At 36.0% G+C, this 288,358-nt stretch overlaps 4 protein-coding genes and 1 long non-coding RNA gene across 7 annotated transcripts; 3 read left to right on the forward strand and 2 right to left on the reverse strand.

The window, feature by feature from the left end:
- Window positions 1-12,716: 12,716 nt before the first annotated feature.
- Window positions 12,717-155,430, forward strand: LOC131078821 (protein NUCLEOLAR COMPLEX ASSOCIATED 4). 3 transcript variants are annotated; one of them, XM_058016600.2, is made up of 15 exons: window positions 12,717-13,242; window positions 24,407-24,499; window positions 24,827-24,900; window positions 41,854-41,915; window positions 42,212-42,260; window positions 61,616-61,722; window positions 78,944-79,035; window positions 82,293-82,394; window positions 86,803-86,861; window positions 87,026-87,200; window positions 102,657-102,830; window positions 127,100-127,247; window positions 147,939-147,996; window positions 148,117-148,222; window positions 154,769-155,430. In XM_058016600.2, the coding sequence occupies exons 1-15, from the start codon at window positions 12,874-12,876 to the stop codon at window positions 154,919-154,921; spliced, it is 1,821 nt and encodes a 606-aa protein (XP_057872583.2). In that variant the 5' UTR covers window positions 12,717-12,873; the 3' UTR covers window positions 154,922-155,430. The 3 variants fall into 3 exon arrangements, with proteins under 3 accessions (XP_057872583.2, XP_057872584.2, XP_057872585.2); XM_058016601.2 differs by having other exon boundaries at window positions 127,103-127,247; XM_058016602.2 differs by lacking the exon at window positions 82,293-82,394.
- Window positions 84,383-86,378, forward strand: LOC131078822 (uncharacterized). Its single transcript, XR_009113844.2, has 3 exons — window positions 84,383-85,083; window positions 85,170-85,578; window positions 85,694-86,378. It is a non-coding gene; the product is annotated as an uncharacterized LOC131078822 (long non-coding RNA).
- A 36,043-nt stretch (window positions 155,431-191,473) lies between the features above and the next one.
- LOC131078823 (myosin-8-like) lies at window positions 191,474-222,931 on the forward strand. The gene is made up of 6 exons (XM_059216026.1): window positions 191,474-191,624; window positions 192,513-192,662; window positions 192,784-192,898; window positions 193,032-193,079; window positions 193,205-193,321; window positions 222,632-222,931. The coding sequence occupies exons 2-6, from the start codon at window positions 192,544-192,546 to the stop codon at window positions 222,683-222,685; spliced, it is 453 nt and encodes a 150-aa protein (XP_059072009.1). The 5' UTR covers window positions 191,474-191,624; window positions 192,513-192,543; the 3' UTR covers window positions 222,686-222,931.
- On the reverse strand, window positions 221,299-222,560 carry LOC131078824 (uncharacterized). Its single transcript, XM_058016608.2, has 2 exons — window positions 222,235-222,560; window positions 221,299-221,577 (listed from the first exon to the last, which is right to left on the reverse strand). Exons 1-2 carry the CDS (start codon window positions 222,548-222,550, stop codon window positions 221,561-221,563), a joined length of 333 nt encoding a protein of 110 aa, XP_057872591.2. The 5' UTR covers window positions 222,551-222,560; the 3' UTR covers window positions 221,299-221,560.
- A 9,754-nt stretch (window positions 222,932-232,685) lies between the features above and the next one.
- LOC131078888 (uncharacterized) lies at window positions 232,686-234,037 on the reverse strand. Its single transcript, XM_058016714.2, has 2 exons — window positions 233,722-234,037; window positions 232,686-232,965 (listed from the first exon to the last, which is right to left on the reverse strand). Exons 1-2 carry the CDS (start codon window positions 233,996-233,998, stop codon window positions 232,949-232,951), a joined length of 294 nt encoding a protein of 97 aa, XP_057872697.2. The 5' UTR covers window positions 233,999-234,037; the 3' UTR covers window positions 232,686-232,948.
- Between the last annotated feature and the right edge of the window lie 54,321 nt (window positions 234,038-288,358).

Below are 288,358 nucleotides of genomic sequence, written 5' to 3' on the forward strand. Positions count from 1 at the left end.
TGAATCAATTTATTCGATCTAAAATAGGAAATAAAAAAAAAGTGAAATATGGTGAGGCCAGGGGAAAACATTTATTGACAGGCAAAAAAGATAAAAAAAAAACAAGTATCATATAGTGGCGAGTACTTGTCATTATAGTATTGTAATGCAAGTATTTGATAGATGAATTGACATGATATAGCGTTTTATTGATTAGCTAGTGATAGTTTGAGATCAATGATATTGTAGTTGTTCAAAGTTCAAAAATGATATTGAAATGCTCATTGTACCCATCTTTTTAATTAAAATTAAAATTATAACCCCAATTACATTATAAACACAACCATGACCTTAATATTAACTAGCTTACCCTAATAATAGTATATTAGAAATAATTATTAATTATCAATAATTATGTATTGTATTTTTATAATTATAAATTTTATATAAAGTCAAAGGGTTTTTGTTATATAAAGATGAAATTAAATAGTTTTTAATGTATAAGGAATTATCTTGTTGGATGTGAGTCGTGACCTCAAGAGATGAAGTGGTTGAACTCCATAATTCTTCTTACATATTACCATACCTATATTTAAAAATCATTTAAATAGCTTGTTACAAGGATGTTAGATATTTTACTCTTGTAAGAATTAATTAATAAGTAAATGATGTGAAATTATTCACAATATCAAACTTACTTATACATCATTTATGATATTATAGATTTCTAAATAATACTTCTATTAATTCTACTATTGCAAGAATTAAATAAAGAATGTATTGCCATTATCAAAATCACACTTTTATTACTTCCCTTATAAGCTGCAAGTGTGTTATTGATGTTTTGAAAGATAATTATTACTTTCATATTTAATTAGTTTATTGTTCACGTTACCTATTTTTCGCTTCTAGCTGAAAAATAGGTTAAGCTGTGCTTGTTTTTACAAAATGGAAACAAAGTACATATTACTTCAGCTATATTGCATTCCAACTACACCAAGGAAGAATGAACTAAAGATTACATTTCAATACTTCTAGTTCGTAACAGAAAAAAGAGAGAGACATCTCATTTAGAAAAGGAAGTATTTTTATTGATATTCAAGCATGCGTCCCACACAAAGAGTCGTGAGACTAGCTACATGCATCAGGTGCAAGAAGGAAATACACAGGCATGTATACATGAGTGCAAAATAAAAGAGAGCATGTTGAGAGTGGAACCAGTCATTGCCTGAATGACTGGTACGGTTGGAAGTAGCCTTGATGTTGCATTTGTCTTGCTGCTTCGTTCTTGTCTGCATCTGCCCTCCTTCTAGTATCTGCAAAAGAGTTAAATATACAATGAGTTAGAACATTTTGTTCTAAGCAATGGCTGATAACATTCCTAACATGTATACTAACTCATGCATGTATATATAGCCCCTACATGGATCAGGTGCATATAGTCAGCATCACGGAAGATCTTAGAATAGGCAAATATCAAATCAGAAGAAATCAAATGCATCTTATTTCTAACTTGTTTGCTTCATGTGTAGGAACAAGAAAAGATAGCTTGCTGGTCGTAATCTTCACAAATGAGTGGGGGTAAATGAGGCTCCCACAAGGGTTGAACCCAACTCATATGAAAGCAACAACAATGTCTCATACAATCAAGTTATATCAGAAACTGATGACAGATGAAGAGCAACAAATACAAGTATGCAATCGCACGATCAACCGATAAGCATAATGATAGCCTTCCTCACTGAAAAGATGTATGCACAGATGTATTTATGCTAAAGTAATCTCCATATATATAGTAAATGAGTAGGTTGCTATTATTTTCAAAGCAAAGGTAGCAACAGTAATCATGTATGAAGAGTGAGGTTCAACACAAGCCTTACAATGAAGATGTAGTCACAATAACATGTATAATGCAGTCATAGGTGCAGTTTTGAAGCATTAAGGTGGCATCTTCATTCAAAGGTGTGTTGGGACTTTCCAATCACACTCAAATCTCAGTGTAGTCAAGATTGCAATAAGGCAAACCCCAGCCTATGCCATTATAAGATTATCACAGTTATGACAAGGTTACAGAGCAATCATAGGAGTCCCACGACAAATCAGATTCAAAGCAGTTAACAAAAAGAACAACTTTAATGGATAGAGCAATAAAACAACTGTAAAATTAAGTTGCAACAACTTTCAACACGAAAAATACAGTCACACAGTAGTGATGAAGTCGTAATGATCTACCAAACATCAACAAGAGAATGTTGTTACTTACTGCTGCACACAACAGAGCATGTCCATAAGAGATGCAAGGGTTAAAAGAGTTGTCCATAAAGACCTTAATGCAACATTCAATATTTCAAACTCAAAGGACAGTAATGGTAATGTGCAGTCCAAATAGTTTTCAATGCAAAACAATCAAGGACATTTTCAAAGTCGCAAACTACCATTTGCACCATATACACAAAAAAATTGATGTATCTGTCAAGCATTATCAGGTTAAGGCATAATCAGAGGCTCTTTTGACATCAAACATTCGTTGTTTTTATGAAGATTATTTGTCAAATGACAAATTTTTGGGCATAATGGACGATTGTTTTGCTAAAAAGAAGATCTAAATCATTGCTATCAAAGGCTCATTTAGAGGTTCTGCAATGGAAACATGACATATGGTTAATAGCCATAAACCCTTCTTAAAGAAAACAGTGAACATGTTATAGCACTTCAAGGATATCAAACAAGTAGCATGTAGAGTGCAGTCCTGAAGCAATAAGGAGGCATCTGAGAGTAACATATGATTATATACTCTGATATAAAGGTGAAATATACATCTATATAAATAGGAGAAGCATTTAGATAAACCACATGAGGGATATAACAGTCATGTAAGCTTAAGGTCATTGCAGGGACCATTCATGTTTAGTGGAGAATAGGGTAATGACAAGTATACACAAAGCAAGAAGAGAATGATACAACTGTAAAATCTTGATAAGAAGGAACTGAGTTATAACAGTTTCGTCTTTTGAAAGTGGAGAGGTTTGGCAACAATAGGAGCAATATCCTTAATTTCAAGGCAATATCCACCAAAGGGGGCATCTTTATAAACATGTTTGACAGTGGATGTCAAAGAAATCAACAGCTACATCTATGTGAGACAGTGAGCAATGAATAATGAAGGTGCACAATGTCAGCCATAAAGGCGATAAGGGTGATCTTACATGCTCTTATTTATCGAAAATCTCCAGAGAACATCAAAATATTAGACACAACGATAAGAAAGCTACAGGATATCAATGCATAGATCTAGATGATGAGGATATCACGAAACTCTTAAAAGGAGAATACTAAAGCAATGTTACGGTAAAATCATAGTCGCCATCATGGATTTCAAATAGAAAGTATGCACAACAAGTTGATTTCAAGTTAATAATGTGAAATTATGCCTAAAGTGCAGAGCCGTAATGGCTTCTTCAACTGAGGAAAGAGCAAAGCAAGGAGAGAAAAACCTGTGGTGGCAAATAGTGGCAGTCTTATGTCAAATAATGCCTTCCATAAAACCCTCGAGCCAGAGAAGACCCTTGGTGGCGTCCAACAACAAGAGAACCCAGTAAAATCACGCCCAATTTTCACTAATGGTGAAAGGATCTGCAGAAAATACCCCCTTCATCCTTCCAAAGCCACACCCAACACACAACAACGGAACCCAAATTTCCTCTAGTTGGTGCTCATACAAACCCTTAGGAATGTGAAGTGCAACATGGCGGCCAGGGAAGAATCACTCCCAGCTCAAAGGAGACCAGAAAATTGACCATGGTGGCAAAAATGGAGGCTCAAAATCGACAAAGCTACGGATTATTGCCTATAGGAAACCCTTGGCGACACCTTCCAGCGATGATGAAAATGGACAATGCAAAATGAGGAAGAAATGATACATTTTAGGGTTATTCATACCCCATATCATATTCATCGATGACTTAGGCAAATTTTTTTTTTGCCTTTCATTTTCATTCTTTTCTTCTCCATCTTTTTCCCGTGATTGCCTAAGGGGGGGTCGTTGTTATGAGAGGCTTTTTTTTCCTTGTAATCTTTATTAAGCGAGTTAATAATATCACTTAATAGTTTTCATTAAATATTAGTATTTATCAAGTGACATTATTAACTCACTTAATAAATATTATTTATTAATGAAAACTTTTGAACCTAGGTTATTTAAATAAAATAAAATATACATCAATTAAAAAAGAATTTTTTTAAAAAAATTATCATTTTAATAAAATAATTTGTTTTATTTCATCTTTATATTTTAAGGGCAAAAATAATATAAATGAAATAATAAAATATTTTGTTTAAGTGATGTAAGTCACTTTATTAAATTGTTTTATCACTATTTACATTTATTACAATTTTTGCCTTTAAATATAAACATGAAATAAAACAAATATTTAATTGAATAATAAATTTTAAAAATTACTTTATGAGATGTATATTTTATTTTTATTTGTTAAAGGTCGAAGAGATTTTTTTTGCATTAATGAAGGCTTGCAGGCCCGACAGATGATATTTTGGGGCCATTTATGGTGCTTTTAAGAGCTTTTATGGTTGCAACATGGGTTGGCTTGACTTTTGGCCTAGGTTTTCCCCTTTCAGACTTGTTTCAGGCCTTTCAAAAGTGGGTTTTTTGGTTCTGCTCACCCAAGAGGAGGTGGATTATTTTATTCATTACTTGCTTTTTGGAAAGCATATATACTGGAGGACTTCATTTTTCAGGGGTTCTTACCTTTTGCTTCTGGCAGACTGTAATTTTCTGAGTTCTCTCTGCAGAAAGGAAGGAGTTTGTAACTCATCTTCAGAGAGCTTGACAACATTGTAACACCTTTTGGACAGTAATACAGTATTTTGCCTCCTCAAATTTCCTTGTTTTTGTGTGCTTAGTGTTAATGTAGTTTCAAGTGATGTCTTTTATCCTTATGATTGTGTTGTTGTTAGCACCTTTAGGCAGGAGTTTTTCTAATTTTTTGCAGGTCATAGGTTGTGCCAGTTGTAAGAGTAACCTCAATTTGTGAGAAAACATCTTTTCTCTTACTGAGATTATTATTTTTACAGCCTTCTTATGAACTGTTGATGCAGAGGTTATGAATTTTTTGAGTTGTGCAAAGTTTCATTTATTACTAGTTATTTTGTGTGTTAATTAGTTTGTCTAGTTTTTCAGGTATTCTTTTTGGTGTATCACCTTAGGGTTAGATTTTAGTTTCATATGTCCTCCTCCTCACTCTTTCCTGAGAAAAATCATTAGGTTTAGGTGAATGCCAATTAGAAAGAACCAACTTGCTCTAGAGGTCCACTTCAGTTTTAAGTTACCCGCAACCTTGAAGTGTTCCCATGTTTCAATAGGCAGTTGAAGTTCACTGCTTTAGCAAGGGTGCATGCTTCATTGATAAGAGTTTTTGGCATGCTCGGTGGGACTGAGAGTGTATTTTTTAGTCTTTATCATAAGTTTTATGTTGTTGTTCTGGTGTGTGCAGCAGTAATTTTTAGTCTTTTAGAGGCATCTTTACAACATACCTAGCGACTTTGAGCTCTGGTTTAGTAAAAGCAATATTTTTTGCGTATGAGAAGAATACAAATCAGAAGTAGTTCCTCAGCCTTTGAATATTTGCAGTTATCCCCACCAAGGAGAAGAGGGATAGTAGTTGAGAAACACAGGGAAAATCGTGTTTATTCCAGGAGAGCCAAGTCTACTCCCCCTATTGTTGGGACTTATACTGTGTTACCTAGAATCCCAGTAATCATGATTCCAGCAGGCATAAATCAGCCATTCATGGCGTTTAACCAAGGCAACCCACTTAATTTAACTCAACATGATCCAATTCTTGTTGCTGCTTTGAAGAGTTTGCCATACTTTAATGGTGAAGATTAGACTACTCCAGCGGAGCATATAAAAGATGTAGCAAATCTATTTGTCGTCCACCATGTGATAGAGGAAAATGTGACAATCATACTGTTAGCAGCTTCATTCAAAGGGAAGCCTTTGCAGTGGTTCAGAAGCCTAGCAGTTAACTCCATTGACACTTGGGATCATTTGTGGGAAGAGTTGTGCAAGTTCTTTGAGGACAAATATCAGACCATTTGTTGCTAATGGATCAATTGTCTACAATAAAGAGAGCTCCCCATGAGGTCATGTCAAATTTCAACCACCGTTTTTAGAAGACTTGGGATAGAATCCCACAAACGGTAAGACCTACTGTTGACCACGCTTTCTTGTATTATTTAAGAGCTTTGAATAGTGATATCTCAGTGATGGTGCAATCGATGGGAGGCACTTCTTTACCCCAGGCCTATGCTATAGCTATTAGAGCTGAGAACAACCTTATACAGGTTGGTAAAATTGCCCCAAGACCTGCTCTACCAAATTTTCCTACTATTCAGCCACCGATAGCAATGCAAATACCTCCTTTAGCTATTATCCTAGCTGTACCAGCATTACCAACACCAAGTTCTCAGTTTGTTAGACAAGAGAACAAATTTCTAGCATAGTCTAATGGTTTACAAGAAATTACTGATGTAGACATTTGGCAGCGAGATTGTGAATCTGAAAAGGTAGCAAAACCAAAATTATAGGCCAAATACAACCCCTTATCAGGCCCCTTTCCAGCCAAACAGGCCTCAATACTAGCAAAATCCTCAAGGACAAAGACCATTCATGAATCAAAGGCCATTCCAACCTTATAATCCAAATGTTGTGAGTACCTCGAAAGAGTCAGTTCCTACACAAAACAATTTGTTGCATGAACCTGAATGGTGTTTTCCATGCAATCTACCTCACGACTAGGCCACCTGTTCTAATGGTCTTATCAACCAAGCTCTTATGGTACAAAGTGCATCCGCTGTTCAACAAAATTTAGTGGATGATACAACAGAACAAAATACATCCCCACACTTGGATATGCAAGGAGAAGTGTCCCTTCTTAACTTTCAGAGGGAAGAATTTTGTGGAATGAATAACCCACAAGCACCAAATCAATTACATAATGTTGTTGCGACGTACACGAGGTCAAAAAGGAGAGTTGTAGATGATGGACAACAAGCAGATAGTGATGTTTCTCAACAGAAGCACATTCCAAACGCCCACCAAAGGGCTACTAGCTCATCTAACGGACAAAAGATCCCATTTTTAGTAGCAAATCAATCTGCTGAAAGTATAGAACAACTAAAAGATTCAGCGCAGCCGGCGCATGTAAAAGAAAAAGGTGTTGTTGTTCAAAAAATTTTGAGCAAGGTAAGTGCGACTGCCTTTGATATCATTGATCATATGAAAAAGGATAACGTTACCTTGTCCATGTGGGATTCATTGGCTATCCCTGGTCAAAAGAGTCTCCTACAATCAGCCTTGTCAGATGTCAGTTTGGCACATGAGCCCACCAATGAACAATCTAGAGTGATGCTTACCAATGTTTCAGAAACATGTATTGAACAACCAGGAAAAGAAGTCAAGCCACCTCCTTTTTATGTTTCTCTAATCAGTGGTAAGCACCTCTTCCACAATCGCATGATAGACTCAGGAGCTAGTAGCTCCGTAATGCCCTAACAAATAACTAACAAGCTAGGAGTGAAATATAAACCTCTTGAATAGGGAGTAGTCCAGTTAGATGGTACTGTTGTTGAAACAGTCAGTGTCATAAAAATGAGTTTGACATTACATGCATGCCCAGGTTTTGCCATTCCACAAGAGGTTTATGTCATTGACTTACCTCCCTACTTTGCTATATGTCTGTCACGGGATTTCACTGCTAAGATCGGTGGGTATTTATCTTCAGATTGGTCCCACATGTTTTTCAGGACCACGTATGGCACTAAGGTCACTATTAAGTCAGAGGCTATAGCAAATGACCACATAGAACCTTATGTACCCCCTACCATAAATGCTAATTTGTCTATTCTTGACAAAGAGGAGTGTCCTATGACGAAAGAATTGGATACACAGGTTGATGGTATTCCTGACATGATATTGGACGAGTGGGTAGTTGAAAATAATCAAGATTTAGTAAACAAACAACTGTAGGAGCTTGGTTTTGGTGTTTACTTGATGCACAAATTTGATACCTTGCTTTCCAACTTGGTGAAAGTTGAGGTCCAACAATCAGATCAGCTTGATAATGAAGTTTGGAGGTTATTTTTTGATGGTTATAGGAGTTCAAATGGTTCAGGAGGAGGTTGCATGCTTATATCTCCTCAAGGGGAAAAATATTATTCTTCTTTCAGGTTTTCATTCAGCTGTACTAACAATACAACAGAGTATGAATCGCTGGTTCATGGCCTATTATGGGCAAGGAAGAAGGAAATCAGATACCTCCAAGTGTTTGGAGATAGTGAACTCATACCCTAACCCTAACCCTAACCCTAAACATAACCATGATGTAAACCCTAACTATAATCCTAAACCTAACCCTACCCATTATGTAAACCCCAAAGAAAATCCCAACCCTAACCCTAACCATGATGTAAACCCTGACCCTGATAACAATCCTAACCATATCCCTAAACCATAAGCCTAACCATAATCAAAACCTTAACCCTAACCTCAACCATGACATAAACCATAATCCTAACCATAACCTTAAACCCTAACCCTAATCATACTCCCAACCCTTACCTCAACCCTAACTTAACCATAACCCTAAACCCTAAACCTAACAACGATCCTTATTTCTCACCTTAAAACCTAACCCTAACGATAAAACTTAAGCCTCATATTTAATTTAGAATTAGGATTATGATTATAATGGCTACATTACTCACTCTCGAGATGTAAACTCTAATGCTAATTAAACCCTATCCCTAAACTTGACCTTAACCCTAATTGAAACTAATCCTTATCCAACCCTAACCTTAATCTACCCTCAACCTTGATCCTAATTAAACCCTTACCATAACCAAACCTTTATTGTAATTGAACCTTAGTTCTAATTAACTACAACCTTTACTTGAAACCCTAAACCTAACTCTAAATTAACCATAACCCTAAAGCCTAACCCTACACCCTAACACTAACTCTAAGCATGATGCAAACCTAACCCTAACCATATTGTTAACAATAACCATAAACCCTAATGCTAACCCTAACCATATGTGTTAAATATAACAAATATAACCTCTCAAATTTGAGAAATAGTATGTACAATAATTAAATTTAAAATTAATAAATTGATTAATAATTACTTATTTTTAAATTGAAAAATATAACCACCAAATTGAAGCACAACCCTAAACCTAACCCTCAATTAAACTAACCCTAACCCTAACCCTAACCCTAACACTAACCATAGCCCTAACCCTAAATCTAACCCTAAACATAATTCTAACCATAACCCGAAACCTAATCATGATATAATCCCTAATCCTAGCCATAACTTTAAACCCTAAGCCTAACCATAATCCTAACCCTAACCCCAAATAAGATGTAAATTTTAACCTCAACCATAACCATATCATATAAATCCTAACCCTAATCATAACCCTAACCTCATCCCTAAACTTCAACCATAACGCTAGCCCTAAGATTTAACCCTAACCTAATCTTATCCATAAACCCCAATCATAATTCTAACCTTGAGCTTTAACCTTAATCCTAACCCTATGCCTAACCATGGTGTAAACCCTAACCCTAACCACAATATAAACCATAGCCTTAAACCATTAGCCTACTAACCATAATCCTAACCCTAATTTTAACCCCAACCATGATATAAACTACAACCATAACCATAGTCCTAACCATAACCCTAAAGCCTAACCTTAATCATAATCCTAACCCTAACCCTACCAATAATCCTTAGTCCTAACCCTAAAACCTAAACCATAACCCTACATCTAACTCCAAATTTAAACCTTAAGTAATATGATATAAACCTAACCTTAATCATATCCCTAACCATAACCATACAGTATGTGTGTTGGTTTAGGCCTTAAATTTTCCCTCACCCACTTTCTCAAATTTTCTTACCACATAGGAAAAGAATACACTTACATACAATTATATATTATGCATTACAACCCTAATCCAAACCATTGCGTAAACCCTTACCCTAACCATAATCATAACCCTAATCCTAACCCTAAATCATAACCTTGACACTAACCATAATCCTAACTCTAACCCTAACCATATTCATGATGTAAATACTAACCCTGATCCTTAACCTAAACCTAACTATGATGTAAACCCTAACCCTAAAACCTAAACCATAATTCTAACCCTAGCCCTAACTCTACCCCTAAACCAAATTCTATCCCTAATTGTAATACTAACCCTAATCCTAACCTAAATCCTAACCCTTATCATAAAACTAACTCTAGCTATAATTCAAAGCATAACCATAACCCTATCTTTATCTTTAACCATGGCCCTAACCCTAACCAAAATTATATCTCTAACCCTAACTTTGACTCTACCCCTAAATTAAATTATATATCTAACTACAACACTAACCATAAACCCTAACCTTAACCTTGAATCTATCTCCAAGCCAAAACCTATCCCTAATCCAAACCCTAAACTTAAGTCTAACCCTATCCATTAACCTAAACTTAACTATGATATAAACCCTAACCATAATCCTAAACCATAAATCTAACCGTAATCCTAAAGTCTAACCCTAACCTAACCCTACCCCAATAGCTAACCCTAATCTTAACACCATCTCTAACTATTATATACCCTTAACCATAATCATAATTGTAATCTTAACCCTACCCCAAAACCTAAACCTAACTCTAGCATTGTCTTTAACTATGATACACCCTTAACCGTAACCAAAATCCTAAACCTAACCCTAACCCCAAACATGTGTAAACCATAACCCTAACCATAATCCTAACTATAACTCTAAACCCTAACTCTAATCCTAACCATAGCCCCAAACCCTAACACTAACAATAATCCTTACGCCTAATAAAAAACCTATCCCTATCGTTAACTCTAAACCCTAACCATGATCCTAATCCTAATCCTAAACTCTAACCCTAACCTTTATATTAAGCCCTAACCTTAACCATAATCCTAACCCCAATGTTATTGATGATGTAAATTCTAACCCAAACCATTACCCTAAACTTAAAACCAACCCTAACTATGATGTTGACCTTGACCCTAAACCTTAACCCTAACCCTAACCCTAACCCTAACCCTAACCCTATCTGCAATCCATAATCCTAACTATGACCCTAGCCCTAAACCTAATCGTAATCCTAACCCTAACCCTCACCACCACCATGATATAAACCATAACCCTAAACCCTAACCCAATATCCTAATAATAACCCTAATCTAACGTTAACCTAACCCTAACCCTCACCTCAACCATGACATAAATCATAACCATAATAGTAGTCCTTACTATAACCCTAGAAACCCTAACGTTATAACAATAATCCCTAGCCCTAAACTTAAAACCTAACCCTAACCATAACCCCAACCCTTATCATGAGGTAAATCTAACCCTAACCATGATGTAAATACTAACTCTAACTCAAGCCTTAACTTTGACCATGATGTAACTCCTAACGCTAACCCTAGACCTAAACCTAAACATTATGTAAGTCCTAACCATGATACTAATCCTAACTATAAACCTTGTCCCAAACCATAACCCTTATACTAACCATGATTCAAGCCCTAACCCTAACCCTCGAAATTAGTCCTAACCCTAAAACCTAAAGATAACCCTACATCTAATTCAATTCAAGAAAAATATACTATATAATTATATATTGCATTTATTTTATGTTTTCTATGTCACGACGCACGACTGCTACTAGCATATATACCTTAAATTTTAATTTAATCTATATAAAATATGTCGAGAGATATCCTTCTCAAGGTGCCTATTTTTAATACCCTAAAGTCAAATAAGCGCCGAGAGAAGGATATCTCTCGGCGTATTTTATATAGATTAAATTAAAATTTAAGGTATATATGCTAGTTATTTTTTATTTTAAAAGTTGAGAATGAAAAGCTATTATTTTGATGCCATATTATTAACATTACAATATAATAACAACATAATATAATATTTTGATTAGTATTTTTAATTCAAAGTTACAATTTTTAACGTTATAAAAAAAAATGTATTTTTGAAATATGATTAATTAAATTGAAATAAAATAATATTTTATTAAAAAATTTGTATGTAAACTTTAATGAACAAAAAAATAAATGATTTTGTAGTTTATTTTTAATATGTAACTGATTGAAAATATAGTTTTTAACAATGAATTAATAAAAACAACTAAATTTTTTAACAATGAGTTAATAAAAACAACTAAAAATAAAAATAATAGGGGAAAGGACCCAGTAGTCGTGCACCCTAACTTCACGCTTCTCAAAATCCTACATGAAAATTTCGAATCACTCCGATTTTTTTACAGCAGCTTACTTGGCAAGTCCCAGGCTTATAACTAAGGTTTCAGGGCCACATCATCAAATATGATGCCACATCAGCATGCTTTTTGCCAAGGTGTCCAAAACAGCCCCCCAAAAAAGTGAGACCAATAGGCGTGCAAAAGAGACCCCAATAGTTGTGCAGCCGATGTGGCATCACCTGATTGGTTACTTTTTACAATATTAGTACATTTCTTAACAACTATTGGTACATTTCCTAACAACTGTTGGTACATTTCCTAACAAAAATTGATATTTTTTGTTTCAAACAATAGGTTTTATTTGTTCAATTTTTGGAACAAAATTCTATCAACAACCCTCACAACAATTGGAACATGCTCAACTACTGGATCCTTTCCCCTAATTAGCTTCCATGAATCACATTCTAAAACCCCTAAAACGCAACGTATATATACTTTGGGGTTTAAGAGGAGAAACCAGCCGCAGATTGTCTGTCTGAAACCTCAAAGATGGAGCGAACAAAGAAATTAGGACACGAGCTTCTCACATCCAGAGCGCATGTAAACAATGCCCCTATTCTTATTTGCCTGCTTTCCTCGTGCATTGGAAACGCAGCAATTTCTGATCAGGGTTTAGAAGCCCTGATTACTCTTCAGGCCTTCTTTCTACCATTGCTGAGAACTGAACTCGCGGCCTCTGCTGTGAAGGAAGCCTCAGAGAGGCTGAAGAAAAAACGGAAGAGAAGTCAAGAAGGAAAAACAGATGATGGAGAAAAGGCCGAAGATATATACAGGAAGTGGCTATGGAGTAAATATAGGGAGCTTTTGCGGCTTCTCAGAAAAATTGTGGCTTCTTCAGTACCAAATCCCACTTTACGGGTTATTTATCTTATTCTTAAGTTTAAAACAAACGTAGAATCTTTTTTTTCGGTTTTGTGAATTTCTCATTTCCGAGCCTTCTCTTAGTTGCTGTTTTCGAGAGGAAAATTTACATTGAATTTTTTTTCATCAGTTGGAATAAAGGTAATATTCCGATTAATTTACAAAAGAAGTAATAAACCCAAGCTCATAGTAATAGTTGGCAGAATTAAACATAAATATGAAATTGAGCGAGAAATTGCAGTTTAATTTTTTATTATGTTATTCAGATATAAATAGAATACTGAACTTATTTACTGCAGTGGCTGCTAATTTATTTCTAAATTTGTAGCAATGGATTTCTTAATGAAATGCCCTTGAAACTCGCCAAATCTGCCTGATATCTGCCCTTAGAATATCATGACCTGCTTCTAGTTGAAAGGATATTTTAATTTAAACCGAATTTAATCAAATTTTCACAATGGCGATCTCCGCGTGAAATCAGTTTAAGGAATGTTGGATCTTGGTCCTCCAATTCCATAGCTAGAAGGGTTCTGTCCTTAGGTTAATTGAACCAAAAATCCATGCTCCATAGGGAGTAGAAATCAAATATTGAAATGTCTTCTCAATGATACCTCCTCCTTGCTTGGTCTCTCTTAAATAGAATGTTTTCTTCAAGAATTTTAACTCTTTTAGAACCTTAGATGCCTCTTGATTGATAAACTTCAATTATAATTTATAATATTATTTAATACTTGCTGAAATTGCATTTTCTCCTTGTATTGAGGTCCTGCTAGGTATAAGTGCTTCGTTATTCTCAAGCTCTTGTAGAATAATGCAAATGTAGTTATATAATTATATTAGACGGGGGATTATTTATAGATATATAGAGAGCCTATGCTTGTCAAGTGACATATCTTAATGTAATCCATGTAAGCCAATCAGATGAGGCAGAGTTGACATTTATTTAGAAGAAGCCACCGACATAACAGAAATGAAGATGTATCTGTGGTTTGTAAAGAGCCAGGGCATTCTAAGATGAAGTTGATTGTTAACGCATGGGGACTTCTGGTCTGACAGAAGCAGCCTATTTATCCTTATCCATTAAATGTTCAACACAAACGCTATATAAACAACTTTTAAATAAACTTAAGATGCTTGAATGCAAGGTGAGATTCCATGAGAAGGTTGAGAAGATGGTTTTAAATAGTGTATTATTTGTTTACTAAGACAACACAACAGCATGTTGAATGGATTTTGGAACTCTATTTTATTAGCATAGTGCATGGACTTTGCACCTCCTCATCTGCTCTGGTTACTTTAGTCTCCTAATTTTGTTGTCAAATGAAAACAATATATTTGCAGTGAAATTTATCACAAAGCTGGTCAATTCTATTAGATTTAAGTTGGTCAATTCTATTAGATTTAAAATTGTTCCAAACTCCACCACATTAGAACTCAAGTAGCTGCCCAATCGAGCATTCATCAAAGCCCAATTCAAGCGGTTGTAGCAAATCAAACAAATGCTCCAACAGCTTGGCGTCCCGCAAATGCATCTCCTCTTATGACATTTACAAATTATCACGATATGCCCAAGAATCCAATGAATTTTTGCTCCGAGTTTTAGGTCAATGATGTGAATCAAATAGCAAATGAGCATATCAAGGTTTTTGAGGATACTCTTCAAAATAGGAACATCGAGTTTGAAGATGTTGCTTGTTGGGTATTCCTATATTCTTTGGGAGAAGAAGCATTTTACTAGTATGTCAATCTGCTGGTTGATTCAATCCGCAATTGGCAAGAGATGAAGGATGCTTTCTTGGCAAAATTTAGTTTGCCAATCAGCTCAGCTGAATTGTACAAACATTTTGTTGAGATGAAAAGACAAGAGCATGAATCAATCAGCGCCTTCAACAATAGGTTTCACGAGGCTTATACAAGATTGCGTGGTCCAATTCCATATAACTTGAATGCCAATGTAACACCACTAGTTTATTATGCAGCTTTGGATAGTCTTAGATCCATGTTCGTAAGGAGAGCTAACCCAGTCCCAAATGATCTAAAAACGGCTTACGTGGAAGCAATCAAGGTCAATGTTGATTTGGGATTGGACCACTCAACCACTTGGGATATGTTGCCACGCCAAATGAAATTCAAGGAATCAATCATGCATTGGCACATCATACTCCATTTTTATGAATCCAGTTCCAAATCCTGCAAATGAACTAGTACTTCATCCAGGAGTTCCTCTTTCCCAAGCACCACCATCACAACCAGTGTACCTTCAAAATACAACATCATCTACAAGGACTCAAGAGGAGAAAGATGGGATTAATAAATTGATTGAACAAGTGAGAAGATTGTCTACCAAATTTACGCACATGAGGATTCAAAACAATTAGTTGCAAAGTATGCAAAGGAACTATCAAGGACATCAAAATAATTATCAAGGATATCAAGGAAATAATCAAGGGAACAATTAGGGATCCAAGGAGACAACCAAGGATTTCGAGGAAATAATCAAGGATTCCAAAGGCAATGCAGGACATGGAATATTGCACCCAATAATGGAAATGTGCTATCACCTTTGGACAATCCACCAAATTCCGAGAACCGACTGTTAAAATTAGAACCAGAAAGATTAAAACTCAAAAATCTGAAACACAAGAACAAGAAGCACAATAATTTATCCTGGGAAAACCCTCCACCTGAGGGAGAAAAACCCAGCCACACCAAAATTAAACTTTATTGAAAAGCACAACTCTCAATGCAATGCTTCCGAAGCTTGAATCAAGCAAGATTGTGAATACATAACAATCAATGGTAGAAGCTGATTATAATTCTGAAAACTGATAGCTTCTGAAAAACATTCAGAGCAGCTGAAGGAAGTTCAGAGACAAAAGTGATCCACCAAAGTGATCATACGCACATATCTTAAACTATATTCTCACTAGAAATCTTCGCACACTCAGAACACACATTGCTACAATATGGCTATCAGTCTTTCTTTCATACGGAAGAAAGCTTATATAAAATATATCTTCTCTAAACTTCACACGAGCACCCACTTTACTAAAAGAACCACCCGAATAGAAGAAGCACCATATGATATATCTCCTGACGGAAGGAGGAAAGTCGCTTACAAAAGAACTATTGGCAGTTACATTTCTTGCCAATTCATTCACGGATGACAACCAAGCCACAAGGGCGATAGAAAACTGATCCTTCCAACGGATGAAATGCGAAGGGGAAATAAAATGAATTTCCAGCTAGCAAGCAAGTCGGTGACGGAAACCAAGGAATCTGATACATACTCTCGAGTCGACAAAAGTCAGAAAGTCGTTGCCATTACCAGAAAGAATGCGAAGCGAATAGAGACGATGTCAGCAAGCATACACACGCAATAAGAGCAGTGACAGATAATATACAAAATCGAAACACTTCTAGCTTCCTCAAAACGAATATAGAGCACGAAATAGATGAACACAAGATAGCTGAGAAGAACAGCAAGAAGATCTCAGGTGAATGATAACTCCTGCGGCTACAACATTAACACTCCCTCTTAGCAAAGGAGATATCATTTACAGACTTTCAAGTCATGGAGTCTCTCAACATGACAAACACAATGACTATATCCATTGTGTAAATAGCAAATTTTAATCACGGATTCTCTCAATGTAATAGCATCATGGATTCTCTCAACATGATGCTCACCATGGCTACTCCCATGAGTGAAATAAACTCAAGCTCTCATCATGGAGTCACTCAACGTGATTTTGTCATGGAGTCTCTCAACATGAAATCCACTATGGCTACTCCCATATGTGGAAAGAGCATCAAGGGCTTTCACCTCAAATTTCTCCGTCACAGAGAAAACTGTATTACAAGGGCTTTCACCTCAAATTTCTCCATCACAGAGAAAAATGCATTACAACATGAAATGAGAATCACTGAAGCTGAGACTCTCTCTTAGCAAGAGCATCATTCTCCACAATACCAAGCTTATCTCGAAAATAAGGAAACTTCACTCTAGGAAGTGGCTTGGTGAGAATGTCTATTGTCTGCTCATCTGTGCAAATGTACTTGAGCTCAACTACTTTCCTTTGAACCATAACTCTTAAATAATGAAACTTGATCTCCACATGTTTGGATCTATCATGAAAATCTGGATTAACTGAAAGCTTTACACGACTTTGGTTGTCACAAAAAAATACAATTGGTTCCAAAGGCTGCCCAAATAGTTCTGCAAGAAGCTTTCAAAGCCACACTGCTTCACGTGTTGCTACACACGCTGCAACATATTCAGCTTTTGCTGTACTTTGGGTCACACATGATTGCTTCTTGCTGCACTAGGATATCATAGTTGAACCTAATTTGAAACAATAACCGGAAGTGCTCTTCCTGTCAGGCACACACCCTGCTCAATTTAAATCAGAAAAACCTTGCACCACCCACATATCTCAATATATGCTTCGCTGCAACAAGATGAATCTGTCTAGGCTCACACATGAACTGTCTAAGAGTGTTAACAACATAACATATATCAGGCCTTGTATTGACTAAATACATCGAAGATCCAATTAATTGCCTATACATAGTGGGATCAACTAAATCTGAACTGCTGCAACCTCATGTAACTTTTTCAGATTTGGTTCCATAGGAGTTAACATAGACTTGCAATCTAACATACCAAATCTTTTCAAAATGTCAATGACATATTTCCCTTGATTCAATATGATTTCATTTGATCTTTGCCACACTTCTAAGCCAAGAAAATAATGCATAAAACCGAGATCTTTCATCTCGAATTCAAAGCTAACTCTTTCTTACATCTAGCAATGAGATCATCCTCTCCAATAAGAAATAAATCATCAACATAAAGAACTAAAACTAAGGCTTTATCATAAGTTACCTTGAAGTAGATATTTGGATCTGCATCATTTTTGAGAAAACCCAAGCTTAGCAAATAATGATCAATTCTTTCATACCATGCACGCGGAGCTTGCTTAAGGCCATACAAGGCCTTTTTCAATCTGCATATATGTGTTTCTTTCTCATGAATCACAAAACCATCTGGTTGCTCAATAAAAACTTCTTCTTCAATCACACCATTCAAGAATGCTGTCTTTACATCCATCTGATGTAATTTCCACCCTTCAACAACTGCAATAGCAATGATAGTTCTGATTGAAGTGTACCAAGCTACAGGAGCAAAGGTCTCCTCATAGTCTATACCTTCCTTTTGAGAAAAACCTCTAGCTATGAATTTAGCTTTATATTTTTCAACACTCCCATCAGCTGCATGTTTAATTTTGAACAACCATTTAGAAGAAACAACAGATTTACCTTGAGGTCTAGGAACAATATCCCAAAAGTCATTCTTGATGATGGATTGACATTCTTCCAACATTGCATCTCTCCATACTTGCTGTTTTGAAGCCACTTCAAAGCTTGAAGACTCAAATTCAATAATATGACTCATTAAAGCAACATATCCTGCAAATTTATGAGGTCTCTTACTTTCTCTGAAAGTACCACGAGGGGCTGAATACTTTTCAGCCTCTTGCATAGTATGCCTGGCTTACAAAGGTCTCTTCTTGTCACATAAAACATTACTTGGTTCAACATAGGTATCTATAGGATCAACAGGATCAATAGGATCTTCTAATTCAGGAGTCTCCCTCTGAATCTTAGAAGGGGAATCAGGGGCAGCAGTATCCATATCTTGAGAAATCTCATGATCTTCTCTATCAATCTCCATAGAAGTCTCTTTAGTTCTTTTGCAAGCTACATCTTTTTCAAATGAAACATCTCTGCTGATTTCAATCTGCTTTTGACCCGGAATGTAGACTCTGTAAGCTTTAGAAGATTCACTGTAACCAACAAAAATTCCCTTCTTACCTGAAGGTTCTAACTTAGACCTTTTATCCTTAGGTACATGAATGTAAACTGAACACCCAAAAATTCTGAGATGACTAACTTCTGGTTTAATACCTGAGTATGCTCCCTCAGGAGTCATATTGTGTAGAATTTGATGTGGACTACGATTCTTAACATAAGCAGCTGTCCTGTAAGCTTCTGCCCAAAGAAATCTTTGAAGGCCTTGATCATGAATCATGGCTTTCGCTGCCTCAACAATAGACCTGTTCTTTCTTTCAGCAATTCGATTTTGTTGAGGATTATAAGGGACACAAAACTCCCTCTTAATCCCAGCTTCAATATAAATTTTTTGAAACAAATCAGAAGTATATTCACCCCCATTGTCAGATCTTAAAACTTTGATCCTTTTATCAGACAAATTCTCTACTTGAGCTTTGAACTCTTTAAATCTAGACAACACTTCATCAGATTCTTTAGATTTCAGAAAGTAAATCCATGTTTTACGAGAGAAGTCATCATTGAAAGTAACATAGTACCAAAAACCACTTAAAGAAGCAACAGACATAGGACCACACAAGTTAGAATGAATCAGCTCTAGAATTTCTTTTGCTCTACTTTCACTAGAGTGAAAATGACTTTTAATGTTTTTACCTAGAGCACATCCTTTGCAAACACCATCATGATCTTTATTAAGCTTAGGAAGACCGATGACCATCTTCTCTCCATAGAGGAGAGAATTCTGAAATTTAGATGAGCAAATCTTTTATGCCACAACTCACTAGAAGACATAGAATCATGTGCTAAGGCTTGAATAGGGTGAGCTGAAAGTCTATATAGGCTCTCATGACGAACACCAATTTCACGAGCTAACTTGATGCTAGTATTCTTCTTCCATGCAAGAACTTTGCCTTCAGCAAATGCAACTTGATATCCTTTATCTTCCAATGCTGAGATAGAAATCAGATTTGATATCCTTTATCTTCCAACGCTGAGATAGAAATCAGATTTCTCTTGATTCCAGGAACAAATAGCACATCACTCAGATGAAGAGGAATTCCTGAATCTAAATGAAAGGAAGTGGTTCCAGCTCCTTTCACAGAATAACAAGCATCATCACCAATGATAACATGCAAATGAGAATCCTTTTCTATCAGATTAGAGAGATGCTCACGATATCTTGTAATATGACGTGAAGCTCCACTGTCAATAAGCCAAGTATTACTATTAGGGGGAACATTACTCGAAAGAGCATAAATAAATAAGAAACTCTCTGAATTTCCACTTGATTCTCTATGAGGAGAAGCATTTTCAACATTTGTGGCAGCAGCTTGATGCTTGGGTCTCGAAGGACATTCTCTAGCAAAGTGACCAAACTTGTCACATTTGAAACATTGAACCCTAGAGAGATCCTTTCTCTTCTTAGATTCAGGAGCTGAATCAGAATTCCTATCTCTGTTCCTCTTGAAGGTTCCTTTCCTTCCTTTTCTTTTAGAAGTATGGGCAGCAAGAACATGATCTTCTTCATGGTGAGATTTTCGCCCAATTCCTCTTGCCTCCAATCTACATTCCTCTTGAATGCAATCAGCTCTCAATTGATCAAACTTGGGTAGTTGATTTCTTCCAATAATACCTTGAATGAAAGATTCCCAAGAGTGAGGAAGGCCATTCATGGCCAGCATAGCCAGGTCTTTATCCTCAATAGAATCTCCACTAGCATTGAGCTCATCCTTCAATTTTGTAATCTTCATGAAGAAAGAAACAACAGATTCACCTCTAGCCATTTTAATATGAAGGAGTTGACGTCTCAAGGCTAGAGCTCTACTAGTGCCGTTAAATTCATATAAGCTTTGGAGGCACTCGAACATCTCTTTGGCTGAACCCAACTTGGATATAACAGGTACTAGGTGATCTTTAATAGAATCAATAAGTATCTTTCTTGCCATGAAATTATTCTTTCTCCGTTGTGCTTTCTCAGAATCATTAGAAGGTTCATCTACAACAAACTTCACGTAGTTGAGAAGATCATTCTCTTCAGGCACAATAAGGACTCTGAATTTCTATGAGGTATAATTAGCTGCACCATCCAACCTGTCTTCAACTTTGAGTCCATTCACCATTGAGAAAAATTGAAATAAACAAGCTAAGCTAAAGCAAGGAATATTTCAAAGTAAAGCAATCTGGTTCTGGATCTTTTCTTTAGACCCGCTCTGATACCATGTCAAAATTAGAACCAGAAAGATTAAAACTTAGAAATCTGAAACAAAAGAACAAGAAGCACAATAATTTATCCTCGGAAAACCCTCCACCCAAGGGAGAAAAACCCAGCCACACCAAAATTAAACTTTATTGAAAAGTACAACTCTCAATACAATGCTTCTGAAGCTTGAATCAAGCAAGATTGTTAACACATAACAATCAATGGTAGAAGCTGATAATAATTCTGAAAACTGATAGCTTCTGAAAAACATTCAGAGTAGTTGAAGGAAGTTCAGAGACAAATGATCCACCATAGTGATCATACGTACATATCTTAAACTATATTCTCACTAGAAGTCTTCGCACACTCAGAACACACACTGCTACAATACGGCTATTAGTCTTTCTTTCATACGGAAGAAAGCATATATAAAATATATCTTCTCTAAACTTCACGCGAGCACCCACATTACTGAAAGAACCACCCGAATAGAAGAAGCACCACATGATATATCTCTTGACGGAAGAAGGAAAGTCGTGCACAAAAGAATTATCGGCAGTTACATTTCATGCCAATTCATACATGGATGACAACCAAGCCACAAGGGCGATAGAAAACTGATCCTTCCAACGGATGAAATGCGAAGGGGAAATCAAATGAATTTCCAGCTAGCAAGCAAGTCGGTGACGGAAACCAAGGAATCCGATACATACTTCCATGCCGACAAAAGTCAGAAAGTCCTTGCCATTACCGGAAAGAATGTGGAGAGAATAGAGATGATGTCAGCAAGCATACACATGCAATAAGAGCTGTGACAGATAATATACAAAATCGAAACACTTCCAGCTTCCTCAAAACGAATATAGAGCACGAAATAGATGAACATAAGATAGCTGAGAAGAACATCAAGAAGATCTCAGGTGAATGATAACTCCTGCGGCTACAACATCAACCTCAACTAGCAGAAAAGGTGTTCCTAGCTGATGTAGCTTTATCATGTTGGTGTAGGTTGTGCAATACGAATCAAGATTCTGAACTACAATGCCCCAAATTTAAGATCGCTGCTGATATTTTCAAAAAGGAGATGCATAGTGTAGAAGTGCAAGAAAATCCTACTGTAACAGGGTATGAAATGGTTACTACAGTGAGATATGATCAGGCTTTGATTCTTGAGGATTTCAAGTTCCCCCCAGAATTTGACAATGGTACGATGCAAGAACAAATGGTTGATTTCCACTAGCATCAACAAATGGTTTAGTGGAGCTGCTAGGCTTCCATTTTCCACTTGTATCCGCAAGTGGACTAATTGAAGATCTAAATTATAGTTTTCCTTCGCTTAACAATAGCGTCCTAGTAGAAGGAACAAGAGAAGTTCAAGCATTCCAGCAGTCGGCTGGGAATTCGGGACCCAAAGTTAATCAAAAGCACTATTGATCTCAGGAACCTTTGACCACGTCAAATCCTCCAAATAATTTCTTTACTCCACCGAATCTGTATGCAAGCAACACTCCGAGTTATCCAAAGGATTCACTAGAGTGTGGGCAGAAGGCTTCTCCTCCTAAGGATGAATTGAAAAGGTTGAGCCTATATCCTAAGCTGGTGGATGCTATTACTTGAGTTGTTCCACCTCATCAACACTGAGTTATGCCTTATCCCAGAGTTCTATTGTTCTCTTCTCCTTTACTTAAGGCTTGGGACTTACATTCATGATTCTCCCGAATGAGTAGGCCACCTTAATTGGGCAATGCCTAGTCAAATGCTCACATTCATTTTAGATTTTGCATGGAAAGTGTTTGAAGACACAAGGCTAGATAAAAATTGCTTGTAGCATCCAAATATTATACATAAACAATACTTGCTTGAGTAACAGCATAAAAATATATTGTGATGTGGATATCTTTATGAATATAGTTTGTAGATATCTTCTTAAAATGGTCAACTTTTTTTTTTGGGAGCTACCATTTCCTTTAGCACATTTGTTGAAAATTTGCTTCAACATTAATGCTTTGTATTATCCTTTTTGAGATTTATCTTTTTTTGAATTTTTTGAGTAACCAAACTCATGGTTCATTACATGTAAGCCCATGAAGCATAGTCATCCTTAAAACATGCTACCATTTCCTTTCGCACATTTGTTGAAAATTTGCTTTAACGTTAATGCTCTTTATTATCCTTTTTGAGTTTTATCTTTTGCAATTTTTTGAGTAACCAAACTCCTGGTTCATTACACGTAAGTCCATGAAGGACAATCATCCTTGAAACATGATCCTAGTTTTCCTAATTCATAATAAATAAGAGAGGCTAAAAAAACCTTGGTGACGAAGAAAGGTGTCAGTAAAACCTTAAATACAAGCATGATTGTTGGTGTAGGAGCCATCTTACCAGCAGTTGAAATACTAAGAGCCAGACAAGAAGCACAATTTTTGCGTCAGGATTCAGTGATTTCTTGAAAGTATTGAAACATGATTGTTTGCAACATCAAGTAGTTCAATTCTAATGGAGCAGTTTCCTACATAATTTAGATTAGAACAGCTTCATTCCTATAATTTTGTGGCAATGGATGGACTTCATATGTCTGAGGCTCTTTTTGCTTATAGTTTCAAAATTGTCTATAATTGTTTATCTCTATATATTTGATAATACTGATTCTTGTTTCTGAGTGTCATTCTTTGAAATTGAGTTGTTTGGAGCTGGAGAGAATTAAACTTGCATCACTTTTGGGACGTTAACAACTCAAGTTCCTGCCTTAAGTGACCAGAGTTGATTGTTGACATGTTGAATTAAGTGGATTCTCTAGATTATATATTTGAATAATTCATATCTTATTCTACATTTTCTTTTTGTGGTCCCAAGATAAGATCTTCTTAATAATGTGACTGCATAGGGTAGGTTTATTGAACTCTTATGTTTCTTTAATTGTATCCATGTTAATACCTAGAATAACTACTGTGAAACAGGTTCTTGTAGTAGGTGTTCGGTCTAGAAAAGAAAGATTCATTTATTTTATTCTATTTTACCTTTTTTGAATTCATGATCAATTTGGCCACATTTGTCATTGTTTAAGGCTTAAGATTGTAAAGACCCTGAATTTTTTTCCTCTATTTTTAGGTTGCTGCAATGGATGCTCTTATGGAATTTGCCCGACAGCAGAAACAAGGTAGATTCCAGACGAGGATTTACTTGAGGTTAATTTCTTCTTTGGTAAGTATATTTGACTTCTAGGATTTCTCTGAGGTTCATAGAATTGGCATAAATTCTTATCTATTTAAGCAAAAAAATATAATCAAATTGTATGTCAAAATGGCTATATTACAATAGTTTCAGTGATTTTAGGTGGGATAAATGGTTCATTTTTTTAGGACTTGAATTTGTGGCTTATTCTTATTATATCTTAATGTATCAATAATTTGCATTATTTACCTTCCAATCTCAATGGATTTAAAGACTCATATAAGCAAACTGCATGATTTGTTCAAATATACTTAGTTTAAATCTTTGGTTTGTTTTCTTATATCCCATTTCTTACAGGTGCATTCAAAAGCTTTTGATGATGTGATTCTAACCATACTTCTGCCAAAGTATTTCAAATACAAAGATATTTGGTAAGATTGTGATTGTGATATGACTAATGTTTGCTACCGAATTCTTGGTTTTTGATTTCAGCATGCATGAGTAAACTTAAATTAATGACCTAGTATTAGGTTTTCAGTTGGATAAATGTACTTCACTAATTTGATTTTGTTTAGGCCAGGCAATTAATTTTGATTGCATGACAGATATGTAATGTCAAATTCTGTCTTTTATATGTGAACCATGAATTCTATACCTGAAGCAAGAGGTCTAATATCAACCTGTATAGACATAGCAGTTGAATAGAAGCTACTGTCTTATTAGTTCTCAGGTCCTTTATGCAGTCTTGAATCTTTGTAGTATATTCTGGAGTAATCTCCACATAGAGTTTATCAGAAAACATTTTGAATCTCATACTTGACTCATCATCAGGGTAACGAAGCTTTAACTTGGGAAGGGACAGGGAAGATTTTCTTTCGTAAATCTGCCATGTATTTACTAAGCAAATGTTTGATTTTTATCAATGTAAGTGTCAATTATCTTTTATTATCAAAGGCTAACACGTAACCATTTGTACTATAGATCTTTATGATTGATAAATAAGAGTCCTTTTTCCCTTTATACCCATCAATTTGTGTAAGTAATTTTCCTGAACGTAACAGTTCTAGTTGACACTAGGAAAGTTTGGTGGATTCATTACTTTATTGGTTAGTTGATTTCTGGATTTCATAATAACCCAGTGCTGCAAGGAAAATTTCTTCATGTTAACATCAATGAAATGAATCTCTATGATATACTGTCTCTCCTCAGGTCTTTAAATAGAGACCAGGCTTGAAGCTGTATAATTCTTAGTGAGAGGTTGCTGCTGAATATAAACCTTACCATTGGCTACATAACACTTATAATAGCAATGAACCGAACTGTGGTTAAATATTTTAAACTGAGAATATGCTCATGTTCAGAAAGGATCATATGTATTTGGGCTTAACTTCAATTTTCAAAATTGTCCACTACTTCATCTCAACTGCCCTGGCAGATAAAGCAATGTAAAAATGTTTGGATTATACCAAGATTCAAAATTAGGAGAGAAAAGTGAGCAGACACACCAGGGATTCCTGGGTGCAACCACTGCTTTTTTGGGGTCATGTGCATCTTTGTTACCAGTAGGTTCATCCTAGTGATTTTAAGGACACACATCAAATGAGGGAGTCTTCTTGCCACAACATTTGGATGGATAAAACCAATGAAACCAGGAGATGCATCTCTGACCGTCTCTGAGATGCCTCTCTGGTACTGGAGACGCCTCTCTGGTACTGGTACTGTTTCTGGAAACTCGAGGGCTCGCGTGAGACCGGTGGCTGAAGTTTCCTGATGTCTCTGGCATCTCCACTTAAAAAACCTGACGTCTCCCTGACGTCTCCCAGTGTCTCCTGTGTGAAGTCTGCTTCAGTCAGCTAAAAAAGCTATTCAAAATGCCCTAAAACGGTATTTCATGCTGCAAGGAAATTATTCACGAACCACAGAAGCCCGTTCTCAGCCATAGATGCTGGCAGTATAGAAAGGAGATGCCATTCACAACCAGATCGAGCCTGGTATTTGCCATCCAGATGTGTGTCAAACAAAAAATATTCCAATTTTGTTTTTGATTTCAATTTTTTTTTAAATATCTTTCAGTTCCAACTGCATTTGTAGACATGTATGCAAAATGTGCAAGCATTCACAAGGCATGTGAACTGTTAGCAATCAAAAATCAGAAAGTGAAACCAAAATGTGATTTGTTAGCAATCAAAAATCAGAAAGTGAAACCAAAATGTGATTTGTTAGCAATCAAAAATCAGAAACCAGATTTCACTGTTTTAAGTTTTTAACCAGATGTCTCAAAATTACTAGTAGCAATCATGGTATTCAATGAGACCACATTTTTTTGAGGCATCTGGTTAAAGTTTAACCAGATGCCTCAAAAAAATGCGGTCTCATCGAATGCCTTGATTGCTATATTTTTCAACAAATTCATTTTGATAGTTTTGCAAACTGCAAAGTTTTAAACTGAGAGTCTGAGACAGTTCATTTGCATTGTGCCTTGTCAAACTGAAAGTCTGAATTAGTTCAGGTGCCTTGTTTATGGTTTCACATTTTGCAAATTTGCATGCATGTCTGCCAGGGCAGTTGCAACTAAATCTAGCAAATTTCCTCTATCCTTTTTGCGAATTTGCGTACATGATACATGTCTACCTGGGCAGGGACATTTGATTTTTTCCCTGGCTTAGAGTTAGACTGCAAAAATTTCATATGATAATCATAAAAATGAAAAGGCTGAGCCTGAAACTGTGGTTTTGATTTGTCAAATTGTTCTGATATTTTTTATTTTTTCGTTTAGAATGTTAGGTGGGGGAAAACAAGCCTTGTACCCATTGTGGAAGTATTGTGATCATGTTTCGAGGCAAAAAGGGACAGGTGGAACAGCCACAATCAAGTGTAAGCTTTGTCCAATGCAATGGCAAGGGTACTTACATGAGGGTGAGGGTTCATTTCTTTCACATACCTGGAAAAGCTGTTGAACCTTGTGCAAATGAGCTAGAACGTCATGATGTTATGAGGGATCAAGAAAGGGCTGATGGGAAAGTACATAATATGAGCTCTTCTCATGCTTCAATGACAAGGACAATTGCTGCAACTCATAATCAAAATACAAAGATAGAGGCAGATGCATCTTCTAGAGATGTAGCAGCACAATATTCTTACAGGATACCACAGGTTGGCAACTCAAACCCCATTGAAAGACTTTTTGATGTTACAAAAATAAAATAATATAATATTATAAATAAATTGTAATAAATTTAAAATATTAATAATTAAAAATTCTAATTTAAATTTGTTAAAATTTATATAGTAATAATTAAAATTTAAATTAAATATTTTAAAATATTAATTTTTAGCTTATTAAATGTTAATATTGAAAAATAAAAATATTAAAATAGTAAAACAATAAAATAAAATAATATTAAATTTAAATATATCAAGTATTAAATTTTTGAATAAAAGTTTAATACATAAATAAAAGAATAAATATTTATAAACATCTATTATTAAAAATGAAGTTGATAGTTCTGGCTTGGGTTTGGGTTTGAGGGTTCGGTTTGCAGGTTTGGGCAAAATTTTTTCGGGGGTTGGGTTTGTCTATATAAAAACATATAAAAATCAGAAATAAATACATATTTGCAGCAGTAATTATGTTCAAAATACACCACCATATTTATAGTCAAATAACATAGCAAAAGAACCACTATATTAATAGTTAAATATTAGTCAAATTCGAATGTCATGATAAATGTTAAACTTTAAAGTTAAAAAATAATAATGTTGTTAACAATCAGCCGTCATTGATCATTGATCAAATATCGCATGGGTCATAAAAAATATCATCATCATTATCCATATTATATGACTATCTTCTTGTATGTCATTTGACTTGGGTTTACTTGACAAGACAATCATTTGTGATTATGAGCTCTATGCACGAGCTCTATGCACTGTAGTCTCAATATACTATGAATGACATTTCATATATAACAACTTGATGACTATCATATCCATTTTTCTTCTTAGAACGCTATGATACATAGGATACTCTTTATAGAACACTACGATCTCTCTTTTGATACCACTATCATTTGAAGTTTACTATCACTCTGATGATGGCTTATCTGTACACTGTCTTTGTTTGGTGCTGTTCGCAAGGTCTTTACGCATGTTAAGACTGCTTCTTTTTGAATTTATAGGACCTTGAAGTGTGTCAAGTATTTGGATACGGCTTAAGTTATTCTTAAAGTAATGAATTGGCCCTAATATTTTAACATGGTTCTAACCCTTTCTCACTATTATCTACAAATCACTGCCCCTACACACTTGATAGAGTGCTGAAGGCAGTCATTTGATACTCTTGTAGACACAATCCATTGTCCTTAATAATAATAAACATGATTCATGCATAGTTATTAATTTGATCACATTAGAGATTGAGAATTGAATATGCAAGGGTTTATGATTTATATTAGACCTTCCAATTTGTTTCTAGCATATCAACCTATTGATTATATTTTGATGCCATGTTTTTGACAATATTTTTACCATTGCTGTAGATGGATACCATAAAATAGAAAGTAAAAAGATAAATTAAAAAACATTCAAATTCGCTGGCTTGACACATCGGGAGGTGAAATTCGGCTCAGTTTTGCTTGGGTTCATCCAGGCAGAACCCACAGGCTGTGGGTAGGGCCCTAGCTGAACCCACATAGGACCAGACCAGGAAGAACCAGGCTAGGACCCGGGAGGTGCAGGGGAAGGACCCGGTAACCTAGATTACAAGTTTAAAATGCATAAGCTATTAATGGCATCGTGTAATTGTTAAATGGTGGCATTGTTGTTTTAGCCACTATTGAATCCAAAAATTGCTACTCCACTCCCTGGAATGGAATCTCATTCACAAGCATAGGGTTCAGGTCATGCAAGTGAAGAAGGTCAACTCCACAAGAGTGGGCTATCTCTCTTACACTTTTGAGCTCAGATTAGAATTAGGAGGGTATTCCTAGAGGTATACTTAAATAAGTATTGAATCAGACAAAATGGACACCAAAAAATAACAACCACCAAACCAACTTGTACTTTTGACCCCAAATATTGTCACTAGATCAAGGATATTGGTTGCAATATCTTTTATGTAGCTGATTTGATTGTGCAAGAATGACCCACATGAATTAAGTTTATTGAAGGCTCACTTAAGAATGATTCCTTTGTTATATTGATAGTCATGGATGCACAGGACTAATGGTTCTTCCTCTTAACTAGTACTTAATAATGGGATTTTTTTTGAGGATGCAAGATTGATGAACTGGGTATAGGATTGATGCCTATCCAATTGGGCAATAGAGTTACAGCTCACTAACAAGAATATAGACTTAGTAACAAGAATCAATGAGCTGATTATTTTATTTACACCGATTGTAAAATTTATTGTAGAGCATACTTGGTTATCCAAAACATAACTGCACCTATCCATATATAAAGTGATAAATACTATTACAAGGCTTGCAATGTTCTTAGAATGTTGTTATATTCATCTAACCCAACATTACATTCGTGCTAGCAAATCTTAAAAAGGAGGATCTTAGCTGTGATTCAGATCCTCTTGAGATATACCTAATGGCATGGGGACACTTAGCTACACAAATCGCTTGCATTACTAATCTTCTTTGATTTCATAGGTCTATACCCCACCAAGCAAACTAGATTGACGTTTCTCCTTACCCTGCACCACACTGGTAACCTTCAAACATTTGGATACCACACAAAAGGAATGACCACAATGATTAAAAACCCTCTTTTAATAGAAGCATAACGAAATCTTATTGTAACCTTGTAGCAACCTAAAACTGAAGACCCAGATGCATTTCTGCCCAAAATGGACACCTTAAATATGAGACAATTGATGAATTCGATGTTGGTAGCTAGGAGAATTAAAAGCATGTCATTCTACTTTGTGACATGTGTGTGAAAACAAATAACAACTTTATTTGGCCTTGGCCTCATTCCCGCATCATCCTTTGTTTTCTCTTCGTCGCCTTTTTTGAGAGCTCACGAACCACTTCAACATTTTGGCAAGTTTGCGAACTAGTGAACTTGTTGATACTTGAACCATCCCCTTCTCTCTTTCCTTCTTTCTTCTCTTGTTTTGATACTTTCCAGTTTTGGCAAAATGAAGAATTCACAAACTTGTGTTTCATTTTCGGGAAGTTCGTGAATTTGCGAACTTAGTGAAAATAAGAGTCACACTTTTGCAAAGTTGGCCAACAAATGAACTTCGTGGCCATAAGTCCTACTTTTTGTTGCACTTTCATGGGGTTCACGAACTTGTGAACTTTACGACATCACAAACTAGTGAACTTTGACTTGCACCTTGGTTGGGTTTTGGGAGGTTTGTGAACTTGCAAACTTCTTGACATTTTTAACTTGGATGCAAAAGAAAACTTATATAGTTTTGCAATGTGATAGTTTTGGTGAGTAGTCTAAAAGCATAGAGATATCTTAACATATAGTCCCATTTAAGATCTTTTCGATTTGTTATAATTTGTTTCTTTCTTTCTTTCCCGTAGGCTATCCTTGGCTATCCTTTCCCTTGTGGGCGTTAAAATTCGTTTCTTTCTTTCTTTCTAATTGTTAGTGAAAAAGAGCAAGGGAAATTAGATAAATGGGACTCAAGTAACAAATGACACTGTAAATCTGAGTCCCAAAAGCCACCAAGGTTCAAACCTTGGTTTGGGGATCATGATCGTGGGCGTTGTACCCTCATTGATCTATTGTGCTTGCTAGTTTGAACCTTCATGTTGAAGCTGTTGGAATTCATGCTGGTGACTTTGTGCTCCAAGTCCAAACCCTTGTTGGGTTAGTGAGCTTGTGAGCTTTGTGCCCTTGCTAGGCTATTGAGATCTTGATTTTTGACTATTTGCATTAATGCAGTGCAATCATGTTAGGTATGAGGTCCCCCATTTGTGGACTCACCTGGTTGGAGATAGGCTAAAAATTCTCTTAATACTAATCAAAACAAAAAAAAGAAAGAAATCTAAAAAAATGCATATATAAGATTTTATATCAAAGTTGCACGGACATGAATACGGATACGGCCATTTTTTAAGACCCCCAATATGGGTATGGCTGGATACGTCATTCATAAAAAACACATACACATATTTAACACAATTTTCAAAGTTATTCGAGGAGATTTTCATTACTTCAAAAGCAATATAGACACATAATTGCTACATAAATAATGATAAGTTGATTTAACATTTAACATTTTACAATATGCAAAAATAATAGAGTTGCATTGGAAGATAACCCAAAAAATGGGTCACTGAAATAGAAAAACATTCATTTGTCTTTCTCATTTGGTGTAGGTTTTGTTAATACCAATTTAAAAAAAATAAAAATGCATGAATGAAGTTTATTAAAATTAAATTTAGGAAGATTTACATGAAATTAAAAAAAAAATCAAATCACATAGTATCTAGTATGGTTGGAAATCAAGGTTTTTTGGGCATGCATGGGTACAATATTCAATGTTTATCCAGGCTGTATTGAATACGTATTTGTTTTGGAAACGGGAACGGATACGGAGATACGCGTGCCCAGGGAGGGACAAAGGAGTTTCCGGCTACTCTGTTTTATATAAAAGATGAAAGATACCTCAATGAAAAAGAATCAATAAAAGAAACTTAAGAACATAAAATCCGTGTCCTTGAAATAGTTGCCAATAGGAGTTGCACAAGTTTGCAGAAGCTGATTGGTGGCAGTTGTGTAAAACAAGACCTTAGTTTCAGACTCTGAGATGTTGATGTCTGGTGGCCAGTGGCAGAAGAAATGCGTTGGTTGCTCATGAAAGTTTGAAGAAATGTGTCACTGTTGTGCCTTATATCATATGGCTTGACCTTGATAGAACCAACACCTCTTTTGGAATCTGTGCCACTTCTCATTGATTTACTTTGTAAAATTATAGACTTATAATGACAGCTACAAATTACTTAATCTATAATAGCTTTTGTAGCATAACCTTGACGTCAACTAACATTAACTATACCTTCTGCCCAATGCACTTATTGTATACCTTCAATGGGTAGCTTTTAGAGATTTAAGAATAATAATTAAATATGCCCAAAATTATCACTTTAAAGCTCTTATATGCCCTTCTGCAAGAAAGTGAAAATAAAATTGTTTTAAAGAAAACTAATCTAAAACGCATAAATAAAAGACAAAGAAGCAAAGATAGGTTCATATCCATCAGCCTTAAATAGCCACTGGGGATGATGATAGTTGTCAAATGTGGCTGTTGTTGAAAAATAAAAATATGTGATTGTGAAGCAATTTGAAACAATTCATGACTGTATTATGATGAAACCTTTGGAACCTTTGAAATATGGAAGACCTTTTGGAGCCTTTGAAATATGGAAGACCTTTTGGAGCCTTTGAAAATGATCAAAATCCCGTGATCATGAAACTGGCAAGTACCTTACTAATACCAATTTGATGACTTGAAACTGGGACCTTGACCATGATGAATCCATTGATGATGATCAACCCTGCTTTGCATCTCTACACCTTGCTTGAGTGTTTTGATTGAACTTTAGATTTGATGACATGCCCATCCTTTTGAATTTGAAACCCTTTTCCAATAACATTGTGAAGACCATGATGAGTAGAACAGTTAGGTGGCTGCATATGTTTTCCTTGAACATATAGATGTTTTAAAGACAACCTCTGCTTCACCGTATGTACTTGTGCTATGGTTTTGATGAGGCATGCATCATAATTTTTTTTTATCACTCGAGTATCTGTGACTGTAAATAATCATTTCTATTACAATTGGTGGCCAGAAATCTTTGGCTACAACAGATCCAGATGCTGAAGACGATACTTGACCACTGCTATACCTTGTAATGTCCCCTTTGGGATCACCTTGTACTTTGCCCTAAATTCACAAATTCAGAATGAAACAAGGGCAAAACATAGTTAGAGATTAGCCTGTTGTTATATATATATATATATATATATATGAAGCTTAACTATAACGAGGGTTGTGTTGGGAGACATGATGAGGTGCCCCAAGTATCCTTTACCCTAGGTCTAACAGAAGGACCTTATCCTCCGTGGCCTCATGTGGTCCTTAGCTGATGGTCCTCAACCACCATCATGAGGTGGTGTACTGTTGTGACGTTTTCACACATCGCCCCATTTAAATGGGGACCCCCTCTTTTCGCTTTTGTTTTGCCTGTTCTTCTCTCTGTTTTTAGGGTTTTGAGTGAGTGAGTGAGTTGTTTGGGCTAAGGCTAAACCTTAGGGGTTTCTTTTAGATATTTTTCAAGTTGAGTCCAGTCAAATTTTAAAAGTTATTAAGCATCCTCCCGAGGATTGAGATTGACTCAATAAGATGAGTCTGTCAGGAAGTCAGATATGTCTCAGGTTAGGTCTAGTTCGGGAATTTTTTGGGGTAAAATTCAAATTTTGTCTAAGTGTTAGCATTTTGAAGATGAAATTGTATATTCTTGGTTAGGTAAATTTTGATCAAATTTCGGAGGCAAGATGATGCCTGAAACACAAAAAAGTGCTCCCGTCCCTCACTGAAGGACCATGCCACTTTTTCAAGATAATTGATTCCTAGCCTTGAAGATGACCTAACTCTGCCTTGTGAAGTGATTGGGGACCTAAATTTTGAATATTTTAGCTAGAAAGGACAAAGGTGCTCCCGTCCCTCTCCAAGGGACCAAAGCACAAATGTTATTTTATGCATATCTGTCACTAACTTTTCTATTTTGTTTTGTGCAGGGTCTTCCGGAATGATAATTGGACATGACTTGATACTTTTGAAGATCTTGAAGGCACAAAAATGGTGAATTTTGAAGGTTGAAGGAAAAAGTGCTCCTGTCCCTCACCAAGGGACCAAGGTAAAGTGCTCTCGTCCCTCACTGAAGGACCAAGGCGAAAGGACTTATTTGAGCCATTCCTGGCCTTATTTGGTCAAATTGAAACATCAAAGGCATAGTGAAGGACGAAATGAACATGATAGAACATCCAGACTTGATTGAAAACAATAAAATAATGAAGTTTTTGCCTAGAAGGTAAAAAGTGCTCCCGTCCCTCACTGAAGGACCAGAGCACTTTTCTTTATATGTGCAATTTTAGACCTTTATTGGACATTAACTTCTATTCATAGCATGAAGTAAGATGAAATCTTCCCCAGCAAAGAAATTTCGAGGTGAAAAGTGAGACAATTTGGCTTAGAACGCAAAAAGTGCTCCCGTCCCTCACTGAAGGACCGTGCCACTTTTTTCAAATTTGCACTATCTTTGCAAGGTTAAGGCGATTTTATGATTTGAAGAGGTTAAGGGAGGCATGTTTTGTCCATTGAATATAATTTAAGCAGTCTACAAAGGAGAAAATCAACCCAAATGACAAAAAGTGCTCCTGTCCCTCACTGAAGGACCGTGCCACTTTTTCAAGTTTCTCTTCATTGTTCGATATTTTATAATAAAACTTGACTTGGATGGGAAAGACGAGTGATGTTTTATGCCTTGGACGTGATTGAAGGTTTAAAAAGACAAAGAAATACACCAAGATATGAAAAAGTGCTCCCGTCCCTCACCAAGGGACCAAGACAAAGTGCTCCTGTCCCTCACTGAAGGACCATCCCACTTTTCTAAAAATACAAATTTCTTGCAAAGGCAAGGCAAGTTGCGTGATTGAAATGAATGAGAGAAGGCAAGATTCATCCATTGAAGATAATTTCGAAGGCTAGCAAAGGACAGATAAGCTTGTAATTGCAAAAGTGCTCCCGTCCCTCACTGAAAGACCATGCCACTTAATATGTTATCTTCCCTTTCTCACCAATTTTGGACAAATTGAGACCAAGGCACAAGTTTGAAAAAGTGTTTAAAATGCCTTGAAGTTGAATTGAGATGCGAGAGTTGCAAATTTTGACGACAACTGGCAAAAGTGCTCCCGTCCCTCACTGAAGGACCGTGCCACTTTTTCCAAATATGACCATTTACCTTGCATTTTGAAAGGATATTTTTATTACCAAGGCTCAAGATGGTGTGAAATGTGATATTCTACGCCTTGAGGGTAAATTGAAGATTAATATGATCAAGAATTCATGCAATGGACTCAAAAGTGCTCCCGTCCCTCACTGAAGGACCGTCCCACTTTTTTTGAAAACAACAAATTTCCTCCGAGATTATGCTAAGGCAACATTGTATGAGATGGGAAGAATCTTCTAAAGCATGGTGAACAAAGATTTGACTCCAAACAATTGAGAATCCTAGCCTAAAAATGAAAAAGTGCTCCCGTCCCTCTCCAAGGGACCAGAGCGCTTAACATGTGCATTCTTTATTTTTGCCATATCCCAACGTTAATATCCTCCAAATCGCATTAGATGCCAAATTGCCAACTTCGAAATATTTGAAAAAATTAAATTAAATTGGCATTTAATAAATTGAATTTAGGCCTTAAAAAATCGAACTTTTATTGTGAAGGCATTTAAAATTAATTTTTGTGAAATTAAAATTAAATGTGGAGCGCACAAGGCATTATTTTGCCTTTATTTGACAAGTCGGCCTACTCCTTTTGAGTTTTTATTTATTATTTCACCTTTTATTTGCTAGGTCGGCCTCATGGGTAAGTGGAAGGTGAGCACTCTATATATTGGAAGGTGTTTTTTCACAATTTAAATCATTCAATCATCCTTTCAAGTGCGAAATTGGAGAGCAATTTGAGGAGCGAAATCCAGAGGAGTGGAGCAAATTTCTACTAAATGTGGAGAAGCTAGTAGAGGGCGAAATTCATCTTGAAAGCTATCGGAGAGGAGAATTTCTTGCTAGATTGGAGGATAAATTCCAGATGTTTTGAAGGTATTTGAAGGCGAATTTCCAGATTTTTGAAGAGGTAGGTGGAGTTCTTTTCCAAGCTAAAGGAGGTGCATTTTATCCAAGGGAGAGCTTTGATCTACACTTTGCCTAGCAAAATTCATCTATTTTTACATCATTTCTTAGAGTTAATTCTCAAGAGGAGGTATGGCAAAATCATCTTGACACCCTTATTCAAGGTTTGATTTTTTTTAGACATTTTTTAGAAAAGTCTAAGTATTGCATGGTTAATTAGGAAATGATAACTCAAGATTTATCATGAAGTTTCCTAATTAAAATCTTGAATCTTCCTTTTAAAGTTTAATTTTTAGATTTCAAGATATATTACTAATTTTGAAATGTTGTGTAGGTATCGAGATGGCGACTCCAAAGCCCGGAGGATCTACAAGTCGGCAGGTTCTCATCAAGGACGATCAAGCAAGGACAAGGACGACCTTCTTCGATCCAGCCTAGCATCGACAAGGGCGACCTCTTCCAATCCAGCATTCCAAGGCGAGGTACATCAATCTGCACCTCAAGGACACAAGAAGTCAGAGCAAGGGTTCGTTGAAGAAGCAGATAGTTCCAGATGAATTAATTAAAGCTAGCTTCTCAACAACATCAAGTTGAATATCTACCAAGCTACACGTGTCAAACGAGGTGGCATCCTAGTCATCACTCCTGCAGTAGGATTGGTCCACCTCAGCATGTCCAGATTCAATGTACCTAACTCATAGAAGGTAGCACAAACTTCGATGTACCTACCCCGGCTATCCATTGGTGGAATTTTCCAGAGAGGACATGTGTTCAAGCAATACAATTATTTCATTGGTCGAGCATTAAATGTTATGTAATGGTTGTAACAAACCCTAATTAGGGTTTTCATTATTGAATCTTGGCCATTGATCTCAAATTGATCTTAGCCATCGAATTGTATTGTGGGCACTATATAAGCCCTGGCATTTCATTTGTAAAGATATATAGTTGGAAGCAGTTAATAGAAGATAGATAGAGAGTAGTTAGAAGGTGATTAGCTAGTTGATAGAATAGCAATTAGAGTAGAGTAGAGAGAGAAGGCAAAGATTGTTGCCAAGATGTTGTTGTAAAAGACTTGTAACTTCATTGAAGAAATGGTGAAATTTATGGGTCGATTCGACAATTTGCATGGTCTTTATACTTCTCATATTTGATTTCATGTTATTAGATGAGTGGAAGAAATGTGCTTGATTGATGGTGGAATTCGTACATCCATACTACTAGCAGTTTGTTGATTGCAGACTTGCCTTGCGTAATCAACTAGAATCGTTCAGCTTAAGCCTAACTTCAATTATCGCTTCTTCATTGATATGCATCAACCTGATGGTGTCTATGCCTGCAGTGATGATTTGAACATCATAAAGCTTTCCTTCGAAGATCGCACTAACCTTGTGGAGATGGTCCTGGGATGTCAAAACAAGACTTAGTTAGAATTCCATCAAAGATCATTCATTGCTCTTACATTCTTAGTGTTAGGATTAGATCCTTTCCTTGCCCTCATCTTTTTTCCTTTTTTCAAGTCAAAGCTAGTAAAATCCTGTGTTCCAGCAATATTCAAAGCAGATCAGACGTTCAATCATCAAATGTAAGGCCCCTTGATGAAACAGCATTCACAACGACCACTGGTGCTTATCCACACGCAGAGACCTTACATCGAAGAACCTTGGAGTCATCCTGATTGATCCTTTTTCGCGACATCTTCAGCAATCAGAGGCTTTATTCAAGAGAGGATAAGGTACCCTTGGGTATTTTATTCTGTGTTTGATAGTGTACAAAATACACGTCAACATGTACCTAGTGTGGGCTTTACGTTTTTCCCTTCCATCATGTCAATCTCTCACCTCTTATATATATGTATAATCCCCTGAGCTAATCCTCACAATAGCTCAGTATTATAATTAGGAAACTAGAAAGTGTGTAGATGTGACAGGTAATGTGATAGTTGATCTGTCTCCCGAGATGATTTGGATGACATTCCCGAGATGATTTGGATGACATTTGGGATCCCGGAAAGCGATGAGGTTCATCAAACTATAGAAGAAGAGGCAGCCTCTATATTCCATAAGAATGCTTCTAATTACAAACGTCACATAACATGCATCATAAGTGGGTCAAGGTTCCTAGTCCATTTTGTAACTATCTGTAATCATTCTCTTAAATGTGTTATGGATTTTTCATGAAAATTGAATGATATTCATGATGCCACAAGGCAATTAAGTCACTTAGACACTCATGCACAAGCAGTAGACAATGCAAATTGGCGACATAAGTCCGTAACCCAACTGATCTACTATGATGATTTGAACAACTTTTATATTCATTAATCTCTACTTCCTCTCCTCTCAAAATCACATGAAAATATTTTGACTTATTACCTCTTCCAACAAGTGTGTGTATATATATATGAAGCTCAACCATAACGAGGGTTGTGTTGGGAGACATGATGAGGTGCCCCAAGTATCCTTTACCCTAGGTCTAACAGCAAGACCTTATCCTCTGTGGCCTCATGTGGTCCTTAACTGATGGTCCTCAACCATCATCATGAGGTGGTGTACCTAGTGTGGGCTTTACGTTGTTCCCTTCCATCATGTCAACCTCTCAACTCTTATGATTGATTCAGTTCAACAATTGATCAATGTGGAGATAGTAGGGGAGCTGTAATAGGGTGCCTTGACCTTCAATCCTAGGCCCAAAGTCAGGACCTTATCCTCCTTGGCCTCACGTGGTCCTTAACTGATGGTCCTTAACCATCATCATGAGGTGGCCTTGTGGTCCTTAACCATCTTTGCAAGGCACCATACCTAGTGAGGAGTCTTTCACCGTTCCCCCTCCTTGCACTTCCTCTACTTCCCCAATAGTATTGATTATTGTAGGTATATTATGTTATCAAGTGTATAGATTTAATTATATATTCATTCTCAATCAACATTTTAAGCATATAGGTATATTAATAAATGAATTCTGTGTAGAGTCAGATATAAACATATATGCATTTGCACTTGTATGAATAATCTATCTTTGCCTTCATACCACAATGGTATAGTTGCTATTGCACAATCATGAACATCATATTACTAAACATTAATTATTGGTTAGCAGCAGTGAATAATATTTATTATGCCAAGTATAGGGAAACTCATACCAAACCCCTAGTATGATCGAACTGTTTGTGCATTCAGTTTATTATCCGTCTGATCCCTTCCGCTTTGTCTTCTTTTGATGATTGGTGGTGATTGCTTGGTTAGTTGGGCTGATCCTTTATATCTTCCGTTGGTTGCTGGAGAGTCACAACCCTTTCCTGTGGGTGTAATGATTTGCAAGGAGGCGCCCCTTTATGCTGTCCGTGCCCGCTCATAACTAATCCTTTTGAGATGCCTCGTTTAAACTCCCTTGAACCATTTCTATTAATTATGTTTTGTTATGTTTAGATAGGATCGCTGCCATAAAGGAAGTGTGGGTGATATATATAGTAGCAAGCATTGATTATTATGCATAATGATATACAGTTTGCTGTTGATATGTGGGCATAGTGCCATGGTTTGCGATAAAAGGAAATTGTGAATTCTCACTACCGTGAGACAATTTCCTATCTGATCTTGCTAACTTGGGTCGGGGCCATGACATAGTTGAAGTTGATCAATGAACTACCTTTATATAGGTATTAGGATCTTGTTTCTTGCATGGTTTAGACTTGTTTCCTTTTGTTTTAAAGTAATGGCACAAATCACTTTGGCTTTTCTACCTTATGACTAGTCCTGGGTATTGTTTGGGAGTGGTTTAGGCAAGAGAAAATGTGCTGGAGGACAATGAGCATGGCAACACCAGAGAAAAAATGTGCATAGAGGAGTTTAAAGGTGGTTGACCCATTATGAATGCGTGCCTTTCATTATGAATTATTTTATTCTTGTTTTGGTGCAGAAATTTTGACTGTTATAACCTTCTTTTTACCTGAACTTGGGAGTGGTTGAGCCACTGAACATATGCGTCAATTTTATGTCCTTTATTTTTTTGGCAGAGATCACTTAAGTTATTGCCATTTTAGCTGTCTTACGGCAGAATAGTTCTGCCACCCTTTAACAACTAAGGAAAACTTTTATCTTTCCCTTGCCACTTCATGCATTAAAAACACTTTGGTGGAGACTACTTAACCTTATGCCATTTTCCATGTTGCTTGTGTGGAAGTTTAAGGTGGCAAAGCTACTTAGTGCGCTTTGGATCATACTGTTATGCTCTTTATGTTAGGTGTGCTTCAGTAAAGAGCTAGCTAAGTTTAATGAATGATAGGTGGCTGAGTTTTTAGTTGGCTTTGCCCATACAAAAGTGCACTTCACTCACGGCTTCACTTACGTGAAACTTTCAGATTCATCCCTTTGTGCAGCTCAATTAAGTCCTAGCCATTCCTATGTATCTAGGTCTGATTTGTGAGTCCCTTTCAGCTGGGTGGAGATCGTTTAAGTTTAGGTGGATAAATTTGTAGTTTGTGCCAATGAAAGTTCATCTAGCCTTAGCTGTTGAAGAAATTATGACATTTTTGCTTAGTGCTGCCTAAATTTTCTGCCCCGTCTTCTTAGTTCTGGGTGCTGATTTTTGATGTATTTGTGATAACTTTTGACCCCCAAAATGTGTGTCACTTGTCTTATGACCCCCTTTGTTTGTCCTTCGCTGAGTGGAGGAACAAGGTGGTAATGCCACTCAAAAAGTGGGCTTGTATCTGACTTCCCATCTCCTTTGAATGGTGATGAAAATGGAGCAGTGGCTGCTGAGCTATTCTTTCTTTCTTAAAGTGTATCACCATTTAGTCTTCATCAGGCTCTCAAGAATCATCTAATGCTGCAGAAGTTGTTAGTTTGAAAGACTAGGACAGGACTAATTATTACACGCTGACTGGGAAACTTCAACAATTTGAGGATCATTGACAATAAACCTGACATTAAGGGACCCAACGTTGGGCAATCTAAAGCTTAAACAGCAGACTTTCCATTGTGAAAATCTGATCATGGTGTGCTCCTATCTTTTACAATTGTATCAAATACTCATTGCAAAATCTTTGACTCTGTGTTATTGAGCCCCACTTTATAACAATCATATTGTTGTCCCTTTCCATTAATTTTCTTCCTTTCTATGATTGACAAATGTAAAGTGAAGCTTAATTCGCTCATCAGCATGTAATGTATATCAACAAATATATGATGGTCATATTCTAGTGTTTCAAATACCTATTTTTAGCTTTAATGAATCTCAAAGATTAACTTTTGTGAGCCAAAATTTGTTATTTTTTTTCGTGATTATGGATCACCTTGCTTCAATAGAAGGAAGTCTTTTTTCTTACATTTTCTATATTAGTTTTAATTTTACTTGCCAGCTTTGCAAATTCTATAGGTTCTGGATAGCTTTGCTCGTATAGAATTCATGGTCTGGTAAAAAGTGGAAGATAAGTGATTAGAAGTATCAGCAATGTTATATGTGGTTTATTACAATATATCTTGGTGTTTTCTTGTGCAGCTATGTCTCATATTCTGGTTTGGCAGAGCTTGTAAGCAGTTCCATTAGTCGAAAGTATGAAGGTATATTGAGTCTAAGTATTCTTTCCTATCTAAATATCTAGTATGTACATTCTTCGAAACAGACATTCTATTTGATTAACGTAAATGATTGAGGGACAAATTTACTTGTTTTTATTGTGGTCTATCTTTGTCATGATCTTCTGTGGCTTGTCGTTTCCAAGGAATTTTCTGTATCTTTGCAAAGTTGCTAAAATACTCTGTACATTATTAAAGTTTTGAGTAGATTATGCTTTCATTACATCGTTGGCATACAATAATATTCTGAACAAGTTTTCTTTATTTTTCCTGCCAAGTAGATGAGGATATATCGGCTGACAATGAGGAGATACATATTTCAAAGAGCAGGTAAACCTATTTTGATCTCTGGACAAGTCATGGTTCTTGTCATCAAACATCGTGCTGGATGCACTTTATTATGTATGATGCATGATTTCAAAGCAGCCTAATGCTTGGAAATATTTATGGTTGGTGCCTATTAATATTAAGCAGGCAATGTAAATGCTACCTATACTTGAGCTTCTGTGATTTTAGCATTGACTATATAGAGCTTTGGGTGTGAAAACACGAGTACATTCCCTCATAACATAAATTAACATTATCTCATCAGAGATTTTAAAGAATACAGAATTTGTGCACATAATGATAAATTGTTGTCAAACTTTGGGTACTGTTTGCAGGTAAAATAAATGTTTCATGTACACCTTTTGAATGTATCCGGATGTGTCTGTATCTCCGGAGTTGGTATTCAATAAGAGCTTAGGAGGAGGACATTGGGATATGGTGTAAGCCCAAGCTTTCATCACGTGATTATTAAGTTAATAAATTAGGCACATGTTTAGTAAAGAAGGCATTTATGATAGTGTGTAATATTTAGACCTTGTTTAGTTTTAAAATTGTGATTTGTGTTGTTGTTCTTATGTACATATGTTTCACCCAATGCCATACCAATCCTTTACTTGAGATGACTCTATTGTATGTGTTTTTTTTTGTATGACATGAGGTTTCCTTCCTATTTGGAAGTCATATCATATGCGGGCACCTTTTGTATTTCTTAGCTGTTACATAAAAGCCGTCTTTTCCTCTTTTTTGGGGCCTTCACCATTTGATCATAAAGTGAAATACAGTATTTGTTTCCAAACAACAAAGAAAGAAAACGGATAAACCCACACTTATCTGTGTTGGAAATCAGGTTTAGATAAAATCAGAGTCGTAGCACAAAAAACATGGGACTGAGCTGGAATGAAAAATATTTAATAATTAGGATTGGTACAATGATTGATAGATCAATTAAGGATTCTATTGGTTTTAATGTCTCATTAGATCAAATGAACTAACCATGTCAATGCTTTGTGGTGTTTAACGATTTCATCACATCAAGTTACTTTTGAGTTTCAAGGATTTATAATCAATGTAACATCTCAATTTCAAATTGGATCTTGCTTCATGGAAACAACATATTAAAGCTTTGTGGTCTTTGGGGCAAATGTAGGGTTTTATAAAGTGAAAACCATGTGTTAGGCATGTTTAGCCCTAGTTCTTCCTAGGTAGTGGTATTTTTTATTTCTCAATCTAAATATGCTACGATTTTTCACGACAAGTTCAAAATAATAGATTGCAAAATCTCATGTACACTTATCAAGAAAGGGCTAAAGCTTTAGTCAAAATAGACTCAAAAGTAATGAGTCAGAATTCAACCAACTAGTGGGCAGCCTTATTTATCTTACAAACACTAGACTTGATTTGAGCTATGTTGTGAGATACATTTCTTGTTTCATGACTGCACCAAAGCTAGAACATTGGGTTGCAGTGAAGTGGGTGTTGAGATATGTGAAAGGAACACTTGATTTTGGCATTTTGTACAATAGAAGCAAACATCCTAGGCTGGTTGGGCTCACAAATTCAAATTGGGTAGTTTGAATCGATGACAGAAATCCACTTTTGGATATGTTTTTAGTCTTGGCATGGCTGTAGTCACATGTGTAAATGATGTTCAATTCTCAATTCAATATGCAAGATATATTCTAGTTATAATTTTCTTGATCTATGTATTGTCTATTTATATGATAAATCTGATTATCTTCTTTTGTATGGCAGGTGAGAGGAGCATTTATTGATTTCTATATCCTTGTTCTCATATGCCATATGATATATATATATATATGAGAGGGGAGGATCAAGCAGTGCCTTGACCGGTCATGTCTTATGGACATGACCGATCAAGACACTACTTGATTGCACCCTTTGGTATATAATATCAACCGGTGTTAAACATATTTGTCAGCCCGATATTAATCGGTGATCACATAACACATAACATATTTGCTAACCCGATATTAATCGGTGATCACATAACATATGACATATTTGCCAACCCGATATTAATCGGGACTTATGTAACATATTAACATGTTTAACCGATATGCCAATTGGTATTAATGATGGCGTTTGGTATAGCAAAGTAACCGAAGTGAATCGGTGTCTATGTTAACTGACACCGATCACTTAACTAATGGTTATATTCATTAATCATTGATCGGTGTATTACTATGTCACCCGATAGTTATATAATAATCACTTGTTGAGAACAAATCTGATATAGATCGGAATAGATGATTAATTAGATAACTATCGTTGATTACCAATATGCCATGGTTATCGATGAGGAATAATCATCAAATAGAATAGCTTGAAGTTTTTCTTAATGGTTTAATCGATAGCATAAATGATTGAATGAGAGACTTCATTTATCTCTCATTCAATCATTTATCTTAACGAAGCTATCATGCATTAACAACATGGACAAGTAAGAGGTAGTAGGGAATAGCTCTTTCCTTGACATAATTAGAATATTGGTGAACAATCAAAGCAGCATGTGAGGTAGTATGTTTTTAAGGATGCTTTTAGACATGCAGATGTCTCTACTCTCTAGCAGGGCTTCACCTTTGTTTTGTGAAAATCAAGGGGTGCTAAAGCTTGCCAAGAATCCAGTCTTCCACGAGCATACCAAGCCTGTGGAGCTTGATTGTCATTTCATCTAGCAACCTATAGAAGATGGATTGGTGATGTTGCAATATTGTCCAATCGAGGATCAAATTGTAGACATTCTTTCTAAGTCCTTGAGTCCTAACAAATTTGTAAAATTTTGGGATAAACTTGGTGTAGTTAGTAGACTAACCACTAAGGGTGGGTATTAAAGTAATATTGTAATATTTAGTTTATAATAGTCAATTAAGTCATTGGGATAGACTTTAGGAATATTCTTTATTCTTTCAGTTAAGTTATTTTCCTTTGCTTTCTTATTTGTTGACCTTATTATTTGTGGATGTTTTTTTTGTAACTCTTATTAAAGGAGACTTCCACTTTTTTGGTAATATCAAATATTTTTGAAATCATTTTGTGTCTTGTATTTTTTGTAATAGATCTAGTAGCATTAATAAATGCTGTGTATTGTGATGTGAGTGGCAAAACATTAAATATCATTAAATTTGCCATGTAAATTCACCTTATTTTTTTGTACTCAGTTATTCATGTCTTCAAAAGTACAATGACTCGTTCCCTCATTATATAGTTCTTTGAAAAGAGATAAGTTTTCTTGTAAACTAAAACTTCCCCTTGAAAAATAATGCTTATCTTTTATTACTAACAAAAATGTAACCTTTATTTTATATACCATAACATGATAGGGGTGGTAATTGAAATTTGAACCTTCTTTCTGACTTTGAAAAGCACCATTAGGGTAATGTCCTCTCCCATTGATCCACTTCAGCATTTACATTTATGAGTTTGAGGAGTTTTTTTGGCAACATATTGACATTGATGATGCTTGTCTTTTATACGAGGTGGTTATAGCCATAGTAAATTTTCATTGGTGATTTTCTTCACTCAACTTCAAGCTTGCTTTATACCTAGAACATTTCTTATAAATGATGGGTGGTATCATTTGTCATCCTCATTGTTTGCCCTTGGTTAATTGAGGGTACGTTCTCATTAGCTATGGGTTGAAGAAGTAAACATCATAATTCCAACCAAGATTGGATTTATTGTCTTTGCCCCCTCGAGGAGATAGAGATTGAGGAACACTTCATTTTAGATGCCTGACCCTTGATCTTCAAGAGGTTGTCACCCTTTGGCATATATCTTTGCAAGGAGTCCCTACAAACCTAGGAGTCCCTATTTTGCTCACTTCTTTCGTTTAGCTTGTTGGCACTCGAACTTGTAAACTTCCCAATGGTGACAATCTTAGGGCAAAAGACCTTTAAATTATGACTAGGTATGGACAATGGTGGACCAATTTTATAAGGTGGGTAATGCCTTCTTCAAGTTTAGGCTCTGCTAGACCAAGGGTGGTATTCTTTGAGGTGCAGTATTAAAGATAAGCTATAGAGAGTGAAATAAACCATACCCATTGCATGTAGCACTCCTATCAGTCTATCGCTGAGTGTTTATATGATGGTTTGATAATAAAAGTGTTTTGGTGTCATGCCCCTTACTGATAACACTACCTGGGCATTAGCAACAGCCATAAATATCAGCCAAACCTGGGCATTAGCAACTAAGACCAACTAATATTAGAAATAGAAATATTAATAATAATGGTTATTGGAAGAGGGCCGACTAAGCCCATAAAAATAAATAATTATTGGCGGATTATTCTTAGAGGCCGACCCAGCTAAGAAGAAAAAATGAATGTCAGCAGTGGCCGACTAGGCTTAAGGGATTAAGCAACATTCAAATGATAATTTCTTTAAGGGCGATTGAGTATTGTTGAAAGACATCTGCTTTCAAGAACAGGAGACCCTTGGCAAGAGTCATATCCCAATGTGTCCCTTAACGGATATAACAGGAGAGTTTCCCATTGTAGAAAGGGTGCGGAACAAGAAAAAATAAGTATTCGATCTACAAAGAAGCAATTCTGATCTGAACTCAGTAAGCAATTAAAATAGAACTGATTTACTATTAATAACCAGTATCAAGCAAGTTAATCAAATCAGAACATATTCTGCTATAAGCAACCTGCAGTCTAATACAGCTGTTAACCTTTTGTAATCTCCCAATTTTGAAAGTCACATTATTTAAATCCTCAAAATAAAATAATTCAAAAGAGAAGAATTAAGTTAATTATTTATAATTAAATGTAATATAAATAATTAATTAAGTGACTTAACTAATAATTATAATCGTGTGAACTGAAATCAATAATATTTATAGTGCCTTTGGAGATTAATGAGCATATGATTGGATTTTTATAATTTTTTATTGGTTTCTCAAATTCATTTTTTGGGATTGGAGTCTGGGAACACCGATTTTGACAGTGCAAGATCTGTCCTAATTGGTCTGGGAAGAATCACACAGATTCTTCAGATGGGCTTATATCAGAGTGTGGAATTCAGTGAACAGTTTTTGCAGGGAATAAAGGCTATGCTTTCCCATTACAGTGGGTCTCTTTGAAGCCAGTTTGGGAAATTAATATAAGGGCATTTTATTTTTTTTGGCTGATTGGGATTTTACTTCCTCATGTAATCACTTTACCATGACATTTCTCTTTGTTCATGCGACAGTTTCAAGGTGATTGAATTCGTACCATATTGTCTAAGACTCTAAAAGGAAACCATGGTGAATGTATTTGATTTATTACCTCATTTCAATGCTTCCTATTTATTATGCTTTTTAATTGATATCGAGCTATGTATGCTTTTATATTGAACTTGACGGGAAGTTGAATATTTGAAACTATTAGCCACGTACGGGTTCGAGTTGGTGATACGAAGTTCGAACAATGGTTGAAGGTGATTCTCACAAGGTTGCTTTTGGAATGGGCTTTTCATTCCTCGAGTGGACATCTTGGATTTTGTGAGACTTGGATCAAGCATTTGGTACTCATTCATGCCGCCTTCATTGATTTTGGGTCGATTGCTCTTCATATGCTGGCTGCAGAGATAAAGAAGACAGGAATGTGGGCATTTCCTGGATATTTGCGTGATGCCTAAGAAGACTCTTGAATAGTCATTGATTAATTAAAATTTAAGACTGAAGACAATGTAGAGGCCAGTTTGTGCGCACGGGTTTTGGGTAGGATGCGGGGGAATCTTGTTAAGGTATGAACCAAACTTGCTTGAAAGCATCTGTGGTTGAAGCGGATATTTTCTCATATCTATCACTCAAATATATGGAATGAATTTTAATTAAGCACAATCAAAGATTTGTATTATTTTCTTCCATGACAGTTTGCAAATATTACTATGGCAAAGATTAATGTAAAGAATGGGCAAATACTTCTGGGCAATATATATAGTGCAAATTAAGTGGAATCTGTATGTGCTTAAGTCAGTGGGGAAATATATTGGGTGTGACTGAATAAGACAAAGGTGTTTTCCTTACCGCATGGAAGTTCCGACACATTTCTATGAACATTTCCTTCAGGGGCTTGTATTGGTGCAGTTTAATGCTGAAGATTATTCAGAGAAAACTAGGAGGATACAATCCTAAGGTGCACAGTGTTTTCTTTGTATTCTTAATACAGAAGATAACCTGATTAGAATATTTTGAGTTTCTTGCTGGTCAATTATATAATTTCTCTATTCTATCTGCTATTGGATTCCTTGCAAATATTTGTCAAGTTGTTTGGAGAAACTATTGCCAAGATTTTGGGTTGGGTGAAATCAGTAATCTTCAGATTGTTCATTGAGGGCTATTTTGTGTTGGAATGTTGTGTTTCTTTATATCTATGAATTCTGAGTTTTTAAGAACATTAAATAAACATCTCAAGCAATGAATTTAGATGGTATAAGCACATTCTAGTTTACATTTGAAACATTTGGCAAAATATCTAAAAGTAAACTTGAGGGAAGAAGTGAAATAATCAGATTCAGCCAGAGTTATTACACTTATAAAGACACGTCTTTATGAAGAAGGGCAACCATTGCAAAGGATGTGAACCTACACCTTTCTTGAAGGCTAGAATTATCATTAGGAATAAGAAAATCAAGGAGGATAAAAGCAAATCAGTAATTGAGAAAAGGGATCTGCATTTCAGAGTACAACCATATTTGGATCTAGTAAATATTGTGGTATGCATGAGAATATGTTTGATATGTATGCTTAATGTATGCATTATGATAATATATTCTACTCTCTCATACATAATTAGATTTCCTAATTTATTCATTAAACTTCTGCAAGCAATCATGTGGAGGTGAGGAAGGGAATGCAAGGAGGGAGAACTGATATGATGAAAGGCATGTTAGGATGAGAAAGCTCAAATTATCACAATGGTAGGGAAAAGGGGGGTTGTTGTAAAGACATTTTTGGGATGAAAGAGTTTGAAATCTTGAAATGGTATGGAAATGGGGGGTTGGAGGGAAGGCATGTTGGGATGCTAGGATGGGAAAGTCCGAAATCTCAAAATGGTATGGAAAAACAATTTTTAGAGTAAAGGTAGTATGGTATCAAAATCAAAGAAGATAACAATATAGAAGATTGCTTAACTAAGGACAAAGCTCAAGACATGAGGAAGACTTCATAGTGATGATGAACACAATGAATTCCAGAATATGAAGTCGGGAGCTACACCAAGGAAATCAAGGATTTTCAAGACAAAGAGTTCCAAAATTAAAGATGAGGACTAGCTCAAGACATGAAGGAGACTTAACAATAATGGCGAACAAACAAAGGAAAGACAAGTTTAAGACACGACAAGGATGAGAAAATCAAAGTCAAGGATAGTGAACACAAGGAAGATTCCAAAACATGAAGATGTGAAAGTGAAATGTAATCAAGGAAAGTGGATAGTTTTAGAAGAGTTAATCAAAGTTAGAAACTTGATCAAAGATGATGCAATTTGGGAATATGAACCATCACAATCAATCAAAAGGTTTGATAATGTTGAGTATCAAGAGATATTGCTCCAAATGAAAGGACTTCTTTGTGATGAAGGATAAACTTTACAAATAAGCTTGTCGATTAGTCATCCAACTAATCAAGTTATTCCAGGACAATATGTCTAGGTTCATCGAACTTGACTCATTAACAACTATACATGTAGAAGCCACTAAATTCAATGTAACAACTATTTTCTCATTGATCCTTTTCCTCAAAGGACATACATTGAAGACATGTAATTTTTCCATTGGAGGACATTAAATGTAAGGAGGTGGTTGTTGTAACTACCCCAGTTAGGGTTTGCTTTGAATTATCTTGGCTGTTGGTTTTAAATCAATCGTGGCCCTTTATTTGTAATCAAGACCTCTATATAAGGCTTTGCCTCCTCATTTGTAAAGGAGAATAATAGTTGATAGACTATGAGCTAGCAATAGAAGTAGCAATAGGAGGAGACTAGGGATTGTTGCCAAGACTATGAAGTAATAAACACATGATTTTCATTGAAGATATGGTGGATCTTTATGTGTTGTTTCAATATTTTGCATGGTTTCTACTTCTCAAATTTTAGTTAAGTTAATTGATTTTGATGGAGAAATGTGAAAAAGTTTGATGGAATTCCGGTTCATACCATTTGTAGTTTGTTGATTGCAAATTGCAGTGTATGGTTAGTCTAAACCTAATTTAGCACTAGTTCGATTGTGAATGTTCATTTGGATTGCGTCATTATTGGGTATTTGGATGAGTGTTTACAATATGAAAATCCTTTGTTACCTTTGGAGATTGTGTTAGTTTTGTGTAGTTGTTTCCTCATGGCGAAGCAAGGCTTGATTTGTGGAATCCATCTATCTAAGCACTATTCTTTATCATCATTGCCCTTAGATTTAGATTAGATTTCTTTAATCCTTCATCTTTTTGTATTTTATTTGAAGTTCAAATTAGTTTAGTATTCCAATTCCCACAAAACGTAAGTCCCTTTGTGATAACAACAAATTTCATCAATCACTAAGTCTATCCAACTAAAGTTGCATTGTTCGCAATATAAACCTTGGGGTTACCTTATTTGATCACAAAGTTTAGTATTTGAGGTTTCCTTGTTCTAGACAGGATAGAATACTTGGTAATTTGTTTTTTGTTCAAGGTGTCATAAAAAACACATCAACAAAAGGTAACCGTTATCACAAAAGCTCGCACCCTTGCTGAGCTATCAACTCAACAACCTTGTGAAACATGGAAACAACCCCGAAGTGTGGGACCTTGCGCAAGGGGTTGAGTCTTTGGAGAAGGCCGATCTTTCTCAATCTAGGTGCAGGTGTTGAACCAACTCAACACTTCAATTCTAACTCCTAGGCCTATACTAACAAATTGCAGAGGTAAGGGAAGAGAGAATTGCTTAAAATAAAAGGAGGTGATGCACCAAGAAGAGATTGTTCCTCTCCCTACCCGAAATGACACAGAATCAACTGAAAAACGCAGGAGATGCACAAACTTCAGTTGTATGAGTGACCCCAATGCATTTATGGAGGTTAGAATTCGTTGAATGCCAAGAGGGGAGAAGGTTTCCCACAAGTCACACTTAGAAATAAGTTAACACAACATAAATGAGAGAAGAGCCACAAAACGTACACCTATGATGAAGGTAAGAAAACATACACAGCATACATAAGTTGAAAGAAGGCAAGAATGGTGATTTCAATTAATTACAAGTCCAATGGCCAACTTATAGTTGCAAAATACAGAATAATACAAGAGAAGTGAGAGAGCATAGAATAGCTCAAGCCAACAGGGAGAGAACCCTTTACAATGAGGCTTAACAACCTTTACATAGAAAAATGGTTACAAGAGTGATCATGATCCCTGTATGTCAGTCTGGGAGTGTAGGAAAGTGCATGCACTTAACTTCTGTACATGCAAGCAACCTAGCCATACCCACAAAAGGCAACCCTGAGAAGGGTGGATTGACTGACCTTCCAAAGTCAAAGTATGCAGACATGACATAAGTCACTACAACAAGCATGGCCCCTTACCTCTCTTTGATGGAAATCCTGCTAAAAACATTAAATGCACCCTTGTGGCTCCACAAAAGAAGGTGCACAAGGCACAAAAGTCGTCATTGAGTGTTGATCATGCCATCCGAAAGTGTTGCAAGCCAGAAGGAGTTTGGAAAACTTCAGGGACTTGGGTCACCGAAGTTGGGGAAACTTCAGAGACTTGGGTCATCGAAGTTGGGAAGACTTGGGAACCTGGGAACCTCGGGGTTCAGGAGTTGAGGAAGAGAAGACTTAGGAACTTCAGAGACCTAGGAACCTTGAGGTTTCGGAGTTCCGGGGTTGACGAAGAGAAGACTTAGGAACTTCGGTGACCTGGGTCACCGAAGTTGGGGAAACTTCGGGGACCTGGGTCATCGAAGTTTGGGGAAACTTCGGAGACCTGGGTCATCGAAGTTGGGAAGACTTGGGAAACTGGGGGCTCCGGCAAGACAACACTTCATACTTAATGATTCCATTGTTTTCTCCTTGATCAGCTGAGGCAGCGGTGGTCCATAGAACATATCTCTGACTGGTTCTCACTGATGGACCAAGGGTGTCATAAAATGATAACATTTTTGGCGACCTCTGTGGAATGCTTGCCTGCTAAGCATATAGATCAGTAGCCTGTGTAATCCATTGGGCGCAGAGTCACAACTACAAGAAAAAAGAAAACTCTCTCCTCTGTAACCTACAAAGGGTCAAGATCAACCATTCTGAAGGGGAACAACCTGTGCTCGTGCACTTCTTAGAAAACAAGAAACCTAACTAATATTTATATTGTTACAATAAGAGGCAACTGATGCTTTTTCCTCTGTCAAAGAGGAACGTTTTGAAGGAGCTGATCCCCCTCATACCATTGTTACATTCACCATCTAGCTGCAATGGTTGAAATCTCTTGTATGCATGGATTAGATCACACATACTACTCATGTGGTGAAAGAACACTTCACCTTTTACCTTGACACCATAGGGAAGCCATAGAAAATAGCCAACTGAGACATCCGGGGATGCATGAAGCATACACATAGTAGCAAGGGGGGAGTTTTTTAGGAGTCGGCTAGCATCAAAAGAACTACTCCTTGCAAAAGAGAAGGCATCTCTTTTATACAAGGGGGCATCATTTTTTCCACAATAGTCAACCTCCTCTTGGCGTGAGTTGAAACCAAAAGAAAAGGCCTCAAACTCACATGGTGATGAAAAGTATACCATATCTTTGTTTTGGCCAGCACAAGGGGGCTCTTCAAACACATCAAATTGGAAACTTTGAAGCTCTGGTATACTATCAAGTTGAGCAACCAAAAGATTGTTGGCATGACCAACATGTTGTTGCTCAATGTCATCAAACTTGGCATGTTGGTCCCAAGTGAAACATTCAAGCTCAGGCACATCATCCCTAATGCCAAAAGAAACATCCTCACCTTGAATGAAGACCTCATATTCAACATCATCTCTCTCAGGGACAGGGGAGAACCAACATACATCATAATCACATGTGTTGATATCCAACTCATCAGCACAAATCTCAGGTTTATGAGACACCTCAAAAGAACTAAAATCTTTAGATTGTCTCTTTGTTTTTGTTTCCTCCTCCTGGCAACATAATGCAACAACCTTAGGTTCATGGCATGATCCATCCGCCATGCAATTTGTAGTAAAAACATTACCCCTTGTGCCCTCCTCAAGACTAGCATGTTGCTCCAGAGCTACCACTGGGGGAGGTGTAGACATCTCCTCATGATCAATAAAGAAAGGAAGATTGTCAAATGAGAGGACAATGTCCTCCTCTTTACCTTCACACTCCTCATGTTCAATGACCTGCTGCTGCAACTGATTGTTCTCAATATCCTCTTGCAGCATTGCCGATTCCTCTTCCTTTAGAGCATATGAAGACTCCCCAATGGCTGATTGAACCCCTTCGTCATGATGAGGATGGGAACCATCCGTCCTCCATACAACAGGTCCGCCCCTAAAAAGGGAGATAGCATCAGGAAAGGGCCTAGGTGGTGGAGAAGGCTCTTGTATAACAACAATTGGAGCTCCCTTGAAACCTGGAACTTTAAAACTAGGGGGGGAAGTTGAAGGCTTGGGAGGTCTCCCCTGCCCGAAGCTTGGGATTTCAAACTTAGGAACCCTAGGGGCAGAAACCTCCTCCTGTATAAGCCGCATCTCTATGGCTGCTAGTTGCTCAATTTCTTTCTTCCTAGCAGAGGCAAGCTGTCTTGTAAGGAACTCCTTATGTTGTCTTTGTGCTCCCATCTGTTGTTGCTGAAGCTGAGCCTGATAAGCAAGCTGATCCTGCTGTAAATCCCACTTCTGTTGTCTCTTCAACTCCTCCAGCTGCTTGGTGAAAACAAGCAACACACTTTTGATTTCTGCAATCTGCCTTTTTTCGTCATCTTGGGGCTGGTTGGGCTGCCAAGATGGTTGAGCAGGGGTGGGTGGGTGGCAAGCATTAGGAAAGGACCCACCTGCTGCTGAAGTGAAGTTGTTTGGGCTGAAACTAGGAGCAGTCCTAGTTCGGTCTTGTTGGTAAGGAGGGGATAAATGGTTGGCATTCTCATAGAATGGGGGTGAATAGAAGTTACACCCATGATATGAGCTCATTTTAAAGCATTTGAAAGAGATGGAGCTTGTTTAACAAAATGCCTAAAAGAGCAGACGGACCCTCTCAACCAAAGACTGATAACATACCACAAATCCACCAAATGATTGCAGAGTCGTCAGGTACTTGAAAGATGTTGCTTCCAAAGGCTTGATGAACTAAAGAACACACCGAATCTTCAGTTGGCTCGACTTTAGGACTGCATGACCGATAGATATCCTCTTAGAGTCGCCAGGTGTATGAAATGTGGGCGTGAAATCAACAACAAATCTGGGAACTTCGGAGGTCCGGAGTTGCAGAGTTGATGACTTAGGAACTTCGGAGTTGCGGAACTTCGAAACCTCGGGGTTTCGGAGTTTCGGGGTTAGGAGGACTTAGGAACTTCGGAACCTGTGGGTTCCGGGGTAGCAACAGGTCATGAACCAAAGACTGGACCTGTGAGCAGAGTCGCCAAGTGCTTGAAAGCTGACTGGACGGGGCCATGCTTGTTGTAGTGACTTATGTCATGTCTGCATACTCTGACTTTGGAAGGTCAGTCAATCCACCCTTCTCAGGGTTGCCTTTTGTGGGTATGTCTAGGTTGCTTGCATGTACAAAAGTCAAGTGCATGCACTTCCCTGCACTCCCAGATTGACATATAGGGGTCATGATCACTCTTGTAACCATTTTTCTATATAAAGGTTGTTAAGCCTCATTGTAAAAGGTTCTCTCCATGTTGGCTTGAGCTATTCTATGCTCTCTCACTTCTCTTGTATTATTCTATATTTTGCAACTATAAGTTGGCCATTGGCCTTGTAATTAATTGAAATCACCATTCTTGCCTTCTTTCAACTTATGTATGTTGTGAATGTTTTCTTACCTTCATCATAGGTGTATGTTTTGTGGCTCTTCTCTCATTTATGCTTGAAAAATTAACCAATAGATAGTGACGGTAGGTACATCGAACTTTGTGCCCATGTGTGGTAGTTATCTCCTTCGATGGATGAGGCGGGTGCATTGAATCTGGATGCCTTATCTTAGAATGTTGTGATTGGATAAACGATGACTAGGCACCACCTCAGCTTGTTTGATCTTTGTAACTCATCACAAAAGTTGTTGTTGTAAATTAATGAGGCATATCTCTTGATACTCAACATGTCCAAGCTCCTGATGTGATGATGACTTTGCTCATGTCGATCTTCTAACTTTGATTGACTCTTCTGAAACTATCTCTTATCTTGGTCACTTCTGTCTTGGAGCTTTCATTTGGCAATATTGGCAATGATTCTTGGATTCCCGAAGGAAATTCATGATTGTGAAAATTTTCTTCCCTTTAGTGCTCGAGCTTCATCATGTGGTGGAAACGCTTCATTCCAAGCCTAGGGTTTTATTGTTCTCTCCTTGATGTCGATGATCTCTACTCTTACCTCGAACCTTACTTTGGGTCTTCTCTCATCTACAAAACAAACAAAACAGTGTCAAACATACATGAAAATGAACGGAAATCCATCAATCCTCTTTCACAACTCCCACAATTCAAACCCTTGCTACCCTAGAAATGAAATTTCAGGCCTGGAAACATGATTTCAAAGAGGCTTTTATGACTGAAAATACTCTGAAACGTTAACCTGTAGCTGTATCAAGACAAGATTAAAGAGCAATCATTTCAAGCCTGCAAATGAATATTTATCTCACTGGTAGTTGCAGATCTGCCTTTAATTTGGCAAAATTATCCTTATTTTCCTTGAATTAATAATGGTCTACTGTTCTGATCTGTGAATTCGCTGAACCCTTGTTCGTCTTGTTTGATCAAATTGTTGTACTTACTAGTAAGCTGGCTATCTTGGAGGAAAATTTGTTGAATCCAATGCTGATGAAAATCGCTATGACTTGAAGAAGTCACCTAATAAAGATCAGTGCTTTGCGTGTTGATGCTAATAATGAATTCGCCTTGTCTTTATCAAAATTGCTGTACTCTATTAGTCTAAATCGGTGCCTCTGCTGATGGAAATTGCTGTATGCAAATGATGAAGTCACTTTGTGTTTTGATCAAATGAAATGATCAAAATGATCTCTATATAGGTGCTCAAAGTGGAGGTGTGTCCTTTCATCTTCTTAGGCTGACTTGAAAAAATTATTAATGCCTTGGAGATTTAAACTCAAACGCCACCTTCACTTTAAGTGGGCTTCTTCTTTGAGATTGACGCCAAAGCTTCCCCTATCTCTGCCGTGGATCCACATGGGCAAAATAAATGATTAAGGTAGATCGGGGTTCTTAGATGGCAAAGGAAGTCAGACTAAGCTAGGTGGGAGATTGGCAAGGGCAAAGGAAATAGGTCCTAGGCAGTGATAGCAAAGGAAGTTCGGGGATTCTAGACCCCAAAGGAAATAAGTCAAAAGTAGTTCGTGGATTTACATAGGCAAAGGAAATGAATCACTGATTGGTGGAGGATATTAGGGGTCAAAGGAAATGAGTCAAAGACAGTTCGGGCTTCTAGCTGGGCAAAGGAAATAACACCTAGGCAGACCGGGCATTTAGCCGGGCAAAGAAAATGTTCCAAAGACAGATTTTGATAGGCCAAAGGAAATGCCATCCCTCAGTTCGTGCTTTTTGGTGGTCAAAAGAAATGGTGAGGTGGATGTTTTAAAAATGCCTTAAAACTTTTATTTCCATCTTAGAGTTCGTGGGGCCTAGCATGTGATGCAACAGTGGAAGGCAGTTAAAGATAATGAGCTGGAAGGAATGAAGTGAAGAGGAAGAGGGTATATGGTGAGGAAGAAGTGAGTGGTAAGGAAGGCGGTAAGATGAGGTGTTGGGGGAAAGGGTAGGATAAATGAGGTGATAGGTAGGGAGTCATAAGGGGTAAAGGAAGTGGGTTAGGATATGCTGGGAAGAGGGAGGTATAAGGGATGATGCCACGGTTTAGGGGGGTGGTGAAGGGTGAAGGTAGGAAGGTAGGTGTATGAAAAGGGTAGGAAGGTAGGAAGGGAATGGTAGTGGATGGATATGCTAAGGGAAGTAGAGGGGTAAGGGGTGTGAGAGGAAGGGTAGATGATGAAAGAAGATGGAGGGATAAGGGATGTAGGAAGGTAGGGAGGTAGGGGGAGTGGAAGGAGATGGAAGGTAAGGGAGATGGAAGTGGTAGTAGGGGTGAAGGTAAAGGAGATGATGAATGGTAGGAAATGATAGCAAGGGGGTAAAGGGTGTGAGGGTGAATGGAAAGAGGTGAAATGAAGGGAGATTGAAGGTAGGGTAGTAAATGAAAGGAAGGATGGGGAGATGGAAGTTACAAAGGTGTAGGTTTAGGTGAAGTAGAAGTAGAAGGGTAGAAGGGTAAGTGATAAAGGAAGATAGAGGATGAGGAGGTAGGTGATGAAGGAGATGGGAGTGAAATGTGAAAGGAAATGATAGGAAGGGAAGATGGACGGAGGAATAGAAAGATGGATAAGTGAGGGGAAATGGAAATGAAAGGTGAGATGGAGGATAGGAGAGTGTGGTGAAGGCATAGAGGAGTGGAAAGAAAGAAGTGGAAGGTAGAAAAGATGGAGGGGCTGTGGGATGAAGGAGTGACATGGAAAGTTGGAAGGAAATGGAAATAAGGGGAGATGGAAGGGAAGCGATTGGGCTTGGGCACCCACTGGCGGTGCTGGGAGAGGCAGGTCTGAGGCTTAGGAGGGATAAGGGAGTGCTGTCAATGCCTTGGTTGGGCAAGGGAAGTTTTCACGCCTTAGCCAAATTTAGCATTTCATCCCATTAAAGCAAGCGAAGAATGTGAATCATTCATTTCAAAAGCCTTGAAAACTGATTGATCTCACTTAATCTAGAGAGAGACTTGACTTGATTAGCTCTTGACCAAATACACTTCTTCAAAGTGAAAGGCTAATAGCAAAAGAAACAACAGCTAACCTAGACAGCAGCAAAAAAGTGGGGGATCCCATTTGCAATGGGGCGATGTGTGAAAATGCCACAACAGATGAAAAATTCATTGTTAACATCATCATAGAGTCCATAGAGATGGTGGGTGCTCAAAATTTTGTTCAAGTCATAATAGATCACACTAAAAATTATAGGCTCGTAGGTTTATCGGTGCAGGCAAGATATGGACACATTTTTTTGGATATCATGTGCTGTCCACTCACTTAATTTGGTGATGCAAAAGATTAGCATGCAAATTGGGTGAATCAAAGACATCTACACTAAGGCTTAAAAGATTTAGATGTTTATGACAAATCATTATATGCCACGAGCCATTTTTAGGTCCTTAAATTTGGAGTTGGAAGTATATGAAATTTTAAGATTTACTTTTCTGATTTTCTCCAAGTTTGCTAAATTTTTTTCATTATATCATCTATTTAGTAATTTTTTAATTTTTATTTACACCATATTATGCTGTTAAGAGTTACTTCACATCACACACAATCATCTTGAGATGACTTGTGAAGGTGTGAGATGCATTGAGTGCCATGCTAATTAGCAACTGATTATAGGTAGTGACTTAAGATTATTGTGCATAATCTAGATTTCTAAGCCAGAATTGCTAACAAATATAATGAATAGATAATTAGTTAATTCATAGGTTTTTTAATTTACCGATTTAATTGTAAAACCTGGTAGTTTGTATAATTGCAGGTCTGCTTGTCAATTGCCTGGAAACTCTTTAAATGTGTTAAGGGTTGGAGATTTTTAGACTGGATATTTTGAGTTTAGTTTAATTTTTTTTTTCTTGTTTTCTTACCAAAATTTACATACTAAGTTTGAATACTTGAATCAAAAGGTTGCAAACATGTTGTTATATTGAAAATCTTTGTATCCTATTTTCTGAGAGGAAAGACTTGTGCGCATTTGCAGTAGTTTGGAAGACTTGGAATTATTGCTGGATGTGCTATACTATGGGCTCTGCCTTTTGAAGTTTGCACTATGCAACATAGAGGTCGCATCTAGTCACCTGTAGATTGGTTGATGTGTGTATGTTAGATTCGACAATTTGAACAGACAAAATTATTCTCAGCCTCCATTTTCCCCTCCCTTATTCCTCTTTTGTGATTTTTTGTGTGAATGTTAGATGTATTTTGTTTTAATTGATTTAAGTAGAGTTAGCTTGGTAATCAGGTTTTTAGCAAACATTGTAATTCCACACTTTCTATTGAGTGCTACGATCTTGATTATATTGTTACTTGGAGGCTTTGTAAGGATAGTCATTTCATGAAACCAAACTGATTAGTAACCTACTACATTTTTCCTTTCAAGCGAGTAAGCCACTATTTCTCATTTTTGATGTGCTATTTGACCCAGCAAAAGGCCCAAAAGCAATGGCCATGCATGATGATTGCTGGGCTGGTGTCAATTATCTTTAGAGTTTCATTGAGCCTATCATGCATATCATCTTGTTTCCAGATATGGATCAACCGTGTTTGGGCAACATATATGATGTCATGGACTCTATGATAGAAAAAATAAAGGTTATAAAAATAGCTAAGGAGAATTACCCCACGAAATGTTTTTTAGAAGGGCACAAGGCTGCAATCACTAGATTATTTCCAGACCTACAATTAGAGGACATTGTTGTGGTTGAGCTTGGCTGTTTTACAACTTAAATTAATCATAGTCTTTCTGCCATTTGAGACAAGTACAAGGCTGCAATCACTAGTTTGTTTGTAGACCTAGATTTTAGGACATTATTGTGGCTGGATTTGGCAGTTTACAACTTAAAGAAATCAGTCTTTGTGCCATTTGAGACAAGTGCAAGCAAGATCCTCACATATGGTGGTACGTGCATGGGCAAAACATTCTTCAGCTATAACCTCTTGCAATCAAAGTTCTAACACAGATATGCATTTTTAGTTAGAAAACATCTTTCTTACTTTTCTTTGGCAGCTATATATAGTATTTTAAGTTTATAATTGCAAGTGTTGTTTTGACTTTGTTTCCATATCAATAGGTATTGAGTTCCTTAGGCGAGCGAAACTGGAGTACATATTTCTTTTTCATCTTAGTTAAACAGCACTGTCTGGTTATAAAAAAGACAAAGGAGTTGGTCAATGTGCATTCTGACTTGTGCCTCTTTTCACATAGGCAAGTTGAGTACAAGGAGGGGCAATGAGGAAATGGGATGTAGCCCCTGAGTGTGCCAACTTGAATTCTTTTATTGCATAGCTTGCTACAGTTTGTTTAGAGGATGAGGAGGTTCCTACATAGGACACAAGTAGTGGGAGTGGTGCTGCAGCTGTTTGTGGTAAACGACTTAAGTGATGACATTGTTGTTTGATGAAGAGCAATATGATGATTATTAACTTTAATTTTGAATTGATATGACGATTGAGATTGAATCATCAATTATCTTTATCACTATCAGCTGTGTTTATTTCCGTATGTCTTTTCTCAAATTATGATTATTTTGCAATGTTTTGCATGGCTGAACCAGCCTCACCAATTAAAACAGTAATCTAATGCTAAAAAGTAAACTTTTGGATCACCAAAGCCAGAATGTGTAGGTTGGTGTTCCTTTACCTAGACACCTTTCCTCCCATTAGGACCACAAGGCTATTGATTTGGGCTGCCAACCAAGTAGTTTTTGAATAGACTGCCTTTATCTCATTAGGGATTAGGTTTATTAATTTGGATTGCCAATCAGCTGGTCCTTTTGACTAGACAAGTGTCCTCCTATTAGGACATAGACTTACTAATTTTAGCTACCCACCAACCGCTCTGCTTGACTTAGTTTGGTCATATATATTAATGTAATTTCTTTTTTACTTTTTGAACAATATGCAACTTGCAAAAACATAAATAGGAGCTTCTGTATGAAGGAATGCACTATGATTGCTAATTCTACTTTCTGTTGTGTCCTTAGATATCACACGTAATAACTATTGTGTCTGGCATTTTTCTTTCCTTGTTAAGGTGGCTATTTACTATTACATGGGAATAGAATTCCATAGTTTGGCATGATCATGTGGGGTTAAAGTTCTGGTGTTCTTTATCTTGTGGATATACTGAATGGTATCGTCTTTATCTTACAATTTTCTTTTCCACACCTTAAGATTAAACTGAACGTTAAAAGAAGCAGGAAACATTCTTTCAGTTCTGTTTTAGCAAACAACCATTTCTCTTTAAAGATTTTCTTTTAAATACTCTTTCTTCTCTTACTTCATGAACAGTTTCTTTATTATGAAATCGGAAATCTTTTAAGTGACCATTCATTCGTATTCTGCAGTTCTCCCATGGTCATACAGAATGTGTATAAATTCTTGTCATGTATTCCTCCTCCATCTGAAGACGATATTGAAGAATCAGAGGAAGAGATGTGGAGTAGTGTTAATGGTTGGTGCTCTTTTCTTTGGTTCTGTATTTTGATCGCTAAGATTCATTTCTTACTTAACTATATTTCTTTTTCAATTTTAGGCAGTGATACCTAGAATCTTCTTTTTTTCTTTATTTATTTTTGATCAGTGAAAGCATGCAGGAACCATATATTAGTTAAATTTGATACTTCATTATGAAAATCTGCTAATGCATATTTTAAATTTATGGATTGATTTGTTATTTAAATTGGTTGAGTTGATATTTGACGAGATGTGGAGCAGTTGTAATGGTTAGTAGTGAACTATCAAGAGTTTTGAAAAAATCGATCTACCTACCTATAATTCTTGCCCACCACTAGAATTACCGGGGGTTCTTTTTCAACTTTTAGCATGATACTTGAATTCTTTATTTTTCTTTGAATTATTTATGATCAGTTAAAATGGAAACTTTATTATGAAAAGCTGCTAAAGCATATGTACATTGCCTAATTGATTTGTTATTGAAATTGCTTGAGTTGATTTTTATATGTCTAAGCTGAGGATCAAGGCTTGTGTATTATCCGTAAACAGCCAACTTGTGGCTGATTTAGTGAGTGGTTTGAATTGTTATTGTTTAGAGTTAACAGAAAACTAAACAAGAATGACTGGATGTGATGCCAGAAAGTGGTATACTTTCCACAGCTTCCAGTAATGTGGAGAAATGCAAGCCTTACTAAATAAGGAAAAACTAATATCTGTTTATTCAAATTTGTTTAGATATTAGGAAAAACTAATGAATACTGCGTGCTTCTGTCTTTATGTTTTCTTATTGTCATGTTTTTTTTGCCTAGACTCTAGAATCTGTATTAATACTCTAGTAGGATTGAAAAATGGTTTCACAAGATTTGAAACAGACATGATAACAAAATCGAAAGAACCATTCTTAGTTTTTCTAAAGTCATCTGGTTTGAAACATTCTCTCACTAGGTTTGAAATGGGAATGATGACAAACCAAAAGCATTGTACTTATTTTTATCAAAAGCATCTGATTAATCTAACTTCTTAGAGATGTAACAACATAAGCAAGAGTTTGATACCAATTCATTGGCTTTATTAGTGTTAGATTTGTTAGTGTGGGCTTTATGGATGGCATTCAATAGGTTATCAGTTCTTAAAAAGTTCTCTCTGGACGAAATTGAGTCCTATCTCAAGTTGAATTTAAACAGTGCTTTGTATATAGCCCAATTATACCATTATTAAACTCAATAGTTATAATCTTTGTTTGTCACTGATTTGAATAGTTGCAGATTTAACATAATGTCTGTGCCTATTCCCCCCTAGAGTTTCTATATTGAAAACAAATTAAATAAATAATGCTGATTTGTGATTAGGAGTTATTGCATTATTTGAGAACAGCTATGAATATTCCAGCTATCAGAACAGTTGTGCTATTGTCTAGCTGTTTAATTAATAGTAGAGCAGTTGTTGAGTTAACAGTTCGGTTTGCTTTAGTGAAGTAAATGAGGTTAATGAACAACTGTGTTGAATAGTCAGTTGAATTAAGTTAGTTTTAGTTGTTGATAGCAAGCATGATATTTTGACAAGGAAATTATAAATTATAACTAATAGCAGTTAGCACTGAGTTCTTGAATTAGTTAAGTCAGTAAATCGGTTCTTAGTCATGCCACATTTCACTATCTAGTATAGTCTATCTGAGGTTTGTTTGAGTAATTATGCACTTCACAAATTAATAATTTCAAGAATAGGAGCCAAGAGAATGGCTATAAATGTGATTTCATTTCCAAAAGCAACAAAATTGAATTGAAGAAAACTATTGAGTTTAGCAGACCTGTACGTGCATGAATTTCAGGTTAAGCAATTAATATCGTATATTGTTTTTCATGTTTGATGTTGTAGTGTGTATGGTTTTCTTGACATTTACTAATTAGTTGCTTAGGGGGTTGCCTAAACCAACAAGTGGTATCAGAGCGAAGGTTTGACAGTTTTTGTAGATTTTTTGTGTTGGCAGCATTTCTATTAGATGGTATACTTTTAGTCATAGCAGAAGCCATTCACAACATGGCTATGAACAATGGTGGCAATGAGTAGGGTTACATGCTCTTACATGATGAGAAGGACCAGTTGAAGAACAACAAACAGAGGGAATCAAAGGCACTTTTTCTGGTTTAGCCAGCTTTGCATGATTAAATTTTCCCAAGGATTCTTGCTGCAACAAAGTCAAAGAAAGCTTGGGATATCTGTCTGAAGGCTTATCAAGGTATAAACAAGCTTAAAGTGGTGAAGCTACGCTTGTTAAGGAGAGGGCTTGAAACATTGATGATGAAAGATACGGCTAACTCCAAGGTTCCTTCGTGCAATGGACATTACTCAGTTGGCCGATGTGATATACTGGTAATCCAAGGGGCCTTACGTACTTTCAAAGAAGATTAGACAATTTTGCAACTCCAAGGAATTGACTCACGATTGATTTATCTTTGAATGGCTCCTTTTTTATAGGATTTTTTGATTTAAAATGTGCAGAAAGTAAATGAGAAGGGTTTAGAAAGCTAAGCTAACTTAATCTAAAACTAAGAACTAGGAGACAATGATTGCTCAAGAAAGACCAAACCACGCTTCTCTTCGCCAACACAATACAACTACACGAAGGCAGTGCGATCTTCAGAGGTTGTGCATTAATTTTTCATATCGTCAATGAAAGCCATCAATTTGAACAACATTCACCCAATGATTGAAGTTAAGTGTCCACGCAGAAAAAGCTTAGACTAACCTTGCATAGTTGATAACAATTGTGCATTAATTTTTCATATCGTCAATGAAAGCCATCAATTTGAACAACATTCACCCAATGATTGAAGTTAAGTGTCCACGCAGAAAAAGCTTAGACTAACCTTGCATAGTTGATAACAATCAGTTACCAACCAAAGGTATGAGCGAGGGTCTACACTATGAACAATTGCTTCAAATCCCGTTCCTCTAAAAACTTTTAAAGCAAATCTAATCTAAGTGAAGAGAGTGAGACCATGCAAGTTATAAAACAACACAAGAATTCACCAACAAATCGAACAATGTATTAAGTTATCTGCTTCAAAACTTATAGCAACAATCTCGAAATCAATCTCTCCTCCTTACAAATGAGGGGGGTCACCCCTTTATATAGGCTTCATGCAAACCCTAATTAGGGTTTGCCTAAAAAATATTCCCCACACATGATGCAACAAGGTGGGAATCATCAATTAATATCCATGAAACCCATATATAATTAATTCAAATATGCCTAAAATGGCACCCATTTGTGCATTAAATGCACTACTTACATCAAGTTCGCTCGACATACAATGAATATTCCTCGTGTAAAAATGTTCATGCAGACATAAATGCCCATCATTCTCCCATGCAACATCAACATGCTTAAGGAATCTGTCATAGAATCATAAATATGGCGGCTGCATGCAAAAGATGCTCCATAAAATCAACATGTGTTGACTGGGCCGCTGCTTAACCAAAATATTCCAACAATAAATGCACCACCACTACTCAGTCAAAAGATTCTTGTCCAAGAAAGGACTATCGTTGTCGTGCTCATTAATGGCATATGTGATGAATTTGGAGATGACAACCTCCAATTCCCCGACGACGTCACTTGGCGTACTTTCAATCCTGTACTCCATCAAAGTGATTTCCTCCTCGCTCTTGGAGAAAAAGTTCTCCCATTCCACCATCATTTCCGGCATCCTCTTCATTGTGCTGGAGAATGAAGAAACATTCTCAAAATGTTCCTTGGAAAATGACCCTACAAAGAAGAATTCATGTAGCCGAGTCCTCAGGAAATTCAACATCACTCCACCTTCATTCAGTTTTCTTGCGAACAATGCCTCAATCACACTAATAATTTCTTCTTGCACCCTTCTAATTGAGCCTTTCAGAGTTAAAGACTCCATACTGAATCGTTCAAAGATATCTTTCCAGAGCAAGCGACACAGAACCATCGTGGAAAATCATAAATCTCATTCTCCTGAATCACTTTCCCATCAATTAGCGCTTGCTTTGGAACTTTCATTAGGGCTTTGAGTCGCGGAATGGTCAGGTCCTGGTAAATGTGAACATCATCCCATAGACCATCTGCCACTTCAAGTCTGTTCAAAAGGGCAACGAATTTGGAGTGAAAACAAGCCAAGTCTTCAATGAATTTTCTAGGTGTAGCAAAGACGTCTTCCACCCATTCTCTAAGGGCCTGAGCTATTTTCCTAATTGTTTCAACTTCATGAACGACCTCTTGAGGAAGAGAGGTAGGAGGAATAAATGAAGAATCGACTTCCCTGAGAGGATGTTTAAAACTTTTAACATACTCACACAAGGCCTTGTTTTCACTTTTCAGCCTTTTACATTTTTCCTTCATTTTCTGCATCTTCTCTTTCATTGCCAAAGAAGACCCTTCAAAATCTTCCACAACTTGCGTCCTGGAAGCACGCCCTAAATCAATTTCCCTGATCACATAATCACTTGGCACAATTGCATTCCTATCTTTGTCTGCCATGGGCTCAGCTAAATGTAGAATTCTGGATCCGAACTCATCTTTCGTGATTCTAGAAAACTTTTGGGCAATTTTCCTCTCTGCTGGCTGATCCATTCTTTTCAGAAGTTACTCCAATTCCTGTGCTGGATCAATTTCCTTCTCTGGTTCCTTCCTCAACCTATCCCTCAACCAATCCGGAGCAGTTGCCGATTGATCCTGAATCTCCATATGTGCGTGCTCCTGTGATGTTTCCTCCATTTCTCCAAGGATTGTTTCTATGAAACTATCTTGGCGGGATTCTTCTTGATGGGGAGGAAGTTCTTGTCTCTGATCTCCTGGCTGATTGGGCCTATGTGAAGTGCTGGCACTGAGAACATCCTGTGCTGGAGCATTGTTAGGAGGGTTGCCTCGAGGTGGACTTACGGGATTTTCCTATGTAAACATTTCTACCTCTTGCACACTTGAAGAGCTGGCTAGTGATCGAGTCTCTTCCACTCTTGCCTTCTTTTGCGGTGGTTCCTCCTACTGGACTTCCTGCGGTTATTTTTGGCTGAGTTTTTTTTTTCTTATCGTTCTTGGCCTTTTTGGAGCACTCTTTCCTTTACTAAGCTCAACTTCTTTCTGTCGAACTTCTCCTTTCTCTGCCTGAGCTTGTGAAGATCCTTCAGTGGTCTCACTATGGGAATCTAGACTTCCCATCAACTGGTAGCTTAGGGGGACAATCCCTTCTTTCAACCTCCTGAGATACCGAGCAACCCAATGTTTGGTGAATTTCAGTATGGGTTTGGCCAAAATGTCCAGATCATCAATTTTGGGCTTTGACTAATCTGGAAGCTGAATGAGTCTCTTCCACTCTTGCCTTCTTTTGCGGTGGTTCCTCCTACTGGACTTCCTGCGGTTATTTTTGGCTGAGTTTTTTTTTTCTTATCGTTCTTGGCCTTTTTGGAGCACTCTTTCCTTTACTAAGCTCAACTTCTTTCTGTCGAACTTCTCCTTTCTCTGCCTGAGCTTGTGAAGATCCTTCAGTGGTCTCACTATGGGAATCTAGACTTCCCATCAACTGGTAGCTTAGGGGGACAATCCCTTCTTTCAACCTCCTGAGATACCGATCAACCCAATGTTTGGTGAATTTCAGTATGGGTTTGGCCAAAATGTCCAGATCATCAATTTTGGGCTTTGACTAATCTGGAAGCTGAATGGGTTGATCTTTCACCTTTTCGAATTTTGGTCGCACCAAGTCCGAATCATCTTTGACTTGATCCGGCACTTGCATTATCTCACCTACCCTAATTGTGTTAAGGGGTAGCTTGGAAAACATTTTCTTCCTAACCTCAAGGTCATCCTTGGCACCTGCCTAGTAATCTTCTAGGTGAAACTTATACACAAATTTCAATCCAACAACCTTCCTTATCTTACGATATGGATCGTAATGAGATCTGGAGTTGTAAAATGCCAAGCGGTAGAGTGCCAATTCCTCTGTGCTTTCTCAGCTGCTACCAGGTTCGGGCACACTTCTACATAATCATCGAGAACAACTAGGAATCTGATAGACAACTTTCTTTTCTTTTTCTGAATTTGGTCATAGGCCGTCAATTGCCTCATAAGCTCCAGCAACACCAGTTTATCGGATGGATACCTCGGTAATTTATATGGTTGGTACATGAATCCCTGCGTCCTGATATAAGTGAACTTTGGAAACTGCAGGAATGTAGCCCCAATTTTTTGTACCAAAGCCCTGGCTTCAGGCGACACTCTCTTGTGAAGTTCGTTCTGCATAAATCTAGCCAGGTACATGGTAAAAGTGTCATTTACCAGTTTGAAAGAATTAGTGTTGTAGAGGTGCAGCTGAGGATAACATTCATGGACTTTCAGTTGTGTTGGATCGCAGCCCAGGACTCCTTTTCCCGGCAAACCATCGAAGCCACCCATCCTTGCAAGTGAATAAATCACGTAGGAACTCGTATAGAAGGATGGGGTCTTCTTCTCCTTCAAATCTTTCAGCTGTTCGTGCACATAATGGCTGATTAACCGAGCCCAGTCCACTATGTCATTGGCATTCATGACTTTGCCAATGTAGAAACATCCATGATTCAAAATTTATGGCATGTGGACACCCCATTATCCTGCTTAAGATCATTATCAAATCCACATACTCTTGCTTGAATTCGAAAATGGTGAGCGTCTTAGGCATTTTGGAGATGTGAGACTTAGGCTTTTGCAACCAACTCTTGTCAATGATCTCTGCACATCTGTTAGGACCTGCATCGTATACTGCCTTAGCTCCATTCATAGTCTTGTAGGTCATGGAATGATGTGAAGGAACTCCAAAGGTTTCACCAATAGCCTTTGGAGTCAAGTTGGTCAATAGCTTGCCATTCGCTGCTAAAATAGCTCTCCTCTCTGGATTGTAGTGCTTTGCATATTCCAAGATCAGCTTCAAACATTGAATAGACGGAGGAAAACCTATTGTCGCAACAATTCCGCTTTTGACAATCTTGGCAATGGTAGGTGATGGATTATGCCCTGCTGTCCCAAACATCTTGATTCGGAAGGCGGCCATGTTGAATGTTCCTAAATTTATATCACTGATCTCCTTCCATTTGGACACCATCTTGGATTTCGTAAGGAATCCTATCATTTCTGCTTTTATATGTGCTTGCCTGGTGATGGTTGCTGCCTTGCTTGATTCGGCCATTTCTGGAATAAATTAGCACTTTCTTGCGAACAAAGCCTCTTGAAAAGAATGTTAATTCTCTAAGTTTGACTTCCTGTACTTTCTTTCCAGCTTTTCTTTCTCCAAATTCACACGTGAAGAATGAATTGTACTTGTGCGTTTATATAGAATTCCTCCAACATGTTGCTAAGTTGGCAAAGGTCAATTTGGGCAGTTGTTTTAATGTTGCGTCATAGTTTCCTTTCCAACATGCCATGCAAACGGGCTCCACCATCATAGTTGAGTTCCAAAATGGAATTTTCCTTTAATGCCTTGAGTTGTGCGTTGTGATTTGGAATATTCTCTTGCCAATCGCCAACCTTCCATTTTTTGAATTTTGGAGGGATTTTGGAAGATTCACTCGAGATTCACCTTATCCATCCACTTGGCGGGAAAAACCCTAGGAGAGAGAAAACTTCAGGATAGAGAATCTTTGACTTGGGAAGGATTTTCTTGAATGCTTTTTAACTTTCCTTGCTTTGGAGGAGATTTTCAATAATTTTCTAGCATCTCCTACTTTTTAGTAACTTTCCAAAAATAGAGTTCCAGGGCTCAAGAGAGAGAATTCTCTCACGAAAATCCAAACTTGCAAAAAAATTGAAATTCTGATGAGATTTTGTGTCTAAAATTGGATTTTAAAATTTTTTCCCCGAGGGGAATTTTTGTTTTTTCTATTCTTCCTTGACCCTCGAATTTCCTTGCCTTTGGAAAATTTCTTCATTTTTGACTTGGGCATGTAATTTATTTGGTAAAGGAATTTCATCATTTTTGAATTTTCCATGCCTTAACCATTATGGCGCTTTCTCTTTGTCTTGGGTGCCATTTCACCTTTGCTAGGGAATTCTTCACTTTTTTCAACTTTCCATGACCACCTTGTTTTGGCACCCATGCACAAACTTGGGCGTCATTTTCATCTGGAGGAGGACTTTAGCAATTTTGGAGTTTTCCAGAGCAACCTAGTTTTGGCGCCCTTGACCTTCCTTGGGCGCCAATTTGACTTGGTGGAGGATTTTTGTGATTTCAATATTTTCCATGACCCCTCATGTCTGGTGCTAGACTTCTTCCTTGGGCTCCAATTTCACTTTGTCAAGGAATTCATCATCTTTCACAATTTCCACGCCTTGACCACTTTGGCGTCCTCTTGACCACTTGGGCACTGTTTTGATATTGAGGAAGAATTTTGTGAAATTAAGATCTTCCATGAGACCTCCTATTTGGCACCCTCCTTGACTAGGGTGCTGATTTGCTGGAGTCAAGGAATTTGGAACTTTTGAAAATTTCCAAGACTACCTCATTTTGGCGCCCAACTTTGTTCATGGGCACTGTTTTGCCTTAGTGGAGGAAATTTGGAATTTTGGAGTTTTCCATGACCACTTCAATTTAGCTCCCTGGCCTGGACTTGGGCGCCATTTCACCTAGGTGGTGGAATTTCGACATTTTCAACTTTTCCTTGGCATGCTTGATTTGGCGCCCCACCTGGGATATGGGCGCCAAAATCACTTCAGGAAGGATTTTGCCTTGTGTTCACTTTTCCAAACTTAGCCAATTTGAATGTTTCCAGATTTAGGATGTCATTTCAGGAATATAGCTAGATTTTCTAGACAGATTATTTTCAAGTATTCCACTTCTGGAAGGTGAGCCCACACTCAAGCCATTTTTTGATCCACAACTTGCTTTTCCCATTCTCTGGATTTAGAAATGATCATGAACATCTGGTCTTTAGTGCCTGCTTGCGAAGAACTTGCCACAAATAACCTTTCCAAAAATGGAAAGTACTTCAAAATGTCAAAGTTAGGGCAAAACAGGATACATGGAGACTTACTAAAAATAGAAACTTACTGAAAATAGTAAGTTTGATTTTTGGCAAAACGAAGACATTTTGGGAGGCACCGAGATCCCTAAAAAATAGGAACTTTCTAAAACATAGAAAGTTGCTCAGAATTCGCTCAAATTTCATTGGGAAGCTCCTCAAAGGGTCTTGATTCCATTGCAACGTTCAATTTTTGAAAGCCCTAAAAGGAAAACCTGAAAATCTAGGACCGAAGGAAAAACCCTAAAATGGACAAAACGAGCCCTAGACTTGGCCAAAATTGCTCAAACGAAAAGCAAACTTGATCAAACTAACCCTTAAACATTTGCAAACTTAGAGGATTGAAGAGATTGCCGCCAAAATACCCAAAAACCAAAACCAAAAGACAGAGAGGGCGTGAAAAGTAGGGGGTCCCCGTTTGGAATGGGGTGATGAGTGATTAGGTCACAACAGTACTAAGTAGTCTTTAAACAAAATTTGACCTAGCACTTGTAGCAATAGAAGAATTTAAAGACTTTAACTATATCTGTAGTTAGAACTGTAGAGAAACGAAAATCGCTTGGAATCGCCCAAACTCGGCGAGTCCAAGTCACCCCACACAAGTTTAGCAAACTCGGACTTGGACTCGGCCGAGTCCAGGGGGCAAACTCGCCCAACTTGCCAACTCGGCGATTTTGCCTCAAAATCGCCCGAACTCGCGAGTCTTGTTGTGCAAACTCGGTTGGCGATGGTAACGAAAAAAGGCATTCAAAAAACACATTTTAAAAATTTTTTTAAAGTTTTTTTTTTGCTTTATTGCCCATTGATTGGGTCAACCAGGTAGATATAGAGGTTGAAGCTGTAGCCATGGCAGAGGAGGAGCAGAGAGCACGAGCAAAGACATGAAAGCCAAAGGCAGATAGTGACACAGATATTCCTGATGTTGGTGAGGTTGGTACGGTGTCATGGGGAGAGGCTATGGCTGCCGAATCATCCAGGACCTACCTTAGATGCCTTCGTAGGGGGCTGGGGCCGGGGGATGTAGACTCCTCTGAGCCATAGGCTTGTAGTTGTATTTACCTTTGGTATTTGTATGGAACATTTGATGATGATCATATGATGACATGGATTTTTTATTCCATGAGTTTTGTAATATTGTATACATTTGACAGTATTTATATCTATGTTTGTTATTTCCTTTAGCTGCAATTTGCGTTTATGCTTATGTGATTGATGTATACTTGTGTATACAATCAAATGAGCCGAGTTTGATGATGTTATTGTGTCTTTAAGGTGTATTTAATAAAGGGTGCATGAAACAAGTTTTAAATCTTTAAAAATCTCTAAATTTCTTGAGTTTTTCACTTTGCAGAGTCTAGCCAAGTCTGACTCTGAGTCCCAAGTCCGAGTCCGAGTCGGCCTTGCCGAGTCCAAGCCGAGTCCAAATCCCATTTCTTTGAGTTAGATTGAGCAACTATATTTTCATCCATTTTTTGTGTTTGTCTTGGGGCACAAGGGCATATGCAGCACAGCCAAATGCTTTGGATGACTACAACTAGGGTTCCTACCACTTATGCTTGATTTGGGGTGCTATCCTTTACACTTTTTGTTGTACATCTGTATAACAATTATACAGCACAAAATAGTGCAACATCCTAAAAGTAATTCGGAAGAAACTTTGCTTTCAACATATCATGAACCATCTACACGTGCTCTGTTTTTATTTCAGGCGCAGAATTTTGTTGAGGTGTGTAGCTGATTGTAATCTCCCTCCTTGCTCCACTTGTTTAAGATTGGAGAAATTCATGACATGTAAATCCCCCCTCTCAGTGTTTAACACTTTCAACGCGCTTTCCTTTTTAGCATAATAGTTGAATTGCTTGAAGAAAAATGGCATCAGATTTTTATTTTCAGTAGATAGACCCATGCTATCCTATTGAAATTGTCTATTAAAGTTAGAAAATACTGATTTTCACCAGAAGATATTTGTAAGGGACTGTAGATATCTGCATGGAACTGCAAATATCTGCATGCAATAACTTCAACTGCTCTCTTGCTCTCCAACTTCTTCCTGCTTTGAAAACTTCTGCATGTTGCTTGCCATGGATACATTCCTCATGAGTTTCATCTTTGTTTTGAATGAACGGCACCCATTAGCCATTTGTTTCTTGTGTAACAACTTCAGTCCATGAAATTGCAGATGACCATACTTTAAATGCCAAATTGATGAAGTATCCTTGATTTAACACATGTGGAAAACCACTAACGAGTTTCAAATGAAACATGTGGCTTTTAGTCACATACATGGTTCCTATAAAATCATTGTTGCTATTCTAGTATTCTTATCAGAGGTTATACATTTATTTTTATCGAAACCACTTAATAAAATTTTTTCTTTTCTGAAAACTGCCTAGCATTTAAAGGAAAATGAATTAAGCCAAAAACATATAACACGTCATGGAACAGCTTGACTTCACCTATATTAGTTCTAACAGAATTGTAGCTCTGCATTCTGCTTGGAATTTTTAATTTTTTCTTTTTTAAAAAGAACATCATCATATTAGATAGAAATCAAAGTTTACATATTCAACTATGACTGGCCCAAAAGCTGTTAGTTCAAGCTGGGCAATATAGAGAAAGGGATACATATTATAATTTATTGGGACAAATCAGAGACTAGAATTTTGAAGCTTGGTTTATCATCACTGAAGGAACTACTTGGTTAGCACAAGTAAGGTTGGAGTTGTTAAGTTGTCAACAGCCCAATTGGTTAGCACATCCACTACTTTATTGCTTTTTTTGGGAAAATGGCTGAATTGAACCTCCTGGAACTTGTCATGCAAGATTGAATCTTCTCCAATTCTCTTGCTATTCACCAATGTTTTGCTATGGAATTCCGTAGGATCAAATAACAAGCTAATGATTACCTTTGAATCTGATTCAATTTGGAGTTTTACCACCCAATTTTGAAAGCCTCTTGCATCTCTTTGTAAAGAGCTTTGATCTCCACTAATTATTGGTTATATGTCCCAATTTTTCAGCAGAGGAGGCTATAGATTTATTTGAATATCTACCAATGCCTTATACTAGCCTGCATCTCTTTGTAAAGAGCTTTGATCATCCGCGTTCAACTTACCACAGCCAAAGGGAGCAGCTGTCCAAGGTCTGGTGACTCTAGTCAACTAATTTTTCTTTTTAGGTTTAAAGGCATGCATTGTGGAAGTCCTGGGTTGCAAACGGAGCTGTTTACATAAATGCTCCAATTCTGGTGTGAGAATTTGAGGTAAACAAATTTTATGCTTGATAGACTTAGTTACATTCATATTGATCTTCTCCCAAACTTAACTGATATCCCTGCTATACTGCTGGAAAATTCTGCTACTCTCACTTTCCAAATATCCAAGAGCATAAGAGTGATGTCAGACTACATTGCTGGGAGGAGGTTCTGACCCATAGGCAGATGGCTTTGCCATGCTCTATTCAGTTGTTTATACTTGGATTTCTCTGTTGTCTCCAAACTTTACACTGTATTCCACTGATCCATCAAACTATGAAAAGCATCTTTTGATTTTCTGTCATGAGGTTACTGCAGCTACTATCTAAATCCATGTATCTTCCAAGAAATCTTGTGCAACATCAGATGTATAAAACATTCCTTTTTGTTGATCACTTTGTTCCATGAAATTTGCTCTTTGCTTATCAGTTATTTAAATCAAATTTCTTTATTCTTTATTCAGCTTCATAATAACTGTACCTCTTACACAACAACATTCATTTTGCTTTGGAATGCTTGCTCAATCTATTCTTCTGCTGGTCTATTCAATGTTTTCTCATGGGTATTAAGTTCTTAAGAGGGTCAAATTTTAAGTCCTTCATAAAATGTCTTTGGTTCAATTCTGTTTCATAATAAAGTGACGAAGTCCATGAGGTATAAAGTTAAGTTAGCGTCAATGGACTAACTTGAGGGGAGAATACAATGGACTAACTTGAGGGGAGAATAGCCTTAGCGAGTGCTAGCTTGAGTAAGATTGGTGGAGAATGAATACTTGAAAGTTAGAAGTGTGTATTTGTGGGCTATAGTGAAGCAATGAAAGGCTACAAGCTTAATAATTCTGTGAATGAGACATTGGTGGTGAGTGGCAATGTTGTTTTTGATGAAGAGGGAGTTTGGTATGAAAGTGGACAGCAAGAAAAATCAACCAGTAGTAGTAGAGTTTGAATTTTCTGAAGAAGATAATTCTCGCCCCACTGGTCGTAGAAGTTGTTCTGTTTTTGGTGCTGGCCCAATCCTGCTGAAGCAATCTCCATCCAGTTCAAGTTCAGCTGCAGAATCAATTCCAAGTTCACTGACCAAGAATATTGAACCAGATTTGTCATCATTTTATTAGAGATTTAGTTGCTAATGTTGACATTGAGTTGAGGTTTTACTACAGCAGCAATCAAACGGTAGACATTTTCATTAAGCCATAAGATAAAGAAAATATTCAGAGATTAAGAGGATTGATGGGAGTTTCCGTAACGAGCATCAAGGGGGAGAATGAAAACAGAAATTAAATAAATAATGTTCATTTGTGATTATGCTTTTTTTTTCAATAGTTGTTGACAGCTGTTAAAATTCAAACTTTCAAAACAGTGATATTATTATCCAGCCATTGAGTTAATAGTTAAGCAGTTGTTGAGTTAGGTGTTTGATTTGTTTTAGTCAACTAAATGAGGTGTATAAACCACAGATCAAAAACTCATGGAGCAGTTGCCACGTTTTTTTTTGCAGCTGAGCAATTGAGCGATTTACTTGCCTATCAAAGTTTTTCACAAGTTTTGGCAAGTTTTGACAAAGAGTCCTGATTTTTTTTGCCAAGTTAATTATTTAAAGTTTTTTGACTTTGCCAAGCTGTGTGATTTTTTTGCTGAGCCTGAGTTTTCAAACTATGGTACAAACAACTGTGTTGATAAATCAGCTGATGAGTCAGTTAGTTTAATATGTTCTTAAATTGACACCATGCATTATACTTTTGAAATAAAAGTGGAACTAATAGTAGTCAGCACTTAGATATCAACTTAGTCAAGTCAGTATAACTTGTTCTTAGTAATGCCACATTTTGCTGTCTAGTATAGAACATCTTGAGATTGGTTGGAGTATTTCTGCACTTCACAAATTGATAGTTTCAAGACTAAGATTCAACAAAATGGCTAAATGCAATTTCATTTTTGGAACAACATATCAGAATTGAAGAAAATTATTGAACTCTGCAGAGCTGTATGTGCACAATTTTAGGTTCAGCAATTTATTTCTATGTTATTTTTCATGTTTAATGCTGTAGTGTGCATGTCTTTTGTACATCACTAATTTATTTTAGCTAACTAAGGGGTTCCCCAAATCAACACATATAATGTGAATTACATGAAGAAATGAGAATTGATATAGACATAAATAGAAACACAAATTCTACACACAAAAGAGTAAATAGTACAAGATTTGCTTAATGAAATCCATTGTATGGAAACTCCAGCAAATGGGGCTTTGTCTTCAACTCACATTCATCTAGAAATACAAGGTTACAAGTTCACAAGGCTACGACATAGTACATACAGCTGAAAACATATCTCCTTTGTCTTGCGTTTGGGTATCCCTATTCTCTGATGTTTTCTCTTCTAATATGCCAATGATTTTTGCAATTCTACATCTTCTTTCAACTCTTCTCTCAGACTCTCTTTCAACTAAAGCCAACTGACATCCTGGCAACAAAAAGTTCAAAATCAGTAACCAACGGAATAGACACCATACCAATTACTATATCTTCCAGTCTGGTTGAATGGTCTTCATAAATTATCTTATTTGGGGTGGGCTGTTGTTAGTGCTTTGTTCATAGTTTCGTTCATGGCTGAACTCATTTCCTTATGTCTGCTCTAAGGATGTGTTCAGTCATGAACAAAGCTTTCATACATTCGTTGGGATGAGTTTGATCATGAGAAGAAGCATTGCATTCATCTGAATGATTTAATCTGAAGTTTACTTGGAACCTTAGTAAGCGCAGCCATACAAGAATGATATAAATGGGGGCTCATGCACATACAAAAAATGTTTTAAATCTGCAAATATGAAAGATGTGAAAACATCACATTCAAATGTATTGAGCAATAATAGATGAACATATAGAGGGGTGATATAAATGAAAAATTGAGTAGCTTCCCACACAAGATGCTTGCGAAGCAAGATTGACTAGATACAAAGAATCTAACTAAAGTCTTCGAGCATGATGCATTTATCTGAGGTTCTTCACAGCATGATGGCACACCATTTATAATATTAGATTTAACACATTACAGACCATATGAGCTTATAAAATGTCTTATGTACATAGATATCTTTAAATATTCGATTCAGGTTTGGAAACATGCTATCACACATGAGAAGCTTCTCCCCTAAAGTTAGAGGATCAATTTGAAGCTCTCTCTCTCTTGAATATTTTTCTTTGGCCTTTTTTTGTGTTTGAGAGATGATAATTTTGTACCTGCTAGAATGAATAGAAAATTTGAGAATGGTATTTGTTATTGAACTACTAAAGCCATTGATTGTATTTTGCTGAAGAATCTTGATTTTGTCACATGGGTACAAATAGGGCTCCTGCTCAATCAGAATATTTCGAGTGTCCTCAACATATGACTACACATGAATAAGCAATAGATAAGTTTCAAGCCTAAATATCTCTTTAAATAATTCATCGTGAGATGAAAAATGCAAGTTCTTGTGGCTTGATAGATACTTCCGACACATACATATTCCTTTCTTTTATGTGCAGCCTTGCCCAATACAATTAGTTTTTCCTCATCATCATGAAGATCCCCATCCCATGCGACTTTTGGTGGTTCTTGATATGTGTGTGGATCTTTGTTCACTGTTACTTGTGGTTTCGTCTCATCACCACAGGTACCTTCATTCAATGCAACCATTGATGTTTTATCAGTAAAGTATAGAGATTAAGAGGCTTGAGATGAATCCATCTATATTTTTTCAAAAGTTTTCATCATTTCTTTTTTAAGCTCTCTTTTGAGCTTTGTAAGGGCTTCCAGTACTTCCTTCCTTGACGGATACCAAGGATGGCACCTAATTCTGCACATGTTAGAGACCTGCTCTGTTTATGCTAAATTAGGTTCTCTGAAAACAATCATCAATTTGCAAGCTTAATTGATTCATATAAAAAACAAAAAACAACTCTGTTGAGTGCTAGAAGTGCAATTGCTTTTTGTGGGAAACAGGGTGCCAAAAATTGCATTGTTTTCCATTTGTTTCCATAACAGAAACTCACAGTTGCTATATCCTTGATATTGCATTAAATATATGAGTAATGGCTTATTAGAATTGGCTTTGAGTCTATCATCTAGTAAATTAATTTTTTATTTCAATTTAACACCCCAGGTGAAAATTATGCCCTTTGCAATATAAATTATTTTTTTCTGTCTATAGTTCTGAAACCAGCTGTAATACCACCCTAATATAGCTGCAACTTTTGCATGCAAAATTACATAAGAACAAGATAAATGGGGGTACACAGACACACACAGTCACACCACACACACACACACACACACACACATACCCAGAAAGTGAATCGCACATGTGAATCTAGAAGATTGAGGAAATCCTTATCCTGAACATTTGAAAATGCTACATGCTATATAGAACAGATACATATTGAGGCCACATAAGTATCTACAAAAGAGCAATGATTAGATGCAATAAACCTAACAATCCATGTCTTAATACTTCATTAATCATAGGTAGTGAGGACACAGCTTAAATGATAAGATGAAGAAATATAACATAGTGCTAATAATATGTTGTGCACACGTGCTTGATAAAATTCAAAATGACCCCGTCTCCTAGTCTTACTATTATAAAACAAATATTTGAATTGCTTAACCAGGCCTTCCTACTTCTTGAAAGATAGTTTTGATAGCTTACCACATGTCTAGTACTTTTGTACAATTTATTCTGTAGTCTGGATTACTTGAAAAACAATTAAAATTATGCTGAGGGTTTTTTTAATTTCTTAATGTCTTTTACAATGGCTATAGAACACAAATGAAGAGAATTACATTACAACATGATCCAATGTGGATCAGATAGGCATGTCACGGCTTCCTGTTTTTTAAAGATATATTTAGTTCTTTGAAATTTTAAATGTTTTTCTTACTTATGATTATATTTTTTCTTTCTATAATAGGTTTGTTAAGTGACAAAGATAACTTTGGGGGCTTTGGAAAGCAGAAGACACAACAAACAAACACAGACCAAACACAGAATGCTTCTAAGAAAGTGAGTGCTTATACCTGATAGTATGGTTGTATACAGTTCTTTTGCAATCTTTTATCTTTTCAAGATCTGTAGGATAGAACTTTCAGTCATCTTCCTATTTTCAATTTTTTTCATTTCCTGTACAAGAACCTTCTAGTATAATTTTTTGTTGAAATTTCAACAATTATTTACTTTCAACCATTTATCAGTACCACACCAAATGATAAAATTTCAGTGCAGGAATTAGTATTCATTATTAATAATTGGAAATTCACCAAAACCTGAGCGACACCCAACTCACTTATTCTTTAGCCATTGGAGCCAACAGGTTGAAAATATGCAACACTAAACACGCTTAGAATGAATAACAGCAATCAGCTTTGTCTACGAAGAGCACGTGGCTGCCTGTTATTCAAAATCTGCCATATCCATGACTGTATGGCCCATGGGAGCAACCAATTTTTTCAGATTTCAATGTCCAACAGGCAACCAAGGTCATTAAACTCTAATTCATCCTCAAATAGTAGTATATCAGTCCACAAAAAGCAGTGACCATGGAAAGAAATATCATGCCCAGCATGTGTGCAATGGTACGGCCAGGTAAGGGTGTATGACCTGCCTAGAAATTTGTTTCAAGCCCATAAAAACCATGTATTAAATCAGTTACCAAAATGATGTACATCCAACTAGGCTATCGACTGGAAGCATCACTATGTGGCCCAGCAAGCATATCTTAAAACACCATAGAAAATGAAACAAAATCTTTGCACATTTACCAAGAAACAAACCCCAGAGACCTGCAAACAGAAGACCTTGAAAATCTTCATTTTTTTGAAACCCCAAACTACAAAAGCTGTGAAAACAAAGGTGATTCTTGTGTGAAATCACTCCAACCAGCTAGTGACCATCTCTTAGATCCAAAACTAGTGATTTGATGAGGGTTTTCGTCCTTGATAAATCCTTGGAAGAACTCTGCATTCGATTTGATAGCATTCTGTAATGTATACTCTTCTGCATAAAACCAAATGAGAGCCCAAGGTCTCCTGTTATAGAGTGGGAGGGAAAAAGAACAATTTTAAATTCAAAATAATTCATTTTCCTCAAATGGCTTTTTTGACAATTTTAAATTAACTTGAGGGACATAATGTTACTTTATAAAAATATACTACTAAAGTAAATAATATAACATTAACATTAGAACTTCTAGTGCAAATTTTTAAATATTCCTTACTAAATTGTAGAAATTACCACCAAGGCACCGGAAACCAAAACTGATCATGCCATGTAGTGACTGAAACTGAGGGATGATGTTGGATGCTAAATCAAGAAGTGCAGAGAGCAGCCCAAAAGGGCAAAAACATTTCAGAAAGTGTTGCTGGAATCTTGGATGCTAACTGAGCTCAAAATTACCATGGGATGCCAATAAAACCCCAAAACTGAGCTCTCCAAGAACATTGGACTTCCCTTAACAGCACTGAAATAGCCTACAAGAACTTAGGAATAGGCTAACGGCCTCACTTACTAACTAGGTCCAAGAAGGGAACATTACAATTAGTCAAGGGTCCAATCTCTTCAATCTCATCCTTCAAAATCAGAAATTGGATGTTTGCATCCTTCCTCCTCCTTGAACAACCAATAGATCTTAAGAAAATAAGAGCCAAGTGAACATGTGACAATGACATTAATGAGTGGTTGATGTCTAATATTAATCCACCTGTCCATGATAATAGAGCAACTAACCTTCATCCAGACTTGTCTCGTCTCCTCCATCACTATGCTCACCTTGGAATACTCTTTGTCAAGGAGAGAGGTGTGTAGCTTATGTTTTGGATAGGGGGTAAATGATGAACTAACAATGCATCTTTGAAAATTTGTGTTAAGCATGAAGAATGTGCCATATGAAATGGTATGGCATTGTTTTAGATAAAGTTGGCAAAAGCAAACTCGGCCACTTCTCGTGATAACATATTAAACATGCTTGCAACACTAATGTCTCTTTTCTTTCCTCGTTGACACTCAACATATATAGTTTGGGTAGGCAATGCCACACCAGTCTGCTTAGATTCTATTGGCATTCCTTTATTTCTTGTATCACCCTGGTTATGCCCAAATGATTAGAGGAAACCTTTGTCTAGCTGCTTCTGAGTCCTTTTGCACAAATGACACAACCATACTCTACTCCTTTTTTCTTTTCTTTGTCTATGGTGGTTAAATTGTAAATGAAGTTTTTTGGGATTAAATGGGTCCTTTGCATTAGTTTTCAAGAGCTTAGAAGGACATCCATATGGGTTATTTGAACTAATTGTTCTTGCAACAAACTCACTCCTAGAACCTCAAAGATTATTTCTACTATCATGAACTCTTCGTTGAGTTTGAATTTCTTCACCCTCACTGCTGCTCATTGTTTTTCTTTTTTCAGTCGAAAATGCAATTGGCAGCTGCAAGGGCAAATTTAAAAAAACAAACAAACAAAGAAAACCTTCTTCAAGTGTCTGAAACTTGACAAAAACAATAAAAAGAATACAAAAGAATACATTAACATGAACGATAGATAGTGAACTTACCTCAAAGGATGTAAATTGGTGCTCCCTTGCCCTCTTATCATTGTTGTTCACTTCTTACATTTCTTGCCTTACAAATGTGCTCTTTCTTTCGTTTCCTCCTCACAATTTGTGAAATGGAAAAAATGAGTTCCTTTCTTTGATTTTAGATGTTGTTGTCTATATTTAGGTTTAGGTATGTCTAAAGGGATGTGAGTCCTTGGGAGACCCCATATCCCTTTATTTTTAATTAGTTTTGTGTATTTTATAAAAAACTGAACACTTTTGAGTGCTGGGTCATAGAGGATAGCTAGCAATCCTTGGGATATCCAGATGCCTTTGGGGACTGCTAGCTGTCCCCTGTTAGCTTTTCAAAGCCACCAAAATGTTTCCTGAAATTCTGAAAATTTTGGGATGGGGCTGGAAATTTCCTATGCCTCTGTGTGTCCCTGAAATGTCGCCTATAGGGGATGGGTTCATTAGCTTGGGGCTCTTGTAATTACAACTCTTTTTTTTTTCCTAATTTGAAGTCAACATCAAAGAAATGTAATCATCAATGCATTGACAGTGTGCATTGAATCGTTTAATATAAGGAACATGTTCACGTAGGAATGAATAACCATTTCTGAAAAAGTGATTCATGTTTGCTGAAGTGCCTTATATGAATTTTAGTTCCCGCTTACTTGCTTTGTTTTCATTTCTGATTCATTTTCTTAATCATGTGGGTATGATGAACAGGCATCTTCTAGTAGAATATCTGCCAAAAGAATGAGGTCAAAAATGAGTAAAGCATGGATGTCATTTCTTAAGCTTCCACTCCCTGTGGAGGTGTACAAGAAGGTAATGACGTGGTGATGTTTATTAATTTTGAATGATCACAGGTAACTTTGTGCATTTGAAAGTGACCGTGAAATATGCTCAAGAAATGTGGGGCTAGCCCAAAATCTCAATTTGAACATTATTTTAATGTATTGTTTCTTTTTAACCCATAATAACTGGGTGAATATTAATGGAGGCCCTCTTAATATGTACCTATTTATGAGTTGTAGTATGTAACCCATTTATGAGTTTTAAGCTTACTCTTCACACTTGCATCCCTGGTTTCATTAATATTGGGAAACTTAAAAATCTCAATACTCCAAAGGATGGCCTTTACCAATTTATTTTGTTGTGATAAAAGTCACGTCATCTACTTCTGTGCTTGTTGTTTGGTTAGAGAGGAGAAACGAATGGTTGCAGAAAGAAGCAATGTTGTACTAAGAATTGGAAGAGTGTAGTCGAAAACTTCTGAGATGCCATAGTAGAAAGTGGGGATGCCTAAATCAGGAAATGATTGAAACATGGTGAATGCCTTGAGTGTTATTAATGATAAATTTAATACCTATTTCCATTTCAATTCACATATTATATCACAGAATTAATAAAGGAAAGACATTTCAATCATGTTGCAGATGACCTTACAGAAAGTTTGATGAACCTTGATGCCAGCATCAAACCTGTAACATGCAACACTTGGATTTCTATGTTGATGATCCCTAAGCAGGGTGGATATTCCGTTCCTTGCTTTATCAACATAAAGATAAAGGGCTCCAATCATTGGACTTATGCACTTAGTGTTTTAGAAGTGACGTGCATATGACAGTGTCAACATGGGGTTTTCTTGAACAAAACATCATTAGATGATTAGTAGTAAAAGAGAGTAAACATGGCATGACATGACTCAGCAGTTGACTTGGAGAAACCCAGTTCAGGTGAAAAATAAAGAAGAGTGTGATGAAATCTTCTGAAGTCACTAACATTGACATCTGACAGCTGGAATTGATATCCTAACACCTAAACCAGCAAAATCTTCCACTCTCAGACCTATCAACTGCTCTAACATTCATACATAACTCCCCTTCGACAAATTCCAAAGGGATTGTTATGGCTTGTTCTTCAGTTACAAGAGAATGACAAATAAGTTTTGATGTACCCAAAGCTCTGGAGTTTGAAAGAAATGCCAACTCTTTGTTCATGATGCTTCTTGCGCTTATCTAGTTGTATGCAACCAAACATGTATCTTGTGGGATGTTTGATATTGACAAATTTGATTCTTGTTGATCCTGTCAGTTTTGGTAACTTTTTAAGCTGTTTGGAACCCCTCTGGGTGTTTGGATCACCTTGATGGCTCCCCTTCAATTGGTATTCATCTAAGCATAGATGAAAAACTCTGCGTGCCACAAGAAAACTCGCAAGTAATTGCGAGCCCTAATGGTGCGCGAGTCACTCGCTGCTAAACTTGGCAATGAGTTTTCATACCCACTGCAATTTTTGGGCGTCAAAATCACTAAAACTTGCCAAAAATCGTCTGAAAACTTGGTGCGAAACACGAAAAAATGACTCAAGTCCGAAAAGGCGTAAACACCTAAATATTTCGGCATTTCATTTCATTGTGCGACTGTAACAACAGGAACAAAAAAAAAAGACACGATTTTTGCACGCGCGACGTGACTAGGGTTTGATGTGAATCGATTTGCAGCAAAAAAAATGCATGAATTTCAGCTTTCAGGTTTCCAGTCGAACAGTTCTAAGTTTTTTAATTTTTTTTCCTTAACAAATATATTGGATAGAATCATAGAAGGATTTGTTTAAATTTTTAATATCGATTTCTTCCTTATGATGTAATATATTTAATATCGATTTCTTCTTTATTACTGTATATGAGGTAATGAGGTCACCTTAATATGTTACCTCATTACCTCATATACAATAATATATTTATACACAGTAAGATTATTGTATTATAGTCATATGGACTAAGTGGTCTTCACATTGACTATGGCAGGTAAGGGGTTCAAGTCCTCAAGTCGTTATGAGATGAGTGGGCCGTTATTGTAGGATGAGATCCAAAACACTCACGCATTAGTGGAAGAGCAAAGGAGCATTTGGGAAAATAATGGCTGCACCATTCTTTTTGATGGATGGACAGATGGTAGGAATAGGACACTCATCAATTCTCTAGTTGCTTCAGGGGGACAGTTAGTATTTTTAAAATCAATTGATGCCTCAAATGGATGAGGTGGTGATGGATGTGGGAGTGCAGAATGTCATCTAGTTTGTGACTGATAATGCAGCTGCATATTTGGCAGACGACAAACTTCTAATGGCTAGGCATTCGACATTATTTTGGAGCCCTTGTGCTGCCCATTGTCTTGACTTGCTCCTTGAGGACATAGGGAAACTAAGCTGGGTGAAGAAAGTGGTTGAAGATGGAAGGAATATCACCAAATACATCTACAATCACACATGGGTCTTGAATCTTATGAGAGAGCACACTGATGGTAAGGATCTTGTGCAATCGGGTGTCGCATGCTTTGCTACCAATTTCCTCACCTTGCAGAGCATACTAATTGCATTGCCCAACTTGAAGCAGTTGTTTGTGAGTGAAAGAAGGTTGGGGAGTCCTTATGCTACGAAGCCTGAAGTAGAGAAGGTTGTGGTTGCCATTTTTTATTCTAATTTTGCTAAGATGGTGGAGAAGATCATCAATGTAAGTTTTGAAACTTTAATTGATGATTTATTATTTAATTTTCTAATATTACAATCTGCTGATTTTGTTAAATTTTTTACATCTAGGTGTCGGAGCCGTTGGTGAGGGTGCTATGAATGGTGGATGGGGATCATAACTCCATGGGATATCTATATGAGGCCATGGATAAGGCCAAAGAGGCGACTCAACACTTGTATGGGTCAAACAAGACCAAGTATGAACCCATATGGCACATAATTGATCGAAGGTGGAACCATCAACTCCATCAACATATTCATGCTGCTGCCTACTACTTGAATCCCAATATTTTCTACTCCTTGAGTATCAGAGAAGATGCAAAGGTTAAAGTTGGCCTCAACACATGCATTCGGAGATAGGTTGATGATAAGAACCTTCGAGACTTCATACTTGATGATTTGCAGAGCTATAAGAAGGCCACAGGGCCATTGTTTTCTTCACTTGATTGCAAACGTAGGAGAGACACCCTCCGACCAGGTAAAAAAAACATATGTTTAATTTTATTTTACTATTTATTTCTCTCTTTAAGATTATTAAAATCTTTGCAAGTTATAAATGACATTTTTTATCCTTGCATATTTGTGGTGGGAAGAATATGGTGCCACAATGCCTAATCTTCAAAAGCTTGCCATCCGCATATTATCGCAGCCTTGTAGTGCTTCTGGTTGTGAGCGCAACTGGAGTGTTTTTGAGGCCATCCACTCAAAAAAGCGCAATAGGTGGACTCAACAACACTTGAATGATCTTGTCTATGTGCAGTACAACCTTCGATTGCATGAGAAGAAGGTGCAAGGGCAAGATTCACGTGAAGCACTTGACTTGGATGACATTGATCTATATTCAACATAATGGGTTGCTGCTCCTGATGATGTTGATAATGATTTGGATCCATTCTTTACTGATGAGCAGCTAAGTGAGTTGGAGAGGGCAGGAGAGGAATGGGATGTGGAAGTGGCAGCACGTGAGGAGGAGTGTGAGGTTGATCATGCAACAAAGTCACCTATTGAAGATGTTGCCACTACTTCAGCACCACCCCCCCAGCGGCAACAATCTGTTTTGAGCTTTAGTCGTAGGCACAATTTATGATTTCTCATTTTCATTGACACCAAAGCTTGAACTTGATATGTAATCAAAATTTCAAAGGTTGTAGTTGTTTTGTGGTCTATGACACTATGTCACTATGATACATTGATAAAAAAAAATTGGGCTTGATGAGTCATGGCCGAGTCCAAGTTTTTAAACTATGATTTATACAATTTCTGCTTAATAAGATAATTGTCCCCACAACTTTTTGCTGTCACCTTTGTGGTAGATCTTCTCCACTGAAATATCTCATGTAATATTAATATGTGAGTAACATTAGTTTTGATTTGGAAGAATGTTAGAAAACTTAGAATGCCTTGCACGTTATAATCCTATGATTGTAAAATTTGACTTGGTTCCATATCCTTGTATGTAAATTACCAACCTTGCATTATTTATACAAACTATGCTTAGTAGGATAACATAACTGGTCCCCTAAAATTTTGGCCTGTCACTTGTATAGTAGCTCTTATCCGTTGGACATCATACATTTTATGAATATGTGAACGGAAGCTTTATTTGGATTTAAAAGAATGTTAGAAAACTTATAATGCTTTTGATTTTTTAACTTATCATATACACTTAAAAAAAACTTATTGTCATGTTAAATGTTTGCAGGTTTTGGCTAACTTGCATAAAACTGTGGTTCCATACTTGTCAAATCCAATCCTGCTGAGGTAAAAGATTTTTAATGCGCATATTAGTGCTTTTAGAAAGCATGCTGTTCCTTATATTAAATGGTTGATAAGTGATTATTGTGTCTCAAATTGTCGTGGTTTCATGAATTCATTTATAGAGAGCTTTAATCATTTCTAACAGTTTTTTTTAATAACATTTGCAGTGACTTTCTTACACGGTCATATGATATTGGGGGCATAACCAGTGTGATGGCACTAAATAGTCTTTTCATACTGATTACACAGCATGGCTTAGAGTATCCCGATTTTTACAACAAGCTTTATGCACTCTTAGAACCATCAATATTTATGGCAAAATATCGATCCCATTTTTTTGAGGTAATGTTTGTTTGCTAAGTTGCAATTTTACTTTCATCTATGTGATGATTGGTCCAATGCAAAGTTGCATAAATCCCAAATACTTTGCCTCACCTTATATCATCTTTGGGTTGGATCTACCTGATAATATGTAAGAATCCTTTTCAAGCATATGATTTGCTTTATATTTAATTGTCTTAGTTAATTAAACACTTTGAAAAATGGAAGTGATTGTCAAGTTATATGTTTTTTTGTAAGTTAGTTAACAAAGATGATATTTCACTTCTTTGGGGTTTGGATAATAGTAGATAATGTTCTTCTCTCTTGATTCACAGTTCAAGATATTGTGTTTTATTCTTCCCAAATGTTTGAATATGTTTTAAAGTGATTCCATAAATTCAGATAAGCTGTCAGGAGATGCATTACAGATCTGTGATTACTGCTTACGATTGAGACAATATGACCAAAAGGTAAAACATTCTATAATCAGCAATATTGGTATTAGAATTAACATAAAGATAACATTCGATAAACCAATAGTAGCAAAAATCTTTTGGGGAAATAAATAGAAAACAAAAAAGATTAATCTTTAAAAAAAAATAAGGGTTAAATAGGGAAAAATTTAGATTTTCAAAAATCGTAAACAAATGCAAATAAAAAGGAGAAAAACCTGATGTTTTTTAAAATTTAAAGGCATTTTAATAGCATAGATATATAGAGAGCAAATAAAATTGAGAGTGCCAATTTTTTGACAACCAACAATGGTTTAAACTTTAAGCTCTTAATTATGAAAGATTAGTATCTAATCCAAATTGAAGCCAACAATAATAGATTTTTTTTCATTTTGAGTTCTAACAAAAACTGAGAGTCAAAGCGGATGCTGCATCCTCCTCCTATGTATATACATTGATTGAATGTTCGAAAATGCAGGGCTTATGCGACATTTTAGTATCATAAGTGTGTTCTAATATCTCTATATTGTCTGCTTTTTTTTTTCTGGCTAAATCTATTATTGTTTTAGCGAGGTTCTCCCCATCTCTAATGTATATGATTAATGCATTGTTTGAAAACTTGGACTCAGACTTGCCTTGGCAACCCAAAATCTTGACTTAGATTCGAAACTTGCCATGGACTTGGCAAAAAACTTGGCAAAAGAAAACTCACAGTTAAAAATAAAAAATGAATGCATTTAGAGAACATAAAAGTCTAATTTGAATATCAATTTGTCATAATTCAAAAATTACACGTCATATGATCATCAAAACTCTCAAAATTTTAAATTTTCAGTTGCTATCTTTCTTATGTTCAGGTGCCGGAAGAGTTCAAGCCTAAGACTTGGGAGTCTTGGAGTAGGACTCAACTAGACTCAGCTTGGGAGTCTGGTCGACTCAGCTTGGCCTAATCAAATTTGTCAAGAACTCAACAAGGATTCAAACTATGGGTTAATGTATAACAAAAATTGAACACAAACTGATTACCAAGATATTTGATATTAAACAATGTAGGAAAAGCATTCTTAAATAAGTATACAAATGCTTTATCCAAAGAGGATAAGAGCGACAAATAAGAGGATAAGATTCTCAATTAGTAAAGCCAAACAAATAAAGAATATTCCTAAAGTCTAACCTAAAAGCTATATGATCATTATAAATAAAACATTACTTTAATACCCTGCCTTAATGGTCAATCTACTAACTACACCAAACTTATCCCCAAATTTTACAAATTTATTAAGACTCAAAGACTTGGAAGGAATGTATGCAATTTGATCCTTGGAAGGACAATACTGCAACATAAATGACCCATCTTCTACGAGTTGTCAAATGCAATTACTATAAAGTTCCACATTTTTGGTATGCTCGTGGAAGACTAGATTCTTGGCAAGTTTTTGTGCACCTTGATTGTCATAGAACAAGAGTTAAGGCTTTGCTTAAGGCATCTTCATGTTTGAAAGCACTCTTCTAAGCCATACTACCATGCTACTTTGATTGCTCCTCGATATTTTGCTCTTGTTTAGGATAGAGCTATTGCTTGCTGTTTCTTGCTACTCCATGTGATTGGACTTGCGCCAATTAGAAAACTGAGATAATACAGAAGGAAAGGTACATAACAAAATTGCTGAAGAAATTGGTGCAATATTATTGATTAAATAATACTTATTTATACAATAGTGAAGGCAAACAACTTCCCTACAAATCTGCTAAATAGACTGACAACTAATTGCTGAATGATGACAGCTAGCTGGAGAAAAGAGGACAACAAAATGAAAGTGTTTGAAATCAAATTGAATAGCTCAGCTATTATACACTCTAGGTTTATTGATCAGTTGGAGCATTATATTCCAACACCCCCTTAATGCTACAAGTTACCATAGTTCAAAAACTTGTGGACTCGCCACAGACTCGTGAGTCTAGTGGCGCCACGAGTCGACTCGCAAGGCGAGTCCTGGCGAGTCTTTCGCTTGGACTTGCGAGTCTTTTGACTAGATTTGTGCAACCCAGAAAACAGGTCAAAAATTATCTAAATCTTTTTTTTTCAAGCCAGTCTCATTCTCTTCATCAGAATATATTCGCGAGTCTTTTTCCTTTCTTATACTTTAAGTTATATTTCATGTATATATTGGTAGGATGTTTGAGAGTGGTTTTAGATCTCTAGGAATTATAATGCAAATTCTAGGTTTTAGAAGATCTTTTAAATTTTCAGACAGTCAAATTTCAGTAATCAGTAGGCTCCTATTAGCATTCTCTTGCTCTCTTTATCTCACTCACTTTATCTGCCCTGAATTTTAGACCTATCTATCTCCCTATCACTCTTCTTCTATCCCCTCTCTCTACCACTCTCTATCTCAGTCTCTCCTCTCTCCCCTAAAATCTAGATCTATCATTATATGTAATTTTGTAAACATTTATAAACTTATGCTGCTATTATACATTTTAAAGTTTGAAACTATGAGTATGAATGATGAAATTTCAAATATTGAGTGTTTGGAGATCATATGACATGTGTAATGTTTCAATTATGGCTCTTATATTCTCTAAATGCTCTAATTTCTTTATGTTTTTTTGTAAAACTGCGGTTTTTTTTTTGCCGAGTCTTTCACGAGTCCGAGTCCAATTTTTTGGTTTGCCGAGTCTTTCACGAGTTTGAGTTTTAAAACTTTGGCTACAACATCAAACTAACAACATGAAACAAAACAATACATTATATAGAAGCCACTCTTTAAAAATAGTTCATAGACCAGTAAGACTTCTTCAAGTTGCTCCCAACTGTTGGTATAGTCATGCAGCTATCATCAAAGTTCCCAACACCTTTGGACACCATTTGCACATGAAGTGTCTCATCACCCTCGTAAGGGCATGATGCTAAACTTCTAGATTTTCTGGATCTCCCTTGAACTATTGGACACCAATCCTCACATGTATGTTTCATAACCTCAATGAGGTATAGTTTCTCTGATCCTGTAGCACCTCAGACTGTTGAGCATCCATCTAGCATCTATCATATCTATTCCTATCTTCAAAGGATTGTCCTCTTCAAAACGGTATAAGTTCTTCATCTTCAATGATGTCATTATCACTGACAACATTTGGTGGTTCCCCAACAATAGCTATATTTGCGGATTCTCTAACTTTACCTTTGAGAAGGTCATTTGCACAAATTTTACAATTAACTGTAGTATGACCTAATTTCTTGCAGTAGTAATATTCAATCTCATTCTTACCTGACATTATCTTTCCCTTTTCTTTGAGTATAATGCAAGTTCAAGCTAAGTGTCTTCTCCGGGATCTCAAATTGTTTATATGATTAGCCATAGTAATATTATCAGACATCTTGAATCTAAATAATTGCAGCTTTAAAGAGAATTTTGCATTTGTTGCTTTTGCTGCAAACAACTTATTTAATTCATCCCAGATTTCTTTAGAGGATTTTTCTAGATCAACATGATGTAATTCTGAATCTGATAGAGCAAGACCATAATGGCTTGGCTTTCTTCTCTACTTCCCAATCAATTTTCTTTTAGCATTTGCAGGTACTACTTCAGTGCCACTAACTATACCCCATAAACTTTTGTTCATCAATTGCATTTTTTCACCTTCTATGTGTGAAAATTATGACCATTGTATTTTTCTAGAGGTACATCCATTTCCAAATACTTCTATGATGAAAGACAACAAAATACCTTTAAATGTTGCACAGCAGATTTACACCCTCACACACTGGTAGCAACTTCTTCTCATTATTTGTCTTTTGTTTGAACCCTTTTAGCTGCTCAAACTCTGACAGCTCCTCTTTCATATTATGGGCAGACTGAATCCCCGAACTTCAACGAAATCTCTTGGCTGAGCACAACCTCTTCCTAGGAGCAGAAGTGAGAACTACAGGGATTGTATGGCAGATAAGTTGTTATTTGAACTATTCATATGAACTCCTAAAAAAATTGCCATTACAAATATAGAGAAAAACAAAATCAAACAGCACTTTCTCTGATACCAAATTAGAAAACAGAGATAATACAGGAGGAAAGATATAGAACAAAATTCTATAAGAACTAGGTGCAATATTATTGATTAAATAATGCTTATTTATTTAACAGTGAAGCCAAACAGCTTCCCTACAAATCTGCTAAATAATCTAACAACTAACTGCTGAATAATGACAGCTAACTGGAGAAAAGAGGACAACAAACTGAAGGTGTTTGAAATCAAATTGAATACCTCAACTGTTATACACTCTAGTTTTATTGATCAGTTGGAGCATTATATTCCAACAGTGCCAAGGTTGAAAACATAACTAAGCTTTGTACTTGTCAAGAGTACCATCTTTCTTGTACTAAACCAATGGGTTTTTTCGATGGTGGAAGATCGAAGAGATCCCAAATCTTAATTTTTAATAAGACTTTCATGTTTGGTGGCCATGGCCTTTTCCGTTTAGGTTTTCCTTTTGCCTCAAACACTTGTGACTTATAAACTCCCTAATTATTAGCCATTAGAGAAAAAGTTGATTGTGACTTGCTTGCTCTTTCCTCTTGATGATCTACTCTTTACCATTTCATTGTCTCGAACATCTCCAATGGTGCTTTCTCACCACTTTGGTCTCTTCTTAGGAGCGTCTCCATCCAAATCATTGTTGTTAACATGACTTGGGCTACATGGTCCTATGTTATTTGGATGTTGATCTAGGTTATCATCATAAGTTCTAGTAAGTTCTAGTGCTATTACTTTCTTAGGAGAATCATGCTCAGAATCTTCCCCCTTCAGGTGGAGCTAGCTAAAGTTGGACGCCTAAATCCTTAGCCATAATAGGTTGTTCTTCAGTAATCTTGATCTTTGAAAAAGGTTGGGAAGGCTCAACTTCTTCATTAATCACATCTCCATTGAAAGTCAAGTGATCAATGCCAACATCAATCATCTTGTATACCTTATGATTTTCATTGTACCTTGTAAGAATTAATTTCTTATTCTTGGGAGCTGACTCGGATCTTTTTTGTATCTAGAATCCCAAGTATATGCAATAAAACCAAAGACCTTAAGATTGCTAACTTCAAGTTTCCTCCCAGATTATGCTTTCTTTGGGGTCTTTTGCTCAACCACCTATGTTATAGATTTTTTTAGTAAATAAATTGCAGTTCTCCATCATACAATGGGTCATTTCCATGATGTATGGTTTTGCCTCGTAACCACTCAATTCACCCATGAAGTGTAGGGTGTTGTATATTGTTGTTTTATGACATGTTAAGTACAAATGTTAGTGAATTCTTTGGAATAGAATTGGCTTCCATTGTTAGATCAGAGTGATCATGTCACATCCAAACCCTTTTCGTACTAATGATTCAAACTTTTGAAATTCGTTAAGCACATCTGATTTTAATTTTAGAAAATACACCCACATTTTCCTACTAAAATCATCTACAAACAAATCAGAATAATTGGCACCAATGACTGATGTTGTGTTCATTGGTTTGTTTGAACAAGCTATAGGATTCTCTGGCTCTCCAAGCTTGTACATTCTCAAATGGAGTTGTGTGTTACTTCCCTACTTGGCAAGCTCCACAAACACCTTCTATTTGCTATTGGATGTCAGGTAATCTATTTATTGAATTCTCTCGAGCCAATTGAGACATATAGGATAAGTTAAGGTGCCCATATTGTTGATACCAAAGCATATTGATATTAGATGCATTCTTGGCTACCAATGCACACTCTTTGACCGCCTATTATCAACTAGTTCATACAATCGATGATCTTCGATATAAACTACAACAGTCTCTTTGGTCTCCTTGTCACCTATGTAGCATTTATGTTTCCTAAAAATGATATTTAGATTGGGACAATGAAACATAATTTGACTCACATATAGTAAATTAAGCTCCATTCTCGATCCATAATACAAATTGAGAAAAAGTAAAATTTTCGCTTTGGAGGATATTTGCACATTACCTCTATCAACAATTGTGTGCTATTCACCACCACCAAAGATACTAAATCAAAGCAAGTTGTGTGTTCCATGAGCCAATTTTTTCAGTGGGAGAAAAGATGTAATGCTTTTGAATCTACATACCATGCAAATGATGAGACTGATTTGCTAATCGTTTGGCCACAAATACATATAAGGCTAATTTTTTCTCCTTAGAATGCTTTGCAACATGATTCTTTTGGAGAGGCCCTCTTTGGTTGTATTTTTGTTTAGCTAACCTCTTTTTATAGTGCTTCTTCATATGACCCATCTTGCCACAATAATATCATGTTATTATTTTTGGATATTTTAAAATATCCTCATTATTACCTTGTCCTTTATTCTATGACCATTTGCCTTTGCTCTTTATCTTTGGTTGCAAATGTCTATTCAACACTTTGTGTTTCATTGCTTCTACCAAATTGTTTTTTCCATCTGTCTTGTGTTGGACATATGTTGTCATTGATGTCAAAGGAGTGGTCACTGATGGAGTTTGTTGGACATATGTTATCAGTTGAGTTTCAGACATGCTGCTTACTTTTGCAACATCCGGAATGTTGGAGATATTATATTATTGTCTTGTCATGTTAGAGCATTTCGAGTTGCGGAAGTACTATGCATTGATATGATTGTAGAACCAGTTGGGATGTGGCTATATTATCATGGTGCATCTATTCATGCTGATGGAAGTGTTTCGGAAGTTTGATCCAGAGTGATTAGGTAGTTATCTAGACAGTGAGCTTGGTCTATTGTGATCCACATTTCTTCATGCTTAGGGGTTATGTCCCACGGTTTGAAAGTAGAGTATGTCTACACATGTTTTATCAATACCCAAATTTTTTTCGAAGTTGTGGTGCAATGGAACATAATGTTTGTTTTGCCAGTTTGGCTACTATTTGGTTGGCCACAAAGATGAAAAAATCTTAATTGGAAATAAATCTTTTGGCCGAAATTTTTTAAAAAATCGGGAAAGGGCAAAAAATATGGGAAAAAATCGGCAATAAATCAGCAAAATTATCGAACATTTGAAAATATATAATTTTTAAAAATATTCTAAAAAAACACACATACACTAAATTTATAGAACACAATAACATATTACAGGTTTCCATCATATATAAATCATAGTTTGAGTCAAATACATACCATATAGTAATATACCAAAAAATAAGTTCAAGTTCTAAATACGTTTGAGTCAAATACATATTGTAGAGTCTAGACCAGAAAACAAATACAATTTCTGAAGTTTGAATACATATTAAGTTTAAGCTTTCATATCAATGAAAAATAGGAATCATAGATTGTGTCTACAACTAAAGCTCAAAAAACTCTGTTGCCGTTGAGTGGGTGCTGAAGTAGGTGGTGTTGCAGTTGCTGCTGCTGCTGAAATATCCTCAACAGGTGAGGAATCTGCCTCGTCTGGATCAGCAAACTCATCTCCTACGTCCTCACGTCCTGCCACTTTTGCCGCCCATTCAGCTGCCTCCCTCTCCATCTCAGCTAAGTGATCGTCAGTGAAAAATGGATCCACATCAACATCACTAGTAGCACCATTAGGTTCAACAATCCAATCCATTGTATATGGATCGATCTCATCTATGTCAAGTGCATCATATGAATTGTTTCCTTGTACCCTCTTTTTATGCAATCGAAGGATGTACCGCACATATACAAGGTCATTCAAGCGCTTTAGAGTCAACCTATTGTGCTTTTTGTGTGAATGGCCTCAAAGACACTCCAATTGCGCTCACAACAAGAAGCACTACAAGGCTGAGATAATGTGGACTGCAAGCCTTTGAAGATTAGGCATTGTGGCACCATAATCTTCCCACCACAGATTTGCAAGGATACAAATTGGCATTTATAACTTGGTAAAGATTGTTATAAACTTAAAAATTGAAATAAATGGTAAAATAAATTTAAGAACACTTTTTTTTTTACTTGGCAGCAGGGTGTCTCTCTTACGAATACAAATAGGTGAAGAAAACAATGGCCCATCTTCCTTCTTGTATCTCTGCAACTTATCAGCAATGAGGTCTTGAATATTTTCCTTAGCAACCAACCTCTGAATACATGTGTCGAGGCCAATTTGAACCTCTGCATCTATTTTGAAAGTACGAGAGAAAAAGAACTTGGGGTTCAAATAGTAGGCAGCAACATGGATATGTTGGTGGAGTTGTCGGTTCCACCTTCGATGAATTATGCGTCATATGGGTTCATATTTGGTCCTGTCTGACCCATACAAGTGTTGGATTGCCTCTTTGGTCTTATTCATGGCCTCATATAGATACCTTATGGGGTTTTTATCCCCATCCACCATCCCTAGAACCCTCACCAACGGTGTTGACAACTAGACATGAAAAATTTAACAAAAATCAGCAAAGTGTAATATTAGAAAATTAAAAAATAAATCATCAATTGAAGTTTGAAGTTCGAACACTTACATTGATGATCTCCTCCATGAGTTTGGCAAATCTATCATAAAAAATGGCCTTCACGACCTTGTCTGCTTCAAGCTTCCTACAATAAGGGCTCTACAACCATCTTTCACAGACAAACATCCTCTTCAGGTTGGGCAATGCATGTAATATGCTTTGTAAGTTGAGAAAATTAGTGGCGAAATGTGTGACTCCTAAACGCACAAGATCCTTACCATCAGTGTGTTGTCTCATAACTCCAAGACCCCTGTGTGGTTGTAGATGTACTTTGTGATTTCCTTTCCATCTTCAACCACATTTTTCACCCAACTAAGTTTCTCTATGTCCTCAAGGAGCAAATCAAGGCAATGAGCAGCACAAGGGCTCCAAAATAATGTTGGATGCCTAGCCTGTAGAAGTTTACTGACTGCCACATATGAAGCTGGATTATCGGTCACAACCTGAACAACATTTTGCACTCCTACTTTGGTCACCACCTCATCCAACATGTTGCACAAGGTTTCTGCATTCTTCACTTCATTTGAGGCATCAATTGATTTTAAATTTACCACCTGTCCCCCTGAAGCAACTAGAAAGTTGACGAGCGTCCTATTCCTCCTATCCGTCCACCCATTAGATAAAGTGGTGCAGCCATTCCTTTCCCAAATCCTCCTTTGTTGTTCCACTAGCTGATGTGTGCTTTGGACCTTATTCTGCAATAATGGCCCACTCAACTCATAACGACTTGGGGTCTTGAACCCCTTACCTAACATGGTCAATCCATTGACCAATTGCTCCCAATATGAACTATCAACAATACTAAAAGGAATATTGTGGTAATGCCAAAATCTAGCCAATGCCACCTTTGTCTGCTGATGCACTTCCTTATTCCATGAAGTACCTAACAATCCAGGTTGAGCACCAGGAGTGTTACGAGGAATGAAAAAACTAGATATATTGCTGCCCACCCCAATATGTTGTGACCCTATAGAACTGATATCTCTCATTGGGGCTGCCATTGCCTCTGGTGTCCTCTTTTTTCTGCCTTCTTTTGCTCAAATTCTGAAAGCCTTGCTTTTGCTTCCCTCTGAACCTCTTCAGGACAATTGTCACATATCGTAATATTCTGTCCGGTGATTTGTGCAAGGTGATATTTGAGTCGGTGTATGCCACCGGTCATAGTTTTCGTGCAATGGCTACAAATAACCTCTCCTACCACTGCACCTGGTGTGCAATGTTTCCACAAAGGATCCCTCTTTCTACCACCACTTCTACTTGCAGAAGCCACTGTTTTTTATAAAAATTCGAAAAAAACTTAGCAAAGCTGCAAAAGAGACCAAACATAGATCAATATAAAATTATAAATAAATCTATGTATTTAGTCTACAATCAGAAATATAAATTATTAAATAGTAATACTGTCACAAATCTGCAATCAGAATCTTATTGCAAATTTGTGATAGTATTATCATTAATCAGAAATATAGCCAAAATATCATATAAATTATTTCTATAATTAATCTCATAGAAAATAATAAATACTGTCCCAGACAATATAAATACTGTCACATAAAATATAAAATTTATATTTTCTGTGACAGTATTTATATTGTCTGGGACAGTATTTTGAAATTTCCTCAAAAATTAATTTAGAGTTTTAGTCTATACAATCAGAAATATAAATTATTAAATAGTAATACTGTCACAAATCTGCAATCAGAATCTTATTGCAAATTTGTGATAGTATTATCATTAATCAGAAATATAGCCAAAATATCATATAAATTATTTCTATAATTAATCTCATAGAAAATAATAAATACTGTCCCAGACAATATAAATACTGTCACATAAAATATAAAATTTATATTTTCTGTGACAGTATTTATATTGTCTGGGACAGTATTTTGAAATTTCCTCAAAAATTAATTTAGAGTTTTAGTCTATACTATATTATTTAGAATCAGAATATTAGAATTAATTAATATGCAAATAGCTATACTGGTATCAGAAGATTAATTAATTTTAGACCAAACTGGTATCATTAATCTGAAATGCAAATAGTTATACTATAACTATATATAATCTCGAATATACTATATAGTTATAGTTTATAATATATATAGTTTATATAGGGTATCATTAATATGGAATGTAATATATAGTTATAGTTTATACGATTAATTTTTTTTTTAAAATGCAGATGTGAAACGGATTTATACTTTATTCCACAAAATGTAAAACTGGTTTTTTAGAATGCAGAAAATATTAATAAACCTGCGAATCTACCTCTGCAACCCGTCAGCTGTCTCCCTCCTGTTGGCCGTTACATCTCCTCAGTTGCGCTGCGCGTTAAAAAAAAAGAACTTTTTGCCCACAAAAATAAACTTTTAGGTTTTGCAAAAATCATAATGTTTTATGCACTTTTTAAAACGCGATTTTTTCCAGTTTTGTGCCCAATTTAATCGCGAATTTTTCTGGAAAAGTCTGGCGATTTAAAAAAAAAATCGGTTGCAATTTTAACAGCGATTAAATCGCCTAGGGTTTTGACTCGGGAAAAATTGCGATTTTGGCGATTTTTTCATCTTTGGTTGGCCGACTTAGTTCATGTTCTGGAGTGATGTGGCAGCAGTTTGATGCATGTGTTGCTGAAGATTAAGGCTAGATGCCCTTTTGGACTAGATAGACATGCATTAGGATTTGCAAGACGCGTTCCTTTGTGTGGAACCGTTTATGAGATTTTTTGGGCCAAACCTATTAAATGTTTGATGTGGCTTACTAGTAGAGGAGTTGTAGTGTGTGTGTCTGCTGGTGATTGTGCGTGGACAACCTTTGGGACCAGTTTAATCTACCTTGTGAAGCATGTGGCGTGTTCCTTTATTTTGTGCAACGTGTGGGCTAATTGGACTTGGGCTATTCCACATTTGGTGAAGAAGGTTTTGTGTGGCCAACCTGAAAATGGTTAATTATGTATTGGGCTGACTTCTGATTGTAATTGTAACACATATATATATATATATATATAGGTGTTAGATTCATTTCTATATGTATTTCTGAGGTTACAAGTTCATATCATGCAAATTTGAGAATGATGCTGAGTGTAGTCTTGATTTATGTGTAATGTCCCCTTTTTGTAAATGCCCTAGTTTTTGCCCTAGAATCACAAATTCCATTCAAATACGAGATGTAAGATGGTTAGAGGTGTAACTTTACCAATTAGATCTTGATTGAGACTCCTCAATTATGTTAGATTTAAGATCAATCTTTCCTCCTAGGGTTAGGAACATTATCTTAATCATCATTGTAGTTTACATAATGTGCATGTGGGATTCCCTTAACGCTTTTTCCAACATTCCGTCCACACTATGAAGCACCTGGGAGATCATGCAAGGTGCATTGAGCCTATCCATCAAGCCTAGGAGCTCGTTAATGGTGCCTGTTATCCGGCCTTCCAGCCCCACTTGGTGTTACTACTACGTGAATGGACCTTTTTGCTACTTGCCCTTCTCATATGTCCTTCCTTCCCTCCATAGTGGGATGGTGGATTGGTTATAAGCTTAAAATAATCTTCATCATCCTTAATTATGGAGACATTTCTACTTTATTAATTATACATTAGAAGGAATAGAATATCTGCATACATTCCTACTTCCTATCAAATGACAGTCCAATAACAAATTAGCCAAATTATATTGCCATGCATTCTACTTCATACCACAATATCTGATAAATATTTAACTGCTGTATATATATATATATATATATATATATTCTGAGGATATGAAAGAAGTAATCAGCAAACATCAAGTGAATAGCATCGAAGAGAAGGATAAGCATTTGATCTAATAAGAATTGCAGACTCAGAATATATATGTGACAGCAGTTACATATTTATCAGTTTTTCTATAGCGAATGGAAGGAGATGGAAATGGATATATGTTATTATAGTTAAAGTACCTACTTTGTTAACTTGAGCAAATAAACTGTAGTTTGGTTACTTTATTCACCTTATGATTTCATTTGGGGTCAACGCTCTCTTGTCTGTATTTATTTGTGGGTTTTAATTTTTATTCGTCATTACTATTAAGGTACCTAGGGTTTTTACTTGTTTTTGTGGGTTCTGTAATCTTTTTATTGACCAAAGGGCTTTCCAAATATATATATTTTTGCATTTTCTCTACCCATAGCATTGTCAGTTTTTTGTTCATGCTTTGCAGATGCCAATTTCTCAACCCTACCATGCTCAAAATCTGCATGTTGTTCTTTTATTCTGGTTTGCAGTGATCTTGTTTCTTCAATATAAGGAATTCGAAAAGAATAAGGGATTAAATATAATAATAAGATACTAAATCTTGACACTAGCAAAGAGGGATACAAATTATTTTTGCAGGTACAATACAGTTTTCAAACAAAAAATTATTTTAGAAAAAGAAAGAAAAGGTTTGTTGCTGGAAATGGATCAGATAGCTGAAAGCATCTTTCTTTATGGTGAAATACTCCAGAGTCCATTCCCGCAGACTTATTGCTGATTGAAAAGAAGTAAAAAGCAACAAAAAATAGTGATGAATCATAAAATGTTAGTAGACTTGATTTTTCCTTTGAATAAATTGTAGTTTTTGAAAAACATCGTAATCAATGTGTTTTTACCCCCCTTTTTCTATCAAATCGCTGTTAAAATGTGTTTAAATCATACATAATTTGACTTTGACCAACTTTCCCATTTTTTTAGAATCTTATCGATTGATGTATGTCTTGATGTATTGCTTGTGATGCATTATAGCATCACTATCTTCATGTTGGTTGGGTTGTGTATTGTCCCCACTTTGAAATATAATTTAATAATAAATAATAATAATAAAATTAAGATACACAAAAATACAAATAAAAATTAATGTAAAATATAAATGAATATAATTAAATTTTGATTAAAGTTAATGAATAGTCAAAAGGCATGGAATGATAAGTTGTGACCCCCCCAATTATGAGGTATAAAAGGGAGAAGAGAACTCATTTGAAGGGGGGATAGTTTGAAAATCAGAATTGCAGATCTGATTTAAATAAGAAGTGCAGATCTGATTATGAAAGGTCGTGTCCCTTTCATAGGGCAGAAGTAATGAAGAGTTGCACTCTTTCAAAGGGTGTATCTCTTGCCAAAGGGCATACATGATGAAGAGGTGTGACCTCTCCCTCACATTGAGAGATATAAAGGGAACGAATCAAAAGCATCTAGTGATATCACCATCGATCAGATCAGATCAGAACTGTTATTAAGTTACAAGCAGTAACATCCTTGCTCTTGGTGGTATGCATGGGGATGTGCTTAATATGTATGCTTAATATATGAAGCCTGATAATGTTCTTATGCAGAATTTAATAGTAATATTAATATGGACTGCAATATGTATGATAGTCATACTTAATTTCATACATATACATAATACATGAGAAGTTGTTTCCAAAGAGGGGCAATCTAAATCCAATCAATAGGATGATTCCCAAGACAGGGTAAGGATCAGCGTCCCGTAAACTTTGAGGGCATGGTCCCAAGATATGGTAAGGGCTTGGATCCATAAACTTTGAGGGAGCCTATTGTATTTTGGTCTCTAAGCGCTTTGGTAACATTGATATCATAGACATCCTCTTCTTCCTTAGAACTGAAGTAGTAACATAGGTTGACACTTGCATTTAAGAAATATGGATGATAAAATTAATTATCTATTATTGTAGATGAACAATTTACTTATTAATAATTTGGCAGCTAGTTTTTGACCCTTATTTTCCAGATCTAGTTTTTTCAATGCCCTTCAAGTTAATAGAAATGTCGAGTTCAAAAGTGGATGTTGATACTTTTTTAAATATCTAAAAAGAAAAATGGAGGGACAAAGCAAGTTTCGAGATTATAACGATTTTAAAAGAATCCAAGCCATGTCCCACATGATCAACCTGTAATGTCCCCTACTAGATTTAGGCCTGTTTTAACCATAATTAATCTATTTCAATATACTTATGACTTAAACTAAATTGATTAGGAGACAAATCTATCTTAACATGAATCAAATCTGTGATATTCCATAGTTCAATTGAATCGCCAATGGAGTTTGGGGCATGAAGAGAATTTTTTATTTTTTTATAAAATTTGGCTTCCTGTAGAAATTAAATTTGGTTTTATTGTAAAGAAAATTGAAGCTAACAAGTAGAATCAGGTTACTATGCTTCTTCACTCACTTTGTGATATGTCACAATGCTAGATAAATGGATATATCTGAATTTTGTAATAGGCTTTCTGAATTAATCTGCGATAATGGTAATTAAAAACATTAATCATATGTTAATTCAGGAAACTTATTACAAAAGAAATGCTGTACAGATTTTTGGTTCATCTTCAGAGATATTGCTCTTTTTCAAATGATTTCTCATATTCAATAAAATTTGTGCTTGGCTTCAATTCAGCAGGTGTTGTTTACTTGTAAAAGTTTTAAATATTTTTAATTTGTATGACTTGATTAGTTGTTTGGCTTCAATTCAGCAGGTGTTGTTTACTCGTAAAAGATTTAAATATTTTTAATTTGTATGACCTGATAAGTTGCTTGGCTTGACATATTCACAGCTTTTGGATAGATGTTTAAAATCACCACTTCTACCAGCATATTTAGCCGCAGCATTTGCAAAGAAGCTGAGTAGATTAGCGCTTTACACACCTCCATCAGGTTCACTTCTTGTGATTGCATTGATTCATAATCTTCTTCGAAGGCATCCTTCAATTAATTGTTTGGTGCATTGGGTATGTTCTCTAATAACTTTATTATAAGTTTTCTATGTTAGTGCCGTTGTGTTTCTGAGATGAGAATAATATTAAAATTCTGTTGTTGTCTGTAGACACTAAAGAAATACAATTTTATTTTTGACTTGATTGAGTAGACAATGGTGATTCTATTGTAAGTAGAATAACACAGTCAACCAGGGGGACTGTTACAAAATATTTGGTCAATGTTTCATTGTTTTAATTATTTTCCTCTAGTGCAAAGAATAGTGGATCTTACAAAAGTAAGGCAGTCTTAATATTATGCAGTTTGACAGGAGCAGAGATCAAGTTTTTGTGGGAAATTGAAAAATGTTCTCTCTGATTAGTCATAGAAATTAGAATTAATGGGTTTCATAAAACAAGTTAGGTTTTGTTAGGTGAAGTTATTGCTGTTTGAAGATTGAATTGTTCACACTACATCAATGCATGTGGGGTTTCTGGATCAGTTTGTGTAAGAAAATTAGAATCCAACATTTTGCTTTTTAGTTTTTACTGCTGGACCAATTATCAGTTTTGATTATGCTGTGGCTGATGCTAAGGAGGAAACATGTTGCCATTTGTATACGGATATATAGTGCCACATACAATTCTCATTTAGGCTTAAGTAAATTAAAATTTCATGTCATCATCTAGAATGTGATTAATGTCATCTTGGTGATAGGGAAACTTTAATATACTTTATTTGTTATGCTCATAGGTTGACTTTTTTTCTCAATTTGAGTAGAGTTCATGTATTTTGAAAGGAATCACTCTTTTCAAGACTTCAAGAATGTAGTTTTGGTTGCAAATCGCATAATTAATGACCTTGCCCAGTACTATTGTGCAAGAAATCTAGAGTGAATTGTATGGATAGCTATGTAGCCAATGACACATTAGAGGGCAGGAGGCCTTGATGATGCTCTTGGGTGAGATCCTGTGCTAGCTCGTTCAATCCATTCAGTATCCAAGTTGGCCTCCTCCATGATGTCAAAATCATTAGGCTCAAGCAAATTATCATCATCATCAACAACAATCCACCTAGACTTTGGATCAGTCTTGTTGAGGTTAATTGGCTTTTCCTGAATAGTTCCTGATTTTGCCCATTTAGAAATTAGTCTTTGCCTTAGAAGTGAAAAATCAATGAATACAATTTCAATTGACTACAAGTAAATTAAAATTCTTACCTTGAGCTTTCCTTAGTTTCAAGCAGAGGTTGTGGTGAACAGACACCAAGTCATTCATCCATTGCTGTGTTTGGAGTTTGCGTTTCTTGGAATGTATGTTTTCAAAAACACTCCAATTACGCTCACAAGTAGATGAGCTGCATGGTTGGGTCAAAATGCGTATTGCCATCCATCTAAGTTTTTTGCATTCATGACCACAAAAATCCTACCATTGAGCTGAAAAACACATTATATGGATACGATAGTGTAAGAATATCTTATAATCTTAACAAATTTAACGACCATGTTGACAAAATAAAGAGTGTCAAAAGTTTATAGAGTCTACTTGGTTGGAAGGTCTTTATGCCTTCCAGGGCACCCTTAGAAGAGAGAAAACCCCTTGCCTGCTTGTACATTTGCAACTTTGACATAGCTTCATTAAATTGATCCTGACATGGAAACATTTTGTCCATGCACTTGAAGAAGCCTTGTGAAATCTCAACATCAATATCTTTGTAATGTCCCTACTTTGAAATATAATTTAATAATAATAACAATAATAATAATAAAATTAAAATACAAAAGAATAAAAATAAATAAATAAAATTAAAATATAAAAGAATATAATTAAATATAATTAATTAAATTTAATTAAGTTAATGAATGGTCAAAAGACATGGAAGGAAAAGTTGTGACTCCCTCAACAATGAGATATAAAAGGGAGAAGAGAACCTCATTTGAGAGAGGGATAACTTGAAAATCAGAATTGCAAATCTGATTTAAATAAGAAGTGCAGATCTGATTATGAAAGGTTGTGTCCCTTTCAAAAGGCAAAAATAATGAAGAGTTGCACTCTTTCAAAGGGTGCTAATGGTGAAAGGGTGTGTCTCTTGCCAAAGGGCATACATGATGAAGAGGTGTGACCTCTCCCTCACATTGAGAGACATAAAGGAGAGGAATTAAAAGGATCCAGTGAGATCACTAGAGAGATAGAAAGGAAAGAAATCAAAAGGATCCAGTGAGATCACCATCGATTAGACCAGATCAAATCAGATTAGAACTGTTATTAAGTTACAGGCAATAACATCCTTGCTCTTGGTGGTATGCATGAGGATGTGCTTAATACATGATGCTTGATAACGTTCTTATTTAGAATTTAATAGTAATATTAATATAGAGTGCAATATGTATGACAATCATACTTAATTTTATATATATTCATAATACATGAGAAGTTAGTATACTTATAGTCTAAATCATGTTATTACTATTAGTATTTAAGAAGATGGGGATGAGATGTTTTAAAGAGGGGCTTTCTAAATCCAAGCAATAGGTTAAGTCCCAAGATAGGGTGGGGATTAGCGACCCATAAGCCTGGAGGGTATAGACCCAAGATAGGTAAGGGCTTGGATCTGTAAACTTTGAGGGAACCTATTGTATTTGGTCTCTAAGCGCTTTGGTAACATACATAGACCCTTCTCCCTTAAAACTGAAGTAGTAGCAGGGTTTGATATCTATATCAAGAACTATGAATAATGAAATTAATCATCTAATGAGGAAAATAAATAAGCACTTGTTAAGGACTAATAAACTGAAGAATATCAATGACTGGCTTCATGATTAGTCTCTCAATCAATTTTAGTATATTGAAATAGATTAACTATGTTAATCAGGTAGGGGACATTACAATCTCTGAATGGAGTCTTGTAGAACAACGATGGATTGAGAGAGTATCCTACAACATGGAGAGGAAAATGTATCTATTCATCACATCTCCCATTAATTATGTCCCACAAAGACATATACACACCCTTGTTATTTTCCATCCTACTCATCACCTCCTCAACCCTATCCATGGCCTCATACAAATATCCCATGGGAGATTTTCCTTCATCCACTAGTCTCCAAGACTTTAACTAGAGGCTTTGGGAATTCTACAATTTGTTCAACTGCATCCCAAAAACTGGCAGAACACATGTACTTTGCCACTTCTATGCCATCTGTTTGATTTGTGAAGCCATAATCCATCACTCGCTTGAAACAAATATTTCTCCGAAATTCATTTTTTGTTGTCATAGAGTCTATGCCACTCTTGGTCGAGCGAGCTCCTTGGCCCCTATGAAAGAGCACATTATAGACAAAATCCTTGTGCGATTATAGATAAATTTGGTAACCTTGCAAGCCTTCCACAATACCTCCTTAACCCACTCATTTTTTTCAATGTCCTCAAGGGTTAGATGAAGGCAATGTACTACACATGGGATAAAAAACATTGAGGGGTATATGTCTGTTTGGAGTCTCCTAGCAGAAACACAAGTATCAACATTGTCTGCGATAAATTGAACCACATTTTGTGGCCCTACATCGATGACTACCAAATCATACATCTCGAACAATGCAGTTGTAGAGTTGATTATATTTGATGCATCCACATATTTCAAAAACATAGTGCCAATATCACAAGACACAAGGAAGTTAATGAGGGTTCGGTTCCTTCTATCTATCCATCGCTTTGACATAATGGTACAACCACTTGTAGCTCACTCTAATGGATGCTCTTTAACAACATCTTGAACATCCTATATTGCTTCTTTGAGCATACCAATCCTCAATGTCTTGTAATATGGGGCTTGAAACCCAAGGCTTGCAACTGCAATAACACCCACCATACCTTCTCAATATTGAGATTTGGTAGCATGGAATGGGAAGCTAGAGGAGTACCAAAATTTGTAATTGCCTTCTTTGCTTGTTCATGGAAATTATTTTTCCATCTTGTACTCTAAAAAGTCGTGTGGGCTTCAGATGTAGTACAAGGTTGGAAAAAATCATTAATGTTTCCTCCTCCTGTGTTTTGTCTACGTGTGTAGAAGGAGGTATTGACCCAGATTTCATGAAACCCCCTTGTTCACCATCCTCCTCACCCAAATGATTCCTCCTAACATATGCAGAACTAGAACCTATTTCAAGCCCAATTCTCGCCTTTTTGGCCTTACTCTTAGCAATCCCATCAAGAGTTTGTTTTGCTTGATACTTGATATCTTTAGGGCACTTTGGGCAAATTGGTTTAGCGTTATTTCTTTGTTCTTTTGTCAAATGCCATTTGAAACGATAAATTACACCAGTGATATCATTTAGACACCAATTGCATTAAAAAACATTAATTAAATTAAAAAATATTCAAATTTTTAATTAATATCAATAAAGTAGTTAATATTTTTTATACAAAAGTTTTCTTAAAAAAAATTAATTTTTAATCAAAAGAAAAGGTTTATTTTTCATGAAATTTTGTGAAAGATAATAATAAAAAAAATTAAAAAAATAAAAAAATATATAATTTTTTAATGAATATTAATAAAATCGTTTATATTTTTCATACATAGGCTTTATTAAGAAAACCAATTTTTAATCAAAAGAAATTTGATAAACATAAATTTTTGTTTCATAAAATTTTGGAAATGAAAAAAGACTAATGGCAAATATCATAAATACCTATTTCTGTAGATGTGAAAAACCTCTTTTGGTTGTTTGGCAATTTCTAATTGTTCATGTTGTCAAATCTTTGAACCAACTTTCTATTCTCTGGCAATGGCATGCGACCTAGCTTTCTAATGTCTGGCAATGGCACACAATCTAGCTTTCTGTTCTCCGGCAATGGCGCACGACCCAACTTTGTGGCAATCTCTCATCATTCACATTGACAAATTTTTGCCTTCGAAACCCTTCTTGCTCCTCCACATTGTTGTTGATGACCAGAAGGTGTCAACGATGCATTTAAATTTTTTTTGCGTTTAACAGGTTTTTGGTGTTTTTGCGGGCTATTTTTCTGTGCACATATTTAATTGGTGATTAATCGCTCAATTTTTATCTGATTTCTTTCATGATTATACACAATAAAAATCATTGAAAATGTTGACCGATTTTAACATGATTTTTAGGGAAAAATCAGCAGTGCTGGTGTTTAATGATTAATCTCGACTAATCTCTATTTTTCGCAGAGTTTTGCTTCTTTGGTCCATGCAACCTTAAGCACCCTTACTGCCATGGAATATAGAAGTAAAATCTGAATAATTTAGACCAAGTTTAGAGAGAATGACTAAGGATCAACAAAATGTTTTCTTTCTCAGTTCCACATTGCCTTGATTGTAATATAAAGGATTTAAACTTAGTGAAGAAGTCCTCAATAGTGTCAAAGCTGCTAGGGCTGAAACTGATGAGCTCATTCTTCAATTGATCCCCCCTCATGGTATCCTGTTATTAAAAAAACTAGCCAATGTAGTCCAAATCAGATTTGGTGAATCCAATGACTCAATATGGAAGAATAGGTCAGACTATACAGATAAGCACAAAAAGCCACATGTTATATCACATCTGGTGTTCCACTTAGTTTTCTTTGCATGTAGAGGAGGCTCTACTTTTATAGCCATAGTAATTATGAACAGTCCTTTTTTCTTTTAACATGATTAGCATTTTAGATTTTCATTGAAAGAAATTATATAGAGTAAGACGAGGAATTGACAATTGATCCACAGTGTTGAAAGAAAGTGTAAGGGTGTAGAAAAAGAAGATCTCACAATTGTAACCCCGGTTACTGATTGGTGCATTGACCCTTCAACAATTACAAAGTTTGCCATTGATGCATTTTATGCACCTCATGTTGGTTGTACCATTCCTTGTTGGAAGTTTTGTGGGCAAAATTTTCAAGTTTGGTTTTAATATGCTGTTTGGGAATGCCATTATTGTTTACATTTGCAGGCGTACAACTGTTTTTAGTGCAGATTTAAGTTGTTGGAGGTTGTATTCTGACCCTATTGCTAGCCATACTTGCTAGCTTGGCATAGGAATTTCCAAGTCGAGTCACTGCCCTTCTTATGGGTTGCAGGTGCCTAAATCCTTTGAGGGTAGTTGCACTTGTTTTGAGTTGTACTTTGATGTTGGACATTTATTTAAATTTACTTTATGTTATTTAATGTATACTGAGAGGATGTTTGAGATGGCTTTCAGATCTTTAAACTAATCGAATTTCAGTGATAAGCAGTTTTCAGTGTGCTTTCAATGTGTGTTCAGTTTGCTATGATATCATTTAGAGTGAGGTTGATGAAGTTTGAAGTGATATTCAATCCTATTGCTTGTTGTTCAGAATTGTAGTAGCTTATTTCCAGTGCATTTCATATTTGTACGAGCAACCATATTCATCATCATTAAGGTATATTGTTTTCGTTTAAAGCTGCTTGGTTTATTCATGATTTAGGGTAAAGTTTGAAAATTGGGCTTGGACTTGGACTCAGCTTGGCAGCCCAAAATTTTGACTCAGATTTGGGACTTGGCACAGACTCGGCAAAAAATTCAGCATGTACTTGGCCAAAATAAACCTCATAATTACACAAAAAAGAATCAATGCATTTAGAGAACATACAAGTCTAATTTGACTATTAATTTTTCATAATATAAACATTACACCTCTCATATGACCCGCAAACTCTGAAAATTTGAAATTTCAGTCGCTATGTCTGTTAAGTTCATGTGTTAGAGGAGTCGAGGTGCAGAACTCGAGAGTCTGAGCCGATGATTCAGGAGTTTTGGAGCAGGACTTGGCCGAGTACTTGGGCAGACTCAGCTCAAGAGTCCTAGTCAACTTGCCTAGGCTGCTCTGAAGACTCACGAGTTGGGCGAGTCTTGCCTAGTACTTGCTAAGTCCTCAAACCTTGATTTAAGGTATCGTTGGGGGTGTTTCAGCAGTTTAGTTTTATATCAGAACTTGTTATAAGTAGCCATCCTCCTATTATTGTGATTATGATGCATTTGTTCTAACTTGTACATGCTTCAGATAGTCATATCGCTAAATGCTCTCTCTTCCATTCATTTACATTGTAACACTGGATGGTAGTACCAGTAGTGAAATTATTTGGGTTTATTGCTGATATTTACCCGGCTAAATAAGTGGTTTGTTGTAATTGCCCACCACTAGATAAGTGAAGGAGTTTGCTTTTCATTTTAGTTTGTACAAGTTTTCCCAATGCAAGTGGATGCGCCCAAAATTGTTATTTACTTTCAATTTAAATAAGCTTTCCCACTAAAAAGTGAATGTGCCCCTAAGCTTTCCCATGAAAGTGGAAGTGCCATTGTATTTCATGTTGAATAAGTGGAAGTTTAACATTTTGTATTGCATATGCATCCATCTAAATAAGTGGTTTGGCCAGCTTGCCACCTGATGCTTTCCTTCCAACAATTTATTTCTATTTAGTTGCTTTTTGGAACATCGTATGCTCCACCTTTCCCTTCTTGGGATTTGGGTAATTAGAAAGTTGAAAGGAAGTTGCTATACACTTCATTTCAGCTGAAAGCTAATGTATTTTAAAAATAAAATAAAAATAATAATGGTTTTTACACACTAATGAGAAGCTAATGAGTTTTTCATAGTCTAGGAAGACAATCTAATGCTTGACTGGTCATATTGGTTTACCATGTGAAGCACTTCATATAAATAGAGCTATACATTTATTTCTCAATTTGGTCTGTATTGTGCTTCATATTTGTTTAGTCCTTAATGTAAGGTTGGTGAACGAACAGATAACACAGTGTTTTCCACACGTACCAAATACTCATGTAACAAAACAGTAAATAATAATGATACCAGTTAGACCAAAAGAGTTATATCTTTATTGAAGTGTTCAGAATGTCCATACATAATCTCCCCTGCCGAGGTTCCATCTAAACAATATATAGACCCGACAGTTGGCCAAGTTGTCAACCATCACCAACTCCCAACTACCCGACGAGAACCTCTCGACGACGCAATATAACCATAAACACAATTATAACTATTTTTCTTCCTAACATAAGCTATTTACCCCTAACATTAGCCCCCCCCCCAAAAAAAAACGTAGTCGTCTTCCAGACGACTAAGACAATAAGAGCTGAAATATAAAACATAAACTAGGACCAAGAAGAGGGAGGAGGCGTCCCTGTAGTGGCCGGAGAAGAAGGTTGCTGTCCGGTGTGAAGTCTTAAGTTCTTTTCTGCCAGCAACTGTCGTTCCCGTGCCTTCTTTACCATGTGGGCAGCTTCCAACAGTTTCTTATCTTTTTGTTCCGTCTGCGAGGTATCGTATTGGCACCTCCAACCCTTGCCTCATCTTTCCCCGCTAGTACCGTACAGGCACCTGGCGTACCAGTTCATGTTGGTACCGTACCTGTTCCTGCTGGCATAGTACCAATTCGTGCTAGTACCGTACCAATACTTGTTCCTGCTTGTATCGTACCAGCACCTGTTGGTACCATACCAGCACATACTGGTACCATACCAGTTCATACTACTACCGTACCAATACCTAATGGAATTGTACCAGTACATGTTGACACTGTACCTGTACATGTTGGTACCGGCACCTACTAGAACCGTACCAGTACTTGCTGATTTTGTACCAGTACCTGCTGGTATAGTACCAATGTCTGTCGTAAGGAACTTGAGTCTGCCATACCAATTCCCTGCTCCATCGTTATGTCTTTTCTTGGTACGGCCTCTCCTGCCATTGTTTGGTCTATCGTATTGGTAACCTCCGTGGCTTCTGTTGCAAGTACAACCAAGCTGATCTGTGGTAATGATATCCGCCGCTGTGCTAGTGGTTCCCCTTCGTTGATTTTTCGGAACAGTACCCCTACAGGTCGTACGTCTCCCACGAGGCTGGCCATTGGAAGTGCTTCCTGCAGTACCAAGTGTGCTGAATATTAAAATTTTAGAGGTGTGAACTTTACCCTTGTACTCTTCCATTGTTCCTCTGTGAGGTCATCCCTGCATGCCAAATCCATCAGCCATTTCATTTTTTCCTTGGTGAGCTTCTTGGTTGGTTTCGTTGTAGATGCCCCCTTCTCCGGTATGCCAAATACCCTCCCTAAGTCCTCTGGTTTGAATGAAGCTCGTACCGTGCATCCTTGGAACTGAATAATGGAAGCCCTTTCCTGCGGGTTGTATCCAGATACCATAGTCCGCAACACTGGCTCAAAATCCTTGATGTTAAATGTGGGCATCTGGATGGCATGGTCCACCTGAGCTTTTCTGAGGGAATCCTTTATCACATGGTCGGGGGAAGTTTCCTCCCACTAGGTACAACATTCACTGCCAGTCACACTCTCAAAGGCTACATTGTCCGCCGTGATCCCCTCTGGATCCTTCTGCACTTTTGGCTTGATTTTGGCCTTGTTGCTGCTGGCTGGATCTGTAGTTGTCATGGTTGCGCTGCAACTGTTTTGTCCTGTTTTCTTGTCTTTCTCCCGTCATTGGCCATTATTATAACGGTCTGCCAGTGTGACTCGCCAATTGGCACAGACCATTATACTAGTTGCTGCCTCTCCACTGTACGGATTGGTCCGTACACTTCCTTCTCCTCACCGTACAACCTCTTCAACTTTTGCAAACTCTGCAAATAACTCTGTATGGATGGCACAAATTTTTCAACAAATGGTTTCAATTTTTATGTGTCTGTTCCTTGCGTGTATGAACTTGCCTGTGTCGGCCTCCGCATGGTACCGTACGGTCTTCTTCTTCCCGTCCGTACATTCTTCTCCTCTGCGTCGACAGTCGTACGCTGCTGTACAGACTTCTCAACTCGCCATACGGTCTGCAATGTACCCCGTACGAACTACTCTGTTCTGATTGTCGTACGTTGTGCTGTAAATTTCATACGTTGTACGGATTGGTTCGCTGTGATCGGCACAAACCGTACGGATTAGGTGTGATCGCCGTACATCATACGGTGCATTGTTCTGTTGTCGTTGTACATTGTACGAGATGTTTCGTTGTACCTTGCTCGCCTTGACTTCTGCTATGTTCGTACGCACAATCCGTACACCATACGAATTCGATGCTTGGTCTTCAGGTGCCTCTGTTCGGGCAATCCGTACTCCATACGGATCAACCATTGGTTCCTTCCACGCCTCCCCATGCTCGTTCGTACGTTCAGTCCGTACGTTGTATGAATTTAATCTCTCCTTTGTGCCTGGCCATGCAAATCCTTGTCTTCTTCTTCTCGATTTCGTCCTGTTGCCAAGTCTGCTTCGATTTCTTCTCTTCAATTTACTAAGGTGCCCCATTAATTTCCTCTTTGCAGTAGGTTTATCTCGTTCAAACCGGTGTGCTGGTGTGACATCCACCCGTGCCATCCCTTCTTGCTACCTACCGTACTCTAGGGGAAATGACTACTCTTCCGTACCGCCGCTTGATTCCCCAATCTTGCATATTTGCAGCATGTGGCACTCCGGGTGGAAGACCTCGTAGTCCTCCATCTGCCAATGGAAGAGTCCGGCCAATGAACTAGTTCCATCTTCAGAGCATCCGTCCAATTCCAACACTCCTTCCTCGTTGGGTTCCTTCCCTCCTCTGTCTCCTTTGGAACCCCACTCCCATCTATTTGAATCCTCCGAGTCGGAGTCGGATGACGTGAGCTCTTCACTGACGGACTGATTCCTTAGGTCGATTACATATTTATGACCGTCACTCTCAATTGAGAGTGTATTCTTCTTCCAGTTATGATTGTCTCTAGCCATGATCAGCCATCCCCTTCCCAGGAGGGTGTCGTATGCTTTTCTTTCCAGTGGGATGACTACGAAGTCCAGAAGGAATCGTTGTGTCCCGATCACTACCTTTTGTGCCATGAGAGTACCGAGAGGTTTGATACCGTGTTGGTTTGCACCGACGAGATGGAATGTTAGTGGCTAGAGAGCAGGCTTGCCAAGGCTTCTCCACGTTTCCTCCGGTAGTACGTTGACTCCGGACCCGCCATCCACAATGGTGTTTGTGAGCTTTTGTCCCATTATGTCCATCTCCACCACGACAGGTTTTCGTCCAATGCTTACCGTGATCAGTATAAGGTTCATGGCGTCCGTACCAGGTTCCTTCACTGGAGCCGTACTATGTGGTTCTGTGATCGTCCGGTGTTCTTGGCCGACGGTGGTGTCACCGACTGCATTCGTCAAGGCCATCCTCAACTGTGGCATGGTCTGTAGAAGGTCGGATACCTGTTCGGGTATTGTGGTTTGTAACATCTGCTTAATGATAGTTTTCTCTGGTCCTGACCAGAGTGGTGCACTGGCAGCCGAGTGTGAGGCCCTCTGCTCTTCTGCCATCGCCCGCTCGATATCTGCCCTGGCGTCCTGGAGTCTTTCCTTCTCCGTGCGAGGGTCAGGATACATCGCTTTTTCGTTTTTCAATCTTGTGATTGCCAATACACCTTCCCTCAATCCTTCCACCTCCAACATATTCACCCTTTTTTGCCTCGGATAGTCTATGCCCTCGTGATTCCCTGGACCGCACCATTTGCACATCAAACTTCCTGCGTCACCCCCGTTTTGACATTCTTGCACAAAGTGACCCCATTCGTTGCACTTTCTGCATTGAATCATGGGTCGTCCCTTCGTGTCATATTGAATTCTACTCCTTGGCGTGTTATTATTGGACCTGTTGTTACCCCGCCGATTGTTTCTGTACCCTCTAGGAGAGGCATTAGAGTTTGCTGCCGGCTTCGGAGGTGTCGCTGGCGGTGTGACTTGGTCGGGTTGGGCGTAGACCATTTGTGTGCTCCGTGTTTTCAAGTTGTACGAGCATTCCTAATGGAATGTCCCATTACTTGGCAGATGTCATAGAAGACCTTGCGGGGACAACTCCCCTTAGTGTGTCCTTCTGTCTTGCAGTCGGTGCACCATAGCTCCTTTCCTTCCCTACCACCTTCTTTGTCAGCCTTTAGTTCTTTCATCATCCTCATCATATCCCTTCAGAGTGCTTGCACGGTTTTGGACTCCCCATCACTGTCTTCATCCGTACGATCACCATCGCTCACCCGACGCTTCCCTCGGGATGTCTTATTTTCGCTTTCAATATCCATGGCATGGTTGTATGCTTCATCGTACGAGGGCGGGGGGACCGCCTTCATCTTCCGTATGAGGGATGGTACCAATCCTTCAACAAACCATCTCTTCTTGAGGCCATCAGTCGATTGGTTCTCCATTTTGTTGAGCAGTTCCCTTAGCCTTCTACTATATGCCCGCATGCTTTCTCCTTTTCCTTGCTTGGTATTGTAAATCTCCGCCACAATTTCATTGTCGTCCCGTAGGAGTTTGAACTCCTCTTTGAAAGCCTTCTTTAGACTGTTCCAGGACGTTTTATACTGGGAATCCAGGTCCGTATACCAGTGAATAGCTATTCCTCACAGAGTGGCTGGAAATGCCTTCAACCAATAATCCTGGTCGTCTTGGCCATTTGCCTCCCAAATGGTCAGGCATGTCTTACAATGCTGTACGGGGTCCTCCGACCCGTCGCCCATGAATTTTGGAAGCTTTTGTTTCTCCAGGGTGTGTGCCATTGTTCTTGCCTGGAGGGTTTTATGTAGTGCTTGGAAGTGACTATATGCCGGAAAGGTATTATGTGTCCGGGAGGTACTGTACGCTCTTGGTTTGGTTGGGCCCCTATCTGCAGGACTTTGGTCACCCTCGCTCCTATAGTCCCTCCTTCCCGGGGTATCTGGATCCGACCCTCCTATTTTGATGCCCTCTGACAAGGACAAATTCCTGATGCCAGATAATGTTGCTTCAAAAATAGTGGCGATCTCTTCGTGCAGGTCTTGTACCGCCTCCTCTCCTTGTTCAGAATATTTTGATGGGCTGCTTTGCGACTCGGCTTCGGAGTCCTCTTCACTTGACGTCGAGTGTGGGGCTTGGTCGGCAAGATCTTCCTCCGCTATGTCTGGAAGTGGCAGGTTCTTGGTGATCTCGACCAACTCCTTCCATGTACATGGCCTTTGTCTCTCCCGACTATGACTCCGACTTCTGCTGCGTTTCTCCGGGCTCTTTGAGTCAACAACCTCCCTTAGCTGTCGTCTCCGGTCGACCTGTTCTTTTATGCAGAGAGATCTCCGTACAGTTCCCTCGTCTACTCCTTCGGTGGTAGTGGTACGTTTGTCCTTGTTTGGCCGTAGGGGCATCAAGTACCAGAGGTACAACGTCGACTAGCCTCCCTCTCCTCTTCCTCCCTACGGCTCCGCTCCTCGTACCTTCAGAGCACTTGCTGCCGATGGAGTTCTCGTGCAGTTTCCTCCCTTCGGTCTTGAAGTGCAATCAGATTTTTGGCAAGTAAGCTTGGAATACTTCTGAGTAGGTCAAAGACGGGAGTGCTGACGATGAGTTCACCACGTACCGTGCCTTCCGAGAGGACTCTCTCTCGAGCCTCTCTCTGCACTTATTGCGTGACCGACATGTCCCACAACTCTACCAAGTCCGTCGTCATCTGATCCTCTCATGCCTCTTCCGTGGTACTCTCTTCGTGCGTGTCGCTATCCACGACAATTAATTGCTGGTCGAATGGTCGGCCCATTAATTCCCGCCACCTGCCGCCATAGTTATCTCCAGGTTCGTTCAGGCAACGGTGCCAAAATGTTTAGTCCTTAATATAAGGTTGGTGAACGAACAGATAACACAGTGTTTTCCACACGTACCAAATACTCATTTACCAAAACAGTCATACATCACAGCATAAATAATAATGATACCAGTTAGACCAAAAGAGTTATATCTTTATTGAACTGTCCAGAATGTCCATACATAATCTCCCTTGCCGAGGTTCTATCCAAACAATATATAGACCCGACGGTTGGCCAAGTTGCCAACCATCACCAACTCCCAACTACCCGACGGGAACCTCTCGGTGACGCAACATAACCATAAACACAACATAAACACAATTATAACTATTATTGTTACTAACATAAGCTATTTACCCCTAACAATATTCATTTATGCAAGTATTAGTCTTATTGGATAAAGGAGCAGACATTTGTGTCATTGCCTAGATAAGTTTGGTCAATTCATAAAGAGCTAATGATGGTGAATATCTCGTGACAACTACACTAGGGACCAACTACATTAATGCCCTAAGATTCAAATGTTGGGAGGAGAACACAATGTGTTTAGGATCAAGATACGAGATGATGAGATTGGTGAAACAAAGGAAACAAAGAAGTCTATATGAGAATATTTCATTGGTATAATTAGATTGGAATTGAAGCAAATTTTGGAGCCAACATGTGTGTAGGAGTCAACACGAGAATATGCAATTGACTATGAATGTTCAAGGGTGTACAAAAGAAGAGTGGGTCAGGGTTGCCAGGGAACTCCCTTTTCTCAAAGAAGGGTGTGTTGGTCCTGTTGATCAAGTTTGGTTGGAGGAAAGAACTGAATCTCTAAGGCACCTCCTTTAGATGACAAAATATTAATGTTGAAACGGAGTTCAAGGACTTATTCCTGGCAAACAAAAGTAGTAGGCATACAAGAGCAATCTTCATGGCATTGAAGAATTGCTCATTGAAGAGGAAACCAATTCTAAGACATTTGGAGAAACCCTTGCAACATGAAGAGAACTTTAATGTGGTATTGGTTGTGTCCTAATTATTGTGGTTTCTAGACGGGTTGAGGGTCTGGATGTTTTTGGAAGTGGTCAAGAAGCAAAGGAGTATATAGAGTAGAATTTTTGCAGGGTAAGGCTTCAGATGTTATAATTAAATCAAGGAATGATTGACCTTGCAACAAGTTTGAATGTTGAGACGTAGAAGTTGCCAAAGTTCAATAGCAATGGTTTTGGAGACCTTGTAGAACATGTATTACAATATAGATTGCAATTGGGCAGACACATTAGATATATGTCTTGAGATATTTTGCAACCACAATATAAGGAGTGGCAATATATTGGTATGCGAATTTTCTTGATACTTAGAAAGAAATGTGAGAGATTAATGAAGGCATTTAAACAAGACTTCAAACTATTGAGGAATGATTATGAGATTGTCATTGAATTCTATAATACTCAAAGTGTAATCATAACTATGCATGAACCTATAATAGGAGGTTGAAGGAATTATTGAGCATATTGGAGAAGGAATCAACAGTGGGCTAAAAAAGTGATGGTTCATTGAAGTATTGATACCTTGATTGGAAAAGAAGATGAAAATAGTACTTCCATCATCATATGACAATGTGTACAATTGGACCATTAACATAGAGAGTAAAAACAAGACATCCTCCTATTTGAGGAAAGGTGAAGATGATTTTGATTCAAACGATAATTAATTGCGATTCGTATAGGTCCATTATAGAGACATTATGAAAATGATGAAGAGTTGGACATGGAAGAAGGGAAAATACTTTGGTGTTTTAATTGTAAAATGAGTTAGATCAAAACTAATTGTCCCAAGTGATGTTTAGTGAAATTTGTGAAGTTTTGGGCCATTGAATTAAGGATTGGCCATACAATCTAGAAAATTAGAGTGCCCAAATACTATTTACTCAAGCGGAGACATCAACATCCAAATTTGCCTACTAGCGCATCATTTGGAGGATTACTAGAGCCAAAGAGACAATAGGCACTAGAATGTAGGTGGAGATAGAAGATGAATAGTGTATGATGGCCAAGACCGATCAATCATATAGTGTTGGAAGTGCAACATGTGGGCAATTTCATGAGAGATTGTCCTAAAAATCAAGGCACTCCTTGGATTTATTTGCCAATGGTGCAGACTTGACATGAGATGGAGATGGTAATTGTCCAAAGCAAGCCGACATCAATATGATTTGTATTGTGGATGAGGATGAAGTAATTGCAATAACTCATCTTGATCAAGAAAAACAAACCACTTGGATCCATCAATAGAGAAGCAAAGGTTGGTCAAAGCAAGAGTGGAGGTTGGCAGCAAATGACTAGAGAAAGGTGGCCATCCCATGTGGAGGCAACAACTATAAGCAAGCTCAGTTAAGACAATGCTATAGCAAAGCAAGTGTTCCAAACTATAACACTTGTAAGGTAATAGATTTGCTACAAAGCATTTCAAAATTAAAGTAATAACTACAAATGCTTAAATTTCTAATTGTGACATGGGATATACAAACTTTATGCTAGATGATGCAATATTTGGTGAGTGAATCAATTGAAAAGCAAAATGAGCCAATTGTGAAGTGTTCTTTGTTGAGGATTCAAGTGATTAACCTTATCCTATTGGCAATGAATTTAGATGGATGACCATTAGTGGTACACATGGAGATATTAGAAACTACACTCACTAATACTTTTGTTGATGATGAGTTTGATCTAAACGTGTTTCCAAAGGAGACTTGGAAGTCTCTAGTGCCCACTATTTGGCTGTTGACCTTCCAATTGATTAGAGTAGAATAAAACGGTATAATGTTGTTGGCCATCTGCATGGGCTAAAAGGTGATCATTGGCACCCAATCATTCATTTTGAATTTTGAAGTCATCTAATTAAAAAAAAGCCTACTATGCATTATTGGGTTGAGATTGGTCGATAGAAGTCAAGGTCAATCATAATTGGAAGAAGAATCAGTTTATCGAAAATAAAGGGAAAACTTACATCATAGATTTGAAGAAGAATTCAATTGCAAAGAAGCAACTATAGTTGATGGATTATTAGATTTTGATTTTGATGGAGAATGCTTAAAATGGTAGAGCCCAAGGTATCATAGAGTTGCACGTTAAAGGGGTTTTGGATTTATCCTCTTGTTTATAGAGGACAAAACTAGCTCTTTGAGATGCCTCTTCCATTGTCAAATGGAAGTTTGTGAAGTTTTTCAGTTCGATTGGAAGTTAATAGAAATTGAAGAAGGAAAAGGAATAGAACAAGATGATTGGATGAATCTATACATTGAACTTATCCTCAAGAGTTCATGAAATATAAAGTGGATTATGCTAATAAGACGACAAATTGACACATCAATTTGGATTTAAGGAGGGCATGGATAATAAAACATTTTGTTAGTAAATGGCAATTTGGGATTAAAAGGTTATAAGAAAATGTTTATGATTAATTTTTCAAACTTCATTGAAGCATTGATATTTGACTTAACTAATGTTGAAGAAGGCATGATTAAAGATTGATAAATTCATGAAGTTTTTAATCTAAAGTTTGCCATTTCATTGTAACATGCAATTTAGAACTATGCAGAATAAACTATAACTTTTCAACTTGAAACAAAAAGGAAGGAAACACTAGTAGATTTTTTTTAACATTAATTAACTGAAAGGAAACTTGAACTTAAAACTGAAAACTTTAACATTTTAAATTAAATGAAAAGAGAGGTTTAGAAGATACATTATTCCAGATGCCTATATTCCGAACTTTCATAACTTTACCATTAGATCAATAAGGAGGGAAAGTATCATCAGGGCGCTTTTCCGCCCAACCATGAACTTACTAGTCCCTCGTGCCATATCCGACTAGATTGGCCTAACCCTTCGCAGGGAGGTAATGTAAAGTTGAACTCATGCCATCTGAGACTTGGTGTATAATCCTACACAACTCCCTAGTCGGTCATACACTATAGGATAACCCTAACTAGTATGACCTCTGATTGGGGTGTATATCTGGACTCATGAACTGACTGACGATCTTGGTATGAGCACCACCTTGGCCAAAGGTTTTCAATAGATGCAATCACATTTAAGTGTGAAGTCAAAGTTTCACGCTTCTCGGCTGCAACTTAAGGTTCTAGGGCATAGGTCTTGAAACAAGTAAGTTTTAACTTATAGTTGACCATATTTGTGCTCACATAGAGACTCATTGCCACACAATAGTGTTACATGAATTTTAGTTAACAACACTAATTTTCATATGAGATTTATGTTTTATCCTTATCTTAAATCATTGTATAAAGTATTAGAAATATAACTAACACCTAGATTAGGAAAGATAAATTGGCTTAAGCTTCTTTTGTACTCTTAAAGTTTTATATGAGTTTCATGTATGACATGTCTCTGCTGTCATTGCTAAATTTAAGTGCCTTTTTTAATAACTGATATGCTATCTGCATTATGGAGTACTGTTGTTCTGCCCTTGCCTATTTACCTTTCCCAAGCTTTAATCTCAGTTGGTATAATCAGCCTCACAGCTGTAACATTTTTCTGTTTTGGATAATTCTGAGACAGCTTAAAATAAGGAGATGAATTCTCCATAATACAAGTTTTTCTGGTATGCATACCCTCAATTATGAGTGGTATTATTCTGCATATCCTATACCAGTCACGCTCACCATAGTTTCCAGGCTATAATCCACTCTCTCTCTCTCTCTCTCTCTCTCTCTCTCTCTCTGTATATATATATATTGTAGTTTAACCTTGCTGTTGGATAATCCTCCCATTCATATTTGCTTGATTAAATTAAGCCCTAAGGTTCTTTCCAGTGACTCAAATTCTCTGGAGTCTTCCGAGCTTAAAAATTTCTCACTCACCTTTCAATATAGTCTCTACGGCTGCACTATATTTGCAGTCTTGACAATCTGTCCAATTTCCTTGAATACACTAATAATATGATTACATTTCCCATTGTTTATAAGGGTTTAATGCAGTCAAACACAGTTTGAAAGAGCAAGGCTATGCTGGTTATATCAAGCATTTCATAAATTCACAAATCTTTTATTCACAGCTATGCTGAACATTTCGTTGTGTTCTTATAAGGCATTCACAACCATACAGCCTATTGCATGTCAGAGATTACCCTTTTATTGGCTAAGTTAATCTCTGCCAAACCCTATACTGTATGGAGTGAATGTAGAATTTTTTAAATCAAAAACTTATAATCGTAATTTTTGTGCAGTATTTATAGAGAACAATTTAATCTCTTAAACAAATAAAAGAACCCAAGCCCTATTCAACAACACATGAGTATATACAATATTCCTAACTCCAGTTTGTTCAAATCTTTGGCAAATTGTATAAGTATTTCGGCATTTAATTTTTTCAATTCATTCTACAATGAAATTGAACTCAAAAGAAGGAAAGAAAGAATATACAAGCTTGCTGAGCTTTGTCTATATAACATGAATTGGAAATTTGGAGGAAATTCGACTTGATACTGTTCTTTGTGCTGTTCACCAACTTCTGTGAACCTCTTGAGCTTCTTTCGGGAGAACTAACCCCTAGTAAGGTTGCCGCCATGCTAGATGAAGAACACAGTAGTGATATACAGAGCTAAATATTTCCCAAACTCTCTCGAATAATGTCAATCGCCCTCTCAAAAACATGCCAAATACTTGGCGATATGAGACCGATTTCATTTCGATCTAATTCCTTTGCATTCACGTGAATTTCCTTCTCCACTCCCACACCAATTCCATGCTTGGTTTCTTGACGGGCAAGATAAAAATGGTCACGCCAAATGCCTTTTTTGCTTTTATTCTTCTAGAAGAATCAGGTTTCTTTTTTTTAATTTAGGTTTGATTTTTCATTAATTGTATGCATTACAAATCGTATGAGAAGCATGCCAATTCTGTCTTGCCACTATGGTGGTTCACTTGAACAGTTTTCTTTATTTTATGTCCAAAGAAAAATATATATTAAATAAAGATAGCCTTCAATAATTTTATGTTCAAATAAATAAATTTGATTATATATATGGTGCTAATGAAAATTACAATAGACTTGCTCAAGAATCCTGGAACCCAATAAGAATTTAATAAAAAGACCAAATCATATGATTGGTCCAAAATATTTAATGTCAATATTATACGATAAAAGGTGTGAATTGATATTAATATTTTTATACATATATATTATATCATGTTTCTTTATACAAGCACTTTTTATTTATGTATTCATTAATGTCTTGGATACATACATATACGTACTTATATATGAGAGTATACGTATATGATATGTATATATATTAATATAAACATGTATTAATTATATTAATGCGTGAACTATAAAATGATTTAATTCCATAATTAAAATAATAATAAAATAACTTGGGAATCCAATCTATGACTTAGAGTCGTGAAACCCTAAGAACTCCTATTCAGACCTAATTAGGGTTACCTGACCCAACCGATTGACGAAAGACATAGTCAACATGAGATGACCTGACTCAACTTACGGTTAAGGATTTCCAGATGGTATGAGTTCTCTTTCATTACCTCCCAACCTGATGATACTTCCCCTCCCTTCTCGGAGGACGACGAACTCTTGCACACTCTTGGCCAGTTCAAACAATTAACCTGAAATCTTGTTATAGCTTTGACATTTCAAAAATATTATCAACAAAAGTAAAACATCTTAAATGTCATCATGTTAAATGTTAAAACATCAATTTAACAGTTATGAGTCATCATTTTATCATACTAAGCACAAATAACATCATTCAATTATAACATGAAACATCTAGGGCATCATCATTCAATTAAAACATGAAACATCTAGGGCACAATTAACATCTTTTAATTATAGCATAGAACAACTAGGGCACATATAACATGGTGTAATTTATAGCATAAAAACAACTAGGGCGGCACAAGTGGGATGTAACATTCATGTTGTGCTAACTAATGTTATAAGGGCCCTACCCGTATTGTGTAAATCAACATATATGGAAACTTGATGAAGTTGGAAAGAGTAATGCAATGTGAATGAATGAAGTGGGACAGACAAATATAAAGCAATTTAAGGAAAGTATAATGTGAAATATAAGATGGGTCCCACATGGAAATAATATTATAATAAGCAAAACAATAATAAGGGGAAGGGTATTGCTTTGCAATGGGTGGAAAAGGAAATAATTTAAAAAACTAAATAGTAAAGTACCTAATTCCTCTACCATATAGGCATTCATAAATAGTTATTTCACCTTATGTTTTTCAAAAGAATCAAGAGTCCCTATGCTCTGCCATATGCCAAGCCCATCATTGCTTCAAATTCCAGCTTCTCAGAACAATTGAATCAAACGAAAGATCACCACACAGTTTCAGGCTCTTTTGTCATATGCCATCCACCATATGACCCACTCATGCTCCGTATTCAATTGTATGACTGCATCCACCTGTTTGGGTTGTAGCTCATCTTGTATGACATACAATGCTTTCTCCTCCTATTGTATGGTCTGGCATTACCTTGATTTTTTCTGTACATGCATTTTACCAAACAGTTTCAGGCCTCTTTGTTGTATGCCATCTGCCATATGACCCACTCATGCTCCATATCCAACTACATGACTGCATCCACCTGTTTGGGTTGTAGATCCTCTTGTATGACATACAATGTTTTCTCTCCTATTGTATGATATGCGTTTCCAGAATATGGTGTTATGCACAGTGGGGTTGCTGATTCTTTTGCCAGAGTTTCCGTAGGCATCAATGCTTCTGCAATCCATGGATTAGTCTCTTCAAAGTATATATCTACTGGGTTTGTTGCAGTTCATGGGAGTGTTAAAGCTAGTGAATACAACTCCTTATTGCCACATGGATACAGTTGAAAAGTTGATCAATATGATGGTGGGTATGATGCCAAGGCTGTTGAGTGTTTATGTTCTGAAAGGCGATAGTATGGTAATGAAAGTTAGAGCGAGTATGTTGGAGGAGACTTGGAGAGTAATGCAGCCAGGTGCTATCGACATTATGGCAGTATTCAGAGACAGCAGTCCGAATTACAAGAGTAGGCATTATTGCTTAAATAGACACAAGTTATGAGCACGTGGCAGCTGCAATCTGTTGATTCACAGGCCTGCTGAAGTACGACTTGAAGATCTGAACACCCTTATGTTCTAACTGCATGGTTAGGTAATTCTGCTAGTACCACATGATCTGATGACTTTGTTGACCCTGCACATTTGCATTCAGTTATGCATGCTTGTACAACAGTGATTTACGGCCTTTGAATAATTTTATAGCAGGTTGTTCAGAGAGTAGAGTAGATGGTTCCAAAAGTAGAATGTTTAAAAGGGAATTTTAACTGCTTGTATGGTGCATGCAAATTTCTCTGGTGTTACAAACACTGGTGTATGTTTGCTATATATAGGCTGCACCATTCAAAAACCAGAAAGCTACAAGTTTTCTTATGTAATTCCATAGGAGGAGAAATGGGTTGAGCAGCTGCTTTAAAGGTTCGGCAAACCATCCATAATACAAGGATTGTTATAGAGCAGTAGCAATTCCAGCAAATGAGTGTTTTATCCATATTTTCATATTGATATTTAAAACTTCCCTATATATTATAAATTCTCCCTATATTTTATATAGCTGTCCCCAAAATTGGCAAAAAGTTCGCTGTCCTGGAAATGCGTATCCCCATCCCCTGCCATTCCCATCCCGGGAACTCAGGGTAACATAGGTAATTTGTTGTGGAAAATTCAGGATTTGCCACTATAAAATGGCAGTTAAAGGATAGAATTCATCAGTTGGAGCTTCAATGGCTGCTCCAAGGCCACAAATCTGGACAAATAAATTAAAACAATATGGCATGAGTTAGAAGGACTGAGTATTTCTAGCTTTAAAGTATACTCATAGGACTAGACAGAAAGGGAAAAGGGAACAAACAGCTCCAACATCTCTAGGGATGTCTACTGCCCTAATGTTCAGTGATTTAAATATTTTTTGTTCTTTGTTTGCTAGGAATCCTACTTCTCTTTTTCAGGGGGATGATGTAGTTCGTAATAATTAACTGCTAAGTTATGCTGTACTCAATTGTGTATTAACTACTTTTTGGATTGCGGGTAGTTGTTAGGAGTTGGCTGTAAGTGGTTGTCATGTTCTATTTGGCAACTGTTGGCCATTTTAACTAGGCTTCTCATATTTTGGGAAGGCAGTCTAATCCTTTTGCCTGATCATCCTGGTCTACTTCTATGTGCACAACTTCCTATGAATAAAGCTATACCTTACTTATTCAATCTGGTATGCATTGTGTTCCATGTTCATTTATGCATGTATTAGTCTTACCAGATAAAGAAGTAAACAACCCCCATTACAATTAGTGAAAAATCAATAAATTAAAATAAGGTATTAGGAAAGTCATGCATCAATTTCAAGATCATTAAATACTAGACTATTCTTTGTATGCTTTCTGTCTGTCCTGATGGTAGGTACTGTAGTTGGACTTGAAACCTTGAGGTTTTCTAATGCATGTGCACAGTGAGTCCAGAATTTTAATTTTTAAAAAATTGACCTTGCGAAGTACAGAAAATGCACCAGTTATCCAACATTGGATATATAGGAAGTTTTATTTCTGATTATGGTGAATGTATTTTGCTTTATTGGGGAGAGGTAACCCTTTTCAGAAACAAGGAATCCCAAATATACTTTTATGATAATACTGCAGAATATGTTCTAGAGAAACTGAGAAATGAATAATGCATATAAATTCAACATGGTAAAGTGGAGGTAATTGAGATTTCTATGTTCAAGTTTATTTATATCATTAATGAGTCCAACATACATTCCCTATGAAAAATCAATGATTCAAGTGGTGAGTTCTTTCAAGGAAACTGACAAGTTCTAGACAATTGCCATTTCCTTAAATATTTTTGTTGAGTTTTTCAGTACAAGCATTGCTATTGTATAATGTATGCTGTCAAGATATCTATAGCATGCTTCAATGACTTTGACACCCTTGATGGAACATCTTTCCCATGATATTTATTAACAATATTTTGAATTTTTAGCAGGTTAAATAAAATTGAATTGCTGCCCCTTCATATCAGAGCCTAGTTTTGTTATTATCTACCGTGTACCCCTCTCTCTCAAAATATAACCTAATTCACATCACTGTTGCCACTTTTTCCAATGTTTAATGGAAGAAGGGTATGCTGTGAGCACCCTTACACTATCACCAAATCATTCTGTGATCTTCAAGGTTGCTGAGCTGCTTCCCTCACTAGTAACTTAGGAGCATATGATTTGTGGTTTAGGGTCTGGGGAACTGTGTAGCACTATCTATATGGAAGCTTGCTTTTGAAATGGGGATACTCCATTCTGAGCTCATGTGATGGATTCCTTTGGTTCAACCTATCAGCTAGTCTGTCTTACAGAGTGTTATTTATTGTTGCAGGCATGCTTTCTGGATAATCTTTATTTCTACTTTTAGTTTTTTACCTTTCTGTGTTGATTTGCCATGGTACTTAGCACTTATATATATGTCTCTGTTCTATGGCCTTAGTCAAAGCTCTGTGCTATTTAACCAACTCTGTTGTTAATATTTCCATGCGATTTATTTGTTATAATCTTTTATGCATCCAACATAATTTATCATGACTGATTTGCTCTTTTAAATTGATTGTAAATTTTTCAATATCTTCACCAGCAGGACCACAAAGAAATGGGTGAAGTGGAAGGAATTGAAACAAAGCGACCAGAGGAAAAGATTGACAACTTTTGCCAATCTACAGCTAAACCTGGCAGAGATATGTTTGTGATTGAGGAGAAGGATACAGCAAAGTCTAAAGCCCTGTGTAAGGACTCAATTTCCCGGGAACTGTGATGTTCTTGATGATTATAGTAAATAAATACAGTTCTTGAAAGATCTTTAATAATATAGAAATAATGTTGGTCAATAGAAGAATATAAGAATCATGAAAGATTGATCAAACCTGGTATAAATAAGTATGCATTTTAATGGTATATGATGTTAGTATATTTCAAAAAGAAAGGTTAAAATTCACTGCTTTTAATTGTTATACTGGGTTAGTGGAACAAGAGTATTCAACTTCATGACCATCTTTGGTAAACCAACTTCAACTGAGTAACAGAAATATGCTGCTAGGTAATTATTTACTAAATGTTGTATCTGAGAATATACTGGTGTAACAAATTAAATTCACGTAAAGATATTAAAGGATAATTTCACATTCCATGCATAGTCTCAATATGGGCAGGAAGGTTGATTTGTGTAGTTTATTCAACTGGCATGTTGGAAATCAAAATTAAGCATATTCCTAGGATATTCTGCAAAGAGCAAGGCTTACCAATGTTACAACAAGAGATTGGATAAAATCGTTGAAAGTACAAATGTGAAGGTTAACGAAAACATTTCCAAAGACTCTAGTATACAAGCAGGATATGAATTTGATGAGTCCACAAGCAAGGAAGAAGAAGAGAAGAACAAAGAAGAAGACAATCAGAAAGAAACTTAGGTTGCTTTGGCAACTATATCAAAAACTCTGAGGTATGTACAAAAAAATCACCATGAGAACCAAATTATAGGAGACAAGAACAAAGGTGTTATTACAAGAACCAAAGCTGCTAAAGAACAAGTTCTTCCATGTTTACTTTCTGAAATTGAACTTAAGACAGTTGAAGAAGCTTGTAGAGATTAGAATTGGATGAAGGCTATGAAGGAAGAGTTAGATTAGATTGAGAAATATCAGACTTGGGAACTAGTCCCTAGACCGGCAGATAAGAATGTTAGAGGAACAAAGTGGGTGTTTTGGAATAAGTTGGATGCAGATGGGTGTGTTGTAAGAAACAAGGCAAGATTGGTATGCAAAGCTTACACACAAGTTGAAGGCATTGATTTTGAAGAAACATATGCTCTCGTTGCCAGAACGGAAGCTATTAGGATGTTTTTAGCTTTTGCAGCATATAAAGATTTCAAAGTTTATCAAATGGATGTGAAGTCAACATTTTTGAATGGGGAACTAAAAGAAAAAGTTTACATTGAGCAACTAGAAGGATTTAAGTTGTCAAATGATCCTGATATTGTCTGCACTCTGCAGATTGAAGAAGGCACTGTATGGGTTAAAGCAAGCTCCTAGAGCTTGGTGTAGAAGGCTAGACAAGTATTTATTGATTCAAGGTTTCCAAAAAGGGTCTACCGACAACAATCTTTACTTTAAAGTTGAATTAGATAAGATCCTAATTGTTGTAGTATATGTGGATGACATAATTTTTGGAAGAAATGATGGCATGTGCAAGAAGTTTGTTGGTGAAATGCAAAAAGAATTTGAAATGTCCGTGATTGGTAAGTTAAATTTCTTTTTTGGGTTACAAATGAATCAAAACAGTAAAGGTATTTTCATTTCTTAGTCAAGGTATGTTAGAGAGCTGTTGAAAAAGTTTGGATTGGAGAATTCCAAACCAATATGTACTCCTATGACTATCAGATGCAAATTGACTAATGATGATAAATCTCCTAAGACTGATGCAAGTAAGTATAGATCAATGATTGAAGGACTTTTATACCTGATTGCGATTGGACTGGATATCATGTATGTTGTTTGCCTTACAACTAGATTTTAGCAAGATCCGAAAGAGTCGCATGTTGCAGTAAAGAGGATTTTCATATATCTGAGGATTTTCATATATTTGAAAGGAACATAAGATTTTGGATTGTGGCATACTAGAGAATCAGATTTTACTCTAAAAGATTATACAAGTGCAGATTGGCAGGAAGTGTTGATGACAAAAAGAGTACCAGTGAAGGAGCATTTTTCCTTTGCTCCCGATTAGTTTCATGGTTAAGTAAAAAGCAGGACTCCGTGTCTTTATCAACCACAAATGCTGAATACATTGTAGCCGCATCATGCTGCACACAGATATTTTGGTTGAAATTGACATTGAAGGATATTGGTGTGATGTTTGATGAACTGATCTCAATCATGTGTGATAATACAAGTGCGATAAATATCTCTAAGAATCCGGTACTGCATTCCAAAACATAGCATATCTCTATTTGGTATCACTTCTTAAGGGAGAAGGTGTTGGACAATGAAGTAAAACTTGAGTATGTACCTACAAAAGAGCAGGTTGCAGATATCTTTACGAAGGCTTTGTGCAAAGATACTTTTGAGTATCTCCAACAAATTTTGGGGATAACACCCCTTGCTAGTTTGAACTAAGTACATTAGCCCAAGGAACTTCATGTATATATCTTAGTTTGGGCTAATGATTAGGGCTTCCTCTTGGGGGGTGCTGTGTGGATTTTGAGTTGGTTACAAATGTTGCAAATGTGAAGTTGATGGTGTGTCAGTATGGTTGTCATTAATGTCAATGTATTGATTCTTTGTTTCAGTGATTGGTTTTTGCTCCGCATTTCTGATATGTTGCAGTTGTAGTCACGAGGCTTTAGTATGTTGTTGGATGTTGCCTTGGGATGTCATTCTTATGATCTGATGCTCTAGAAGTTGTGCTTCGGAAGTGTATGCAGTGATGATGATGATATTTGACAATGTTTGCAGTGCTCCACATTTCTTTGCATTTCTAGCTCTGACGATGCTATTATGGATTTATGTTGTTCATATCTTTATCTTTGTTATTTTGATTCGAGACGTGATGATGTGCTTCGGAGTCATGGTTACAGATATGTTCATTCCAGGTCCAGTTGACTTTGAATGTTTTGTTTTTTGCTCCGGTGTTTATGGCATTTGGATAAAGTGTTGTTTTTTGGTCGATGTAGTGCATAGTGGTGTGGTCCACTTCTCATTCCTTTACACCGCGGGAATGCTTAGTGAAGATCTATTTCAAATTGGGTTTTGGTAATATTCTTTGGCCGACTTGGGAGACTTCTAATTCAGAGATTAATATAAATAAAGGATGATTGTAATGAAGAGATATTGAGGTAAGTGGATTGGAAAAAAAGATCTATCTCCTCTTGATGCGAATTTGTACGAGGTTGTGTGTGGTGATGGTTGAGAAGTGTGGTAGTGCGCGATGCTGTTTGGTACCAAAGGCAATGAGCCAAAGGTTTCTTTCGGCATTGTAGCTTAGTAGCGTCTGTGCTACAGTGGTGGATTACTTCTTTTTCTTTCTTCTTCTTCTTGGTAATGAGCCCTCGCTTTTTTTGGTGGTTTTAGTCGAGTAGTGAGCATTCTGGCAGTTAGCCACCCTTTGTAAAAAATCTCCTTAACAGGTGTCACCCTAACAGGTGTTTTATATTTGAGAACTAACATTCTCCATGGTTTTCCCCTTCTTGGGTTTTCCACATTGAATTTGGTGTTTTATGTGTTTGTTCTCTCATGGTTATATCCAAACATGAAAAAATATTAATCAGCAATAAATCTTTTGGCTGAAATTATAAAAAAATCAGGAATTGGGAAAAAATCGGCAAAATTATCGAACATTTGAAAATGTATAATTTCTTAAAATATTCTAAAAACACACACATATACACTAAATTGATAGAACACAATGACATATTACTAGTTTCCATTATATATAAATCATAGTTTGAGTCAAATACATGCCATATAGTAATATACCAAAAAACAAGTTCAAGTTCTAAATACGTTTGAGTCAAATACATATCATAGAGTCTAGACCACAAAACAAATACAATCTCTAAAGTTTGAATACATATTAAGTTCAAGATTTCATATGAATGAAAACTAGAAATCATAGATTGTGTCTACGACTAAAGCTCAAAAAACTCTGTTGCCACTGAGTGGGTGCTGAAGTAGATGGTGTTGCAGCTTCTGTTGCAATATCCTCAACAGGTGAGGAATCTGCCTTTTTTGGATCAGCAAACTCATCTCTTGCCTCCTCACGTTCTGCCACTTGTGTTGCCCATTCAGCTGCCTCATCTAAGTGATTGTCAGTGAAAATGGATCCACATCAACATCACCAGTAGCACCATCAGGTTCAACAATCCAATCTGTTGTATATGGATCAATCTCATCTATGTCAAGTGCTTCATATGAATTTTTCCCTTGTACCCTCTTTTCATGTAATCGAAGGTTGTACCGCACATATACAAGGTCATTCAATTGCTTTTGAGTCAACCTATTGCACTTTTTTGTGTGAATGGCCTCAAAGACACTCCAATTGCCCTCACAACCAGAAGCGCTACAAGGCTTAGATAATATGCGGATTGCAAGCCTTTGAAAATTAGGCATTGTGGCACCATATTCTTCCCACCATAAATCTACAAGGATAAAAATTGGCATTTATAACTTGGTAATTTTTTTTATAAACATAAAGATTGAAATAAATGGTAAAATAAATTTAAGAGCACATTTTTTTTTACCTGGCAGCAGGGTGTCTCTCTTACGAACACAAATAGGTGAAGAAAACAATGGCCCATCTTCCTTCTTGTACCTTTGCAACTCATTAGCAATGAGATCTTGAATATTTTCATCAGGAGCCAACCTCTGAATACATGTGTCGAGGCCAATTTGAACCTCTGCATCTATTTTGAAAGTACGGGAGAAAAAGAACTTGGGGTTCAAATAGTAGGCAACATCATGGATATGCTGGTGGAGTTGTCGATTCCACCTTCGATCAATTATGCGCCATATGGGTTCATATTTGGTCTTGTTTGACCCATACAAGTGTTGAATTGGCTCTTTGGCCTTTTCCATGGCCTCATATAGATACCTGTTGTGACCATTTCACACATCGCCCCATTGCAAATGGGGACCCTTGCTTTTTTTGCTTTCTAGGGTTTGTTTTTTTGGTCTTTTAGGGTTTTGTTAGTTAGCCTTTGCATTTTGAGTGCTGTCGGGGAGATCAATAGGATAGCAGGTCCTGAAATTTGGCTAAGTCTGGAATGTCCTGATCCTGAAATTTGACTAAGTCTGGAAACTGAAAAACCTCAAAAAACTAGATTTTGCAATATAACTCCTGGAGGTCTGAAACCACTCTCAAACATCCTGAAAGTATATATGGAATATAACTTAAAGTATAATGTTTCTTCTTTCTTATACTTAAATGTTATATTCCATAAAAATTATCCTGATAGAGAGTTCAAAAAGTCAAATTTCGCTCCTGTCCTTCATTGAGGATCCAGAGCGAATTTCGCTCCTGTCCCTCTCCTAGGGACCAAGGCAAAGCGCTCCTGTCCCTCACCAAGGGTCCAGGGCGAAAAGGCTTATTTGAGTCATTCCTGACCTTGTTTGGTCAAATTGAAACATCAAAGACACAATGAAGGACGAAATGAGCATGATAGAGCATCCAGACTTGACAATGAAATGATGAAGTTTTTTGCCTAGAAGGTCAAATTCGCTCCTATGCCTCACTGAAGGACCAGAGCGCTTTTCTTTATATGCACAATTTTAGACCTTTTTTGGACATTAACTTTTATTCATAGCATGAAGTAAGGTGAAATCTTCCCTAGCAAAGGAAATTTGAGATGAAAATTGTAGTGATTTGGCCTTGAGGACAAAAATCGCTCCTGTCCCTCACTGAAGGACCGGAGCTTGAATTCCGAATTTGCATTATCCTCGCAAGATTTAAGTGATTTCGCGATTTGAAGAGGTCAAAAGAAGTATGTTTTGCCCGTTGAATATAACTTGAATAGGCCACAAAGGAGAGAATCAACCCAAGTTGCACTAGGCGCTCCTGTCCCTCTCCAAGGGACCAGAGCGATTTTCTCACAAGACAAACTTCGGGCAAAGGGCAAAGCAAGTTTTATGTTTGAAATGAATGAAAAGGGGTGTGATTGGTACAATGAAGATAATTTCGAAGGCTAGCAAAACACAAGTAAGCTCATAGTTGCAAAATCGCTCCTGTCCCTCTCCAAGGGACCAGAGCGAAATCTTCAAAATGCCTAAGTGCCTAACATTTTGAAATGCTATTTCTTGTTGCCAGGACTCAAGATGAAGTGGGGAGTGATGTTCTACGTCTAGAAAGTAATTCGAGGTTGATATGATCAAGAGTTTGTGCAATGAACCAAAAGTCGCTCCTGTCCCTCACCAAGGGACCGGGGCGAAAATGCCTTAAGGCAAGCTCCTTCCAAAGATCACATGAATTGAACTTAAAGTTCCAGATAAAATGCCATTTTGAACGTCAAGGATGAGGTTTTGAACGTAAAAAATGAAGGATGGAGGACAAAAATGCAGGAGTGCTCCTATCCCTCTCCAAGGGACCAGAGCGAAGTTATCAAAATTCATTATTTTTTGGCCTTATTTTAGCAAATCGCACTAGATGCCAAGTTCGCCAAAAAACTTCGAAATATTTTTAAAAAAAAATTCTAATTAAATTGGCATTTAATGAAAATCGCATAGCATTTAATAATTAATTTTGAGCCTTGGAAAATCGTTTTTTTTTTATTAATTGAGGCATTTCGAAATTAATTATTATTAATTTAAAATTTAAAAGAAGAGCGCTTGAGGTATCATTTTTTATTACTTAATTAAGTCGGCCTCTTCCTTTTTAGTTTTATTTATTTTTGGCCTACTTTCATCAAGTCGGCCTATGGGGAGGTGAAATGGTGAGCGCTCTATATATTTGGGGTGTGTTTTTCATTATTCAAATCATCCACTCATTGTTTCAAGTGCGATTTGGAGAAGCAAGGAAGGAGGTGCGAAATCTAGCTTGTGTGGAGCGAATTTCTACCAAGTGTGGAGACTAAGGAAGGCAAAATTCATCTTGAAGGCTATTGGAGAGGCGTATTTCTTGCTAGATTGGAGGATAAATTCCAGATGTTTTGAAGGTGTTGAAGGCTAGAGGTGGTGGAGTTGATGCTTGTGAAGACTAAAGGGGGCGCATTTTGCTAAAGGGAGTCTTGATCTACATTTTGCCTAGCGAATTCTCCTATTTTTGCATCATTTTTTTAGAATTAATTCCCAAGTGGAGGTATGGCGTAATCACCTTGGCACCATTTTTGAAGATTTAAATTTTGCTTTGAAAATCCTAAATTAGGAAATGATAACTCAAGATTTATCATGAAGTTTCCTGAATTAAAATCTTGAATCTTCCTTTTAAAGTTTAATTTTTAGATTTCAAGATATATTACTAATTTTGAAATGTTGTGTAGGTATCAAGATGGCGACTCCAAAGCCCGGAGGATCTACAAGTCGGAAGACTCTCCTCAAGGAAAATCAAGCCAGATCAAGGACGATCAAGCAAGGACAAGGACGACCTTCTTCGATCCAGCCTAGCATCGACAAGGACGACATTCTTTGGACTAACGTCATCAAGGGCGACCTCTTCCAATCCAACATTCCAAGGCGAGGTACAACAATCATCCTGCACATCAAGGACACAAGAAGTTAGAACAAAGGTTCGTTGAAGAAGCAGATAGTACCAGATGAAATAATTAAAGCTAGCTTCTCAACAACATCAAGTTGAATATTTACCAAGTTACAAGTGTCAGACGAGGTGGCATCCTAGTCATCACTTCTCCAGTCAGTGTGGTCCACCTCAGCATTTCCAGATTCAATGTACCTAACTCATGGAAGGTGGCACAAACTCTGATGTACCTACCCCAGCTATCCATTGGTGGAATTTTCTAGAGAGGACATGTGTCCAAGCAATACAATTTTATCATTGGTCAAGCATTAAATGTTATGTAATGGTTGTAACAAACCCTAATTAGGGTTTTCATTGTTGAATCTTGGCCATTGATCTCGAATTGATCTAAGCCATCGAATTGTATTGAGGGCACTATATAAGCCTTGGCATTTTCATTTTGTAAAGGATAGATAGTTAGAATATAGTTGGAAGATAGAATAGCAATTAGAGTAGAGTAGAGATAGAAGATAGATAGGAGTTAGAAGATAGATAGAGAGTAGTTAGAAGGTGATTAGCTAGTTGATAGAATAGCAATTAGAGTAGAGTAGAGAGAGAAGGCAAAGATTGTTGCCAAGATGTTGTTGTAAAAGACTTGTAACTTCATTGAAGAAATGGTGAAATTTATGGGTTGATTCGACAATTTGCATGGTCTTTATACTTCTCATATTTGATTTCATGTTATTAGATGAGTGGAAGAAATGTGCTTGATTGATGGTGGAATTCGTATATCCATACTACTAGCAGTTTGTTGATTGCAGACTTGCCTTGTGTAGTCAACTGGAATCATTCAGCTTAAGCTTAACTTCAATTGTTGCTTCTTCATTGATATGCATCAACCTGATGGTGTCTATGCCTACAGTGATGATTTGAACATCATAAAGCTTTCCTTCGAAGATCGCACTAACCTTGTGGAGATGGTCCTGGGATGTCAAAACAAGACTTAGTTAGAATTTCATCAAAGATCAATCATTGTTCCTACATTCCTTAGTATTAGGATTAGATTCTTTCCTCGCCCTCATCTTTTTTCCTTTTTTCAAATCAAAGCTAGTAAGAGCCTGTGTTCCAGCAAATATTCAAAGCAGATCAGACATTCAATCATCAAATGTAAGTCCCCTTGTGATTCTAGCAAATCACATCATACCACAGAGAGCTTATCCACACGTAGAGACCCTACATACAAGAACCTTGAAGTCATCCCGATTGATCCTTTTCGTGACATCTTCAGCATTCGGAGGCTTTATTCAAGAGAGGATAAGGTACCTTTAGGTATTTTATTCTGTGTTTGATTGTGTACAAAATACACGTCAACAATACCCTATGGGGTTTTTATCCCCATCCACCATTCGTAGAACCCTCACCAACGGTTTTGACAACTAGACATGAAAAATTTAACAAAAATCAGCAAAGTGTAATTTTAGAAAATTAAAAAATAAATCATAAATTGAAGTTTGAAGTTTGAACACTTACATTGATGATCTCCTCCATGAGTTTGGCAAATCTATCATCAAAAATGGCCTTCACGGCCTTCTCTGCTTCAGGCTTCCTACAATAAGGGCTCTCCAACCATCTTTCACTCACAAACATCCTCTTCAGGTTGGGCAATGCATGTAATATGTTCTGTAAGTTGAGGAAATTAGTGGCAAAATGTGAGACTCCTGAACGCACTAGATCCTTACCATCAGTGTGTTGTCTCATTAGCTCCAAAACCCATGTGTGGTTGTAGATGTACTTTTTGATTTCCCTTCCATCTTCAATCACATTCTTCACCCAACTTAGTTTGCCTATGTCCTCAAGGAGTAAATCAAGGCAATGGGCAACACAAGGGCTCCAAAATAACGTGGGATGCCTAGCCTGTAGAAGTTTATTGGCTATCACATATGCAACTGCATTATCGGTCACTACTTGAACAACATTTTGCACTCCCACTTCAGTCACCACCTCATCCAACATGTTGCACAAGGTTTCTACATTCTTCACTTCATTTGAGGCATCTATCGATTTTAAAAATAGCACCTATCCCCCTGAAGCAACTAGAAAGTTGATGAGTGTCCTATTCCTGCTATCCGTCCACCCAGCAGATAAAATGGTGCAGCCATTTCTTTCCCATATCCTCCTTTGTTGTTCCACTAGCTGATGTGTGGTTTGGACCTCATTATACAATAATGGCCCACTCAACTCATAACGACTTAGGGACTTGAACCCCTTACCTGAGATGGTCAATCCACTAACCAATTGCTCCCAATATGGACCATCAACAATACTAAAAGAAATATTGTTGTAATACCAAAATCTAGCCAATGCTACCTTTGTTTGCTGATGCACTTCCTTATTCCATGAAGTACCTGACAATCCGGGTTGTGCACCAGGAGTGTTACGAGGAATGAAAAAACTAGATGTATAGCTGCCCACTCCAATATGTTCCGACTCTATAGAGCTGATATCTCTCATTGGGGTTGCCATTGCCTCTGCTATCCTCTTTTTTTCTGCCTTCTTTTTCTCAAATTTTGAAAGCCTTTCTTTTGCCTCCCTCTTAACCTCTTCAGGACAATTTTCACATACCGTAATATTTTGTCCAGTGATCTTTGCAAGGTGAGATTTGAGTCGGTGTATGCCACCGGTCATAGTTTTCGTGCAATGGTTACAAATAACCTCTCCTGCCACTGCACCTAGTGTGCCATGTTTCCATATAGGTTCCCTCTTTCTACCACCACCTCTAGTTGCAGAAGCCATTGTCCTTTATAAAAATTCGAAAGAAACCTAGCAAAAGAGACCAAACAGTTTATATATAAGAGCACTAAATAAATACATTATAAATTTAGTAATCAATAATGAAATATGAAAATTAAAACTGTTATAAATTAAGTATATATTTCAATTTAAAAACAGTAATAAATTACTGTTGTAGATTATTGTTATATATTGCAATTTAATAACAGTAATCAATGTGTTTACTGTTATATATTGATATATATATATATAACAATAATCTATAACAGTAATTATTAAATTGAAATATACGCTGTTATATATATATATATATTGTTATTAAAGTTTATATATAACAGTATATATTTCAATTTAGTAATTAATTGAACAGTATATATCTTATTTAAGTTTATATATGAAAATGTTATATATATATATATATTGTTATTAAAGTTTATATATAACAATATATATTTCAATTTAGTAATTAATTTAACAGTATATATCTTATTTAAGTTTTAGTAATAAATTTAACAATATATATCTTTTTTAAGTTTATATATGAAAATAACAGTATAAACTTAAATAACATGTCTCTTAAAGTTTTAATTTAAAACTGTTTTATTATTTAGATATATTTAAAAAAAATTTGCAGGTTTAAAAAAACTTTAGAAAAATGTTGAATGGCGTTGGGCGTCGACAAAAAAGCACCGAAAATCACACGTCAAGCGTCGAGTGTAGGGCGTCGGCCGTGGGAACAGTCGCACGATATGGAGGAGAATAATCACCCTTTTCTTTTTTGCTGCTCACTTTATGTTATTTTCGTTTACTTTTAGGGTTTTGTTTTTGAATCGTGATTTTATTAAAAAAAACCCCAATTTTTTTGAATCACGATTTTATCAGAAAAAACCCCGATTTTTTTGGCCAAAAAATTGCAGACTTTTTGGAAAAAATTGGGTGCGTTTTTTTCTTTGATTAAATCGGCTGTCCATTTGCCTCGCGATAAATCGCGATTTGCCTGATTTTTTGCCGATATTTGCATCTTTGGTTATATCTGTTTATGGTTAAGTAATCAGGAATTAGCTTACTGGATTTGCTTTTGTGGAATAAGTAAAATATTTTAATTGACAACGGATTCACCCCCCCTTCTCAGTTGTTTGGATATTCAACATGTATATTATGGCTTAAATGTTGTGCCCGCCTTTACTGAAAATTAGGGAAAATAAGGAGCTGCATTAATAAAATTTGGTTTTGACATCCTAAAAAATTTGTGTTGTATCTGGGTGAATTATAGGAAAAAACCCCAAAATGTCAAAAAAAAAAGCTTAATTTTTTTTTGCATGCATCAATTTGGAGCAGGCTAGTAGAGGATAATGTTGTGAAGAAGTGAATAGATTAACACAAGTAGAAATGCATGTGGAGGTAGGCTCTTTGTTTTCCCTATTTTAGTCCTAACTCTTGTGTATGCTCTTCACATTTGTAGGTAGGTTTTTTCTCATTAATATGCACAACATTTTCATATCCATCGCTTGTATTTTACTATTACCATTGCTATGTCAACTTTTCCTATTACCTATTTGTTATACCCTATCCTTCGCTTCTGATTTAGAATTTTTGAAACTTTGTTTTGTTTTTTCCAGAGATGTTGGGTCCAAACCAGTAACCTATAAATGGAAAATTCTTGGAAGAGAAACCTATAAAAGGCCTAACAAAGCGGGAGAACAAAAAAGAAGAAGAAAAGAAATACAAAATAATAGGGGTCACCAACACAAGTGGTCAAGAAACTAGTATAACTAGCTAGGGGAGGGAAACAAGAACCTCAAAGAGCAAACGTTGAGTAAAATTGGATATCATTGAGAATCATTGTCTAGGCTAGAAATGGTTAAGTCACTAGTGCCATCATCAATCACCATGAAGGGACCAATATAAGATTTGATATGGCCTATCAGGGAGAGTCCAATGCTAGGAGGGTTGAGTGATGTACTCCTCTTAGGATCACATCTACATCCAATGGCAAAGTAACCCTTATATTAGTTAAAAGGCTTTTAATATCATGTGCCCCTATGGTTGGGGATTGATTGGAGAGGAGTTCTCTATGTTGACGAGGAGCTAAACTATATCTTCAAAAAGTAGGACTATAATGCTGAGGAGGGACATGTTGAGGCATAAGTTGTGAGAGATGTCATCTCATAGGTCTACATGTCTATAAGATAAATAATGGTATCCAAAGGCCATTTAGAGATTCTAGTATCTTGAATGCAACTAAATGGACTTGGGGGCTTTAGAATCCGTAGAGACCGCATGTAAGGATTTGTGGTGAAGGGTGATGGCCTCTTGAAGATAAATGTATGAATATTACTAGTTTGGATATCTAAACAAAGTAGATAGATTGTTGCCTCAATCCTTATAGAGCCAATAATATCTCCACCACATCTGATAGTAAATTGGGCATTTGAAGATAAAATCTCGCCTGTCTCCACCTCTTGGAGGGAGATTTGGTTAGGGTGAGGGGTTTGTATCAACATGTAGCTAGTGGGAACACACTCATAGTTGGCTAATGTGAAACATCAAGTCATGGGAACGATGATGTTAGAGATGGTGAGGACAACATAATATATCATCATTCACCTATAAGAAATGCTCATTGTAATAGCAAGCTTTGGATTGAGTGGCACAAGAGGTAAGGTCCAAGTGACTTGGTTGTCCCATCTAGTAGCTCTAGTGATGGTTTGCTTCAAGGGAAGGAGTTGAGAAGGAGCTTCCAAAAGAATCCATGAAAGGAAGTAGTCTATGAATAAAGATGAGTAGCAAAATAATGTCACTAGATGGGTCCCAATGAGGCAATCCCTTGTGGAGACATCTTAATGACTAGAAGTGGAATTCATTGTGGATTTGACTTTGTGCATGTAGAGAGTAAGCCGAATGATAGTCTTGAGCAAAGTTCTCAGACTCGTACTCGTCTCGGACTCGGCAAGGCCGACTCGACTCGTGACTCGACAAAATAAAAAAACCCTTCAAATTTAGAGATTTTAATGATTTAAAACTTGTTTCATGCACCCATTATTGAATAAAGCTTAAAGACACTATAACATCATCAAATAGAAGCTCTAGCTCATCCTTAGCCTCAGCCTTCGCCTCAGAGTAGTTTGTTTGCCTCCTACAAAGGCATCTAAGGTAGGTTTTGGATGACTAAGTAGCCATAGTCTCCGCCTGTGAGGTGCCACAATGATCAACATCAGTTGTGCCTGTGTCAGATCGTGCTCTATCCTCCTCTGCCATAGCCACAACCTCAACCTCTCTGTTTGTCATGTCTGACATGCCGCGACACGAGAACTGGAGCTCGGACTCGGCGAGTTTTACCATAACTCGCCTGACTTGCCCGAGTCAGGCGAGTTATGAGCAAAACTCGCCGAGCTTGGTTGGACTCAACTTGGACAATGCTTTGAGGAACAATTTGCCACCTAATAATGTTGTAGCATGAGAGTTTGGACCCTCTCAATACATGCAAAATCAATTGATCACAGCTAGGTCCCTAAACTTTAGAGCCATACAAAAATATAGGCTTTATGATGGAACCAAAAATACATGTTTGAAGGGATATCTTGGAGGTGGGTTTGGAAGCATTGGTGCTTGAAGATATGGAGAGGCATACCTCATGTAAAGATGTGAATGTGAGGTAGACTTCATGCTAACAAAGGTATCAAACAATTGGACCCTTAAGTATTAGTAGATGCAATTTGTAGTTGGCATAAAATGCATATGGTTATGTTTGATAATTTTGGTCACCTGACATTGTATTAATTAATTGTATTAAGTGGTTGTCACTCTCGGTAGTTATGTGTTGGTTGGTTGACGGTTGTGTACCTCTCGGCAACTGTCGGGTTCTTTAAATATATTGTGTACCGCCAAGGAAGGTAGGACGGTATTGTCGGTTTTGTTGTAATCCTTGGCCGACCATCTCTGGTCTTCTTCTCTGTAATAATTGCATGTGTGAATAAAGAAATGTTTTACTGCCATGTTTGGTATGCATTGTCATGTACATTATTATTTTCTATATTTAATTTACCAGTTGTACCAATAAACATTTTGACGCCGTTGCCTTAAAAGAAATCGGGTCAGCCTTGAGTGATTCATGTCCGTATATCCCATCAAAGGTGAGAAGAGGCCACAGGGTGGTCAAGACCAAGCGATTAGGTGATCCGTCGACCCTTGGCCGGAGGGAGCAGAAAGACGTGTCAAGCTTGGAAGTACTCGAAGTGTTGGGACGCTGGAGGTGGACGTGTAGAGGACGTGCGTGTGTCTGAGAGTGCAAGGAAAGCACTGGAACGTAGTGGTCGGAACAATTCACTCAGGTCCAACACACCTGGAAGTACTCGAAGTGTTGGGGACGCTGAAGGTGGACGTGTAGAGGACGCTTGTGTGGCCGAGAGTGCAGGGAAAGCACCAGAACATAGCAGTCGAAACAGTTCACCCAGGTCTGGCACACAAGGCGAATACACACGTACCTTTCGAGTGAAAACAATGTTGAACACCCAGGAGAAGCAAAAACTGCCGAAGTTCACGGGAAACAGGTCGGAGGACCTGGTACGGCATTGCAAAACATGCATAACCATTTGGGAGGCAAATGGCCAAGATGACAGGGAGTACTGGCTGAAGGAATTTCTCGACACCCAGCACAAGACGAGATGGAGTGATCTGAAGAGGGCATTCCAAGAGGAATTCAAACTCTTGAGGGATGATAGTGAGATTGTGGCCGAAATCTATAATACTAAGCAAGGGAAAAATGAGAGTGTATGCACTTACAACCGTAGGTTCAAAGAACTGTTGAACAAGATGGAGAACCAGCTAGTTGACGGGTTGAAGAAGAGGTGGTTCATGGAGGGATTGATACCCTCATTGTGCAAGAAGATGAAAGTAGTGCCTCCGTCCTCATAAGCCGATGCGTACAATCGAGCGATGGACATCGAGAGTGAAAATGAAACCTCCTCCCAAGAGAAGAGGAAGACCGATGATGATGAGAGGACCGAAGGTAGCAGTGACAAAGAATCCAAAACCGTACGAGCCCTTCGATGGGATATGTTGAGAATGATGAAAGAATTGAAGGTTGAGAAAGGAACCAGCAAAGAAGGTAATGAACTATGGTGTATTGAGTGCAAAAGGGAGGGGCACACGAAAGGTAATTTTCCTAGAAATATGTTTTGTGAAATTTGCCAAGTGTGTGGGTATTCAATCAAGGAGTGCCCGTATAATTTGAAGATGAGAAGTACACAAGTATTCTTCACAAAGGGAGAGTTCAACCCATTGAAATCATAAAATCTATCGCCAAGTGGTTATGGAAATCAACGATGGCGAAACCAAATACAGTACGACTCCAGAGGATGTCCTATCATACAATGCCGACAATGTAGTGAATGGGGACACTTTGCAAGAGACTGCCATGACAAGAAAGACAACATACAATTATTGTGCAAGTGGTGTGGACCAGGTGACCATGAAGACACCAGTTGCCTGAATCAGAAGGGTATTAATATGCTGGACGTGGAGGAACAAGAGGACGCAGTTTTAGCAATCACAAGAACACAAACAACGAAGGCGATGTATTCAAACTCTGGTACAGAAAAGGAACAAGAGGAAGTAGAACAATTGTTGGCGAAGGAACGAGTATCTTCCAATGGAACTACAAGTATGTCATTGCAGGAGTCAGAGAAGAACATAGTCCGACAGGTGCTACAAACAACCGTACCCATCAAGGTGGCAAACCTTCTTCAAACTATGCCGCAACTGAGAATGCCAATTGCCAATATAGTCAGTGACGACATAGTCATCTAGAAACAATGTAAGCCACACAAGGAGGAACTGACGGGAAAACCATCACTCGAAGGGATTGAGTCTAGTGATCCAATGTTGCTGACGGTGAGCATTGGGAGGAAGCCGATGGTCGTTGAGATGGAAATAATGGGGAAGAAGTTGACAAACACCATTGTCGATGGAGGCTTAGGAGTAAACGTACTACCAGAAGACACGTGGAAATGTCTAGGGAAGTCGTCGAATCTTTGGCCGCCAAGCTTCCACTTGGTAGGTTCCGACCAGCACGACATCCAATCGTTGGGAACATTAATGGCACAAAAAGTAATGATTGGGACACAAAATTTTTTCTTGGACTTTGTAGTCATCCGGTTATAGAAGGTGGTGTATGATGCACTCCTCGGGGGGGGATGGTTGGTTGCTACCAAGGCGAATCATAACTGGTAGCAAAACACACTCTCGATCGAGAGTGATGGGAGGAAGCACGTCATTGACTTGAGGAACTAGGCGGTGAGTGAAGAACTAGCACCCTCGGACTCTGAGTCTGAGGGTGGAGAGTTAGGTATGGACGAAGGGAGGAAAGACATGAAACCCAACGATGAAGGGGCGCTCGACCTGGAAGATTGCTCTGAGGATGAGACAAGTTCTCTTAATGGATTATTTCACTGGCAGATGGAGGATTATGAAGTCTTCCACCCCAATTGTAACATGCTATAGATTGGTGAAATTGAGGAAATGCAAAGCCCAATAGGCTCGAAGGAATTGTATGGGGTTAGGCCGTATGAAAAGGAGAAGAAATGTTGTAGGAATAATGAAGCACGTCATATGTATGCTATAGGGGGGGTTGTATGAGAGAAGGCTGTACAAGTTGAAAGCAGATCATCCGTACCACAAATCCGTACGGAATTTGGAAGCACACCATTTACCTCAGAAGGGTCTGTATGTCCTATGGAATACTACCCGAACAAGGAGTAAAGATTTGGGGTCAGAAGAGTTCCATACCACAAATCCGTACAGAGGCGAAATTCAGGAAAGTGACACAAACAAACCATACGATGGTAGTGTTAGGGGTTGGATGAAGGGAATAAGGCTCAACCCGTACGAAGGAATCTGTACGGAAGAAGACACGAAGGCAAGTAAAGACCAAGACGTTATCGTACTAACACGAGACATTCCGTACATCAATGACCAAGACGACATCACATCAAACTGTGCGGAAGGAATCATCGTACAGACATCAAGCGGCCATGAGGGAATCACCGTACGGACATCAAACCGTCAAGAGAGAATTCGTGCAGTAGGGAACAAAAATCCATACCAATTCCGTACAAGAGCACAAACAGCAGGTCCATACGGTGATCAGGGCATAAGGAAAAGTTCGTACGATGATTGTAGGGTAGGCAGAGGCGATCAAGCTGCGGAAATAACTCCGTACGGTGATCAAGCTGCGGAAATAACTTCGTACGGTGATCAAGCTGCAGAAAAAAAAATTGTACAGCGGTTGTATGATAGCGAGTGTTCACAGCGCAAAAAAACTTCCGTATAGAAATCGTACGACTAGTGGTGTTGCAGAGAAATTTCCGTATGGAAATTGAATGGAATTGGCAGCGAGTGTCCACGAGGGGAAATTTCCGTATGGAACCCGTACGATAAGAAGTGTTGCAGGGGAATTTTCGTATGAAGATCATACTGAGAGAACAATTCTGTACTACGGCAGGGCTGGGCACGACAAGGATTGCGTAGAAGTGAAGTTGTACAAAGCCATACATAAAGAGTATCAAAATTGTACAAATTTGGTTGTACGTGTTAGGTTTCAAACCGTATGCAATGTGTATCAATCCGTACGTGGTCAAGTCGTACGGGAAGGACAATAAAAGCAGGTGGTGGGAGTGAAATCTGGTTTTTTTGGCTTCATTAACAATGTTTGTGGCATCTTAAAAAATCATAGGAAATCATGTGCGTTTCCCCGGGACCCTGCGAGTGGGGCTGCCCCTCGACCCCGCAAGGGGCTTTGCCCCTTGACCCCGCTGGGGGCGCTGCCCCTTGACCCCATTTGATTTGGCTGGTACACTACAAGTTGGGGTTGTCTAGTACAAGTCATTGCTTGCACTCTTTTGCCTTTAGTCTCACTAGTCTTTCTAGATATTACTTGATGTTAACTTGTCATCTGGAAGACGACTTTTTCTTTTGGGGGGATAATGTAGTTGGCATAAAATGCATATGGTTATGTTTGATAATTTTGGTCACCTGGCATTGTATTAATTAATTGTATTAAGTGGTTGTCACTCTCGGCAACCATTAGGTTCTTTAAATATATTGTGTACCGCCAAGGAAGATAGGACGGTATTGTCGGTTCTCTTGTAATCCTTGGCCGACCATCTCTGGTCTTCTTTGTAATAATTGCATGTGCGAATAAAGAAATATTTTACTGCCGTGTCTGGTATGCATTGTCATGTACATTATTATTTTCTATATTTAATTTACCTGTTGTACCAGCAAACACAATCTCTAAAGCTGCCCCCTTGTAAAAGGATTTGAATTTGGAAATAAGACGTTTGGAGATGTTGAAAATCATGAACTTTGTTTTAGTAAGGTTGACTACAAGCTTGTGAAGTCAACAAAAGTGAGCAATGACATCAAGTTGTTGTGCTAACCCTTCAACAAAATGAGAGAGGAGAGCAACAGCATTAGGAAAAGTTAGAATGGTGATAACCAACTTATGTATAGTGCAAGCATCATCCATGGGAGTATTCTGTTGAAGGATCCCCTCCAACGCATCAATGTAAATAATAAAAAGGGTCAGAGACACAGGATATCCTTGTTTGACCCCAATGGTACTCCTCACAAAGTTGGAGGAACCATGAGATGTACAAAAGTGCCCTATAACTATCGCGTAAAGTTTCCAAGCAGCAGTATGAAGGGAATTTGGAATGTTGAAATCATGTATCCTTTGGAAAAGTAGGTGTCTCAGAATTGAATCAAAAGCCTTCTCGAACTCAATGAAACAACAAAAGGTTGTGGAAGTGCATTGACAAGCCTCATCAATAATAGCCCAGTGTGTAAAGATATGGTTAATGGGTTGATAATCACCCTTGAAGCCAGCCTGCCCGTGAGCTCAAAGATTTTTGCTCTCCACGAATTTAGAAAACTCCATGTCTAATATTGTGGCATAAAGTTTGGCACATGCATGCCCAATCTTGAAAGCCTTGTATTTGACAAGATTGGAGAGACCCTAGATTTATGAATAGGATGAATCATATGCTGGGATGAAGGATGAGGAAAGCTCGAACAAACATCCTCATTGAAAAGCTTTGCCAAAGGGAAGGCCAGGCGATCCATATTATATTTAATAAATTCAGTATGGAGGCTTTCATGATGTGCTACGCTGCTGTTACATAACTTTAGAATAGCCCTCCTAACATTACACGTAGAGAAAATGGTAGAAGTTGGTGCTAAAGTGGGTACTGTGACATCAGGTTGGTTGGTTACATTGTAAAGAGAGCTAACTTAGGGAACCCACACATTGGGGTGAATGTTAGAGGCTATATTTTCAAGTTTTCTTGGGAGAAGAGTTCGCCAAAAGTGTTTTCCTCTAGCAGCTCAAGCTGTATATCTTCTTGTCTTTGTTTCCACAAAAAGCACCTATAATGGGTCCGGTGCTAAGCTGATGTTATAAAAACTTCTTTTCTATCAATATAAATTTGCTGTCTATCAAACAAAAAGCATAGATGTTGTCTTTCTCTCCAATCTAAGCACCAATATTCAGCCTGGTTCTGAGCTGATATTATAAAACTTCTTTCTCTATCACTATAATTTTGCTGTCTATTAAAAAAAGTGAAGACTTCATCTTTCTTTCTAATCTAATTATCTATAGTGAGCCTCGCATGAGCTGATATTATAAATTTTATTTTCTATCAATATAATTTTGCTGTTTATTAAACAAAAAGTGAAGACAAGAGAGGTCCAAGATCTAAACAGCAATTCTGGCCATATGCCGTTGAGGAAGATGACAAATTTGTGAAATATTATATAAAATTCCATAAAACTATAATAAAAACTTCATGTTTGACATGCTCTTAGAAGATATGGGACTCAAAGAAAAAATAACCTTGAAGCTGATGCTGGCCTGGAAGTTGTAAGATCGAATGACAATATATCAGAGGTCACATATGGAATTCCATAGAGATATAATAAAAACTTCACGTTTGACATGCTCTCAGAAGACATGGGACTCAAAGAAAGAGAGAATAACTTTGAAGCTGATGCTGGCCTGGAAGCTGTAAGATCGAATGACAATATACCAGAGATCACCTCTCCAATTGGAATGTATGAGATGGATAGATACAGTGAAAGCTGGAACAATTAGTTTAGTTTTTTAAAGTTCCTTTTGGATACACTGATGTAATTTGACGTGATCGGAGCTCTTTGCTGTGATGCGGTTGTTTTGTTTATGTTGTATGGAGTTGGACTGTAGTGTTGATAATACCTTGCTGCCCATCCTGGGCATATATCATATATTGTAACCTGCTCTTTTTTGGTAATATATAATCAAATTAAAAAAAAAAAGTGAAGACAAGAATATTGTTTTTTCTATTTGTTATTTGATATTATAAATTTTTAATATCTAAAGGTGTTTTCTCAGATCAAAATTAATGCTCCAAATTGGCATCCATGTTTCTTTACAGTGAGCTCATTGTGGGAGATAGAAACACTTCGTCGACACTATTGCCCAGCTGTCTCCAGGTAAATATTGTGCTCTCATATATATTATACTTATTCTGAAAATCATGTTTGATCATACCTGAGATGTATCTGGTGTGATCACAAATTTCATTGCAGTTGATATATTCTTGACTTTTGCAGATTTGTTACATCGCTTGAAAATGACTTGACAGTTAGAGCCAAGACTACTGAAGTTGTTGTCAAAGACTTCAGCTCTGGTTCTTATGGTACCATATTTTCAGAAGAGGTCAGTGACATTTAAATTTCCTTTTCTTATCATGCTGTAACTATTTGGCACAAAACAGTAGCTAATGTCAAAACATGCTATAATTATGTTTAAACAATACACATGCTATCAATTCTGGAACTCATATTTTCACACACCATGTGGCTAGGCATAATGTCTGATTATTAAGGTCTGCCATAGTTGTATCATGTGGCAGGCTAGTGCATGCCATCTCTTAAAGGGATTGCCCTTTACTGCTCAGCCTCCTGATCATCACTACATTCCCTTCATTATGTCAAAAAATGTCATTTAGCCCTATCTATGGTTGTCAGTATGTAGAGGTAAAATCCTATATCGACTGAGGATTTATCATATCTGGTCCTTCAGTTTTCTCCCAGCTTTTGATGCAAGGTTGAGTATACAGTATGCTTCCTCAGATGGTTGTTCTTACAATATGCTTCCCTGGCTTTTGATGCAAGTTAAGCAGTTTGTTCCTTGACGATAGTTAATCTCTTTTATGCACCTATTACACGATGTTTGCTATATGACCATGAAATGTGGGTGTAGACGCCTAAAATTGTCCATTCCTAATTAAATAAATATTTTATTTATTTAAATTTTAATACCAAGCCTTCTATTAATTAAATAGATATTTATTTATTTAACTAATTCACTAAGCTTTTTCTATCCTTTCCTTATTTAAATAAATATTTCGAAATATTTCTATTTATTTAAATTATCCTTTCCCTAAATTAAATAAATATTTTATTTATTTAATTGGTTCCACTTCCTCTATTAATTAAATGAATCTTTATTTATTTAATTAATTCGTTAGCTTTTTCCCTCCATGACACACTGTCATTTATCTCTTAATTTTCCTTTAACTACCCCCTTTCATATTTTATTATTTCCTCTAACTACCCTTTAATCCTAGGCGACCATTTATCCTTTCACCTCTTAATCTTATCCCTCCATATTTTAGGGTACTCTCTATATAAGGGGATTCTTTTATCCTTATCAACCCTAATGACATAATGACATATGCAATCAAGCCTTCTTGCAATCAAACGACTTTACAACCACAATCCATTCTTTCTTGAGCTCTTGTGCACAATACAAAATCTGAGAGCAATCATATCAAACAAGATCAATGGAGATAGGAAACAATAAAGATCAAACCCTACTAAGCATTTGAATGGTATAATCTTTCTATTTTGTTGTGATTTGTATGTTTTAGGTTCTTCATTGGTGTATAGTGGATTCTTGATTGTAGAATTTAGGTTTGTGGTTGGATCTTTGTTAGTTTTACAATAGTTTAATTTTCCAAATTTCATCGTATATAGTGGGTATCCAATGTGAAATTTGAATTCATAATTATATTCATGCCATGGTATTAGTGATATTAAACAGTTACCAAATTAAGAAATATACCTTACTCTCCTGCTGTGGTTATTTCAAGTATCTACATGATGTATATTTTAGAGTTATTAATAACTGTGTTCAACAAAGTCCATCACATGGCTAACTCTCATTTAGGTTGCTACATATATCCTTTCCTTTCTCCTAATGTAGATTGTGAGTCAGGAGCATAGATTTGTTAATGTTAAGGCTTCTTCCTTACTTCACCACCTCAATTTTGCTGAGTTACCAGGTTCGGTTCCCTAGACCCCTAGTACTGGTCCGATCTGGTCCTGGTTTGGGGTTCGGGTTCGGTTCGCCTGTGGTTCGGACAGGGTTTGTGATTCACAGGCCTGGTTCAAACCAGGGTGAACCCAAGAGGACCCAAGTCGAACCTAGGGGTTTGACGGCCCAAAAATAGATTTTTTTTTGCAAAATTTAATTTTTTTTGAATTCCACCACATAAAAAAATAAAATATGACCCTAAAAATGAGTTTGAAAACATTAACTTGGCTCATTTCACACAAGCAACATGACTACAAGCAAGGGGAAACAAAGATGTGGGATATGGAGCCAAAACATACAAATTTGGATGATTTCACTTCTCAGCTTGTTGCATTTGATGACTCAGATAGCGAGCAAACTTAAAGTGTAAGTGGCATTGGCATTGGCATTGATTCATCTAATGTCAATGTCAATGATGAGGAGGAGGAGAATGAGGATGACGAATTAGAGAATCCATTTGATGATCAAACTTTAAATTGTTGAAAGTTGAAACAATGATACTTGAATATTTTATCATTTTGATATTAAACTTGATGTATATGATGCTGTTATGGTATGATCATGATGCTATGATTAGAAGTTTGTGTTGGTTTTGTTGTTTATATGATGCTATGTGACATGCTAATCTTAATTCATGCTTATAAGCTGCATATATATATATATATATATATATATAATTTACATAGTTTTGTACTAACGAACCCGAACGAACCCAAACCCCTTTTCAAAATTTTGTCGTACCGGTTCTTCGAACCCGAACCAGTGCCCGAACCTGAACCTGCAATCTAGCAATTTTGATATGTAGAAGCCTTTTACATTGGGATTTTGTTATTAGTGATACCAATCTTCTCAGAGAAATTTATAGATGCATCTATATTTAGGTATGTAAATACTATTTGACTATATTGTTATTGGACTATAGTTTGAGTTTGAGCCCACATTTTTTGTGTTCAAAAAATAGTTGGATTGACTTGTTTTTAAGAACCGGTCAATTCTTTACAAGATTCCCAAGTTTATGAGCTGGTGGATATGTAGAGTATTAAAATAATAATTATATCAATTCTATAATGGTCATCCTAGTTGCTGACTTATTTAGCTTTTTAGTTCGTCGACTTATGGTCATCTATATTTAGCTTTTTGCTTTTTGCTTTTTAGTTCGTTAAGTGAAACTATTGTTTCTTTTATAAGAACACATAGTTTGCTTTTTAGATTTTAGCTTCTAGCTTTATTTAGCGCTTTAAGTGTTTTAGCCAAAGTTCCTAGGCTTGGACTCGGCTCGGACTCGGCAAGGCCGACTCGACTCGTGACTCGGCTATGACTCGGCAGTGACTCGGCAAAATAAAAAAACCCTTGAAATTAAGAGATTTTTAACAATTTAAAACTTGTTTCATGCACCCATTATTGAATAAAGCCCAATTATAATGTGTGCTAGCTTGTTATGCCATGAAAGGCATGTTGGTAGAGTATCTACTTGTTTGGGGCTTCTGTTTAGTATTTTCTTTGGCCAAATTGAAATTTTGGGAGCACCAACATGAGACATCATGAACATCTTCACTTGGAAACTGTAAGGAGTGCTTGTGTATGGTAGCATTAAATAGTGTGCTTGTTGAACTTAGGTTTTACCTTGGGACTATAGTTGACCTTGGTCTTTCTTGGACCTCTTAGTTTTTAGGCTATATATATGTTGGATGGAAAGGGGAATTGTGAGGCCAAAAGGGTTTGAAAATATGCTCCTCAGAGATGTCCCTTGCCAAAAATAACCTTGTGCCCCATGGGGGGATTTTTTGGGATGTGGGGACAGGTAGGAAATGTCCCCAACTCACCCCCTTTTTTCAAAATTTTAAGAAACTTCCCTGTTGTGAGGTACTCACACATTGCCCCATTGCAAATGAAGACCCCCACTTTTTGCTTTCTAGGGTTAGCTCTTTTAGTTTTGTTGTTGGTCGTTTTAGTGTTTTAGCCTTTGCATTGAAGAGATTGAGTTTCTCAAAGGTCATCAAATCAGGGGGATCTCCTCAAGGTGGAGTGAAGGAGGTTAGGTCAGTTGAGTGATTAGGGGTTATTTAGATCGTTCCTAGGGTTTTTGTGTACTATCTGGTCACGCTTCAAGTTGCTAAATCAAACCTTGGTTGAATGCATAGTGTCCTCCTAGGTCCCATCCCTTATATCAAGGTCAGAGTGAACTCGCCTTAAAAGTCTGGAATGTCATCCTGATCCTGAAATGGCTTGAAATTTGACTAAGTCTGGAAATTTGAAGGATCCTCCAAAAACTAGATTTTGCATTATAACTCATGGAGGTCCAAAACCACTCTCAAACATCCTGACAATATATATGGAATATAACTTAAAGTATAAGAAAGAGAAAAGACATAAGGAAATGTCACTTATACTCAAATGTTATATTCCATATATGAATCTTGACGGAGAGACTAACTTGTCAAACAAGTCAAAACATTGACCTGTCGTGGCCGAGTCTTGGAGCTCGGACTCGGCGAGTTTTGCCATAACTCGCCCGACTCGCGAGTCAGACGAGTTATGGTCAAAACTCGTCGAGTCCGAGTCCCGAGTCAGCAAAACTCGCCGAGCTTCGCTCGACTCTCCAACTTGCCTGACTCGCGGCGAGTTTGGGAACTCTGGTTTTAGCTTCATGTTGAAGCTTTAGATTGACAGTTTGTTCTTTTTAGAACACTGTCTTGTAATTCCTTTATATATGCTTGTATATTCCTTATTAATTAGTTCAATATCATTCGATTATTGATTGAATTATTTTTCATGGTATCAGAGCGGGTCGATGGGCTTTTTTAGGATTTGGCGAATATTTTAATAAAAATTTCTAAGCCTGTACTTGAAATATTTATTTCGAATTTTTTTTTTCGAGGCAAATCTTTTTTTTTGCGGCAGGAAAATTTTCTACAGGTCATTTTTTTGCAGGATTCGGATGTTTTTTTCTTATTCTGCAACTTTCCCGCCTAGGGTTTGTTGACTTGTGTGACGCCTTTTTGCGTTCTGCTATTTTTCCAAACGGTGATAGGGTTTTGGCGGCACATATTTTTCTCGACCTACAACGGCAATTATTTTTTCCGCGCAATTTTCGTGTCGCGCCATAGGATTTTCACACTGTTTTGTTGCACGACCTCTACAAAATTTTTGCAATTCTTTTGTGTTTTATCTATGGATGTTTTTGGCACGACATAGTAACGGATTTTTGTGACGATCTTCAGTCCGCGATTTTTTTGGCAACAGGGGCTAGGGCTGCAGCCACTATTTTTTTTAAAATTGTGTTCTTTTCTGACTTTTTTTATCTGATTATTTTTTTAAAATCAGATATTTTTCAAAGGACATTTTATTTTTTGGTTTTCCAAAATTTCATGCCTTGGGTTCAGTGCCAAAATTTTGTCTTGGGTTTTGTGCTAAATTTTTGCCTTGAGAGTTGTGCCCATTTTTTTGCTGATTATTTTTCTGCCATCTAGGGCTTGCAGGAATTTTTTTAAGTTTTTTCAGCAACTTGTGCATTGGGATTCATGCCTTCCGTTCCAGGGTTTCTGATTCTTTGTGCAGTAGTTGTTTCTATTATGCTTTTTAATCAGGTTCTTTTGTCTCCTACCTTCACTAGGTTGACCTCGTTCAACCTCGGTTTCGGTGATGGCATCTTTGACCAACATCATGTTGGAACACAATCAAAAGTTCAACGACCGCAATTGCAACACCTGGAAACGGCGCATGTCAACGATATTTGAAAATCGTTGGCTTGATCAGATTGATTCGGGCAAGGTCTCTTGTCCTACCAATCCCAGGGTTTGCTTGATTTTTTCCTGAAAAATTGCTTGTCGGTTTTCTAATTTTTTCCACAAAAAATCATGGGAGTGTTTTGCTTGATTTTTTCCTAAAAATTCAAGGTTTTGCCGCGTGATGTCTGGTGTCTTGCCGTGCAACATTTTAGGGTTTTCACGATTTTTTCCTCAAAAATTGTTTGCAGGGTTTTCACAATTTTTTTTCTCAAAATTGTTCATTAGGTTTTCACGAATTTTTTCTCAAAGTGTTTTAAGTGTTTTAGCTTCATGTTGAAGCTTTAGATTAACGGTTCGTTCTTTTTAGAACACCATCTTGTAATTCCTTTATATACGCTTGAATATTCGTTATTAATTAATTCAATATCATTCAATTATTTTTCAGAGAGTTTCTTAGCCATGGATAATTTGAAACATACAAAAGTGCCTATCACTTTTTATTTCTTGAGTTTATTTATTGTAACAAGTGTTTTTCATCTTCTCAAACTGTGAAGTTTGCAAGATACTTTTAAATTTCTCACTGTGGAAGAATATTATTGTTGTCACATTTTCAAGCATTTTCTGGATCAATTTCATCTTCATCAGTGACACCAAACTCGAACCATACAATTTCTCATAAAAAGAAAAATCTGGGTTTTTTAGAATACAATTATTCGAATATTTCATGCATAGTTTTAGTGCCAAGTCTTAAGCAAATGCTTTTGCTGAGCCTGAGTTTGATTCCTTGATGCCTTGTGAAGTTTTGGCCCAGTCTAAGTCTTGCTTTTAGAATAAAATAGATTGATTTAAAGGACCTCTCGTGCAAATACTGTACTAATCTCCTCACTTCCAATGTGGACTTGAAGATACATTTCAATTTAGATAGAATTATGTTTTGAGATCCAATTTGATCTAATTTTATGTTCATCCTTTCGGGTTTTATATTTAGTTTTAATCTGATAATTTTGGGGTTCTCTCTTTATTCAGCACAAGCTTTTCCATGAAATATTTTATTTTGCTCTACAATGTGCCATTTGTATTCTCTATTTTGTGTGAACTTTAATGAGATGGAGCTTATTTTTGTAAAATCATCAAGAAAGTGTTTTTTTGCTTGTAGGTTGGTAGAAGAATAAAACAAGTTCCGCTTGCATTTTACAAGACTATGCCTTCTACTCTGTTTCCTGAGAAAGCAACAAAGGGCAGTTCCCCAAATTTAGATTTTGCAGGCTGGAGGTTTACCCCCTGTGACAGAAATAAGTCAACTTCATAATCAAGGTGACAAGTTCAATTATGTTGTAACCCTAGTACTCCATTTCTGGGTCCTTGCAAGTTCCACTTGTATTAAATCTTTACTATGCAAATGATGCACGCATCCTCCAACGGAGCTTTATGGTAGAAATTTTCAAATGTCCTTTAATGACAAAAGCAAATCAACTCCAATGACAATGATAATTGACAACAAAATTTCGTGTACGTGTTGAAGGAAGAGAATCAAGCGATTTATTTTGTACCGAAGCAACAACCCAGGCAGTTTATCTTTTGAAGGAAGTTGTACTTCCAAATTTCATGTATCTTTTATAAGCTATAAGGAGTTAGATTGAGAAAATGAAGCCATATCCACCTGGCTGTTACACACTCGATGCTCATAAATGAGTTTTCTTTGGTATGAAGTAAGCGATTTAAATTTCTAGGTTTTTTGCTAGCATCTAATGTAACACTCCATGAATTAGCATGGAAAGAAAATTCATGCCAAGGAAGGAAAAGTGTTTTAGAATCAAATGAACATTATTTTTTTTCTATAAAGCTTAAACTATATATATCTATATATATATATTGAGTCTATTGGAAGTTCCTATCATCTCTGCACAAATATTTTGGGTTGAATTGATATCTGTTTGCATGGAATTTTATAAATCCATATTTGCTTGCCATATCATTTGTTGTTTAAAGATGTGATCGTTATATCCTATTTGGAGAGAGCTTACTACGCTAATTTGAACAAATTTTATTTAAGGCAGGCAATTCCTTCCTGAGCATGCTAATAACTCTTGTATGAGCATTACTAATAAGTTCTGTCGCTCAGAAATAATGGGGGAGAACAATATTGAAACTATTACTTGCTTTCAAGAGTAAATCCGTCAATTCTTAGCCTAACTATAAGGTTGATATAATAATGTGTGGAGGGAAGGTACATTGTGATCTCTCTTAATGGTAAAAAGAAATGTCTCTCACACACACAACCCCCACGGTTTTAGTGGGAAGAAAAATGGTTTGGGAAAATGAAAAAGGGAAGTGAAGTGTATCAATTGTAACTTATCTATTTTATCTAAGTGAAGAGGGATACTAGACAACACATGATTAATACATTTCTCAAATTCTATTACATTTGTGCAAGCCCTTCAAACATTTAAATGACCTATAGGAAGAAAAATCTTAGAAAAATGTGAGGTAGATAACCTACTTCAAATTGAGATATAGTTCACTAAAATAATATCCCCAGCTACAGCATCTACAACATTTAAAATAACCTACAAAAGCCGAGTAATATATTCTGAGAGAATATATTTATATTTTTGGTGGCATACAGAATGTCTTAATCAAACCTTCAGCCTTGTCTTGCATTTGTGTGCTCTAGAGAGATTCCGATATAGCATAGTGTTAGTGACTCTAAGTGGCTTTGCTTTTATTGGTGGTTGCTTGCTTTGGTTTGACAGTACAGCTTGTCCTAGTGAATCCTATGGTCATATAGATATAATGGAATGCCAAACTCAAGATTATTATTTTCTAGTTACATATCAACGTCTTGGAAATAGTGTGGAGTTGCCGCAAGAGGCATTCTTTGGGTAAATAACTTAAGCATTATTAATCCATTCCTTTCTTCTAAAAGGGAATTGAAAAAGTCCAAAAAATTGCAACCGTATAGGCAGGGTTGCTTTTTCTTACATCGTTGTTAGGTTGCATGTATCATAAGTGATAAATAAACAAAAAAGTTTGAGCATGATGAGAGAAACACCAAACACCTACATCATTGTTAGGTTGCATGTATCATATGTGTATCATATGTGATAACTAAACGAAAAAAAAGGCTTGAACAATATGAGAAAAACACCAAACACCTAGGAAGATTTATCTGATTAAAGATTAAATGGATATCTAAAATTTTTAGTCTTGCCTTTTCATAAATATTGAAAAGGAGGGATTTTTATATATTTATGGGCTTGATTAGTATACAATAAATATTGTTCAAACCTTAAACAACAAAATAAAGTAATATTTGAAGTGCAAAATGAAAGGAAATTGTTTGTAATTGATTGCCACCTCAACACTAGTTCATTTGTTGATGGGGAATTAAAATCAATCCTTGTTTATTTATTAGATTTTACAATTTAAAATAAATAGCTAAAAATAGTTTCATAATTTGAAGACAAGATACAATTAATCTAGTAGAGTCATGTTATCCTTAGTTCATTTGTTGATGGGGAATTAAAATCAATCTTTGTTTATTTATTAGATTTTACAATTTAAAATAAACAGCTAAAAATAGTTTCATAATTTGAAGACAAGATACAATTAATCTAGTAGAGTCATGTTATCCCTAGATTATTTGCTTGACAAATTGATTCTCTAGAATTATAAACTTTCTCACCATACTAATATTTTCCTTAGCACAACTGCTTTCATCTTGAGTTTCATTAAAATGTGTTTCCACAAAGTAGAACCTAAGGGAATATAAGGTTGTCATGAGGTTGATCATACATTTTCATCCAAGAGTGGATCTCTTCATAAGGTAATGTTTTTTGGTGAATAAAATTTCAAGTTTAGGAAATTGTGTTGCTTTTATTTTAAAGAAAAGAAAGTCATACAATGTATGTTAAGAATTTTAGTAGGTACTCTAGTTAGACCTTGCACAAACAACATAAATAAATGTGATCAATATTTTTTTAAAAAGCAATTTGAAATTTAAGCATGACCATGGAATAAGACACTTTCACTCGATTTGAATTTATATCTTGAATGTTTTTGCACCACATCCTTTAAAAATATTTTCTTTTGACTCAAGCATTGAATATACATAAGAGGTATACCAAATTATTTAGAAACTCCTATTAGATGAAATACATACAAGGTCTAATTAGGTGAGTGCAGGTTGATGAGAATTAGATATGACAAATTATATCAATGAGAGGAAATAATATATTAAGAATTCTTTTCTACATCAATTCCAAACCATGCAACTCTTGTATAAGGAACCTATTTTTGAATTGCCTATTTAGAAATCTAAATGCAAGAACAGATAAAAAATAAACAAAATTTTCAAGTAATCAACATATTAATAGTGAAAAAAATGGTTCAATTCAAGACCCATTCTTGAGTTCTAATGAGTCCAAACTTTCTATAAAGGATAGGTCATATAGATGTGTGAGAAAATGCCCTAGGTTTCAAATATGTTATAAAATTTATGATTCCAAATAAAGGAAATGATAATGGTTGGGAGCTTTTTAATATAATGGAATAATTTCCTTGTGCATACAATATGATTTTCATATATATTAAATGAAACATGGTAGATATATTTTTTATATATATAAATTCAAATCCATGCAAACTCTCTAACAAGTGGTATACTACTCACTTGTATACTTTAGAATCAAGTTTTGACTCAAGCCACTAAGGTGGTGCAATATTTTGTTTTTTTAATAGTTTAATTAATAAATAATAATATTTTGGATTAATTTTTTGAAGTTATAAAATTTAGGTCACATGGTCATGATTGATAATCAGAATTATTTAATAAATATGGTGAAGAAAATAGTTTATTTATAGGTGGTTCCAACAATTTAGTAGTTGTATAATAAGATGTGATTACTACTTATAGTAGCAATATATTCTATGAATAAGTTTTCTTGTTACCATTTATAAAATAATGATACACATTCACAAAATGAAGGTGGGTAGTAGTAGTCATACACCTAAAGTATATACGAGGAAACGACTCAAAGCATAAAAATATAAACAAAACCACCAAGTGGTGAGAGTACTAGTAGTAGTAGGGAAGGAAGATCACATTCATGTAATTTACACCATACATTTGTGGGGTCTAGAGTGTCTAGAAGATTTTCTCACCCATTAGTGCTTAAGTTGTATTTAATGGTTGATAGCACAAAAGAGTATCCCACTTTCTAGCCTAACTGGATGAGAATATTGATTACTACCAACGCTCCATGTTGGTATGCAGATTTATGGGGTTTTGGCCTTCTCTCCCAGATCTCCATCACTGGGTGTGTGATTCCTGGAAACCTCTAGTTCCTGTAGCATTGAGATTTTCCCTTGTGCTAAAGGCTTTTTCATTGTTGTTTTTGCTTCTACACATGATCGTGATTTGGTGTTGGGCAAGTTGTGGGCTTGGGGAGATCACTCCCTCTCTATGAAACCCTAGACAACTTCCTTTAACTCCCTTACTCAACCACTTAATGTGCGTTTGGTTTGGATTCGCCTACCTAATCTTCCTCTTCATTTTTGGGAGCACTCCTGTTATGAGGCCATTGGTAACTCTATTGGCTGATTTTTAAAGATTGATGATGCCACGTCTTCCATGGGTCATTCTACCTTTGCCATCATTTCAATGGGACATTTCCAAGCCTCCCTGGGGATGTGGTTTTGATGGTTGGGGATAGGCCTTGGACTCAATTGTTGGATTATGAGGGCCTTCCCTTTCACTGTTGAAGGTGTTTCTCTATGGGTCACTTAGCTTCAGATTGTTCTCTCTCGCCACAAAGGCTCTGCTACTTGTTGGAAGGACCCTATTGTTGATCACTTGACGATCAATGCCGTTGATTCTAATGACTCCTCACATGAGGATGATGACTCGTCCTGAGTTGAGGTTGTGCCTCTTGCTGCTGTTGAAGCTCCTGTTGAACCCCTCGGTGCTACTGACTTGGCCTCCTCTGGCCTTGAGGCTCCTACTCTTGTTCTACAACATCGATCCAATCCTGTTGAATCTGCTCTTGATGCTGCTCTACTACAATAACCTACTATTGTTTTGTTGCAACAACTTGTTGCCAGTGGTGACTGTAACTTTGTGAGGCCCTCAGCACCCGATCCTTCTTTTGATGGTCTTAATGATAGTATTGTGTGGACTATGGTTTGTCATAGGTGGAAGGGAAAGCCTTCCCCCTTCCCCAAACCCCTTTTTGTCTTGGCTCATATGATTCCCCCCATTATTGAGCTGGATTTTGGGTTGTTTCAAGTTTGATAAGTTCTCTTCACCTATCTGACCTTGGTTTCTTCGGGGTTCATACCCTTGTTTTGAGGTTTCTTTTTACTACCTATGGGCTATTGTATTAAGGGTTAGCACCCTTGTCTATTGTTAATGTGTTGTTGATAGTTTCTAACTATGTTAAGGGTCAGTGCATTGGTTAACCTTGCTTTTATTATTAAAAAACAATCATATCATGAGGCTCAATAGCTTCTTCTATTGTATCAAAGGTTTCAAGAAATATGTGTTTCTTTTACTTGTGTTCCTAATTTTTTAATTTTCTAGACTATAATAGTAACAACTTAAAAATATTTTTGTTTTCAAATTAGTGAATTTTTATTTTTTTTCATTTTTGTATTTCAAATTGTTGATTCATGTTTTATAATAAATAACTACTAGTATAAATCAAGCTAAAGAGCACAAAAAATGTAGATAAATCTTAAAATAGATGAAATTATAGTATGATGCAATCATAATATGTTTGTCTAATATCTATACATGGTTGAAGATGACAACCTTATATTACTTCTTGCATGAGTATGATTATTAGATGAGTATATTAGATTATAGCCAATATTAAAAAAGGGTAATTTTTGGGGATCAAGATGAACATTACGAAGAGTATCAATATTTTAGTTATTAAAAAGCAAACCTCATTAATATAACATCAACATAAATAAGATTAACCATTGTATCTCTTGTGTTGCAATAATTTTCTCATTTTCTTTATTATTCTTCTCAAAATAAATGTTAAAAAATAATAATTTAGGAATGCATACTTAAAAAAACTTAGCATACCATCATTCACATGTCTCATGTTTTCACTTTTTGATAAAAAGAGCACAGTTATACTAGATGCCACTTTTACATTAAATTTTGGTCCTGGGATATGGCCACAATTCCTTTACAATCATGACCTTTTAAATAAGAATATTATCTAAATCAATATATTTTACATATGCACTCAAGAAAAGGTAGGCTTGACATCGTTCAAAACAAGTACACATGTATATACATTTAAAATGCATACGCAATTATTGGTAAGAATGTTTCAAGAAAAGTATTTATAATCACAATATCGATTATAATTTTAATTCAAAATTAGCAAATGTGTTTCACTCTAAAAGTATAATAAGTAAAAAGCACTCATGTATCTCCTTCATTACATGCTTTAATGAACCATAAGTTGTGCATGCTATGATTTTGATTTTTTTTTTATAACAAGTGTAGCAAAGGATACTAAAGAAATTTTTGATGAGTTTATTAAGGATATTTCTTTTTCAAAACCACTCGTGTATTTGAATATTAGATATATGAAAATTGGTTTTTCATATTTATGAGTGTAGATGATAAAACTGTTGGCAAGAGACATTGTACCGATAGAGATTAGTGCATGAAGAATGTTTCGGGGTTGTCATTGATGGCAACTCAGATCAAATATCACATCCGGTATATGCAGAATTGTTCTACAGGAAGTTTGATATCCATTTGCTTAAGTCTGGAAGGTGGAATACAGAGTAGGGGTACATTGAGTAGAACTCAATTTTGGTTGCATAGTTTTGGTCGCGGTGGAAGAGGCAATTGATTGGATGTTAGAAACAACTTATTTCGCATTCCTAGCCTCTGATATTGATTCTCGTGCAAGTTAGAAGATCCGGTATTCGATAATTCAAGAAGAATAGGGTTAATTTTGGTGTAGCGTGTTATGTGGAATCTTTGGGATGATTTCGGTGATTGCTTTTGAGTTCGAGGTGGTCAAGTCGACATGTGTGAAACATATTATCAATTTGTTTAGGTTTGCATATGGATTTGTAATCGGATTGAGTCGACTTATTGTTACACGTTTCATGTTGTGTGTTATGCGGTTTTTGGGTTGACATGGAATTGATTTAATTTGATGGTGTGGATATATAAGACCAATTTGTTTGAGAATTTTAGATATAGATGTGAGTATGCAAAGACTGTATGAGCGTTAGAGTGCAGTTTCACGTGTGCTATCTTTGATTTAGTGCTCCGGTGTATGATAGAGAAGTAGAACAAAGTAGTGAGATAAAACAGTGAAGTCAGTCACTGTGTGCTTAACCGGAACTGTAATCAGGCATTTGGAGATGCTATTCTTTTAGTTCATGTAATCCAAATTGTTATTTGATCTTTGTAAGGCAGTGAGCCTTCGCAGGGTTGTAGCCCTGTGTTGTTTTGAGCAGTGAGCTCTAGGCAGTGTGCTTGAATGCATGTGCATTCTCCATTGTAATATTTACACATACTACTACAGAGTATCATCTTGTTGTGGGTAGATTCCCACCGTGGTTTTTCCCTTAACTGGGTTTTGCACATTAAAAAACTATGTGTTATGTTTATTGTTGATGTGGCGATTATTTATGTTATTGTTGTTCATGATCAGATCTGAAGTTAAGGTTAATTGGTTTAAGTTTGGTGAAAACTTATTCACCTCCTCGCCCCCCTCCCCCCTTAGAGAAAGGAATGAAAAATGATGTATATTCTAAGGGGGAGCTTGTTGAGTTGTTAGAGTTTTGAATTTTTTATAGTGTATGTCAATTTTCATTTTTCATCAAGTGTTGCCATCAATGCCAAAGGGGGATATTGTTGGCAAGAGACACTGCATCGGTAGAGATTAGTGCATAAGGAATGTTTCGGGGTTGTCATTGATGGCAACTCATATCATATATCACATCCGATATATGCAACATCGTTCTACCGGAAGTTTGATGTCCATTTTGCTCAAGTCTGGAAGGTGGAATGCAAAGTATGGGTACATTGAGTATAATTCAATTTTGGTTGCATAGTTTTGGTCACAATGGAAGAGGTAGTTGATTAGATGTTAGAAACAACTTATTTCACAATCCTAGCCTCAGATATTGATTCTCGTGTAAGATAGAAGATCCGGTATCCGGTAATTCAGGAAAAACAAGGTTATTTTGGTGTAGCGTATTATGCAGAACCTTTGGGATGATTTCGGTGATTGGTTTTGAGTTCAAGGTGGTCGAGCCGACATGTGTGAAGCATATTATCAATTTCTTTAGGTCCACATATGGATTTGTATTCAGATTGAGTCGACTTATTGTTACACGTTTCATGTTGTGTGTTATGCGGTTTTTGGGCTGACATGGAATTGATTTAATTTAATGGTGCGAATATATAAGACCGATTTGTTTGAGCATTTTAGATATAGATGTGAGTATGTGAAGACTGTATGAGCATTGGTGTGCAGTTTCACGTGTGCTATCTTTGATTTAGTGCTCTGGTGTATGACAGAGCAACAAAACATAGTAGTGAGATAGAACAATGAAGTCAGTCACTATGTGCTTGACTGGAAATATAATCAAGCATTTGGAGATGCTATTCTTTCAGTTCATGTAATCTGGATTGTTGTTTGATCTTTGTAAAGCAACGAGCCTTCCTAGGGTTGTAGTCCTTTGTTGTTTTGAGCAGTGAGCTCTACTCAGTGTGCTTGAATGCATGTGCATTCCCCATTGTAATATTTACACATATTACTACAGAGTATCATCTTATTGTGGGTAGGTTCCCACCGTGGTTTTTCCCTTAACCGGGTTTTCCACATCAAAAATCTATGTGTTGTGTGTGTTGTTGATGTGGTGATTATTTATGTTATTGTTGTTCATGATCAGATCTGAAGTTAAGGTTAATTGGTTTAAGTATACTAATCTAAAAGTGCCATTGAGAAACTCAATATTATCAATGTTGCTTCACCTTGAAGATATGCAGATGTTAAACTTTGCAACATAACACTTGCAAATGATTGATTGTTGAAAAATTGACTTGCTTAAGATTGACAAAGAATGATGCATATATGGGCTTCTAAGACAAATATAAGGATTAAGACTTAAGTTATTTGAATAATTAGTGGTCCCATCTGAATTTAAAATAGAAATTTACTAGCTTGAAGAATTGAGAGGATAATTTTAGATCATTAAATTAAATGATGGGTAAATGTGCATAGATTATTTTCATATGTAGACTGAGTTAATTGAGGAAGGAGAAATAAGTTACTAAAATCGAATGGAGCTTAGTGAATGATGATTAAGTTAGTAAATAGAATTATTTGACTTATAAGGTGGATACATACATTTTCAATTTCCTAATGAAGACTAGAGAGACAAAAATATATTCTATTTGAAAACTAAAATTAGCTCGCATCTATTTAAGTAATTAGATATAGTCTAGTTAAATGGATAAAGTGGGCTAATAAATTATAAATAAAAATTAAGAAATGATAATGGTGTAAAATTATGATTAGTGTATGATGTTAGGATAAATTAGAAGCATAATTAAAGGGGAATAATTCTAGTATCTATATCTTGCCCCTCTTTGAACCAATATTTAAAGTGACATTATTTTAAAGAAAATAAACTTAAAAGGGGACAAAAATTAGAATAATGAAGAAGAAGCAACAAATAGATGAATGAGATGCCTCAGTCAAGTATGAAATACAAAACTACAAAAAGATGAGATGTTTGATGCGACCTCAAGAAATTATGCGCGAATAAAATGCAGGAGTGATCTCTAAAAATAAAAGAAGAACAAGAACAATGTTATATGAGAGATGAAAAATGATGGAAGAAGATGAATGAAATATGGATACAATAAAAATGTTATGAATGCAATAATGATTATATGTTATGCTAATTTTGAGATTAGCAACCTTATTTAATAAAATAATGCCCCAACACTCACAAGGCATATACTGCTCTTGGTGGGTTTGTGATGAGAAACACATAACTCAAAAACAAAAGACTTGCCACAATACACACCATTCAAAAAATACCATGATATGAAATGATTGTGGTTACCTTGAGAAGAAACTATAAGGGTAAATTTAGATAAATAAAAAAATATTAAAAGATCAAAGAGATAAACCAAAGAAAAATATTAGAAACTATAAATAAACAAACAAAAAATATTAGAAACTATAAATAAACAAACAACAATGCTATCTTATTGTAGGACGTGCAAAGTACTAAAGAATGGATTTCTAGCATGTTTTATATCAATAAGGAAACATCACGTATAAGATAAGCTATGAAATTAAAGGATAATGTCTAGTTTTGAGAAGGAAAAATCATGTATAAAGATAGATGTTTATTTTTGACAAGAAAAAAAGTTTTATAAGTGATGGTTGATAATGAATGTTTCATGATTGTAAAAGATTAATTTGACTGCATGTTATCTATGTTGATGTCAAAACCTAAATTTCACATTTAAAGTATGTTGGTTGATGGTTTGAAGAGTATATCTATGTTTAAATGTTTTTTGCATTTATAGGGTGATATGTATATTGCAAGGACCATGCAAAATATATATTAATGAAATATAAACACAAGAACGAAAGAAAGCACACACAATGAATCAGTCAAACATGACCTTGTCCCTAATCAAGTTGGAAAGGAATTGATTGATTGATTAATGATGATGATGATGATTATGGTAATAGTTTTGGTATGGGAAGAGCACATCTAAAAAAGATTACGAGGATTGGGAAAGATATATCTTGATGATGATAATATGAATACAAAGGATTATAGTTTATAGAAAGGTTGGGAATAAAACTAAGGGATTCTTTTTATGATGTCTTATATTGTTGTAGAGGGAAAAAAGTGAACCACTCTGACTAGTGGATAACAACCTCTCGGGGACTCACTAATCAACCTCTCCACTTAGGATAAGCACAAATCACAGAGTTTCCAGGTGCTCCGTAGATAACATAGGATGGGTCACACAGATCTTCTGAAAACCTTTGCCAGCTCTCTACCCAAGGACACACATGAAATTCGCAAATCATAGTGTGACATGTTGGTGTCTCATGCGGATAGAGTGCAGAGTTTCGTACAAAAATGTTAAGTGTCAAGTTTGTATTTTTAATGTGTTTTGATGAGATAGATATATACCATAAAGTAAAAGAAACAACTATAGATATTAAACAAGAGAAATGAATAAAGGGAAAAAGGTAATCTCACAACCAATCCACAAGTGAAGCTTCTAGTAATAGACACCTTTCAACAACTTACACACAAGCTAGAAAAGAAAATGTTGGGGCCATGTTTTATAGGTTTGCCACAATCAGACCCCTATTTTGGTGTTTCCACCTACAAAGACAACCAAGATAGATTTATAGAAAAAATAATAATCACGATAATGAATAAACAAGATAACAATAATGCTATGGAGATTAGAGTGAGAAGAGAAGAACTCTCCTTCCACAACCAAAGCGAAGAGCTTGCTTGATGAAGAAGAAAAAAGTATGAAGTCCTCCTTAAAGCATGGAAATGGTGAGTCTCAAGCATGAACTTCAATGTGTGAGAGCAAAGATGCACCACAGAGAGCCAAGAGTGTTAGAGATTGATAAGAGAGCTTAGAAATTCATTACAAGATGGTAAAGCATTTGATTCTAGTGTTAGAAAGTAAAAATAGGCTTTAAAGGAAAGATAAGAAAACTATAAATGAAACCAACATTTGTAGTCATTGTAAGAGGCGTTACGAACTTTTCCATTCACAGGTGTAACACTTCAACAACAAGCTTCAAACTGCATATTTGTGGGATGCTAGCGTAGCACATGGATGTCTCTATGACGTGCATGGATCGCGAGCCAATCAGTTAGCAGAGTTAGGAAAATGACAAAAGGAAGGGCGACAGGGCAAGCCAAATGGGAAAAATGACAAGGAGCTAAAGGAATTCTCTAATCAACACAAAGCGAAGGTGCTTATTTAGCGTGGAATTGTATGGGGTATAATTTATGATGTTACATTTTGCCACCTCTTTAGTGAGGATATTATCATCACAAGATGCAAGCTAAAGTAGAACAAGTTATGTGGGTTTGTGGGATAGTGTGAGTAGAATCAAAACTATTATGAGGCATTAGAAGACAAATCGTCAAGGTGTGGTCTACGTGAGGACGAAATTGTATGTAGGTACAATTTATGACACTACATAATTCACGACCAAACCACTAATAGAGTTGAAAATCTATTGGTTGTTCCAATTGAGTGCACAAGAATTCCTATGAGTTAGCCATGTTCAATTATAAAAAACATGGATCATTGGCCAATTGACAATACTCAACCCTAAGATTGATGTCTTCTGCACTTTAGGCTTTACAAAACCAAGGTGGGTTCCCCTAATAATATCTAATGACCTTGACAACTTTTTCTCAAATATTGTAAAAGGAAATGTGTTCTTAATAAAAATATACTAAGGAAATGACTATTTATACCAAAATTGGCTCCATTATTGGATATTAAGGGTTTATCATTGGTTGAGAACATGATTTAACCTAAACTATGCCTACATAACATGAAGGTAAAATGAATTGATTGTTTAGTGAATGTTTTTGAACAACAATTGGGCAACTTAATAGATCGATGCCTATCCTAGAGTATTGAAGTCAAATAGAAGACAACAAATGCATCCTTTCAACAAATTAAATCCAACTAGAGGATGTACACATCAACGCTTTACATTAGTGGATCCACTCTTACTACCACAAAACCTACTTACAAATCCAATTATCCATTCAAATTCACAATAATCTGGTTCAAGAATCTAGATCTTTCTTAGAAAGAAAGCAACAAATAGATTACACAATCATAGAAAAATTCTAATGTCAAATCCAAATATATTTGATGTGTTGCATTCATATGAATATGAATGTACAATATGAAAAATAGTTTGTGATACTTCCATTCATAACTCAAATAGTGACTGAAACTTTTCTGTATATTTTAGACTCAACACTATTTTATATAGATAAATTGGATAAAAAGATGTGATATAGATTGCATAATAGAACTAAACCCCACTAATTGGAGGGAAAACCTTGTTACAAGAGATAAAATGATAAATGGATTAAATGCAACTAGATGATAGATACACTTAGAGATTTCAATGAAACTAGATAATATTGCAATGCAATAGATATGAGGGATAAGAGATAAAAGATAGAAGAGTGTTACACAACTAAGACCCCTCTCTTGAGATAATAATGTGATTGTGCTTTGAGAGAAGATTAAGATGCTACAAGAGTGCCTATGTATTTTAACAAAGTTTCATTATAGATGTCAAAGCAAGAGAGCTAAAAGTGATCATTGTTGTAAAATAAGGGACAAAGGAGAGTTGTGTTGCTCAAAACGGGCAAGAGTGACTGTTTTGAGTGCATCCAAGAAAACATACACATATTAGTTGAGGTTAGATGTTGAACATGCTCATTTGAATCTGGAATATTCTCAGGATGTTTATGTGCCACATAGACATGTACGCGTCATGTTCTCATCTAACCAAACTAATCCTAAATAAGGATCAGGGGTAGCTAGTGCTACTTCATCTTTAAGATTCATGATGTACAGAATGATAAAATCTTGATCATGAATTTTTGTCATAATACATCAGGCTCAATGTGAAAGTATCATAAATACAATAGGTTCAATTTATGACACTGCATTATTTAAGACAAATTTGAGCCTCTGTAAAAAAAATCAGATTGTTATGTTTGTTATGTTTTTGTGTTTGTTATGTTTTACCTATTATTTTAATTGTCACCTAAAACTTCTCACAATTACATTTGGCCAAACTTTAATAAGTATTATGTGCAACAAATATAAACATATATTCTTATATTACAGTCTATGTCAAAGAACAAAACCTTAGAAATAAGACTTTACACTTGCCATATGAATTTTGATGTAATAACTTTGTGTTTGTAATTAAATTTTGTTAATTAACAAATCTAATTTTTAAAATTTTAAATAAGTAAATTCAATTTTAAGTGAAAAAATAACCCACTATATATTAAAAAAATAGACTTGCACACTCTAGGGCTAGATTAGAATAGAAAATAAGATTTTTACCACTCACTATACAAAAGATTGTATATAACAAAATAGACTTGCACAATCTAGGGCTAGATTAAAATATAAAATAAGATTTTTACCACCCACTAAAACTAGCAATTGCACTATGGTGTGCAATGGGTACGTCGAAGAGGCATGGAAGATTAATTAGGGAATTTTTTGGTCAATCAGTTGCATACTCTTGTGTATTAAATGAGGTCAATTGGTAGGCCATTTAGCAAGTGATGTTGTTTCTGCTACAAAGGTCTTAATGAAGATATGATATTTTCAAATCAACTATACATCCACTTACAAAGATCGAATCAAGAGTGAAATAAAACCTATGAATTGAGAAGATAATTAGGCTAATGTTATGTTCATAATAGGGAGAGGGGGAGTGGCGGAGGAGCACCTAGAGTTTAGTTGCTATGTCAATCATATGTTTGAGTCTTAAGAGTTAGGGGTCATGCCATTTTGATTCAATAAGGTCTATGGAGACCATTTGTAATGGAATTTCATGTTTCCGGGTCTGTATGTCAAATTTGAAGTCAAATATTGTCATCGGGATAGTTATCCCGTGTTGGTAAACAAATTTGTCACAATGATTGTTTACTTGGAGTTGACCATGTTTGCTCGAAGTGCAGTGACAATCGTGCCAACAATTGGAGAGATTGTGGTGAGGCCACAATCTTCCTCTGCTTTTGGGAGGGGCAACTCCCTCGTATGATGGGGGTATTTGGGTTTTTTGTGTACTTTTAACCTAAAAGTACATAAAGGAGAAAACATAAAACTAAAGAGAAATTAAAGATAGAAAACCCAACAATAGACATACGAACATCAACTGAGATTTCTCAACATTTGTAACAAATTACAAGGGGAGTTTATAACATAATATGTTTAGCCATGAGATGATGATAAAGAAGAATGACAAATCTCGATATACGCAGAGATAAGATACTTCAACACATTCAAACTAAGATACCAAAGGTTGCTTTTGTATCATCACATCAATTGTACAAATCACATATGCATAAAAAGACTACCAATTTGACATATGAGAAATCAACAATGATAACACATGAATATATTTAGAACACACGAACTAAGATGTATTCTTCATTATCCTTTTGGAAATATACAAGTCCAAAATCCTTTCTATACATAGTGCAAATCAAAATGTCATTACAAGTTTCTCCTAGAATTTCAACAGAGTTTTCCCCCTGTAAAATGTCTCCCACTACAAATGAAATAGCCTTGTATTTATAGGCATCCTACAATAACTAATTCATAACCACTTTTTGGTAACCACTTAGTCTAACTACTTAGAATAACTACCTAGGCCAACACTCAGAATAACTACCCTTTACAAATAAGTTAAGATTTACCTAACTTTAACAAAAATGAAGCCCAATATCTAACTTTAAGTTACAATAAGTGATGTACATAAGTCACTTTTACAAAAGGGGTAGTAAAAACTTGTAACTTTTGAAAGGAGAAAATCACCATCTTTGTTGGGGTAGTTTTTGTCTTCACCCGCTTCATCTCTAATACCTTCAAAAGTGTTCTTGACATTGAAAATTGTATGTCTTTGCTTTCACATTCTTATATGAAACTTTCTCATTCTCATGTTCTTCAATGGATGACCATAGCTTGTTTCAAGAATTCTATTGTCTGCGCAAGCTACTGGGAAATGAGTGTGGAATTTGGCTTTACTCCCGCCGACATCATTTGCTTGGAAGTTTCTATCACTTTTCAATGAATTTATTGTGTGTATATCGTAGACCATGAGAGAACATATTGTTGCAGCCAAGTATTATTGATACAAATGCTATACATGAATTACAAAACAATGTATCAACTCCTTTTTTTTTCACCATAATCTTCAACTTCTGGCAAACAAGGCAAGTCTCGATAAGCATCAAGAACACACACTACATCTACCATAGGTCCAAATTGCAATTTAATAATCTTATATCCATCATGACTATTAAGTTCAAACAACTCATGTTCAACTACCATGTGGTGCGATAAAGACTATTCTTGTGATTGAAGCATGTACAACCCTCATCCACTAGTTGGAATGCAAACTAAGATTATGATGTGAGAATGGTTCAAGAGTGCTTCGTGAATTCATGAATTTTGAGAGGTTCCTTGCGAAATCCATTTTGTGCACATTCTGTAATCATTTCATTTTAATCTTTGAGATGACATATCTTCAAGGCATTCATCAAATGGTTCCCGTGTTATATCTATACTTCCACGATTTCATGCAAGTACACAATTTCCATAGTTTGAATTTGCAACTATCCATTATATTTTGATGAATGTCTATACTCTTTATTTGCAAAGCATTTTTTTTGGCGCAGTGGGGAATTAGCTTTACACTTGCCAATTGAATTTTCTCAAGGGCTTCTACAAATTTGTTTGACAAATGCATTTCGTGTGTAACCTGCAATCCTCGCGTTCCAGGAGAAGACATCTCTTTAATGCATTATATTAGACATCTCATGTGCCATGAAGGTTATCTATTTTCTTTGAATACTGCAATCAAGGTGTACCATGATACGTCATTGCTTTGAGACATCATGTCAAACATTTCAAATGCCTTACCATCACTTTGATGCATGCCCATAGATGTTACGAAGCTCTCGTTTTAGTGTGCATGCAATGAGATGATGTTGATAAGAGCGATGTGGATGGAGTTCAAGAATTAGTTATTTGTGAAGATTTTAATCATCTTGAGCATCTTTTCGGTGATTTGTGAAAGTGTCACAACTTGCTGAAAAGAATCTTTCAAACTCCTTCGGTGGCTTGGCCAAAAGACACAACTAGCTAATGAGAAATATCAAGCTAAATTGTAGATAAATATGGATAATGGAGTGACTTAGCTTTGAATTGATCTTTAGCTTATCGACCATTTGTGAAAGTGTCACAAGTTGTTGATATTCAACACAATGGTGCCTCTTCCTTTGGTTCCTTCGTAATTAAATGCATTTGTTTGCTGCAAATATTTGGCAAAGAGAAGTAACTTGCCGATGGTACCCTTATTACCAATGGCGTTCAAATGGCAAATTAAAAACCAATGAATTTTGGTGGTCTTTACAAGTTCAACAACTTCGGATACTTTCACAACTTTATAAAAAGACTGAAGACACTTGATTAAACTTTCATATCGGCAGAATAGAAACCTACCAAAGAGAACCTCCCATAATGAGGAATCAAGTTTATCCTAGATCAATATTTTTTTTGAAAAATTCGCCAAACCACTAAAAATAACATCTCGAACCTCCTTGTTGATCCATTTAATCATGAGCTGTAAATTGGCCACATTATTTGAAATAACACCTGAAACATCTCCATAATAGGATTTTACAGTATCTTGCATAGATTTTCAAGTTTAATTGGTCTTGTAATTTTCAACATGATGCATAATGACTTCCAAGAGTTATGATTGAAACGATATTGTTCCAATTTAAGATGTAAAGAGATCTAACATTTGCAAATGATTGTAAAGTTTTTAGCTAGAAGGTTCCCATTTGTAGGATTTTGATGCGAAAAGATTAAAATTTGTCAAGTTTAAAATTGGGGCGAACATCCCAATAAAGTATCATTGCTGCGAAAAAGTTGTCAAATATTGTCATTGAGATAGTTATCCCGATAAAGTGTCGTTGTTGTAAAAAGCTGTCAAAGAGGTCATCAGGATAGTTATCCTGATATAAGTGTCATCGGGATAGTTTCTTCTATCGAGATTGGCAAATGTTGTTTAGTCGACTATGGAGGGTTATCGCAATAGTTGTCCAATTGCCTCATTCAGTGTAGCTATGCTGACAGAGGGACATCGGGGTAATTTGCTTTATCGGAATTGCACAAAAAGGTTACCCAGCCGATATTAGTTATTCCGATGGGTGAAAAAGACTTCAGTTCGGGAATGTTATCCCGACGTCGATGTCTAGTAGTATTTTGTCAGTTCAGAATTGTTATTTCGATGTTAGTGTTAAAATTTGATTTTTCAAATCTAGTAGTTGAACAGTCATGCAGTCCAACGGTCAAAGAGGGAAAGTTCAAATTTGGTATAAATTGTATAGCAATGGTGGGAAACTGATTCTGAGGGTGTAATATGAGAATTTGAATTTTTGAATATGATTCTGTAACATAGTTTGAAATTTTTGCAATCACTAGCATTGTATTGTAGGTTCATTTTTATGTAATTCCTCTATTTCATATAAATAAATGTTGTTGTATGAATTCAATTTGATTGGACAATAGGCAATTCGGGTTTTAACCACGTTTCGACAATTCTCTCTCTCAGTAGTGCATCAAAGTGGTATCAAAGCTTAGGTTCTGATTGGGAGTTTTGTGTGTGTGTGAAGTCCGAGCAGAAATAGTGATTGCATAGAATGAGAAGAGCGACCCAAAGGAAGTGCAGTCCTCACAAAAGAGGTGAGGTCAATCAAGGAGGGCCAATATGGTATGTTGGTTAGGATAGCAGCAGTGGAAGCAACTTTGAGGAGAACTAGAGTTTCTAATGTGGATAAAAACTCGAAGGAAGAAGAAGTAGGTGAGCAAGGGAATGAACCTCCCCAAAATGTACCCCAAGAAGAACAGTTGGGGCCGGAAGAGAAAAAGTTCCTACCGGTGCTCAAGGCTGTCAAAATAGACCATTTTGACATGAAATTGGATTTGCCAATGTATGGTGGCAAGATGGATAATGAGGAGGTTCTAGATTGGATAGATGCCCTTGATAACTACTTTGACTTCAAGGAGGTCCCAGAGGACCAAAAGGTGAAGCTGGCCAAGACTAAGTTGAAGGGGTCAACACTAACTTGGTGGAATTACACTCAGTCAGAGAGATTGAGAAGAGGAAATCCCAAGATTAACACTTGGGACAAAATGGTAGCAAAGGTGAAGGCCCAATTTCTACTGGGTGACTATGAGATTAAAATCTTTAGGAGACTGCAGAACCTAAAGCAAAAAGAGATGGATGTGATGACATATACAGAGGAGTTTCATAAATTGAGCCCGAGGGCAAGGTACCATGAAGATGAAGTGGAGAAAAGATCAAGGTGGGTTGAGACATAGCATACAAGACAAATTGAGTCTAACTACCCCTAAGAGTGTAGAAGAATGGTTTCAGTTAGCCACAAGAGTAAAAGAGAAGTTTAAAAGGAGGCAAGAGAAATAAGCCAGGAGTAGAGGAAAGAACAATAGAGGAAGAGGAAACTTTAGAGGAGGTAGAACACAACTCCGAAAGCATCAAGGGGAGACTAGTAGACATCAAGAACAAACCAATGAGCAAAGAGGTGGATTTAGGGGTAGGAGATCTAACACAAAAGGCAGATTTGGAAACCAAGGAAGAGGATCAAATACATTCTTAGGGAAGTGTTTTCAATGTCACCAAATTGCTCACCCTGCTTGGAGATGCTTGGACAAACCAATTACAAACTCATCTGGGGGAGAAAGGAGGACGCAAGTTGTTCATGACGAAGAGGTAGAGAGTGTGAACTCACCATCATTGCTTGCAGAACCTATGGTAGGGGAAAACTTACTCATGAGGAGGACACTGATCAAGGTCCCAACCGTCAAGGAACCACCACAAAGAAAATCTTTGTTTAGAACCACATGTATGGCAGAAAGAAAGGTATGTAAAGTGGCAGTTGATTTTGGTTCCATTGATAATTTAGTTGTAGTAGAGATGTGTAATATGGTGAAAAATGACAAGGGGAGATCAAGTGGAAAGCTCTACTCCCCTCAAAAGAGGGATGAAAGTTTCACAAAGGATTCCCTTCAATTTTTCACACATTACGTTCAAAAGAGGGGTTGAATTCACTAGATCCAATTCCAATGGTAAGAGATTGAATACTAAGTGAATTGCAGTAAATTTGGAAAGTATTAGGAAAGTAAATTGATCCTCTTTTGTAATAGACTAGTTGAATTAAGAAAATTGAGACTAAGTGTAGAAATGACAAAGAAATGATTACATCTTGAGATAGAGATGCAGGATGAAGCTGTGCACCTAGAATTAGCGGTAGAATGTCGAGACGAAGCTTCCCTGCAAATCTGAGAAAAAGTTGCAGGGACCATGTGTAAGTTATGCACGGTCTTCTGAAAAATCCGTGCACCAAAAAGGGTTTTTCCGTCTCTGAAAATGAAGCTTAAACCTACAATTATAGTCACGCACCTGAAACCTACACATAGAAAAGAGAGGAAAATGTTGTTGGGATTGGGGGTTTGCCTTCAGGTCAAACCTCATTTTTGGAATTAACCAAGTGGTTGAAAAATGCTACAAGTAAATGAAAGGAAACTTCTGAAGTAAATCCACCTCAAGGAGGGGATGTATTTGAAAGGTCGATACCTTTGTAGATGAATTTGCTTGAATGGATATGTGAAATAGGATGTCTTGAATGTTGATAGTGATCTCCTCTTCAATGGTTGAATCCTTGTCTTGAACGCAACACCTAGCCTTGAGAGGAGACTTGAAATGCTCAATGCTTGAATGAATGCTTGCACTTGATTTCTCTTATTGCTTATTTTCGCTTATGATCAACTTCACTTATTTTCGCTTATGAAATTAGGGGGAGAAGTGCTCCTTATATACTTACCAATTAGGGGTGTTTAGGTAATTTCCCGTCTAAGGCTGACATAGGAAGACTTTTCCCACTCAACAATTGACAAGCTCAATGCAAGGGGGGACCAAAATAGGGCTAGGACAAGGGTTCCACACCTCTGTCCTACCCTAATTTAGGACAGGCAGCAACAAAAGGCAGTGCAGTAGGATGAAAAAATGCAAGTTATTGAGGCATGAGCATGTTTCGGGTCTTTGATCGGGCTTAGGGACTCATCCGCTAATGCAAAGACCCAAATGCAGTCGAAAATTGTAAGGGTTGCAATTTCATGATGCTACATTTAGCCCCCACTTTAGTGGGATTATAAGTGTATGCCAATACTATCGATAAAGTACAAGGAGACAAGATTGAAGGACTTTCACCATGTCAAGGAGACAAGATACACCAAGCCCCCAGTGAACTAAGGATATTACGACTTTGATTGACAAAGTAAAAGGGAAGATCAAGAGGGAGAACCATGACTGCAAATAGTAAAGTTCCTCTCACTATGAGTCATGAAAATAAAGGATACCAAAAATTACAAAGCAAAGCCAAAGTCCGCTAAGTAACTTTAAGTATCAAGAAGGAAAATATGAGCAGAGTGTGTTACCCCATGTTAAAGCGATCGTGCATGCCTTATTAGGAGAGATTGCTTTAAGGTAGGATACACCTCAGAGAGAGAAAGAGAGGGAGCACTTTATCGCAAGGATTTAGCCCCCAATCAAGGAATAAACCCAATGATAATGAACACAAAACACCAAGCACAAGGTGGCTTCTCTTTCCTCGAGGTCAGTATGTTGTATGATAACTCATGTATATCATGTACATATATGCATGGAATAGTCCTCATTCCCCAAAGAAAGAAAACCACCTTGGAAGAAAGGGAACACATGTGTCTTTTGGGTCAACATGAAAGAGACCAAAAGAGATCTCAATGCTTTGCATCATCCTCAAGTAGACATCACTAGGGACAACAAATAGAAGAATAGGGATACACATAGAAGAATGGTCACAAAAGAGAAATAAAGAAGAGAGGTGGATGATCTATGATACTAATGTAGCTAGTCTAGCATGAAATCCACCTCTCAATCGTGTTGATCATTATTTTGGGAAGGCGAGAAACACTCCAGAGGAGAGACACCGAGCACAATAGATGGAGCTATCACAAGATCTAAATAAGGACTACGCTCATGTGCTAAGTCACTTTGTTCATTTCTAGGAGCTAGGATTAAGGATTTTGAAAATTCTGCAGATAAATGTTTGTCAACATCAACATATTCATATTCACTATCTGAAGCATTAGGAGTTGTATTGCCATTATGAAAAACATTTTCACATATTTCTTCATCAAGATTTATAAAAAGAGGAGCTTTAACATGAATAGAAGTAAAACCATCACATGTTTTTTGCAGCTTATGATTTGGAGATTTAGGTTCAACATCTTGCTTAGGATAAAATGGAATCAAGTCAATTGCTGGTGTTTTGGGAGATTGAATAGTTTGAGAAACAACTTCACGAGCTCTAGCATGACGTTTTCCGTCGGCGTTCTCTCGCACAACGATTCCGTCTAGTCTTAGCGGAAGGTTGAGAAGACTGAGGTATATTTGTTGAAGGAGGAATGTTCTCATTTTTGGTAGTTGGATGGTTAGGTTGAGGTCTTCTAGGTTGGACAAGAGGAGAGGCAGGTCTCGTCTCTCTATAAGAGGAAGGAGATGGAACTACACCATATAAAGGAGGAATGTTTGGTGTAGGAAGGAGACCAGGTCCATCATGAGGAGGAGGTATAGGTATAACCTTAGGAGGAATAATAGTGTTCTTCTTAGGAGAAGGCATAGTCTCATCCATAGGAATAGGTTGGGAATATTCCATAGGAGGAAGATTAGTTCTATCCGTTAGGGGAAGAACTTCATCTTCAAGAATGATGGGAATATCAAATGTTGGAGTTCTAGGTTAGCTTAAGGATAAGATCATATCTTTCTTCCATTTTTGATAAGATTGAAAGAGAGAATCACTTCTTGTGGAAGAGATCCAAATTGTTGATGCCAAAAGTAATCAATAGGAACACTCGGGCTTCTTTTGGTTGGTCGAAATAACCTATGGTTAACAATTATAATTTATCCATTGTGGGGAAATTTCAAACACTTATGGATTGGAGAAGCAATAGCCTTCATGGAAGATAGCCAAGGGTAGCCTAACTGCACACAAAATTGTTCAGATGAAGGAATGGTAACAAAGTTGACATCTATAGATTTAGTATGAACCTCAATAGGAAGTGTGATAGAACCAATAGTAGGACAAGAAAATCCATCAAATAACTTAACAATCACATTAGTATCATCATAGTTTGGTTGATGCAAATGTAAAGTATAAAGATATTCTTCAGTGATGACATTAATCATGCAAGAGGGATCAATAAGCACACCACAACAAGGTTTGCCTTGGATGTTCGCAACTATGTGTAAAGGGCCATCTGGTGCCTTAATGGCCTCACTAGGATAAAATGTGATACATGGATCCTTAGGTGTTTCTTGTTTCTCTACCAAATTAACCACATTTTGAGCTGTAAAAGTAAAATCAGTGGGGGAGAAAGAAGTGTGTTCAACCTCAATCACGTTACAAGTATGAGAGGGTAAAGGATCAGTGAAAATCTTAAGATTTTGATTAGGAGGATCTACTAATTTGTTTCCCTTATCATTCACACCTCCCGCAAATATAGTATTATTATCAATCAAGTCTTGAATCTGACATTTTAATGCAAAACATTTTTCAGTATCATGACCAGGTTGACGATGAAATTGAAAAAAAGACATTATCGAAGTTAGGTGAAGTTGCTTTAGAAGGATCAATTGGTTTTATTGGAGGAAGTTTGATAACATTTCTTTGTAACAACTGAGACATGATGCTATACAAAGATTCATTCAAAGGAGTAAATTATTTCTCTCTTTTGAAAAAATTAGAAATAGGAGGCACACCTAATGTAGTATTCACATTGTTGGTGTCATTGAATTTGATGAAGCCTTTGTTTGGTTTGAACTTCGTAAACGGTTGTTGAGCACTCTCACCCTTATCACTCGAAGCCATAGGAGTAGATTGCTCCATCTGACTCACAATCAGTTGATAATTGTGAAGTGTTGCACAGACTTGTGGAAAGGAAGTAAACTCGGAAAAGAGAAGTTTTTCCCTAATGTATTTTTGCAAATTAGAAATGAAAATTCTTTGAATATCATTATCAGGCACTGGAAAAGAGATTTGAGAACACAAATGCTTGTATCTACCAATGAAATCAGTCACTTTTTCTTTAACACCTTGTTTACAATGCATTAAATCAGTCAAAGTGATTTTAGTACCTATGTTGTTTTGAAATTGTTGAATAAAAGCATTTGCTAATTGTTGAAAAGAAGTAATAGAATAAGTAGGCAAAGAGAAATACCATTGTAAAGCCTTATCTCTTAATGTTCTAGTAAATAATTTGGCAAGCAATCTTTGATCATGAGCAAAGTCACTACACAAAGCTTGGAATATTTTGACATGTGTTAAAGGTTCACCTTTTCCATTATAGAGTTCCAATTGAGAGACTTAAACATGTTTAGGAGGGATGTCTCTAACAATATCGAGAGAAAGTGGGCTCACAACATCAAATGTGGGCACACTAAACTTCGATTGACTCATTGAAGCAATTTGTTGTTGCAATGGAGACATATTTTGAGCAAGGGTTATTAATGGTTGCTTCAGTTGAAGAATTTATGTTAGACATGTTTGATTGAGAAGGTGGTGTGATGTTATTGAAAGAAGACATTGATTGAGAATAAGGTGGTGGGACATTATGGTAATTAGGCATAGGTAATGATTGGGTAGGAAATGGGACACTAAAAGGAGGAGTAAAATGATTGGATGAATTACCCCCTTGTGTCACATTGATTGGTTGAGAAACAATAGGAATACTCACTGAAGGCATAGATAAAGATGGAGGATTGAATGAAGAAGAGGGATTTTCCCCATGAATAATGGTTGTAGGTATGAAATTTTGAGTTAAAGTAGCCATGATGTTTGAAGTGAAAGTAGGAATACTAGCCATAGAAGTGGTCAAATGAATAGAATGATTGATTTGTGTAGGAGGTTGTGAATAACCTAGGTTCTCAACATAATTCTTCATAGGCATAACATTAGAATCAAGAATGTGAGCAATAACACGCAATATATAAATTCCATTCTTATCACTTTGAATCATGCGTTTAGACTTTCAATTAATGGAAGAGCTTCACTATTAGGATATTCTTGGGACATCCATTGTTGGAAATTGTCAAATTGATTGTCCAATTTTGAAAGTTGATCTATAGAAACTCTAGTTAAATATTTTTCTTCATCATGGGAATCATTAATTGGGTAAGTAGAGATATTATTAGGATGGGAAGAATTAGCCATATCCTCGTTGTAGAAGTCGCCCAAATTAGGCTCCATCGCTTTGGGAATTAAACCTTGGGAAGCCTTAATTCTAATGCTTCGTCTAATGGGGATAGTATAGGGAGGACTAATAGTTGTAATACTCATGCACTAGAGGGAAAATTTTGAAATTTGAATTGGAATTTTGAATTTTGGGAACAAAGTTTGCAAAATTGAATAATGCAAAATTCAAGAAAATGATGATTATACAATTTGAACTTTGTGGAAAACTGAAGTGACACAATCTCCAAGAAAGATTTATAATTAATAAAAAGAGATTAAAATTTAAAATTAGGGCTAATGGGATACCACTTAATTTCAAATTTAAAATTGACAAAATTAAGTTCTTAAAATTAGGGCAGATTATAATTAACCACTTAATTTTAAATGTGTCCTTGAAAGTTGCAATGTTGAAATTGGGAAGTGTTTTCGATTTTAGATGGATCAAAATTTGACAAAATCAGCCAATTCTCTAGATTTAAGCAATTAAATACAGTCATAACAGACTCCCGAAACTTCGAGAAAAAGCCAAGGACTATGTGTAAGTTATGCACGATCCTCCCTACTTTTTCGAAAATTTTCAGGGATGAAAGCTATGATGATTTTAGCTCTAATCCCAAAAAAATTATTGATTTTACGATCTCTAGATAGGTGAAATTAAGGTTTGAACGTCGAAATAGGACCCTACTAGGGTTTTGAAAAAGGTCAAACCTAATGGATAGGGCCACCTTAAATAATATTTAAAAATTTGAAATTGGTTGAAATTTGCACAAAATCCAATTAAATTTGAAAATTAGGGTTTTAGGACCTAACCACTGAATTTTAAAAATTTGAATTTTGGGGAAAGGAGGGAAATTGAAAATTTGAATTTTAGGCAAGAAGACAAGTCTAAAAACAGTCACAAATCTGAAAATTAAATGTAAAACCAATTTTTGCACAAGTTCAAGTTGATGTTTGAAAATTAGGGTTTTGACAATTAACCACTTAATTTTATAAATTTGATTTGGAAATTGAACAAGACAATGAAAAAAGTGAATTTGACAAGCAATGTAATTTTCAGATCTAAGACGATAGATAGTAACTTTTTGCAAAATACAAGTTCAATTTCAATTTTAGCAACTAGGGTTTTGAATGAATTAAACACTAAGTTTGTGTAAATTGCAAGAAAATGAAACTTGTAAATGAAAAGTATGCAATAATTTTCAATTTAAAGCATGTAAGATGTCAGGTTCACCAAAATGCAATATGGTGAAAAATGATGAGGGGAGATCAAGTGGAAAGCTTTACTCCCCTCAAAAGAGGGATAAAAGTTTCACAAAGGATTCCCTTCAATTTTTCACACATTACATTCAAAAGAGGGGTTGAATTCACTAGATCCAATCCCCAATGGTAAGAGATTGAATACTAAGTGAATTGCAGTAAATTTGGAAAGTATTAGGAAAGTAAATTGACCCTCTTTTGTAATAGACTAGTTGAATTAAGCAAATTGAGACTAAGTGCATAAATGACAAAGAAACGATTATATCTTGAGATAGAGATGCGGGATGTAGCTATGCACCTAGAATTAGCAATAGAATATCGAGATGAAGCTTCCTTGAAAATCTGAGAAAAAGTTGCAGGGACTGTGTGTAAGTTATGCACGGTCCTCCGAAAAATCCGTGTGCTGAAAATGGTTTTTCCATTTCTGAAAATGATGCCTAAACCTGCAATTACAACAACGCACCTACAACCTACACACATAAAAGAGAGGAAAATGTTGTTAGGATTGGGGGTTTTCCTTCAAGTCAAACCCCATTTTTGGAATTAACCAAGTGGTTGAAAAATGCTGCAAGTAAATGAAAGGAAATGTCTAAAGTAAATCCACCTCAAGGAGGGGATGTAATTGAAAGGTTGATACCTTTGTAGATGAATTTTCTTGAATGGAATGTGAAATAGGATGTCTTGAATGTTGATAAAAATCTCCCCTTGAATGGTTGAATCCTTGTCTTGAATGCAACACCTAGCCTTGAAAGGAGACTTGAAATGCTCAATGCTTGAATGAATGCTTGAATGTTTGAATGCTTGCACTTGATTTCGCTTATTGCTTATTTTCGCTTATGATAAACTTCGCTTATTTACGCTTATGCAAATAGGAGGGGAAGTGCTCCTTATATACTGGTCAATTAGGGGTATTTAGGTAATTTCCCATTTTAGGCCGACATAGGAAGACTTTTCCCTCTCAATAATTGACAAGATCAATGTAAGGGGGGACCAAAGGGGGGCCGAAATAGGGCTAGGACAAGGGCGCCATGCCCTTGTCCTAGGGGGATAGGGGTGCCACGCCCCTATCCTGCCCTAATTTAAGACAAGGAGAAAAAAAAGGTAGTCTAGTATGATGAAAAAATGTAAGTTATTGATGGCATGAGCATGTTTCAAGCCTCCGATCAAGATTAGGTATTCGTCTGCTAATGCAAAAACCCAAATGTGGTCAAAAATTGCAAGGGTCACAATTTTATGACGCTAGAAGATGGTAGATAAGTTAAAACTAAAGAGGATCCCTCACCCCACACCATACAAGGTGTCTTGGCTAAATAAGGTTCAATAAGTACTTGCCAATGAGTAGTCTTGGGTAGAGTTCAATATTGGTCCTTGTGAGGATAAAATTTTGTGTGATATCATTCCCATGGATGTGTGCCACATCCTACTTGGCAGGCCTTGGCAGTATGATAGGGAAGCCCAACATGATGGAAAGAAGAATGTCTTTGTCATCAAGAAGGGGGGAGTATCTTATACCCTTACCCCACTAAAGGAAGATGAGAGTACAGTCCATGAAGGACCTCATGTAATGGTGGTAAAGGGGAAGAAGTTCATGAAAAACCTAGAAGAAGAGGAGTGTGGATATGCCATTGTGGTGAAACCAATCTCAGAAGTAACAAATAATGACAACAAGGAAGTCCCTAAAGCTAAAGAGGTGCAAACCCTACTTGATAAGTATCAAGGTATAGTAGTAAAGGAATTACCTAATTCCTTGCCTCCCATCTGTGATGTGAGTCATCATATTTACCTAATTTCTAGTGCAAGTCTTCCCAACAAGGCGGCATACAAAATGACACCTCAACAAAATGAGGAAATCAAGAAGAAGGTCCAAGAATTGCTTGATAAGGGCCAGGTGAGAAATATTTTAAGCCCATGTGCTATGCCAACTATTTTGGCACCCAAAAAAGATGGAGATTGGAGGCTTTTTACAGATTCAAGGGCTATCAACAAGATAACCATTAGATATAAATTCCCCATACCCCTTATGGAAGATCTTATAGACAGTCTGGCCGGAGCAAGGTGCTTTACTAGAACTGATTTAAAAAATGGGTATCACCAAATAAGGATTAGAGAGGGGGATGAGTGGAAGATGTCTTTCAAGACTAATGAAGGCATGTATGAATGGCTTGTCATGCCTTTTGGGATATCTAATGCCTCAAGTACATTCATGAGACTCATGAATGAAGTCCTGAGAAAATTTATAAACAAGTTTGTGGTAGTATACTTAGATGACATTTTGGTATTCAACAAGACAAAGGAGGACCACTTGGAACACTTGGATAAGGTGTTAAGAAGGTTGGATGAAGAAAAATTGATGATCAATCTCAAGAAGTGTGAATAGATGAAAGAAGAGTTGGTCTATTTGGGATTTGTGATTTCACAAGGAACTTTGAAGATGGATCCGCAAAGAGTAGAGGCCATACTCAACTGGATGACACCTAAATCAGATGAGGAAGTTAGGAGTTTCCATGGTTTAGCAAGCTTCTACCGCAAGCTCATCAAGAATTTTAGTCATATTGTGGCACCCATGATAGACACCATCAAAGGAGAGAAGATGAGCAAATTCCAATGGACCAAGGAGGCTGATCAAAGTTTTGAGTACCTCAAGACAAGGGTAGCACATCAACCTATCCTCTTTACCATATTTTAATAAGGTATTTAAAATAGAGTGTGATGCTAGTGGCTATGCCATAGGGGAAATGTTCAGTCAAGAGGGGAAGCCAATAGCTTTCTTTAGTGAGAAATTGAATAAAGCCAAAAGGAAGTATTTATCCTATGATTTGGAGTTGTATACCATGGTGAAAGCATTTAAAAAATGGAGACATTACCTACTGCTCAAGGATTTTGTGGTATACACATATAACCATGCTTTGAGTTTCCTAAACAGTCAAGAGAAGTTGAGTCATCGACACATGAAGTGCGTAGAGCAATTGCAGTCCTATACTTTTACCATAAAGCACAAGAAAGGGCAGGCTAACAAGGTAGTTGATGCTTTGAGCAGGAGGACAATGATGATACAAGAGGTGCAATTTCAAGGTGTAGGAATTGATTCCTTAAGAGGTATGTATTAGAATGATGCAGATTTTCATGAAGTGTTTGTTGTTTGTGAGCAGTCACAGGGTTCTTTTCACAGTGAGTATGCAGATTATGTAGTACAAGGTGGTCTTTTGTTTAAGGGATCTGATTTATGTGTCCCAAAGTGTTCTATGAGGGAAAATTTGATCACAGAGAAGCATAGTGGCAATCTTGGAGGACATTTTGGATGTGATAAGACATTGGCTCAGGTCAAAAGTTTTTACTACTAACCTAAGATACACCTAGATGTGAAGAAGTTTGTGGAAGGCTGTGGTATATGTCAGAGAGAAAAGGGGTCAAGTTCTAATGCAGGGTTGTAACAACCTATGCCCATACCCAATAGACCATGAGAAGCCATCAATATGGATTTTGTTTTGGGTCTACCAAGGACCACAAGGGGATATGACAATGTGTATGTAGTTGTGGACGGGTTCAGCAAGATGGCTCACTTCATTGCATGCAAAACAACCAATGATGCCTCCCACATTGCAAACCTATTCTTTAAGAAGATTGTAAGGATCCATGGAATTCCATTATCCATTGTGTCTAGTAGAGATTCAAATTTTATTGGATATTTTTGGAGAAAATTGTAGAGAAAACTAGGAACCAGTCTGACTTTTAGTTCTGCTTATCATCCTCAAACGAATGGGTAGATTGAGGTTGTCAACTAGGTCATTAGGCAACCTACTGAGATGTCTGAATAAGGAGCACAATCAATCATGGGATCTAATCCTATCACAGGGAGAGTATGCATACAATGATTCAATCAACCGGAGCATAGGGAAGAGTCCATTTGAAGTTGTCTATGAAATGCATCCCAGAGGTATCTATGAATTGAGAGATTTGAGTGGAATGGATAGGAGGAGTGCCCAATGTGAAGAATTTGCAGTAGCCATACATGACATCCACAAACAGGTCAAGGAGACACTTGAGAATAATGTGGACAAGTATAAGAAGAAGGCAAACTTGAAGAAGAGAGATGTACAATTCAAGGTGGGTGATCTAGTATTGGCAAATTTGAGGAAGGAGAGATTGCCCAAGGGAAAGTATACAAAGTTGATGATGAAGAAGATAGGGCCATGTAAAGTGGTTCACAAGTATGGCAATAATGCTTTTGAGATTGAACTCCCACCGCGGGTTGCTATCTCACCTATATTCAATGTAGTAGATTTGTATCCCTATACGGAATCTGATTTTGCAGGTCACTAAGAAGAAGGAACTGAAGATGTTGATATGGAATGGGTAAAGGAACTTCCATCTGCTCAACCTATACGACTTGAAGCCATTCTGGACTTAAGAGAAGTGAAGAGGACAAGGAGGAAAGTTTATAAGGAGCACCTAGTCAAGTGGCTAGGACTACCGAATGAAGATGCCACCTAGATGTCAGAGGAGGATATAGCACAACATGGGGTCTCTGTTGCAGAACTCATTTCATCAGGAGCATGAAATCTTTCCTCTCCAGGTGTATGGTGTAGGAGCACCTAGAGTTTAGTTGATATGTTAGTCAAATGTTTGAGTCTTAGGAGCTATGGGTCATGTCATTTTGGTTCAATCAGGTCTATGGAGACCATTTGTAATGTCATTTTATGTTTTCAGGTCTGTATTTCAAATTTGGAGCCATAATTTGCAAGGTTGAAAAAAATTTGTCAAATGTTGTCATCGGTATTGTTATCCTGATAAAGTATCATTGCTGTAAAAAAGTTGTCATCGGGATAGTTATCCCGATAAAGTGTCGTTGTTGTAAAACGATGTCAAAGTGGTCATCGGGATAGTTATCTCCATAAAAGTGTCATCGAGATAGTTTATTCTATCAGGATTGGCAAATGTTGTTTAGCCGACTATGGAGGGTTATCCTGATAGTTGTCCAACTGCCTCGTTCGGTGTAGCTATGCCGACATAGGGACATCGGGGTAAGTTGCTTGATCGGAATTGCACAAAAAGGTTACCCCGCCGATATTAGTTATTCCGATGGGTGAAAAAGACTTCAGTTCGGGATTACTATCCTGACATCAGTGTCCAGTAGTGTGTTGTCAGTTCGGAATTTTTATTTTGATGTCAGTGTTAAAATTTGATTTTTGAAATTTGGCAGTTGAACAGTCATGCAATCCAATGGTCACTGCAGGAAAGTTCAAATTTGGTATAAATTGTATAGCAACGGTGGGAAACCGATTTTGAGGGTTTAATATGAGAATTTGAATTTCTAAATATGATTTTGTAACATAGTTTGAATTTTTTGCAATCACTGCCATCGTATTGGAGGTTCATTTTTCTGCAATTCCTCTGTTTCCTGTATATAAATGTTGTTGTATGAATTCAATCTAATTGGACAATAGGAAACTCGGGTTTTAACCACATTTCGATAATTCTCCCTCTCAGTAGTGCATCAGGGAGAGATGGAGTGGGGAAGAGTGAGAGAGAGGGGGTATGGAAATAGAGATAAAAATGGTCTAGATAAAGATGGAGATGGAGGAAAGGGATAGGGGGGGAAGGGGATAGGGAGAGAGGGAGAGAGATAAAGAGTTGAGATGGGGATAGAAAGAGATGAAAGAGATGAAAGAGATAAATATGTAGAGATAGAGAGGTAGAGATCTAGGGAGAGAGAAAGATAAATATAGAGATAGGAAGTGATATATAGATAAAAAAGAGTGAGGGAGAGATATAGGGGTGGAGAGAGAGAGAGAGAGAGAGAGAGAGAGAGAGAGAGAGAGAGAGAGAGAGAGAGAGAGAGAGAGAGAGAGAGAGAGAGAGAGAGAGAGAGAGAGAGAGAGAGAGAGAGAGAGAGAGAGAGAGAGAGAGAGAGAGAGAGAGAGAGAGAGAGAGAGAGAGAGAGAGAGATAACATGATTGAGATAAAGGGAGAGTTGGGAGAAGTATAGAAAGGTAGAGATAATGAGAAAATGAGATATAAATATAGAGGCCTAAGAATAATGAGAGGGATAGAGAGGGACAAAGAGAGAGAGGAATAAATGAATAGATAGACACATGTCTAGAGATAGAGGGAGCATGAGGAAGATAGAGAAAGACAAACAGATATAGATATAGAGAGAGGTGGAGGGAGAGATAAAGATAGAGAGAGGTATGAAGATAAAGTAGAAGAGATAGCAAGATATAGAGGAAGGGGGAGAAGGAAAGATAGATCTACGTGGTGATATAGATTGATAGAGAGTAATAAGGATCCATTGCGAATACGCTCATGTTATGTTTGTGATAGGGAGGGAGGGGGAGAGGAAGAGATCTAGAAGGGGAAGAGATAAATATATAAGAAATGGTATACAATATAATATATAATAATTTATAATATTAAAAAAGTATCTTTTTTCTTGTTGGGACAACAAAATGAATGGAAATTGGTTTGGAATTGAAATTCCTCCCTTTGTTGGGAATGGAGGTAAGGAAGCAGTTAAACAAAGAGCAATGTCGGTTTGGACCCCACCAAAGGAAGGATGGTATAAATTGAATTTTGATGGGGATTTCTCGAGGAAATCCAGGAGCCTCTAGAGTAGGATGCATAATTCACTCATCAGAAGGAGTGATTCAAGCAAAACATGCCAAAGTTTTAGCAGAGAATACTAACAATGTTGCAGAAATTATACAAGCTTCTATTGAAGGTCTTGCAATTTGTAGTGAAACTGGCCTTAAAAAGTGTAAATTGAAGAAGATTCAGCTATAATAATCAATTCTTTAAGGACCGATAACACACCAAATTGGAGACTCAATTCCTTTTTAAGCAGAGCCATGGAATTACTTAAAAACTTTGAAGCCGTCACCATTAATCATATCTTTAGAGAAGCAAATGGAATGGTAGATCATTTAGCAAATAGAGGAGCAGATGATTTCAATGATAAATTTATCAGAGCTCCAATAAAAATGGAGACTAATGACCCAAAAATAGAGTGATCCAACCGTTTTGTACAGATTCATAAATAAGTAAAGCGAGAAAAACTGAAAAATTTGCTTTTTAATAAGAGATGCAGTTGATGTGAAATTATGTTTAGCAGATCTCATTGGTAGATTTTTTTGGATGGTAGGGCAATTTCTTGGGTTTCAGAGTCTAACTCAGTATTAACAGTTTGTATAAAGCATTAATCAATAATTTCTCCTAGCACTTTCAAATGATGTTGTTGATATCCTCAACGATGAGATTTTGAAAGGAAAAGGGCTATTTAATTGATAATAGGATATTTAAGTGGGTTAAATATTTTATTGCCCAACATGATGGAGATCAAGTTTATAAGGGGAATTTCGCTAACTGAATAGGGATTTTGTCAGTTGACAAGACATGTGGGAGAGTATTTTTCAAAATTTCCAATGATAGGATTTGCAGGGGCATATGGTAGCATTTTTGACAAAAAGGTGGACAAAGAAGCTGACACGTTGATTGGAAAAAAGGGAGCTTGAGATAATAAGAAAATTTGGTTAGTTTGATAATTATCAAGTCACAAGGAGAATGGAATTGAGGAGTTTTTTTCAAAAATAATTTGCCACCTTAATAGATGGAGTTTTAATAAAAATTGTTAGAAAGTGGATCATCAAGATTTGGCATCATGATCTTGACAAAGTCTTTGTCAAAATGAAAGTAGTGTTGTTTAGCCTATTTCAAATTTAGTTGGCCTCCAAACTTGGAGAAAAGTCGGTTTGGAGTGTTCGAGAGGATATTTAGTAATCAGGATAGACTTATTCACTAAACACACAAATAAAGGGCATTTATTAGAAAAGATGGAGAATTGAGTTGAAAGGACATGTCAGAGCAAGTTGTCTCGAGTTGAGGATTTTCCTTGGGGTTTTCTCCAAAATTGAATGTGCACTTTCTTCTCTATCAAGGTTCTTTATCAGTTAAACTCTTCTTCTACATCTGTCGAAAACTAAAGATAGGAATTGTTGCTTGTTGAAGTCTCTATGTTTGCAGGTTTGGAAAGAAGCGTAGAAGGCATGAACACCCCCATTCGACTCCTTTCTTCTGAAAGGCAGATGGCATTCCTTGGAGAAATCAAAGATAAAATGTTCAGAGAGGTAATGACTGCATCTCACCATATCATAATTAGAGTAGTGAAAGGCATTTTGGGAGATCAATTTATCAGGACCAACCACAAATACAGAGTAAATATGGAGATCCCTACTATTTAGTTGCCATCCTTCTCCACTTTGGTCTGCCAAAATACAAAATGGAGGATTTATGTAGGAAGGTATTCAAGGTCGACTTGCTAGGAGATTGAAGAAGTGTTTTGCAGAACATAGATGATAAATTGGCAATCCTATTGTCGATGGACTACAATGTCACCATCAAAAATGGCAAACCTCCTCCCAAGTTCCCTATCTTATACTTTGAGGATGAAAAATCGTTTAAAGTAAGGAAGTTTATCATTCAAAAATATGCAAATTTCCTTTGGTCCTTGTTCCAGTTAACAAAAGTAGTAGATGAAAACTAGATTAAGGATCATTTCAAGTTGTTTGGTTTAAAAGAAATGCCTCCTACAAATAGGTTAGTAGAATGGGAAAATGAATTGAAATCTATTACGACTAAAATGGGCCCAGAACCTTTGGAAGTGGTTGATTGCTTCCCACTTCCTCCAAAAATAGTTTGGATTGGGCAAATAATTCCAGTGATCGTTAACCTAGTGGATACCTCGATAGCTCTCAGACCTTCTTCTTATGCCCGATGACTTCCTTCAAATAGAAAGCTTCAATGTCGGGTTTGATCAATATGGTTTTTTTTCAAAGTTCTAGTCTAGCTAGGCTAGTTTTAGAATTATCTTGCAAATGAGTTGGTTTTGAGCAAGCATATGTAAATCTTATGTTGGTAGATTTAGGCCCCGGAGAGATTTTGACATGATCAAACTTGGTTGAACTTAGGGTTGTTTTCAATCTAGTTAAAACTCTTTATTATGTATTTACTGCTACTTTTAATATAATTGGCTTCGGCCCATGGTTGATAAAAAAAAATTTATAATATTAAAACATTATATATAATAGTAAGTATAAATTATATTATATACTTTAAAAATAAAATACATATAATTGAATAATATTTTATTATAAAAAGCCCGAATAGGTAGGTGAGTTGACTTAGGCGGTGGGTTTGTTCCCCATTGGTCTTTGGTTCGACTCCCTTCCCGAGTTTAAGAGGAGGACTTCGTGCAGGCTGTGGATTCATCCCCCTAGGGACTAGTCTCGCCCCTTGGCTCACTCCCCCTAGGGACTAGTCTCGCCCCTTGACTCACCCTTACGTGAATAGGTTGGACCAGGGCTGCAAGGATTGGGGATACCCTGGGTAATAAATAAAAAAGTATTTTTTTTATAAAGATTAAATACATAACATTTAACTATATAATATTATTATATCAAGATTTAATTTTTTAAAGCGAAGCATGTTTATATCATATTATTTTATTTTATAATATTATAGTAGTTAATAAAATTATATTTCTTAATCTAAATTTAAATTTTAAAAAGTATAAGAATGTTAAATATTGATATTACAAACAATAATAACATTAATTGAAAGATAAAATAAATATTAACAAATATTTTTTTATAATAAAATTGAACATAAATATAGTTATTTATTGTTAATTAAATTTAATTTGAAAAATTAAAACTATAATTCAATTAAAAGATTAAAAGTAAAATAAACTATATTAAAGTTGATACAATTTAAATTTTAACTTTTACATTAAAAATTACAAGCAAAAATCATAGTTAAAAAACTAGAAACGCTAAGAAACATATTAAAAATGTTTTTTTTTTTTAAATTGTAATTTGTTTTATTATCTTTTGATATAATTAATAATGTCAAATACAATTTGAAGTTTTTTAAAATTTTATAATCAATGTTTTGTAGAAATTTTTAAAAATATAATAATAATAATATGGATTTTTAATGCTACTTAAATTAATAAGAAATTTTGAATTTTAGATATGAGATTTAAAAACTAATAAAAGATTCAATTTTACAAACAATGATAGTGAAAACAAAAATAATGTTTTATAAAAGAAAAAAGTAAATAATGTATACAATATATTAATAATAAATATCTTTAATTTTTTCTTTTTATTTATATAAAATTTAACTATTTTTTTTTTAAAAAAAATTTATTAAAAGACCATATAGTAGGCAGACATTTTAACAAAAGATTTTAAAAATTTTCCAATAGGCAATCCCCTGTGGGGGTACACCGCCACTAGAATTGTCTCACGAGGGAACTGCCTGCCTGAAAACTATTTTAATTTGCCGATGGTTTCCTGCAGCGTGGCTAGGGTTTCTCTTGTTTCCTATCGAACGTGTTGGCAAATCGTTGTAGCTGTGGTGGACATTGTTGTGCCTGCCCGCGTGCGTCCTCCATTCCACGTGTTTCCGTCGTGCCGTCTATTATATTCAAAGGAAACAATTCCCACCTACTCGAGGTCCACTTGTATTTCACTCCCTGTTAATATTTTCAACCTCTCTTGGTATGTAACTCTTTGGAATCTTGTGATATTTCATCCTGTACCTTCGGGTGCAGAGCTAGGGTCTTAATAGTTGCATGTAACACAATAACAGGAGTTTTCAGTGTCGTAGTGGTTTCATTTTTGTTGTTAGATCTTGAGCTAGGGTCTTAATAGTTGCATTTAACACAATAACAAGAGTTTTCAGTGTCGTGGTGGTTTCATTTTTGCTGTTAGATCTTGATTATATTGTTTGCCTATTCTTGTGTGGGTAGAGTTGCTGAAAAGCCCTTCTCTCGCAGTAGATAGAACCAGAGAGATTTCGAGCTATTCTTTGACACTGGACACGGGACCAAGGGATATGTTTTTACCATTTTTTAAGTATAACAATTTTATTTTTGGATAATAATAAGAGTTTTTTCATAATAAAACAGTAGATTGCCAGTTTGATTTTGTTGGGTATCGTTTTTATTATGAAAATTGTAGTAAGTTTTTTTTCTTTATTCCAGTTGTGATATTTTTAGTTTTTGTTTGTGAGCTGTTCGTATGGTTTTAAGTTTATAGGTTTTGTTGCTTTCTATTAAACTGTCAGCTTTTGTTTTCTAAATCAAATATATAAATCTGATTTTGATTTTTTGTTTAATCATGGTTATTGCATATTTTTTGGTAATGCTTTTACCAGTTTTTTTCGTAGAATATGGAAGTAATTGTGCTTCTGTTTTTTTAAATGAACATAAAAATGATGCCTTTGAATAGTGAAGGTTGCTGAAAAGTGAAAAGCAACCCTGTTGGTTTGATGCAACAAATAGCTGAACTTTTAGAGAATTTGTTGAAGTATTTGAGATTTTTGTTGGACAATATTCTGTTTAATTTCTTGAAGCATTGAAGCTATTGGTTTTTTTCATTGTGCAGGCTTCGATAAGTTCACTTGAGCAAAAAGCAGATGAAGCTGAAAAGAAAGCAGAAGAGGTTGAGAAGAAATATGTTGCTGAGTGAAGAACGGCTTAGAAAGGCGAAGGAGGCAGAGTCACAAATTGAGAAGCTCAAGAATACATTACAAAAGTTTAAAATATTTTTTAATGTCATTATGCTCTCTTTGTTACTGAAGAACCACATTTTTTGTATGTAATTCAAATTCTTATTTTATGACTTTGCTAATTGGAAGTTTACAAAACATAAATAGGTTTGAAGCTAAACTTTCAAATGTCGAATCTGAGGATAAAGTTATTCGTCAGCAAACATTGGTCAAGTCACCTATAAGGACCTTTTCGGAACGCATAATCACTACAATTACTCAGGTAGATTATCACTTTAATTAATCATCACATATAGTTGGGATATTTCTTTTATTCGATTTCAATCCTTGTTTTTAAAAGTTGAATGCAATTGTACCTGGTTTTCTGAACATTTCAGTTTTTTTTTTTCTGCCAGACTCTTGAAAATGGCTATCATGAGCTTGAGGAACCTGATACTGTAAAAGTGAGTTTTTGAGTATCATTTCTATCTGTTTCTAGTCTAATGATTTTTTGTTCCTTTTTTTATATGACCATTTTAATATATTGATCCTTACAAGTTTCAAATAGATTAAGCAACATTTTTTGCAGGTTACTGTTGCCAGTGAGGTACCTTTCATCAAGGAGCCTGCTGAAATTGAGAATAAGCAACCAAGGCCTCTCAATGACATAGAGACCAAGCCACCAAGGCCACTTAATGATATACATGTGCTCAATTTAATTCCCTAAAAATTCTTTAGTCTCTTTTAACTGCATTGCAATTGCAATCATCTACCATACATTGAATTGGATTTGAAGTAGTTATTTCTATAAATCTAATATCTTCTATTATTCCAATTCAGGAAAGCATAGACACACTTATTAAGTGTGTCTCCCAAGATATTGGATTCAGGCAAGGCAGACCTGTTGCAGCATGCATTATTTACAAGACACTTTTTCATTGGCGGTCATTTGAAGCTGAAAGAACCAGTGTGTTTGATCATAATATTTAGATGATTGGATCCGCAATTGAGGTTAACAGAAATCTCTATGAATATAATGCTTTTGCTATTTGTTTTTAAGATAATTATTTTTCCGTTAATGAGAGTTTTACTAGATAACCACCGATAAAGAACTAGGTTGAGAAGATCCTAGGGCTATGAAAATGACTTAACACAAAATACAACAGCTAAATAAAAGAAACAAAATTAGATTGGGTTGACATTTGTGGATTGTCGTTTTTAATGTTGCCATTTGGCAATTTACAATCTTCAAGCCGTTGATTATCACTGGATCATGTCTTTTTTACTTGCAAGATCATTGGTTCATTGGTTCAGTTCTATTTATGTGTCATCTGTCAAGATATTATGTATTTAAGTAGCCAGAACCTTTTTTTTTTTTTTAGAACAGTTCAATCTCAGAGTTGATTATTTCTGGCTTGTCTTTTTTTTGTTTCACAAGCTCATTTTTCTAGAAAGCATTTACTTAACTCTAAAATATTGCTTTTCTTCTTGGTTCTTTTTGAGATCCATGTTCTAGTATGTGATGATCTATTATACTAGTTGGAGAAGTAAAATCTCGTTTTATTTCTAACTTAGAATGCATTACATTAAAATAATATCCTCTCCTAGCTCAACTAGAAATATTTAATGAGTTAGTAGAAATCAACTTTTGACTAAAGAAAAATTATTTTGAATTACCACTCATATTTACTTAATATTAAGTATATAACAATGCACTTTCATCTTTTTTATTTAACTTTTTATATTACTTTTCCATGCTCTATTGCCTTTTTAATATTTATGCATTCTTTTGCACATGTGCCTACATTTAACATAAGTCTTTAATTTTTATTGCAGGATCAGGAAAACAACGATGTTTTGGCCTATCGTTGTCAAATACATAAACTTTGCTTTTCTTCTTACAACGCACATTGAAGGCAACTCGTGCAGCTGGAGTAACTCCGCAGAAGTGAAGATCATCTTCTACTTTACTTGGAAGAATGGCTCAAGTAAGAAGAAAACTTTCATTTTAATTTTTCAGCAAAGAAAATAAGTTATAACTCTAGCTTAATAATTAAGAAAGGTTAATTTATTAGGCTAGAGCAAATTGGGTATATTCAATTTAATGCTATTGATTTATATATGATTGTCTCAATAAGTTATAAACAAAATATGGTTGTCTCAATAAGTTATAAACAAATTCATCTTGTAGGGTTTTCGATCCTCACCATTAGTCATGGGCCTTCCTTTCGGCATTGGTGGATTAGATGTCGTGTGCCAAGTGGAAGCAAAATATCCAGCTTTATTATTCAAGCAACAACTTACAACATATTTGGAGAAGATATATGGGATTATTCGTGATAATCTGAAGGAGGACATATCTACCTTGCTTGGCCTGTGTATACAGGTATATAGAAAATTTTATGTCAGAGAACATTTGGCAGCCATCAAATTAGATCTAGATATAAAATAAGAGATAGGGCTTAACATATAAAGATTGTACCTTGGTTAGCAGACTCGACTATAATTTGAAGCTGTCAGTTAGTCCAAAGTTTGTGTTTCCCTTCCCATTTTTATTTCACTGTCAGGATTTATCTCACTATTTGGCAAATATCTTGGTAGTATCATATATTGCGACCAACAAAAAGCTTGCATCTGTTTAGTTGGTTCTAGATGATTGTTAGACTTCATGTACTTTCAACTCCATTTTAACTAAACAATTTTCTATTTCTTACCAAATTCTAATTCAATGCTCATGTTTCATCTTGTATGAACATAAAAACGATCATGTATTACATATTCAGGCTCCAAGGACATCAAGGGCAAGTATGGTAAAGGCATCTAGATTGCAGGCAAATGCAAATGCACTACAGGTTCCCAACCACTAGCAAAGCATTACCAAGGGCCTAACCAGTCTTCTCCAAACAATGCGTGCAAATTATATACATTTCAGTACCTGAGTAACTTTATTTCTTATGAAAATAGCAAAAATTATGTAGGAACAAGAATATTTGGGCATGTTGCTCAGGGTTTGTTTATCTTGCACGTGTCATCGGTTTTGGTCAATAAAATCTTCATTCAAATATTTGAATTCATCAATGTACAACTTTTCAACATGTTAGGATATATCTGCATGAGAAATATTTTTAAATACTGAACTTATACATTGTTGTAAGCCAGTGAACATTTTTAACTAGTAATATTTTGATATTTAGCAAGTGATCACATTGTGTTTGGTTCAACCGCCTTCTACGTCGTGAATGTTGCTCATTCAACAATGGAGAGTATGTCAAAGCAGGATTAGCTGATCTGGAGCTTTGGTGTTGTGAAGCAACAGAAGAGGTTTGCTTGCAATTTTACTTAACCTTTGAATATGGGCTGACCTGGTCTATTGTATGTTATTTTGTATTTTTGGACTTGTCATATCTTACAGAAAGTTGAAAGTTTGTAACACTGCAGTATGCTGGTTCAACTTGGGATAAACTCATGCATATCAAACAAGCAGTGGGATTTTTGGTAAGCAACAAGTGATAAATGTTTCTGGGAATATATTGTTTTCCCATAAATTCTAGCATAATTTAAGATTATTTTTTTAATTTTTTTTTATAGTCGATCATTACTAGGCATATATTACCATTATTATGTTAAATTCTATTTACATATTTTTCATCTCCGTAAAGATAGATAGATCCTTTTTAACATAAATCCTTTACTAAAAGGATTGACACATTGGTGCCAACAACTTTAATGTGATACTTGAATTTGCTTTATCCTTCAGGTTATTCATCAGAAACCAAAGAAATCTCTGGATGAAGTTACCCATGATCTTTGTCCAGTCAATGGTTGTATTTTTTTTTCTCTTGCTTCATTGTCTAGATTGTTTACTATTTTCCTCATTATCTTGTTTTTTAAATAATTGCTTCTCAGGTCTTGAGCATACAACAACTATATAGAATCAACACCATGTACTGGGATGATAAGTATGACACTCACAGTCTGAGTCAAGATGTAAGTAATGTGGATATAATTGCTTGTGATACAATTGCATGCTTGAATTAACATGTTAGTCCTAATTGTCAATAGTGATGGATATTTTACAGGTTATTGCAAACATGAGAGTATTGATGACTGAAGATTCAAATAGTTCTCTAGGAAAAAATTTCTTGTTGGATGATGACTCAAGGTAAGATTTTAGAGAAAACTAATGTCATTGTTAGGATATGCAACAATTTGTGAAACTTTTTTTCTATGAGGGTGTTCACAGTTAGCATTTGGTAGGTTCTTCAGCAACTATGTCAAAAATTGACAGAATTGTTGTTTCATACTGCAACATACCCTATATATCAAATCATAATGTCTATGTTCATCATCCCATTGTGATGAAACAAACTAATGCTCTTTCTGAGTATTTTATAAGTATACAAGACATTTACAAATTTAGAGAGGGTAACTACTTTCCATTCTAATATTTTTTGTTTCTTATGTTGTTTTACAGATCAAAGAAACTAAAGCTCTTCGTTGATTCGAGATAAAAAAAGAGTGAAGCTCCCTGTTTATTCAGCCACATTTATACATTAATTTTGTAACATTCTGCCTGACACATAGATGATACAACCTATATTGTTACACCATTTTCTTCAATAGATGCATAATTTTCTTTAATAGATGCATAAGTCGATTGGGAGGTTGTAAATGAGATTATTTTAAGTCGATTGGGAGGTTGTAAATGAGATGATTTTATGGAAATATGTAATGGGGATAATATTCTTGACTTCTTCAGTCTCCATGCATATCCTTCCCATTGTCCCTTCTGAATGACTGAATTCTGCATATCCTTCCCATTGTCCCTTCTGAATGACCGAATTTCGCATTTTTGAATGAGTAAATCTATTTTAATATTATAAAATTTTAATGTGAATGGCAATTTAGGCATGGTGTTCTTCAGCTTCATATAATAAATTTCTATAATTACTATCGGCAGTACAAATTGGACCTTCCTCCAGTCCAACCGCTAGTATAAAAATTGTTTTAACCAATGTTTCTTTCCACCCCAATGTGCCATCGCTCGAGGGATAAAGAAAGAAAGGTTGATGTCAAAAGTTGTAACTAAATGCAGTAAATTTTTTAATTTTTACTTAAGACATTAGAAATATTTTTCCTGTTCACACTTGATTCATTAGTTGTTTTAATTTTAAAGAAAAAACAAAAAAACCTCATGGAAAAGTATAGTCGCCAATGAGAAAAATATAAAAATAAAAACAAAAATGATATTAATAAATAAATTACTTCAAACTATAGGATAAACTGTAGAATAAATATTTGACACTGCTCTAGAGGCAAAACTAATTGAAAAAGGGAGTGACGAAAACATTAGCCTTGGCCTATAGATAGATGAGACTAATAATTAATATTAATGGAAATTGGTGAATTTGAGCTTTTGGATTTGACTGTGTGCATTTTTGTTATCAACGTTTCGAATCATACTTTATGATTCATCATCAAGATGAGCTAGATAAGAGAATCATTGCAGTTAATGTGTACAATTAATGGAAAGTTTTTATACAGTGCTACCCTAGCAAATAGTTGTTATACATGTATATTGTAAGCCATATGAATTGACAATAGCCTACTTTTTTTGCAGGAAAAGTAAATAAATCCGATCTGAGCTGAGAGGACATAGGCAACTTGGATGGTCCTATGTTTTAGTGAGTTTTACATGTTTCCCCTTTGACTCTATGTCCCATAGGCTATATTTAGCCTCATGGACACTAAAATAATTTATTCTTCTTTTGATAACAAAAAAGCACTTATCATCACCATTTGCACACAAGCCATAACATTCATCAATCCTAAAATACCCACTTCGCTTGCAATGCCTACTTATATCTTGAACTTTATATCCAAGTCTTATGTTTGATGTTGCAAGAGTTTAAACAACGCAAATTCCAGTGAATCATGATAGACAATATACTTTCTTGAAGTGCATCTAGAGGATGTATCTAGATGGTCGAGTTCAAGAAATTCCTCAAATTTAACCGATTTTGTCTTGGAATCTACAAACCAGGGCAATTTTTCCACACATGTGAGGAAATTATCTTGACATAGGGCTCTCATGATCACTTTACACTATTGCACTCACATGCCCTAACCATGTTCCAAGAGCCAACTTACCACATTTGAGGGCAGCATGGATCATGTTTTCCCTATCACATTATGTATTTGTATGAGCAAACCATGTTCTAAGAGTTACATTAGGACATCGTAAACTATCTTATAGTATCGACTACGTATTATGACACGTATCAAGATATTTTTATTAATACCAAGAACCAAACACCTTATCTCAACCATTGTGTGTTCATGTAGCCACATTAGGAGCATATATATATTCTACTATGTTTTATGTGCTTACACAAGTGTTTTTAGCCATTAAAGGCCACATCACCATTTTTCTAATATCAATGTAGGGGTAAACTTATTCTTGGGTATCAATGATAGCCCACATACTTACCATGCTCATTATTTAACATGTTTCACTTACTTGATACATGTTACATTTATTACAATTATTATCCTGCATTATTCATATGCTTACATGTTTACCTTACATTTACCTTTCATGTATGCTATTTTTTTCTCACTCCTCCAAATCCTTGCATCTAATGGATGAAACTAATTGAAGGAAGCACATTCGTTTATTCAATCACTAAAACTCTTATATTGATATTGTTGGAGATAGTTACAAGTGCCTATGCAAAGATTCATCACTATAACTAGGCAAATCATTACCACACAGCACACCAATGTTCAATATTTGCGTCATCTCATGTTAATTGAGCTAGGTATGTAATAATGCTATTTTTCATATAGGTGAAATTTATCTAAGCCACCTCTCTCCCTCCTCCCTTTTTCATGATCAATGACAATATAATTTATCTTGTTGCTATCTATTTTTTTATGTGTATAATAGAAGATATGCATTTTATATTTTCCTCTATTTTGTAAGTCCATGTTGAGTGTGTATGTGAAATCATGGATCTACATGATTCAATTTAGCAATATCCATCATTTTATATGAACTTGTGATAATATTTTATTATCAGAATTTGTATAGGAATCTAGTGACTCGATTTCCATTATGTGAAAGATATATACAAAAGAGAAAGAGATAATTGTGCTCACACAGTTTTAACAGATAACAAATATTAGTCTAAATAAGTGAACAACTCAAATACAAACAAAAACAAATCAAATGATCAAACAACCAATGCGCGTACGAATGATGGAATATCCAAGATTCCCACCTTATTACATCATTTCTTTAAAGTACTAACAAGATAATCCTTAAAAACTTTCAAACTTCACTCGTGCAAGAGGCTTGGTGAAGATATTTGCATGTTGATCCTAAGTTGAGAAGAATTGAAGTTGAATATTGTTTTGTTGAACATGTTCTCATATGAAGTGGCATTCAACTTCAATATGCTTGGTCCATTCATGAAACACTAGATTATGATCAAGATTAAGAACACTTTGATTATCACAAGACTAAAGGTTGGTTTTGAGGCATCCCCAATCCTTCTAGTATGTGACGCAACCAAACTACTTCACAAATTGTTGCACTTGCTACACATTATTCTACTTATATTGAAGAATGAGCAACAATGGCTTGCTTCTCACTCCCCAATGTTGGTTAACAAATTTTGTTCCCTTCAAAATATGACAATATGACTCCTAGCCCTGAATTAGGGAACAAATTATTAACAACAGTTGGAGAAGTTGTATTTGGTTTGCAAATTTCCTCTGAATTTAGAGGTACATCTCCCTCTTATGATGTAAATTTGGATTTTACGAAGTATGCTTTTAACCAAAAAGCAGGAAAGACAAAACTTTTAACCAGAAAGTTCTAAAGGAAATATAATTAACCGCAAAGCTAATGAAATAACCTTTCCAGTCAACCATCAATTAGTCATTGTCATATAGTACTCATGCAAAGATGAACATCATACAATAGTGAACAATAGAGGGAAACAAGTCATAAATAACTCATCATACAAAAATTTGAACATAAGGCATTCACATAAGAAAAATGTAAAACTCATCTGTTGTAGCACAAAGTCTAATCATGTAGATAAATTGTTCAAAAGTTTCCATACTCAGAATTAAACAACAAATTTGAAACAATATCCATGTTCTACTTGTCTTTTAGAAAACAACAAAAGTCCATCTTTCTAAAAAATTTCCTCCTTTCTTAATCTATCCCTTTACTTTTATATCTAAAAAACCCTTTTACTGTTTTCAAGAAATGGTTCCTTCCAAAGTAATGGTCTTAACAATGATTGTTTTAATCATGGTTTTAGAAAAAAAAATTACCAAAAAGTTACATTATTATCACTCAATCACATACTATAAACAACTACCAACTTCATGCCTCTTCTTCACCAGGCATCGATTTCTGATCGGTAATCTTATTGTCAATCATCTTGGCCTTCATCTCCTCTTTTATAAGCACCCAAAGGACTTCTGATAATTCATCCTCATCTTCTATGAGTTACCGGGCGAGGTTGGTCAAGTCGAAGAGAATGTCATCCTGCATATGCTCAACATATGGCTGTATTATGGGACCTTTTCCTTTAAGCACCATTCTTTTTGTATGAAAGCTTACCAAGGTTTCTTTCAGCTACTATTTCTTTCTTGGAGATGCTCCTCATGTTTTTTGGCTTGCCTGATGATCTTCCCTAATAAGACAATAACCTTTTTGTATTTCAAAAAATCGGTTCGTTGTTTCCATGCAAGAGCATGCAGCCCTTGGATAATATTTCCTTGTTCACTTTCTAGCCAATTTAGGTCAGGATCAACAACCAACAACTAGTTATTGTGGGGCAGAACCATTTTGGTAAGGAAAACTCATGATGGCACGCATTACTTGATCAATTCCTAAGGATGGGGTATTAAATTTTTCCTGTAGAAAGGTAATAATATCAAAAATTACAACTCTCGCCACCACCATTGCATGCCTTTAGCTGTTTAATCTGTTATTAATGATGGTACTTGCAAATCTCCTTTTGATTTGTTTCTCAGAAATTTTGCATTGCATGGATGTGGATTGACTTTGGAAACCAACAGAAGGGAAACCAAAAGCTTCTGAAACCCCAACATTGGCCTATAAGAGAGTATCAAGTACGTGAAGAAATAAGAGGTGCAAGGTTTACTGGCTATTGTCCGATAAACATCAACTTCTCCTCAAGATCGCAGCATCGGGAGAAAATGGAACTTGAGAACTATGAAGCATAGTTCCGATATGATAGAGTTTTTCCAATAGGACATGAGCAATAGAAGGAAAAGGAAAAACCATTTATTAATAGGGGTTTGAGCTTTTGAAAAATAAAAACAGGAGGGTAACACCCAAGAAATAGGTATTGAACCTAGGAAGAAAACAAATCTAGAAGTGGATTGTCTATCATCAATAGAGCCTGCACAGTTTGCATCTATGTACCCTATCATGAAAAATTGTTCTTTTTTGTATTCCAAACCATGATCTATTATACCATGTATATACCTTAAGACCCTTTTTGTTGCATTCCAATGGGACATTTTTGGTTTTTGCATGAATATTGATAGATAATTAACAACAAAACTAGTGTTTGGTCTAGTATAAGTCAAATAAATCAAACCTCCAATCATCTGGTGATAGAGTTGCATTCACCTGAGAAGATGTATCAAATGTAGATAATTGCAAACCTGATTCCATAGGTGTAGACATGGGTTTGGAGTCCATCATTCTAAATTTTTAAAGTATTGTCTTGGCATATTTTCTTTATGATACAAAGATATGGTGTTTTGTTTGCCATACCTCTAGTCCTAGATAATAGTGCAATAGTCTGAGATCTGTCATATCAAAAGCCTTCTTGAGATCATTCTTGGTTGTTTCAACCATTGCTTCTGAGCTACTTGTGATGACCAAGTCATTAATATATACTTAATGATCAGAATATCCCCCCCTTGATCCTTGAGGTAGAGATTTGGATCATATGGATGCCTAGTGAAACCATGTTTTAGCAAATGCTCATCAATATTGATATATTGGATTGTAGGAGCTTGTTTGAGACCATATAGGGACTTGATTAGTTTGCACACCTTTTCTTCTTTACCAAGTGCAATATATTCCTTTGATTGGCTCATATAGACCTCTTTTTTAAGGTCTCCATTAAGTAAGACACCTTTTACATCCATTTGGTATAATTCCATCCAAATTGAGAAGCCAAAGCAAAAATCATTCTCACCATGTTTATCTTTGTTGTGGGAGCCAAGGTTTCCTCATAGTCCATCCCTTCTTTCTGGGCATAACCCTTAGCTATAAGTCTAGCCTTAGGTTTATCTATACTACCATTTTCTTTACAATTATGTTTATCTATACTACCATTTTCTTTATACTTAGTTTTGAATATCCATTTACATCCAATTGCTTTCTTACTAGGTGGTAGATCTACAAGCTCCCAAGTGTTGTTCTTCATTGAAGATATTGATACTCTACCTTCATAGCCTCTATCCAAGGCTTTGACTCAAGTGCTTCCTGAATAGTGGATGGCTCAAAGTTATCAACAACTAAAGTCTTAGTACACAGTTTACCTCATTACGAGTCATGTTGCGAGTCCTTGGACCTGAAGTTGAAGTGTCTAGAATTCCATCTAGCTTTGCATCTTGAATGATACCAGTATATCATTTTGGTAATTGCTTTGTGATGTTGGTGAGTATTGATTGACTATCAACATTCCCATCATTTTTACCATCCATGTTGAATATAAGAGCACTATCTGAAGTAGGTGATGACGTGGGAGGAGAACTTACCTCATTATTCTCATAAAAAAATGCATCCCTATAAATATATATCTTCTTTGTATTAGGATACGTAAGGCGATCTACCATAGATTCAGTATTATATCCAAGAAGATTACATTGCAGTGAATTTTCATCTAGCCTCTTCCTTTTTTGTTTAGGAATATGCATATATGTAGTGCATCCAAACACGCGAAGATATAAGATAGAAGGATTTACCAATGTACACTTCTTCTGGAGTGATGCCACCAAGGGCTTTGGTTGGTGCATGATTCAAAAGATTAACTGTTGCGTGAACAACTTCAACCCAATATGCATGTTCAGTTGAGAATCTTTCAACATACTTTGAACCATCTCTACATTGATGTGATTTCTCTGTTCTGCAACACCATTTTGTTGAGGTGTGTATGCTGCAGTGATTTGACGTCGAATGCCATTTTCCTTCAGATATGTGGAGAATTATATGTTGGTGTATTCCCCCCTTGATTTGAGCAGAGGACACAAATACGATGATTTGTGTCTTTCTCCACAAGAGTACAAAAATCTTTGTATGAGAAGGCTTCATCTTTATACTGCAAGCAATATACCCACATTTTCAAGTGTGATCATCAACAAAAAGTTGAAAATACTTGAATCCTTTATGAGTAGGTGTCATAGGGTCGCACAGATCGGTGTGCACCAGCGGCAAGGGTTGGCTTGCACGATGTTCACTAAGATAGAAGGGTGCTCTATGTTGTTTTCTAGCAATACAGTAAGAACAAACATCACTCGAATTATCAAGTGACAAAATCTCTTTGACCATGCTTTGCTGACTTAGTTTTAGCAAGTAACCAATGCTCAAACGGCCAAATCTACAATGCCAAAGCATAGCAAGATCATTGTCTTTTGTCACTAAGGCTTGATTTTCAGCAATTGTATCAAGCCTAAACATTCAACCAATCTCAGTAGCACTACCAACAATCTGTGCATTTTTAGACTTGTCTTTGATAAAACATGTCTTTTTATCCCGATTTGTATCAAATTCAATCTTAAGATTATGATCAAGAAACTGATTAATAGAAACATTATTTTTGGTAAGTCTCAACACATATAGTACATTAGTAAGCCTGCAACTATTTATGCCAAACTTCAAAGAGATTTCATCAATACCTTTGATGTCATAGGTGGTATCATCTCCAAGAGTGACTATACTATGATGAGGTTTCAATGTGAGAAACCACTTCTTCTATCCAATCATGTACTTTGTAGCATCCGAGTCCACATACCATATTAAGGTGGATCGTGAACCATCTTCTAAATTGTGGGTTGACAACACATATTCCTCATTTGAAGAATCATTTGCTTTAGTAACATTGCTTTTTTGCTTCTGTTTTTTTTCTGCTCCCATCGTGGTTTGCTACTTTTAAATGGCTTCTTTGGATGTGGTTGGTTGGATGATCCTTTGTTAAAGGATTTGTACCAACAATTTTTCACATCATGTCCAATTCTTTCACATATTGGACACTTCTTTTGAGGTCTAGATGAATTACCAAACTTGGGAGATCCACTAAATTGCTTCATAGGCTTCTTGGCTTTATGATGTGTAGTCATGGCATGATCATTCTCACCATGTTCCTGGCTTATAGTTTCTTCTTTCTTGAGAAGATTCGCCAACTTCTCAAAAATGGGTGTTGTCTTTGTGACATTCAAAGTTGTCACAAAGACTTGATATCTGGGAGGGAGTGCCCATAGAACAATAGGCACCGAAAACACATCATCAATTATTTTTTTCAATGCTTGTAGGGAAGCTCTAAACTCCACAATCCTTTTGAGGAAGGATTCTAATTGTTCTTCACTCTTCAACTTCAGGCTATGTGGCTGACTTTGCCGATTTAGGATCTGATTTTGATTATTCGCCTCATACACTGTGTTGAGCTTATCCCATATATCTTTGGTTGTGGATGAATCTCAGATGAAAGGATGAACTTCGTCAAACATATTTAACAAAATGATCAATTTCGCCTTTCTGACGGCTTGATCAAATTTCTTTTTCGCATCGACATCTGTTTTATGTCGTGATGTGGTACCACTCACCACATCCCAAACTTCCTCAAACTCAATTTGAGTTTTGAGTTTGGTTTTCCAGGTGGAATAATTGTTTCCATGTAGTAGCTGAGATTCAAGAAGAAGAAATTTTGGAGAACTTGCTACCATTTTGTCAAATAGATTTAGATGTTATTTTGTCCTATTTCTTAAAGTTGACACCCTATCTGAATTGAAATATTCTTATAATATTTTATTTTGAAGCTTGCCTAAACTTGGTGTGAAAAAAAGATTAATGTCACTTCATTAGGATATTTTGACCTAATTAATGGCAAGAAATAACACTAAACTAATACACCCGTATGCTATAACAATGAATTTCATGTGAAATGGTGACTGAGTGTTGAATTGACGTTGAACTGGGATGGTAGACATCATAAGATAACTAGACAAATTTATCAAAGTTTGTGCCTGAAAGCATTACATTCTGGACTTCCCATCTTGACCATCTTAGTTGAACATGACAAATGAAGTGTAAGATGGCTTTGGCAAATGTATCTCACTGGCATTGAAACGGAAGATAAACCCCATTCAACATACCTCAATGTCATTGGCGTTTCCCTATGCAATATGGGTGCTTCAAAATCGTAGGTCAAAGCAACCTCTGAAAGGTGAGACTTCACCAAATCTAAATTCTTATAGAGAATCAACCATGTTGATTGGGTTGCAATTGAGTTAGTAGATTTTCATTTTATTACCAATAGTATGGAATTGATCCTTAGGAGTAGAGATGGTGGTCGTCAATTCTGCTACATTAAAAATATCTCTACTAATATTATTAGTATTAATTTTCTTGTTTAGAGTTGCGTAATCACAAGTTACTTGTGATTATTATGTATTGATGGCTTTCAAGTCTAGTAGGAAATATTGATATTGGAGATAATTACAATTGGCTACAATATAATTAGTCAAATTATTATCACATGGCACACCAATATACAATATTCATGTCATCTCATGTTAGTTGAGCTAGGCATGTAATAATGTCATTTTTCTATAGTCAGCTAAACACATGTTTATGTTATTTATTGTAACATAATTGTATTGAAATATGTTCAATTGAATCCATTCATCATTTGGTTGATTCTATCTCATTTGATTGTTCCAAGCAATTATTTGTGTATCATTCTAGGAACACTCGAATTGGAGCACCTTTAAAAATCAAGAATCGGAAGTACAAATAGTATAAGATCAAATCTATGGCCAAAGATTAGATCCACATTTATAGAAGTGACATAGGCTTATAGACTTGATCCTCCATAAAGCACATAAATGATTCTAGATCCAAGATAAAGTATAAGTAAATAGTATTTCCAAACCCAAGACTTCAATACCATAATAGAATGTTTTTCTTCAAATCTCAATCTAATATGTTTCTTGCTTATATTTAATTCCCATAATTGATCCTCGTAAAATCTTTTGGGTTTTGGGTCCCTTCAAAACCTGTTGTATGCGGTTTCTGGTCCCCTTAAAATCTGTTTTCCCTTATTCAAAAACATCTCCTTAACTCGATCAAAAACACTAATAATTTACAAATGATTAATTAATTTTTTTACATTATATCTTTAAAATATGAAAAAAATGAGTATACAAAGATAAACTGATAAAAAAATACTTATTTTTTATCAAAACAAAAAGATAAATGATACGTAATTCATCATCTTTCTAACAGTCGTAGAATTTGGATCAAATGTCCTGCTAAGGACATACTAGATTGTATCTGACTGACTTTGAACAGTCGAAGCCATGGAAGACAAATCAAAAGCAAAATCAATTAAGACCACTGATTCTTATGTTTGCATGACTACGCCTGCAACTTATTATCAACTATTTTATAACTGCCATATTCCCAAGGCATACTAAACATTTCTCTCGTACAGTTGAGCTGGTTATGGTGTGACAATACCTGCACCCAACACAACAAAACAGATGATTTAGAAGATTGTTGTAGAGTTATCAAAACGGAAAAAACAAACAGAAGAATAAATATATGTTGTTGTTGTTAATATTTATGTTTTGGATCATAATATTCTGATGATGGAGCATGAAATATAAAACATCGGTCACAACTTAATGAATTCTATAAATCTGATAACTTTAAAGAGTTCAAAAAGATTTAGAATCAAAGAATCTGGTCACACTTCATGATCCATCATACAATATTAGAGAGTTCAAAAAGATTTTAGAATCAACGAATCAGATCACACTCCATGATCCATTGTATAATATTGGAGAGTTCAAAAAAAATTAGAATCAACATTTCTGAACACAATCCATGATCTACCATGGGATGTTAGAGAGCTAAAAAGGATTTTAAAATCAACGTTTCAGATCACACTCCATGATCCATCATAGAATGTTAGAGAGTAAAAAAGATTTTAGAATTAATGTTTCATATCACACTCCATGATCCATCATCAAGGTATTAGAGAACTCAAAGAAAATGTGATCCGAAACATTGATATTAAAAAATCTCACACAATCAAATTCAAAAACAACAACGATGAACCTAATAAATTATAAAAATGCAAAAATTTAATAAATATATGATCAAGATAGTCAATCTTATTGCCGCATCTGAAATGGTGGGGAACTTTTCTTCCATAGCTTTCAATAATTCAGACAGCTTTCTTAACTTGAACAAGAGCACCAAGCTGTGGAGTAATTTCGGGACACACACAAGTTGTGTTTGCACTCCTTATCAGTGAACAACACTTGGGTGATGGCTACTACCCATAGATAATTGGCTTGCAGGCATTAATCAGCCCTTGGACTTGATCTTTACATATTTCTCCTTCCACTCCTTTCATACACACTAATAATACACCAGAGCTTATTATCACCATTACCACACAAGCCATCATGTAAGAAGTCATTGCATTCATCAATCCTGCAATACCCACTTCACTTGCCATTCCTACTTATATCTCAAAATTTATATCCAAGTCTTCTCTTTGATGTTGCAGGAGTCCAATCAGTATTCTATTCAATCATGGCAGACAATATACTTTCTTGAAGCACGTCTAGAGGATGTAGCTAGACGGTTGAGTTCAAGAAACTCCTTAAATTTGATCGATTTTGTCTTGGAATCTAAAAACCAGGGCATTTATTCCACACATGTGGAGAAATTATCTTGACATGGGGTTCTCATGATCACTTTACACTGTTGCATTCACATGGCCTTACCATGTTCTAAGAGCCAATGAATTGGAGGGCATCATGCATCATGTTGTTCTTATCACATTATATATTTGCATATGAACTAGCCATGTTCTAAGAGTTACATTAGATACCATAAACTATCCTATATTATCGATTGTATATTATGTCACATATCGAGATCTTTTTGTTACCACTAGGAACCAAATATCCTACCTCAACTATTGTGTGCTCGTATAGCCACATTAGAGGCATATGTCTTTTCTACTACGTTCTATTTGCTTACACAAGTGTTTTTAGCCATTAAAGACCACATTTCCATTTTTCTAATATCAATTTAGGGGCAACTTTATTTTTGGTATCAGTGATAGCCCACATACTTACCATGCTCATTATTTAACATGTTTCACTTACTTAATACATGTATGTTGCATTTATTATAATTATTGTACCACATTATTCATATGCTTACATGTTTACCTTACATTTACTTTTCATGTAAGCTATTTTTCTCACTCCTCCAAATCATTGCATCTAACGGATGAAACTAATTGAAAGAAGCACATTCGCATATTCAATCACTAAAACTCTTATATTGGTATTGGAGACAATTACAAGTGCCTACACAAAGATCCATCACAATTATAACTCAGCAAATTGTTACCACATGGCACACCAATGCCCAATATTTGTGTCATCTCATGTTAATTGAGCTAGGTATGTAATAATGTCATTTTTCATATAGGTGAAATTTATTTAAGCCACCTCTCTCCCTCCTCCATTTTTTATGATCAATGACAATAGAATCTATCTTGTTGATATCTATTTTTTTACTTCTATAATAGAAGCTATGCATTTTATATTATCCTCTATTTAGTAAATCTATGTTGAGAGTGTATGCGAAATGATGGATCTACATGATGAAATTTAGCAATATTCATTACTTTATATGACCTTGTGATAATATTTTATGTCTTAATTTTTACTTTACATATGTATGTCCACAAGTTATATATCCTTTCAAAAACATTATAATTTGACTCACATACACCTCAAAGTAGAGTAAAATGTAATAGTGAAATTTGCATACCTTAATATGTCAAAAGATTAAATTAATACATTTAGAAATCAACAAACAGGTCAACCTTATTTGAAGTTAAACTCTTTCTTACATGCCATTTAATAGCCACTTACACACATTCCTATGCAATCATAGATCCCCAACCTTATCCATAAACATGTGTATTTTCATTTTTTTTACCTAGTCTATGTATTTCTTATGCATGCACATATGCCCATCCCTATCCATTCATTATCAACCTTTATTTTACCATTTCCATGCGTGAGGATCAAACCCATGGGCACAAGATTAATGTCACACCCCTTCATCCAACCCTTGATATTGTAAAACTCAAATTCAAATTTTTGTCTGAAACTCTTTCCCATTCGTTTTCTAACTATAGTTAGTTAAACACATGTTTATATATTTATTGTAAATCATTGTATTGAAAGGCATTCAATTCAATTCATTCACCAAATTTTGATTGATCTTATCCCATTTGATTGTTCCGAGAAATTATTCTTGTATCATTCTAGGCACACTCCAATGTTGAAGATATGTTGCCATTGATGTCAAAGGAGAGTTGGATGTGCTAATTAGTTCTGTCATTGATGCAATGGAATCCAAAATAATGGAGAATGCATAATATTTTCATGTCATATCAGTCCATTTTGAGTTGCAAAAATATAGTGACTAGCTATGGTGATGGAATTAGTTGAGGAATATCTGATGCATCATATTGCATATATCCACGTTGAAGAAATTGATCTGGAAATATGATTTAGAATGTATGAGGTAACTTACCCAGACAGTGAGCTTTCTCTAGTAACATGTTGTAGAGTAGGTAAATGAGATTCACTAGTGTAATTATATAAACTAGGAATCAGAATCCATTTACACTAGCAATACATTCAAGAAGGAATCAATAGGCCCAACTTTCAACCTATTGGAAGAGTTGGGAACTTAGATTGATTATTTATTGTGAAATGATTTCATAAGAGGATGTGAGAACTAGGTCTAAATATGTTAAATTGATAGTAATCAAAATTAATAGTAAGCTATAGAACATATATGCAGGTCCTCTAAAAAATATATCTAGAAATAGGGATCACAAATAAAGGTCTATGTTTGCAATTTGAGTCTAAAAGTGTTGGACTATGTCAATAGGTTTCCTACTCCATAAGGTGAACATTTCATGTAGATATCGAGAACAAATTTCTAATCAAAAGTGTTCAAATTATCTCCCTAAAATTTTGTTGAAAAGGCATTGAACACTGACAACAATTGCCATTATCGAACATTTTTTATTCTTTAAAATTTTGATCTCTTTGTCTCATTTTGTACTTTCTAAATCTATAATCCTTCTCTATCAAATCTAAAACATGCACATACAATAGAGGAAAAGTGTGTTGGGTGTATGGCGATTTACCTAGGTCAAACCCTAGGCTTGGAATTAAATAGTGTAGACATTAAAAATTGGTAAACGCCTATGTTCTTCATTTTTAACCTAATCGCACGTATGGTCTTCATTATTCACATGATCCTGTCTCACTTTGCCTTTCCCATTTTGTCCCAATGATACCATTTTCTCCCCATTTCATGTTTATGATATCATTTTGTCCTCATCTTCATCCCCGTGATGTCATTTCATTCCCTTTTCAATCCGGTGATGTTGATTTTGTCCCTAAACGTGATCCAATTAGGTCATTTTGCTTCCTTTTTGGTTTTGTTGCTTCTTGCTTCCCATTTTTTGTCCCATTGGCATCATTTTCTCTCAATTCTTGTTTTATGACATCATTTTGACCTCTTCTCCTTCCATGTGGCATTGCATCAGTCCCTTTTTTGTCTATTGATCCATATTGACCCAGTTTATCCGCTTTTACTTTTACATAGTTTGACTTAATTTTCCCATTTTCACTCAATTCTTACCTTTTTTTGCTCAAATCTTCCTATTCTCACCCAATTTGACCCATTTTGAATCAATTTGACCAAATTGAGGTCTCTAGGTTTCAATTTGACTAATTTGCCCCTCTAGGTTTTAATTAATCGATTAATTAATTGAATCCCTTTTCCTACTAGCAATTCTTCTAAAGTTAAATAAATAAATTTAATAATTTATTTATTTCTCCCCTTTTCTCCTTTAAAAAAATTAATTCATTTTATGTAATTAATCTTGTCATAAATACGGTTAATAAATTAATAAATTTAATTTATTGTATTTATTTTCTTCCAAAATAAAGATAATTAATAAATTTAAATTTTTTAATTGATCTTTATTTGTTTTTTTTAGGATGAGATATTTAATAAATTTTATTTATTAAATAATCTCTATTTATCCTCTCATATGAGGATAATATTTGCCTTTTTGCTGATTTTCTCTCCAATTTTCAAAAATCCATTTTTTTGGAAATATCTCATATATCTTAATTTGAAATTTGAAAATGGGGTATGCATCTTCGAAAATCTTTTTTTTCTTTTTCTCCACTTTTTCTTCATCATCTTCATCCTTCCTTGAATGGCAACTCTATCGTGTGCTCAATCAGGTATGTCCATCTAACCAAAAATATTTTCGGTCTTGTCCATCTGTCGAGTCCCGAGTTTCCTATAAATTTTGAGTCTCTTTCATCAATAAAATTATCTAGTTTTAGCATTGTCATTTTTTCCAATTAAAAGTTTAAGGCATTTTCATTTTGTCGAATTTTGTTTACTCGTCTAATGATTAGTATCCTTTATTTTGTCAATCAATCACATTCCTAGTAAATCTTCCTAGCTCGTCCTTACTTTCACTTTGTATTTGCATTTGCACAATGAGAGCAACATATCAAAATTGGAGATGAAAGGAAGAACAACAAAGTTTAACTAAACAAGCAAGCACGAATGGTTTGCATTTACATGTTTCGTTTCAGTTATTTTGTTAGTCAGATTAGGATATATTAGCATGATTGATTAAGTGTTTTGTGATTAACTTAGTTTCATCTTTCATGCTTTGGTTTTCATGATTAACTCGATTTTCTTGATCCACAAATAGAAAAGAGAGCTTTCCCTTGCAAGGTATAGGATAAAACCTTAAGGAGATGTTGAATTCACAATCTTATACCTCAATCTTGATGATGTGGTTGATGATGCAATGCTATTTGGATAGGACCCTCAAGCGTTGATGCAATAGTGTGACACGACAAGACAAGATCAATCATAAAAGACCATTTGCATGAAGATTGTTGTAACTTGTTGCTCCATAATGCTCAAAACTAAAGAAATTTTCTCATAATACTTTCTCTAGGAAGTGATCTCAACAATGTTTGATGTGGTAGGATGAAAATGAATTAGGAATGATGTTCTTATGTAGGGTTCTCAAGGTATTTCATACATTAGTATAGCCTCCAATGGTCATATGCACATATTAGAATCACAAGTTCACTGGCAGATCAACACATCGACAAGTTCAAATTTGGACCCAATCTAGGGGGACTATGGTGCCTAACACCCTACTCCAGTAGTACTATGGAACCTAGCACCCTAATTCACCAAGAATATGGTTCCTAGAGCCATAGTCCACCCAGAAAAAGGGTGAAACAAAGGTATATTTAGTGTACACATACTCACAACACAAGATGTGATCACCATATTATCATATCATAAAAATTTTGTAGTAAGGCTAGAAATAGGCTTGGAAAGAGCTATGACGAGAAACACTAAGGCAAGGGCCCAAAAAGGAGTGTGAAATTGTAAGGGATTACAACTTATAACACTATATTTAGCCCCTACTTTAGCATATTATGAACTTATGCTCATGCTCACTTTAAAGTAGGAGAGAGAGAGAGAGAGAGAGAGAGAGAGAGAGAGAGAGAGAGAGAGAGAGAGAGAGAGAGAGAGAGAGAGAGAGAGAGAGAGAGAGAGAGAGAGAGAGAGAGAGATAAGATGTTACTAATTTTGAGAGAACAATCCTTTAAGCTTAGGATCTTAATCCACACAATCAGATACAAGGAAGGACACTGAAAAGAAAAACAAAGCAAAGCCAAACAAAAGGGTGAAAAAAAAAAGGCAAACAAAAAGACACACAAACGGGTTAGTACTAAAAATAAAAGGCTCAAGGTAAACTAGTTGAAGAGACCTTAATCAACTGCTAATATGATTCTCATAATGTTATTGGAAGAGCACAAGAGGTCCTATAGAAAGAGAAAATTCATAAACCAAATTGATGAGAAAAGAAACTATGATACAACAGCTAGTATGGTATGCTATGCTATGGGTTCATGGGGAAAGAGAAAGAGACATGGATTCAAATGGACAACAAGGTGCCTATTATGATGTATGATCCATGTTAAAGAAGAGGGAGTCAAATAGGGCTAGAAAAGTATGTTATGCTAGTTGACTCACAATAAGAAGGATTATAAAGAAAAACCTCTTGTTTGCTAAATAATTTGAAAAATTGACTGCAAAATGGGTGCTACGACATGCACTGGTCAACACAAATATTAGTAAACAAAACCCTATGTTTTCAATGGAATTTAAAAACTTGACTACAAAATGGGTGTTGCAATGTGCAACAACACAAATATTACCAAACAAAACCCTTTGCTTGCAAGACAATCCAAAAGATTGATTGAAAAATGGGTGTTGCAACATGCACCAACACAAAGAATTTACCAAAAAATATCCTTTCTTTGAAAGGCAATCAGAAAAATTGATTGTAAAATGGCAACACAAATATTACCCAAAAAAACCCTGAATTTGTAAGAAAATCTAAAAAATCAACTACAAAATGGGTGTCTTGGCATTGGCATGCACCAACATAACAACAAGGATACCACATATCAGCCCCCTTAAGATGCCAACATACCTTCATGTTGATATCTTAAGGAAATATAGATCCACGTCAAGGATAAACATCTTCACCGCCAAGGAGATATCCTTCGTAAAAATGCATGCACACTTTGATCTAGAAAGATGATACAACTCTTCTAAGCAAGAAGGCGGAAATAGTTGTAAAAGAGATATCTTGCAACAAGTGTAAAGAAATCCTTATCAAGAATAAATGACTATATATGATGACACACTCCCTCACACATCTACTCTCTGATATCGAACAATGATAGAATTCTATAGCCTTACTGTCACAACAGTGACAAAAACTTAAACAACAAATAAAACAAATTTGTAACAGCACATTCCGCTGACAAAAACTTTAGAACTTAACAAAATAACAAAACCCAATGATCATTTCTCTCATTCATTCAATGACAAACAAGTGGATCAAAAAAATGACATGAATTATTAGTTTATTTATGTTTGAAATGAAAAAAAAATGCAATAAAATTATTTTGAAATTTTGTTCAGATTACTCTGGTCAACCTCCACCAAGCCCAAACTCTTCTTTACCAATTATGTCACTTCTCCTATAGGAATATTTTCCATAAAACGCCTTCTTATTTACTCTGATATATTCTTCCATCTACACATACTCTTTTCCCTCTCACTGTCTACTCCTCCTTCTCTACCTCTCGTCCCTCTTCATTTGATACTCCTCTTTCAGTTTACCAACTTCACTTGCAATCCATTTGGCTCAACTATTCTTCCTGTTTCTATAATCTATTTACTTTCCAAACATGGCGATCTCTCTTATTTCACTTGCTCGATTCTATCAAGCCACAACCAATTCATTCTATTTTCTTTCCTTGATTTGCCTCCCATGGTCTTGCCGATTCTTTTGATCCGCTTCCCTTCACCCTCAACCAACACCATCTCCTTTCACATTCCAATGTATTCAATGGAACACCACAACTGACATAACTTCCCAACTATATCTTGAATTCGGGAATCACCTTAAACTAGCACATTAATGAGCATTTTAACTCAACTAATTATATTACAAACACAAAAATTAGTGTAATAAAATTTAAGATAGCAAGATGCTCCTACGTCACTATCAAAGGGGGGAAAAAGAGATCTTTTCCTAAAGATATCCACCTTTGAGAGATGTTTAATAAAGATAATATTTTCAACGCTAAGAAAAGGGAAGGAAACTAAGGATATACACCTAAGTCCCTAGTGCTAGGAAAGGGGATTCTTGATGAAGGATTGAACACTTTCAATATCAAGAAGAGAACAAATGTTTATAAAAGACATAAACTTTCAAGCAAGAAAGATATCCTAATCAAGGATACACACCTACAAGAAAGGCCAAAATCCTCTTGAAGGACAAAAAATTCTATGCTAGAAAGATTATCCTTATAAAAGATGCAACTCAACAAAGGAAAAATGAATCCTTAGAAAGGAGGGAAAAGGATTGAAAAACTATTCTAGCCCTCGAGCATGGAGACGAGAATAACTAGGTTATTATGTTGCTAGCCAAGTATGATTGTAGATGACATTGAACCACCATGAATGACAAAGAGGCCACAAAAAGATAAGCTACTAAGGTCACATAGTGAGGAGCAACATGATAGAGTCAAAGAGTGCTAAGACACTACACGATCAACAAGGAAAATTTTAATATCATTTGATATAGGAAAGAAAGTATTAGTAGGAATTTCTTTAACATGTTTATTAAATGATCCACAATCAACAATAATATGGCCGTTCATACAATGATAAATATAATATTTAGTAAGTAATTTCTTATTTGAGTCTTATACCTATTTATCATGGGAGGAAAGTTGATTTGGTTGTTATTTAGAATTTTACAAAAGACTTTTTTCCGTTGTAGAAGAAGCTCTTTTCTCTTGTGGGAGAGGAAGACTTGTACAATAATTGGATAGGAAGGTGTAGGAAATCCTACACCTTTTATAGTGTGTTGTGATGGAGGCTCTCTAGTGAATTTGATTCAATGATCCATTTTTCCAAGACCTTGTCCACTATATACTTGTTTAGAAAACATGTCAAAGCTAACCTTATAATTTTTTTGCAAATGTGAAGGAGGACTTTCATCATATACCTCATTGAAGTTTGTTGTGCAAGTATACTTTGAAGGACCAAAGGGTTGAATAAATGAAGGGGGATGGATCCTTGTAGGAGGATGCACATCTTGATCATCATGATTAATGTCCAATGTTGAGGTAAGAGATTCCTTTTGCATTAAGTTGTTGGGTTGGGAAGAAGTGTTGGCATCATTGAAAGCCTCATCTCTACTTAATGTTATATTAGGTGGTATATCATTAAGGAAATGTATATCGTCTTGTCTTAAAACGTGTTTATGGCTACTTGATAATATAAAGGGGAATAAGGAGGTTGTAGGGTGATAGAGGTGTTAAGATTTTGATTATCAATGTTCTTAGCATGTGCCTCTTGCACCAATGTAATCTTATGAGAAGAGTATTCATCATTACTCTTCAATACTATATCTCTATTGGAGAGATCATTGATAAAAGTATTAACTATTTCCTCATGAATAAGAGATAATCTAGGAGAGGTACAAGTATGATTTATCAAAGGTGTGACTTGAAACATCCACTACATGTTTAATGAAATCCAAGGATTTGATGAACTTTAACAATATCATCATATATAGCAACATGAAACATGTACATGAAAGTTTTGAGAAATGAAGTCAATGGAGAAAAAATCTTTGAAACTCTTAATATGCAATACATTAAAATTCAATGAATCAATGAAAGCAACATGAAGTGAAATGAGCCACCATTCAACAGATGATTTTGATAAATATAGATAATAAACAATGTAAACACATGTAAAACTGTAAACCAAACATATTTTATGAAATCCATAGTGAAAAAGGAAATCTGAAAAACTCCCAATCAAAATTATGCAAAATGTAAGAAGCGTTGGGGTCACCAAAACATAAATTAGGTAAGTGGGATTCTTTAGTCAAATTATGTAAACTAGGAATAAAACTCATTTAAAACAACAATGCATTCAACAATGAATCAATAGGCCCAACTACATACCCTTGGGATATTTGGGCACAATGATTGATTATTATTTTTCTTGTGATTTGATTTGATAAGGGAATGAAAGATCTAGGTCTAAAGATGCCAAATTAATAGTTACATAACAAATTTGTAGAATTCGAGAATAGATATGGAAACATGGATTAGAAAGGAACGTATTTGAGCTTAAAAATGCTAGACTATGTCAATAGGCGACCTAGTTCTAAAGGTGTCTGATACAGATATCAGGAACAAATTATACATCAAGATGTGGCATATAATATCTCCATAAAATTTCATCAAAAAAGCATTGGACACTAACAACAGTTGCCATTGTGTAGGGTTTTTTGCCTCTCTAAAATCTACATCTCTTTGTCTTAGTCTGTACTTTTTTAATCCGTAATCCTTCTCTATCAAATCTCAAACCTGAATACATCAGAGTGGTCTTGGGTGTATAGGGGTTTTCCTAGGTCAAACCCTAAATTTGGAATTAACCCTATAACATTTGATGATAGATAGAAAAGAGAGCTTACCTTTGTAGGGAAAAGTCTGAAACCTTAAGAAAATATTGAATTCACAATATTATACCTCAAGCTTGATGTTGTTGTTGACGATGCAATGCTCTTTGGATAGAACACTCAAATGTTGATGCAATAATATGACATGACAAGACAAGATCAATCATATAAAAGCCCACTTGCATAAAGATAGTTATACCTTGTTACATAATGCTCAAATTAAAAGAAATTTGTTCATAATACTTTCTCTAAGAAGTGATTTCAATAATGCTTGATGTGGTAGTATTAAAATAAATTAGGAAAGATGCTCTTATATAGGGTTCCCAAGGTATTTCATAAAAAGGTCGACCTCCAATGGTAATATTCAAATTTTGGGATCACAAATCAATTGGTGGGAATCAACACACCAAAAAGCTCAAATTTGTTCCCAATCTGGGGGAAATATAGCACCTAGTGCCCTAGTCCACTAGGACTATGGCACCTAGCACTATAGTTCACCTAGAAAGGGGTGGAACAAAGGTAGATTTAGTGTACAGATGCTCACAACATAGGATCTGATCACCATATCAACATATGACAATTTTGTGATAACAAGGCCAAAAATAGGTTTGGAAAAGAGGTATGAGGAAAAACACTAAGGCAAGGGCCCAAAAAGGGGTGTGAAATTGTAAGGAATTATAGTTTATGACATTACACTTGTTATGTTATACATTTCTTTATAATTGTGATTTGTGTCTTGCGGTTTGAAAGGAGACTACATGTCTACACATGATTCATTATAATCCAAAGTTTATATTGTTTATCTTCTATGGTTAGTTAATCTAAAGTGATAGAGTGCTCATTGTGGTTGTCTACACATGCTTGAAGAGTGTTGTCCTTGATGATTTTCATAATCTAGGGCTAGTCTTTTTTATGGGTTAAACTAGGAGAACATATATCATAGAAATCTAGAAACCATCTAAAGGTGTTTTAAAATACCACTAGTCATTAGACTATAGTAGACAATAGAGAATTAGACAAACCAAGAATCAAAAGCACATATTTGTAGAAGTGACATAGGCCTATAGACTTGATCCTCCACAAAGCACATAAAGGGTTCTAGATCCAAGGTAAAGCATAAACAAATACTATTTCCAAACTCAAGACATCCAAATTTCAAACTTCATAATCTATATATTTATTTCTTAACATATTAAATAAATTAATTAAAATTGAAATTACCCTCAACACTAACTAGCACCAATTTGAAATGTTTTATCTTTTTGAAATCCCATAATGAAAAATGAATTATAAGAAATCACATTCTATTAACATCTCCTTAACTCAACCAACAAGAATAATAATTGATAAATGATTAATTAAAAAATTTACAATTCGAAATAATGATATCATAAAAATATGTTTAAAAATGAATATACAAAGATAAATTGATAAGAAAATATTTTATAAATAATTATTTTTTTATTAAAGTAAAAAGATGATGATACATAATCCATCTTAGCTCTAATAGTCATAGAATATGGATCCAATGTCCTACTACAGACATACTACTTTGTATCTAGTTAACTATATTAAAGAGTCAAAGCCAAGGAAGACAAATAAAAAATAAAATCAATTTAGACAATCTACTATGTTTTCATGTTGTGAGGCATGTTGGGTTTTGTGTAAGAGCTGGTTTCTCCTGGAGTACTATAGCCAGAAAGGACCCAAGACCATTGAAATTTTCTTAGAGTGAGAATGGTTCCAAGTGCTCAAGATTAAGATACATATTGGAAACCTTGATATCCATTAAGATATGTATTGAAAACCTTAATGTTGATCATGTATGTCAAATGATGGATATACATTATGAAATTTAGCAATATCCATTAATTTATATTATGAAGTTGTGATAATATTTTATATCTAAACTTTTACTTTACATGGATGTCCATTACTGCTATACTTTCAAATACATGATAATTCAACTCACATATACCTCAAAGTAGAGAAAAATGTAATCAGGAAATTTATATACCCTATGTTAATTAGAGAATGAATTAATAAATTTAGAGATCAACTAATGGATCAATCTTATTTGAATTTGGACTATTTCCCCATGCCATTTATTAGCCACTTACACACATTCCTATGCAATTATCGCCTACCTTATCCATAAACATGTGTATATAGATATTTTTACCTAGATTATGGATTTCTTATGCATGTACATACATTCATCCCCATGAATTTCTTGTCAACCTCTATTTTACCATTTCCATGTGTGAGGATCAATCCCATTGGCACAAGATCAATGTCACGCCAATTTCAATCTGACCCTTGATATTTTAAAAGTCAAATTCAGATTCTGGTCAACTCTTGCCCATTTCTTTTCTAGCTATAGTTAGCTAAACACATGTTTATGTTATTTAATATAACACAATTGCATTGAAATGAATTCAATTGAATTCATTCATCATTTGATTGATCCTATCTCATTTGATTGTTCCAAGGAATTATTCTTGGATCATTCTAGAAACACTCCAATTGGAGCACCTTAAGAAGATTTTTAAAATCGCATTTAATCGTCCTAGGGCATCTTCATGCATGAAGAGTATTGTCCTTGATCATTTTCATAATTCAAGGTTAGTATTTTTTATGGCTTGAACTAGGAGAACATGTATCATAGCAATCTAAAAACCCTCTAAAGGTGTTTTGAAATACCATTGGTCATTAGAGCATAGTAGACAATAGAGAATTGGGCAAACCAAGAATCAAAAGCACACACAGTATAAGATAAAATACATGGCCAAAGATTAGATCCAGACATAGGCTTATAGACTTGATCCTCCACAAAGCACATAAATGATTCTATATCCAAAATAAAATATAAATAAATACTATTGCAAAACCCAAGACATCAAAATTTCAATATCATAGTATAGGATGTTTTTCTTCAAATCTCAGTCTAAATTCTATATCATATTATTAACTAAATGATACCAATTTGAAATGTTTCGTCTTTTTGAAATGCTATAATGAAAAAAGAACTATAAACAATCACGTTTATTAACATCTCCTTAACTCAATCATCAACCATAATAATTGATAAATGATTAATTAATTTTTTTGGAATTTAAAATTATGATACCATAAAAATATGTGAAAAGGAATATACAAAATAGACTGATAAGAAAATATTTAATAAATAGTTAACATTTAATTAAAGTGAAAAGATTATGATAGATAAACCATCATCTCTCTAACAGTTAATTTAGATCCAATGTCCTGCTAAGGACATACCACTTTGCATCTGACTGACTTTAAACAGTCGAAGCCATGGAAGACTTATCCCACTGATTGCTCTTACTGCTGCATGACTACACCTGCAACTTATTATCACTATCTTATAACTACCGTATTCCCATAGCATACTAAACATCCATCTATTACGGCGTGACAACACCTGCACCCAATACAACAAAAAAAAAATGATTTAGAAGATTGTTGCATAATTGTAATGAGGAGAAATAAAAAATAAAACAAATGGAAGGGGAAAAAATATGTTATTGCTGTTGTTTTTAGATTCGGTTGTGTGAGATTTTTTATCATTCACAATATCTTGATGATAGATCAGCGAATGATGTGATCCAAAACATTGATGTTAAAAAGTCACACAATCAAATATAAAAACAATAGCAATAGAATCAATATTTAGGATCACATTTCATGATGCATCATATGATATTAGAAAGCTCAAAAAGATTTTAGAATCAATTTTCCTCACACTCCATGATCTATCATAGGATGTTAGAGAGCTCAAAAGATCACTTCCATGATCCATTATATGATGTTAGAAAGCTCAAAAAGATTTTAGAGTCAACGTTTCAGATCACACTCCATGATCTAACTTACAATATTAGAGAGCTCAAAGAGATTTTCAGATCACACTCCATGATCCATCATCATCATCATGATATTAGAAAACCCAACGAAAATATGATCGAAACATTAATATTAAAAAATCTCACACAATCAAATCCAAAAACAACATCAACAACCTAATAACTCATAAAAATCTCATAACTTCAAAAGAACATATGACCAAGAAAGTCGATCTTACTGCCACATCTGAAATGGTGGGGAACTTTTCTTCCACAACCTTCAACTATCCGGACAGCTTTGCTAATTTGAATGAGAGCAGCAAGCTGAGGAGTAACTTTGGGACACACACAAGCTGTATCTCCACTCCTTATCAGTGAACAGCAATTGGGTGATGGCGATTGCCCATAGATAATTGGCTTACAGGCATTAACAAGCCCTTGGACTTGATCTTTACACCTATCTCCCTCCACTCCCAAAATACACACTGATAGCAAACAAGCACTTATTATCACCATTACCACACAAGCTCTCATGTTTGAAGCCATTGCATTCATCAATGTTGGAATACTCACTTTGCTTGAAATGCATGATTATATATCAAAATTTGTTTCTAAGTCTTCTCTTTGATGTTGCAGGAATCCAATCAACGCGTATTGCAGTCAATCATGGCGGACAATATACTTTCTTGAAGCGCGTCTAGAGGATGTATTTGGACGGTCAAGTTCAAGAAATTCCTTAAATTTGATCGATTTTGTGCTGGAATCTACAAAGCAGGGCAACAAGTCAAGCAAGCAATTAGACTTTGATATCATGGGTCGGCCACTATATCAAGACTTTGAAAATGACTAGAGACTTTTACAAATTATAATATTTTTTTTTTTTTGTTCTTGGACATGAATTGGAGTCAATGGCTTAATGGACCATGGATTTACTTCCTTCTACATAGCACAACACGTGGTGAAATTTGATAGCCTACCTATTAATTAATCCATTTCAAGGTTTGATGTCATATTCTGTGAAAGATTTTTTCCACTTAATAATAGTTTATTTATATTAATTTTTTCATGAGATATATTAAATTTTTTTAAAAAATTAGGTAGAATGATACTATATTTTGAATACTTTATGTAATGATGTCATATTTTATGTATAATATTATAAAAGAGTTGTCAAATTGTAAAGCAATAAACACTTTTTTTCGTAAGCAGGAGTAGGTCTCTATCTTAGAATTTCTCCCAACCATTCAAGAGGTCCTAGCCATCCAAAGTTGGCTCCCTCCCCATGATTCTACCTTCATCGTATTTTTTAATAGTTTTTGTAGAATTAACTTGAATAAGAAATTTTAATTGCCAAGCTAGTCAATAACATCCATATCATGAGGTTGAGAAGTGATAAATTAGAAACCAATTTTTTTTGTTTGAATGATTGTAACTTTAGAGACTCTACTAGATAGAATTTGTTTAACTTAAATCTCTAATTAAAACATACAATAATTTCATCTTCTAAAATATTATAAAACTTGAATATGAATCACATAATCCCATGCAATCATAAAATATTTTTTAATGAGGAGATCGTATATGGAAACAAATGAGTTAAAGTATACAACCAAATCTTCAAAAAAGTAGGCAATGTGGGATCATGCCCCAAAGAAAAATCAACAAAGTCAGTGATAAAGGATGTAGACATGTGATCCCAAAATGGGAAAAAGCCATAACACAAGCAACATGTGACCCAAAAAAGAAAACCATCATCAATTTAATAATTCAACATAATTATATAAAAAATATTAATTTGCAAGGACAATCCCAAAAGTAGGAAGGGAACATGATCATTAAGATTATTCCTTCTACACCCTGCAAATCCCTAAGTTACTATCAACCAATTCACGTTCACCATTAGTAGCAATTTCTTCCTCCTCTTGGTGAGGTGTTTGATCAAGTCAATGAAAGAAATAAACAATTAGATTCGAGAGAATATTTCATGATGAAATGGACCTACCCACATTATTAAGAACACAAGGAGGAGTGATGTGGTGGTGGAGAGAACCCACAATAACAGGCAAAGGGCTAATGGGAAGGGATTCCATACAAAATGTTTTCTCATACATGGAAATTGGTGTAACATGGTGGCACTACACCATCTCACTTGATAGTAGTAAGTGGACTCTAAGAAACAGAAGCAGACACCGGTTAGGAGGGACCTCAAAGAGATCAATCTAGACTAGTCAGCAAGAGTAAACACAACGGAAACACAAAGATATGATGGAGGCAACATAGAACAGGTTGATTTATTTCATGAAAATTGATTACAACCAACCGGTAACAACTAGGTTATAGCATAACCGACTCACAGGGCTGCTAAAACATGCTCAAAGTATAGAATAGGTCACAACCGAGACCTTCAATCTTAATATCTATCTTCTATGCTTGGTCTAGATACTTTATTCTTTGATCGTTCCATTGTAATGCACAATTACAATTATATATACGATCCAAGGGGATCCGGACTGCCCAAAAAGGGATCAAAACCTGAAGAACAAGACCTAACGTGTAAAATCAACAAGGTCGACCTCTACCAAGAGATTCCTCCAAAAATTCCAAAGGATGAAGTGTAGATTGCATGAAAAGGTTGGCCACACACCAAGGAACATCGAAATCAATGCCCAAGGCTCCCCAAACTGCAGAAGGGGTTCCGATAGATCACCAAAAATAGGTCAAGGCAACCAGTAACAAGAAACTATCAACTGATAACACGAAACTGTCAAAGAAACCGATCTAGCGACAACTTGCCAAAAAACGATCCAAATGCGATGCGGTCAGGAAATAAGAAAGATGATCGTCTTTAAGTAGAATCCAATTCCACAGGATCTGGTGAGCCAAAATTGGTACACACAAAAAGAAAAGATAAAACTGCAAACAAAAAGGAAAATAGAAAGGAAAATTTTTTTGGTTGATGCAAGATTGCTATGAACCAGGGATTCTCCTACATCAGACATCTGTGATTATTGAAAAAATGTGTCTCTCACTTTGCTAGGGTCAGAGGAAAACCAAGGCAGTCTACCTCTGGCTGAGAAATCCAAGATGAATCTTCAACTGATTTGTCCTTCCACTTCACAAGATACTCTTTATATTGACTGCTCTGAGTACTACGCCCAATCGTACTGTCCAAAATTTCTTCAATCTGATCCAGTTCCTTCTGGGGCAACTGTTTCTCCAAGTTTGCAATACTATCCTCAGTGAATTCTAGTTCATGATACTCATGAAGATCTGCAATGTTAAACATAGGTGAAATACTTAGACTATCTAGTAACTTCACTTCATATGCATTCCCAGAACTGAACTTCCTCAAAATCCTGCAAGGTCCAAACTTTTTCATCTGCAATTTGTTATAAGTTCCAACCAGGAATCTCTCTTTTCTCATATATACCATCACTTCATCGCCAACTTCAAATTCCTTATGTCTCCTCTTCTCATTTGCCTTCACCTTATGCTTTTTGTTCATGTCCTCCAAATGCTTCTTAACCTAAATATGCAAGGCGGCCATGTGATCTACAAATTCTTCTGCTTCTAAACTTCTCTAGTCTTCACTACTAATATCTCTTAATTATGATATACCTCTAGGATGCACTCCGGTAACAATCTCAAAAGGTATTCTTCCAGTACTCCTATTTACTTAATTGTTGTAGGCAAACTCTGCTTGTGCAAGGATCAAATCCCAACTTCTGGTTTTATCTCCAACTAAACATCTCAACAAATTTCCCAAGCTCCAATTAATTACTTTTGTCTGTCCATCAGTCTGTGGATGAAAAGTAGAACTGAACTTCAAATTTGTCTTCATCGTCTTCCAAAGTGTTCTCCAAAAATAGCTAGCAAACTTAGTGTCTCTATCTGAAACTATGCTCTTAGGAATCCATGCAATCTCACTACTTCCTTGAAAAATAGGTCTGCTACATGTAATGCATCTGATGTCTTCTTACAAGGTATGAAATGAGCCATCTTTGAGAATTTATCCACTACCATGAATATAGAATCAATCCCTCTTGGTGTTTTAGGCAATCCAAGTATGAAATCCATGCTTATATCCTCCCAAGGTCTTACCGGTACTATCAAAGGTTTATACAATCCCACATTCTAACTACTACCCTTTGCGATTTAAAAAACTCTATAACTTTGCACATATTTCTTAACATCCTTATGAATCTGGGACCAAAAGTATTGCTCACTCATCATGCTACTATTTTGTCAATACCAAAATGTCTGGCTAATCGTCCACTGTGTTTCTCCTTTATCAGATTCTCCCTCATAGAACTCTTAGGTATGCACAATTGAACTCCTCTGAATAACATCCCATCCTGAATGAAGTAATCCAACCACTTGCTTCTATCTACCATAACCGGTTCTCTGCATGCTGCAAAATTTGGGTCATCATCATACAAAGTCTTCAACTCCTCAAATCCTAATACTGTCACTCTCATCTTTGTAAGCAAATTCCTTCTCCTACTCAATGCATCAGCAACTTTGTTAGATTTTCCACTTCTATGCTTCAACACAAATGTGTAACTCTGCAAGAATTCTACCCATCTCATATGTCTCTGATTCAACTTACTCTGACTGTTCAAATATTGCAAATCTTGATGATTTGTATACAACACAAACTCCTTAGGCAACAAGTAATGTCTCCACTTCTTCAAGGCTTGAACTATGGCATAAAAATCTTGATCATATACTAAATAGCTCCTTTGGACATCATTCAATTTCTCACTGAAATAAGTTATTGCTCTCCCTTCCTGACTCAAGACTGCTCCTATTATCGTTCCACTTGCATGACAATCTACTTGAAATACTTTATTGAAATCTTGTAAAGCTAACACAGGTTGCTCAGTCACTTTCTGCTTCAATAGTTCAAAACTTGTGTTTGCTCCAGTGGTCCACTTGAATTCCTTTCGATCTCCCCTCATGGTCTCAGTCATAGGGTTACAAACTAAACTGAAATTTCTGATGAACTTCCAATAGAAACTAGCCAATCCATGAAATGATCTTACCTCTCCAAAGCTTTCTGGTGTAGGCCACTCAACAATTTCTTTCACTTTCTTAGGGTCCATCTTCAAACCATCCTCAGATATCAAAAATCCCAAATAGACTAACTCATCCTTCATGAAAGTACACTTCTTATTATTTATCAGCAACTTTTCTTCTCTCAACCTCTGCAAAACTTGTCTCAAATGCAACAAATGCTCCTCTTTTGTCTTACTGAAAATCAGAATGTCATCCAAATATACAATAACAAACTTACCCAAGAATTTCTTCAATACCTCATTCATCAGCCTCGTGAAATTACTCGGTGCATTAGTTAACCCAAAAGGCATCACCAACAATTCATATAGTCCTTCATTTGTCTTGAATGATGTCTTCCACTCATCTCCTTCTTTGATCCTGATCTGATGATATCCACTCTTAAAATCTATATTTGTAAATTATTTTTCTCCACTCAAACAGTCTATTATGTCATCCATCCTAGGCAAAGGAAACCGATATTTCAATGTGATCTTGTTTATTGCTCTGGAATGAGTACACATTATCCACTCTTCATTCTTCTTAGGTACTAATACTGTTGGTACTGCACAAGGGCTCGGACTTTCCCTGATCAAACATTTATTCAACAGCTCCTGCACTTGCCTATTCAGCTCTTCATTCTCTATTGGTGTCATCTGGTGTGCAACTTTGTTAGGCAAACTAGCTCTGGGAACCAAGTTCATGCAATGACTAATACTTCTCACAGGTGGCAATCCATCAGGCACATTATCTGAAATGATGTCTTCATATTCTGTCAGCAAATATTTTATCTCTTCTAATTGTTCTTCTTCATGCTCCAGCTTCTCAGTCTTCTTAGGAATTAAGGCAAAACACACATTCTCATGTCTCAATCCATCCAGTAATTTCCTTCCATCCACCAAACAGATTCTAGCATTCAGACAAGCTTCATTCTTCAAAGGTTCCTCCAAGGGTAAAAAGGTTTGCTTCATCCCATTGCCACAATAGTGTATGTCTTCTTCCTCCCATCATGTATTGCTTGTCTATCAAACTGCCAAGGTCTACCCAACAGCAGATGACAAATATCCATAGGCATAATATCACACAATACTTCATCATGATAATTCCCAATTTTCAATTTTACCAAACATTGCTCACTTACTAACAACTTATGTTCATCCCAAATCCATGCTATCTGATAAGGCTTCGGGTCTTTCAATCTCTCCGAATTTAACTTATTCTCCATCTCTTCTGAAACAAGATTATTTGAACTACCACTATCAATAACAACTTTACAACACTTATCGGATACCTTACATCTGGTCTTGAACAAATTCTTCCTTTGCAAGGGCTCTTCATCTCTTCCGGTATGACACAAAGCTCTCCTTATCATCAACAGTTCTCCATCTTTCGGTTTATTGTCTGACCCGGTGGGGTTTTCTTCCACCACTACTTTTTTTCGGTATTCTCTGTCTTCTTACACTCGAAAGAACGATGTCCTTCTCCTCCACACTTATAGCAAGTTCCTCTGAATGTTCTTTGGTCTTGTCTTCCAAAATTCTCATTCTAGTAGCCATCTGGTTCTCTCCTTTGGTAGAAATTTCTATCATCTTTCCGGTATGAATTACCTTCTTTTCTTAGTTCCTTGTCCTTGTTCTGATTTGTACAGGTTCCTCTACCATTGGTATATCCTCTTCCTCCTTGAAATATTCCTCCGATAAACCTTCCACTTCTGCCTCTCTCCCTCTACTCATGTATTTTGTTTAGCTTCTCTTCTACCTTTAGGGCATACTGGTAAGCCTCTTCAACACTCTCTAATTTGATCAAACTAAGTTCATCTTGTATAGACACCTGCAATCCATTCAAATATATTGCAACTTGTTCAACTTCATCATCAACATTTTTGGATCTGATATTCAACTTGTAAAATGATTTGGTGTATTCCTTCACACTAGATTCCTTCTATCTCAAATTCTACAACTTCTGGAATAGGTTCACTTGATAATCAGCTAGCATAAACTTTGATTTCAACTTAGCAATCATTCGATCTCATGTCTTGATCTTCTCTTTACCTCTTCTTTGTCTATCAACTTGCAAATGTTCCCACTAAAGAGATGCATGACCTTTCAACCGGGTAGAGACATATTTCACCTTCCTTTCTTTTGCAGTGTTCTCAAAATCAAAATATTTCTCCATCTCCGGGATCCAATCCATCAATTCATCTGAATCCAACTTTCCATCATATTCCGATGGGGTAAAATGGGGTTTAGTATTCGCCCTACTCAAAACCCTCAAAAACCTTTCCTCATCCGGATCAACCATCACTGGGTTTACTTGATCTATCGAGGCTTCTTCTCCTTCATCTTCACTTTCATCTTGAATGTGTCGACCTCTTCTCTAGGTTGTCTCCACAGCTTCCAACCGAGCTTCTATCCCTCGCAACATTTCCATCACAGCAGGGTCTGCATTCCCACGCGCTACAACATTCATAGTTCCTCTTTGCGTCATCTTTTACTTCAGTCTTTTGTAGCTTCACGTCGGATCCACATTCCACCACCCTACAACAAAATCTCAGGACATGCAACCTCCGGAACAAAACTTCACTCTGATACCACTTGAAGCAGTCACCAGTTAGGAGGGACCTCAAAGAGATCAATCTGGACAAGTCAGCAAGAGTAAACACAATGAAAACACAAAGATATGATGCAGGCAATGCATAACAGATTTATTTATTTCATGAAAATTTATTACAACTAACCGACAACAACCGGGTTACAACATAACTGGCTCACAAGCCTACTAAAACATGCTCAAATTACAGAATAGGTCACAACACGGACCTTCAATCTTAAGATATATCTTCTACGCTAGTTCTAGCTACTTTATTCTTTGATCGTTCCATTCTAATGTGCAATTACAATTATAGATACGATCCAAGGGGATCCGGTCGGCCCAAAAAGGATCATAACCCGAAGAACAAAACCTAACATGTAAAATCAACAAGGTCGGCCTCTGCCAAGAGATTCCTCCGTAAAATCCAAAGGATGAAGTGAAGATCACAAGAAAAGGTCGGCCACACGTCAAGGAACATCGGAATCCACGCCCAAGGCTCCGCAAGCTTCGGAAGGGGTTCTGGTAGATCACCAAAAATAGGTCCAGGGAATCGGTAACAAGAAACTATCAAGGAAACCGATAGCGATAACTTGCCGAAAAATTATCCAAATGCGATACGGTCAGGAAATAAGAAAGATGATCAAGTCTTTAAGTAGAATCCAACTCAACAAGATCCGGTGAGCCAAAACCGGTACATAGAAAGAAAAGCTAAAACTACAAACACAAAGAAAAATAGAAAAGAAAATGTTTTTGGTTGATGCAAGATTGTTATGAATCGGGGATGCTCCTGCATCAAAAACTATGCCTCTTGTACTGACAAAGGGACCTAGAATTAGTTGGTGAAGGTGAAACCCTAGCCACAATGCAAGGAGCTTTCTTCCAATGCTCAACTAAATTCTAAATATGCGAAAGTTATATATCTACCTTGGTGGCTTGAATTTGAATTTGTAAAAGCACATTAGAAATAATCGATGATTTAGAATGAGTAGCAATCATGTTCATGTCCATAGAAAAACTAGAAAAATAATAAAATTCCTATCCCAACCCATGATGATACCTTCAGCATCTTTGTTGATATTTTTTTGTAGATTCATTTTGAATAGGAAATTCTAAAAAATGTCATTCTCGAGCCAATTAAAAACATTCACGTATCATGAAGTTGAGAAGTAATAAATTGGAAAAAAAATAAATGAATTATAAATTATACCTTTAGAAACTCTACATAGCATTGGTTTAACTTGAATATCTAATTAAAACATACAATGATTGCTTCTTCTATTTTTTTAATAAAACTTGTATACATGATTCACATAAACTCATGCAATAATATTTTTTTAATGAAAAGATAATATATTAAAATAAATGTGATAGAAGTAGGCAATATGGGGATCACACCCCAAAGACAAACCAATAAAATTGATAATAAAGCAAGTAGACATGTGGCCCCAAAATGGAAAAAAGCCAACAAAAGGTAATCTATGACCAAAAAGAAAACCATCATCAAGCAACAATTAAACATAATTATATAAAAAATATTAATTGACCAAGCTAATCTCAAAAGTGTGAAGGGGGGTGATCATTAAGATTATTCCATCTACCAACCTACAAATCTCTTCACAATCCGCCACTAGTGGTTTGTTCCTCCTCTTGTATAGAGCCAAATCAAGTCAATCCAAGAAATAACCAATTGGATTTTAGGAAAAAAAAAATATCAAGAGGGGATTTCCGTTACTATTGAGAAGACCGAGATGAGTGGTGTAATGATGGACACCACCACCCAAGGTGGCTAAAAGGCTAGAAGGGAAAGGGGTACATCTAAAAAAATATATATTTTGGGTAGCAATGGGTGTGAGGTTGTAGCACTACAATGGCTTCCTAAGGTAACACTAAGTGAACTTTGAGAAACTATCTCTTAGACTAATATAGGACTCTATCATAGATTGGATGAAAGAATGTTAAATATTGTTGGAAGCACATTATAGTGGATTAAAAAGGGTTTCAATGGAGAAAATATAATAAGAAAAGCATGTTAGGAAGTTGTTAATGAGTTGGAAAGCCATTTTGTACCATCACTATCACAAACAACAATATCCAACAAATCAAATTATGGTATTTTCATATTAAAAAATTTGCCATTAAAATAATTCAAAAAAATTTATTTTTTTATTTGTTGCGCTAGTGGTATCCCCGCGACCCAGCCCAACGTCCAACCTGCCTTACCTTGGTCTTACTTATTACCAAGTTGGGGTTCAGTAAGGGGCAACATGAGACGAGACTAATCCACTGGGGATGTACCAAGCTGCCCGCAAGCCAAGTGCATAATTCAAAATATTTTTAATGAAGGTTGAAGTGTGAGCACATTATAAATTTGTACATTTGAAAAAGAAAATATGTTTTTTCTAGGCTAATGAGTACGTTACTTAAAGAGGTTAATTTGTTTTATGGAGGTTAGATATAGCGAAATAAAATTGATCAATTAATATATCATAAAGTAAATATAATTAGGTTACAAGTAATAATTAACAAAGGGGTGATATTATTTAGTTTTATAATTGAAGATGAATGTTAGTTAATATAGATAGTAAAATTGATGTGCTTCGATATCCATAAAGTGTTTTAGAAAGCCATATATGTAGATTAGAATGAAAATATTTTCTTTTGCACTAATATTAAATTGACTTCATAGATGTGGATCTAAATCATGATTGCAAACTTGCTTAAAAATATAAAATTAACTCTCGATGATTTCTCAATGTCCATAATCAAGATTTAATATTTATATTTCTTATATCTATACATACATCTTAATTATCTAAATTAATCTGAATATTTAATTTTTAACTTAAAAAAATATCTGCATCCACTAAATTCATGAATTTAAAATGTTTCACATTTTGAAATTTTATAAAAATAAATAAATTATAAACAGTTATGTTTTTATTAACATCTACTTAATTAACAATAACAATAATTTAATAAACAATTATGAAAAAAGATAAACTAATAATTAATATATTTATTAATTTTTTAAATAAGTTCTATTCCAATTGTTTTTTTAAACTTAAAAACAATAATACATAACCAAAATAGTAGAATCTCAATGCCCTACTAAGGACATACAACGTTATATCAGACCGACTCTAAACAGTTGGAGCCATGGAAGACTTAGCAAAAACAAGGTCAATTCAGACCACTAAGATTGTTCTTACTGTTGCAAGTTACTACACCTGCAACTTATTACCAACTACTATATAACTACCATATTCCCATGGCATACTAAACATTCCTCTCGTACAGTTGAGCTCATTATGGTGTGACAATACCTGCACCCAACACAACAAAACAGATGATTTAGAAGATTGTTGTACAATTGGTAGAAGGTTAAAAATTAAATAGGAAAAAAAAAATGCATTGTCCCTGTTTTGAATTTAATTGTGTGATATTTTTTAGTATTAACATTTCAGATCGCACACTATGATCTATCATACAATGTCAGAGAGTTCAAAGAGATTTTCAGATCACGTTTCATGATCTATCATCATTAGGGAGCTCAACAACATTTTCAGATCACACTTCGTGATCCATCATCATTAGAGAGCTCAAAGAGATTTTCAAATCATACACCTTGATTCATCATCATTAGAGAGCTCAAAGAGATTTTCAGATCACATTCCAGGATCTATCATAGATGTTAGAGATCTCAAAGAGATTTTCAGATCACACTCCGTGATCCATCATCATTAGAGAGCTCAAATAGATTTTCAAATCACATTCATGATCTATCGTAGGATGGTAGAGAGCTCAAAGAGATTTTGAGATCACACTCTTGATTCATCATCATCAGAAAATTCAAAGAGATTTTCAAATCACATTTATGATTAGGATGGTAGAGAATTCAAAGAGATTTTCAGATCATAATTCTGATCCATCATCAAGATGTTAAGAAAGCTCAAACAAAATGATCTGAAATGTTGATGCTAAAAAATCTCAAACAATAAAATTTAAAATAACAACGATGACAACCTTATAAACAGTAAGAATCTCATAACTTAAAAAAAAGAGTTGGCAGGCAGGCTTACTGCCACATCTGAAATGGTGGGGAACTTTTCTTCCACAGCCTTCAACTATCCTGACTGCTTTGCTGATTTGAATGAGAGCAGCAATCTGTGGAGTAACTTTGGGACACACACAAGCTGTGTCTGCACTCCTTATCAGTGAACAGCAATTGGGTGATGGTGACTGCCCATATATTATTGGTTTGCAGGCATTAACAAGCCCTTGGACTTGATCTTTACATCTATCTCCCTCCACTCCCAAAATACACAGTGACAATAAACAAGAACTTATTATCACCATTACCACACAACACAAGCTCTCATGTTCGAAGCCATTGCATTCATCAATCCTGCAATACCCAATTCGCTTGCAATGCTTGTTTATATCTCAAAATTTGTTTCCAAGTCGTCTCTGTGATGTTGCAGGAGTACAATCAACGCGTATTCCAGTCAATCATGGAAGACAATATACTTTCTCAAAGCGCGTCTAGAAGATATATATCTAGACGTTCTAGTGCAAGGAATTCCTTAAATTTCATTGATTTTTTGATTTTGTGGCGGAATCTATCAAGGACGGTCACACCTCATGCAAGAAGTTAAAGCGTCATATCATGGTTTTATTTATTACTTGAAAAGAAAGAAAGAAAGAAAGATTATTTTATAGTTCAGGATGTTGGTCAAGACCTTTTTGTAAATTTATATTATTATTTTCTTGACTATGACTTTGGAATCAATGGTTTAGTGGGTCATAGATTTACGTGAAATTAGATGACTTATCAATTAATCCATTTTGGTTTGATGCTAAACTTTATTAAAGACGTCAAGACTTTGAAAATAACATTTTCTAGTCTATCAAGATTTCTACAAATTATAATATTTTTTTCTTGACTATGAGTTTAGAATCAATGGCTTAGTGGGCCATGGATTGCATTCTCCTACATAGCACAATCCATGGTCAAACTTGATGGCTTATCAATTAATCCATTTTGATTTGATGTCAAACTTTGTTAAAGATTATTTTAACGAATAATAGTTCATTTATATTAATTTGTTTTTTAAAAGTCGGTTTCAATAGTAAGCATTTATGTGATGACATCACATTTGATGAGAAAATCATTAAAGTGTGGTGAAATCATAAATAGTAAGCACCTTTTTCAGCAAGTGGGGGTAGTTTTCTATATCAAGGATTCTCCCAACCATTCAAGAGGTCCTAGTTATCCAAAGTTGGCTTCCACCCATGACAATACACCTTTGTCATCTTTCTTTAATCTTTTATAGTAGAATCACTTTGAACAAGAAATTGTCATTATCAGGCTAGCCAAAAACATCCATGTAACGTGGTTGAGAAGCAATAAATTTGAAACCAATTATTTTTCATTTTTTTAAATGATTCTAGTACCTTTAGGCACTCAAACTTTCTAATTAATATATACAATAATCTCATCTTCTACTTTTTTTAAGAAAACTTTAAAATGAATCACATAAGCTCATGAATTTGTAAAATATTTTTTTATGAAAATATCATATTTGAGAACAAATTTGTTAGAAGTATACAACCATATCCTCAAAAATGTGGGCAACATGGGATCATGCCTCAATGACAAACCAACAAAGTTGGTAATACATGGAATACAATATGACCCCAAAACAATAAAACACCACAACACAAAATATACAACCACAAAAATAAAACCATCATCGAGTCAACAATTCAACATAATTTTATAAAAAATATTAATCCATAAGGGCAATCCCAAAAATGGAACAAGGGTCATGATCATTAATATTATTTTGCCTACAATTGACCCAATAAGTCTCTTCACCATCCATCAATTCCCATCCAAATCATTGATAGTGATTTCTTCCTCCTATACAAGAGCTTGATCAAGTCAATGAAAGAAATAACCAATTAGATTTGAGGGAATTTTTATGTGATCGAGAGGGGCCTACGCACACTACTAAGAAAAGATGGAGGAGTGATCTGATGGTGGAGACACCCCCCCCCATGGAGGCCAAAGAAGTAAGGTGCAACAAGGTGGCACTACACCAACTCACTTAATAGTAGTCAATGGACTCCAAGAAACTATGCCTCTTGGAATAACATATGGACGTGGAATGAGTTGGTGAAGGTGAAACCATGGAAACCAGGCAAAGAGGCTTCCTCCAATTCTCAATTAAATTCGAAAGATGTTAAAGCTCTAGACACCTTGGTGGCTTAAAATTTATTTTTTAAGAGCATTTTTTAAAAATATTCATTATTTGGAATGAGTAGCAAAGTTCATGTCCATAGAAGAGGTAGAAAAATAATAAAATTCATATCCCACCCCATAGTGGTACCTTCATCAAATTTTCTTATACTTTATTGTAGAGTCATTTTGAATAAAAATCATAATAAATTGTAATTATCAAGCCAACCAAAACTACCCATGTCATGAGATTGAGAAGTTGATAAATTAGAAATTTTCTTTAAATGATTTTATTACCTTTAGGCACTCTAGGATAACATTGGTTTAACTCAAGTCTCTAATTAGAACATAAAATGACTTGCACGTACATGGTTCACATAAACTCATGTAACAATTTTTTTTTTAAAAAAATTATGAAAAGATCATATATTAAAAAAAATGTGTTAAAGTATACAACCTAATCTTCAAAATTAGGTAGCATTGGATTTGCCCCAAAGATAAACCAACAAAGTTGATAATATTGGCCCCAAAATTGGAAAAAGTCACAACACAATGTAATCTATGACCCCAAAAAGAAAAAAATATTAAATCAAGTCAACAATTAAACATAATTATATAAAAAATATTAATCCACAAGAGAAATCCCAAATGTAGGATGGCTATCATGATCGTTAAGATTATTATATAGATCCCACCTAATAAATATTTTCACTATCCATCAATTCTCATTCATCATTAGTAGTGGTTTCTTCAAGAACCCACTCTTGCATATGAGCATAATCTTAGTGATACAAGAAATAACCAATTGGATTTGAGGGAAATTTTTATGATCAAGAGTGGCTTTCATGTGTCCATCCAAAAAAATATTTGTAGGTGGCAATGGGGGCAACATGGTGTTACTACACTAGCTCACTAAGGTAATATTGACTGGACTCTAAGAAACTATGCCTCTTGGAACAATACACAAATCTATCATGGATTGGTGGTGGTGAACCTTAGCCACCATGCAAGAATATTACATTGAATGGTTAATCAAAATCAAGAGATGTTAAAGCTCTAGAAATACCTTGGTGGCTTGAACTTGAATTTGTAAGAGCATATTATAGATAAACAATAATTTGGAATGAGTAGCAAATCATTTTCGTGGAAGAGCTAGAAAAATAATTAAATTTATATCTTCCTAAATGAGAAAAGAATCTCTATTTTGAAAGAATGACATAGATGTGACAAGAACCCAAGTAAAGATGTGGCCCTTACTCTCTTTAGATGACATTATGTCAAGTGGATAATTTTGGCCTAAAAGAGAAAAATCATGTAACAGTGTCAAAAATATTGGGCATGAACAAAATACTAGAAGAAGTATAGAGGAGGTCCCAATTAAGGATATGTACTTAGGATCCCTATTAGGGATTCTTGTTCCAATATGAGAGAAGGAATTAAAATATGAATACACCTCTACATTCAATAAGAAATCCTTATAGAAGACACTACTTCACAAAGGGGAAATTTTTATCTTAAGAAGCAGAGATGTTTGAAATCACTCTTGCCCCCCATATATAGGGAGAAGAGATGAGATAGAAGTAGGCTATTATGTTGCTTCCAAAAGTATGATTGCATGTGAAATTGTACCATCATAAATGACAATGAGACCCCAGTAAGTGAGCTACTAATGTCACATAATGATGAGCAACATGATAGCCATTAATGTTATTTAAAGACATGATAGATTAAATGAGGTAATTGAATATGACATGTTAAATGCTCTACTATAAGTGAGATTAAAAACATGTATAAGATGATGAATATTAAAGTCTTTAGAAAGAGAGAAGTTTATAGGAGAAGAATAGGCCACTAAGTCGTAGTTTTCTTGCACACAAGAAATCTTAGGAGATGGATAAGTGTAATTCATTAGAGCCTTATTCCTAGAAGAAGGGATTGTAGAATGACTGGAAGATAAAATCTCATAAGTGGGATTAAAAATCTCTTGAGGAGGTTCATAAAGAGATTTGTTCATCACCAAGATTTCCTTATGAGGGGGTGAGTGTTGAAAGAAGTAGAAGATGATTTAATTAAGGTGAGGTCATCATCGCTACTAAATATAGCATTCGCATTGAGAGATGGTATTTTAGATGCTTTGATGGGCTTAGAAGGATTATATCCAAGTCCAAATGAAGCTTCATGTGTGTTATGTTCTAAAGGAACTTTAATTTCTTGTTCATTTGCGCCACAACCATTGCCATCATAGCCACTCTTAACTAAAATGAGAAAACCGAGACCATAAAGGGATTCCAAATCATAAAGAGATGGTTGCGCCTCATAGGTCTCAGTGCTATATGAATTAGAGGAAGAATTTGAAGAATTATCTAAATTAGAAGCAGCCACAAAGTGGTTACTTAGTTGTTTAGACAAAGTGGGTTTCTCTTTAGGTTCCTCCTTAGATTTCTCCTTCTCAGTCATAGATTCTTTCCAAGATACTCTATACTCTCCTATAAAAGAAGGGGTAAATTCTAGAGATCCCCAATCATCATCTGAGAGCACTCCTTCAGGAGAAAAGATATCTTTAAGAGAAGATTTTGTTTGAGTAGAAGAATTAGGATTACTAGAAGGAACAAGAGTATTGAAGGAAATAGATGTATATGAAGAAGTAGGAGGATTGGGAGAAGAATGAGAAGTAGTTGAATAAGAATATTTAGATTTTAATGGTTCTTGAAGATTGGTATCAGCTAACAAGGTGTATGTCTTATTTTCATAAATGAACTTGACTTGCCTATGAAAATTTGAGGGGACAGCTTGCATGCTATGAATCCACAATCTCCCTAATAGAAGGTTATATGTCAAATTACCAGGCATGACATGAATAGGTGTAGGTAAAATAACAGGACCTACCTTAACAGGCAAGGTTATGACACCTAAACATTATTTAGCAACATTATCAAAGCCTCGAATAGAAATAGAAGCAAGTTCGATGAGAGAATGATCCACATTAATCTTATCCAATAAGTCCACACCACAAATATTAAGGACATGCCCATTGTCCACAAGGGTTCGTCTTATAGCACTATCGTTGATAATAACCATAATCATAAGAGGATAATATTGATATTGGATTTCATGAGAAGGTAACTCATCTTGTGTAAATACAATTTGAGCTTTGGGTTTGTTTGTAGGATCAATCAAAGAAGCCATGTTATTAGGTGTCACTATAGGTGAGACATGTAAGTTTTTCAAAGCATCTTGTAACATCCCATGATAAGCAGGTGAAGTTTGAACCAAATCCCAAATAGAAATCTTGGCAGGATTAGCTTTAAGTTGTTCAATGAGATCATACTCCTTACTAAGAGTTTGTGTTATACGAGGTACTTGTGGAAGAGTAGGTTGAGAGGGAGGAAGTGAAGTTGGGATACCTAGAGGATTAGGTTGCCTATTGTTTCTTGTGTTGTAAGTATGAGCAACCGTATTATAACTCTCTCTAGAGAAATTCTTAGCATACTCATAAGGGCTCTTTAACCTCCTTACACAGTAATAACAGGTTTCCTAGGTGTGCAAAAACGATAATTAGCATAACCACCTTGAACCACTAAGATAGGTTTACGTTGAAAACTTTGAGAAGGACAAGCACCTTGAACTATGAAGAGGGGATTATTAGGTGTTTCATTCACATGTATCAAATTGATTGAACATGGTTTAGGAATATCAAAGGTGTCCTTATAAATTTTAGAAGAAGAATGGACAAAATTGCTTGAAGAATTGTTGATAGTCTCTTCTTGCACTAAAATGTTATCATGGATAAGATCAATTTTGGGAGGTAGACTAGGAGTAGGCATTGATGTTTTAGAAGGAAGAGTATTAGTAGAAAAGGTCATATCATCCTCTATCATTAAAGGATATACATGGGGAATAGACTCTCTAGGAGAAGGATCAACATTACTCTCTAAAATTTCACCTTTGAGAGGGAGACCTTTGAAAGAGATGTTAACAATCTCTTCTTGAACTAAGGTATCCTTATGAGTAGAACCTAGTTGGGGAGAAAGAGATTCCTTACCTTCAGAGGGAGAATGATTGAGATTAATGAGAGGTGAGATGCTATCAAGGGGGTTACTCTCATAGGATAGAGAATAATCAACACCTTCTTCTAATGGTTCATCCCAAATAGTGAGGTCATTGAAAAAAGAATTAGAAATATCTTGCACAAAGATGTCCTTATTGTTATTGCAGATTTTGGGAGAAGGGATAACATTGTTCATTAATTCTTCATCCTTAGGAGGGAGAGCATCAATACATGTGTTTAAATCATCCTCTTACCTCAAAATATGTTCAATAGGATGTTTATGGGAGAGATAATTAAGGAAATTGATTATGATTTCGTCTTCTTTTTCTAAGGCATATTTATGGGTAAGACAAGCTTCAGGGCAAGGAGAAGCATTTCTCATTAATGCATCATCTCTAGTGGGAATTTTGTTGAAGTCAAAAGAGGAAATGCCATCACTAGGAAAATTAGGGAAAATGCCATCTTCTTGCACAAAATGATCCTCATGAGGGGAGTTTTCTTTAGGAGGGAGATGAACATCTTTCTCCAAAGCTTCATGCTTAGGAAGGAGATCTTTGGAAAAAGTGCTCATAACCTCTTGTTGCACTAACATGCCCCCATTGGTATGACCAAATTTAGGAGAAGATAAGTCAATGTCCATCAATACCTTTACACTTAGATAGGCATCATGTAAAGAAGGTAAAGTAACATTAAGAAAGGTGTTTATGATATCTTCCTCTTCCTCTAAGATAGCTAGATTGGAAGGGCACATTTTAGGAGAATTGTCAAGATCACTCTTCAAATATTCATCCTTAGAGCATGGGAGAGTTTTGAAGGGGTTGGTAACAACTCTTTTAGGCACTAAAATGTTGTCATAGATAGGAGGAGGTTCTTTAAGAGGGGTAAAAATTGAAGCAAGGGAAGCTAACCCATTATTACATTTATGAAACGAATGCATAATGACAACAATTTTCCTCTTTCAAATGATAACATATACAAAATAGAAGGAAATTTTCAATTTTCACCAAAGAAATCACTCTAAATGTTGATTTAGAAAATGAAATTTATGAGCGAAATGTGTTCCTAAATAAGATCTGAAATTAATGATCCCAATTAAGCTATCCAAAAGTTCAATTTTTTTTTAAAATAGGGTTTTAGCAAAATTGACCTCTAATTTTTTTAAATTTGCAAGGAATTGAAACTTGTAAATGTAAATTTGAATTGGAAATAGAAAAAACACTCAAATATGATAACATAAATCAGAATTAAAGAATATTGGATTCACATCAGGTTCACCAAAATGTGTAGGGGAAAAAGCGAGACCGGGTGACTAGGACCTAATCCCACTTTAGCCAACACAATGGGAATACGAAAGAGCCTAGGGATATAGCTCACTTTGGATACTTCTTGTGAGAAAGAGAGAGCCAAGGATTATCTCTTAGGGTTTCCATTCCTCTTGTTGTATATGAAGATAAAATGTGAAAGATTGATCAACTAGAGTAGGAGATGAACAATGAAGCGTACATAAACTGAAATTGCATACACTTGCAAATCTGATACTAAAATAATGAAAGTAGATAAGGGGGAGGAATTTGAATGTGCACCTAATGCAGAAAGATGAGCCAAACTGACTAGGACCAGGGCACCATGCCCCTGTCCCTGATGATTTGACAGAAAGCTGCAACTGAAGGGCTGAAATCTGAGATCCCAAGCCTTCACCCTGATAAAATTCACTGAAATTGAGGGGGACCAAGGTGCCACACCCCTATCCTAGGAAGGAACAAGGTGTCACACCCTATCCTGATGGATTTGGGGTAGTCTAAGGCCTTAGGAATGTCCTTGTGCCTTTTTCTAATCCAAGAAGCCTTCTGAGTACCTGTTTCTGCACCTGCAACTGAAAAAGAAGGGGTTTCGGGTGGCTATAGGCCTTTGCCTTGGTCAAAACCCCATGTTGGTGATTTCCACCTCCACAAATAGCTGATTTGTATAGTAAAATAGTGTGTGCAAGACCCTAGGATGAATGCAAACAATCTAGAGTAAACCCTAAATGCTTGTAATTGACAAAGTAAATGCTCTAAATCAATGACGCAAAGTGATATAAAGCATGAATGTAAATATGTAAATTGATGTAATGAATCTCATGCAAAGACATGAAAACAACATGAAATCATACCCAACCCCTAAGGGAGGGAGGGGTACAAGCCAATCGTCAGTCGGTGATCTCCTAGTATTCTTTAATGTCTTCAAGGCTCCTGGTTGATGATGAATGCTTGACAAATACTTGATGAATGCTTGATGAATGTTGTTGAATGTTGTTGAATACTCCACATAAGCTTCTCTTTCACTACATAGAAGGCTCCTTGTGCTCGCTCCAACAAAATTTCCTTGTTCTTCGATTAGATTAGATCTTAGTTCCCTTCAAATGAAGAAGATAGCTCTTATGTATGAAACACTAGATCTTAATTTCGTCTTTAGGCCAACCTAGGATTTGAATTTCCCACCAATTTCTTAGGGTTAAGCATTATAATATCATAGAATTATGCTCTCAAAATTTCAGGAAAAATGTCAAGGACCGTGTTGCACTTGCACACGGTCCGACCAACTTTTCACCAAATTTGCAAGGTCATTAGATATGATGATATTAGAGTGAATCCCAAAGTTACAACTGATTTCGAGATGTTTTGATATGATAAATCGGGCCTTAAAGGTCAAAATAAGACATAATTATGGTTTATGATTTAATGATTTATTGAAGGAATAAAATAAAAAGGGGCACACTTAGGGTAAAGGGCCCAATTTTATGATGTGGGGAGTGATGAAATATGACTTTAGATTTAATTTAATTAATTAATTAAATTCTTAAAGGGAAATTACAATGCAAGATGCAAACATACTAAGGCGGGTGCTAAACTAAGTGTGGAATTGTACCACCCTAGCAAGGGTGTACAATTTATGACATTACACAATGGAAGCACAAATCGGAAATAGGGAGTTTGAATTTGTTTAAAGCTTTCATTTCTTTCATATTTGATATTCTATTGTGTTGTGTTTGATTATACTTGATTAGTTAAATATTTGTGATCGTCTTTAACCCCTAATCAAATTTATAATTATATGATATTCAAGCATCAGAACATTTCTCATTGGAAGACATTGTGGTACTTGAGGAACCCAACACCAATGGTTGATACCCTAATCCTTAAGTCTTAGGGTTCATCTTAGGAATGATCAATTCAATGACGCCTCATTTTTGTGCCCCTGGACCACTGTAATCATTATATACTTTCTTTCAAATGATAGTGTATCCTTCACCATATCGTTCAACAAGCATCTATTGCAGATCTCTCTTATTCATCTCAGTAGAGCCAATTGGAAATGTGTTCATCCAGAGATTCTTCACTAATTTTCCCCCATTGGATTAATGTAGTGGAAGGCCTAACCTTGATTGTAGCTTTGATAGGATGCTTGGTTATGCATGCCTTTCCATGAGATCTTGGAGATAGTGGAAGTTTCCCCACATTCGACAAGTATATTGTCCACACCCTTGGTCCTGTACATTAATATTGATCTCTAGTAATTCAGTAGCTGGAATGGAGAGATTTGAGAGGGATATAGGATCAATTTATGCAGAGGTGGATGATAAACCTTCTTGATTGATTCGGACCTAGTTAACAATAGTTTCGAGACTTCAAATTATTGCAATATTGAAAGGGATTAGGATCACCAGGTATAGTAAGTTCAATTCTATTATAAGAGAACTTCAAGCATTGATGGTAGGTAGATGGGACAACCTTCATGGCATGGATCCATGGTCAACCTAGCAGCATGTTGTACCCAAGATCAATATCTAGTACTTGGAAGAGGGTATGTTCAATGGCACGACCAACTTGGATTGGAAAAGATATGACACCCTTTGAGAGACATTCAACATCATCATATGCTTTTATTGTGATTCTTTTGGATGTATCTATGAAATTTTGATAGAATCTCAAGCTTTCAACCAACTTTAGAGTGCAAATATTGAGACCCCCTCCACCATCTACCAAGACTTGCCTGACTTTGTGTTTATGTATGTATAATTTGAGGTGTAGGGGATCATTGTGCTAAGGCTTGTGGGTCATAATATCATCTTTAATGAAAGAAACATGGTGGGTAATTGAAAGGTGCCCAACCATGGCCTAAAACTTCGTGAGGTTTATATTGTTTGAGATGGAGGATTATTACAGAGATTTATCCAAAATTGCCTTATGATTTGGTGATATGTGTTACAACAGTTTGAAGATAAAAATTTGTGTTGGCATTTTATTCAACTAGTTAAGGACGTTGTATTGATTGGTAGATTGTGGGTCGAGATCAACTCCTTGTAGGACTACCTTGGACCTATGGGTGGTGACTACATAATCAGGTTGCTTCCCTTTTACTAAGATGTCATATATTTGATCTTGAGGATATTGGATATGATTTATAGTATTGTCATTAGAGGTTCTAGCATAGTTGGCCTTGTTATTATGTGAGTTTGAACTAGAAGCATTCCCCTTATTGTGATTTTGCAAAGGATTCTAAAAAATGATGTGATCTTAATTAGAGGATCCTATAGGATTTTTGACTAAAATCAGATCTTGATCTATTAAGTCTTGTATTACATGTTTGAGTCTGTATCAGTTGGAGGTCTTCAAACCTTTTGTTTGGTGATGTTCACAAAAATCATTATCATTCCACCAAGACGACTTGAAAGGTCATGGTTCATAATGTTTCACATCAAGTAACATGATTATATGATATTGTAAAAGCTTCCTCAAAGTTGATTCAATAGGTTCTCCAAGGGGAGTGAAAGTTCATTTTGGATTGTTTATATTATTTTGGGGACCATGACGTTGATTATTTTGTGTTGCATTAGCAAAGTGGTCATCATGGCGTATATGATTATTATTGGGTGGTGTAGTATTCGTGTTGTTTGGCCCTTGAAGCCTTATTGTGGGTTGATCCCTATTGACTACCTTGGCATCAACCACTCTACCATTGGTTACATTTTTATTTTGAGAGCAAAACTTGGTCTTGTCATTTGAGGAACTAGGGTCATTTGTTTGGTTGTTTTCTTTAAATATTTTGATAAGACCCTTTTTTATGAGAGCTCTTTCACATTTTGGCCCATTTTCTAACACTTTTCCAAATGAATCTAGGCATTGAATTTATAATTCAAATGTCATTTCCTCATTTAGATTGTTGACAAACATTTGGACTTGCTACTTTTCGGCAATATCACATGGACTTTTGCTAGTGAGACTCCACCCTCCTTGTAAGAACGCTAGCAAATGATTTTGTGTTCTTTTGTTTTGTAGTGCATAAGTCTATTATGGTAACCTTGTATTCAATGTTGTGTGCGAAGTGGGATATAAATTTCTCAAACATTTCCCTCCATGTCTTGATTCTTGAGGGTATATGCAAGAACCACTCCATTGCTTGTCCCCCTAAACTATGTGGAAAGAGACACATGAGGAAGGTATCATTATAAGAAACCTCTATGCAAGCGGTAAAGAATAAAAAATGATCACAGGGATCTCCTGTTCCCTTGTATTTATAAATTTTAAGAACATAAAAGTTTGAGGGGAAAGGTGGCATGTAGAGTGATTTATCAAACGAATAGAGGAATATATCTTCAATTGTATATGGATTTTGGTGTTGCCCCTTTGCATGGATAATTGGTGTTGTAAATTTTGCACCTATTGTGTAAGTATTTCCATTGGTGTAGGAGGAACATGTGTGTTGAAATTTTGGCTGGAATCCACAAATGCATTGGTGTTAGTGTATGGTGGTGGTTGAGTGAAGGTTTTAGTATAGTGACCAAGATTTTGGAGAAGGTTGTTTAGGTCAAATGAATATGTTTTGGAAGGTGGTGGTACGTAAGTGTTTTGAAAGCTTGCAGAATTTGTTGGTGGTGTGAAGTAAGTAAATGTGAGATGAGTTTGAGAATGTTTTGTAGTCAAAATTTGATTATATTATGATGTAATAATAATATTTTGCCAATTTGTGTTTTGGGTAGATTGTGTACTATGAGGTGGGGTTGTTTGGTTGAAGGATGTTGTCCCTAATGTTTTATTTTGTGTGGATGATATTGTCATCATGTGTTGTGAAATGACGTTATTGTTAGGTTGTGATGTGGATTGTTACATGTTTGGATTTGAGTTTTGGGTGTTAATGTTTGAAGATGTCATAATGGAAATTATGGTAGAGTTATGTGGATTAGGGTTTGTTGTGTTGTAGAGTGGGTTGTTATATTGGGAATTAAAAGATGGTACGGACATGGTGACGATGTTGGTAGGGTTGTTGAGAGGAAGACTATTATGTATTTGGTTTGATGATGATGCTTGTGTGTATCTCATGTTGTATGATATTGGCACCTCTGGTGGTAGTATGGTTCTGACATCATAATCAAGGGGTGACTGGCTCCATTCTGAGCCAATAGTAAAAAGTATTTGTCCCTATTGTGATTTAGGAGGACATTCATAATAGATAGGATTTGAGGATCCTACTATGCTTGATCTAATTCTTCATCAATTAGCCATGCTTGTACGTTTTGTAGTGAGAAAGGTTTGTTTGGATTTGGACCTGTCATCACGGTTGTCACATGTTCAGGTTATTGTGTTGTCTTGTGGGGTTAAGACCCTATCTTAATAGTTGATGTGGGATTGAAATTAGGGTCTGTTGTCAAGTCTTGGTAATTTTTCTTGTTCTATTCTCTGGAATACGTCATGACGACTCTCTAGGATGAGACTAATGAATGGAAGGATGGTGACAATACAATATAGGAATGATTGTTTTTGTTGGATTTTCAAGTACACAATGGAACTAATATGCTTCTATATTTTTGAATTTTTGAGATCTTTGAATGACGATGCAACAAAAAGATGAGAATATTATTTTATGTTTTTTATTTTTTTTATATTTTTAGATGATTTCTTGATGAACTTATGTAATCCTATAGGCTTGATTCCTAGGAAATTTGTAAGCACAAACCTATGGATGTTCACTTATAAAATTGAAAGAGAAACCTTAACTTCAAGATAATATTATGGTTGATTGATTGATGATTTGATAAAAGTTGAGACCATGTGCTGGACTAGTGAGCATAAGGCTTGAACTTGATGATTGATTGATAATGAATATTTGATGAGGTCTTGGTTTCTTTGACAATGAAGAAGGTTTAATCCTAATATTTGGTTTTCTAATATTTTTTAGAATGGCCAATTTCTATAATACAATTTGTCTAAGGACACTAATGTTTGCAAATTGATTTTGATCTAAGAGGACCTTAAAGGAAACTAATGTAAAAACTTAAATGAACCTACTAACCTTTAATGTACTTGTCAATCATAGAGCTGAAGGTGTTTATGGACTCTAATTGAACATTGTGTGTGACTTGATTAAATTTCTATTTTTTGACAGGCAATAGTGTGACTAAATTGATAGATGTGTGAAGAATTGATAGAAGTTGTGTGAATTTACTATTATATGCATGAAATATTAGGTGCAGATATGTGACATTTTTTGGAAGATGCGATAAAACAACGGTTGCGTGAATCTATTATCGGTTGCACAACTAAGGTTTTTAGATTATTATGTGTGAATTTTTCAATTAAATCACTTTATCAAACAATAAACAAACAATGAATATAATTTGGTTGTTGATTCAATGACTCTAATTGGTGTAATTATGTATGTTTGTAGGCCAAATTCAGCCCAATTTCCACTAGTCTTAACACAATCGAAGACAATTCAAACAATATTTACAACCTAAGGACAAAACGCATTGTGATGAAGTCAAGCCCGCACTTATAATTCTCTATCAACCCGAACGTTCAACACCTAAAGGGGTGTTTTAGAATTGTAAGTCTTTGTTTGAGTAGGATAGATAGGGGGCTCCAGGACTAGAAGCATGACCCAATCACCCTCTTCTCAGAAGCCACAATTATCTTATACAACCCAGGAATTCCTAACTCAACTCAAGGGAGGCATATGGAGAGTAATTTCAAGGTGTGATGCTACACCCTTGTACCAAAATCAACTTAATGTTCAATCAATCAATAAAGTTAGGTCTCAAAATACAAGGTTTCTAGTCATTGTTTGCGAGACTTGTGTGCTTGCACTCACTAGTAAGCTAGTTAAAGATTTCGTCAACCCTACATGGCTCTAAGTCCACCCCCAAATTGACACCAATGACATACACCCCCAAGTTAGGCTCTAATTTTCATCTTTACCACTTATATAGTGGGTCAAAGGAAAAAACTACTTTGGGTCACTCCCCTTGGAGTGATCACTTCTCCAAAGGCGAGCTCTCTAAGTAAAAATAAGATATGGTGAGTTCTCTTACACCCAAGGTCCTCAAGGGTGAGGGGAGAGGATACTTTCACCAATCTTATGGGATCTAATCTAAACACAACGTGCTTTCACACAAAACACAACAAAAAAGGATTAATTCCCTTTAAGAAACAAAGTATTTTTTATGCTACCAAGCACTTGAAAATGAAAAAACAAAGAAAATGAAAGAAAACTCCAGGTGCCTGTACCAAACTTGTTAGTATTTTTAAGGATGGATTCTCAGTCCATAATCACTACATGCCAAAATCAAAGATTAGTACCAAAAATCCAAACTTATAGAATCAAAAAACTAGAAAATAGAAATAAGAATTCACAAAAAATAGAACAAAAACATAAAATAGAAAAATTATACTTGTTGAATCTGAACAAGAATTGCATGGATTTGACTTGCAATTGTGTGAAAATTGATGCTCAGTTGCTTGGATCTTTCATCATTTGTGTGAGAGATTATAGTCAATTGTAGAAATCCACCAATTGTGTAAATCTAATTTCAATTGTGTGATCCCAAAATTTGTAGTTGCTCAATTTCCAAATGCTCATGAAAATCAAAAGTTAAGTTGTCATTAGTTCAGGCCGGAATCACCATTTGTAAGCACTTGAAAATTTGATTGAAAACATAATAGACTGATTAGGCAACCATAAAACCCAATTCTATCACATAATTCTCAATTGCAAATCAATAAAGGAATGCATAAGGAAATCAACAAGCAAATGATACAAATCAAAGCAAACCAAACACCATTGCCAATTCCATGCATCTAGCCTCCATTGTCCTTCTTTTCCTTGTGCTATATGATGGCTCTCATAATCATACTTATGAAAAATTACAAAATAGATGCACAAGAATATGAAGATAGTGGATGTTGATAATGGAGATTGAGCTTGAATTTATAAATTTTCGGTATTTGATTTGATGGTTGAGATCGATTTGAAAACAGAGTTGATCAACAGTTGATGATCCATGAGACGAGTTGGTGGGAAACAATTACCCAATGAAATTGACTTTGATTAAACATTTCACTCATCTAACTAACTAGATGACTGATTTGATAGATCAATTAGGAAAATTGATTGATTAGTGAGAAAAATGTGATTTTGAAAAGAGTGGGTTGACTAGTTAGCTAGAAAAAGGGATTGATGATTGACTAAGAGTCAGTGGTAGGATTTTCAACATGTGATGTTGGAGAATGAACAAAATTAGTATTTTGGTGAATTTGGATTTTCGAAACATAAAATTGAAATTAAGATGACAGGGGATCAAAATTAATTTGAATTTGGAGGAAAACAAATTTTATTTGAAATGAGAGGTAAATGAGATTTGTAGTACCCCTACTTGTTTGAACTCATTAGACTCATATTTTATTATTGTTTGTTTTCAGTGGATACATTACCATGATGTGTTACTCAGATTTTTATGACATTATTTCATGTTTTTCTGGAGATAAGATGCATAATGTTATTTGCAGTATTTCAGTACTTTTGATTTATGGCATTTTATGGATTATTGCTATGTACTAACATTTTATTTTATCTATGCAATATGTAATTATATGTTGTGTGTCTGCGAGTGTATTGGATGCAAGGGGATGATTTTCCTTCACTCATTTCGCTGAGACAAGGAACGTCGCGATTCTCCTTCATCGGTGTGTTTGTCGTGTTTTTTTAATTGTATATTTGCATGTGTGGTTCGGTGATGTAGGATATTGCAGGTACAAATACCAGGTAGGTACAGGGTATCATCTCCACCTGGCTTCACAGGTCTGAGCGTGCCTTATATTTTCTGATGGAAGTGGAGAAGATAGTAGTTGACCCTATTTTACTCATTTACACTCGTGTGAGTGTCGTCAGTTGGTCGTCCAGTCAATTAGTTCGGCCTTCGTATTTTTTCGTTTGATCTTTTTATGAGTATTTGCTTGAGATTTGTTCAATTTGAGTGTTTTAGTGGATTTAATTAATTAATTAATTAAGTTTATGGAATTATCTAATAGTTGAATTGTTTATGCATTGAGATTATAAATTTAGTTAATTAAAAGAAATTATTAAATTAAGTTGCAAGTTGCATGATATTAGAAATATATTTTATTAAAATTTTAGTGGAAAAATAAATTACATTAATTATATTTATTATTTCCTAGAATTTTAAATAAATAAATGAATAAATGAATAAAAGAATTAATTAGAATTAAAGTATTGCTTTAATTTCTTTATTTAGAAAATTAATTAATTTGCATAAGAAAAGAAAAGAAGAATAATGATTTTTAATTATTGCATGTTAACTTATCTTTGGTTAGAAAATTAGAAAAGAAAATAAAATTGTTTTTATTCTAAATTTAGGTTTTTGAGAAAAAAGCGATTCAACCTAGAATTTTAGTTTAAATAGGGGAATAGGTCTTTATTTTAGATACACATGAAATGGGTCAGGGAATTTAGGAAAAGACAAATTTATTTGGAAGCTTGTTGAAGGATTAGGGCTCTTCTACAAAATTCTTCCAAGAAAGCTATACCAGGTTGGGTGGCTTCTTTTGATTGTTGTGTTTAAGAAAAAAAATCTGTTTCTTTCATCTCTCTCTATGATGCATGTATTAAGGTGTTTGTCAAATTTGAAATCTTGTCTGATTATTTCTTATTCTTGGTTAGAATCCATTCCTGAAGTTAATTTCTAGTTTATGAAAAGAAATTTATTTCCTGAATGTTGTGGATTAAGTTTTTTTGAGAAAATTGGGAGTTTATTATGGCAAATTTTGCCAAGATTTTTATTGTGCATGGAAATTTCAAGATTTGGGAGGAATGGGGTTTACCAGAGAAATCATTCCCTCTTGTTTGATTTTGTTCTGGTATTTGGCTATGGCAGTCTTTTAATTGTATCTCTGTGAAATTGTTATTTACTTTAGAAATAAATTTAATTATTAATTAAATTTATTGGGTTATTTATGTCTTGGAAAAATAGTTTATTTGATTATTTTAGAAATAAAAAATATATATAATATATTAAATTTTGTGAAAGTGAATTTTACTAGAAATGGGAATTTATTTTTATGTTATTGTATTATTGAAGGAAATTAAATTTATTTTTTAAATAATTAAAAAAAATGGTGGGGAGGCGGGTTGCCTGCTACCCACAGTAGCATAGGCTACCTGAAGGTAGTGGCTGCTACCGTATGGTAGCGTCTGCTGCCATATGGTAGCTGAGCTACCATGGGGTAGCAGGCACAGCCATGGATAAAACCCTTCTTGCCACCGGGTTTCATAAACTTGGTTTTATTTAATTATTTTATGTGTTTAAAAAAAAATATTATATATTTGTATTTATGTATATGTTTACATATATATATACATATATATACATATATATCTATGTATGTATATATGTATATATGTATATATGTGTATCTATTATATAGTATTGTGGTTTTATTGTGTTATTGTGGAAATAAAAAGTTATTGTGATATTAGATCTTCACTTTATAGTATAATGTGATATAATTACATAATAATATATTTGATGAATATATTATATTATTATTTATAATTTTTAATGTGGAACTTAATTTAAATTATGGATATAAGCCATTCGGAATTACTTGTTAAAGAAAAATCATGAACATATAATTAGGGAGATTAATTTTCATGTGAATTTATGAAACCTTGTTGGACAAATGACAGATTTATTTCTTTGTTTTAAATAGTTGTACTTTCTTATTGTCTGGAAAATCTTTAATTGCAAGTTATTTATGCTTTTGGTTGTTTTAAGAAAAGATTGTCTGTATTAGGATCTTGTGTAAATGGTGTTTGCAGTCAAGCTTAATTTCATTACAATTCTGGTTGAGTTGCCATTGTGTCCTATGTTATTATATCTCCTTGGTCAGGTGTTGTTGTATAACCCCGTTGATGTGAGCCATTGTGTGTTTTGTCCAAATGGTCAATCTTGGGTTAGTGATTGTGTATCCTTCACCTGTGGTTTGTCAGGATTAGTTATGGTTGTCTGTTTCGCCATAGAGTTCTCGTAGAGAGATCTTTCATGTTAGTGTCCCATGAGAGAGAGTGGCTTTCAAGCGGGGGTCATGCCCGAAGTGGATGATAGGATAACCCGTCAAAAGTCAGTTAAAAAGTGATAACCTAATAATTGATTAGGGGATGGGTAGAATAAATATTAATTAAGATAATGTACCTCGTGCATAGGTGTAGTGCTTGTACAGGGCTCATAATGTTACGAGAAGGCTTGGAATGGCAAACTTACCACCTTGTCTTCACGAAAGGATTGGTAGGGTCCGCATGAGACTTAGTTGGAGCCAGAAGCCGGGAGAGGTTACCAGGACAGAGAGTCGGGACCTAGGAGGCCTACCATGGTAACCATCAAGCTATGCGATGACACTATCTCCTTGGAGTCACTAGTGTTTTGTGAGTTGAGTCACATGGATGTTTGCGGAGTCTTGTAGTTGTTTTGTACTTGTCTTACTTTTCTTGCTTGAGGGTTTTCTACTATCTCCTAGCACGATGGGGTGGTTCAATTTTGGGATCACATGGTCGGGTGGTAGTGCCACTTCCCATTGGATGTTCTAGATTGTATCTTCAGGCAAGGAAAGGCTTCGCTGGTGTTCTTGGTTCGTGGTTCTTGTACCAGCTCTTGTTCGTGATCATTGTTCAGTTGAGACCTTGTGGTCATTATATCAGACTTTTATGTAACCTTGATATTGTAACTTTTGGATTCGGTGGTATTTTTGGAAGCCATGTAATTATGAATATTGTAATATTATGTCTGTGGAATGAATGTTATTTCAGTTGCTTTGATCTTATGTATAAATGTTTTATGGAAATTGGATACATTGGAATACTTTAATTTCTTCATTATGGAGTTTGGATGTATGTGTAGTTTTAAACTTAAGCATTTAATTTATCCAATTAAATGGATAATTGGATTAACTGTAGTGTTAATATAATCTACGAATTAATCTTCATTGGTAACCCTTAGGAAATCATATGTTAGACTTCCTTTGTGTTATTAAATGTGCAATGGTTATAGTTAATGCACTTAGTCTTTTTTTTTTTTTAAATTATTTCACCCTTTAGTTGCCTAGTTGTGTTGTTTCCTTTAGGGTTCCTGGTGGGGCATTACATTTGGTATCAGAGCCCAAGTTTCAACACTGGGTACTCTGGGTTTGTAGTGTGCCTTTTAGTTGACCATCTTGCTTAGGTCATAATGTTTGTATCTCTCTTGTCTTATCCATGTTATAGATCTGAACCGTTTTCTCTTTTATGGTACCAGGTCATGGCTAGGAAAGCTAGAGGAGGTGGTCGTACAGGTGGTTGCAAGGGAGGCAGAGGTGGAGGATGGGGCCGTGGTTCTGACCATCACAGTCCTTCACCACCACCCACTCATGTGAGTGTTGAGCTAGAACAGTCAGTTCATCAGGAGCAGGAACAGTCTATTCATCAGAATTATCAGCATGCAGGAGAGCAGGTTCCCGAAAGGGAAGAGTTGAGACAGATGTTTCAGGAGGTTTTGGCTAGGTTAGGCCAAAGGCTTGAGTTTGAGCAGCCTATTCATGCTCAAGTTGAGGAGCTACTTCAGTAGGTTCCAGAGGAGAGAGAGGGAGAGATCACCTAGGAGGAGGGAGATTCCAGTTGTCCGAGATCCACCTTCCTTGGGTCACATAAAGGACTTGATGAGGTCCAATCCTCCTTACTTTGATGGTATGGGTACTAGTCTTGAGGTAGAGACCTGGCTCATCAGTTTGGATCGGTGTTTTGCTATGTTTACATATAGTAGCAACACCAAGGCGAGATGTGCTATTATGCGTCTCAATAATTTTTCTTCAATCTTGTGGAGATTAGAGGAGGAGAAGATCAATGTATGCATTAACACCGTTACATGGGAGCTATTTTTGGAGAGATTCAGGGCACGATTTCTCTCACCCTAGTGGAGGCAGACTCGAGCAGATGAGTTCTACACCTTGTGTCAGTATGGAATGACAGTAGACCAGTATGAGCACAGGTTCTATGAGCTCAAATAGTATGCCGCAATTGGTAATGATGAGGCTATGCTTTTCCAACATTTCTTGAGAGGTTTGAATGACCATATCAGTGGACGAGTGAGGGTGTTTGAGCCACCTTTAGTTGAGATAGTTGTGGCGAAAGCCAGATTGGTTGAGCTGAACCTTAGTCATGCACTTGGTGGTCAGACAGGTGTGCAGATAGGGAGTGCACCTTCCAGTGGGAATAGAGCTCGGGGAAATCAATCTCAGTCAGTTGCACCATTTAGGACTCCTTAGGCACCCGCTAAGGGTGGATAGCAGCAGCAGTAGCAACTATCGAAACCAAAATAGTTCCAGGGCCAGCAAGGTGGCAACTCTCAATATAAGAAGAACATGAACTGGCAGAAGGGCAAACAGAGCCCTACAAGGCAGCCCTCGCAGAATGCATCTTACGCCCCTAGTCAGGGAAGTTTCCAGCAGTCTAGTGGGCCGACAGGTAAAAGAGGAGCTTGCTTCTCATGTGGACAGTTTGGTCACAGAGTCATGCAGTGCCCTCAGCGTTTACACAATACAGGTAGTCAAAGGCCAACAGCATTTGAACCTACAGTGGGAGATGCAGGGAGATCCCATAGAGTGTTTGTAGCGGTAGATGACCGCCAAGCTAATCATCAGGGTACAATCATTGAGGCAGTAGGTATGTTGCATGGAATCCCTATCTCTGTACTTTTTGATTCCGGTGCTTCAGATTCTTTCATTTCTTCATCCATTGTGGAGCGGTGTGGACTTACGTCTGCTAAGCAAGCGGATAGGTGGCAAGTAGAGTTGGCTACAGGTGTCCATGTTTCTGTAGATGCTTTCATTCCCACTTGTAAGTTGGACCTAGGAACCATATCTACCTCAGTTGACCTTCGAGTTATTCCTTTGGGTTCTTATGGAGTTGTATTGGGGATGGATTGGCTATCATCTCACAATGCTCATGTAGATTGTCGCAAGAAGACAGTGGAGTGTTTAGATGACCTTGGCAGAGAAGTGGAGATTGTGGGAGTTCAGAGACCGATATCCCTGCGTATAATCTTCGCTATGCAACTTAAGCGGTGCATGCGTAGAGGGTGTCAGCTTTTTGCAGTTACTCTTGAGGAATTGGATGAGTCAGTGAGTCAAGAAATCACTCTTGATAGTCACCCTATTCTTAGAGAGTATGCTGATGTGTTTCCATTGGATATTCTTGGTATGCCTTCGAAGCGAGACATAGACTTTCGTGTCGATTTGGTTCCAGGTGCACATCCTCTTTCGAGAGCTCCATATCGGATGACTACTCAAGAGTTAAGTGAGTTGAAATTGCAAATAGAAGAATTGTTGGCCAAGAGATTCATTCGTCCTAGTGTTTCCCCTTGGGGTGTGCCTGTTATCTTCGTTAAGAAGAAAGATGGTTCCCTTCGGTTATGCATTGATTACCGACAGCTGAATAAGGTAACCATCCGGAATAGATATCCATTGCTTCGTATAGATGACCTTTTTGATCAAGTTAAGGGAGCCAAGGTGTTCTCTAAGATTGATTTGAAGTCTGGATACCATCAATTGCACATTCAGGATGCAGATATTCATAAGACAGTGTTTCGTACTCGTTATGGTCACTATGAGTTCACAGTGGTGTCGTTTGGGTTGACGAACGCACCTTCAGTTTTCATGAGCTTAATGAATGGGGTTTTTTGCACCTACCTTGATCGTTTCGTCATTGTATTCTTGGATGACATTCTGACTTATTCTAGATCTATGGAGGAGCATGAGGGTCACTTACGTTAGGTATTGCAGTGCTTGAGGGAGAATCGGCTATATGCCAATTTGGCAAAGTGTGACTTCTTCCAAACTGAGGTGAACTATCTTGGTCATGTGGTTTTGGGAGAAGGTATATCCATGGATCCTTCAAAGATCCAAGCCATTGTTGATTGGCCAGCGCCGACCAACATTTCAGAAGTTAGGAGTTTTATGGGTTTGGCCAGATATTACCGTCGCTTTGTTGAAGGCTTTTCCTGGATAGGACGCCCGATTACTTCTCTTCAGAGAAAAGGGAAGAAGTTTGTTTGGACAGAACAGTGTGAAGCATCTTTTAGGACCTTGAAGGAACTCCTTGTTACTGCTCCAATTTTGGTAGTTCTTGATCCATCTAGAGATTTTATGGTATGCACAGATGCCTCTTTGGAAGGTATTCGTGCAGTACTTATGCAGGATGGATGTGTGGTTGCTTATGAGTCTCACAAAATCAAGAACCATGAGTTGAACTATCCAGTTCACGATTTAGAGTTGGCAGCTGTAGTTCATGCTTTGGTTAGATGACGGTATTTCCTGTTAGGGCATCGGTTTGAGCTGCATAGTGATCACCGCAGTCTACAGTATATATTCACATAGCCGAACTTGAATGCTCGACAGTGGAGATGGATGGAATTCTTCTGCGAGTATGATTATGAGGTTCATTATATTCAGGGGAAAGAGAACGTAGTGGCAGATGCTTTGAGTCGTAGGTGGCATGAAGTTTCAGCATTGTCCCTTGGAGTAGACTTGAAAGAGAGGATTCTTGGAGTTCTTCCTCAAGATACTTGGTATCAAGATGTTAGAGCAGTGATAGAGTCTGGAAGGCCTTTAGAGGGTAGATTTTCTGGATATAACCTTGAGGTAGATGGACTTCTTCGGCACCATGGACAGATCTATGTACCTCCTTTGGAGGGTCTTCATGTTTTAATCATGACTGAGGCCCATCGTGCACCTTATTCGGCACATCCAGGTGTCAAGAAGATGCACGCAGATCTTAGACAAGTGTATCATTGGGCTGGTATGAAGGGTGACATTTCTGATTTTGTGTCGAAGTGCTTAGAGTGTCAGCGGGTGAAGGCAAAGCATCAGCACCCAGCAGAGCTTTTACAGCCTAATTTGGTACCAGATTGGAAATGGGATATCATTTCCATGGATTTCATTATTGGATTACCTGTCTCTTCGCATCGTCATGATGTTATCATGGTCATAGTTGACAGATTGACTAAGGTTGCTCATTTTGTTCCTATTCGAGCTTCCTATATGGCAGCAGTGGTGGCACGAGTCTTCTTGGAAGATGTAGTGAGATTGCATGGGATTCCAAGGCGGATCATATCTGATAGAGATCCTGTCTTTACTTCAGCATTGTGGACCTCACTTCAGCATGCTTTGGGGACTCAATTGAATTTTAGTTCAGCGTACCACCCAGAGACAGATGGTCAGATAGAGCGAGTGAATCAGGTGTTAGAGGACATGCTTCGCATGTATGTGATGGACCAACAGTCACGCTGGGAGGACTATTTCTACCTAGTGGAGTTTTCTTATAACAATGGATATCATAGCTCCATAGGTATGTCCCCCTTTCAGGCATTGTTCGGTCTTCCTTGCCGCACTCCTTTGAGTTGGGATCGGTTAGAGGACAGGGTGCTTATAGGACAGGATATTCTTCGGGAGATGGAGCAGCAGGTAGATAGGATTCATGAGCATTTAGTAGCGGCATAGGATAGATAGAAGAAGTATGCAGATGCTCATAGGGTAGATTGTCAGTTTTTTGTTGGTGACCGTGTGCTTTTGAGAGTGCGTCTGTGGAAGAGTCTGATCCGTTATGGAAAGGGTTCTAAGTTGGCGCCTCGGTTTGTTGGACCTTTTGAGATCCTTGAGAGGATAGGACCTGTTGCCTACCATCTTGCCTTGCCATCGAGTCTATCCCGCATCCACGATGTCTTTCATGTTTCAGTTCTTTGACCTTATCATCCGGATGTGACACATGTTCTTGACTGGAACTCTTTGCAAGTCGAGGACGGGCATCTTTCCATGGAGCCCGTGCGCATTCTTCAGTGTCAGGATTTGATCCTTAGGGGTCACACCATCAACCAGGTAAGGGTCTTATGGGACCCAAATGATGAGACCTCGACAACTTGGGAGGATGCAGCGAAGATGAGAGAGTTGTATTCTTATTTATTTTAGGCTTCCAGGAGTAAGCCTATTTTGGGGGGGGAGAATGTAGTACCCCTACTCATTTGAACTCATTAGACTCATATTTTGTTATTGTTTGTTTTCAGTGGATACATTACCATGATGTGTTATTCAGATTTTTATGACATTATTTCATGCTTTTCTGGAGATGAGATGCATAATTTCATTTGTAGTATTTCAATACTTGTGATTTATGGCAATTTATGAATTATTGCTATGTACTGACATTTTACTTTATCTATGCAATTTGTAATTATATGTTGTATGTCTACGAGTGTATTGGATGCAAGGGGATAATTTTTCTTCACTCATTTCGGTGAGACAGGGAACGTCGTGATTCTCCTTCATTGGTGTGTTTGCTGTGTTTTCTATATTGTATATTTGCATGTGTGGTTAGGTGATACGGGATATTGCAGGTACAAGTATCGGGTAGGTACGGGGTATCATCTCCACCTGGCTTCACAGGTCTGAGTGTGCCTTATATTTTTCGATGGAAGTGGAGGAGATAGTAGTTGACCCTATTTTACTCATTTACACTCGTGTGAGTGTCGTCAGTTGGTCATCCGGTCAGTTAGTTCGGCCTTTGTATTTTGTCGTTTGATCTTTTTATGAGTATTTGCTTGAGATTTGTTCAATTTGAGTGTTTTAGTGGATTTAATTAATTAATTAATTAAGTTTATGGAATTATCTCATAGTTGAATTGTTTATGCATTGAGATTATAAATTTAGTTAATTAAAAGAAATTATTAAATTAAGTTGCAAGCTGCATAATATTAGAAATATATTTTATTTAAATTTTAGTGGAAAAATAAATTAGATTAATTGTATTTATTATTTCCTAGAATTTTAAATAAATAAATGAATAAAAGAATTAATTAGAATTAAAGTATTGCTTTAATTTCTTTATTTAGAAAATTAATTAATTTGCATAAGAAAAGAAAAGAAGAATAATGATTTTTAAATATTGCATGTTAACTTATCTTTGGTTAGAAAATTAAAAAAGAAAATAAAATTATTTTTATTCTAAATTTAGGTTTTTGAGAAAAAAAACGATTCAACCTAGAATTTTAGTTTAAATAGGGGAATAGGTCTTTATTTTAGATACACAGGAAATAGGTTAGGGAATTTAGGAAAAGACAAATTTATTTGGAAGCTTGTTGAAGGATTAGGGCTCTTCTACAAAATTCTTCCAAGAAAGCTATACCAGGTTGGGTGGCTTCTTTTGATTGTTGTGTTTAAAAAAAAAATTATGTTTCTTTCATCTCTATGTATGATGCATGTATTAAGTTGTTTGTCAAATTTGAAATCATGTTTGATTATTTCTTATTCTTGGTTAGAATCCATTCCTGAAGTTAATTTCTAGTTTATGAAAAGAAATTTATTTCTTGAGTGTTGTGGATTAAGTTTTTTTTAGAAAATTGGGAGTTTATTATGGCAAATTTTGCCAAGATTTTTATTGTGCATGGAAATTTCAAGATTTGGGAGGAATGGGGTTTACCAGAGAAATCATTCCCTCTTGTTTGATTTTGTTCCGGTATTTGGCTATGGTAGTCTTTTAATTGTATCTTTGTGAAATTGTTATTTACATTAGAAATAAATTTAATTATTAATTAAATTTATTGGGTTATTTATGTCTTGGAAAAATAGTTTATTTGATTATTTTAGAAAGAAAAAATATATATATATTAAATTCTGTGAAAGTGAATTTTACTGGAAATGGGAATTTATTTTTATGTTATTGTATTGAAGGAAATTAATTTTAAAAAAAAAAAAGAAAAGAAAAAATAATTAAAAAAATTTGTGGGGAGGCGGGTTGCTTGCTACCCATGGTAGCAGAGGCTACCTGAAGGTAGCGGTTGCTACCATAAGGCAGCAGCGCTACCAAATGGTAGTGTCTGCTGCCATACGGTAGCAGAGCTACCATGGGTAGCAGGGACAGCCATGGATAAAACCCTTCCTGCCACCGGGTTTCATTAGCTTGGTTTTATTTAATTATTTTATATGTTTAAATATATATATATATATATATATAGTATTGTGGTTTTATTGTGTTCTTCTGGAAATAAAAAGTTATTGTAATAATAGATCTTCACTTTATAGTATAATGTGATATAATTACATAATAATATATTTGATGAATATATTTATTATTGTAAATATATTTTATTATTATTTATAATTTTAAATGTGGAACTTAATTTAAATTATGGATATAAGCCATTCGGAATTACTTGTTAAAGAAAAATCATGAACATATAATTAGGGAGATTAATTTTCATGTGAATTTATGCATCCTTGTTGGACAAATGACAGATTTATTTCTTTGTTTTAAATAGTTGTACTTTCTTATTGTCTGGAAAATCTTTAATTGCAAGTTATTTATGCTTTTGGTTGTTTTAAGAAAAGATTGCCTGTATTAGGATCTTGTGTAAATGGTGTTTGCAGTCAAGCTTAATTTCATTACAATTCTGGTTGAGTTGTCATTGTGTCCTATGTTATTATATCTCCTTGGTCAGGTGTTGTTGTATAACCCCGTTGATGTGAGTCATTGTGTGTTTTGTCGAAATGGTCAATCTTGGGTTAGTGATTGTGTATCCTTCACCTGTGGTTTCTTAGGATTAGTTATGGTTGTCTGTTTCGCCATAGAGTTCTCATAGAGAGATCTTTCATGTTAGTGTCTCATGAGAGAGAGTGGCTTTCGAGCGGGGGTCGTGCCCGAAGTGGATGACAGGATAACCCATCGAAAGTCAATTAAAAAGTGATAACCTAATAATTGATTAGGGGATGGGTAGAATAATTATTAATTAAGATAATGTACCTCGTGCATAGGTGTAGTGCTTGTACAGGGCTCATAATGTTACGAGAAGGCCTGGAATGGCAAACTTACCACCTTGTCTTCACGAAAGGATTGGTAGGGTCCGCATGAGACTTATTTGGAGCCAAAAGCTGGGAGAGGTTACCAGGATAGAGAGTCGGGATCTAGGAGGCCTACCATGGTAACCATCAAGCTATGCGATGACACTCTCTCCTTGGAGTCACTAGTGTTTTGTGAGTTGAGTCACATGGATGTTTGCGGAGTCTTGTAGTTATTTTGTACTTGTCTTACTTTGCTTGCTTGAGGGTTTTCTACTATCTCCTAGCACGGTGGGGTGGTTCCATTTCGGGATCAGATGGTCTTGTGGTAGTGCCACTTCCCATCGGATGTTCTGGATTGTATCTTCAGGTGGGGAAAGGCTTCATTGGTGTTCTTGGTTCATGGTTCATGTACCAGCTCTTGTTCGTGATCATTGTTCAGTTGAGACCTTGTGGTCATTGTATCAGACTTTTATGTAACCTTGATATTGTAACTTTTGGATTCGGTGGTATTTTTGGAAGCCATGTAATTATGAATATTGTAATATTATGTCTATGGAATGAATGTTATTTCAGTTGCTTTGATCTTATGTTTAAATGTTTTATGGAAATTGGATACATTGGAATACTTTAATTTCTTCATTATGGAGTTTAGATGTATGTGTAGTTTTAAACTTAAGCATTTCATTATGGAGTTTCCTTTAGTGTTCCTAGCGAGGCATTACAAGATTAGTTAGATTTGTAAATTTATTTAAATAAGAGGAAACTATAGCTAATTAAATAATTTGAAGAAAATATTTAATCACAAGAGGATAGAAATTGAATTTAATTAAACAATGAAGATTATTTAATTAAAGTGAGGTGATGAAATAATTAATTAAATAATAAAAAAAATTAAATAACATTAGAGGAAAAATAGATAATTAAATAATAAAAATTATTTAATTATGAGAAAAGAGAGAAATTTTGACATTTAAATTTGAATCAAAAGAATGAAGATAGATTTAAAGAATTATGTTGAATTAATTAAATAATAAACTTATTTAATTAAATAGGAAAAATTTGTAAATTTAGCACTCGCACGTGTGGTACGATTTTTCAGTGTCTATACTAAGCATTCTCAAACCTATAATCACAAATAAATCCATAATTGTGGAAAAAGTGAGGTGACTATCAAGTGCACCAAGATGGAGGACCAAAAAGTTGCCATTTTTTTTTGCCCAAACATAGCCATTTGGCGTGCACCAAATAGGGCGCTCACCATATTTGGCATGAGCCAGTAGGTTTGGCGTGTTGGACCTAATCTTTGGTCACACCAAACCTATTTGACATGTGCCAAATAAGGCAAGCACCAAATGTCTAGCATTGGCAAATTGTCTTTGTCTTTCACTCTCCCTCTCGCAACAGGAATATATACATGGATTATAACATTTAAGTATTTAAGTGACATTTCAATATGTCTTTTTTCTTTCTTGTACTTCAAGTTATATTTCATGTATATATTGGTAGGATGTTTGATAGTGGTTTCAGATTTCTAGGAGTTATAATTCAGATTCTAGGTTTTAGATGATCATTTAAATTTTTAGACAGTCACATTTTAGTAATCGACATTCTCTCACTCTCTCGATGTCACTATCTTTATCTCCCCTAAAATATAAACCTATAGATCTCTCTATATCACCCTTCCTCTATCCCATCTATACCTCTCTCTATCTCACTCTCTCCTCTCAACCCTAAGATCTAACACTACCTCTTTACCACTCTTTCCTACCTATTTGTCTCTCTTAATGGTTCTAATAACTAGACTCTGAGGCCATGACTTAGGGATTGGACATCCATACTAAGTAGTTATATGATCATTGTGAAATCTCATTTCTCTGTCAACCTGGGGTGTATACTTGAAATGGGTCAACAAGGTATATGCACTAGAGTTCTCATTGTAGTTATTCTACCAAGATGAAAATGTTTGTGAAAGTAAATAACTAAAATGCTTGAATAGAAACTACCTTGAATTCAGAAAAACAGGAACTTGGTCCATAGCAAGAAGGCAGGAAACTTATATGTCTGTCTTGGTTGCAGGAACAGTCATAGGATGATTTCTAGTGGCTACAGGAACTGTCAACGGCCAAGATAGAAAAATAAACACTGAAGGAAAATAATTGTTGAACACAAAGGGTAGAATTATTACTAAGTGGTCCCCCTTAGCAAGTCCTCACAAAACTCAACTAAGTGTTAGAAACTGGAATATTGTCTTATTAATATGAAAACACTTGTTACATCATAGTATTTGTTGAAAATTGTTCTGCAATAGAAGACTGAAAAATTACAATAGCTGATGTTCAATGTCCCTGTGAAGGGATATCTGAACCTATTTAAAATAAAGAGACTCCTAACTAACTCTAACTACCAACAAGTCCACTCCCATAACATTAGGAGGATGCCATTTATTACAACATAAGAAAGAGGACAAGGAGTTACACTTCAAAAAAAAAAAAGTTGTTTCAACTACAGAGGAAATCTAGCATAACTATCCCTCCTAGATTTATTCTCCAACAAACATGAATACCGAAGTTTCATAATTACACTCTCTAAGCTGTAGATAACCAACTGTGGACTCCTTTAATACTCATCTTGCTAAGACTTTGTCTTTATCCAACTAACTAGCATGAACTCCCACGTTGTGAATCTTTACCCTTTTCCTATTCTTCATTAACTCCTACAACATATCATTAGTGTGTACAAAACAAAGGTATGTCTATTCCATGTCAGAATAACATTGATCTAACTACATGCAAGATTAATATGGATAAATCACATAGCATGGCCATTCTATCATTAATCATACTTTCAACCAAAAGGAATATATATATAAGAGTAAGTTCATGTCATTTTGTCAAGTTCATAAAATCATAACAGGATCATTGTTTTAATATAGATTTTGGGCTTAGATAGTATCTAGACCCTTGTCAAAACCTAGTAAAAGTATAGAAAATATAGATAAAATTGAGCCATTATTTGAGCTCGTCATTCCCCCCAAACTATCTTCCTGTTGGTCCTCTAGTAGGCACAATATTCCACATTTTAGCTTGCAACTTGTAATCACCAGGAATAACCTGGCCTGATCCTTTATCAGCAAGACTCCAGTATAACCCTTTGTTTTTCTCCAATCTGTCCCATCTACCTTTTTATGTTGCTTCATCAAAAACATTCCCATACTACCTGTAATATGGAATTGGCAATAGGAGCATTAGCAACTGAAAAATGAGAGGAAGCCAATTATTCTATTTTAATCGACCCAGATGCATGTACAATGGTGCTCTTCTAATAGTTGCATAATAATTTTGGAGGGAATGTGGTTCCACGTACTGCAATTCCTCTGTTAAATTGTTCCATCTTTGTTCCAAATATCCCATTATTGTTTGTCCTTCAAAAAAACTCATATGCTCAATCTCTTGGAATATCTCTTCTCTCAAGGCTAACATTTAAGATTTACATTCAAGTCTATATAAAATCTTTCACCAATCAAAGTAGAGGCATCTTGTATTAATAGCTTCAGCCCTTAAGGACAGAGGAATGTGAAGTTCTTCTTTCCTATATGCTCTGAACTATCATCCCCAATTATTTTCATTCTGAATCCATGATATGAGAGCTCTAATATGAATATCACCAATATACAACAAAGGATCCCAATCATTATCATTAGGAACTGCATAATTGTGAAGATAAAACTCACAAAGAAAATTTTTAGTTGTTGTTGGAGAGGACTGATACATCTGATAAAACTCTTGAGGAGTTTCAATAGAATGATTTGTCTGAAATAATCTTTGACAATTTGAAAGAGAGATTGAGTTCTTTCAAATACATGGCATACACTCGGGGTGGTGTTCTACATCCTATAATCTGTGGTATCATGGTTACTACATTATCCACCTTATTTTGTAATGCAACAATTTCTTTATTTTTCTTCTCAATCTCTTCATCTTTATGACTAATTATTTCCTGCAATTTAAGTTTTTCTTTATTCCATTCTTCTTCTTTATCTTACATATCCTTATATAAATCCAAAGCTACATACATCCATGAGAAATGAGTAGGTCTATGTCTTTCAACAGGGGGCTTTTTCTGAACTAATTCTCCTTCTTTTTCCTTTCCTGGTTCTTACTCGATCATTTGTTCTACTTGAGCAGCTAATCCAGCAAGGCCACTCAAACCTATATCCTCTTGAAGTTATTCTTCCTCCATTACTGGGCCCTACTGCTTTGGAGATACATCTCTCATTTCCTCATTGTGTGCCACTTCTTCTTCCTTTTCTTCTGCACTAGGGATAAAGTGCTCAGACCCTGAAGAGTCAATTTGAATTCTGATCCCAATCTCACTATGTCTAATTTTCCTAGGTTTTCCTCTGAGCCTGTGGCTTATTCTTTGGGGTGTCTTCTCAACTGTTATGGAGGGTTTAGCATTTTTAGGTCTTTTAACATATGTACCAGTCTAAGTAGTGGTAGCGGGCGACTTTTCCTCTTCATTTTTCCTTTTCCTAGGGCTCGGGGTTCCCTTTCTATTTTCTATTTTTGTGTCCCTTCCCCTATTGCTTCATTTTTCTTTGCCTTACCTTTCTCCTTTTGGACAACAACCCTAGTCCTTTTTGGAGTTCAGTTCGAATATTGACAATGGGGTCTGCTGAATATTTACTTGTATCACTAGATGAAGGTTCTACTACAAGAGTGTCTGTAGAAGAGGCAACCCTAGATGTTGAAGCTCTTGGGATTGATTTAATAGTTTCCTTTGTTGCCCTAACCCTTGATTTTGAAGATTCACCCCTACTTCTAGAATTTGTTACCATAAATTTATTTATTGTCATGAATTCATCCCAGGTCATTTGGGAGACATCTTGTAAGACCTTTCTACAAGCAATTTAATCAAACAATGATGAGAAACGGAGTTTGATCTACCTTTTTGTGTTTCAGGTGTCATGACTAAGAGTAAATTGTATAAGACATTTGGCACATTCATCCTTCGACCATGTCTCAAGTGACTTAGTATTTTAAAATGAAGAGAACAGAGGCAGGATTGTCTACCCTCACAGGTAAGATATTTGATCACATACACTGCTACTTGTTTCCATTTTTATGGCAAAGAAAGTCTCCTAGTCTCATGTTTGTCCTTATTAAGAGGAGGGTCATGAGGTCTGGAGAACTCTGCCCTAGCAAACCTAGCATCTTTAAACTCGGGATATTTTTCTCCTTCCATCAGTCGCCCTGAGACCTCTACTATTCGTTCTTCTCTAGCAATTACTTTCAGTCCTTTCATCATTGCTTCACCATTGGCAAAGTTTTGAGCAAATTCTAAAGCAATATCATTGTCAAACCCATTAAGCTTCAGGAAATAATCCATCCAGCCACATTGTCTGAATTCTGGCTCACAAATTTGATCCTGCAGAAGTATGGTATGAGTTGTAGGTGTTAGGTCCCGGGGACAACTAAGAGGGGGGGTGAATCAGTTGTCTTAAAATATTAAGCCAAAAACCATTTAAACAAATTGCAGTTTAATACTGGTGAAACAGTCTGTGATACCGGTGAAACAAATTAACTGATAAATGCAATACCGGTAAAGAATAATGCATGAAACCAATAGACAAAATCATCCACAACACATAACACCAATATTTGTACGTGGAAACCCTGTAAGGGGAAAAACCATGGTGGGAAACCTTACCCACAATCAGATGATAGTACTGCAGATAGTAAGTGTACATAAATGGGGTCTGCACATGCAAAAAGGCCAACCGCCTAGAGCTCACTGCTCAAACACAAATGGGAGTCACACTGACTACAATTGGATGGTTAAATCCAATAAGAATGTACTGCTTAAAGTAGCATCTTCATATGCTGGATTCAGTACCCGTGTAATGTTGATATGCTTCCATAAAACCCTAGCTTTACCTTCAAAAGATGTCTTCGTGTATAGCTCAGCTAAATCTCGCATATACCTTCACATACAACCTTCTTCACATTCCACATTCGATCTTACATTTAAGATCTTCCATTTATACCATAACCTAAGACCAATTATAGTAGGTCGGCTCTACAAGATATTACAATAAAATTATTTTACAACTAATACAATATCCGATGCAATAACCGATTGAATATGTCGGCTCAATACATTTACAACATTAATCAATTAATTCCATAACATGCCATGCTGATCTGGAAGAGTTAAACCTGTCGGTGTAACCCTAGATAACCCTGGACCTATTTGCCGGTAAAAGCAAATATGCAAGTATGAATATACCAATAATTAATTCTTCAAAACAAGGTGTCCCCACGATGTCTTCGACATTACCATGTGTCTTCCATGTCATTCCAAGTGCCAGTGACGATTACATCCTACCGGTGAACCATATACCGGTAACTGTGCAATAGTTACTTGTCTGCCGGTGAATGCTGCTAGATCACCAGAGGGCTAATGTTTTAGTAGGTGTTGACATCAATGACAAAACCATACCAAAATACTAACAATCTCTTCCTTTGGCATTGATGGCAACACAAGATGGAAAAACCATCAAAGTGCCAAAACAGAAATGTCAAATACCAAAAACCAATAATCTCCTTTAGTTCAATAAACAATCTCTCCCCCTATGGGTAACATGTATCTTTTTCCTTTCTGTGTTTTTCCATACCAATCTCTCCCCCTTTGACATCAAATGCCAAAGTTACAAAAATCAATTGTTATATTCACATACAAAATACCAACTAAATTCAATATACCATCTACTCCCCCTGAGAAGTAGCTTCCTCATCAAAGCCGGTTTTAAGAATATATCTCTGTTAATTCTGTCGATTGATGACAGACATCAATTCTCTAAGTGTCTACCGGTGGGGGTATGACCCCAAGCTGATCTCTGAGATATTCGAAAGTCTCCTTAGGCAAAGGTTTTGTGAAAATATCTGCAAGTTGTTCTTTAGTATTCACATAAACCAGTTTTATCTCCTTTTCTTCAACTTTTTCCCTTAGAAAATTCAGTTTGATAGAAACATGTTTTGTTTTAGAATGTAATATCGGATTCTTAGATATATCAATTGCTGCAGTGTTATCACAGTATATAGTAATGGGCTCCTTGCATTTTATCTTTATGTCCTTTAACATTTGTTTAAGCCATAATAACTGTGTATAGTTTGTTGCTACTGAAACATATTCTGATTCTGTTGTTGATAAAGATGTGCAACTTTGTTTCTTGCTTATCCAAGAAATTAATTTGCTTCCAAGGAAAAATGCTCCGTCGGTGGTGCTTTTCCTGTCATCTATATCTCCTGCCCAATTTGCATATGTGTATGCACATAATTCAAAATTTTCATTTCTAGGATACCATAATCCAAGATTTGTAGTGCCTTGTAAATACCAAAAAATCCTTTCTCTACTAATTGACCAACACTCAAAAGATTATGTTTTAGACCTTCAACATAGTAAACATTTTCAGTGTTATGCTTACCATCAAGAGATATTGAACCCTTACCTTTAATTGAACAAGCTTTGTCATCACCAAATCTTACTAGACCTCCATTATATTCTTGAAAGTTCAAGAATGTACTTTTGTCACCAGTCATGTGATGTGAGCATCCTGAGTAAATGATCCACTCATCTTTCACTTCAACTTTCGCTGCCAAGGCCTGTTCTACCAATTGTACTGCAGGTGCCGGTTGATCTTCTGTTATAGCAACAAAAACCCATCCATGGTCTGTCGGATCCTCATCAGAATCATCAGTCACTCCTTCATCAGCAACATAACAAGATTTGTCCTTATTTTTCTTGAATCTATATTTCTGATATTTAGGATTAGGCTTGTATGTTCTTCTAGCTTCTTCTCTTAACCTAGCATGTCTATTAGGGCATCTTGAAGCCATATGACCAATCTTATTACAGTTGAAACATTTAAAGGGTGCTTTACCTTCATACTTACTTCCAACTGGACCTTTAGGCATTTTTCTTGCAAATAGTGCTTCAAGTTCTTCATTTTCTCTCCTAGTTTCTTCAATTTCTCTTGCATAAAAGGCTTTCCAATCAGATTTGTCAAATGATGATGCAGTTGATGTTGATGCTTTGAAAGCTAGATCTGTCTTTATAGTAGTAACAGGACCAAATTCTTCAATTTCAAAGGCTGATATTTTTCCAATCAGTGTATCACTAGTTACTAATGTGTTAGGCATTGTTCTAAGTTCATTTATAGCAGTAACCTTCATTTTATATGCCGGTAGCAAACCTCTTAAAACTTTTGAAACAATTTCATCTTCACTTAAGGTTCCTCCACAACATTTAATACCTAAAACAATTTCATTTACTCTTTCCATAAAAGCAAAAATTCTTTCATCTTCTTCCATTTTCAGACTTTCATACCTGACCCGAAAGCTTTCAAGTTTTGCAATTTTGACTGTGGAATCTCCTTCATTCAGTGTTTCCAAATGATCCCATATAGCTTTAGCAATAGATCTGTCTGATAGTCCCATGATTTGCTGATCTGATAATGCGCTCAAAAGTGTGTCTCTTGCCTTGCAATCATTTTCTTCATCTTTAGTCCAATTTGGAGGATTTGGTTGAGTTGTTGTAGGAGCAGTATATCCATTTTTTGTAACTTCCCAGATATCCTTTCCAATACAGTTCAGATGTGTCTCCATTCTAATTTTCCATATTCCATAGTTAGTTCCATCAAGTTTAGGATTGTCCTTCCTGAAATAGTTGCTAGACATTGGATCTCCTCAAGTTGTTAAGCTTCTGCAAAAAGAGGACTTAGCTCTGATACCAATTGTTAGGTCCTGGGGACAACTGAGAGGGGGGGGTGAATCAATTGTCTTAAAATATTAAGCCAAAAACCATTTAAACAAATTGCAGTTTAATACTGGTGAAACAGTCTGTGATACCGGTGAAACAAATTAACTGATAAATGCAATACCGGTAAAGAAAAATGCATGAAACCAATAGACAAAATCAACCACAACACATAACACCAATATTTGTATGTGGAAACCCTGTAAGGGGAAAAACAACGGTGGGAAACCTTACCCACAATCAGACGATACTACTAAAGACAGTAAGTGTACATAAATGGGGTCTGCACATGCAGAAAGGCCAACTGCCTAGAGCTCACTGCTCAAACATAAATGGGAGTCACACTGACTACAATTGGATGGTTAAATCCAATAAGAACGTACTGCTTAAAGTAGCATCTTCATATGATGGATTCAGTACTGGTGTAATGTTGATATGCTTCCATAAAACCCTAGCTTTACCTTCAAAAGATGTCTTCGTGTATAGTTCAGTTAAATCTCGCATATACCTTCACATACAACCTTCTTCACATTCCACATTCAATCTTACATTTAAGATCTTACATTTATACCATAACCTAAGACCAATTATAGTAGGTCGGCTCTACAAGATATTACAATAAAATCATTTTACAACTAATACAATATCTGATGCAATAATCGATTAAATATGTCGTCTCAATGCATTTACAACATTAATTAATTAATTCCATAACGTGCCATGCTGATCTGGAAGAGTTAAACCTGTCTGTGTAACCCTAGATAACCCTGGACCTATTTGCCGGTAAAAGCAAATATGCAAGTATGAATATACCAATGATTAATTCTTCAAAACAAGGTGTCCCCACGATGTCTTCGACATTACCAGGTGTCTTCCATGTCATTCCAAGTGCCGGTGATGATTACATCATGTCGATGAACCATATACCAGTAACTGTGCAATAGTTACTTGTCTGCCGGTGAATGCTGCTAGATCACCAAAGGGCTAATGTTTTAGTAGGTGTTGACATCAATGACAAAACCATACCAAAATACCAACATTAGGCTCATTCCTAATAAGAGACCATGGGATGGTTTACCTTTAGTTATATTTATGAAAACATTGTTCTGAAAATTCAAATGTTTCCTACAACTTCCGACCTTCCGCCAAGACAAAACCCTTCAAATTCATATTTCTTGTCTTATCACATAATAATGACAATTAAATTCATTATAGAAGGCTATTATGACTTAAAATGTTGGCGGTGTCAGTACAGCTAGGCTTAAACATGCAATTTTAAAAGGGATGTCATATCACCTAACACAGACTATCATAAATGTCATAATGGAATTTCAAACATATTTGATGACGTATTATGACAGATGTGGATGACACATTATGACAAAGCATACCTTTCCCCCAACCTAATTTTTGACAGGTGTCCACACATGCCATACAGGAAATTGGAAAAGAATGTGCTATGTGAAATATTCATATTAATTAAACTGTAGCAAAATAAATGCATCTGAAAGAAATAATATACACAACGTGTTAAGTACATACCTGGAGCGTGTAGAATGCACGAGATCTGGTCATGGTGGAAGTAATTAGAATATTGAATTGATTAACTTGTAGAAAAGGCAAAATGGAAGGAAGTGGAGTGAATGTGGAAGAGAAGAACATGCGATGGAATGATGACGTATTTATTGATGGAGAATCTACTCCCACAAAAAGTGGAAATTTTTATTATGCATGTGATGACATGACGAGGGAGAAGGTGGAACATCAAGTCCACCTTCTTTGGCTGCAGGAATTCTGGAATGGGAAGATGAATGGAATTGCTATAGGAACTTTGTTTGGAAGAGGGCTTATGATAAAGCTTCAGGCGATGACCATTGACTAGTAACTTGAATTTCACTGGGTCAATAGTTATGAGTTGCATAGCTCCATTTGAAAAAACTTCTACAATTTCATATGGGCCTAACCATCTTGTCCATAATTTTCCCATTTTATCCTTATATCTAGAATTATAGAGGAGAGCCCAATCTCCTATTTGGAACTTCTTTTCCCTGATATATTTATCATGTCATTTGATCCTTTGATTTTGTAGCATTTTTGTCTGATGTAAAGCTGATTTTTAGATTTCATCCAAAGCATTTAACTGCAGAATTCTTTCTTTTCGTGCTACAGATATGTCCATTCCAAATTCAGGTGTTGTCCTCAATGTTTTATGTTCAAATTCAATGGGTTTCGTTGTTGTTTTACCATATAACATCTCAAAAGGAGTAAAGCATGTTGTGGTTTTCCATGATGTTCTATATGCCCATACTACTTCAGGTAGTCTAGTTGCCCAATCTTTTCTATGCAGAGCCACTGTTTTAGTGAGAATAGTTTCAATTTCCCTATTTTTGATTTTTGCCTATCCATTAGCTTGTGGATGGTAAGGTGTAGATTTTCTATGTCTGATATTGTATTCATTTAGCAACGTTGTGACAAGAGTGGAGGTAAATTGAGCCCCTTGATCTATTACTATTTCTCGAGGAACTCCATAACGGGTGAAGATTTCTTCATAAAGAAATTGTGGTACTTTGTTATCCCTTGCATGGTTCATGGCCTTAAATTCAACCCATTTTGTCACATAGTCAGTTCAAACCAAGATGTAAGACTTACCATTTGATGGAGGGTCAATAGGTCCTACAAAGTCAAGTCCCCACTTGTCAAAGGGTGTTACCACCACTTGTGGATATAATGGTATTTCATATGATCTTATGGGTCTGCCCATTCTTCGACATCTATCGCATTTTTTGGTGCATTTGGTTGCATCTTTATTCTGGGTAGGCCAATGGTATCATGTATTGAGTATCTTAATGGTTGTCCTTCTAGCTACAAAATATCATCCACAGGGCTCATCATGGCATGCATGCAGGATGTCATAAGTATTATCCTCCCAAACACACCGTCTCATTACTTGGTCTGGTCTAGCATAGAATAGACACCCTACTACCCAGGAGAAATTGAAGCTCTTTTCAACAAGCAATCTCTTTTCTTTTGGTGAGAAATGAGGAGGAATCTTGTGAGCAACTAGGTAGTTAGCTATGTCAGCATACCAAGGTGTATAGACAACAATAGAGAACAAATGTTCATCTGCAAATGAGTCATCAATGACTTGTGGATCTTCATTTGTTGTTAATCTGGATAGAAAATATGCTACCACATTGGCTTTCCCTGGCTTGTCAACAATGGTGATATCAAATTCTTACATCAATAATATCCATCTTGCTAATCTTCCTGAAAATGAGGGTTTATTCATTAGGTATTTAATGGTTGCATGATCTGTATGAACAAAGATTTAGTAGCCAGTGATGTAGTGTTTGAACTTATTAAGTACATATATAACTGCTAACATCTCTTTTTTGTGACAGTATAGTTAAATTTAGGTCCTTGCAAATTTTTACTGATAAAGTAAACAATAGTTTCTACATTGGCTTCTTTTTGTCCCAAAATAGCAACTATAGCATAATCTGAGGCATCAGTATGGATATGAAAGGGGAGTGCCCAATTGGGTCCTTTAAGAATAGGTGCCTAGGTTAGTGATATTTTTAATTTTGAGAAGGATTTCTCACATTGTGGGGTCCATTGAAATTCAGCATCTTTTGTCAATAAATTATACAATGGTCCAGTCATTGTACTAAAATCTTTTATAAACCTTTTGTAATACCTTGCATGTCCTAAAAAACTTTTGACATCTTTTTGTTTACCAGGAGTAGAGAGATTGAGAATTACCTCTATTTTAGCAGGGTCAACCTAGATACCAGCTTGTGAAATGAAATAGCCAAGCACAACTCCCTCTTGCATCATCATAAAACACTTTTCATTGTTTAAGGATAGATTGTGATCCTCACATCGCTGCAAAACTATTTCCAAGTGGCTTAATGCTTCCTCATATGTGCCCCCATAAGCAGTTAAGTCATCCATGTAGATCTCCATGCAATCATGTGAGATTTCTAAGAATATGCTTATGACTGCTCTCTAAAAAGTAGTTGTAGAATTACATAATCCAAATGGGAGTACAGAGTAGGCATAGATTCCCCATGGGCAGGTAAAGGTTGTTTTTTCTTGGTCCTCAGGTGCAACTTTTATCCGGTTATATCCACTAAAACCATCCAAGAATGAGAAGTATTGCTTACCTGCTAAAGAATCCAACACTTGGTCAGTAAAAAGAAGTGAAAAATGATCCTTCTTAGTTGCAGCATTAAGTTCTCTATATTCTACATAGACCCTCCATTTTCCATTCTTTTTAGGCACTATAACTAGAGGGGATACCCATTGACTGTCAGAAATTGGGTATATAAATCCTGCATCTAGTAACTTTTGAAGTTCTCCTTTTACTATCTCTCTTAATGCAGGATTGATTCTCCTATGTGGTTGTCTCACTGGTCTGCAATCTTCTCTAATATAAATCCTATGTGTACACAACTTAGGATCCAAACCCTTAATGTCATGGTAATCCCATGCAAACGCTTGCTTGTGAACTTTAAGCAATTCTATCAAAGACACGGTCTCATCTTGAGTGAGCTTATTATTAATATTCAAACACTTTCCTAATGATACCTCTTTTTTTTAGTCAATTCAATCATAGATGCTTCAGTAAAATATGGAATTTGTACCTCGTGTGACAGTAGTGTATGAAGTAAATATTTGGCTCCAGGAAAGTTGTCTGAACTGGGAGCAGGAAGGATTGACTACAATGGACATGCAAAACTTGATGAACACCCATATGGTTGCTCAACTGCTCCATAATGATTCTGAAGGATGTTAGAGAGTATTTCATCTTCCTCTTGAAGTTGTAGGAAGGGATCCTTATCTATCACCATAAGTTGTGCAACTAAATTTACTTCATTTTTTTCTTCCCCAATGTCTATCCACATCGGTTGTGTCAATTCAGGCTAAGGTTTTACTAGGGAATAAAGTGCAATCTTCTTAGTAGACATTCCATCTAAAATTGTCATATCCCCTTACCTACATCCTATAAAAGCATATGTTGTAGCTAACCAAGGTCTGCCCAGAATAATGGGATATCCTCCCAGAGTTGCCTTTGGAGATAGAATTAGAAAATCAGTTGGGTATTCCCAAGAATCCAAGGTGACTACAAGGTCTTCTACCATACCATCAGGTCTAACAGTAGAACTATCTGCTAGTTGCAGGATGGTAGGGGTAGGTCTTAGAGTAGTGATGTTTAAATGTTGCATGACATAGTTTACCATCACATTGATAGCTACACCTAAATCAATTAGTGCATTTTGAACTTGGATTCCATTGATGACAATTTCAACTATAGGGCTACCAGGATCAAAATACTTAGGAAAAATCACCTTCCCAGGCATGATATCATCTAGTTGACCTACTACATGCACTGTTTGTGGATATTTTTTCTTTCTTCCTGGTTTCTTTAAACAAACCTCTTTGATTTCTTTTTTGTAGATTGGGACATCTTTAATGGCTTGGAATAAAGGAATTTCAACACAAACATGTTTCAGTTGATCCATGAGATCAAGCATTGGTTCCTCCTTTTGCTTTGTTACTTCCATCTCAAACCTTCAGGGAAATGGAGGTGTTTCATCAAATTTGTGTGGCTGACTGGATGGTACAGGTGGACTAGGAAAATTATCTTGCTCAACTTCTTTTGTAGGTAACTCAGTTATTACTGGGGAAGAGGGTGTTGGCAGAGTTGTCCCTGATTGAAGATGTATATCACTTATGCTTACAGCATATGTAAGATATTGATTTGGATCAACCGAATAAACAGGTTGTTGTGATTTGTTATTTGGATTAGGGACTGGTTGTGTTGGCAATTGAGCAGGTCTAGGTGCACTAGTATTTCGGTTCGGAGGAGGCATTAGGGTTTGTTGTTGTTGAGGTTGTTGAGATGGTTGTAGGTAACTAGTAGACTGGTTTGTTCATTGTTATCCTCCCCTCCATTGGGATGTATGTTGCCAATTCCCTTGAGGTGGTTACCAACCCCCTTGAGGTTTTTTCCAATTCACTTGAGGTTGAGACCATGGAGATGAGGGTTTCTAATAATTGGGTCATCTATTTTGATTATTCCAAGGTTGTGAAGGAAAATTTCCATAGTTTTGTGGGTAAGAAGGTTGCCACTAACTATTAGGATTATAACTATTTGTATCTATACGTAACATGGGTGGGTGATCCCTACTATTCTATGGCTAGTTTATTAGAGCCCCCTACTATTGAGTTCTAGTTGAGTAGGGCCCCGTACTATTCTAAAGGCCTCATCCGTTAGCCAAAACACTAAGGTATATCAAAGAACATTGAAAGATAGTGGGTCTTGTGGCATACCTTATCTTGGAGCCCATGGCCTTCTTTGTGCAATGTAGAAAATTTGATCTTCATCTCCTTCAATTGGCTTGAACTTTAGCGAAATTGGTTTTCTTTCAATATTAGCTATTGTTTTACACCTGCAATCCTTTCTCTTTTGTCGAGAGTGAGGGCAATATTCTGCCAACATTGCCTCTGCCTCCTCATGCTTCTTTTTGGCTTGAAGTGCATTCGACTGAGTAGCTATATTGTTTATGATATCTTGTTTGAAACTTGATAGCAGATTAATGGTCTCCATCCTTGAAACTCCATTAGTGGAAGATTTACCCATACTAGGTTGGTAACCTCTTCCTTTCTTGGCAGCTTCTCTAGAGTAGTTTTGACATATTTTCTTGATGTCCTCCCAAGGGACTTGAGTAATATCTCCTCCTCCCATCAGGTCTAAGGCTTCAGTACAACTCTCATTGATTCCTCTGAGGAAGAGAATCTTTTGAGATTCTTGACTAAGTGCATGATCTGAGGATTTTTGTAGACAAAATTAGAATCTTGAAATGTAGTCCTCCAAATTCTCATCTTCCTTTTGTTGCATCTGAAAGATGTCATCTCCCCTCATATTACCACTTCTACAATACTCTTTATATTTCTCAAGAAATTTTGTTTTCATGACGTCCCGAATGTTTATAGCATTTCTTCCTAAACTCATGAACCATCTTAATGTTGCTTCTTTCACAGTGGTGGTAAACAGTTTAAGCCTATGAGCATTTGTGGTGTAGTCATAGCTTCTATAGAGGATATCAAATTCAAACAGAAAAGTATTTGGGCCCTCTGTTATTAGACCATAGAATTTAGGGAGAACTGAAGCAGGTATATTTTTGAGATTATTGATATCATTTTGATCAGTGATAGGGAATTCAAATGTAGTTTGGTTATTTTGATTTTGTGCAGCCATCCTTGGTTGATAAAGTATTAAAGAAAATAGGTTCTCAAAAGTATTTGGGTCAGCTGGGTCTTCAGGATTGTTAAAATTGGCAAATATATCAGCTAAAGGATTTATGTCTTGGTCTCTTCCTTCTTCTGGCTGATTAAAGGCTTCTTCTAAGTAATTATCAGGATAAGGGTCATTAGGAAGAAATCTCCCTAAGGGATCTCTTCTCCTATGCATGCAGTGTTAACTCAGAAATAACAGTAGATCATTACTCTATGAAAATGAAAACTATATGTAAAACAAATTCCGACAGTACTGGAAATAAAATACTGCTACAAATGACTGCAACAGGTTCCCTAGTTTGACACCATCCCTAGAAACGACGCCAAAAATGTTTGTCTCTCTTAATGGTTCTAATAAGTAGACTTTGAGGTGATAACTTATGGGTTGGACATCCATACTAAGTAGTTATATGATCATTGTGAAAGCTCATTTCTCTGTCAACCCGGGATGTATACTTGAAATGGGTCAACAAGGTATATGCACTAGAGTTCTCATTGTAGTCATTCTACCAAGACCAAAATGTTTTTGAAAGTAAATAACTAAAATGCTTAAATAGAAACTACCTTGAATTCAGAAAAATGGGAACTTGGTCCATAGCAAGCAAGCAGGAAACTACTATGTCTGCCTTAGCTACAGGAATAGTCATAGGATGATTTCCAGTGGCTACAGAAATAGTCAACCGCCAGGAGAGCAAACTAAATACTGAAGGAAAATAACTATTGAACACAAAGGGTGGAATTATTACTAAGTGGTCCCCCTTAGCAAGTCCTCACAAAACTCAACTAAGTGCTACAAACCGTAATATTGTCTAATTAATCTAAAAACACTTGTTACATCATAGTATTTGCTGAAAACTATTCTACAATAAAAGACTGAAAAATTACAATACCTGATGTTCATCATCCTTGAGAAGGGATATCTGAACTTATTTATAATAAAGAGACTCCTAACTAACTCTAACTACTGCAAAGTCCACTCCCAGAGCATTAAAAAGATGTCATTTATTACAACATAAGAAAGAGGATAGGGAGTTACACTCTGAATGGGAAATAGTCAAGTTGTTTCAACTACAGAGGAAATCTAGCATAACTATCCCTCCTAGATTTATTCTCCAACAAACATGAATACCAAATTTTTATAATTACACTCTTTGAGTTGTAGATAACCGACTATCAACTCCTTCAATACTCATCTTGTTGAGACTTTGTCTTTATCCAACTAACTAGCATGAACTCCCACGTTGTGAATCTTTGACCTTTTCCTGTTCTTCATTAACTCCTACATCATATCATTAGCGTGTACAAAACAAAGGTATATCTATTCCATGTCAAAATAACATTTATCTAACTACATGAAATATTAATATGGATAAATCACATAGCATGGCCATTCTATCATTAATCATAATTTCAACCAAAAGGAATATATATAAGGGTAAGTTCATGTCATTTTGTCAAGTTCGTGAAATCATAACAGGATCATTGTTTTAATAGAGTTTTAGGGCTTAGACAATATCTAGACCTTTTTCAAAACCTAGTAAAAGTATAGAAAACATAGACAAAATTGAGCCATTATTTGAGCTCATCACTACCCTTCACCCTCTACTATATGTTTTCTCTCTCTCTTTATGCACCTCCCCCTCACTACCTTTATTTATCTAGATATATCCCACCTTCTCTCCCTTTGTACCTCACCATCATTCCTTACCCCTATCTCTATCCCTTCCTCCCTTTCTCTCACTTATTCTCTCCATCTCTTATTGTTTATATATACTCTCTCTCTCTCTATTCTATTGATCATTACTTATCCCTCCCACTCTTTATCTCTTTGCATCCCTAGGTCTCTCCTTTCCTCTATCTTTACCTTTCTACCTCTCCATACCTATCTTATTACCCACCTCTCTCCCTCACCTCTCTACATCTCCCCTCTCTATGTCTCACTTAACCTCTATCCTTCTCTACATTGCCTTCCCTCTTTACCCCCATCTCTATCCATGCCTCCCTTTCTCTCTCTTCCCTCTCCCTCTCTCTCCCCATCTCTATCCCCCTCTATCTCTCTCACCTTTATCTCTCTCTCCAAGTCTTTCATCCCTCTCTCCCTAAGCTCTAATTATCTCACCTTTAGACGAAGAGAGCCCAAGCAAGAAAGAGACCAAAGAGAGAGGGGGGGAGGGAGGGGTTGAAGGAAAGAGAGGGGGAGACTTGAGAGAGAGAGGGAGATGGGGGTTGATGAAAAGAGAGGGAAAGACTAGAGAGAGAGGAAAGGATGGAAAGAGAGGGAGAGACCAAAGAGAGAGAAAGTGAGAGAGATGGAGGGAGTAAGGGAGGGGTTGATGGAAAGAAAGGGAGATGTCATAGAGAGAGGGGAAGGAATGGGTTTAGGAGAGACCTGAGAGAGAGAGAGAGAGACAAAGAGATCAATGTGAGAGAGATGAAGGGAGGAAGGGAGGGGTTGACGAAAAGAGGGATATATCAAGGAGATAGAGGGAGAAAGGTATGGAAAGAGAAGGAGAGAGAAAGAGATTAAGTTAGAAAGGGAGGGAGGAGCTGAGGCAAAGAAAGAGCCCAAGTGAGAGAGAGATGGAGGAGGGTAGGAGTTAAGGAAAAGAGAGGGAGAGAAATAAGATAAACAGTGTGTGTGTGAGAGAGGGAGAGGAATGGGGTTTATGAAAAGAGAGGGAGAGACCAAAGAGAGAGCCCAAGTGAGAGAGAGAGGGAGGGGGATATGGGGGTGATGGAAAAGGGAGAGACCTAAGAGAGAAAGAGAGGCCAAGTGAGAGAGATGGAGGGAGGAAGGGAGGGGTTTATGGAAAGAGAGGGATACACCAAGGAGAGAGCCCAAAGAGAGAGCCTAAATGAGAGAGGGAGAGGGGGAGAGAGAGGGAAAAAGGTAGGAGTTGATGGAAAAAGAGGGAGTTACTTGAGAGAGAGAGAGAGAGATCCCTACCTTCCTCCCTCTCTATCTCTCACTTGGGCTCTCTCTCTCCCTCAACCCTTCCCTTCCTCCCTCACTCTCATTTGGGTTCTCTCTCTCTCCTTCCCTCAACCCATCCCTTCCTCCCTCTCTCTCACTTGGGTTCTCTCTCTCTCAACCCTTTCCATCCTCCCTCCCTCTCTCTCACATGGGATCTTTCTGTGGTCTCTTCCTGTCTCTCTCACAACCCTTGCCTTCGTCCCTCCCTCTCTCTCACTTGGGCTCTCTCTGATCTCTTACTCTTTTTCCATCTCTCTCTCTCTGGTCTCTCTCTTTCCCTCCCCCTCTCTATCTTGGCCACTCTCTCTCTCAAGTATCTCCCTCTCTTTATGAAGGGGTTTAGAGAGAGAAAGAGAGTTCTCAAGTGAGAGAGAGAGAGAGAGGGAGATAGAGAGAGAGAGAGAGGTGGGGAGGAAGGGATGGAAAGAGAGGGATAGACTAGAGAGATAAGATATTGAGAGAGGGAGGAAGGGATGGAAAGAGAGGGATAGACTAGAGAGAGAAGAGCTCAAAAGAGGAAGGGAGAGAGAGAGAGAGAGAGAGAGAGAGAGAGAGAGAGGTTGATGGAAAGAGAGGGAGAGACCAGAGAGAGAGGTGTTGATGCAGGGAGAGACCAAAGAGAAAGATCCCATGTGTGAGAGAGGGAGGGAGGAAGGGAGGAAGGGAAGGGTTGAGAGAGAGAATGCCTAAGATAGAGAGATGGGGAGGGAAAGAGAGAGAAAGAGAGAGTGAGAGATAGAGACAGAGAGGGCCCGAGTGAGAGGTAGGAAGGGATGGAAAGAGAGTAAGAGACCAAAGAGAGAGAGCCCAAGTTGGAGAGAGATGGAGGAAGGGAGGGGTTGAGAGAGAGAGAGAGGTTGATGGAAAAAGAGGGAGAGACCAGAGAGAGCCTAGATGCAAGAGAGGGGGCGAGGGAGGGAGATACTAGAGAGAGGGAGAGAGAGGGGAGAAATGCAAGGAAAGAGAGGGAGATACTAGATAGAAAGAGGGAGGGAGGTAGGGGTTGAGGGAAAGAGAGGGGGAAATGCAGGGAAAGATAGGGAGAGACCAAAGAGAGGGAATGTTGATAAGAGCATGTTGAATACTAAAATTTGACTAAGTTTGAAATTTATATGAATATTCTAAAAACTAGAATCTACATTATAACTCCTAGAGATTTGAAACCAATCTCAAATATCCTACCAATATATACATAAAATATAACTTAAATTATAAGAAAGGAAAAAGACATAAAATATAACTTAAAGTATAAGAAAGGAAAGAGATTGAAAAATTGTTAATGCAACTCAGTTGGCATGTGCCAAACTTAAAAAATGCATTTTTTGAATTTGACGCATGCAAAATATGGTATGCGCCAAAGTAATTTCCTTGGGAAACACCAAGCTTTAGGCTTGGATTTGCCTTGGGAATCCAACCCAAAGGCTTGGACGTCCTTCTTAGGCCTAAGACATGTTTTTTTGCAAACATACAAAATTTTCTCACATTTTTGTTTGTGCTCTCCATCAAGTTTGCATGTGTTTTGAACAATGAAAAAAAATAAACACCATGATAATTTTAAGCTCTGTCATAGCTATCCACCCATATAATTATTTTCACAATTTGATTATGTTAAGGTCTTCATCTCTAATTTGTTTTGTCAATGTGCCTATTTTTTGTCAAAAATCAACATATCGTATTTTCGGCATAGATTTTACTCATTCATCTAATTTTGAAACAAATTACATTTTTAGAAACTAGACTCCATTCTACACAATTTTTTTAAAAAAATGATTTTTGATTAGTTTTCACAAATTTTAGGCGGAAGCACACTTAAATTTCTATTTTTCAAGATGTGTCCACTTTGGAAATCAATAAAATATCATATATTCATCAAAAAATTAGCTAAAAAAATCGGCATAAACTACATGGTATTAGCTAGTTTCTCATTGGAGCGATTTTTAAAATTCTAAAAAAAAAGTTAACATTTTAGGGGCACCACATTTGCTGCTATGTTATGCTTTTCATGATAAAAACATGAGCAATAAATGTGGTACCCCTTTTTTAAACACTTTATCTCCACCATTTTCAAAACAAATTAGTAGTTTATAAAGTAGATTTAGAGCACTTCAACTCTTGTTCTTGTTGCATCTACAAATTTTGAGTGTACCTATCTTCAATTTCTCGTCGAAGTTCAGAATTTGTTGATTTTAGAGAAGAAAAAAAAAAGTGGCAACTTAAGGCCCCCTTTTGGTCCCCATCTTGGTGCACTTACCCTATCAACACTTAGGATCCTCGCCCTCATAACCCTATGCAAAAGACCTACTATTTGTAATAAGGTGCGTGTGCAGGAGATTGATATAATGTAAAGTATCCACCTCAATAATATTCTTCATAGAAAAAGGGATCATCATATATTAAATCTTTGATCTAGGTAGGAGTCTTAATGCTTAGCCTTGGGCATGATGTGACCCCTCCCTATTCTATACAAAGTCTTTGCCTCTACCCTAGAAACCACGCATATAAAAATAATTTGGAATATCATTGAGGATGAACTCATAATAGAGTTTCCTTAAGAAATATCACAAAAAAAAAAAAAAAATTGTATTAAACATGGTCAAAAACCATCCACCACCTATCCCAAAAATTACCCCTTAATTCTTGGTGTTGACACCTATAGCATCATAAATTGTACACCTTTAATTAGGGTGTTCAATTTCACACTCTCTTAGCACCCATTTTCGTATTTCTCATTCCTCTATGCATTATAGGACCTTTGTTGTATTAAATTAATATTTAATTCAATATTATGAGTCCTATTCTAGTTTAATACATCAACACTTTATTTTTTGGGCCCTTATTTTAAGTGGGCACTTTATCTTATTTCATTTCATGCTTATATGGGTTCTATATCATTTCAAAGCCCACATCTATATATTATTTTTTTATAAAAAAATATATTTCGATATCATGACCCTATATCTCGCGTCCCTAAATATTTGGGCCCGTTTTGTTTGGACATAGATGATCAGGGCACCTATGTCCGACACTTTTTGGATAAACTTTTGGGAGAATAATATGTCAATTTTACCATTTCTAAAACTATCCCCGATGTGAAAATATGATAATTCAAAGTCGACCAAAGGGTGATTTACTTTGAGATACCTATATAAGGCATCCCTCCTAATTAATTTCATCATCCCTCATTATCATCTCATCATTATGTTATCATTCAAATTCCAAGAGCAATTATGATTCAAGGAGCAACAAGCTACAAAAAGACATCTTCTATTACGTTTCAATTATGATTTCATGGTAGATTTTATGATGATTCATCATGTTATTGTATCAGCACATGGATGACTTATCCTAAGAGCATTGCATCCTCATTTAAAGGTAAAATCATTTCAATCAAACATTTCCATGTTAGATCTAGCCTCTACCCTATCAAGGCACACTTTCCATTTCAATTTCAATCCAATTATAAGGTTAATTCTAAACCTAAGGTTTGACCTAGGAAAACCTCTATCAACAACACCATATTACTCATTTGTATGTCTAGGTGATAGGATAAAAAAACATAGTTTCAAATTTGAGAAGAGCAGACAAAGACACACAGGCTCAACTTTTGTAGAGAAAAAAATTGGAAGACAAGGTCACCCCAAGCATCTACATCTGACATTTTTTTGGCAAAAATTTAGGGAAGTATCAGTTTAATATCTTGATATGGGAAACGCATTTGTTGCCAGCATCTAACACTCCATGACAAAAGAAATTTTGTTGGACAGTGGTGCCCAAAACACATGTCTTGTGTGCTAGTGTCCAAGCTTCAGACACAAGTTCCTCTTTGCACCATCTTTCCAAATTTGTAATTTATGTCTACATATATGATCTAAAATTGCATGTGCATGTTGATTCTTATCAATTTCACATCACTGACCCTAGATCTTGCATTCAATTTACATCATTTTCATAGCTCATTTTCAACTCAATCAAGGAGCATTGAATTCACATTGTGTTCAACTCCTTCCTCATCAAATTGGAGGTTGAACCTATTGAATTCATTATCCTTCTAATGTATCACTATGAAATAGTTTTAGTTCTAGGTTTGCATGCATGAACTTGTGAACCCTATTTCCATATATTATAGCACCAATGAATTAGGAATCTCTTACAAATGTACGATCACATTAGTTCTCAAACCAACAAACAATGCACACAAATTAGATCTCAAAATTTTCTTCCCTCACTTATAAAATTATCGTGCATTGTTTCTATGATTAGACCATATGTTTATTTGGCCACTAGCAAAACCTAGAAGAGATAAAAAAAAATCAAAAATGTGATAAGGGCTCTCTAATGTGAACTAGTTGCATTTGAATTTTTTCATGTATTAACCAATGGTTAAAGTTCTTTTTTGTTTGTTTCAATTTGTCCTAATATTTTTTCTTGCAATTTGCAAGGATGGCAAGGAATGCATGGAGGAGTTTCAAAAGTGCTAGGTTGTGCCTTCTCTTCATTAAGATTTTCATCATGCACATAGTTTGGTGAATTAAGGTTTGAGGGTGTTGAATGATTTTCAATTCCTATAAAATAAAAAATGTTGAATCCAAACAATTGAAAAATAAATTTATTTTAATTTGAATTGCTAAAAATAGAGAAATATTACCTCCTTGACCTTGTAGATGTCATGGCAACATCAAGTTGGGTTGAATCCACTTGAATAGTTTGCAAATGTTCTCACACTATTTCTTTATCGCATTTAGGTAATGGAGAGAAATGAGTTCAGCCTAAAATGAGCTCAACCTCTATTTTTTTATTTTATTAAACCTAAAATGTGAGCATGTTATAGCACACTCGCATTTTTCCCTTGATGGACCAAAAAAATTTAGTCCCCCATCTTTGTGCACACATCTAGACATTATTTTTTTATTTTCCTTCTTCTCAAACTCACCCCTTTGGTAAGTATCAACTTTTTCAAGAACTGTGGTTTCATATAGAGTTGTGTCTCCTAAATCAACTGAAGCAATTGTAGCTTCATTAACCATGTTCTCCAACCATAGGGTTGTATGCTACTTCAACTTGGTCACAATAATTTTCACTCTTTTTTATCATCCAATGTCTTCCATCTCAAAGTACTTTTCCTAACTCCTAGACCTAGTCTAGGAATACATCAAGGTTGAGCTTTCCTTTAAAATCAAAAATATCAAAATTTACCTTGGAACCTTCGCTTGTCAAGGATTCAATAAACCTCTCCATAAAGTCTAAAACCCCTAACAGCATTTCTTTGAGGGCTCGCATTCTTTCCCCTTCTTCCCCCATTCATGCAAACTTCACTCTAGGCCATCATTGATTGCTCTAATACCAAAATTGACGTGAATAAAATTTCTACTATCTACAAATAAAACTCAATAATGATGTTCAACCCTTGTCAAAATTCTTTGATAGAAGTCCATATTCCTTCAAGTCATGAATCTCAAGATGGCATGCAAGACAAAGATAATGGAATAAAAATTAAAAAGAGTGATTCATTATATTGTTTTTAAAACAAAATAGCAAAGAGCAAAATGTAATGAATCATTTGAACTCTCCATTCATTATCAATTGTATAATCAATTTCATTCCAATGTATACAAAATTGTTGGGATTAGGTGTCTCAACATTGAGTCCTAACATTAAGGTGTTTCGAAAATGTTCCTGCCTACTACTCATGTCCGCTCCCCTGCATCTGCTCTCCCCGACGGTAACTTGGATTTGGTCATCGTCGTTGCACCTGGTTGTGCAGGATTCTCCTGGGCGTAGATGGTTGTTGAGGGCCCTCACCCTGACTTTGCTCGGGTGTCGCGGGATCCATCTAATGCCTCAAATTTACGCAGAGGGGGAGGCAAGGGGTTCATCCCTGTCTCCTTTGTCGCCTATCTCAATGTGAATAAGGATTTCGAGTGGGAAAAAGAGAATAATGTGAAGGTTTTTACGGAGCATAGTGTTATTTGTAGATTCAGGGGTATTTGGCCCAACCTCCCGGAGCTGCATAAATGGATCTTTCAACGCTAGGATCCTCTCATTTCTGGTACAATTCACATATACCCTATGGCTAAAGGTTTCTTTGTTGCTAAATTTGAGAATGCTATGGATAGAAGAAAAATCATGTGTGAAAGCTTTTTCTATGAGAAAGATAATATGTCGCTTTTGGCCACACCCTGGCACTCTGATTTTAACCCCCTTTCTAAGAAGTTCAACAAAATTTCGGTTTGGGTTCGGCTTCCCTACCTTCCTCTCCATTTGCGGGTTGATTCTCTCTCTGAGGAAATAGCTGATTCTATTGGGAATTTCATTATGGTGGATAATGAATCCTTTGGGCTTTATCATACTACTTTTTCTCGCATTCTGGTGGAGCTAGATGTGTCTAAGGGACTACCAACTGAGATTGTCATTAATTCCTCTTTTGGCAGTTGGGTCCAAACTTTGGATTATGAAGGCATTCCTATCAAGTGTTGTAGATGCTTTAAAACCGGCCATGCCACTGGGAATTGTGGCCTTGAGAAGAAAAATGCAGTGGCTTCATGGTGGTCAGGGGCCTCATACCAGCATTACACGGTAAATAAATCTTTGGACTTTTCTAAATAGTCGCTAGATGTTGGGGTTTTTACTATGGCTGGTTCGGATTCTTTAATGGCAAAGAAAGATGCTTCGGATGCCACAAAGGATGTTTCTGTGATTAAAGATGATGTGATTCAGGATGTTGTTGTCTCTTCTACTGAAAATAGTTTGTTGTCTCTTACCCCGTCGGCTGCTTCATCGTGTGTTGATACAACTATTGCCCCATCTGCTGGATGTGGTCTTGTGTCCACGACGGTTGTTGCTCCCTCTATTGTTGCTCTTTCTTCCAATCCGGATAGATCGGTGATGGGCTCTTCGGATTGGTTTGTTGCGGCAGCTAAAGTTGGAGAAGGATGGATTACTGTAAAGGGGAAGCATTCAAAGACGTCCAAGCCTTCTTTTGATATGACTCTTCGTTCCCACAAGGGCAGTTGTAATCTTGAGGGCCCTTGTGGTTGGTTGTTTGGACTGGTTTTTCTGGCCCTATCTTTGGTTGGGTTGCATGTTGTCTTTTGGGCAGACTATTTTTTTGGTTGTGGCTCTCTCCTCTTTGTTGAGCGGTCAAATTCTATCCCTTGTTTTATTTGTAAAGGGTTTCAGGTCCCTTCAAAACTTGTTTTTCACGTAATCAAAAACATTGAGTCCTAACATTGATAATTAATTTAATTAAATATTTTGGTATATATTTATTTATCCTAAGTTGATTATTTACCAAGTTTGCCATTCACTTTGTGGGCCCTCTTGGAGAAGTGACATCCTACATGGCAGGTGAAGTCAATGGCATGTTCCCTATTGTCTAGGAAGTGAATATGGAGCAATCCTTATTTTTAGGAAATGAGCATCCACTTTGGAGGTCTTATGATTTAAAGGATTGAAGTCAAAGATTTCATGTTAAAGATAAAAACAAATTTGACTATCTTTTATGTTTAGAAGAGAGACTTGTTGTGTAGTTTTTATTCTTGAATAGGAAAAGCAAAGAAAGAAAAATTTTGCTTTTATCTTTCCTTAGGATTGAAATGTTTTCCTTGAAGATTCGGTCCTAAGGAAGAGGGTAGCTTTGTTTGGATATGCAGAACAAAGTTAGAGTCATTGATGGTGTGCTTTATTTAGTGTTTTTGCTCTGTTGAAGATGGAGTTGCTTTCTTTGGAATCTAACTTATATATTATTGAACATTTGTTGTATTCTTCATTGTAGAAGGATGACAAGGTGATTATTACAGAACCACTGTTATGCTATATTATTGAACATTTGTTGTATTATTCATTGTAGAAGGATGACAAGGTGATTATTACAGAACCACTGTAATGCTATTAGATTTTCTTCAGAGAAGAGCAAGATGTAACTCTCCATGTTAAGGCTATGAGCCTACAAGTCTATTGTAACTTATTTGTTATAGATTAATATTTGGTTTGATGCTTTGGAGTGTGGGGCTTTTTAACTAAAACAAATTTTCTCGCATATATTGGTGTTTCTTCTCTTTTGTCTAATTCTTTTTTCTTTCATATTTTAAAGCATTAATTTACATGTCATTTTGTTGTTGAAATTTATATGGATCCATGAGCTAAATTTTCT

This window comes from Cryptomeria japonica, chromosome 2 (assembly GCF_030272615.1).
Source record: "Cryptomeria japonica chromosome 2, Sugi_1.0, whole genome shotgun sequence".
In the NCBI taxonomy this organism is placed as follows: Eukaryota; Viridiplantae; Streptophyta; class Pinopsida; order Cupressales; family Cupressaceae; genus Cryptomeria; species Cryptomeria japonica.

Coding starts and splice junctions, on each gene's coding strand:
- LOC131078824 (XM_058016608.2), bottom strand. CDS start 222,550: ATGAATGCAATGGCTTCAAACATGAGAGCTTGTGTGGTAATGGTGATA.
- LOC131078823 (XM_059216026.1), top strand. CDS start 192,544: ATGAAGCTGAAAAGAAAGCAGAAGAGGTTGAGAAGAAATATGTTGCTG. Junction 192,663..192,783: donor CTCAAGAATACATTACAAAA/GTTTAAAATATT, acceptor AAACATAAATAG/GTTTGAAGCTAAACTTTCAA. Junction 193,322..222,631: donor GGCCACTTAATGATATACAT/GTGCTCAATTTA, acceptor TTGATGTTGCAG/GAATCCAATCAACGCGTATT.
- LOC131078821 (XM_058016600.2), top strand. CDS start 12,874: ATGGAGCGAACAAAGAAATTAGGACACGAGCTTCTCACATCCAGAGCG. Junction 13,243..24,406: donor TACCAAATCCCACTTTACGG/GTTATTTATCTT, acceptor CTCTATTTTTAG/GTTGCTGCAATGGATGCTCT. Junction 127,248..147,938: donor AGCAAAGTCTAAAGCCCTGT/GTAAGGACTCAA, acceptor GTTTCTTTACAG/TGAGCTCATTGTGGGAGATA.
- LOC131078888 (XM_058016714.2), bottom strand. CDS start 233,998: ATGGTGATAATAAGTTCTTGTTTATTGTCACTGTGTATTTTGGGAGTG.